At 39.0% G+C, this 266,739-nt stretch overlaps 1 protein-coding gene across 6 annotated transcripts; it reads left to right on the forward strand.

Annotated features, from left to right (window-relative positions):
* Positions 1–96,228: 96,228 nt before the first annotated feature.
* On the forward strand, positions 96,229–241,789 carry COBL (cordon-bleu WH2 repeat protein). Of its 6 annotated transcripts, XM_072329895.1 has the most exons (16): positions 96,229–96,461; positions 134,733–134,939; positions 141,812–142,022; positions 142,732–142,960; positions 145,140–145,184; positions 147,086–147,180; positions 150,446–150,529; positions 170,503–170,697; positions 191,582–191,720; positions 194,550–194,720; positions 216,276–216,579; positions 229,008–229,111; positions 230,386–232,400; positions 233,025–233,144; positions 235,255–235,506; positions 240,446–241,789. In XM_072329895.1, the coding sequence occupies exons 1-16, from the start codon at positions 96,418–96,420 to the stop codon at positions 240,461–240,463; spliced, it is 4,233 nt and encodes a 1,410-aa protein (XP_072185996.1). In that variant the 5' UTR covers positions 96,229–96,417; the 3' UTR covers positions 240,464–241,789. The 6 variants fall into 6 exon arrangements, with proteins under 6 accessions (XP_072185996.1, XP_072186000.1, XP_072186001.1 ...); XM_072329898.1 differs by lacking the exon at positions 194,550–194,720 and having other exon boundaries at positions 96,267–96,461; XM_072329896.1 differs by lacking the exon at positions 150,446–150,529 and having other exon boundaries at positions 96,267–96,461.
* Positions 241,790–266,739: the final 24,950 nt, after the last annotated feature.

Genomic DNA, 266,739 nt, shown 5'->3' on the forward strand with positions numbered 1-266,739 from the left:
TTTGTCATCAGTAAGAAACTGTGCCAGATCACAGCTCTAAGAATGAATAAAAATGAGGATTGCCAGAATGGGATGTGAATATCCTATTTTCTGCTTCTTATACTGAACTGGAGATATTTATTTATTTAATGCTGTGGTAGCACAAGGCATCCAGGAGATACTCTAAGCACTAGCAATACCCTTAGAGGAGCAAGTGGCAGCTAGAGAGTTGCAGCACAGCAACAGTGTCTATGAATGCTGAGCTGCTTCTCCAGTGACTTCCAAACAAGATACAGTCCATGTCATGACATCATTAGTAGAAGATGGTGTAACAGCTGAATAACACACAATGGCAGCATCTCTGATAGACTTTATGGGAAAAGGGCTATTGGAAGGTCTGGTAGTTCTTTAAGCACCTGGTAAATGGTATAAAACAAACAACAAAAAGTTCTATGTATTTAGCTAGTCTTAAGCAAGCTTCTCATATCTAATTATTCTCCAAGTCTCTGTTTCAGAGTTACTGGAGTAGCACTGTTAAAAAGAAGTCAGTGAGGCACCTGAATTATAATTCCTGACTTCTAGCTGAAGAGAGTGCCTGTGTAGGAACTCAGGTATCACTTTCTAGGTATCACTTGGCAGGTGACTGGCAACGTCCTGCTAGAGTGTCTAACTCCATCAGAAGTGGCCAAATATAGAAGGTACGATGGTAGTCTGTCTGAAAAACAAGTCTCTGTAGAAAGCTTGTCTAGAGCTACCAAGGGAACATTGCTTTTATTCTCATGCAGACTTTTTAGAGAGTATGCACCATTGCCTTTTGATAGAAGTAGACTTGAGAAAAATTGAAAAAAGTCATGAAAGCTTCAAATGACAAAGCCACTACTCACTTAACGGAGCTGGTTGGCTGACTGGTAACAACTGGGTTAACATAAAGGCAGGCAGAGGCCATCTAAAAATTGTTGACCCCTAAGAGAGACTGAGAGAACAATTCAAGTAGCAGAATTAAAAACTAAGAAGTACTGACTTCAAAAGAGAGGGCAGTACTCCTCTTTTCCTCTTCTTCTAAATGAGCACCTCCATGTTTAGTAATTGCTTTTTTACAGCACCATCATTATCAAAACTTTGAACACAGGCCAGCAATGAAGATAAAATACTGGAGATGTGATCGATCATCTTTGCTTGGGAAGATTCCCCTCCTTATCCCTTTTCTATGAACAAACCTTTCCCTTAAAATATGACACACATACACTAGAGCTTTATTAAAATGTTTCTGTTAAGCTGTGCATCAAAAAGCTATTAAATGTAGGGCTGACAAAAGCAGAAGAACCCTAGTGAGAGTAACTGTCAGGTGTAACAAGGATGAAAAGTTATATACTGTATTGCCCAATTCTGTTTTTCCAGTGAAAATATTTATCTACGTGGTTTTCGTTGTACAGTTCTGAAGAAATAGAGTTGTGATCACATGATATTTATTTCTTCTCACCCTAAGTTCTTAAGAGAGTTCTTAGAACCATTGACAAGCTATAGCAATGTAAATGAGAGGCCTCTGATGTACGCTGTTTTGTGATTATAACAAGGACGAGCTGCTCATGTATAATTTAATTTTCATATTAGTGATTTTTTTGCAAGTATGGTGTACTCATATCTTGTTACTTCATTTGGCATAGGAAAGGTAAAAATAAACATTAGAGCTTTCATTTTCTGATGTCCATTTTTTTTTTTTCTCTGAGAATTGCCATCTTCCTAAGATTTACCAATAGTGATGCAAGCTAAATACAACAAGATTCTGAAAAAAGGTGTTATCCATTAGAGATAATTTTTTGTGATATAAAAAACATTTTTAAAATGACGCTTTCTTCTTAAACCAAGTCTGTGCCACTGTATTTCAGTGGAAAAATAACTTTTTTCATTAGACTAATATGCAAAGTACAAAGCTGCTTCCAGCGAAGGAACTTGTGAGGTTTTAGTTTTCCTTTTCTGTTTTTCAAGCTAGAAATGGGTTTAATTAACATTACTGACTTTAAGTAATACCAAACACCAACAGCAGGACCACAGATCTGTCTTTTGTTGCTTACCCTGGAGTATTTCTGCAATCCTGGCATATTATAAGAGCATGTATACAAGCTGGTACCTTAAGCCAGTCAATATGATGTTGGCTTTCAATCCTACTTATTTCCTCAGTGTCTTATACCAACAAGAAGAAGGGTCACTGTTTTTCAGGGTTTCAAATTTTGGGTGTCTTCCTTGAGGTTCATAGTGATAAACTGATAACGCACACACAAGGGTTTTTAGAACCAGGAAAAGCTTTTGAGTTTTTTCTCCTCTTTCATTTTTTTGCCTTTGTTAGAAACAGTTTGCCATCTGACAAGCAAGCTTTTGTGAGCCGTTTAATTGCAGCACCTGAAAAATAGAGACATATGTACCACCAGGTGGGCTGACCAGTTTCTTAGTCAGTTGTTTCATTCAACAGCGTTCTGCCTGACTTTTCATGTTTACTGATCTGCTGCTATTCCTTGCTTCCAGTATTTAACAATGAAATTCCTACCCTAATGTGCATTTATTTTAATTGCATTACCTTTAAGGCAAGGTAACACTCTGTGTCGTGTAAGTTTGAAAAATCTTCCTAATAGCTATTTCCACTTCTCTTAACAGAAGTGTCGGTCCACAAATATTTCCTTCTTAGACACGTTCTGAGCATTTCTTTTAGTGCTCACATATATAAGACAAAAAAAGATTAAAGTCAATTGTTTTAACCTGTCTGAGAATATGACAAGGCAAGGGCTAATGACAGCACTGATATCCTTGGACATCTAGGAAAAGGAATATGTAGTGGACTGGTAAAGCAAGAAATGCTGAACATACAAAACCTCATAATTCACATAAATTTACATAATGACTTTTAATGAAAGTAGACCAACCGTAAAGTAAACAGTACTAAACAAGCTGGAGAACAAATATATATAACTATAGTTTTTCTGTGACAATAATGTATATTTACAGGAAGAACTCACCTGTTACACTGAAAAACTTAACTGGAAGAAAGATATCTTGTCCTACCCTTCACATTTTTTCCAATAGCTTGAATGTTTTGGTTTTCATCCAGTTTGAGCTAACAGAATCTACTCTCCCTGATAGAAGTTCAGACAGGCACAGAATTAACCTCAAGAAAACAATGATCCCACAAATTAAGCTGGTTTTTAAGGATATGCATTGAAAATAGCATTTCTTGGTTGGTCTCTTAGATGTTTTTCACACATATAAAACCATTAAAGAGAATTTTAGATTCTTCTATATTTTAATTTATTATACTTCTTTATATTTGAAACCCATAAAATAATGCCAAATTATATTATTTTCTCAGTTTACATTACACAACTTTCGCAAGCCTTAGAATAAAAATATATCGGGAATATATTATAGTATTTAATTACAATTTTGTGTGTTCAAGTCATTAAATTTTTATTTTTCCCTTTATTTCACTGACTTCTACCAGCATTTAATTGACATAACATAGCAGTGAATGTGGCAAAGAGATTATACATAGTTTATGGTAACTGTGTGCTTGATAAAACAGGAAATTGAAACATCTATGCTCAGAAGAAAGCAACTCTGATAAAATTAAATTCAGAAACTTTAGTTCTATGGGAAAGCATTTGTTCTTTTGAAAAATGTCACAAAGTAAATTACAGTTAATTAATCACACTGAGTAATTCCCAATTAGTTTCCTACAGTTCTTCGATGACAGCTCTTTCCATTACTGCAGTGTGAAAACAATAAGTAAAGGAGAATGGCAATACATAATAACTGGAAGAAATTCAGATGTAATGATAACTTTATAGAATACTATAAAGTAATATCCCTGCAGAACAGCTCCTGGAGATTTCATCAACAGGGCCTTGGTAGTGACACAGATTTCTCTCTAGAACTTGGAGAAGGGAAAGACAGGGTACTTTAATTATAACTAATATTTAAAGCTGGATAGATTTGAATTTCCCTAAGATAATCTCCAGGATGGAATTCTGTTCTTGTTCTTTTCTTGTTCATTCTGTTCTTAGTTAAACATCGATGAAATAGCAGAAATTTATCCTTCGTATTTTCCTTTCAACCCTATAGAGAATTGAAACATTTGATTTGAGATGTCAAAATCAGCCAGGAAATAAGAAATGTAAAATAAGTGCTCCCACAAATGATAACTAAGGTGAAGAATTAAAAATAAATAAATAAATAAATAGAGATTTGCAATGTGGGACCCACTTTTTCTGCTGCATAAATAGAAACTTTAGCTATTCTCTGTAGAATGTCAACACTGTCACCATAGCAGAAACATTTCCAGAGTGGAGCACTATAATTTTTCTCTGTGTGTCAAATGTTACTGGTTTCTCCCACGCACAAAGATCAGTGAGGCATTCATTTTCACTTGCGTCTCACAGAATTTCTAACTTCTCTTCAGATATTTTACCAAGTGCTTCAGCAGATGATGAGCTGAAATCAGTTTATTTGTTTTTTATAGTATAGTGTGCTATTATGATTTCAAGCATTTACTTTTCATTTTTCTAAAAGCAAAGCCTAAGTAACTCTCAGCAGTTCTGACTTGCTTCTCTCTGCTTTTATTTTTTTTAAAAAGAACCTAAAAACGATTCTGACTTGAATACAGCATATCTGCAGAGTATTTCTAATTCTCAATGCTTAATGATTGCCTTCTCAACCTTTAGCTGATTTTAAAAGAGGCATCATTTGCACTATTTTTCTTGTTCCTGGGTTGGAACAGCAATTTTCTGTATGGACTGCATATGTGCTTTCAACCAGAATCTCATCTGAAAATAGCATCTGGCAATTCAGCTTTCTTTCTTATTTTGTTTCCTTCACAAGATATCTTTTATGTCATACCTATATGTGCAGGAAACATCCAAATCTCTATATCATTGACAGCTGCTAAGTTTAGGGAAGGGACTGATGAAAAAACGTGCACAACTTCCTTACCAACTAGAGTTTTTTGCTGAGCAGTGTAGCTTAGTGGAACAGAATGGAAAAATACAGACGATTAATAGGGCGATAATGAGAGCAATAGTTCGCAAATGATGAAGAGCTGGTAGAAGTTCTGGAAAGTTTCTCAAAGTTGCTAATAACACAATGGTGGTTAACTGCTGCTTTTCTCTTGCATTTCTATTATCTTTTCAGTCAAAGACAAATATCAAAACCATGATAATTGAAGTGGTTCAAAACTTTCAGCAGTGGGATTGTCTAAAATGATTGGTTCACCTTAGTAAGGGACAAGTGAGGCAGCCCTCCCCATTAAACAAAAATACCCTGCAAACACGTGGTTGATAGGTAGACATAGAACTAACAGCAGCAATGCATCCCTCTTGAAAGCTGAGGAGCACCTTGCAAAGGGAAATGAAGTAGTTATGCTGAAAGGCAGATATATGAGTGAGTTTAAAAAAAATAAATTGAATTATTCAGTTAAAAAAAAAAAAAGAGAGAGAGAGAGAGAGAGAGAGAGGGAGAGAGAGACAGAGAGAGAAAAGTGTGTTTTATACCATATTAACCTTTGACCATTGTAAGAACCACATTCAATAAAATTTCTTTTCAGCCTTTCAGGTAAAAAGATATCAGGGATGATGGAGCCTGCATTTTGCCATGAAATCTGTAATTCATTCCCTGTTTGTAAATGTCACTGCTGCTATTCTCATAAGAGTGAGTTGGAAGGTCCTCAGAGAGGAGAGAGAAGTGGGTGACCACAATTTTCACCTTATGGCTCCAAGTCTGGTACTGAGCTGGAAAAATCATAGCAGCAAAGTGAAAATGAAGTCAACAGTGAGCATTTATATTGAACTTTTAAAAAACAGTGTGGGCAATGAACTACAAATACCTGTTTACTGGATGTAAACCTTTCATCTCTTGGACACTATGGATAAGAGTGAATGACTTTCAGACCAGATACTCCTAGAAGCATTCTCTATTAACAACTATATCCTGAGGTAGCCCTAAGGTGTTAGTATTTGCATTTTCAAGCGTATGAATATCTTCCTATATCTTACTTAGTAATAATGCTTGCCAAGGATGTATAAACTACATCTAAATGCTTACAGCATATGATTACCTTAAGCAGACACAGTCCTTTGCAGCTTGTAGAATCTCTCTGCTTTCCCCAAGGAGCCTGTGGAGCTGAAGATATCATGATGCAGCTGGTTGGGCCGCATGCAGTTCAGAAAGGTGGCATTTACCTCCAGCCATATTAAATTGGACTTCAAACTAATTTTGTCATGTTCTCCCTTCAGCCTGTTCATGCTCCCTCCCTCTGGCCCCGGGAACCAGATAAGCCTCTTTCATAATGTTTCTTTACAATGTGAAGCTGTTAGAAAGATCTTTTTCATTATTGAAAAAAGAATCATAATAAATGTGAAATTATAGTCAGTAATAATCTTGATTGCTTTAAAAACATAAATCCTATCCTATTTCAGTGCAGAATTTTGTTTTGTTTTGTTTTTTTACCAAATGCTATAAAAGAAGGCTTTAGCCATATACTCTGCAAAGAAAATGATGGACCTTTATGCAACAGTGTCTGTCAGAGAGCAGGCTGATTTGAGAAGGCATGATTCTGTGTCCTTCCCATGTGCCACTGGTCAAGGATATACTGAGAAATGATTTTTTTAGTAAACAAGCTGACAACTTCAGGAATGATCCTGTTTTCTAAGGCTTATAACCACTAAACTGATCAAATATAATTCCTCAAGTATAATTCCCAAGAAAAAGCAGACAAAGATTTAGGAAGCAGAAAATATGGTTAAACTCCTGATGCCACTGGAATTTCTGGGCACCATCATAAAAAAAGCAGTGATCAGGAAAGAGACTAAAGACCTCTAGATGGGAGGCCTCTCCCAGCTCCCTGAGAGGCAGGAAGCAAACAGACAGAGGCATGCTTGTCAGGGCTGAGCATACAAGATTTAAGCGATCTTGCATTTTCACATTGTCAGTTCTGCTCATTGCAGTGGTAGGCTTGAAGAAGTCAAGAAATTCTGAATACTAGAGTTTAGCATAGATTTGATCTAATTACCAAGGTTATTCACAATCCCTGTCACTAACCATCAGCACTTAGAATCCTGGGGACCAGACATCCTCAGCAATACCCTCTCTGTGCCTAGTGGAGATGTTTTCTCATTCAACTAAACACCCTGTTGAGATCTTTGCCTAGCTTAGAAGGGAGGCACCCTGATACAGTTACATATTTTCTTCCACTGTGATTTAACCAAGTCTCTCCAGGCCAAATGGCCAAAAATAGTTGCTGTCTTGGGTACCTGAAATTACATAAAAACACTTAAAACACTTTTAATCTGTTACAAACTATTAGTCTGGCAGAAGCAGAATGCTGAAAGCTTTGACCTTAAACTAGAAAAGCAATTTAGCTCACACCTAGTGCTATGCACATGACAGCATCAGTAACCTAAACTGTAGGATGTGTTTTTACAGAGAACAGGCAGAGAATTCTGCCGTGCTATTTCTGATTATATTAATTATGCTTTTGTCCTCTTTACAAGGACACATTAGACAAAATTGTTTGAGAAATGCTATTTTGCTTTAAAGAAAAGAAAAATATTACTGAAACTGAAGTAAGGTCTCAGTATACGGAAGAAAGGTTTTTCATCTGAAAGACCTTAATGAATGCCTTTCCTATTAACCTGTCAAGTATAAATAATAGCATTAACAATGAAAACGCTTTGATTCTAAAATACACACTTCTTTTGAAGATCTCTGACTATCTCACAAAAAAAACAAAAAACAAAAAAAAAAACCACAGAATTTTAAAACTTTAACATCTGCATTAAATAATAAAGATCATTAGAGTTTATAAAGTAGAGGAAGTTTGTTATCACTTTGCAGCCTGCTGCACAAACATTGCCTGTATATGGTTTTGGCCAAGGTTCAAGTAATTTTCATTTAACCGGAGACAGTGAGTAAAAGGGGCAGTCATCAATGTACTGAAAGCCACCTTTATCTGGTTTTGTGCAGTTTCTGGCATTGTGTAGAAATATCTTTTATCTGTATCTACACAATGAGTTTTGAGGTGTCCATGAGATACAGTTTATAGAACAAAAGGTTTCTGAAACATACAGGAAAGAAAAGGAAAAGAAGAAAGAAAAAAAAAAAAAAAAAAAAAAAAAAAGATTATTTTTTCTTCTTTGTCCTAGGGGAAATTAGCAAATAAATAAATAAATAAATAAATAAAATTCATCAGATATTTCTCAAAGAAAAAACTGGGAAAGTTCTTGATCTCAGAAGGTTTTCCTAAGTGGAAACAGTTTGCTTGTAGGACCTAAACAAGTGCATCTGTTCAGCCAGCCCATCTGAATCTTGGTAACGCTCAGTAGAGAATGCTTTATGCTCCCACTTTGTCATGTGATCTAAGCTTCTTTGTCAGACTATCCCCTCCTGTGAAGGAACACTGTAATCCACAACTACATTTATTTGCTAACTAAGTTTATGTCTAAGCACATTTTTCTAATTAATAATAAATTTTATCCTGAGACAGAAAGATAAACACGTTTTAAATTTTTTGAACTCCTTGTCAGATTAAATAATATTTTGTTTTCAATTAGGTTTTGTCTGTACTGACTTTATGTAGGACAGCTTCAACTCTATTCCTTGCTACAATCAAATATTTCAGAGAGAGTTGATGGAACAATAAATTTTATTGATGTATAATATTTTGTAATAGTAGCATCTAGCTACACCAGTCTGCAGCATTGCACTGATGTTCACAGAAACCACTAAAAATAATCTTTCTGCCCTATAGCTTGAAAACAGTAAAGAATCCTTCATTCAATACTAGATCATAAGTGAGATTTGCAGCATGGGGACAACAAGTTCCTGGGTTCAGAGGAATTCTAATGAAGAGTAACTGAATAATAGCAATCATTATTGGCAGCAGGCTCAATGGAGAGCTGCATTCCCATGAGAGCTTTCAGGATATATACAATAAAAGTGTAGACTATTTTTTCCAATTCAGATTCAATTATTCTCTAAAACATTTTTCATTTTTTCAAATTCTATTCTACTATTTTGATTAGAATATCTCAGTATCTGAAGAGCAACTTGTCTGTAACCTAACTTTTTGTTTGGAGATGTCCTACAGAAGGTAAAGACTGTCACTAGTTAGAGTTATCTAGAGTTATCTAGGTTTTTGGAATGGTTACATACTGTGAGGGAGGCAAGACTTCTGGAGGGAGAGCAAGCATAAATAATGTCTTAAGGTTTTGAATTGTGTGTAGTTTAATGTTAAATACATGTATGAACATATGCATGCATTCTAGATACATTTTCTTACTTGATATTTTTTTAACTTTCTGTTTCTGTATGCTAGCTCACTAGAGGCTACACTAAGTTCTAGTGCATGCGGTTTTTACAATGCTTTGAGTGCATTGTTCAGAAGCTTGTCTTCTGTTAAGCAACAGAGCTTTTATTATATTGTGTGAGAGATACCACAAAACTACAGATCTCTCTCTGTGGAGTTTGTAATCTTCAGCATTATTTAACACAGTATGTTTCACTATAAGCTTGTTTTGAACATGATTACAAAGAAAATCTTGCTATGATCTTAAAACAGTTTTCACAGAACCTAATGGACAAAGTGGTGTAGACTAATAGGGGCCTGTGTAAGGTAATCTTAAAGATTTAGTCATTTTAATTTGATTCTGATCCTTAGGAGAGTTGGTGGTTAGAAGATATGAAAACAGTTTTATAATGACCAATGCCAGAATAGGAAGCTATAGCTTCTGCTAATGGCAACCATAAAAAGAGCTGCCTGACTTTGGCAATAAATTTGATCTGCAATATACAAAAGAGGTGATGTCTAGATTTAAATCCTATTCTAGGATGGGACTTACTTTGCAAAAGTGCAGCACAGAAGAAGCAGGATATCTGAACTGTTTTCCAGTGACACTAACTTAGAGTCATCTGTACAAAATAACATTCAGTACAAGTTAGGAAATCAAAGCATATTAACTTTACATTCACTTATGCAAACTGAATTCATTTTGCCCATTCCCCCTTGCCATAATATTAGCAACAACAGAATGTGAAGTTTATGGAGTTTGCATTCGTGTACACTCAAATCCATCATCTTCTACAGTTACATCAGAAGGCTGCCTAAAATTTCCACTCCTGATAAACTGGAAGAGAAGGTAACACAGATTCTCATCAGCCTGTAAAGTGGTTAAACCTGGAGAAAACACGTCAGAGGAAATACAGACAACATTGTTTTCATTAATCTTTCAAAAAGAAACCTAAAGACTGGGAAATATCCTTGAAAATCACAGCACTGAGTCCAGCACAGAAATGCCATCTACAAAATGTAATACCCAAATACTAAGCTACTGTACTACAATAAACAGTATGAAAAGGACCTTTTCATAAATCTGAGGATCTAAAACATCCCACCCCAACACAGAAAACATTAGGTATGAATGAAATGGTTGGATATTTCAGAAACAGAAACAAAGTACTAGATAACACAAAGGAGAAAGAAAAGAGAAACAGAAAAACAAAAGATTTGGAACAATATGCTACGCTGTGCATAGTAGGTAACAATGACAGAAAGACATTTAAAAGAAACAGAGAAGAGTGATTTTATTTTTTGTCTGTCCTTCTTTTAGAAAGCACCTGATTCTTTCAATTAATTGATTTGAATGGCAGTCATCAACAGCTAATGAGCTACAGATGTCCAAATCTGTAAGCTGCAGCCAGGAAAACATAGCTTATTTATTAGTCTTTTACAAGGATTTATTTATTTATGGATCCTTTTTGTCAGTTCTTTTTTGAGTTTAGTATCTTCTAACTTTGCAAAAATCTTTAGCTCCATCTTCAGAGCAATAACATGCATACATCTTCAAACCAGAGAGATAGGGATCTGTTCAGTATGATCACAGTGCACTGGAAAGTAACAGCTCAAATGGCGTGGAAAGCTGAAAGCAAGAGAGAATTTAAACCATGTATGAGGCAGAAAACTTTTAAGTACAATGCTCCTCATGGATTGTCCCTGATTCTGACAATTACTTGTGCTATGTTCATTTGGGGAGTTCTTTTACAGTTTAAACATACATGGGTGCAAATGCTTCTCTGAACAAGGTTATGTTCTGCCAGCATGCACAGAAAATATCAATGAAACACTCTTGGAACAGTTGAGATGTGAGAAAGAAGGGTGTGCAGTGAAATACAGTGATTTATTTAACTGGGAACTGAGTGGCTTAAAAATGGTGATGAAAGTTGGCATTCAACTGTTGACACTAGAGGCTGAATACTTAGGAGCCTACAGTGTAAATAGGAAGTTGTCATTTGGCAGAATTAACAGGTCTGTTGTCATCTGCATGACAGCTGGATTGTAGAGTAGTAAAGGTAAGGAAGTCAGAGGAGCACAGAGTAAACTAATTCTCAGTTGAGTGTATGGCTGCTTTAAATGTCAGTATTTTAAAGGCATTTCCTCACTTGGTTGAAAATGCCTTGTCTCCTTTTGCTAGTGGCTTTTTCCTTCCTCCAGCTTGCACAGATTCTGAGATTAGGTAGAGCTATGAACTGTGCTTTGGGGAACACTGCACCTCCCTGAATAGTCCATGAACATAAACAAGTTTCTTGGGTTTGTTACTGTTTTAATTACTCTGTAGTATTTTCAGAATGTACTTCAAACAAATAACACTTGCAAGTAGCCAGCTGAGGATCCAGTTTTAACCTAACCACATGGGTATTGAAGAACATACCTAAACCCTTATGGTCTTGATCTAAATATGCCCAATCAGCTTAATGTACTGCAAGTCACATTCTCATACAACAGACTACCTCTCTCAAATTCAGTAAAGTATAAATACTGTAATTAAAAAAAAGCCCACAGGAAATTTAATGTTTGTGTTGCTTTTTCAATAAAGGAAATCTCAGCTTTAGTGATAGCCAGAAGAATAGAGCTTAAAACAATTCAAATTAAACTGGACACATTATGTTCAAGACAAGTGTCCCAAAGTGACCCTAAATAATTGTCAATTGTCCTCCTTTCTGCAAAGTGTAATTCTTTCAGACTCAGGGGCATATACTTTGCTGGGGAGTCTGCTAGCTCAAAGTCAGGCTGTTAAAGGAGATAGCTTTCATACCTGTGAACTTGCTCCCATTGATTGATGGCTGTGCAAAGCATGTTTGTACTGGTTCAATCAAACATAAAAACTGCAAAAATCATAACCAGTTTGTGAGCTACCTAATAAAATCTACTCCTGACATTCCTCTTTCTTCTGATCTCTCTCTTCATGGGTCACAAGCAGCATGTTCTGTTCAGCTGGTACTTTCTTCTTTACCTGTCAAATCCAAGTCTGCCTAACAAGGGAAGCACAGATAAAGGAGTTGAACCTCAATAAATACGAAATGAATAGTTAAAATAGAATGGGGAGAAGGCAATTGTATGATGTATCAAAGCAGCAGCTCTGGTAGCTCAAATCCTACTTAATCCCTATAGATGTGGGACTGTGCCAGAGAATACAGGGAATTCATTAATGCGGGGCTAGAAGTAGAAAATACCCCACCAAGAAAAATAGATGGCAAACATGTGTGGGAGTTCTTTTCTTACAAAAAAAAGGATTCTTTCTGGAAAGATAATGGCCTTGTAATCTCCTCCACTAGTAATTCAGCAAACTGAGGGGTCCTATGCACCTTGAAGGACAATGTTTTAACAGGAAATACAGCTGCTCTCCCAGTCCTACGCAGTCCTGAAGAAAAAAGCTCTGTCTCTTAGGATAACACAAATCCATATGACACAAGAACTGATAACACTGGAAAGTTGGAAGCAATTCTTCAGGCACTTAACTGTCCTCAGAATATCCTCTCCAGAAGCCTATGAAACACGTATTTCATAGGCTCTTGCCCCAGTCTCATTTCCAATTAAATTTCACTCATTAGAGTACATGTGCAACAATACTAGCCCTTAAAAAATGCCCAAAAACATGAAGTAGAGCCACTCTTGCCATTGTAAAATGTATTAAATGAAATTAGGAGAACTGAAAGACTGATTAACCAAGCAAATTATCTAGTGCTCTGGGTGTAGTGCTCTTTGATAATGATTAGGTTGATTTTGTAATTGAGTTGATTTTGTAGTCTCATATAATGCTTATTTTTAAATAAGTCACTTTCAATCATTGCTTCTACTTTTGTTTATTCCTAATGCTAGAATGCATTCTCTGATTCTTAATTTTTGTTTTAATTAGTTTGAGTTACCAATCTGATTGTGTCAGCACAGTCGCATAAAGAGAGGGGAATACACAACTCAGATCTTGCACCTTGATGACTAATGAGTAATAGATATGCTTACAGATGTATTAATGATACTGTGATATAGTCCATGTACAGTGGGTTGTAACTGTCTGCCCATTAGCTTCCAAGATGTGAAATCTCATGTGAGGAATATCATGTGGAGAGCTGAAGACAGAAGAATGTTAAAAAAAAAAATGTTCAACTAATAAAGAAAATGTTTTTCTGGGACAATCACTTCTAATTGCCCATAAAAATTCCTGTCCAAACAGACTAATTGGACCAGTACTTTCCATCTTTTCTCCTAAATAACAAATTTAAACCAGGAACCAGAAACTTAATTGCTTTACAGTTGACAACCTTTGCACATACCATGCAACAAGCCAGCCTGCAAACTCACATCTATAGAGATGTTTTTTGTACAGCTTCAAATTTCCAGCACTGTGGTGGCCTACCTCTTCTAACTCCAAAGATGTTTGATATGCAAGAGAAATCAGCAAAAACAGAAAGCTGTAGCTTGCTGTCTCACTGGATTTCAGTGCAGGTGAGCTATGGGAATCTCCAGTGCTTCATTCAGCATAGGACATTTGGAATTTGGAAAATAAGTCCAGCATCTCCAGTTTACTAAAGACTACACAGAAGATAGAACTTGGCTGAAGGGGTGAATGAGGCAGCCTTTGGAAAGCGTAGCATTAGAGTTGATAACACTAGATATATAGAAATAGCAGTTTACAAATGTTTCCACCCTTCCACCCTTCAGGGAAGGAAAAAAAAAAAAAAAAAAAAAAAAAAAAAAAAAAAAAAAAAAAAAAAAAAAAAAAAAAAAAAGATGAAGGAAACCTAATTTTTATTGGGTTATAGGCCTGTTTCAGATTATCACAAGTTCATTTTTATTTGCATCTCAGAAATATTTGCACTCTTCTAGTTTCAGAGTGCTTGATTAGGAGATGCAAATCACAGCCCTCAATCCAAAGACAGAGAAAAAGAAATCAAGAGACGAGAACCAACCTGAGAAAAGCCTTGCTGGAATGTAGTGGAATAAACAAGAACAAAAGATTACGCTAAGGGGAAAGTGGCTGTTCCTACTTAGCAAAACATGCTGCCTTCCATTATAAATACTTTCTTCAATATAACTGTGGAAAATGCTGCCTTTCAATGATGCACCTGGTTCAGAAGATGTTATCCTTCTGTGTTTGGTATGGACAACATTATTAATGATCAGCATCTCAGAGGAAACTGGTTTTACATCTGCATTTCTAGAATCTGCTTTGCTGAGCAGAGCTATGAGCATTCCATGTATTAAATTATGAATGCATAGAAGCTACAAAATGTGTAGTTTTACATACTCAGCTTTTCTACATAATACTGTAATGTGTGTATAGATACCTGGTTTGGGTGGTTTTTGCTTTTTTTTTTTTTTTTTTTCCCTTTCCCCTAATAAGAACATGAAAATATTTTTCACTCATGTTTTTGGAGCCAGCCTGTTTGACAAAGAAGCACAACTTGCAGCATGTCCATAATCACTCCTTAGCCTGCTGAATTTATATTCAGAGATTTCACAAAGCTCAGCTTGCTTGCAAATGTGGAGTTCCTTTTGTTGTTTTCCTGTGTTCCTGGATTGTACCATGCATCATTCCATTAGTTCACAGCTTAGCGTTCACTGAACTATCATCATTCTTTTCATGCTTAATAATGTTTACTAAGGTTTTAACAGCATTCCTGCACACAACAATAACTGTAGCTAGCAGATGAAAACCACAGCCATTTCAGTGCAAAACAATTAGCTTACATATCCCTGAGAAACCTCTCGTGTTGAACAACGCAAGTTGAAAAGGAAGAAATCATGCATGTTAATTAGAAATGTATAAAAAACACATTACTGACATATATCATGTAGCAAAATGCAATACTGCAATTAATAGGTTTATTTCATAGAGAATATTGAACTGTTTTGTAGCTTTGCTTCAGAAGTCCATGTAAGCCATTCTAATAATCACATTTAAGTCAAGGTACACTTGCACTACTCCATGAGACTGGTAGAAAAATTTCTGACCCTTTCCCCTTCATCATATCCAAGCCTCCTACAAAATCCCCCTCTTAGAACTTCCAAAATCATCCTCTGCATCCAAGCAAACAGTCTTCCCCATGATGCCTACAGCGGATATCCAGCACTGCCCATGAGTGGCTTCACTGGGAGTACCAGGCTTTCCTTGAAGGCTAAGTAGGAAACCTCTTCGGGAGGGTCACTACTCTGCCACAGACACAGAGAGAAAATGCGGAGAGACGTTTCTGTGGTCCGAGGTTGTTGCCGGTGAGCCCAGAAGAGGTTGGAAGAGCGACGAGCTGCTGCCACCTGCTGACGGTTCTTTACCAGCCACAAACCAAAGGCAACGCATTAAGTAGTAATTGCAAATCATTTCATTCTTTAGGGAAATGGGAAGAAACAGCGTGCTGTGTTTAGCCCAGTGGGGGCAGGCACCATTCAGACATTGGGCACTAGAGCCAGTGTCGTGGTTGCTAACATTCTTTGGCTTTTCTCCCCTGCAATCTCACTTCTGTCAATGACTTTTGTCACCTTGAGAAAGCCAATTAAGCTGTTTAATGTAATCTTCCAAGCAGTAAAAGGGAAATAAAGCATGAGGTATTTTTCACAACAGATTCTAAAGGTGCAGAATGTATTGAAGTAGTTGCTTAGGTATGTACATTTTATTATTATCTTTAGATCTTAATTCTTTCAGAAGGCTATTTTAATAAAGCTCCCACTGTAATGAAATGTTCATGCTTTGTTAATGAGAAAACATTAATATTCAGCTGTGAAGCAGTAAGTCTCCTCCAACCGTATGTACAACAGACTGAAAAGAGAACAGACCAAATCTGCAGAGGGAGGAAGCAGTAATACAATGTTTTTTTAGAGGTTTACATCCACAGATTGTATATGGATTTGTATTCTACACAGCAGTCAATAAGGGGTCACCAAAAATACTACAGGGCTTTTCTGGGGACCTGCTTTTTAAAGGTGTGAGCAATCACTGAGTTTCAAATCAGAGGTCAAGTTGGCATGTTACTTGTTTACTAGTCTGTGTTGATTCATGAAACTCCCTTCCCTTACTAGAGGCAATACAGCAAATACGTGTGTTTCTCTGAAAGTAATGCCTCCCATTTATCTCTATGGACATTACAACAGACATAAAAAGCAAACTAACACTATTTGACAACGTGAATTCTCAGCTACAAAACACTGTTTTTTAACATAGTCACCACCATTGGCTATACATTTTCATCAGGCCATTCTCATGGCCTGCATGCCATGCTCATAAAAATCTGCATAGCCATCTGGAACATGGTTTGTCTTTCACGTCACTGTCACCACTGCTGAAACACATCACCCATCACCTCACTGTGCTCATACCCACTCTTTGGTCTCCATAAATGTTCAGCAAGTGTAGATGAATGTCAGTGGGTGACATTTTTTCTCCATGTAGGAATTTAAGCTCTTAATGTAGGAGTTAAGATTTCCTGTAAGCATCTCTTTGCTGCCACCTGTTGCACAGGAAACAAAAGTGATGGAATGCTGTCAGGAAAGTTCAGTCTCTACCACCACACCACCAACAACCACTTCTGATGTTGAGGCCAACATGAGAAAGTAGAAGGAATTACTTTAGGAATAGCCCTCAAAATAAATAGTACTCAAATAGCTACCTGCTCTGATGGTGTTTCTGCTTCTACAAGTCACTTATTTCTTGAATAAAATCCTTTCCAGCCAGTTTAATTGCAATACTAACTGCCCTAATCTTCCTGTCCAACATAGAAGGGTGAGTTGCACAAGTAGAACTGCTGACAGATTACCTTCTGTCATCCAAACAAGCATCCCTGTGAGAAGCAATTAGATGGCCCTGAGTGAGGACAAATTGAGATGGCTTACAAGCTGGTTTACAGGGGCAGTAGCAACTCTGAATGTTGCAGGTGGCTTAGAATTTGCCACTGGCATGAAAACTCAGCTTTTTATTGTTAGTTACACTTTGAAGATTGCACATACTTAACACCAAAGTAAGCATTCATGATCTAACAAAGACCAGAAATAAGTATGAAGTCCATTTGTTTTCTCCAACCATTTTCAATCATTTCAAAACTAAACATATCTAAAGTCAGCACCACTGGCAGATGTTCAGATGTGTATCTGAAGTACATAAAATAAGCTGCAGATATCAGTAATTCTGCAACTGTTTAAGTGTATATGTACTCTTTCAGGCAAATGAGCAAGATCAGGTAATGCTGTGTGTAGACAAGGTCACACTGGGCACAGACTACCTGTTTGCAACATACACAATGCAGCTATTTCAGGGAGCTGAACCCCTTACTTCCAGTCTTAAAGACAAAAGGCGGGGCTTGTTCCTCTGGTGCTGCTTTATTTCTTTCATTTTCTCACACGTAAAATTCTATCTACATGGTTTTATTTCTCCCACTAGTTATTTGTCCAGATGTAATTAAAAGTGTTAAAAGCATCTTGTTGCCTCTTGGCTCTTTCAAATTAAAATTAACCCCAGGGACTCACTGGGAGATTTATCTTGCTGCATGAAACACTGCCGCTCTTACAGGATGAGCAGTGCTCCATCCCTCACTGTGACAAACCCTGACATAAGGTAATTCTTCCCTTTATCTATGTGAAATTAAATAATAATTATATTTTAAGGGAAAAAAAAAAAAAAAAAAAAAGTGAGTCGTCTTTCTACTGTGCAAGGAGGGTCTCTGTACTTCATTCCCCATCTACAACAAGGCAAAAACAATGCATCTTTATTTTCAGCCAGGAAAGTTTCTATTAATCACCGAATAGTACAAGTCAGAAATTACCTTTTCATTCAAAGAGAAGCTGGAGTGTGAAGCAAATGTTGCTGCTTTAGTAACCCTTACTAAAACTAAGTACTTGTTGGCTATTGCTATTGGCCTGAATGTAAAAAACAAAAGAAAACCAAAAACACCTTATTAAAGTTCTTATGAATACAGAGATTTTTAAATCAGGACGAGCTGTTTAATTTTTAATGCTGTTTGTAAGTACACTAAAGCTTTTTCTTTCCTGCTTGGACCACAAGCACAAAAAGAAGGGAGAGAGACCTCTTTTGTTTGCTGATTATCTTACTAGAGTAAGACACTGCTGTTTTCTTCTGTGAGCCACTTTCCCTACCTTGAATGAGTCACTTGAATCTTCAGTACCTTTGTTTCTCTGTCTGTAAGACAGACACAAGTCTGCTTCTCTTGTAAGTAAATCTTTCTGAGCACTAAATAAATAGTCAGGACTCACCAGCTAATATGTAGAATATTGTAAGGCCTGTTCAGATGATACTTTCATCTCAGCTGAGTATCAATAAATGCCAGAAATTCTGAGAAAATATAATCTTTTGAGATTTCCATGGAAACTGGAATGCCCAGACAAGCTGCAGAGTAGTTCAACTAAATAACTGAGACAACTTAAGTTTCTCACTGCTAAACCTATTGCAATAAAGTTATATTGGTTCATGCCCTCTATCTGTTGGTTCAAGGAACAGACTTGTTTGTTCACTTGGGAGCTGGAAACTGTACTACTCAGAGAGGAGAGAAACACAAACAGCTCTTGGAAGGTTGCTCTGGACCTCTTCCTTATTTTTACTTCCTCACTTCTTTCTGGTAATTCTGTAAACAGAAATTAAAAGTTTTAAATCACATGTAACAGAGTTGTATCATGATGCTTTCCCTCAAGAGGAGTGACAGAACAGGATAGATTAGGTTAGGTTACAACAAGGAATGCAAAGATCTTTGGACAACTGCAGATGAGCAAATCAACTGGGGAAAATCAGATATTTGGTTCTTCTGTTATGGTCCTATCACAACACCTTATCACAGAATCAGATGCTGAGGTTGGACAGTGTCTTTAAATCTTGTCTAGTCCATTCCACCTGCTCAGAGTAGGGTGACCTGGAGAAGGTTGCTTATGTCTATATTAGTTGTACTTAAAGGAAAGAGAACAGTCATTCCAGTGTTCAACTACCCACATTGTACATAGATACACCTTTAACTCTTCAACCCTTTAAGACATTTATGCTCATTGATAAAATCCCTGAGCTACCTTCCCCAGCCTGAGCAATCCCCAGTTCTGTCAGCCTCTCCTCATGTGATACAAGCTGCAATACCTTAATCATCTTTATGGCCCTTTTCCAGCTCACTCCAGTATATCCAATTCATTCTTGCACAAGACCCCAGACATCTTAACTACAAGGGCAGATTGCTGGCTTGTGTTCAAGTTTTTGTTTATTAGGATCTCCAGGTCCTCTTTTGCCAAGCGGCTTTCCACATCCTTATTCCAAGCCTTCACTGTTGCACCAGGATTTTCCTCTCCAGTTACAAAACTTGACATTTTCTTTTGTTGAACTTCATGAAGCTCCTGTCAGCCCATTTCTGCAGCCTATCTACGACCCCTCTGTAGTGTATCAGCCACTGCTCCCAGTCTCATATCACATACACAGTTGCCAAAAATGCACTCTGTCCCATTGGTAAGGTCACTAATGACACTATCAAGCAGTACTGATCCCAGCATCAGCACCTGGGGGATTTCATTATGGACAGACCCCCAGCTGGATTCTGTGCTTATGACCCTGGCAGTTTTTAGCGCAGCTCATAATCCTCTTATCTAGTCCATACTTCCTCAGTTGATCTATGAAGATTTGAAAAACAGTGTTCTACTGAAGTTGAGACAAATAACATCCATTTCCTGCTTTGTTATTTAAGTCTGCTGAGTTTGAAATGCAAGAAGTAATAAATGAGATGCAACAGGGGAAAAGGTAGTAAGGTATGTTAAATTGAGATGCATGGCCTTTCTTAGATTTGCTCACTCCAGCACAGACAATATTTTGGGACAGTCCAAATAAGTTTATTGGCATGCAACAAATTTTTCTGATTGTAACAGATGGAAAAATATTGCCTAGATAATTGAAAGTGAGGGCTGTCAAGGTCATGATCCTGATCATGGAATGTTTTTCAATGGCTCCCTCCTGATATGCTCTGTTGTTACAGTGATTATCCACCTGCTTTAACAGCACCTACATAAACACAATGGAAAGTTAATCCATTTGGCTGTAATATTCATCCCAAATATTAGCCTGCTAGATGAAAGAGGGTAATACTCGACACTTCTAGTTCTAGTTCATTGAAGGGTTTCTTGGACAGACCTGAAATGATATTACGGAGTATTTGGGGCTCTAGAAAAAAAATAATAATAATAATAATTTATCAAACATCCTATGCAAAGTAAGGAAATTATCAATATAATCAAGCACAGCAATTTGTGCTGGTAAATCTCACCCAAAATTTCTTGTAGAAATCATATGACTTTATTATACACAAAGCCAAAAGTAAAGTCACTGTGTAAAGTTTTTCCTTTGCAAGATACGGATACTATCATAATACAGTATCAAAGCACAATTTGAGGACTGTGTCTCCATGCTAATTTAATTTAGAAGCCCTGCATATTAGTACCTGCCAACTATATACTGCATAATGGACTTAGTCACCTGGAAGGTCCTGCAATTCAGGCAGTAGCACAAGGGTTTCCATGGACAGGGATCCCTTTTCCCTTAACATGTTTTTCTGTTCCCTTTCTTTTCAAAATAAAGCATAATCTATAAAATAATACATTTCTAAAGCTCTTGCTGAGTAATTCACTCAGCAGATATCCATACACAGAGCAAGCAAATACCTCTTCATTTTTTGAAAAACTGCTTTGGGTCTTGGAATGACATATAATTACATTGCCTATATGTATGTTTATGTCACGCAGATACAAATATTTTGTTTGTGCCTTTTAGCTTAGTTCCTACTAGCTATGCATTTTAAGTTGAATTACTCTGCATTGGAATTTGGAAATCATAGCAAAGATCATTTTCAGATAACTCTCAGTAAAATGAGTTCTGCTAAGATGAGTTATTTCAGTCACAAAAGGGACTTACTGGTTTGGGTGTTTAGCTTCTAGAACAGCAGGGTGAAGTTCCAGGACTGGAGATCCTGAACATTACTGTGATGCAATGAATAAATAATAGTACCTGATCCAAAACCAATTAAAAGCAACTCAGTTTTAAATCACACTTAAGCACAAATGATAGTCTGGAAACAAATCTTAACGTCCTGCAAGAAATTCAGCTGTTAGATCTTGCTAGATAGATTTCTCCCTACCCAGGCATTTCATGGTTTGTACTTTTGCTCCGAGCTCTTTAAGAATGTTGACAAAAGACTTCTCAAAAAGCAAATAAAGTCTCACAGTCTCTAAAATGAAAGAAGGAGAAAAAACTTTTTGGCAAGTTGTCAACATCATGATATTCTGAAGCCTATTCTGAGAGATATATAGCTATTGAAGTAGTTTAAAACTGTACATCTTCCCTTGATGTGGGAAGACATCCACAGCAGAGTTGTGTAAAGTAGGATGACTTTAATTTACTTAAAATACTTAAGAGACAACAATCTTTTTCTCATAGCTAAATACCATTTAAAGACTTAAATCATTCAGGTAATTTGAATTTGTACATTACAGAGCAAGAATCCCATCTAAATGAGCACTGTATAATGCAAAGTCTTACACAAAAGAGGAAAGCTAAAATGTAGTTCCACTTTTGGAAAAATCTGTTACCTAAGGGAACTAAACAGTCCAGTTTAACCGATAACAAGCCACACTAGGGTTTGGCTATTGTGGTAGAGGGAAGAAGTCTCCTAAGACAAGCAGAAAATAAACTAGTCTTTTTGGGTTCACACTGGAAATGTGAGTGTTACAAAGACATAATTCCCCAGATAATAGTCAAGAGTTGTGGTTTGTTTATTTTTACCCTTCTGTGTGAAGGAAGCAAGTTTTTTTTTGTTTTTTTTCTGTTTCTCTGGGTTTCTTCTCTCCCTTCTCTCACTCGCTTTGTTTTGTGAGTTCTTCAGGGCAGGAAACATTCCTTATTCAACCCCAGTACAGAGCCTTGAGCAGTACCACAAGCACAGCTGTCACTGGTAAACAGACTGAGACTCAGACTCAAAATAGGATGAATACAGTTAAACTCTTACCTTCCATGCAATTTGCAAGTTCATTTTATTTCAGACAGGGACATCTTCTACTAGATCAGGTTGCCCACAGCCTGATTCAACATGGCTTTTAACATCTCCAGGGATGAGGAACCCACAGTTTCTCTGGACGAAAAGTTCTAGTGCCTTACCACTCCCTGAGTCTTTTTTTTTTTTTTTTTTTTTTTTTTTGATTCTTCTGAATATCCTATCTAGAGTTACCCTCTTTTATTTTAAAACCGTAACCCTTGTCTATCATTAAACCTCCTCATAGAGTCCCTCTCCAGCTATATGGTGGGCCACAAAGAGATCCCCCTGGAGTCTTCTTCAGGATGTACAGTCCCAGCTCCCTCACCCTGGCTTCATTAGAGAGGTGTTTCATCCCTTTGATCAAGTTCTGATCACAAAACATATCATAGATAAACAAAAGGGTACTTTCCAAGCCTTTTAATTGAGATAGCTCACAGGTTAGAAGAACCTTGGAATTTCGTTCTCAGGAAGGTGAGGTTGGAAGGGAGTGTTGGCATCTCGCTATTTGTAAGAGTTTCAATAGATGTAGCCCAAGTTTTTTCCCCTGAAGACCAATTTAGAATTTCCGTGGGGTAGTCAATGAGGGGAACTAACAGTTCAGCAGAAGTTTAAGTGCTCTAATGGGAACCATGGAAGAATTTGCATTGTTGCACAGCACTGTAAACATTGTTCGGCACTTTTAAAGAGACTTTTAAAGAGACTTTAAAATACAGAACCTGAAGCTATTAAGTAGATGTTGCCTGAGATTCTGATGAAGGTATGATATCCACAACAATGATTCAATAAATGTTTTTCTGATTCCTTTTGCACTGTATTTAAAGCTTTTTTCTTCTTCCTTTCCCTCTTCACTGGCCTTTCAATCTATTCAGCTGAGGAGTGACCTGTGATAACATTTTCTGTGAGGTCAGATATCCTCCTCAGCCTCTCATCACAGTTCAGGTCTCTTCATTACACTGACTGGCGCTGGCACTCCAGGCTTTTGTTAGGGTTTCTGAGTTTTTCCTCAGCTACTTGTCCATCTTTTTTAGCACTTTGCACAACAGTGAACTGTGTCTCTTGGTAATACATGCTTTAGAACTGTGTAGCCATACCAAAGGGGAAAAAAAGCATGCTACAATTTGTTGTTCATTTTTTATTTTGGTTTGCTTTTTCATTTTATTTTTTCTTAAATCCAACACTTGCATAACAACTTCTGTATCTAAATCAGGTGTTATAATTTTTTGGAGAACTCTGCTTATCCACAGTTCCCCTTTTGCTCACTTCAGTATGTTTTCTAACATTATCAATAATTCACAACCTATAATGGAGCCAAGAAACATTTTTTATTCATAAAGTTTTTTGTTTTGTTTTGTTTTTCCAAGGCAATCTCAGGCCTGGTTCGTATGTATACAACAGGAATAATATATGAGCTTGAACTTTAGTGGCTTTTTGAGCTTACAGACTTAGATATGTTGTTGAGCATAAAGCTGTGAGGCTACTTGCATTGGAGAAGAGCATCTAATTCATTAGGCCCATAGATCCCTACAATACGTGACTATTTACAGATATACATTATTTCCACTGCATTGACCCTGTCAAGAAATACACACTCATCATCTCATATTAAAATGTTAAGAAATTGCTGGAGAATATGTCAAATAGAAAATCCATCAACATTGCTTTCCCTGAAAATACCACCCTGCCCAAAACTAATGGCTGCTTTAAACTCAGCATCAGTGAGACTGTGAGAGCCTAGCTGACAGCATACAGCCCCAAGGTCCTCAATAACATGCATAGGGCAGGGAGCAGCCCAGCGGAATAGCTTTGAAACATGAGAGAATCTGAAACTGTCTGCATGGTATGGTTCTGTTTTGCTGCAGGGCTATCAGGAGTCATTGACACCAATTACATGGGCTCTGCTGTCTTTGCACAGACAAGACCAGAAGACGAAGACACAGTTCTGGCATCTGAGATCTATGTGATCACATCTAGACATCTTCGGGGACTTCATAGAAGCACATAACCAAACAATCACAAAATGGCTTGGGTTGGAAGGGACCTTAAATATCAACAGATTCTGTGCTTGGAATAGTGCAACCTTGGGTATATATACAGACCGGGAGGCAAGATGCTGGAGGGCAGCTGCATGGAAAGGGATCTAGGGGTTCCTGTTAATGGCAAGTTGAATATGATTCAACAGTGTGCCCTAGCAGACTAAAGGGCCAACCATACTCTGGGGTGCATCACGCCTAGTACTGCCAGATGGGCCAGAGTAGGGATTGTCCTGATTTGCTCTGCTCTGCAATCATCTGTCAGTTTACAAAAACAAATAATACGTCTGTTGTAATTAATATCCTACAGCTTTGAGGCATAGCCTGTAAATCTGAAGGGAAAAACTGGAGCTATTCAATTGACAATCAGAACTTAGCCAAGTCTTTCCCAGATTTTCTCTGTTATTCACTGGAGAGACAAACACTTCCTAGCAGTAAAAGAGTATCAAAATCTGGTGTCTGCAGTGAACCATCTCTGGCAGAAGCCTGTTTCTAGTCCAGTAGGTCAAAACTGGGTGTTCTAAGTATTTCCCTATATCAAATCAGTATTGAATTTGTGCACACCAATGAACACTCTCTCATATGCTTGTTGTTTCTTTTAGGTTAATTCACTTAGAACAGAGCAGAATCAATGAGGTGTGCTGAGTTAAGACCTAAGGATACTATAGCCCTGCTAATTGACTCCATGTCCACAAAAAGTGTGGAATTAAGTCAGGTTTTTGAAAGGCACAAAACAGAGAATAGAATTTCATGGTAGCAATCCAAGTAAGGCAGTTTTTCTTTCTACAGTATCCAGAATGCCAGAAAAAATGTAGAATCATAGGATAGTTTGAGTTGGAAGCAACTCTTAAAGGCCATCTGGTCCAACTCCCCTGCAGTGAATACCTACAGCTAGATCGGGTTGCTCAGAGCTCCTCACAGCCTGACCTTGAATGTCTCCAAGGATGAGGCATCTACCACATTTCCGGGGAACCTGTTCCAGTGCTTCACCACCCTCACTGAAAAAGCATTTTCGTTATATCCACTCTATATTTCTCCTCTTTTGGTTTGAAATCATTCTCCTTTGTCCTGTCACCACCTGCTAAAGTCTGTCCGGTTCTTTCTTACAGCCCCGGTTAGATACTGGAAGGCTGCTATTAGGTCTTCTGGAGCCTTCTCTTATCCTGACTGAACAGCCCCAACTTTCTCAGTCTGTAAAAACAGCCTGTAAACACAGAAACACAGCAGTAAATTAAAATTAAGGGACACAGCTAAAACTGTGTCCCCTGTACTGAAAAATGCTAATTGCAAACATTAGAGTCAATCATCTTATTACAAAAATCTTTTTCCTTTATTTATTTATTTTAATCAGAGTGCTGCAGACTCACTTTCAGCTAAATTTTAAAATATTTTAAGAGTGTTGATTCTATTGGGCTGAGCCGAAAGGGAAAGGGACAAGTTTGTCATTAGTTTTTTATATTTGTTTGTTTGTTTGTTTGTTTCCCCTGAAAAACAGAAATACTCTTCAGTTCAGAGCATTACCTTTAGGTAAGACTCATGAGTCATACGTGTCATGGCTTTGCCTCTCCAGGGGCTGTCTGGGAGGTTATTTTGAAGGTAGATATTCCAGGCCATGAGTATGAGTATCTAGGGACCAATGGGAACCACTAAGCTAGAAGGCAGCAGACAGGGTAAGTCAGCACAGAATTACTACTCCATTTTCCTTGGGATTGAAATAGCCTTCTGCATACTCAGTGCCTATGGGGGTAGTGTTACCAGCCCTGAGCTATTACAGCATTTAAGCATGCTGTCAGAGGGGGCTGAAACTGTGTGTTATTCTCAAGATAGAAAACAAGTTGCTTTCAAAAAATAATGCCAGCAGCCTAAGCAACAAGGTCAGAGAGAAAGCTGCTTTAATTCAATCAAGTAATTCAGGTTTTCCAATAGATCTTTTACTAAGCAGAGAAGATAGTAGCCAGGTGAATTTCAGGGAATATAAGTGAGTCAGCCCTATCTGTTTTCAAATCAACCTCCTTTCTTACTAGGATTTCCATTGTCCCAGCACTTTTAGTGGGAGGCAGCTAAATGCAATTTAGCAAAGAGTATTCATGGTTTTGTCGCCCTTTTTCTTATTGTTTGTTTAATAATAATAATAATAATAAGCTTTGTTACTTAAATACATTAGCTATAATATCTGTTCTATATGTGACCAAAGACAATTCCTCTTCACTCAGTACAGCCCAGGCAAGCAAAATATTAGTCATCCGTGTTCTAAAGTGTTCTCAGGTGTCCACAGGCATCCACAGCTTTGTGTCTCTGGGACTTAGTTTCTCTCCACCTTACATCTTCACTATCTTCATTAGTGAGATGGAATAATCAAGGTCTCCCCTATGGCTTCTCCTTCCCAGCACAAGACTGAGCACTGAAGAGCTGCACAGCAGCAGCAAAGGAAACCTCCTGCCTGCCTAAGCCCTCTTCAGCAAAACACTTAAGAACATGTTCGAGTGCTTTTCGAAGTTGTAGCCTCTGGGACAAATGGAGGGGCAGCTTTCACTGTGCTCTTCAGACCTGTGAGAAAAATGTGACGCAGGACACCAGTGAGTGACTCAAATGAGGAGATAAGCAACCAAAACCTGTGCGCATCTGCATAACAGAGCCTTGGATTGTTCCTCCCATCTGGAAATAACATTCACTGCAGCAATTTGAAAGCAGAGCAGCTGGGGGTTGAAGTAGCAGAGGGAACAGAAGAGAAAGTACTTTCCTGTCTTTAAAAGCAACAAAGAAGAAGAAGAAACTTAATTTGCAAATAACAAATGATAGTGTGTCTGTAAGGTGCTGTACAGTAATCAGCACTCTGCTTTTCCATCGCAGACCTTTGTGCCTTCAGTCCCTGAGTATTTCGCATTATCTGACAATGATATACAAGCACTGGGTAGAACCTTAAGTACAATTTTCTAAATCTTTATTTATATTGAGGCAGATTATTTATCTTTTTGGCAATATTAATCACCCAAAATATAATTTTTAAATTAAAAACTCTATAACATTGTTATCCAGAAATACTGCATCCAGCTGAGAATATTTATCTTCTGTGCTGTTTTCCTCACAGAACAAAGTTATTACATGATTCACTTAACTATATCTCTATTAATTATGACATAGTTTTGCTATAGTTTTCTCAGTCTTTTGTAGATAATATGGAAGAGTTGACTTCTTTGGATTCTCTGTAAATTCTGTGGTTGGAAATGGTGATTGTTTTGGTGTGTTTTGTTTTGTTTTGCTTTGCTTTGCTTTTTCTGAAGAGGAATATATTCTGCAAATTCTTAGAATACACAAATATTTTAAGCATAGAAATCTTTACTAATCTGGGCAGAATAATCTAATATAAAGCATCCAGCACAGAGCTCCTGAGAACCTGTGCTAATTAACATTCACGTGGACCAGTTCCATACCCAGGATCTGGTATAAACTATTTCAGTAATACATCATAGATGTATATACAACAAATAAATAAATAAACAATTTACCTTATATCTTCAATTATCTTTATTAGACCCAAAGCAATTAATAATCATTTTATTCTGTTTTCTGCGCCTCCTTTGGTTTCATTTTCTCAAACATAATTTTTATCTCTTTTCACTGTGTCTCCCTATATTCAGTTTTATTTGGTTATAGCTCTGAGTGATCACCAGGTCACTCAACACTCACACCGAATCATTATTTCATTATATTTGCCCTCCATAAGACAGTATAGCATTGCTCACTGTAGCGGAAATGCTAAGTCATGGCTTGAAGCAGCAACAGAGCACCTAGGAGGAAGGCAGGGCCAACCCAGAAGAGCACAGCTACATGCAGTGCATCTGAGTGACAGGAAGGGGGGGAGACAGGATCCACCCCTTCCCAGACCTCATTTAAGGGCTGGCATGGGAAGCAGGGATTTCTTGCTGGATACCCCTCAATACCTGAGGCATTTCAAAGGTAAACAGATTCTTTCTTTTGTTTCTGTGCCCCGAGCTGCTGCATTTCAGTAAATTCTTACTTGCTACAGCCTGGGGCTCTGCTGTCACTTTTGTGTTTTCCATCACATTACGCTCACCTAATTAATTTTGAAATTCAGCAGTAGAATCAAAGTAGAAGGCCTTACAAGTTCAGGAATAGCACATGCTTCTTCATTTAATAGACCTTAGCTTGGAGTAGTTTCCATTATCTTGTTGTTTTCTGTCATGAGTATGATAGTTGCTTTTCTGAGTATATATATATGTGTCTATCAAAAGTTCTCCCTAAAAATCTACTAGTAAATTCTATGATGATTTTACATAAATCAGCATAATTTGCATCGAATGGTAGAGAATAAAATCAACATTGTGCAGTTATGACTTCATTTTTTTTTCCTATCATGCTAAGGGGAAAGAGTTAATTCTTAAACTTTATCAACAGGAAAAGAAACAAAAAATAAAAACAAACAAACAAAAAACTTAGTAATTACTAAGTAATTGTAAAGTAATTAAAGTAATTACTAGTAATTGTAAAGAAAACCAGTACATGTTTGTGATCAGTTTCTTTAAATTTATATGTAATGCATTGGATGGGAACTGTTGAGTCACAACCTGAACCACTGATTGACCACCTGAGGCAAGCAATGAGTCAGCTCTGGGAGCACAGGTGAAGGTGTGACCAGATAGGGTGGAGCCTGGCTGCACCTCTCCTAGACCCCATTTAGTGCTGATTGCCATGGGGGAAGGTCTCTTCCTGGAGATCTCATCTTGGTGAAGCTTTCCACTGCAGACCTAGAATCTTCTGATATGTGTGAGCAGTCTTCTTCCATTTCTTTATAGCACCTTTCTATTGTGCTGGTCCTTCTGTCATCACACCTCTGTTGTAACACTTTTCCTACTGCGTTAATCTGTTCAATTGCTACATGCATAAAACAGGTTTTTGGCATACACATATTCTTTTAAATAAGGTGTGAGCCCACTTTTCATGTATTTTATACTTTATTCCTTAACTCAGTCAAATCACAGTAAAAATTTCTAGCTTGTAAATGGCAAGTCAGAGTAAAAAGCTTACATTTTCACTTGCATTTATAGAAAACTGTACCAGAAGAGTTCCTTTCTGAATTCTCTATGATCACAAAAGTAATATGGCAACCTAGAGAAGATTACTATAAATGCAAACTATGGCAAAGGCATTTCAAACTGCTTTAAGGGTAATATGTTAGGAAGCGCAAGGAAAAATAAACAGATTAAATGCTTGTGTACTTGAACAACTCATGTCTATGTTTTTAGGACATGTTTAAACGTATCTGCTGTTTTCTGTACTGTGTCAATAATACTGGTCTTCAAAAGTTATCCTGTAAAACGATTTTTCAGAGCCTTTCAGATTAATAAACAATTGTAGAAAATAATTCTTTTTTTTCCTCTGAGGCTTCAATTTAGAAAAGTAACAGCTAAGCACAGAAGAACAAAGCCTGTCTGCATCTACTGGTAGGCAGCTCCACATAGCTTAGTGAAAGAAGGGTGCAGATCTACCTTGGTGCCCATTGATAAAAGAAAAATCCATCTACAGGAGCTTACTCCCTACCTGTCATATGTATGGTGGGAGATTACTTGCTTTGTGATAAGAGATTGAATAAATTGTTTGGTTCTCTCTGTAAACCAAGAGTCGGGGGGAAAGTGTAAATGTTCACTCTCTGGTCTGCTCTTGGGATGGGTTTTGAAGTCCTGCTTACAGCTTAATTGGATGTGACAAGGTAGTCCAACCTGAGGGCAGGAAAATGTCAAGAAGGGGGAGGAAAAAAACAGCAGTTATTGGCATTATGAAAAGCTTATGAGTATCTTAATTGGTCACTCAGGCACTCATCCACAGAGCCACTTCAGCCACCAATTACTAAATTCAGAGACTTTAAGCACCTATGTGTCTTTGATGCTGTGGTCACTGTCAAGGCAGGGGCTTATTAAAAATGAATGCAGTGCCACTCTGCTGAAACGGAGTGGATCCTGTTTGAAAATGAAAAGGGCCATTCCTTCATCAGGAGGAGAGAGATGAAAGAGATTTGGGTCATACTGTTGAAGCAAATGAAGGATTGGAAAGAAGATGTGGTGTTGAGACAACTGTGTCTCCTTTAGTTTAAGGTAATTTGAATGAGAGAGAGAAGAACAATAGATCAGAGAGATTTGCTAGTTTGGGTTTGATTTGAAAATGTGAATGCTTACTGCTCTGGGGGAAGGGTCAGTGCTGTGTATGTCTGGCTGAATCAGGCTCTGAGCAACCTGATCTAGCTGTAGATGTTCCTTTTTATTGCAGGGATTTGGACCAGATGACCTTAAAGGGTCCATTCTAACTCAATTCTATAACTCTATTATTCTATGATACATCAGATTAGAAATTGCTATAATTGTATAGCATCTCATCTTTCTTACCACTTTAGACAAATAGTATCTAAGGGGAATCATGTCTAATATTGGATAGAGGGAGGAAAGGAACTGAAGTTCCCTTAGCTCCAGATCAGAAAAGCTTTCATTTGAACCAGCTACCAGAAACATTTTGTAGCTAAGCTATTACATAAAATAGATTTGGAGAAACGGGCAGGTGTAAATTCAGTTCCACTTTGAATTATAGATTTCTGCTGCCAACTGATTAAACTTGACTGATTTCCACTGCTGGGATCTGCCCCAGAGTACTTGCCAATTTACTTTTCCATTGAAGCCACATTTTTTTCTATGTTGAATAGTATTAGAAATTCTGTAAACCTGCCAAATTTATCAGTGTGATCAGCAGATGGGAGAAATGTGGTTTGAGCTCTTCTTTCAGATTGGTCATCTGGAGACCAAATAACACTTCTGACAAGTTATATAGATTTATACCGTGCAGGAGGTGTTTTGTCTAATCTATACCATTTTGAGCATACTATTTTGGAGAGTGAGGAGTTTGGCAGGTACATTTTTCTTTTTCCCTTCTGCTGGCACTAACTTATGACAGCTAATTTTCTCAGAATAACTGTACACAATAAACTTGCTACTTACTCTTGTCAATATTTTATTTACCAGTTTGATTCCAAGTTCTCCTATTCTAATGTTTACTAAAACGTTCTATTTGACAAATTGGACAAATAAACCCTTTTTCTGTCCAACTGCTCAGTAATTAATGCCCCCATGTAATTTATTAGTAACAAACTCATGGGAAAATCCCTTCCTCCATAAAAGAGGACTTAAAACCCAGGCCTGAATTATTATCTGCTCAGCCATGCAGATTAAGAGAGCAGGAAATGACTAGCACAAATAGAAGGATGACAGGCTCCTAATAAACCCTCGATCTTCATTGGATCTTCATTTCTTATGAGAGTCACTTATCCAGTATGCTGAGATGCCAAGTGGGGCAAGAGGTCAAAGATACACTCTTCGTTGTTTTGCTTATTGTCTTCTGTGTTTCATATATCAGAAAATTAAATATTTTCTGAAGTTAATAGTCTGTGAAGTATCTCAGCCTTCCAGGCTAAGGAAAAGAGAGCTCCTTACCTAATTATTCTCTCTCGGTTATTTACTTCCTATTTTTGTTTCTTTCTGTAAAAATGTTAACCAAGGTTTTAAAATATTCTTCCATTTAACTACTGAACCTAAAAGTCATTTTTCATGGAGATTTAATAAAAAATAAGCAAATTGGCCTTTGAGAAAATGTGCTGAAAGGAATACATAAAGTTCCTTGGTGCTGAACAGTGAGAGAAAGAAGAATTATGTGAGACACAACAGTCACATTTTCCTGAAATGTTCTGAAATGCTCATACTAGGTGCAGGTAGGCAAGTGAGACATAGTGCAGATACCCCAGCTCTTAGGCAGAAAAGTGGGGAAGCCGTTTTTACCAGGTGACAGTAGAACAAAATCATCAGTTCTGTAGCCAAGCTGAATCCACACGACCTGACAGATCTGCACTTATCTCTTTGTCAGTGCTTTAAAATCCTCTTTTTTTTTAGCCACTGTGTCCATGTGTGGTTTGTCAAAGCATTCTTTAAAACATGGTTGAAGGTCAGTCCCCACAAATTCACTATCACATCAAGTTGGCTGATTGTTGTCAAGCCGGCCTGAGACAAGATTCAGCAATGAGCTGCCTCACACTGAGGTGTGTGAATATGTGAAGTGTGGGAAACAGTATACATAGAAAATAAATAAAATGTGTAAGGCATTCAAACTGTAATATGAGTTGTTTCAGCATCTGAGGAAGTACATTTAGCCCTCTATATCTTAATGACTTAATATGATCAAGCATGGAGATTTTCAAAATGTACTTTAGGAATTCCAGAAAGACAGAACAGTGAATAGACAAAAATAAATAAATAAATGGGGATATCCAATTACTTTCTACAGACCTGGAAAAATAAGTGATGCTTCCATTAGGAGGCTGTAGAGTATGGCAGTGCTGCATGGCCAAAGCATTGCTTCAGCAGATAAGACAGGTAGCTCCTCTATGGATATGGTGGATCAGTGAACCAGTAAACCTGGAGGTTTCTGTGGTAGGAATAACCTGTGGCAACTCAAGTCAGCCCAGTGAGGTCCCTTGGAGCAGTAGGACAGTAGTATTAAAATTATTTATGTAATTACAGTTGTAAGTACTCTAACTTTAATATGCAATATGCAGTGTAATGTAAATGTATACATATATATTTTACTCTGTTTTTGCAATTAATATTGCTCTCTATGCAATCAGAAATGAGAAGATGGAGACTGTTACTTTAACTGATCAAAGAGGGGGAAAAGGTGGTGGTTTATTTGATAGGTTAGAGCTTTTGTTGTTCTACAAATGAACGAGAATAATCTCTGCTATTTATTCTGTCCATGATAGCTACTAACCATTTTAAAAGAAGTGAAACAGTAAAAGCTGTTTAAGTGGAAATTGCTTGCCATTTTCATTTACGCTCAAAGGTAACAGTAGCACATTCCACAGTCAGTGTGTTGGCCTGGTTGCATTAGCCTTCCTTCTGTTGTTTTATGTGATTCTGCTCTTCCAAACACATGTACATCAAAAGGTATTTTACTTTTCCTCTGACCTGAACCTCCTATTAATGTCACCATTTCTTTCTGCCATCGTAGCTACACCCACAAAGATGGTTTTCACAAAGGGCTATGGTCTTCACATCAATAGAACCCAAAATAAAGATGCATAAGGAAGAGCACCTGCTTACAAAGATAATTAGTGATTGATAGGAAAAAACAACTGTGAAATAAATGATTAATCCAAATATTTCTGCAACTTGACTGGGTTTAAAAGTTTTCCTCTAAAATGTTCATTCAAATGTGTCAAAATGATGGAGATAGACACTGTTCTCAGAACCTATACCACAGAAAATGTATTTATTTTACTTTTCTTCATTAAGAAAAAGCACTGACTTTGAATTTTGGATGATTCTTTACAAACAATTAATAGAACATTACCTGTATTTAGAGGCTCGTGTGAGTGCAGTGCTTTTTCAGTGAGCATACGGATTGTGCTACCATGTAGCTGTTGCAACAGAAGTTCTGGCAATAAAGATATATTGATTGACTGAAGATACTGATGATATTGGAACAGGACTTCAGCTAGAGTACATCAAAGCAGCTGAGCTGAGTATTTAGTCCATTATTTCCAAAAGCCATTGTTCGTTTTCTTCACCTCTGGTCCACTGCCAAATATGAGAAAATTGCACTGATAGCTGTGTACATTCATCCTAAAAATACCAAAGCACAACAGGTGACACAAAGGACCAGGAAGCAAGCAAGACCATCCATGGAGTTCATATGTATGTATTTCCAAATTATTAAATAATATCTGTAGTTACTATCAGAATGGCACCTGATTGCAAGTAGATGAGGATTTGCCAATGGCAAGGGGGAAGCTAAGTATCCATAATGTAATTTCTGCACCACTATGTGTTTTATGCTACTGTTAGCATTCTGTCTTCAATATCCTGTAAGCTTATTAAAGGATCTAGGAGTATGATTGAAATAGGTGCCACTTCTTAGTTTCTACACTTGATATTTGTGTAGGCAATTTAAAGTATTAAAACCTAAGAGAATTGGTGGGCAAAATTAACATCACTGCATTAATTCCTGGAGGTAGTGGAAGTGCAGATTATCAGGAATATCATACTAATGATAACAAACATTTTAAGTGAAGCAGAGTTTTAAAAAAGTCACTGCTGGGCTAAGTTGAAAACGTTTATATACTGAAGAGATTTTCATGTCATTGACATGAATTAGCACTAGGCAGTGAAGTGTTCTCTAGAAATTTCCACTTGGGTTTCAATAGTCTTGCATGACCTATGCTTTTAGTAGGGGAAACATTTGTTTTTCGTGTTTGAATGATTATTGTGTAAATTATTTATTTGAGCTTTCCATTTTCACAGATAGGGGCTAGCAAACAGATTTGTTTTGATAGTAAACGCTCTGAAAAGTAAATCTTAGATTTTCAGAAAGTATTTGTAAATTTACACACATGGAGTATCTTCAGCTCAGAAATTCACTGATTTTATTAAATAATTTCAGCTCAGAAAAAAATACTCTGTCATAGAAAACTGATTGAGGAGGATGGGGGTTAGCGTGTATGTGCTCAGCAGGATGAGGAATAGTAAGGAATGTGGAAGGGAATGAAGGAAAGCAGAAGACTCTGCTCAAACTTCATTTGTGGCACTTCTTTATAGTGCTATAAAATACAGATTGGGTTAGCCAGTAAACCCTGTTAGTAGTTCACACCCTGAGTAACTGGAAAGAAGTATGCTCCAGTGCACCTTTAAATGCTGATATTCAGCTCTGCAACATCTAGACATGAGCTAGGGAGAAAGAATATAATGTTCTGAATTTGACATTGGGTGTTAATACTGACAGTATACTGAATGAATCGCTACACCATTTTTCAAGTTCCTGTCACCCATACTATTTCACTTGTTCCCATCTGCACTGTCACTATACATGTCTGCCTAGGCTAACTCTGCATTCCATTTTTTCTTTCTTGATGCTAAGAAAAGAAAAAAGTATAATTGGTTTGCTGAGTGTTTAAAGAGGAACAGATCTGCTGCCCTTTACAAACTGCCCTGCAGAGCAATCTGTATTACCTACAGTTGGTGTTTCAGTAGATTGGAGGAATTACTTTTACTACACCTCCAATTACAGGTGAAAATACTGTATCTGCAGCAATTAATTACCTATTACTAAGTGACTATGCTCATGAAAGTTTATTTTTTAGATTATATATGCACACGTGTGCGAATGTATATATGGATGTATACGTAATGTATGATGAAGTAACTCTTTACAGAATCATTAGGGTTGGGAAAGACATCTAGTCCAACCGTGAGACCACCCCCACTATGCTTGCTAACAACATCCTCCAGTGCCACATCTTCACCTTTCTTGAACACCTCTGAGACAGTGACTCCACCACCTCCACAAGCAGCTTGTTGCAATGCCTTACCACTCTGAGAATAATTTTTTTCTAGTATTGAATCTGAATGTACTGTCAGTGTTATTACAGCAATGTGTAATTTATTTATGATTTAATTCCAGAACAGTTGAGCTACAAACTGCCCACTTTGTATAGTGGAGTTTGTTAGGATTTCAAAGTCCTTATTATAAGCTGCAGGCCTGACCCTCCTGTTATGTCTAGCATTATCAGATATTTCCCAGATAGCTGCTGAAGGCTGAGTGATCTACCTGACAGACAGCTGGGATCCTCTTCTCCCCCAGCAGTGCCATACTAAGGCAGAGCCTCAGAGCTGCTATGAGCATGGAGTATTGTCATCAGTGCATTCTGGGAGAGATGCAGCTCTGCAGTATAATTACTTAAAATCACACTGACCATTCCAAGGGATGTAACTCCTTGAGAGCAAAGTTATATCCCTCTCTGCTCCTCTTGCTGCATATCTTTGCCTGACTTTGAAAGAAAAAAGTACTTCTTTACAGGAGTTTATCCACACTGAGACATTAAATTCAACTGGAATATAAATATCTAGTGAAAGTAATAGTAAAAGCTCCATGGGAAAAAAAAAAAAAAAAAAAGTTTCTGTTCATACAAAGCACATTTTAGTTAAATCCTTCATATAGTTCTGAAACCAGTGAAGAATATTACTCAATTTGAACTCCTGTGAAGAGTTACAGATCAGCTCCAGCTTGGCCTTACCTACCAGTGAGATTTCACACAACCCCCAGCCCATCCACAGCAGAATCCTGAAGCTCCTTAATCAAGGCATTAGCATATTCCAGCAGAGTGCTAACAAATCTGGGACTAAAATATGCAAACCAACATCAGAAAGGAGAGTTTTCAGCATACTTACACTCTGCAAATGCTAAATAGCACTCAGAAAGTAATTGCAGATCTCAGACATAATCCACATGCCTTGTTCTAGCTCTAGAAGTGACTTGGGGTGAGTCTTTATATGAGAAACAGGCTGCTAGGATTTTCTTACAAGAAATGAAAGGCTCATCACCTGTTGCAGTTGTCTTATGCTTATTTGGCAGCTACTAATCCTTTAGATAAACTTCAAGTGAAAGGAATTTAGCAGCCAGATAGGGTCTGTGCAGCTGAGCCTGGCAGAACTGTTTGTTAAAGACACTCCAAAAGGTTTCCAGCTGTTTTTTCCACCTGCTCTACTTGAAAGCCCCGTGCAGAAAAATTGAAACAGCTGAGGCCTGATGCCCATTCTAGGATTCATTTTGATATGGATCAGACGAATGCATCTTCAGATATCTGAGGAATATGCTCAGTGCAAGGTGGCTGCCAGGAATTCATTTGCGTTCTTCGGGTAGCAATCATGGGATCTGCGCAGGAAACAGCCTTAGCTGTTGTTAGTGTTAGCAGAGTGTTCCCTACATTGGCTGAGTTTAAAGTAGTCTAAAAATGATTGCAGAGTGATATTCACCAGTACAGCCCAGCAGGTAAATTTTGTTCCTGGATGTGATGAGAACGGTGTGTAAATGGCATATAATCTCTTTAAAGGGTCAAAGTAAGTGAGGTCTACTGAACAGAGAGAGCCAAGGAGCATGCCCGGCTCCTTAGGACTGGTTGCAAAGCCATGACTCCAAAGTGAGATTCTTGCTGAGGAAAAGCATCAGGAGGATACTAAAGGAGACCTAAAGGAGACTTTCTGAGTGTGGAAATCTTTCCCTTGGAATTATCTTAACTGAAGTACACTCCCATTACATGTAAGATAGAGTGGCAGCTGATTTAGTTCAGTAGCCCAGACTGACTGATTCTTTGATGGGCTGATGGTTTAACTATGATGATTTTAGTCATCTTTTTCCATCTTAATGATTCCATAATTCTATGTCTATGAAATAAAACCTGTCAGTGAAAAATTGTAATTAGAATGGTTGTTGGTCTGGGCTAGGTCAAGATCAGGTTACTGCAGAAAAGCATCACAGTTTCATGAGGAGAATGATTAAAACATCAACTAACGCTTCCTGGAAAGACAAAAATGTTAACCAAAGATACAGATATCATCAGCTGGTAGAAACTGATTTATAAGAGATCATAGAAGGCATATACCATCTAAAAAAAATTAATTATAAGTGATCCCTGTGCTTATCTTCCATGTCACAGCTTCTGTCATTGTTGCCACCACTGGAGGAAGTTGTAGGAGAATTTGTCCTTTTTCTTAGGGATAAATAGGCCATTCTGCCTTCAGATCCTCTCTCCCACTTGGCAATTTCTTTCTCTGGATTTGCTATTTTACCTGTAAATTTGCTTTTTATTTTCCACTCTGTTATTAGCTGCCTGCCAAAGCTTGCTTTTTCTATCATGAGTCTTCCCTATTTTATTGCCTGTTATTTTCACAATCTCCTGTTCCTTCAGCATCTTTCTCTTTGATCTCACCAATTTTGTTTTGCTTTCTTATCTCGGTCTTCTCTCCAGTGCAAGCTAATCCTTGCCCTACATTGCCACTCCCTGAGTTATACATTTGGTTGCCTATTCCCTCTCATTTCCTTTTGTCTCACACATTGTATTTTAATGTTTTCTTCTTGCTGCTGTTTACCTTTTTCCCACTTTCCTCCCTGCTGCTCAGAGCTCCTTATATCTAGTGCATTAACTTTAACCTCAACTTGGACTTCGGGTTGCCCAAAACTTACTCATTTTTGCTTACCTGTTATTAGTTTGTTTTAGTTAAGAGCAAGTTGCAATAATGTTTGTCAGCCTTCAGATGCAGTGGAAGTGCAGTAGGTTGAATAATTTTATTAAATAATATGCTCTCTTCCTGGTTCTTTAAATATTTAAAAACACTTTGCAACTCTTTCCACACAGTACACAGGCAGAAAGCAATTGGGCAAAAATAGCAGTCATTAGCTCTGGAGATGCACTAAGCACAGCAGGTAGTATATATGATTCAAATTCAAACTACCTCTTCTCAGAAGGAGAGTCTGGAAGGGTTATACAGTCTCTGCAGTAGACAGAAAGTATAATCTGAATGCTCATTAAAGTAAAACATAAGGGCTGATCCTTCTGTCTTTATTGGCATAAGTAGACAAAATTAATTTGGGACTCAGGATGGCTATCCTTAAAAGGGGGGAGGGGATGGGGGGGGATCTTCTAAGAAAAAGATCTAGAATAATGAAATTAATTAAATGTTAGTTAACTGTATTTCAGGTTCTAAATGATGGAAAGTTGACCTTTGCAAAAGTGTGTATAAAAGTCAGTAAAAGGTATTTTGAGGGTAATTGTTTACTTCCTTCATCAGTATGCAGTGTGTATTCATCCTGTACTGTTTTTAGCATGTTCACTGTCTCTTGGGGAAAAGGTGTGTAGCTCATATTTGCAACAGAACATTAAAAAGGTGTGCTATCCATTGGATTTGCTGGCTGTGCACAATTTTTGCTACGTTAACAACAGCTACCTTCCTTTTCCACCTGCTTCATGAAGGTCCAAAGTTAGAGTCCTGCTCAAAACTTCTGAGCTGTAAATACACCCCATCTGACAGACCCAAAGAAGAATTTTCTGTGAAATTCAGGCCTTAATACCATGTGCCAAAGGGCATGACCACAATGCAGGTACACCAGAGCCATTCCCAGCAACTGTAAGATTTTTGGCAGGCAGAAGGACAGTGTCTCCCCACAGCTGCACATTCATTGGGTCACCTGAGTCAGTCAGTGGCCTTCAGGAAAACATTACTGAGTTGTCCAGTGCATTTCTTTCCTGCACAACAAAATCAAGCAGGTTTTAGAGGATTTAATATCCCTTGGTTTCAGGGAACCCCTATATTACCACATTTTAAAGCAACAACCAATGAACTTGTGTTTTTTCTGTGAAACTGCTCATGGAAGTGTTAATAAATTAAGGGTGTGTTGGACCACTGGCACAGACTGAGGTACATGTGCCGTTCAGACAGGATTTCTGCAAAGCATTTTATAGAAGACTTCTCCATAGGGTTTATGAGATGTGTCCAGCCATAGGGAGATTGCTGCTGTTTGTAATGCTACTTCAAATCCTCAGTAATTGTCTACAAGTCTATTAACATGAGCAGAAAACAGAGGTAAGGAAGAGGGAAGTTATCTTCAAGCAGCTTGGTATCCAGGGAGTTAAAAAATGTGCAGACCATCAGCCTTTGAAAAATCTTCCTGCCTACAAGCCATTTGCAGCATCTTCTATTATGTATAAAGTGTTTGCTGGTTTCCGTCTCCAGCTTTCACAAAGAAAAAAAAATAGAAATCTCAATTGACACTAATTGGTTGCAGTCTCAACAAAAGGTCAAGGATTAAAGGTGGAAAAAGCCACAACTAACCTTCTGCTTGCAAAGTTGCTTTCACTACGTGTGGGAGGAAGAATGGTAGAGACGTGGTAGGATAAAGTTCACTCTGCTTTATTCCAGAGCTACAGAAATAGCTGTCCCAAGGAGAAGGCCAAAGGACTTCTATGCCCAGGGATTTCAAGTCTTCACCTTTCCTGCATTTCCCTCAGTGATTTTTGTAAATAATTACCAACATGCCATTAACTACAACATTATGCAGCAGCCTTCACCAAGTCAAGCCCTTCCATCTATATCAAGCAGGATAATATATCTCAGAGTCAAGAGGAAAACTGCATTAGGCAACATGATGGCAACTCTGAGCCTTCTGGATATATTGCACCATAAATACTAGCAACCTCTGCATTAGAGCTTTTATCAAATCCCGGGCCTGTATGTAAGAGACTGGGGCTTCCACAAATCAGTAAAATGATACCATAAATCACTCTTTCTGATGTCACATTATTCTGAACTGCCGTCCAAAAAGAACACAGGATGGTCAGTAGTTGATATGATAGATTGAGCAGCCACTCCAGCAGCTTGGAGACATACACTCATCTCAGGTTAATCAATGTAAAGGGAATAAAATATCCAACTCTTTGATACTGTTATTCAAAGCTCCTCTTTGGCAGAGTACTAAAATATATATGGCTAATTTGGAATTCAGATTGCCTTCAACAGCAGCCCTTCTGTGCTTAAAAGTAGGCATGTGTTTAAATGCCTTGCAGGAATGGAACCTAGAAGGGAAAATGGGCTAATAAAGATTTAGGAGTCTGAGCTGACAGACTGACCAATTTTAAATTCAGACAAAGATGTTGCTTTTCGTGTTCAAAAGAGGAAGGCACGTATTGTTCGTGTTTGCTGCTTCGTGAGCAATCATACTTTTGCTGTTGGCGCTGCCCTCCCGTAATTTCTTCCCTTATCCTATTAAGGCTGTAGCTAAATTTCCCCTCATAAATCTTTCTCCCCTTAACAATTCAATTGCTTTCACTTACTTCTGCCATGATTAGCTGAGTGTGCAATCTCAAAGTGTGTTTCTTCCCAGAATTCAAACTTTTAGTCATGTGCTGACTTGAAAGTTAATTTCGAAGTGAAATGTACTTCACTGGCACCTCAGTTCCCATGAACATGGTGGAACAGAATGTGAAGCTTCCTGAGAAAGCCTTCGTGTAACCAAGGGTGCAGAACAATAGTGATGCATTTAAAAGAAGCATGGAGACAGCTTACACTGACTCCTATGTAAGCACTGTCTAGCTATGGTTAGCTAACTCTATGGCCAAAAATGTTATTTTGGAAGCAGGCTGAGATAAATATGTAGGCTGTATGTAGGTAGACATATGTTGTCTGAAACAAAAAGACCTCTGTGGATGTGTAGACCATTACTGAACAGTTCAAAGAAATTTCGCCTAAAATTGGAGAATTGTCATCCTTATCCAAACATATCTAAATTCATACCAGCTGTTGTACCACATTATACCTTGTACTTCCAACAGCTGCTGGAATAATGCACAAACAGGGTCCAAATAATACCAAATCTAGTTTGATATTTCAGTGCAAACTATGAACAAACAACAACAATTCTGCAAGCACTGATTAGCATAAAGTTCAGAGATAATGCACTTGGGAAAGTCTTTAGTGAGCTTTATTTGATATAAAACAACCTTTGAAATCACAGCAGTCTATGGAAATTAAAATAACCACTCTGTTTTGTTTTTAGGAGCCAGATAGAATTTGTGAGGCTGGCAGTGAATGGGAAAGGAAGAAAAAGCAACTCCTGCAATTTTACACGTAGAATGAGAATTTTTTTATATACAGGAAAAAAAAAAAAAAAAAAAAAAAAAAAAAAAAAAAAAAAAAAAGGAAAAAGAAAAAGAAAAAGGGAAAGAAAAGGAAAAAGAAAAAGAAAAAGAAAAAGAAAAAGAAAAAGAAAAAGGAAAAGAAAAAGAAAAAGAAAAAGAAGGGTGAATTGAGGAACGTATTATTACATAGCAACTCCTAGTTGTGGTCCCAAGATTTCATATAAATTCTTGTACCAAATTGAATTTCTCAGGCTGATTCTTCTGAATTGGCTAATACTACAAAGACATGTTTGCTTGAGTCTCTCACCTAGTAGTGAAAATGAAAGGGTACTGAAACAAAACACTGCATCCTGTGCTTCAGTGATGGCTCCTCCAGGTTTCAGCTATCAAGACAGCTGTGCTACTTACCACCAGCCCCTACAAATAAGATGGCTTTTGATTTGTTTGCCCTACTTCAAGTGGTGAAAATGAGACAGAATGCCAAGGCATGCATTCTTTTTCAGAACATAGTTGGCAAAGCAGCTGTTACCAGCACTAATTCCCACTCCACTACATTCTCTCTGATGCGGAGCCACTTTTATGCAGGGAAGGAAACCCTTTTGTTGGAGAGTCAGAAAGGAGTGACTGGAAGACAGTCCAGAATTTCCCCGCTACTCACACAGAAAGCAGCATCTTGCAATTGGCTGCTGCATGGATACCACTCTTCAGTTCTTCCAACATTTTTCTTCAATGGTTATTCTTACTCACTATTTATGAGTGTTTTGCTCCTATTTTTGAACACAACATTCTTTAACTGGTTCCCGCTCTAAATTTCTCAGGAAAAAAAGGCCTTTTAAAGCATGAAGGCTCTAACGACTCAGATGATTTTCACCAGGAACCCTTCCTACAATCAAAGAAAAACATAGCAAAGCAAACGTTTTTCATTTGGTTTTGTTTTAGTTTATTCATCAGTTAAAAAGGAAAAAACAAAAACAGATTACTTGATTGTAGGTTCTTGCTTGCAAAGCAGCTTGTAATATATATATGTATGTATATTCATTCTATTTGAATTTGACATTTTTATCTCCATAAAGAGAACAGGTAAAACTACATGAACCTGTAAAATAGTTGTTATCTGCTTTTTTTCTACTTACTGCTTTTATGTGTTTACTCTTATGTACTTGAATGGCTTTTATTTTGTGAATTTGTAGTTCTGAAATGAATTTCTTACTGAGAAGCATTTTATTTGAATATCTGAAGCAATTCCATAGATTTTATACATGTGCAATTCTTTGTGACAGTGGCAGAAGTCTTGCATCAAATTTTGGAATCCACAGTTCCAGAAGTTCAAGAAAGGATTTTGAGAAATATCCCTTAAATCTGTGTACGGTGACAATAACGTAAAAATGGTAGTAAACAACCAAAAGGTTATTTACAAGAAAAACTCAACCATATGGAAGCCTTCAGTCTGCTGGGAAACACTGAAGCAATCTCCACCAAGGAGTAATCTCCAAGAGATGCTGCCTTAGTGGTGGTCAGCCCTTAAATGAGGTCTAGAGGAGGTGGAGTCAAGCTCCACCCCTTCCAGGAGCACAACTAAATTACTCTCACCTGTGCTCCCACAGCTGACCCAACACTCGCCTCAGCTGATTAATCAGAGGTTCAGGCTGTGATTACCAATTTCCCATACAATCTGTATACTGGAAACATTTTGAAAAACATAGATTTTGAGCCACAGTGCAGTGAAACCCATTACACGTCCACAGAATGCATTCTTCTTTTTGTGTCTTCACTATATTTATTGGTGATCCTTCACTTGAAAGTGTAATTTCCAGAATGTTTTTGCTGTACCTTCACCTTTGCTGTATCAGATTTGTCTTTCTCAGTCTGTTTTTCTCCTCTACACAACCTCGGTCTATAATTTCCAAGGGGATTCTCCTTTCCTGGGGGCACTGTTTCACATTTCACCATTTCACCTTTTCTCTCTGCTTTGTTTTAGAGAGATTTCTCCGCAGATTCTGTGACTGCTTACAGAAAACAAAACAAAACAAAATGTATTCTCTCTACCAATCTCTTCTCTTTTCCAGATCCCTAGTTTACATGTTAGAGTTCAGAAGCATACTGAGTTTGTTGTCCATACAGCTCTTACATCTTTCCAGCTGGTGTTGCTTCACGTTGAAATAGTTTCTCTCTGAATTTTTCTTGAGTTACATCTATGCCACCATTCCAGGGACTTCAGATACCTCAAGATCATGGAACAACACATGGCACTGACGCACAGTATTTTAAACTGTTAACAGTTTTCTTCATATCTCCTTCTATCACATATATATAAAACACATAGTACATCCATTTAGTATTTCAGTAAAGGTATGAATGCAGTCTTTCTCAAACTGCCACTGTAATGGCAGATTTTGTTTCATGTTGCAGGATCTGTCCCTGCTCTCCAGCAACAGCGTTCAGATTACATAAACTCCACCTTTAACATGAAGGACTATAAATGGAAAGAGTAAATACCGCATATATTTATCCCTTTTAGATTTTCATTTGTTTTTCAGGATTTCTACCCTTTTTCTTCAAAACCCGTATGATCTAGCAAACTGATAATCTGAAGATGTTTAAAATAAGATGTGCTGGAACAGGCTGCCCAAGGAGGTTGTGGATGCCTCATCCATGGAGGCATTCAAGGCCAGGCTGGATGTGGCACCAGGCAGCTTGGTCTGGTGGTTGGCGACCCTGCACATAGCAAGGAGGTTAAACTGGATGGTCACTGTGGTACTTTCCAACCCAGGCCAGTCTATGATTCTATTATAAGAAGGAAGTGCAAATTATTTTTGTTCATACATAAATGTTTTTTTTTCTCTCCCACCTAAGAGAGTCCCTGTATTCAAAAACTCTTCCAATCATTTACTACAAAACAACATTCTATATTTCAAAGGCTGGCAGAAAAATAAACCTGTCAAAATAAATATGGTATTTCAGAAATATGATTTTGCAAACAAAGTGGAAAGTTTTTGGTACTTGTGATGCTGATAACAAATGCTGTTTGTTGAACAAGCAATTAAGCATTTTCCAGATGAAGCATCACTGAGAGCTGTTGCAGATTATTTTTAGCTCTTGCAGACTTTCATAAATTTATTATACCAAAATGCAGTCAAGCAGTGACACCCAGTGGCTTCAGAATTCTTTCTTCGTTTTCTATCAGGGAAATCTTGTTTTTGGCTCTGAGTTTCAAAGCCAAAAAGGCTTACCTTCAAAATAGGGTAAATAATTTCCACTTGAGCAGATAGTTAAACTTAGTAGTTAGGTGTAGTAGTTATGTATGGTGGAGTACTCTCACTGAATGGGTGACTCTGGGTGAAATGGTTTAATCACCACAAGAACAGATGCTATTCAAATCTATGTATTATGGGGCTTGCTCAAGAAATACACTCAAATACAACTATGCAGGTAAGCCATTAAGCTAAGGGTACATCTGTAAATCTGTGCTTAAAATCCTTTACGTGTCAGAGAGAAAGAGAATTATTCAGTTTTTAAAGCCTCTGAAATGCATGGATGAAAAACACTATGTAGTTGCAAAATCTATTAATATTTATGATATCAGTAAAAAATAAATAAGAAGTAGTATTAGTATTGGAGGTTAGGATGACAGCTTGACATTCTCAAAGTCATCTGGAACTTAAACTACAAAATAAACAGAAGTTCTGCCAAAACAGATTTTCCTATTAAAGGTGACCAAACTATAATTTCCACAGAGGCATACTTTCAAGATAAATTGTCTGCCTAACATGAAAAGTAAATATAAGAAGTCTTATTTAGCAGTTGCTGTGTCTTGGAGACAAACAAATTTGACATTTTTCTTTTTCAAATCAATAGATTTGCTTTATCAAAAAAAAAAAGGAAAACATTTCAGTTGCATCATATTGAAGGCCTTTTAAAATCAAGTCCAATAACTGTTCTCAGGGCAGAGTACATTTAAATTATCCAGAGACTAAATAAAATTAGGATCAGCTCTTCTTCAAAGATATTTCTAATATTGCTGAATGTTAGAGAGTAGTTTAAAAAAAAAAAAAAAAAAAAAAAACAAAAAAAAAAAAACTATAATATGATAATAGCAATCCAATGCATTCTGTTCTTGCTTTCTGCAAGAAAGAAGTTATTGGATTTGAGGGAAAAAAAAAAATACTAGTTTGAATTGCAGTTTCCAGATGAAGAGAAATCTACTTACTTTGGCTTCTGCTTCCTTGCTTTGGCTGCAGACAGTGCTTTTATTCAAGCTGCCATGTGAATGATGATTTCTTTTCCACTCAGCATCCAGCTACACCTGTTGTCTAACTGTGCCCTTAGTATTGCCCCAACACTTAAAGGAGGACCAATCCTGATAGTCCCTTTCACTGCACTTTGAAGAAACACAGAATTTAATGCAACTAAGCTTAATAAAAAATTTAAAAGCCAGAATTTCAGATAAGTAATGGAGAGAAAATACCATTACCACTAGGAAAGCCAAGTTAATTGGTATTCAGGAGTACTCTTTCAGGGGTCAGTATGATTTATACAAAGAAAGATGAAAACCACAATAGGGCACTGAGGAGAAAAATTGCAGTGGGAACAGATCATGGCTTACTTGGGTATCTGTTGGATAAGAGCTCCAGTTTCAGGGGTTGCCCCAGGTAGAGGACTGCACTCAGTGACTGCCCTCTTCTTTCCCCTTTGCTCTTCTCACAGATAAAATGGCAAAGGACTCAAAGCAACTGACTTTTTTGCAACCATCTTTCTTAATCATTTCACTTCAGCATTTTAAAAGAAGGAGTTCTGACACAACTGACAAAATGGGCAGGAGTATTTTAATATCATTTTAATGGAGAACCACGGTGTGGCTACCTCTTTCCAGGCAGATCTCTTCTCTCCAGGAAGGACTACTTAATGGCTACGTGCTCCAAGTTCCATGAACGTACTCACATCCTGCTGGAGAGTGATGGGATGAGGATCAGCACAAACACAGCCGTTGACCTTCAGGATTTATAATCTGATCTTTCTACAGCTCTGGAACACTTCATATCACTTTATTTTGGTTAACTGGTAGTTTAATTCATGCGTGTTTTGAGCCCAAGTTCGTGTTCATACCATAGTTTATTACCAACAAGCAGAAAAGTTCTTTCTGTGCCTTGCTGAAACTGCAAGAGTACTAACCAGACTTCCCTTTCTTTGTGTCACAAAGATGCTTCTTTGTCAGTTCATCATAACCAGATGGTTGCTTGGAAATTAAGAAGTGTGGACGCTACAGTACATCTACTTCAGCATATGGGCTATATGATCTAATAAAAGTTCTATTAACTGAGCTCAGGAAAAAGATAAGGAAGTCCATACCCCCATAGACTCACACATCTCAGCATTATTTCTCAGACGTTTGTTATCTGCCCAGGGCAAAATGTGCAAGATTGGCATGCATCACATAATTCCTGAAAATATCAGTGTATGTCTACTAAAGACAAAATTTTTGTGAAAGGCAATTATAACCTATAGTCTACACTCTCATAGCAACATTAGCAAGTAGTAGCATCTAATTAGAAATTCATAGCAGCTTCCAAGCCAGTGGTCTGAAAATAAAAACATCCATTGTTGAGGTTTTTCCCTGAGCTGAATACCTCTTTTTGTATTTTCCTTCTTCGGAAAAAAATTGCAGTAGTGTGTTTGGTTTGGACAACAGATGCTGATACGGCTTGTTTTATACTGAGGTGCCAGCTGTTCCTTATGTTCCAAAAACAATGCCAAACCTGCTGTTAGGAGACTTATTATCCAGTGGTAAGTTGTTCCAAGTGGGCAATTATTCTCAGTGAAGTTTTTCCTCTTTTTTATGGATGCTTGTTTTTCTGCCAGAGGTCGCTGCTGTTACTGTTACCTGCAGTGACTGGATGTCTGGAAGAATAAGCCATGCAGCATTCTAGGAGACAGAACTTCAAGTGAAAAGCAAACAGTGCATTAAGCAAAATGGGTAGTAAGTATTTCTATAACCATAGCTACACTGTCACTTCCATTAGTTCTGCAGAGGAGGGGAAGACTGCAGTGCCAATGCTTTTAGAGAAAATCAGTTTGGCTTGGCAGAAGCAAAAGCTCTTTCCCATTTGCAGAAGTGCTTTCCAAGCACAGTAATAAGACAGAAGTTATGGTGACCTTGCAAATAAAACCTCTGTTTTTCTCTTCCTTTCTCTTCATTTACATCTTCACAAACAACCAGTTCAAAGAAAGCCTTCATACATATTTGAGTCCTTCTCTCATTTCTAATTTTTCTTCCTTCATCTTAGTTATAACTAACAAAAACCAGTCTCTGTGGTGACTTAGATTATCTAACAGGAACAGAGTGGGGCTTTTCCACAATATCTGGTAGCTGCCAAATACATGGAACCTGACCCTCCGACCCTAAAACACCTATTGATGAGACTGGTCACCCCAGAAGTAGGTCCTCATTTTGAGTTATGTGAAAATCTCCCACAACCAAAGTTCCTAATTGTGTCTCCTGAGGGAGTTCAAAATATACATTTTATATGTTCTGCAGTTTTAGAAAAGATCATTTCTGTAACATGTATGGCTCTAGCCAGACAATAATGACATATCAGGAGTTTCCTCTGACTTGCTTTCTCTGTTTCCACAAACAAAAAAAAACAACTTGTTTTCGAATGGAGATAATGCATTTTCTCCAGGGATCAAACTATGGAAATATCAGCTTAGCAGACACCAGTAATTCAGTAGTCAATATTGTTGGTTCACATTTTTCTCTAACACCCAGTCACAAATGTTGGGTAAAACTGCAGCTGCATCCATTTATTTTAACAAAATGCAGCCCAGCAAACATCTGATCCTGATCTGCACAGCTGTCTGCTGGAAATGACTCATTCTGCTGTGACAAAGATGGCAAATTAACATCAGGCTCTGGAATAAATAAGTCATAACACCATCTCTAATCTTCACTGTTTCTCTTAAACCCAGGTTGAATTTAACCATTTTCATGAACATTCCTCTCTCCTGAAGTTATAACATGTAATATCATCACTGAAAAGACTCAACTGGCTAAAGAAACTACTTAAAGACTACTCACTGAAGCTTCATGATTTATAAAATTTTCTCTATAATTTCTGCAGAATAGCATCTTTTCCCTTCAAGTGGGAATACTTGTGAAAGAATTGTTATGTCACATTAAAATATGAAAAGTACACATAACATTAGGATGAGCACTAGCAGTATCAACACTGCTTTCAAACTAGCATACATGCATCAACTAACAATCATGCAGGCTCTAGTTCGATAACAGGACAAATATCACATTCAATACTTAACCTTTTATGTCTGGAAGAAAGTAATTCAAAACAGAGTACCTGCTGATGTTCTGAAAATAAAGCAAAGTCCATTAATTTTCAGGTAATTCACCATCCCTTTTTCAAGTCAAAAATTACACTCCTGTGGGCAGTAAAGACCTCAGGAGTTTTTAGGTCTGCACATACACACACCAACTCTCAGCTGAACATTCTCTTTTAGCAACATAAAGAAAGAAACAGCTTGAACATACAGATAAAAATACCCCACAAATAGCTATTTACATGAACAGCTCAGTGTTTGGTGATGGGAAAGACATTTAAGAACAACCTTATTTTTTCTACTCAAATGTTGAGGTTTTTGTTTGCTCCATAATGGAAAAGCTGGACAGGAATATGTGGTTTACTAAATGACATATCTACCACATAAGGAAAAGAATTATTTGGCAGTTAAAGTGGTATTGCTTCAAATCTGTGGGCTTTCTCAGCTGGTTGGAGTGAGCAATAATAGATCTTCGCTGAAACACACACCTGAAATGGATGCTGTTACGGGGGATAACTGCCTTCAGCTGCAATGACCAAAAAACATAAGCTTTCTGAGAGGAAAACACAAATTAATACGAGTAACACGATAGGAATAAAAGATTAGGATAAAAGAACATAAACATGAACCATAAATTCTTTTCTGGTTCTTTCAGGTGAATGTTACTCTTGTCTTAGCCAGGGCCAAAACTCCATTATTCACCCTTCAAACCTGTTTGAGTGTCCCAAGAAGCAATGCTGCTAAATGTTACCAACTGTGTCTCTCATACATCCCTATTAACGTTGCTAATGGCTTCATTTTGTCCTGTAACCTCTTGCTTATAAAGTGCCTTCAGAGGAAAACCTCAGTTCTTACTGTAATGAGCTTTTTGGATGAGTTTCTGGCTTGAGCTGTGCTAAAAGGTAAACAGAGTTCTGATATTCCAGAGTTTCTGAAATAATGTGTGGACAGACTTCAGAAAAAGACTGTATGGCTGTAAGCAGGTTGAAAACAACAGGAAAATAAAGTGCTACGTAGGCTGCTCAGCACTTGAGTACTTAGTCTATGGCTATGTTTGGTTAGTCTATGGTTGGTTATGCCTCACAGCACCGAGTCTGAAACAACTCCTGTCCCAAGTAATCTGGAAACTCATGAATTGCAGTATACTTGATAGTGAGTGAGCAAAATCCCAGAGAATATTCTAAGGAAAAACAAAACAAAACAACAACAAAAAAAAAAAACTGTTTGAAAAAATCCAGCCTATAGTAATCAGGAGACATTGATTGAGAAGGCTGCTGTTCAGAGGTAAAAGTTTCTGTATTTATCAGTGTTAATTTCCTGGTAGGAAATACTAGATTGAATGCAGAAGAGAGCTGGAAGAGCAAACATAAGGACAAAAAAAACTTACTAGGGAGAAAAGAAGCTGCACATGAAAGCACAGCAAAACAAGGAGTTCGTTCAGTACTGGATATCAGTAGACAGATATTCAACCGATTTCAGGAAAACAGTGTTTTATGGCATGTATCAGTTATTGGGAAGACAACCTCTATCACCTAAACATTCCCTCTCCTCCTTCTTTCCCCTAGGTTTATTGATGAGCATGATGCCATATGGAATGAGGCCATACCTCTCTTTACTGTTTAGGTCAGCTTTCCTGGTTCAGTTCTTTCTCAGCTCCTTGTGCACCCCCGGTCCCCCCACTGGCTGGGCAGCATGAGAAGCTAAAATATCCTTTGTTCTGTGCAGTGCTGCTCAGCAACAACTAAACCATCTCTGTTTTATCAATGCTGTGTTGGTCACAAAGTATAGCACCACACAAGCTATTACAAAGAAAATTAAGGTCCATTATAACTAAGATAAGTATACTCAATCTTTCATGTAAAACAAAAAAATATTATTTCAAAGAACAAGCTGGATTGTGTCGGTTGGTTGTCGGGTTGGGTTTTTGTTTGTTTGTTTTTGCTTTATTTTGGGTAGAGCTTTTCCTTTTTCTTGGTTGGATAACAGAAATAAAAAGGACACTTGTTTTGTCTATCTAAATAGATTGGAGGAAAAATAAAAGAATTCCAGTAAAGAAATGATTTAAAAACGGAGAAGAATCAGAGAAGCCAGTTTATTCAGAATGCTGAATCCTTGCTCTCAGGTACTTCATGGGCTGGAGTTTCAGGCAGCTGTTACTTAATGAGAGTTAGCAAGGAAACTCTATGAAATAAGACAACAGCAATAGCACTTACCTATATGATCTCCTCTGTGCCTTGCTTTTTCTTAGTGACCTGTCTTTGCTTAATCAAACTTCAGCATCTCTCAGACCAAACACATTGTATATGCACTGGTTGTTTATATGGTCCATTGCTGTTTTTGACTTTGTTCTTTCTATTGAAAGGTGGCCTGATATATCTAATTTACTAACTTGTCTCTTCATTATTTTTACTTCTAGCTTTCTTTAAGTTGATCTTGAAGTTTCTTCTGTTAATTGTTCAAAAACAACTACCTGAACCCCACTAGGAAACATTCCTAATGCTCTGAATTCTTTCATTTGTGTTATAAAATCATGGGGATAAAAAAAAAACAAAAAACAAAAAAACACGAAGAGAGAGAGAGAGTTTATATACAGTTTATATAAACAGCTTGATATTTTTAGAGCATGGGGACAAGCAGATCAACTCTTAATTAGAAACAGATTAAACTCTGATCACTCCTTTAAAGCTCTCCAGTGCTGACTGAAGGTAATCCTTACAAGCTTCGCTGTGAGCACTGAGATGCTGCCACTGACTTTGCATTGAAAATCGAAGGTCAGAAAGTCAAAGCAGCAAAATAAAATTGGGAAGATTTAGATCCTACTGGGCCATGGACACAAATGAAGCACGACTGGGGAACACAAAAGAACAGTAACCCAAACTACAAATTGAATGCTGAAGTACTCCTCAGCTGTTGATCAGCTCACTGATTTATGGTAATGTATAAATATAATTTATGAATATATTTATTTAGTGACAGCAGAAATATATATAAAATATATATAATATAAAACTATAGAGTGGTGTACTTCAGCTCTGGATCTGAAGTTTTTGGTCATGTAGCTAACTTAGTGCTAGCTTCAAAATGCAGTTCAATGTTCTGTGAGATATAAGTAATGGTATGTATATGTGTATATACACACATATATATATATATGTATTACAGCTGTCTTTGAGGTTTCTATGCTGTTTGTATGATGATAAACTGATCTAAGATGTTATATCCATGAATACCTTTGTACTTCAGCTTTGCTAGTAGAAAAAAAAAAAAAAAAAAAAAGAAAAAAAGGAAAAAAAAAAGAAAAGAAAAGAAAAGAAAAGAAAAGAAAAGAAAAGCTTAAAGAACTGCCCCTTAAGGACAGAAGGATACATCTTTATGTGCAAGAGAAGCTTTAATACACAGCAGTGAAGAATATCCTCAAATATGCTATTACATAACAGTGATTAAAATATTGTTTGAAAGTGCAGTGGCAAAGGTATCTTTGCATGAGATTCAATGTGGTGATGTAGAAAACAAAGCTTTCTTACTGATTAACCAGGAAAATAAAAATAGCAGTTCTCGTGAGAAAAGCATTTATGAAAGCAGTTCTTATGCGCTTTATGTACTTTATTATGCTTTATTTAACAGCTTCTGAAAAGTCTCTCTAAGATTTTAAACATTCTTTGTGCTCATGTGAAAGCACCTCGTTTAACAGTGCTTACTGTAAAACCTCTCTGAAGTTTTCTTCAAAGCGGTGCAACCCAGTGACAGGTCAGAAGACTTCAACTCTGTAACTTACTTGAAAACAGTTTTTCTTCAACTTTCAAGAATATTTTGCCTTACAGGTGTAATGTAGGTTTATGGAGTTTAGTGGCCTTATCTTATTAATTGATGGGAAATTATTACAGTGACCTCCTAGACCCTCACTGAAGGGCATAATAATTAGATGGCACAAATAAACGAAGGCAAGCCTAATGCCATGATTTGCAGAATGTCTTCTGCAAGAGAGAGGAAATCCAACACAGTGGCAAGAAAGCACCACAATTTTTCTCTTCCTTGTTTAGATTGAAGTGCATTCAAGCATTTGAGGTTAAAAGAAACTATTCCTGGAAGAAGCCTTGTTTTATTAATCAATAGATCGCATGCATAGATGCATATGGAGCCTTTTGTTATCCTGTCAAGGTGATGGGAGACTTAAGTAAGGTTACTTGAAAAACTAACTGTGAAGGGAAGGAGTTTTATGGTCTTTGTATTTTAGATAGGTCCAAGGTATAGAGTGCCTGACTTTAGCTTCAGTCAAAAGATTGCACTTCCAGTTTGACTAGTGTTTTTAAAACACTTAGTATATTTCTAGGCAGCATGTTACCAAATTTTGTGCATAGCTTGAACGGAAAGGAACACTAGCTCAGAATTGAAGCCAAAATGATTAAAGTTGTTTGCATGTCTAACAAAATCCACATTTCTACTCTGTTTGGTCAATTGCATACATCCATTAGTTCTCTTTTCCATAAGAATCTCGCTGCTTTCTACTGAATAATTAATTGCATGGTTAAGTTATGGTCTTTAACAAGCATCAAATAGCTTCCTGAAATAAGGTGTTCTATAAGTGCTGGATGAAATGTGGATTCTTTCTCCCAACTGAAAGAGCAAAACCTTTCAGAATTATTTACAGAAAACCTCATTGTATTCCAAGTTCCAAACAACAAAGACTAAAGACAACCAAAAAAACAACTTCTGCTCCCATTAATGATTAAATTATAACAGCTAAAATAATCATTAGTTTGTATGTGTATTTTTCTTTCATTGATAACCATCTCTTCATGTGAGGTACAGAAGGATTTTTATTTAAATAAAAACCCTCAAAAACACTGAGGTCTTGTGTAGCAATGATTCCCAGACTTATTTTTAAGTGAGAGGAGGGGGAAATGTTAAATGAACTGATTATAAATCAACAAACAGACAGTGTCAGAAGAACACACGGGTATCTGTTCACGTCCTAAAAAGACGTGTTAATTTCCTTTCTCTTTTTCTTTCTTTCTCTCTCTTTTTTTTTTTTTTTTTTTTTTTTTTCTTCCCCCTTTCTTTTTTTTAAATGTAGTATTCATAGACTCATGGAAAGGCTTGGGCTGGAAGAAACCTTAAAGCCCACCCAGTCCCACCTTGTGCCATGGGCAGTGCTGCCACCCACCAGCTCAGCTGCCCAGGGCCCCATCCAACCTGGCTTTGAGCGCCTCCAGTGATGGGGCACCACAGCTTCTATGGACAGCTGTGCCAGTATGCTATCTTTTATTAATCTCTTACGTTTAACTTTGCATTATTAAGCTGGAATTGACTGAGATTTCATTTTACTTTCAGGGTATCAGTCTGGAATAACAGATGTTTTCCTTCTGTATTGTTGAGTATGAAAATACACTTGATTGAATTGAGTAAAGCACTGAAAACTGGTATTTAGACTGAAAATCTCTGAGCTAGAGAAGGAAGTTGTTCTGCTTGGTTCGAAACATATTTTCCAGGATTTTCTTAGATCGAATTCTCCAGTTTGAGAGTCACTTACTGAGCAGAATATGAGCTTCATCAAGCCTAGTGTGAGGACAGGTCTCTGCCACTAGAGGGTACTGCACATCCAGTTTTTTTTTAGTTTGGTTGTTACTTTTTTTTTTCTCCTTTCAAACTACTTAGTACGTAGCACTCTGTGCTGCCATGCATCTAACACAATTTGCTGCTCTGGTTCCAAACTCTCTAGTTACGTGTTGGCTACACGTGATAATCCTGTTAAGATAAATAGAAGTCTTAGGGAAATGACTGGGAGGTGATGGCCTAGTGTTTGTTTGGAGACTGTTTTCATGTCTTATGTGGGGTCTTTTCTGATTGAGCTTTGCTTAAAATTAGAAATGTTTTTTTCTTCGGTATTGTCTGGCTACTGTCTTCTTTTCTTTTTAGACACATAGCTCCACTTTCTTAATTCATTTTTACAGTTGGTTAAGCATAAATGATTTGAGATCTTGAAATAGGTAGATCCATGCTTTGTTCCAACCATCTTTTAAAATAGCTTTTGCACACACCAAATGCCCAGGTTTTCTGGTAACGTGGAATGGGTAGGCAAAGCAGTATCTCATGCTCATTGCTATACACCTGTTAGTGATATTTCAACAGCCAATAGGCGTTCACAGCCAAAGCTGTTGTACCTGAGAAACTTGAAACTCTGGTGATGAAGCTATAAATATGCAGCCAGGAAACAATATATATATATATATATATAAAGGATTTTCAGTGTTTATGTCACCACTGAAAACAATTATTTGTTGTTTCAAGTAGACACTAGTAGCAGCACAAACACGATCTATGCAGCACTGTGTTACAGTAGACACTTAAGCCAAGATAGTATGGCTGAACAGTGCAGGATCACTCCTGTTGAGCCATATATTGGAAATGTAATGTACCTGTCAGCATCAGGAATTAACTTGACTTTGAATCATACTTGTCATTCATCTGCAGTGAGTTATTTTTGGGGAAATGACTTATTGTAGTGCAAGGATGGAAGTGTTGGCACCCAGGTCACCACAGCTGTGCTCTTTGGTTCATTTTTAGGTTAACTTACATTTTTAGATCTTCAGATGGTGTCAGGTTTGGGAACTGTAAGGCTTCAGTTACATCAGAGCTTTTGTCACCATTGAAGAAATAAAAGTGTCACCCATCATAGGAACCATCAGCTGTGTTGTCATTCTTCTAAGTGCCAGAAAGGATAAGCATGCTAGACGCTTGCTTGAGAAGATACCTCTTCTATGCTTCAGTCTCAACAAAACAAAGCAAAGAATATGCATCCAATCCTTTCCAATCTGTAAAGTTTTTCAGGGAAATTTCAAGGCTTTAAAACAGTGATTTTACTGGTATTAAGAGCTACAAAATGAGCTTTGAAAAGCTTACAAATTAAACCAATCGCTGGAGAGAGGGGAGCATGGATATAAGAGCTATGCTTCCTACGTTACCACACTAAGCTTCTGCTGATATATTTGATGGCTCTGTGTGGGACAGCACAGTGGGATTCTCAAAGCTCCTTTTGCACTGAACCAAAGCCTGGTTCCCTGCTTTGTGCCAGTCTGTTTTGGGGAACACCTGGCTTTTGAGTGCTGGAGGGAGAATACTGTGTTGTTTTCTAGTGGTTCTTCTTTTGGGGTATGCTCTTTTCTAGAGACTCAACTTGGCTGGAGGGCTGTACACGAGGTAAATACCACTCCATAAAGTCAGAATAGGTGTTTCCCTTTGTATATGAGTGAAATGAACTTCCAGCGGGATGATTCTGCTGGTGAGGCACAACTGTGTGCAGCTGTACCATCCCACCTTCTCCTTGGGCTCAGCCCAGAGATCAACCTATATCCACAAGCAGCACATAGCCCTATACACCAGCTGTGCCTGCTCAGCCCCACCAACAGGAATGTCTGATATGAGAAACAAACCTTCCCCCACTACAAAGTGTGTTGCAGTTAATTAGTTCTAATACAAAGTAAACAAGCATCCTTTTCCAACAGGATGTAGATGCTTCCTCCCACCTAGAAGCTAACATTCTGCACATCAGCTGAGGACACATGTACTGTGAGATACGTATGCCTTTTCCCTGCATAAAGATATTTATACTCTTTCTCCTCCTCACCCCCTGTAGCAGAAATGCTAAGTCATGGTCTGAACCAGTGATTAAGCAGCTGCTGGAAAGGCAGGGCCAACCCAGGGGAATTCACGTGTATGCAGTGCACCTGAGTGACTAGAAGGGGTGGATTCAGGATCCACACCTATCCCAGACCTCATTAAGGGTTGGCAGTGAAGTTGAGGGTATCTTGCTGGAGATTCCTGCCTACTTACCTGAGACCTTCCACAGGTAAATGGCCCTTTTCCTTTACGTCTGTATCCATTGCTGCTGCATTTGGGCTTGTCCTCATTTTCTGTAGCTGAAGACTTTACCATCTCACTATTACTGCTGTAATTTTCCATCACATTATAGTGTTACAACCCCCAAGTTTGAAGTTGTTGTTTTACAGTTATGTCTGTGTCCTGTTTCCATTTGGTCTGTAACACCTAGGCTAGTCAGGTGATGATTTTAGATCAGAACAGACGTCAGAGCCACAAATATTTGCTTCCAGTGCTACTTAATACTCACTATTTGCTTTAAGATAGTAACTTAGCTCCTCTTATAGTAGTTTTCACTTGAAAGAGTAGGCCTGCCAGAATCTCCAATTTAAGCCTGAACTGACACAAAGAAGCTAAACTGTGTGAATGTTAGAGGTAAAGAGAATGCAGCTGTGGCCCTGAGAACAGCTTAGATAGGACTCTCATATCAAATTCTCCTGGGTCTTTATAGCATAGAGGAGAAAAAGGATTTAAATGTAAGGTTAAGATTCATCTTCAATTCAGTTTTTTGAAACAGTTCTTCGAGTTGTTCCATTCACTCTTGCAACATGAATTACGAGGAAAGACGATGATCTGTAAATTATGTTGTGGTTTAGGCTCTGAACACCTGGGAAAAACTTGATCAAAGAGAAGAAAATGAGCAGCAGTCACTTAAAGAGCATGGGGGCTTGATACTTGGTTTGAGTGTCCTGTGCTAAGAACTCAGACTTGCTGAGGTTTGGAGTCTGTCTTCTCAGATGTTTTGCTTTCTCAGGAGCGCATGTGTGAAGGAGCTAACCAGATTTCTGCTTGGGTTTGCTTTTGGAATAGGGGAGTACATGTGAAATGTCTTCGCAGCTTGGGAGGTATTGATGTTTTGTGATAAATAAATGAACTGATGGTAGGGAACTGCTACTGGAGGGGAAATCCCTGATTTGCAGAGCTGAAACTGATGGTAGAAAGTCTCTTTCCATTTTTAGTTTTGATAATTTTTGACATTTTTTGGTTATGTAAGTTTTGCCCTGAACAATTAGTGATGTTGTTTTTCCTTTGTTGTGAGCTTTGGTCTACTGAAGTTTTTTCCCTTGAGTAGAGGCTTTTAAGTGGCTTTGTCCTCAGATCTTGTTCAGTCATGATTCAGCTGATGTTCTGTGAGATAAGCTTTTTTTTTTTTCCTACCAATTAGTAAAATAAGATTTGGGTCACGTGACTTTCTTCAATAATCTGTTTAATGTTACTATCATTACTAGTATGTGAAAATTATAACATAAAACAGCGTTGAAGTTGCTATCTTGGCTAAAACAAGCACAAGCTGTTACAATATAGGTCAGGTCAGTCTTTCTGCACCAAAGCTATGTCTGCTTCCACTCTCCTGCTTCATTTCTCCTGCTTAAAAATAGGCAGTACTTATGGTTGTTAGGGTACTCAGAGAGATGCAGAAGGAATTGATTTAAATCCTACTGCAACTAACGTAGATAAGTGTCAAACCTACTTTTGCCTTTGCCCTGACTGCCTTGACAGTTATTTTGGGATGGCTTTCTACTGAGAGACCTTGTTGTAACCATGGTCAGAATTAAACAATTCTTTAAAAATTTCCCTTCAAGAAATTGATATTGTCTCATCCTGCCTGAGGGAGAGGAGAAGTGGCCAAATTTTCTTGTGGATAAGCTCAGGTATTAACTTTCTTCAACAAGTTTCAGTATATTTTGATATTCATCAGTCACTACACAAAGACCTTCCCAATATCAAATTGTAGTTTACAATTGAACATCTCCTTTCCAGTCTCCTCTACTCTGGCAATTGGAAAAAGCAAAACAAATAATTTTGGGAGTATTTGCTGATGCCTGTGAGATAAATTCAGGGCAGTGATAGATGTTTCAGAAATCACCTTGGTTTCTTACGTACTCCAAGCAGCTGGTATTTTTGTGAGATTTTCTGACAACGTTACCTTATTTATCTCTTTTGGCACAACACTCAGCAATTTCTTAAATATTTTTAATTCCCTTTTAATGGCATTACTGCAATTAGCACGTTCCCTACTGTCAGTGGAGATGACCAAGATAATCCTAAAATAGTGTAGTCTGACTGCACCTGCATTCTATTTTGCCATCCATTCTTTTTGTTGGCCTCAAAAAATGGGGACAGGCAATCATCACAGACCCTGGCTGTCAGTTGGCATGGGAACAGTTCAGTTGTTCATGAAGATTTAGCTTACAATGACTGAATTAACTGTGAATTGAAGAATGTACTTTGGTCTGCTGGTGATTCATTATGCCGTTGTCCTCTATGAACTGCAGCAGGATTCCTGTGTGTAGGAGGGCTGGGGGTTTTTTCTTTTATTTTTAAGGCCCTTCTGCTGATTTAACTTAATAGTAAGACATAACAAATTTTACTCCTCTCTGGGGAGGGAAAAAAGGGGAATTAATTTTGTCCTTCAAGGTTGTCACTTCAGTAACTCATTATTAGATCTAGCCTGGTTTGATCAAACTTCATTAACTTCTATTACAGAACATACCTGGACATAGGTACTTTCTTGTAGTGTTGCCTTTTTAATGATGAAGGCTGTTTTTTTTCAGGGTTTGCTTGGAATTGTTTTGTTTATTGGTGTTTATTGGTTCAATGAAAGTGACAACAAGTATGGTAGAGCTGAAAGGCTTTAGAGCATCACAAAATAACATCATCAGAAAACCTTGGGATCATTGTGCTAGATAGCACCAGTGACAAGGGTATGACTGCCCAAAATTAGCTGTGCTGTCACCTCTTTTGGCTTGGTGCTATGCAAATAATTTAAGAAAAGAAATGGGGGGGGGGGCAGAAGTAATGCAGGCTGGTTGTATGGCAAACATTCATCAGTAGATCAAAAAATAACAAATTGAAAGAATCTTCTCTGAGCCATTTACTATAGTATAAAAAGACTGCATTGCCTCTACTGCATGGTATCTTTTGTGTTTCTAAATCAGCTAGTTCATGTGTCAAAACTTCTTACTATATATATATATATATATATATATATATATATATACATACACACTTTTAGGATAACATAGCATCTTGTGATCGTTCTTTTACTCAGATGTGCTCCGGTTTCTCCAGTATGATAGGCTCCAATTTGTGCTGACCTTTAGGTAAAGCATATCAAAACCTTAAGAAAAGCAAGTGTGGGAATGTTTCCATGGGAGATTTTGTATTGGAGAAGGACTGGTGAACTTCTGTAGGACTTCTCAGAAGCAGAAGGATCAAAATTCAGCTACTGTGCCTAGCAAGGCCAGAAGCATGTGCAAGTCCCAGCTACTTCCCTTTACTTTTACATGTATTCCCTGAGGCCCATAACAGCAAGTTTAAAAATAAATAAAGCTGTGAAAATGAACTTCTTTCATAAAATAAAACTTGTAAATGCATCTCCATCAGAAATCCAAAGCATGATGATGTAATATTGATCATTTTGTTTTCCTGTGAAAAGATGTCTTTGTTTTTCCTAGCACTGTAAGCTGAAGGTTAAAGGCTAAATTCTTGCTTTGCTTTTTCTCAGGCTGAATCCTATCCAAGAGATCAATCAGATCCAGGCTTTGTGTCAAAAGCCCTCACAAAAATGGGTGAGCTCAACTTGGGAATGTGTGAGAAAAGCCATGAGATAAATGATTGATAGGACAAATCTGGGGGAGAAAGCTGAGTCTTAAAAATAAGCTGTTTCAGCCTGATATATAAAGAAAGTACCTAATGGTTCAGTTAGGTTTCCTTTTTTTAATATGGTGCCAAATAATGGAGGGAAAAAATTTTGCTGGAAGTGCCATCCTACTTCTTCCCTTGCAAGTGCTCCCAGACCACTGCATCTTTCTAGCACCTCACTTGTTATACCCTAGATTAATTCAAAGTTCTGTTTGCACCAGCTCCTATTCTATGCATGAGAATGTGATCTCTCCTCTTTGATTTTCTGACTGGCCTGGCACCCATGTCCCTTAAATATGCCAGAACCAGCTACTTTTCACTGGAAAGAAAGGCCTAATGCTGGGTTGGTTGCCACCTCTTGCCTTTTTCTGCTGTTTTGGGGCTTTACACTCAAATTCAGCCTTCCTAGGAGAGGTTGTGTTTATTCCTTGGTGACTGAAGTGTGTATAGATAAAAGCTTATGATTGAAATTTAGGACTAAGCTGATGTCTGAAGTGATACGAACTGTGGTGTGCATCTCTTCAAGGCCAATCTTTATTTCAGGCGATAAGTGATATTTCAAGGTGAAAAGTTGCCTATGTCTTAGTATTTGTTAGTAACTCTTTTTTTTTTTTTTTTTCCCCTCATTTATTTATTTTTATTGTTGTCCCAGGCTTGAACTGTAGTAAGAAATACATCAGCCTCAGAAAGTATCTTGTACTATGTCTGGAAGTGGACCTTGGGGTAACCCTGTAATGAAGGCATATATCCAAATGCTTCTTGTGAACACAGTACCATAAAAAACAAAGTTCTTGTAAAGTACTCAAAATGCATTTAGGGAAAGGCCTTTTACTGCCCCGTAGGCAGGACTCTTGCCAACTGCATCCACTAACTAACAGCTTCTCTGAACTTTTTTTACATCATTTTCTGAAAATAGTGTATTTAGATGATGAGGCAATTCTTATCCAAGCTGAGGTTTTTCAAAGGCTGAGAAAATGGATATGGTGGATTTCAGAGTACTGTATTACCAAGTCGAGTAATGTAACGCTGCCTTAGCTAGTGATGCCACCCCTCCATACGAAGTCTAGAAGCTGCATTCACTAAAACATTGGAATTGAGAGGATGCTTTGACATAGAAAATGTTATTATATCATAACATTTTTTTCTTTGCCTCGTGAATTTCTACTTTATAGGCAGAACACCTGCGTTAAAGAAGCTGCACGTATCTGAAAGCAATGCTGTTTATTCATTCATGGGGCCAATCTGTTTTAAAAGAAACAAACAATAAAGAGCTCAATTCTTACAGCACTTCCCAGAAATCTAGTGTTGAATTATTTAGTTTAGTTCAATCTGCAAGCTGCCATGAAATTTCATTATGCAGCAAGTCATTGTCCCCCACACCTGAACCAAATGCCCTTCTAAAGGAGCCTTATGCCTTTCTGAATGCTGAATTTCTAGCAAGCTTCAGGGTTTTACTTGCTCTTAACAAGGAGCTCTGTAATTACAGAGCAAGAGTGGGTAAGGTGCTATGAAACCAGAAGGCAGGCAGTGCGTTTCCTGAGATGTCCAAGTTGCAAATAGTCATTCAGTATAACAGATAGCCAAGTGATTTTTGAAGTTACTTAAAAATAAGTATGATCAGAAGATAAGTGAAACACAGCATAGCAAATAAGTTAGCTTGAGCCCTGACAATGGTCTGGTGTTCTTCTTGACTGGCTAGATATTCCTCTCCTCTAGGTGTCTGTCTGTTTCTAGGTGCAGTTTCAGGTACCCAGACACCTGTGTTAGTTATGAATTAGGTTGTTGCTTCACCACGTGTTTTTGTGTGTAGACGACACCCTAGGACTGGAACACTCTTTTGTGTTATTCTTCTACAAAACAGCTCTCTTATTTAGTTAGGCTCACTTGACAGACTGAATGCTAGTTTTCAACTATTTGTTTTGTTTTCTGGACTTCTTTTAAACCTAGTATATGAAACCTCATTGGAAGAATAATTTTCTTTCCTAGCTCAGAAAATACATGATGTAAGCTTACATGAGTGCTGACTAGGTAGAATGGTAGGTAGTTCATTGGGTAAGTTTTTGTGAACCAGCTTTATTAGCACTCAATTTTCTGAACTCCAGTTACAAGTTGCTGTGTGCTGTACCTTTGTACTTTGCTTTAGTTTTAACTGTTCTTTAAGCTTTTGGGTAAGGCATTGCCTGGGGGACAAACACTGCTTTATGTTCTCAGTGATGTCCATCATTTAATTAATTTATGGTGTTTAATAAATCTTGCCTGAAAGGGTGGGTCCACATCAGGTAACGCTGTCAAACTTAGCTGTTCAGTACTACAGTTCTTGGGGAAGAAAGAGGAAGAAAATTGCTGTTTCTCATTATTTCTCCACTGCCAACAAGGGGGAAAAAAAGATACAGGGGATAAATCACGTGAAAGAAGTGTGCTTTCTATTGACCGTTACCTACTTAGCATTTGCTCTATAGACTTAATTTCCTTTTGGAATGGACCTGAAGGTTGTCTTCAATATCCTTGCCAAAGCATGTTGCTTGTCAGTTCAGGTCTTCAAATATCTGGCAATACAAGCAGTGAAAACAAAAGATTTTGCAAACTTATGTGTTGCAGAAAAGTGATTAAGAAGTGAATTGTGGAAAATGTGAGATGGAAAATTATATGTGATATACAATAAGGAAATTTCCTTTTAAAAGCAGTTAAAAAACAAACAAAACAAACCACTGCTTTGAAGTATCACTGCAGTTTAGCTCTGTTAATGCGTGTTTGAGAAGAATCTCAGAGCTGGAATAAGATTGAACTTCAGAGTGTAGCATGCAGGTGTTGGGTGTACTTGTGATCCCTGGGTCCCTGCCTCCTTGCCTTGGTGGCTGCATAACTGTCTGCAAGGGTCAGAACTGCAAGCATAGTTAGTCAGCTTCTGTCAGCTCTTATGCTAATATCACCACTAAATGTTGAAGAAGACAAGCATATTTCTGCATAAGTTATCAAAAAAAATAAATAAAAATTCACACTGATGGTTCCCTAGCAATTCGACAGCAGTAACAATTAACAGTATGGGTAAGCTTCCAGTCTGCAACCTTCTATTTTAACAATAGAGCCTTTCTATTTTAACAATACAGTTTTTTTCATTACTTGGCCAACTTCTATTCTAACAATGCTTAAGTAATTAACTTAAATCATATATGCAGATGGTCAGAGGGGTTAGAAGGGGTCTCTGGGAATCATCTAGTCTAACCCTCTCTGCTACAGCAGGTTCTCTAGAGTAGGCTGCACAAGCTGACCCCAGCCCTTTAGATATTTATAAGCAATGATAAGATCCCCTCTCAGCCTTCTCCAGGATGAACAGTTCCAGCTCTCTCAGCCTTTCCTCATAAGGGAGATGCTCCATGCTGCTCCTCATCTTTGTGGCCCTCCACTTCACTCTCTCTAGAAGTTTCCTGTCTTTTTGAGCTGAGGAGCCCAGAATGGGACACAGTACTCCAGATACAGCCTCACCAGAGCAGAGGAGGGGGGAGGATCACTTTCCTCAATCTGCTGGCCATGCTCTTTTTAATGCAACCCAGGATCCCATTGGCCTTCTTGTCCACAAGGAAGGGTGCACTGCTGGCTCATAACCAACCTGTTGCTTACCAAGACACCAAGGTCCTTCTCTGCAGAGCTCCTCTCCAGCAGGTCAGCCCCCCCCACCTGTACTGATGCATGTGTTTATTCCTTCCCAGGTGTAGGGCTCTATGATTGCCCTTGTTGAACCTCATCAGGTTCCTCCCTGCCCCACTCTCCAGACTGTTCAGGTATCACTGGTAGCACAGCCTTCCTGTGTGTCAACCACTCTGTTCAGCTTTGAATTATTGTGGTCATTACCTTAGGTCTCGTTATTTAGAACAATTTTTGTGTAAAGCTCAGCTAGTAGGTAACCACTTAAATAACAAAGGACTAAACTTATTTCACTAAAACTTTCAAATTTAAGAGGGAGAATAGGGTCATAAAACTGAAGGTAACTTTTGTGAAGGTGGTGACATTTAGAAAGGAGAATCTAACAACTGAAATACAAATAACTGTCATATTTTAGAGAGGAACTTGCTGTCTGAGGTGCATTGATTTTGATCCCATTTTCAGGATGTTGTGGGAAAACTATGTTATGTGAACTTCCCTAGAAATTTTAAACTGTCTACAGCTTGGTATTTAAGTAAATATGGAAATCCACCAAATCCCAAGCTGTAGTTGCAGTGTTCCTGCATGTAATGAGTCAGGAGGGTATGGAATAAACTGGAGAGGGAGGTGTTCATACAGCAGCAGAAAACGTGATCGAGATCAGAATAAAAAACAAAACTAAGAACAAGACATGCATGAAATTGCATGGGTGTGATGAGACTGAAATATCACTCGAATTAAACAAAAAAAAACTGGTTTATTCATAGTGTAGCAGAGCCATTAAGATGGAAAAGCAGACATTCATGCTGAATAACCCATCTCCAGTATTACTTGCATATCTGGATTTTACTCACAGTTAGCCTTCAAAAGATACAAAAATATTGCAGTGCATTTCAGTGGACACTGACCAATGTTTCTTAAGAGTCCTAAGAAATGGCTCTATGTGTTAGGAGCAAACTAAAATATTTGAATGTGGTTTGAATTTTAATTTAGTTGGTTTGGGTTTTTGTTTAACTCTGGTCTGGTTAGGGTTTTCCTATAAATGAGACTGCTATTTGATATAGGAGCAGGGGAATAGGGAAACATCATACTTCTGTGCAGGTTATACTGTCTCACAGTATTTTTTTTATTTCTTGCCAATAAATGTTCAGAAGGATTATGGTAATACACATAAATGTGGAAATAACAGTAACTAATGTCCTTCCTGGACAGAAATCATAGGCTAACTCTTATAGCTCTCCAAGATTTGCACCAGTGGCCAAATGAATAGAGATCCAATTAATGCAGAACACAGCATTTCCAGTACATTTCCCATTTTGTAATGGGTAGGGTCTTAATAAAAATCCTCTGTGGCTGCTGATGCTCATTGGCCAGTTGTAGACAGTGGGAAAAGCTGAATCCTCCACCCTTTGTCACCACCCCCAACTTCCCTGTTCCCAATGGAACAGGGTCTTCTTCAAGGGTCAAAAAAGCAGGTGGTTTGAGTTGTTCTGGTTTTTGTTGGTTTTGTTTTATTTTCCATTGCGGGGAGAAGTGTAGTTTAACAGTTGAAGACAGAGAAACTGTTCTAAGCAGGAGAAAGATGCTCCCTTTGGATGCATGAGCTTCAGTGCACTGGTGCAGAAATGCTTCTTCCTTAAGCCTTCTGATGCGACTTTAATATTAATTGGTGGCAGGAACCATAGCATGACAAGCATTTATTTCCATGAACGCTTATTTGAATACTTTAAAAAGTAAAAATTAAAAAAGTACTTAGTATTTGAACCCTGTTTACATTCCCAAATGGCCAAGCAAGCAGTTTTACTAGCAAGAATTTACCAGGGAATTTCTCTTTTTTTTTTTTTTTTTTTTTTTTTTAAGCAGTGATTGGAAAGTGTTCAAAGAAATCAAGATTTGATTTTTAGAAAGGCAGCATTCACAGAGTGGCAAAACATGATAGTTAAGTGTATGTTCATTGTAAAAATATTAACATTAAAAAATCTAGCAAGAAATTCGTTGAGTTCTGAAATCCACTTTGATAAATGAACATCATAAATAAATCAGTGAATCAATCAGTGATACTTTCTCAGTGTGGTATTGCAGGAGCAAAAGAGAAATCCCCAGCTGAGTGAAGATATTTCAGTTTGTGGATTCTAGTAATGAGTTTCATGTGGGTTTGCTATGATTCATACACGTTAGTGCAACTGAAACTACGAAATCAACACACATTTGCACACTCTGTACAGTCAGCTGGGACTTGGAGGGAAGGAAGCCATCCTGTCTCCATTCCAAAAATACAGGGCAGGAAAGATTTTGAGGGGGGGAGGTTTCTCTTTCTCCATTAAGAGTGTACAGAAGAGTGCTTTTTCACAGACTTCCTACCAATACTTCAGAACCTCTTGGGTCCACATTGCATCCAGTACAACTGCTGACCAAAAAAAGCTAACAAAAACCCGTTCCATTATGTTTTAAGTCAAGAGAGGCTTCTTAGTAATGGGAGTCTAAATGAAGAGTGTGTTCTATTCACACTACCAGCATGGGAGCAGCCTTGGCACAATAATGAATAAATAATTAAAGGTGGCTTTGCAGTCCACCTAATTTTGTGCTTTAAACACTGCTTTAGACCTCTCATGCTTTCAGTTTTTTCATGAATTTGCTGGAGGATGAACTATCCAGGGACGCTGTGGATGCCCCGTCCCTGGAGGTGTTCAAGGCCAGGTTGGATGGGGCCCTGAGCAACCTGATCTAGTGAACATGGAAGTTTGGTGGCCCTGTCAGGCAGGGGGATTGGAGCTTCATGATCCTTGAGGTGCCTTCCATCCCAGGTCATTCTGTGATTCTGTGAACTCTCCTCAAATAAGATAATTAAGAATAATAAGAAATAATAAGATAACCTTATTCTTCAGGCTTATGTCAGGCCATTTGGCTGAATTACTTTTGAACAAAAACTCTCTGAAAGCATCTTTAGATCTCAAAAGAATCCTCAATTTTTGTTTCTTCTATACAGCTTTTTATATCTCTTTCCCTTTTCTAGAAATCTGTAAGTGGGGAGCCTGACTTCAGTTCTCCAAAAAGCAAATAATGGAACTTCTGTTTCTTAATGAAAAATTTAATTCTTCTCCTTGTGAAATCCGTAGATTTCCACGGTTTCTAGCTCACTCCTTATGTATATGTAATTATGAAAATTTGATTAGAGAAATAATGAATAATGGAATGTCCTGTGTACCTGGGGGCAGGGGGAAAATCACTAATTTTGAGCTTGTGAATTGATACCAATTTACACTTCTTAGTAACTAAATGATTTACATGTGGAGGGAGGGGAAGTAATTGCAAAGTACAGGAAATACTTTTTACAGGAAGTATTATGGGGGAGAAAGTCTGTGGGTAGCAAAGGTTCTTTGTGGAATCTGCATGAGCCAGTTTGTTTAAACCTGTTGGGCAGGTTAAAAGTAGAGATGGCCTTTTCTTCAATAAGAAACCCCCTGGATTTGTTGACTGTTCTCAAACCTACACCTTGAGAGATTGTCTGTTGAATAAACAAAGTTTTAAAAAAAAATTAAAGAAACCAAAGAGTTGTAAATGTCATGACAGAAATACCTTTGTGGAAAGCTTTGAGACCTGAGAGTTGGTGAGAGGCTGACAGATCTCTGGCCTTGGCTTTACAGTAGCTCCCAGCTTTTTCCAGAAGGGTGGAGTTGCTCTCCTTCACTAGGCGTCATATCTTGGCCCAGCCTACCTAGTGCTAGATCAGGTGAGCTTTGGAAAAAATCTTGGGAAGAGTAACCTTTAAGAGCAAGTTCCACAATTGCTTTGATTACTGCATGCTCTCTGAATGTCTCCTGATATTTACATTATGTCATATATGTTAGCACAATGGTGCCAAATGGAAAAATCTCCAAATGGTATTCCCATCTCAAAACTACTGTACTCTTATCTGAACATAGCCGGTTCCTATTAGCTTTTTAGTGTTTAAATCTGTTGATAAAAGCACGATGGAAAGAATGAGTTGTGCATTAGCTATCTTGACATAGCTCCAGTTAACAGTGCTACTTGGTAAAACCTCTTTTGTTCACAGCTAAAAATGAATGAGCACAAAGAACATAGTTTAAATACAAAATAAAAAAAAAAAACAAAACAAAACAAAAAACAAAAAAACAACCACAAAACTTAAGAACTCTTGCTGCTTCTCAGGTAGAGAGCTCTTCCAGCAAAAGAACAAACTGTTCTTAGGCAGACATGTTCTTAAGTACTCCTGAAACAGATCACAAGCAGAGAAGCTATTTCTAGTCCAAACTGCAATCCAAACTTTGTAACCTGTACTCATGGTTATAGGAGAAATGGAAGGAAATAATTTACTGAAAATCTGTCAGAAGAGATGTTCTAAGGGGAGAATTATATATATATATATATATATATATATATATATATACACATATATATAGTATGTACTTTTCTCTTCACAAGCTTTTTCTTAAAATAGCTTCTACTTGGTGTTTGAATTAAACAAAAATGTAGAAAGTTATTCAAATATTAGAAATTTCTGACAAAACTAGACACTCCAGCATAGCACATGAATTCATCCCTACCTTAAGACAAACAACCTTCCGGTACACGCAGCTCCTGCCTTGCATGAAAGCATCTATTGAAAACCAGTGCTGTGGTCATCTCAAGGGCAGGCTGCAGAGAAAGTTTGAGCAAGCTCTTCTGCCAAGGCAGGGTTTAGGCAGTGCCTATTCTCAAAATGTTGACGGGGGGGATTCTAGCAGTGCTAAAGAAAATTCTGAGGAGGAAATGGTGGTGGTGGAAATATCTGGGCTATTTCTTTTCTCACAATAAAAAATTCTAATGTGTGTAAGAGCAAAGAATCAAACATCTCCTACTGCCAAGTACTGGTGGCAAGGAATTTAGTTTGAGAAGAAAAAATGTTTGTGAACTTAAGCGGAAAGAAGCATTGTTAAAGTATTACACAGCTGATCTGTGACCGGAAATTTTATCTTTTCATCCTTGAGTTACTGACCACCTTGAGACAAAGAAACATGCCAATAGTAAATATTCAAGGGCAAACGGATATCATTTATGACAAATCCAGTCTTGAAGAGAGATTATCAGAAGTCTAAGCACTATTACATACACTGATTTGGTTCAGTGTGTGTGTTAATGGAACACTATTTTACTAATAATTTCTGTCAACTAATAATACAACAGTAAGCAATAATAATACAATTTAAAAAAAAAAAAAATGCTGTAAAGCTGTCCTCAAACTCCAGGCATTACAGTTTTCTGGTGAAATAAATTCCTTCTCAGTAAATGATTTACTCTAACCAAACTGTGTAGTGACATTAAAGATTAATCTCTTGTTATGGCTACGTACTGAATTATAAAGGGAGGCTGGAAGATATTATATAATGAGTGAAGCTACTATTTCAGTGTCTTGTTCAGGCACTGCCAGCCAGCTGATTTACTTATGCCCTGTGCCAAATTACATAAGAGCATACCAAAGAGACAAGAGTGGCTTTTTTCTGTTCTTGTGACTGGTCAAAAATAACAAAAGAAAATAAAAGTCTTGAGAGCTAGACATGTTTTGGTTCCCCCAGGCATTACTGATTTGCAACTGAGGCGAGGAGTTTTTATTTTTAAAGGTAAATAGCAATGCAGATGGTGTTTTAGAGGATGCAGAATTTCAATCTGATGGAGATCATAGACTCAATGTCAAGAGGTTTTTGCCTTTCTACTCTTTGCCTGTAAAAGTAGAAAACAATATCTCACAAGATAACAAGCTTTGCAAAAGCCATCATCTTCACTGGAAATAAAATATGCACAGTTGGGGGAAAAAAATGATTTTTTTTTCCTTGTGAATTTTTCTGTTCTGTTTTTGTTTGTTTGTTTGTTTTTTTCTTTAAACAAGACATGCATTTGATTGGCTTGACAACCACCTGAGTTCCTGAGGTGTTTTTTTTCCTCTGCTAACAGTGCAAGTTACTGACCATAACAATGAAAGCAATACAAAAAAGCAAATTCTTCTTTCTTTTTTCAATATATTGATGGAAGGCCTGAAAGCACTGAACTAGATATTGGCAGGAAAAAGTATCTGAGATCAATGCTTGGCAAACCTTATAATGGTTTAGATGTTAGACTAAATTAAACTGTGATTAAGATTCTGTTTTTATTGAGCACTGCTGGCTTAGAAAACTGTATTGGAGAGTGCTTTTCAGGAGTATGTAAGTATGGATACTGCAGGTAGCAAAGTTTGGTTCTGTGTAAGCCATGTCTGGCCTGTACATATGTGAAGTAGTACAATTGTGGAATTGACTATAAAATGGACAGAACAGAAGAGCATTTAGACTTTCTTTGTTCCATTTCCATATTCATAAAAGTCTGTGTGTTGGTTCAGCAGTTCTGCTTCTTTGGTTAGAAATATTATATTTTATTCTCAATAAGAAACTTAAAATAGCAAAATTTTCCACTTCTCTTCCACTTGTGTTTGGGAAATACACTAATTGCAGGGTTCCTAGTTATGTGCTAGGGCTGTGCTGTAGGCAAGCGTGAGCTGTGAGATAGTTGAGCCAAGGTACAAAGATCTTCCTTCATGAATAGAAGCCAGTAAGGCCTGAGATGATAAAAACACTGCATAGCTCTGTTCTTTATCTTATGGAGAAACTCATGGTGGGCACATGCGGTAAATGTCCTAGAACTTTCTTATACATCAGTGACTGAATAACTGCACATCTTGTGATTTGAGATGTTCATCTGTTTTGTAGCAACCAAATGCGTTGCCCACCAACAAAAAAGATAAAAATTTATGACTCTTGGGCTCATTTTTATTGGTATTTTTTGTGTCCTAGGTGATTAGCTTGCTTTTGTTGGCTCACCTGCATTTTCTGTAAAATGCACATAATTCTCTGTACTGCATTGTTCCGTAAGCCTGTTGTAAAACCTAGGTAGAGTGTTAGCAGAGCATAGGAAAACATATGAAGGTTTACCTGTGAAAAGTTCCGTGTACACTCTAGATATATTAACTCTTTGAAAACTAACTCAGGTTAATAAGATGACAAGCCAGGAAGCTCAAGATTTTAAAAGAAGTGTCATTTAAAAGTCATGAACTTTGCATTTTCAATCATATATGTCACTCCTTTCTTGATGTATTATGGTGAAAAATTATTTGCTGAGTCCTGTCACCCCAAAACAGATCTTCTTATTTTTTATTTTTTTTTTCTATTGTTTCCTATGGTGTTTTACCTCCCCCCCCCCCCCCCCCCCCTTATTTTTTCCTCAACACTGAAAAGCCATTAGTTTGTTTAAAGCAGTCACTCTTCTTACTGGACAGATGTACTCATTGTATAAAAGCTCCACGGTATGTTCCAAGGCAGCATCTGGTGCTTTGCTTTAAAGTTTATTTTTAACAGGAAATAGTTCTGAGAGCTCATTTGTAGCTGAAATGCTGTCTTCTCAAAGCAGCACAATTAAGCCTGCCCCTTTAGAAGCAGGGAAAAAATATGATGGCGTGTATTTTTTTTTTTTTAAGGTAGATGGAACTCCTAGATAGAAGGCCATGACTGCTTTGTTGTTCATCACGTTTGCACAGTGGTGCATATCAGTGTATCTTATATGATAATGCTGTCTTTGAAGTCAGGTTGTGTCACAAAGGCTGTGTGTTCAGTGCCAGGTTTTAGACGCAAGCTTTGGCAAATTGGTGGTTTTATTTTTTTATTTTGAAAGTGTTTTACTTTCTATTTTCTTGTCAGAGGAAATTATCACCTTCATAATTTTAGTGTGGCATTGCAGCATTGCTGGAACCATTGCAGCCATTGCTGTGCTAAACTGTGATGTCACAGCATTGTGTGACCATGTAAAACAGGAATTGAGCAAGAAGCAAGTATGGCCTCTTACAGAGAAATGACTAACAGCGTTCTGAAGCAAGGTCCAGGGCAGAGGCAGGCAATGGAAATAGCTCTGCATTCTCTTGATACTCCCACTGATGGAGCCAGTGGGGCCATGGGCATGGTTGGAGCACTGCAGACAAGCGATGCGCAGCAGCTAGGGCTGCTGAAGCCAGCTCTGTGCTGCTGCTCTCCTTCAGTCCCTTTGGTAGCCAAACAGCAGCAGCCTGCATTCCAAGGGAAGCACAGAAGGCAGCCTACTTCAGTTTTCCAGCCTGCTGGTGCCAGGCCTGGAAGAGCAGAAGAAAATCACTGTCCTGTTATTTCCACAAGGACTGTCAGGAAACATCTTTAAGCAGATGCCTTGTGTTTAGCTGAGTTCAGTGAGTCATCCGCATGCCCTTCAGCATTCAAAGCTCCACACAGTTTTTTCATCTCTGAGGCATTTTACTCATGATTTGATCTTATGCACACATTCCATATAGCTAAATAAAATCCAGACCTTCATCTGGGGAAGGTCTATAGCACCCTGCTCACCTTAGTACAGTCATGAATCTGGCATGAGAGCAGGATGAATGGTATACACATGGCATGATGTTGCATTAGCAATTAGAGCCCAACTGGCATTGGTGCAGGAGTCTTCAGGGTCACCAGCAGCCTTCCATCAGCCCTCACAGACAAAAGGCTTGTTGTGAGCTGGCTGCAGGCTGTGAGGTACAAGTGCAGCTGCATGCTCTGTTCATGTTCCCCTCCTTCATCTTAACACATACTCAGGGACTGACTCAAAGAGAATTCAGAGAAGAGCAAGGTAACCTCTGGGTGGTTTTAGCTCTTAACAGTGGTAAGCTCTGTTTCTCCTACAGATGCAAAAATGATTGTCATAAATCGGATAAATCACAGTCTTGCTGCATTTGACAATCCAGTGCAGCAGCTAGTGATGGCAATTGGAGAGTTTCATTTTCTCATATAGCCTATTAAGCGCTTGTCTGTCTGTATCTTCCTTGACTTCTTACCAGCATAAATGCAGTCCCCATTCAGTGCTACCTTGCTAGACCCTGGAGCTGAATGGAAGTGGTAGAGGAGGATGCATATCCAGATCACAATTTGGAGATTGATCCAAGACTGGGTGAGAACATATGTACACACCCATGGCCTGCAGAACTGGCAATGACCAGCACAGCCACTTTGTCCACACATTGCTGGCCTTGCCACAAAGCTGGGACAGTATTTCTGTATAAGCAGGAACAAAGCAAAGACTCATTTAAAATATTTGCCTGGAAGCGTGCGAAGCATATTTATTTTCACATCTGCTATGCACTTCTTACACTTGATAGCCTGATGTCATTAGTTGATGAGACACCACTCCATAGAACAAACCCTAACTGAATTAAAATGTGTTAAAAACAAGTTTGAGGAAAAAAAATTTAACAGTAGCAATAAAAGAAGGATTTTATGGCAATGTATCATCTTAGCTAAAAGCATATCATGCTGCAGAGCTGATTTTGGATTAGGCTTTTGGTTTTTTTCATTAATCATGCTTTCCCTTTCTCACAGAAAGAACTCAATCACTTCCCTTGAAAAGGGAAAACTGTTTTTTTTCCAACCAGTCATCCTACTTATTCCATAAAAAAAATAGTTTTCATCAAATGTCATTTTTGCTTATGATTATTATACCAGACTCTCTAATGCACTGTTAAGGATGTTGTGCTGTTAAGTATGTTGTGGTGGGAGGCTAACTTTAGAGGCAGCCTTCCAAGTGCTGCTGTTTGTTGTTATGTTCTGTGGTCTCAGTGCACAATGCACATTGCCTTTCTGGTTAAGATGCATCCATTTTAGCAGAACAGTCTCTGTACGACAAATAGTTGCTCAAGGGATCTAAAAACTGGTAGTTATTTCAGACAGAATCAGGCAGCAGAAATGTTTCTTCTCTAAAGAAACAAGACCTCCATTTTATTTGTTGATTAATTGCAGACTAATTTTAATAGATTTCGAGCCCTGAATACTCTCTTTGAACTGTGTGGACTCTGGTGCTCAATTCCTAGCAGCTACTTTCTCTGCTGACTGGAACAAAGTCTCCCAAACCATACGTTGCTCCTGCAGCAAAAGACATGGCCGATTCTTTAATGTCTGCAGAGAATCCTTATTTAATTCTTGAACTGATGCAGAAGGAATCTCACTTACACATTATTGTGGTTTAACCTGGAAGGTGGCATAGCACTACGCAGTTTCACTCTCCCCCTTCCCAGTATTTTGAGAGAATCAGGGAAAATAAAGAAGATAAAAAATAATAGTAATGACATATGTACAGGACATAACTATATATATCATAATTGTTATTCTTATATAAGCATAAATGATGCACAAGCAATTGTTCACCACTCCTGTACTGATGCCTGGCTAGCCCCCGAGCAGTGAAAGAGAGCAAGATGAACTCCCCCCCCCTTCAGAATTTCTTCTGCATGTGTTGTATTGTGTGGAATACCCCTTTTGGCCAGTTTTAGTCATTTGTCCTAATTCTTTTGCCTGGAGACTTATATCAATTAATACCAGCTCTTGGGCCCTTCACTGCAAATGGCCTTGGCTCTGTACAGCACTGCTTAGCAGCAACCAGGAATACTGATGTGTTATTAAAACTTTTTTCCTAGAACCAAAACTTATCCTCATACTAAACATTTTGAAGAAAGCAATTTCATCCCAGCTTAAATTAAGACACACATGCAGGGGGATTAGGTTTTTTTGTTTGTTTGTTTGTTTTCATTGAAATCTCAAGCTGCTTCATCCTTCTCTGAAAGGCTTTGACTTGCAAATACAGTTTCCTTCTAGGAACCTGCAACCTTATAGTGGTTTGTTTCACTGTGTGTTCTTTAATTTGTACTATTATTGAGGAGAAAGAGGAAAGAATGGAGTCAATATAGAGAACCTGTCTGTTGCTGTTGTGAAAATAAAGGCAAATAATTTCATACTTGTCTACTTAAGCAAAGTTTGATGCAATATAGTATCTAAAGTTATCTCTATGAATGTGTAATGCAAGTGTGCTTTCCTGATAGTAATGGGGAATGAATTTGGGTGACTTTCCCTTTAAAGCCATGTTGACTGGTGGAACACAAGGAGGGCAGAAAAAAAAAAAAAAAAGAACAAAAAACGGGGGGAAAAAATAATAATAATAACAGCCATGATCCAGATGAAGTCTTCTTGGCATTTGAATTGATTTGCTATGGGGATAGGAATTCCCAGTAATTCTTTCCTGCATGTATCTTGTGAGTAATTCTCTTAATGTGAGGGGCTATAACGAATAATCAGGCAGTGTATGAAACTAGAATAGGGTGGCAAAGCTCCCACAGACTACAGTAAGCAAACAGCAGAAACTATGGAGTCTTTGAGATCTTAGAAAATGAACCTGAATGCACCAAACAGTGATATTTCCACACTGTGGCTGATCAAAAATTGCATCATTAAAAACTACTCTAAAACTTTTAATAACTTGGTTTTAATAAAGACATTGGAGTCTGATTTTTGTGTTTTTGATTTTTGTTTTGAATGTATTTGATAGAAATCAGTATCAAAGCTTTATTCTGACTCTGGAGATGGTTAGGAAGGTTCAGTTTGCTGGGTTTTTTTGTTAGGTCTTGCATTCTGTTCATGCTGATGACTAATAGGGATCAGTGGTTTAAATATTTTCCTGAAGGAAAAAAATATCCAATATACATTCTATTTACTGTGAACAGAAACTTGCCCTGTGAGGTTCTGGAGAACAATGTGGCTATCCAGAGAGAAGGGTGATACTTTGAATGTGTTACCCCATATTTTTCTAATCAAATTTGAGGCAAAGATACCTTGGCACCTGGCCCACTGACATCCCTAGTCATCGAGATCCTGTCTGTACAACCAGGAATGACATAAACAGGGTGTTCATTTTGCAAGAAAACAAAGCACTGCATTAACTTATTGATACCCACAAACTCGATGTTGTGGAGGCTCCTCTGGAGATATTCAAGACCTATCTGGATGCCTACCTATGTGACCTGCTGTAGGGAACCTGCTTTAGCAGGGGGATTGTATTCAAGAGGTCCGTTCCAAACCCTACAATTCTGTGATTCTGTAAATTATTTTTTTCTTTATGTTGAATCTAAGTCTACCTTCTTTTTAATATAAAACTATTATCTCTTGTCCTATCAACTCATGCTCAGGTAGATTCCTTTCCCATCTTTCTTGTGAGTCCCTTTTAAATATTCAAAGGCTGTTCTAAGGTCCCCCTGGAGCATTCTTTCCTTTAGTCTGAGCAAGCCCAACTCTTTCAGCCTTTCTTCACAGGAGAGGTGAGCCAGCCCTCTGGTAATTTTTGTGGCCCTCTTCTACACCCTCTCTAACAGGTTAATGTCTGTCTTACATTGGAGATCCCAGAGATGAATGCATTACTCCAGACGGTGGCTCATGAGAGTAGAGGTGGGGAGGAATCTTGTCACTTTTCCTACTATCCACAGAGTATACTGTTGGCTTTCTGGGCTGCAAGTGTGCATGACTTGCTTATCTAATTCACAATGACTCCAAGCCCTTCTTTTCAGAGTTGCTCTCAATCCCTTTGTCACAGTCTGTACTGATAATGACAATTGCCATGACCCTTGGGGCAGGATCTTGTTGAGCTTTCAGAGATTCACATGGACCCATCCCTGAAGGCCATAAACATTCCTTTGGATGGCATCCCTTCTATTTAGCATATCATCTGCACCTCTCAACTTGGTGCCCTCCACTATCTTGCCAAGAGTGCACTCAATCCCATTGTATGTGTAATTATTGAAGACAGTATTTGTCCCCATACAGACCCTTGAGGGACTCTACCCATGAATAGTTTATGTTTGGACATTGATTATAATTCTTTGAATGTGGCTATACAGACCTTTATTCATCCATCTAATATTTCATCCATCAAATCCACATCTCTCCAATGTTAAAGGAGAAAATAATAATTGAAATATATTATTAATATATTAATATTTCAATAATAATTGAAATAGTATGCTTTAAGAATATTATAGAAAAAAATGAAGACTGTGAGGTTTCAGAAAAAAAATGGAAGCTCTACCATAGAGTTATTAGAAAAAATCCACCCTATGTTTGAGTTCATACATTTTTTGTTCTCACAGTGTTTAGTTGAAAATAAGCAAGATGTTCAATACTTATTTCATCTATTTCATAAATTACCTTAGCTGTGTTAACTGTATTACAAGGAAGAGCAACATTATCCACAATATCTTCCTTTGAACTGTTTGGAAACCAGCAACAGCTGCTGGAAAAAATGATATCTAGGAAGCATAGTTTGTGAAAAGATGCTGACCTCGGTGAAAGACTATGCTGGAAAATAGCTCAAGTAGAGAATGAAGAACATAAACAAAATGTGCCAGGAAGGACAGAACATAAAGTCGTATCAAAAATCAAATCCTCCAGTGAATCATTAGTGAATAAGTACATTTTATTAAGGCAGAAAAAGGCATACAGTCAAGTTTTCCTATGTCACCACTAGAATCATAAGCAGTGAAATGCTTAATAATATTCTTCAATGTCCTTTAACTTTGTATGAGAAATGTCACAGTATTTAATCAGCAGAATATGCAATTGAAAGGATCCATCTCAATGCATGCTAACTGGAGGTAAAATCTGAACACCATACATAGCACGTATGTTATACACCCTTCATTCCTTTGAATTGAGAGCCACGGACCTGTAAGATGAGTGTTGATCTCCTGTATATTGTCTTCTGACAACAGGCCGAAAACTGATGCATGTTTATTGCGTGGGTAACAGTAGGCCATATTTATATAATGCTTCCTAAGAACTGGCTGGAAAGCAGCAAAAAGTGTTTTAGGTTTTGGACCCATTTTCCAAAGACATCATCTGACATACTGTTAATGAATATCTTCTAGCTAGAAGCTCTACCTGAGTGACTTTGCATGAGATGGCAGTTCTTAATAAGTTAATTTGTTTTTGCCCATTTGCTTATTTTCTCAATAGCTGCTGTAGAGAGTTGGTGAATTTAATTTGGTGAATTCATTAGCAAACTGGTGTTTGCAAAGCAGTATATCTGGTTAACAAAAGCATTCAATTCTTTTCCAGTCTTTTAAAATGCAGTTTCATGTTTATAAACGTGAGTTATTTACAAATCAAGTAAGATGGCAGAATGTCTTCTGCCAAGGAAATGTGCAGTATAACACAAGGAGTGGAATGAACTGAAAGATGAGAAGCTGAGGTAAAGGACTTCATTACTATAGACTTGAGCAAACTTTCTTCCCTTTTTTTTATGCCTCAAAAAAATATTTTGGTGTTTGCACCTTATTTGGACTACCTTCCTCACCATGTGACATGTCTGGACACGGACATTAGAGAACAATTACTGCTTTTTAGGCAAGTGACCTGCCAAGACCTTTTCTCTGGTGTTCTTGCTCTAAGTCAGTATTTTTAATTTATTTATTATCACTTATTTTATCTTAACAACAAGGAGATTGTGATGTAGGTTTCCACCTTGTCTGACATATATTTTATCATGTAAAAAAATAACATCTCCCTTTGTGGTTAATGGAGAAAGAAAGAAGGAGTCGGCTTTCTCTCCAAATCAAGAAACTTGAGTTCTCGGAACAGAATTCTGTCTCTGGGAGGCACTGTCTAAAGAGAGGATGAACTTGGTTACCTAAGTTAAATACCTGAAGATAACAATCCCATAATACCACTAATTTCAGTAGGAGCTGAGAGTATTAAGTAGCATGTAAGAAGTACCTAGGTCTTTGAAAGCTCCCTCTGTTACTGAATAAATGAGATAACAAGCAGCTACCAAACAGTAAACAAGACTTATTTGCAGAGCCCTTGTACTTTACAGGTTTGTTGGTTTATTTTTTTTTTTCTTTTCCTGTGGGAAGTACAAATTATTTCCCAAGAGCAAACTGAACTAGATTTACTGCAAACACCAATGTGACTGAACAGGAACTCTGCTGCCACAGCCAAGCCCCAGGCAGTTACAGAGGTAGGTCACTGAGAGCATTGATCTCCTCTTTGCTTTCCTCCGCTCTTACATGCTGTACCTGTGGAAAGTAAGACTTTTTGCAAGGATCTCATACAATCTAGTGAATTTTAGACAAGCTACAGACTACATTGTTTGAAATTGTTTTGAATGTCCACTTTTTTTTTTTTTACTTTGTGTATAAGTGATTAGAGAAGTGGCTTTTTACAGCTTAAAAGCTGTCTGTAGGAGGAATGAGAATAGAAAAGGATTATATCCAGTGCTGTTCCTGCTGTAAAGTTGAGCCTTGTAGGCTGCCTGAAGTAGTAGTGGTGAGCATAAGGGGGGGAAAAAAACCTTAAAAACCCCAGTATTTTGTAGTCATAGTGAACCTTAAATGAAAACTTCCTGCAGGTAAGGCATTTTCTTTATGGAATAATTCTTGCCTGAAAACAATACCATGGAGTCCATCTTGCCACTGGATGCTTACCAAAACTCCTTCTAAGTTGTTGTTCTTTGGATCATTGGGGCTGTAATCCTCCTGGTGGCGTGGCAGGGGAGATACAGAGGCTGCCTCTGGGACTCAACTGCTTTTCCATGGCTGCATATACATACTGTTAGAAGAAAAATGAAAAGTTGCTTGAGATGTTACTTTTTTATTATAAATCTTCTTCAAGAAGAAAGCTAGGTGTCTACAAGTGTGTACATTGTCAGTAGGGTGATTAGTGATTAAGAGGTTAAGGATGGTAATGCAAATGATCCCACCTAGTGACTCTCCTGCTGGAGGGCTGATCAACAATTTACCTGTTAATTTGGCTTCTACATTTAGTAACTGGTTGTATGCCTGGGAGCATACAAGTGATCATTGTTACTGTGTGCGTGGTACAGACAGCTACTGGATTTATTTATGCTTCTTATGTCATTTGGCTGTTTTCCACACTATGGGCCTCCTTAGTGCCATGCAGAAGTGTTTTCAGATGTATTTGAAATGGGGCTACCCTCTACCAGTTCTGAAACCAGAACTAGAAAAATACAAAAATAAAAACACAATAGCTATATATTTCTCTGTGAGCATGTTGAGCTTTTTCTTCCTGAAAGGCAACAGCTGTTGATAGTGCTGGATTTGCTTCGTAGGGCTTTGAATTATACTGTGCATCAGTGTTGGCATCCTTCTCACTCACCAGTGAGGTACCCTGCTGGTGTTCTTGAGATCAGCCATAATGCATTAAGTGCTGGTCTGTGGACAAGGAAATGGCAATCTGCAAGAGCGTGCAACTCAGACTCAGCCCATGTGCCTGGAAACCCAGAACTGAACATCTCCAGAAGTGATAGGATCCCTTCAGAGCTAAACATACAGACATAAGATGAGTGTGATGTTATGTCTGCATGTGATCTTATCTCAGTGCTCTGGGAGGGAAAAGGGGTACTTTTTTTTTTTATTATTATTATTTGGAGGGAATTTCACATCTAAGTCTCCTGAGTACTCGTTGGAAATCTCACCGTAAGGCTTATCTGCTTAGGCATGCATTCAAGAAAAATAATTTTTGTTTGGGGGATTTTTTTGGGGGTTGATTTTATGTAGCTAAAGATAGGGCAAGGCTAGGTTCCAAGTTTCAAACAATTTTATTTTTTTATTTTTTTCTGTTGTAACAGACTCATTCTTTCACTACAGAACATAAAAATTGCAGCTAACAAGATGTTCTTTAAGTAAACACCCTTCTCTTTGAAGAAAGGTGGAATGCTTTGCTGTCATATTTCTCTTATGAGCACCTATGACATGGGGAAAATGTGAGGCACGACTACAGCACTTCTTCTTTTGTCAGGATGGACAATATTTTATGTTAAACTTCTGTTACTTGTGAGATGCCAGTGTGACAAAATGATAGTCGTCCCTCTTTGTGTTTGTATAAATCTTTTATAGGAACTTGTAGATAAGATGCCTGCCCTGTAGGTGCTGTTGGCTTCCAGTTTTCCTGTAATGTCTGGTTTGCAGTAAATGAAGGAATTGGACTTGAAGCGTGATAAGGTCTTGATTGCAAATATTCATTTTTCTGATCAAAGTTTGACATCACAACTTTATGGCTGCAGTGTCCTAGTCCAGCTGTACAGAATAACTTACTTGTATATGCTTGCACTGCTTTCCTAACACAGGTCAACATCAGACATGCATGTCTATCTCCTACTAAACTAGTTTCTCAAAGGCTGCCTGGAAGGTAGTTTCAGACCATGACTCCAGTTTCTGATCCTTTGACAGGCTACCTGCTATGCCAGTATTATTGCCACCAGGAGACATGACTGCAAAGAAAAACAGGCAGAAATGCTGAAATATTCTGCAGTGCATTGTCTGTCTGGCAGTAATTAATAGCAGACCCTCCTCTGGACTGAAAATGGCAGGGTAAGAGACAGGCATGATACACCACAAAATGTTATGTCTCCTTTCCACTGGGAATGGAAGTATCTCACTTATTCATATTTGTTGCCCAGACGCCAGCTGAGACTGGTGCATGCAAGACTGCTATTCATATCAGAAGGCTTAATTTTTATTTATTTTTTATTTTTTTTGCTTTTTTTTCAATGGATTCCTGATGATGGAAAGAACTGTTTTCCTTGAAATTTAAATGTACTGGTTAGATAAGTTCCATTTGTCTTAAAATGCCATGAAGCATATGCTAAGAGGGTTGTCTCAGTCAAAGATGATTTATTTTTTTTTTAATTGAACTTAATATTTCCAGAACACTTGAGATCCCTATAATGCTTGCAAGTGCTAATGTTTGCATTAAGATACAGTACTAGCACATATGCAATATCCTCTGTCCCATCCCATCAGGGCACTCATCTGCCTAATAACCCAGAAGGTTATCAAATGGGGCAAGAGCATCATTTATATTCACATTTCTGCCTGAAACCTGACAAGTAGAAGATTGTCACGTGACAGGGGCTTAAAAAAAAAATCCCCTCTGGGTCAGACCTGCTACCTTTGTGGAGATTTACCTCCTTGCAGAAAATAGTGAACAGCCAGCATGAGCTCTAGCCTGCAGAATGGAAATATCAAGCTGATCAACATTTCCGCATTGCTAGCAAGATAATCCTTCATTTGAGCTGCTTATCTGAAATCTGTCTCATGAATCTGATGGGAGGATTTACCCTAAATAGTTAATTATAGTGTTGCTAAACTTCTTCCTCTCTCCATTATTCTTTCATTTTAGGAAAAAAAGATGCAACTATAAAGGCTGTCGACTTCAATTAAACGTAAATGAAGCATTATCTTATTTAGGTAGCTGAACATTTATTGAGGCCCCTGAAATTACCATTTACTTTTATCCTGATCTTACTTTCTTCCCCAGATGCTCACTGCTGGTGATCTTCAGTCTGAGCTAATCTGGTTATATGGTTATACTTATAGCTTTTATCTTTTTTTATTATTTATTTATTTATTTTAAACTCTGTTTGTTGGAGTTTTATTTATTTGCTTATATTTTTAGATTACTTTTTTTTTTTTTTTTTTTTTTTTTTTTTTGCTCGGCTCTGACTTAGGGGCACTTAGCTGGAGAATTCCTTAGCATCAGGCTAAGCCTTGTCTGTTGTCCTGGCCTGAACTGGGCCATGAAGGAAGTGGAAAGACAGAATGAAGACATCACTAGATTAACTGTTTCTAGGATATATCTTGTACTCTTCCAACCTAACCACGGTTTCTTTCCATAACTTAAATAATTTGTTTTTTAATGTATTTTGTAGCTAAACAAATTATAAGGAAGTTTTAGTATGGTTTGCAGTTTTAAATGTCACATTTGAACACTTACGTGATAGTGAAAAAGAATTAGAAAGACATATCTACTTGCATGATGTAAAAACATGATATGAGGGGAAAACCTTTGGGGTTCACTTCTTATATACATAATACATTCTATTCATTGAGTAATGCTTCACTGATCGAATTTCTCATCCCATCTATTGATCCTTTTTTTATGCTTTGTTTGCACACAGAACTTCCTTTCACTTGGGAAGAAGTAGAACAGCGAAATCAGTATCTTCATCTCACTGCAGCCACTGAACGAACATCCAATTCAGTGCTTTCTCTACATCTAGACTTTGACATTATTTTCTAGCACAGCCCATGGAATAACTGTCAGTAGGGTTCTGGCTACTAATATTAATATACAGTCAAGACAAAGAACTGAAGTATGACAGATATAGTATGAAAGATAGTATCAAATTTCATTTCACATTCAGCTTCTACCAGCCACGAGGCACCAGTGCCCGTGCATTTCAGTGGTATGATGCACAAAGAACGCATCAGTTCGTGGAAACATATGTGGGACCCTGCTTGGGATCGGGATGTGCTTGATAACTTACCTTATTTTTCCAGCTACACAGAACTGTTTTTATTCTTATATTTCATAGCAGTTTTGAAACTTAAGCAATACATACTGCAAAAAGAATGTGAGGAAGGAAAATGACTTTTCTCCTGCTTTCTTGCACTATGAAGTTATTTCCTAAGGCTATCTACTTAACTGCAACTGCTGTCTGTGCTGAAGATTTTAAGAGAAATGACATTCTGGCTCACCACAGAAGCTTAATATCTGATTTTGATTTCTTCTTTGTTTCCTATAAGGCCCTTTGGGGCCCTTATGCTACTGAGATTGAGTAGATCGTTAAAAGGAGATGCAGTGTCTGCTTTGTTTTCCCTTGACTATTTTTCATGGTTGGTGGCAGGAAAGTTTCTTGCCACTCCCTTATCTGAAGTTTATGTAATGAATTGATCTTAAGCCCTGCTCCGTTAGAACTTGTTCCAGTTTGGCAGAGAGTGTTTACTCTTGAATCACAATGATTCCTGTAGGATTTTTTTCTTGGCTTCAGATATAGGATGGGAAATTTATTCCTATCACAGGCATTTTGGAAAACATCCCCAAGAAGAATCAGACCCTCAAAAAGATAATAAGATGGTGTGGTTTTATAGGAAAACTGAGGTTACAGAGTTTAAAAGAATGGACCGGCACTGATACTTGGACACCACACTGAACTTTGTTGTGTGCATTGACTGAAAGAGGTACTGCTAGCAAGTGCACATTTTAGCTTTTTCTTTCTACTAGGGTCAGCCTGAATCTCCTTATGCAAATGTTTTAACATGCTGCTATTTATACAGTGTGTCTATGTGTTTCTGCTAGTCAGTGATTTGCTTTCCCACGGACAAGATTTAAGTGTATGCCCAATATCCTAGGGAATTATCAAAACAAACCTTTAACTGGGAAGTAATGATGCCAGATGCAACGCTTCTTGGGGTATAACTCTACTAGCTAATAAATGTCCAAACACTCAGCAAATTGGACTTTCTTCTCTGGGGCCATCAACTAGGGATAAGCAAAAAGCAGAAAACCCTATGAAACAATGAATGGAATTAAGTCCTCTTTGTTGTTAAAGAATGCGATATTGCTGGTATGTCATCCCCAGCCTGGTGGGCTCACTTCATAGCCAATAGTCAAAGTGCTCCAAAGAAACAGACCTTAAAATCCTCTCCAAAAAGCACAAACACACACCTCTGTATGAGATGTGGACAGTGAAGTACACTTGTCTATGAATCCTTCTGAAGTGATAACCATAGATCAGGCAAGATTGCCTCTTTTTTTCTGTTTCTTTTTGTTTGTTTGTTTGTTTGTTTTTTTGGTGGGGTGGGGAATATAAGGATTCTGATTCATTTCCTTCAAAAAGACAAAGAAAATTCAGCTCATCCATAATTACTGATGCACACTTCCTCAGAGATGTGGGCAAATACAAGTGTTCGTTCAATTTATGTTGCAATTATCTATGGAGAATTTTTTGTTTTCCTCTTCACCAACAGGTGGAGTAGAGACTTTTCACCTATGACAATTTCAACAGGAAGCTTGCATTAAAAAATAGTACATTTGTTTGCTTGCGTCCCTAGGAATTATCCCAAATTTTATGCTGTTTCTCTGGCCTTTCCTTTTAGCACTTGTAGGCCTGTTTTCCTCCAGTGGTGGAATGCAAATATACCAGAGGGATCAAGTTATCAATATCTGTCTTGCTCCCCATTATTGGTTACACTGACTTCAGAGCACCTTTACTGCCAGGGAATTAATAATAATAATAATAATAATAATAATAATAATAATAATAATAATAATAATAATAATAATAAAGTGTTTACTCTTCAATGTATATATTCCTATATTTTGTGTAAGAAACTTCTATCCAAACCTGTGCTTTGGTCCTAAATTACTGAAAGTAACCTTACAAATTGCTAACAGTTCCAAACACCATGTAAAAAGGTTGCACAACATACACATTCCTAAGAATTAATGTTTAACAATTCAGTGCCACTACAGAGAAGGCATTTGTAAACAGTGTTTGTTTAAATGGAAAACGTTTGCATACTTCTTGAAATATTGTACATCTCAATAAAATGTACACTTGAGTTATACTTTCTTTGCAGTTATTTTACTCTCTTAAGGCACAACAAAGCCAACCTTCAGCAAAATGAGTATATGACATTAGAAGTTACCACAGGTAATTATTTGATTACCATTCCTTTATATGTAGTTTGTTTTTAAGCATCTTAAAAAATGCTACTGCACTTTAACCATTCTGTCTTGTGTGTTTACCTAAGAACAAGCACGGATGTTAATTTGTGAAATTAAGCTTGTATCCATGAAAACACACATAAATTTCTCAAAAGGTAGAGCTAGTAGAGCACATATGCATGTATATTAGCTGGACTTGCTGAGCTCTGCTTGGGCTCCCTGACATGGGATCAATGGCTCTTAAAGTCAATCTCCCATCGTAACATCCAAAAATAAACTCCCCTTTCACAAGAGTGGAAGAGTGTCAATTTTAACAAGCCAAATGTTGTATACATAGTTTTCATGCTACAAAGAAAGCCCGCCCAGGCCCAGCTCCAATAAATAGGATTTTGCTTGCCAGTACTTGGATGACTGACCAACGGGTCAGGGATGATGTGCTGTGACCTCTAGAAGTTAATGTGTTACACAACAGTAATATAAAATGATGTTAAGCTAGAAAATGCTAGAATTAGTGCTGTTTCCAGGCTGCTCCAAATCCTAGTGCCTTAGCTGTTCCTGTTTCACCGTACTTGTGTTTTGCCCCACTTCCACAAGGGCTTGAAGTTGTTGCTGCAGCACTTTCCAACTCCACCCCAAACTAAATAATGAATACTTCTCTGCTTTTTCTGGTTTGTTAGTTTGGGGGGGGGGAGGGTTGTTGTTTTTGTGTTGGTTTTTTTTGTTGTTGTTTTGTTTGTTTGGTTGATTGGTTTGAGTGGCTTTTTGTTGGTTTTTCCTACAAGACTGCAGTAAGTGTGCTTGGTACAGCAGGAAGAAGCAGGCAAGACTCTTGCCCCACTTCATGCCACATAGAAACAAATAAAGCAGCTCTGTGTATGCAGGGGGGGAGAAAAGACAAAATGGAGTAGCAGCAAGAAAAAAAAATGAGGGAATAGTGTTGCTGGGGACAGGCAAGACAGGACAGAGAGATTATTTCTTTTATAAATGGTGCCAATTTAGATTAGCTTGAAGTGACTATGAAACTGTAGCCTAAATTAAGTTTCATCCTGTGTACCCAGCATTATTCATAATTACTCAGAGCCAAGGAGTCTGTTGGAGCCTGGGATGGCATTTAATTACTTTAATGCAACATTGCCCTTTTTTCTCCCTGGAATCTCATTGTTTGCTTCCTTTTCCAACTAATGAGATAGACTACACAGTCAGCATATCCACAGACTAACCTCCATCCTACATACAAGTGGTAGCAGGGATGCTCTGGAAAAGAAATGCAGTTATTTAGCTGAAACACTACTCATGTTGTTCAGATGGAGCCCTCCTGCGAATAGGTGACTGGCAGTAGCAGGGTCTGAGTACAAATCTATGGGAGTTGCCCCTACAGCAGTGACTAGAGGCTACACCTGGGCAACTGGGAAAATTACACCAAATTAAGTAATTTTTCCCACTGGCAAACATGAATCAAATGGCTAACAGATTTTTTTCCTTCTTGTTTGGTGAGGTGTTTTTTTGTTTGTTTGTTTTTGGTTTTTTGTTTTCAACAAGGTAAAAACAAACAAACAAACAAAAAACCCAAGAATTTGACCAGGTAGATAAACAGTAACTTATGTTATAGCTATAGTTCAGCTCTAACACCTGTAAGGAAGCAATTTCCAGTCACTTCCCCATCATCAGTGAAAGCTGAGTGCTTGTTGGTTGATAAATATCCATCTCAAATAATGTTCTGCCAGTTGCTTGCCTTCCTGCCAGCCATGCCTCCAGCCCTCTCAAGCCCATGGACAATAGCAAGTAGATCCCTATAAGACAAATAACCATGGCTTACGACTTGTACAGATGTCAGCCATTAGCTGAACTGAAGTGAGTGGGGAATGGACACAGAACTTCAGGAAGACACAGAAATTGTGCTACAGACTGTTTAGTTTTTGTACAGTCTGTAGCACAACTAGTGACTTCCCTGCTCACTGCTAACCTTGCACTTGCCTACCAGAGTTTGGTCATTGCCTTTGACTGGGACACCAGTTTCCCCAGATACATTTCACAAAGCTACAAACAAATTATGAAACTATAAATACTATTAAAGCTTTAAACTTTGTAACTCCATTTCTTCACAGTGCCTCTCAAGCACAGTAACATAATGTATCAAAAACAAAACAAAATATTCAGGGCACATCTATTGCTGCTCTCTGTTCAACTCCCCCTTGCCTCTATGAATGGCAAAAGAGAGCTTCTCTGTTGGGGCTTCTCTTCCCTCAGAATTCGGGGTATGTAGGGGAATTATTTGATTTTTGGGCTAAGTCCAAAATTCAGTCCCTCAGAGGGATCAAACTGAGGATTGTTCCTGCTTTGCTTTCATAATGTCCTTGTACTCTTGCTTACCAGAGCACCGCAAAACTCAATTGCATTTTGTGCTTCCAATTCAAACAAAGGGCAAGTTCTTATCTAATTTCTCGGCTCAACTGTTGGACCCTATTCTATTTCTCTTGGAAAACCTTTGTTTAGGAATAAGAATTCTGAATCTCAGAGTTCACTTATGAATCCTCAGTTTACCAACAATAAATGCAATGATCTTGCTTGGGTGCACTAATACACATACCCAAATATGCTCTTGTACTCATCTGGGTACTCAACACTCAAGATACCACAGGCATTTGGAGTTTCCAAGTTAGGCAGTATGAAGGGGAAAAAAAAAAAAAAAAAGAAAAAAAGAAAAAAAAAAAAAAAGGCAAATTCTGGAATCAGAAAATCATATATATGTATATTCATAAAGATATTTAAGATATTTACAGTCTGTATTACATCCATTTATAAATGTACAGCCATTATTAGTCTTTATTCATTTATAAGGAATGAGGTATTCATAAAGCAGTATTGTAAGAAATGTAATTTACAGCAACTGTTTCAGACAATATATGTAATAGATAACATCTACATTAGACAACAGTTTGGAAATGTAATTGTCATGTATAAATGAACCACATATAGCTTGCTAGACTGAAAAAAATAGAAAATATTTAAATTTGAAACTTGAAATTTAACTTGCAATGATACCTTTGAAATGTCATTCTTTTTCAAATGGTTAAAAACACCACACCTTGAGTTGCACAAGTTGTTCTGTTATTTCCCTATACTCTGACACCCAAACATGTCAGTATGAGAAAGCTGTACCTGTGCAGGCACTGGAGACTGACCTGTTGCTTCACTAGGTAGCCTGGGAGTTGGCAACAATTCAGCTGAGATTGGGCAACCTGATAGAGAAGGGTTTCAGAACAACTGAGCTGCAGCAGCTGTGTGGGGGTGCATGAAAACCTTCAGTTTTGATAACCTCTATTTTTTGCTCAGAGACCTCTGTAGAAACCATGGCCCAGGCCACGAAGGCTGCTGCATAGCCCACAGTAGTCTACTGCTTGTGCACACATAAGGTGTTTTGCTCGAGCAGGACTTCAATTTGTAAATACTGGGACTGTGTGATGTGTTATAAGCAAAGCATGTATGATCAGTCAAAATGTTGCTCTTGTTTTTCATCACGTTGCAAGGAAGCTGTGGGCTGTTTTCAAAATATGGTTTGAGTAAAAATTTGCAAAGAGCTACATGCGCACTTTGGTTCATTGTGCTTACTGAAGTCAGATTTGTGACAACTAGATTTCTGAACACCAGTAAGTGCTGTGAAAGCATCCCAATCATTGTGACAGGCACTAATCTTATGCATTTGAAGAGGATTCATAAGTTTGTTTGTCATCTTCTGTTGAAATAAAAAGGTCATACATAAATTAGTGGGTTTCTTTAATAATTGTTCAGGTTATGAATCAGTATAAGAATTAAATCAGTGTATTCCTTTAAGTCTCTATGGATACATGTCTATTTACTAAAAAGAGTGAGTCTACTTCTGTCACATGTGTGCCGTGCTGAGAGCTCTTGCACTGTGTGCAAGACTCTTGTTTTCCACTCTTGTTGTCCCTCTTTGTGGAGGTAGAAGGTGGAGAGCAGGAGGGGTTTGGCTTGCTGCCTGTTCTTCTAGAAGGCAGAGCTGTGCCAGTAGGCTGGACACTGGGTGCAGTGCCAGACTACTGAGGGCAATGCTCTTGCCACAAGGCAGTGCAGAAACCAAGTGCAGCTCCTTGCATCACCGTTTGTTTTCTGGGCTGTCCTGCAAGCAGTGCAGCAGTGCAATAACCCACTCACGTGTCTGGTTGCAAATACATAAGAGGCTCTTTAATCTGGTTGTTCCAGTCAGTTAGCATCAATGGTATGCAATTAGTTTTATTTATTTATGAATTAGAAGTTTTCCATATTTATTTTTCCGAAGTAAGTCTAAGTAGTTACTTTCTTAATACCTCCAAACCGGAGGTAATTTTCATGCTTCACATTTTCTGGATAACTGCAGATAATTCACCTAAAGAAAGGGAGTGTTGTTTCAGTTTAAGTATGTCATAACTTACACTCGTCCCCTACACTGGGTGAGGAGAGCTGACAAACTAGGAGACAACAGAGAAACAAAAAGTTACCAAAGGTTAATCAACCACATAATACAAGGTGCAGGTTATTTAAGGCCCACTGAAGACTTCCCTTGATGTTGGCCTTCATGGGCAAGTGAAAGATAGGTTTCTGTCCAAGTTGATGTAGTTACAGACTGTTCCTGGGTGACTGGAGGTATGATTAAGATATGATTAATTTCACATTCAAGAGGAAGAGAGGAGGAAATGAAAACAAAGGCTGTGTAAAATTCAGTCCTTGTTGCCCATGTTTACAAGTGAGGTGAAAAATTTGGAAAAAACAGCCAGTAGAAAACCTTGATAATATCACAAGCATATGGATCAGGCCAGTGATGTTCGCCTGATAGTTTGTATTTCATCAACCCTTCTTTGCTAACTGGTTTATCCAATCTCTTCCTTGTTTATTCAAAGACTTTTTTCTTGTTTCTAATTACATGTTGCTTTTAGGAGCAGGGTGAGGAAGGTGACCACAACCCTTGCTAAAGAGTAAAGCATAACCTTTCCTTGTGTCTGCAGCTGTCCAGTGACACGTTGGTGAACCAACTGTATACATCACTCAGCCCACCTTCTCCTGGATCTGTACAGTTTGACATCTTTGGAAGACTTCTGTTCTTCCTCTTCTGCCACACCCAGCTAATCTGTATCTTCTGGAAAGAAAGATAAGCAGCAGGATTGGTCTCAAGGTATGTTATAAAAAAAAAGAAAAAGCAAAAAATTGATGAGATGAAATGAAATGAGCCTCTGAAATCTATGAAAGGAGAGCTAAAGCTTTGCAGGCTTCAGAAAGGAGGGTGGTGGGGAAACCAGCCTCTGCACCAGAGGATGTGCCGTGACTTGGTAGTGGCTAAAAAATGTATTGTACATGATGACAATCCAAATATGCTCAGTGAGAATTCCTCAAGGTAAGCTTTTTGTTGTTTACTTCCTTACATTTGTAACCTTGGTATGAAGTGCATATAAGGTGAATATATCTTTGAATGTCAGTCTTTTGGATTCACCTGCCTTCTTCGGATGTTTTCTTGACAACAGTGTCCATTGAAGCTATATCTTTTAGGGGTCTGATTCTCATATTACTATAATTCAGTGATTTAGGCCTTTGGGGGTACATGTAGCCCCCACATTTAACAGCATGCATCTATTAAGTATACGTTCAGTCTATAGAGAATTCTAGAGATAATATTTCAAAGGGTCCTACTTTTTCTAAAGAATCAAATATAAGTTCAACATAATACTGGTGAACTTTCACGTCTAAATTTTTGTATGCTTTAAGGTGTTGCTCACCTAAGGCAAACAGAAATTAAGTAAAAATAAATACACCAGCAGACAAAGCCTGCTACTTTTCTATTTTTGCCTAAGTTCAAACATGTATGTCTCTATCTGTGGCATATGAGCCTTGATTTAAATGCAGAACCAAATCCTGCGCTGCTGTCAATCCGGATTAAGTATTTTAAATGAAACATGCACCAGGTGATGCAAGTGTAAAATGAGAATTACATAGTAATCTTGAAACTCTTCTAGATCCCTGCTGTTTTCTTTATCCATCCTGAAGTTCAAGAGTGAAACCTTGAGATACCAATACTTACTAAAGTTTAAAACTTTCTAAACTTCAGAGAAAGACTGCAGTGAAACACCTATGTTTAGAAATAGTGTTAGAAATTTAAACTCAGTCTGTAAGATAAAAGATAGTTGTAGACATTGTTGATAAAGATTACCCTCATTCAGTGTTTAATATTTATGGAGAGAACTGTCCATGGATATAATTCTTCTGATTATAGCTCGGTTATATTATATACATGAAAACAGAAATAGCCTTCTTGAAATAGAAACTCTGATATTGAATATTCAATGCAGACATAAGGCACTTGAGAATTGTTTTCTAAAGGCATTTGGTTGCTGAAGGGACTAATTTGTTTCAAGTTTAGAATCACAGTTCTCGCCTAATAGTCAGTGTTCCAAAGAAGGCATTCCTCACTGCCTCTATTTACAGTGCAAGCAGTTGTTGCTCAGAGGAAGCTAGGCCTGGGAGTGGCACAGGAGGGTTTGAATGGTGGAGCCACGTGTTGCTGCTGTATGTGCACTGTGCTGCATAAGGGAAACAGGAAACATGCCATGTCAATAGTTGATGCAATGAGAAATCTCTCTATTCTTTTTTAATGCATGGGACAATACACAGAATGTCCTTTCTGCCATCTTCTTGTCAATCCTACCCTGCTGTACTAAAGTGTGACCTGTCTATACTATAATGACTGGGAAAGTGTCATGCCAAAGTGCCATGCTACGATTTTGCTTCTGAACAATCTGTTTTCAGATCCATGGAAGGCTGTTTACACAGAAGGCTAACTAAATTTCCCCTTCTGCAAGTCCTGCTAGGCAGAGTGGTCCAAAAGCTCTACTTCTCTACCAAGAAAATGGAGAGGATGTTTCTAAGCATAGCTCAACATCTTTTAATAACAGAAAGTAGAAATGTTGGAGGGAGTGTTAGTGGCACTGGTATTTGGGAGGCTGTGAGTCTTTTCTGAAATGCTGTTCTGACAATTTCAGACACTCCTTGGCTCAATAAACAAAGAACAAAAACCTTGCAGTAAGTAATGGCTGTAGCTGGGTCACGTTGACCAGAACGTTAATCAGGATTACCCACCTCAGTACAAGGAAGATACATTTACATCAAGTAGCTAAAGCAGTTTAGTTCACAAGCTGGTAAACATGGCCCAAATGTTTTTTTAATCATGTAGTTATGATATGCTCTTAAAGAATAATTTAATATTTTCCCCGGATAATTGCATTGCCTTCCCTTACACTGTTCTCAGATGAGTATCAGTGACGCAACTCCTTGATTTTGGGAAGCATCTTACATTAGCATCTTTCCTCAGAAGGCTCTGACCACAGCTAAGCCTGAGAACATAAGGTCTAAGTCATTTGCTGAGGCCAATATTCTGTGCATGTAAACATCCTTTCATTAAGGCTAGTTTACCTGCAGAGGAGAGCTGGGGTTTCAAATCCTAAAAAAGTTCCCCTAACAGGAATGGTAGAAAACAGAGGGTATAGAAGGTTACTTATCCAAAATATACAGAATGAATGTTGGGAAAAAGCAACAAACCATAAAATTACTGGGGAAAAGAGAAGAACATTGGATGAATAAGCATGTAATCAATATCCAACCTCTAAAATAAAATCCCCAAAGGTTGAACTACTCATAGATTCAAGACTGTGTTGGCACACTGTAGAGACATACCAGGCTCTGTCTGAGTTATGCCAGTGTCTGCTGTGTCCACTTTTAGCCACATTTAATATAACCCGCTTTTAATTTCCTGATGGCTGAGTTCACAGAAATTCCTTCTGCTCCATTAACATCACAGTTTTAAACTGTTTTCTCCTCCAGTGTGTATCACATCCCACGCTCTGTATGCGTGCTCTCTCAAGCAAAAGGACACTCTCTGTCCATAATACTTGCACTGTGTGTGATGGTGCTCACTCTTCTTGCAGTAATTACCTGATAACTCACTAGAAATACAAATTATCTCAGCCATAGCTCCATAATATTTAATATAACATAGCTATCCATTATCCATGTGCTCTTCCAGATGGCTTCTTTGTCATGTTTTCACATGATTAGTACCTTTTTTTGATTCTTTGTGTCTTATTTGGGGTTTTCAAATGACATCACAGCCTTGTTACACCATGTCTCTAAAACCACAAAAGAAAATAAAATAACTGTTCCAAAGTTCCTTGAGACTTTTCTGACATTTGCTATGTCATTCTAGACACAGCCAAGCACAGTATCCTACTCATAAAGACAGATCTCTCATAAAGACAGGAAACAATTAAAGTTCCCCTCTTGTTTATTTATTTATTTATTTTGAGGAGGGGAGGATGTAAATATGTTCAACCTGACTGATATTTAACTATATTTGCAAACTCTCCTACAGCCCCTATCAGCACCAAAGCCCTATGCCTAAAATTTGAGCAGAGCACCCCGATGGTGAGATGACAGTGCATACCAGAAGAACAGCCTTTGCCCTCTTCTGAGGGCTGGGCTGGGTGCCAAGGAGCCTGTGCACCAAAGGCAAGTTCTTACATTGCATCGCAGTGCATGCTCCACAAATCCCCTTAGGCTTTTCCATCATAGGACTGAACTGTTTTGGACGTGGGCAATCTCTGTTACTGCTCCTGGAACTCTGAAGCAGTGTTGAGATGGTGATTTCAAGGATTGATGACAGTCATTTACTGTGCTGTATCAAATAAAGCAAATGTAATAAGCAAATACTATTTTGCTGTTCACTGCTGGGTTGTGGCAACCTTTATATACTCTAAGAATGTTGTTTTATAGGAATTGAAGAGAAAATGCTATCAAACAGAAAACATTTAAGCAATGCTGCTAGAGAATAAACTAATGTGAAACAGTGAAGCTAATGGGAAAGGGCGAGAGAAACTGGAACAGGTCTGCAGGCGGTGAAGAAGACAGTGAGAGTCCTGCTCTGCGGGACAGCCATAAGGATGTCACTGGAAATGTGGGTGGGTTTGAGAGTGGAGGAGGAAAGAGCAGGTGGATGCAAGGTGAGCACACCTTCCTTCAGGTGTAGCACAGCATAGTGAGATGCAGGAAGTTCTTGCAGGTTCCTGGAGCAGAACAGTGAAGTTTGCTCTTGAGGTAGGAACATCTTTGGGGTCTGGTAGAGGTTTTGTGTTTGTGCAGCTTTAGCATGTGTTCTAGGGTAAGAATTTAGATTTAGGACTAAAAAGGGGGGGGGGGGGGGGGGGGGGGATTAAAAATGCACCAAATGCATGATATATAGTGCTGTGAAACTGAGATCCTGTGGTTAAATAGAATCACAGAATCACTGAATGGTTTGAGTTGGAAAGGATCTCAGATCCCCCCAGCCGCAACCCACTGCCATAGGCAGGGATGCCACCTACTACATCAGGCTGCTCACGGATCCATCCAACCATGGATGGGACACGCACAGCTTCTCTGGGATCACCATTCATTTCTGCTAGTTCTGTGATAGTGGGGAAACTGCATCTGAGAGACCAATTCCCTTGCAAAACAACGTATGCAAGCCAGCCTATTTATTCTCATAGGGGTACAAGTGGCACATTACCAATTACTGAGCTGTGGTGACTCAGTGAACTTTTACCCACGTTAACAGTGATCCATAATGCTTTGCTTCTGCAGAATATTGTTTTCATTCCCTACGGCAGGATGGCCAGTTGCTTCCCTCACCGTCAAGCCCTCTCTGTATGACAGGGATGGGAAGGAAGAAATAGAAAGCAGTGCTCTCCACTTCTGCTGATCTGCCAGGACCTGAGGAGAGTCCTCACACTGTCAAGGGGAGATGGCCAAGGCAGCTCCCCTACCCTCAGCTCTGTGATGGGGTTTCACCCCGCTTAGCCTTCTCGCTCCCTGCTTTGGCGGTGGCCTGGCCCGTCTGCCACCACAATCCGGAACAGAAGGTGAAGCGAACAGAGAGGCTTGGAGAGAAGCAGAGGAACTCCTGAAATGCCTGAGAGGGGCCAGGGTGCCCAAAACGAGGCACATCCTCCAGTAACATAAGCCCGCATCTAGCTTTCCTTTCACGCACAAGTGTAACAGTTGCTCCGCCGGGGGACATGCAGTGCTTCTGACACTGTTGAGACTTCAAGGCGCCGCCGGCCACGCGGGTTGAGGGGACGGCGAGCGTCAGCCGGGACACCCCGCAGAAGCCTCCATCTCCCCGCTGTCGGGCACGGTGCGTGGGCGGCGGGGGCGGCAGTGTTTGTGTTTGTCCCGAGCGCTCACATGGAAACGGCCCCGCGTGCGCCCTCGCCCCCGCACGGGCCGGTGAGAGGGGAGCGGGCAGCTGCGGAGCCACCAGCTGCTCCCTCCCCGAGTGCCCGCAGGTAGGAGGGCCCGGCCGACCAGTCACAGCTCGGGCGGTGCGTCCCTGCCGGCCCTGGAGGCGGCCGTCGCTCTCCTTCCCTCCCTCCTTCTCAACGGGCTCCCGCCCCACGCCGGGAGTGCCGCCCGCCGCGGAGCGGGGAGCGGTAACTTTGCCCTTTCCCCGCCCCGCCAGCGGCTGCGGGAGCGCGGCCGGGCCGGGGGGAAAGCTCGCGGGCGTGGGGAGACAGTGCTCACTCGCTGCCCTCTGCTTCCTTCTCCTCTTCGACCTTCGCTTCTCCTCGCGCCGGGACCCTTTAGAACGCCCATGGAGACCCTCGTCCGCCCCACGGCCGGCAAGCCGCCCAGCGGGTAAGTCACCCCCGAGCCCCGGCTTCGGTCTCCGAGCGGCCGTCCTGACTGCCGGCAGGTGCCGGGACCCCCCCGTGCCGCCCGGCCCGGACACGGGGCGCGGGAGTGGGGCGGCGCTGGGGCCGGGGTGCGGGCTCAGGGCCGCTGGGCCGAGCGGGCGGCCCGAGTGGCAGGCGCGAGTGAGCGAGGGTTTGTAGCGGGGCGGGTCGGGGGTTCGACCGGTGGGGAAGCAGCAGCGAGGTGAGATCGCTTTGATCGGAGTGGGAGCAAGGCGGGTTTGAGGCTGTGCTGAACGCTCGGTGCAGTTTACTGCTCTGCTTCATGCTGCCCGATCGCACTGAGGACTGCGGTTGGTTCTGAAGTTTTTTTATTTAATGTTCTTTCGAAGTTCCAATATTCGTGTCATAAATTCAGTTAAATAAAAAGCAGCATTAAAGTACGCGCTTGAGGGCTAATGTGGCTTTTCGTTTTTTTAATCTTTAATTTCCATCGTTTCTTTATTTGATGGGAAGTCTCGTAGTGAGTGACTCAAAATTAGAACAGGGGGCAGTGGGTGAAGAGAAGATGCCAAGATGCTGCAGTAATAGAACTGTGTGTAATGTTTCTTGGACTTGGGAAGCAAGGCTGCTAACTTTCTGTGTGAGCACTTTGAAGAATAAGAAGCACTCCTCTCTGTGTAATGCTGATTAAAATCTTGTCCTGTTTGCTCGGTATTCAGTTTTGTTAGAGTCTGGAATGAAAAAAAAACTGCTTGTTTCTGCATCTTGGAGCTCAGCAATATACTGAATGGAACTCACAAACAGCTAGTTTTGTCTCTGTGAGCGTGGAGCAGGTTCCACGAGCAGATGGATACTGCATGGATGGCCAGAAGTTGCTGTAAGTGCATTAACTTCAGTTGAAGAACTCCCAGCATAGCCCAAGGAGCAGAACCTATTCTACACTTGGGATATTGCGCAACAATATGCTGGTGGCAAAGCCGTTGTGTACTCAGCACTAGTCTACCCTAACTGAGACTTTTTTAAGTGCTGAAGTGCTCCTGCTTTCCTTGGAAGCTGTAGAAGCACAGTTTGGATGTGCCCGTGCTGTCAGCTGTGGATCTGTGGATTTCACTGAGCAGTACATAATACTCTGAATTTTCAGCATCAGTACTGGAAATCAATGGATGTTTGCTCCCTAATTAGGTTTTATTTGTTCCGTGAGGAAATTGGCCAGGAACGCATAGCAAGAGGATAGCTTCTTCTGTCCTTGTCACTTCCCGTAGGGATCCAGATGTCAGCAGCATCTGTGGAACTTGTCTGGGAATGTGGATTTTTAGATGACTGTGGCAGAAATGTGTTCCTTTTGCAGTGGAAGAACTGTGCTACACATTCCCAGCTTGTTGATTGAGTTAGCAGCCAGTTCTGAAAGTAAAGGGTTAAAATAATCCCAGCTTTATAATTTTTAACAAAATTTAGGCAGAGCTGTTTTGTCCCTGTGTAAATCATTAACGGTAATGCTGAGGGTTTTCCTTGTTAAACAGTGTGCTGATTTAATGTATCGTGCAGTAGAGTCCAGCAGCTCTGCTGTGTGCTCTGCACAGATAAACTGGCTGCATGTGTTCCTGGCACAGCTGCTGGGAATTGCACATTTAAAAGTAGGATGCTGATGGGTTTTTGTTTGTTTGCTTTTGTCTTGAATGCAAAGGAAAAGATGCTGTTTGTGTTGTTGCTGCAGGGTTTTTCCTGTTGCTCTGTTTCAAGAATAATTGTGGACATCAGTCCGAAGAATCTTACTAATGCTAATGGCTAGAAGCTTTATTAAGTCCATAATGCCATACTTAATTAACATTTATTTTAGGTTATGAATGTGAATTTAAGACACTGAATATGTTTAGGTTAGATATTAGGAGGAAGTTTTTCGCACAGAGGGTGGTGACACACTGGAACAGGTTGCCCGAGGAGGTTGTGGACGCCCCATCCCTGGAGGCATTGAATGCCAGGCTAGATGTGGCTCCAGGCAGCCTGATCTGGTGGTTGGTGACTCTGCACATAGCAGGGGGGTTGGAACTAGATGATCTTTGAGGTCCTTTTCAACATAGGTCATTCTATGAATTTATGATTCTATGAGTACTAGTAGCAGAACATGGGATTTGCTCTGTAGTTTTGCAATGGGAGCATGACTGGAAGAGGGAAAAACAGTTGTTGAAAACCTACTGCTTTGGTGTGTGCAGCTGCATTTATTTTGGTAGGGAGTGCAGAGACGAGGCCCCTGAATCTCCTGAATGTCCAACTGGTGACTTTATTGACTGTAACACGAAAAAATTGGCATGCATTGATCGTAAGTGACATAGAGAACTGAAGCCAAAAATGGGGATGTGCAGGATCAGCTCTTGCAAAGGGCAGAGCTTTATCCTCTGTGAGTGCAAGCATCGTTGTCTCCCACTGGAGCCCACAGCATATGGGTGCTTCTCTGTGCTGCGATGCTGAGCACAGGGACGTTCCTCCACAACGTGCAGTGTAGTTAGGCAAAATACCTACATTAAGAAAGTGCCCGTGCAACTTTTTTAGTGTAGGACCTTTACTACTTGTACTGCAAACTCCTTCCTCATCTCACAGATCTCTACTTATCGCAAGTAGAGGCACATGCTAACACACCTGCTTTGGAGTGATTTATCTGCTGGACTGATGTGACCATGTAAGTCAGATAAAGGCTGCGAAACAGCAGTGACGTTACATGCTGAGCTCAGAAAAGTAAACCCCTGGGTACAGCGTGTCACACAGCTGAACTTGCTGAAACCTTCTCCTTTTATTCTAGTCCTTAAGCAAGTTGCTTTATGAAATCATACATCCACTTTTTTAAAACAATAAAAATTAAAGAAAAAAAATCAGTGTTTAGCATATACGTGTGATTGTTGTATAGAAAAGCCTGGAGAGAACTACTGTCCTCATAGTGTCTGTGTAAATGTCAGCGTAAAATAACTTACACTGTATCATTTCTCACCATCAGATGTTACAACATTTAAGGTATATGGAAACAACCATGTAATTAATCTTGAAAATTTCCCATTTTTTTGACTTAATATTTCACCTACTTTGTATTATGAGAGACATGCATGTAATGTGCAGAACGATGGATGGCAAAGGACGATGACTGAATGTCATTTTAGGTAGCATGGTAGAAAAGTAGTGTTTGTGAGTTGGCAGTTCCTTTGCTGGCAGGCTGCCACTTGTACTTCTGGTGTTATCCTTCATCTTGTGTTCTGGTTTGTACACCTCTCTTGCAGAATTCAGACAGCATTCCTATGAGTACCCACGTTGCTGGTACCGCCACCAGTGTTAGCCCTGTCCTCCTCTCACCAGTAATTGGAATTCAAATTACTTCTCGTGTCAGTGGAGATAGAGCACAATAAAAGAAAAGAATGGTGTAAGACTAACAGAAGAATTGAGCCTGCTAGTATGTAAACTAAAACAGGGCGGGTTTTGCTGTATTTTGCACCTCTGTATGAACATGATTATTGACCTGCAAAACATAGGCATTTTCAGTCGTGACTAATATCTCAGGATTGCTGAAGATAAGTGAGCTAATTGTAAGAATAAGCAATAAGGTGAGATAAAGCAGTGCAGTTCAGTCGCAACAGCTGTTCTTTCTGAGTTTGCTTTCCCATTTCTTCTTTCTTCATTTGTTTATTTTTTGCTTTCTTCTAGAAGTCTACTTCTTAAAGTGTTATTTCTGGATTGCCCAGAATATTCAAGATCTGTTTTCACTTTCCCAGTCTCCTAATTGTCTCATTATTTTCTTCCGTATGAATATCCTCTGTATTTTTTCATCTTTCTCTTTTATGCCATGGCTGCCACTGTTGGATGGAGTCGAACCTTTCCTGCTATCTTATGTTTCATATGTTCTTAGTGTCTTTTTTTCTTGGAATCCAACTTCATTTTTCTGCAGTTTTTGCTTCTGTAACTTTACATCATGGTCATATTTCTGTATAGAAGTACTCAGCAGGGGTAGCACTGCATTTTGATGGGACAGATTTCACTTACCACCCTATCAGAGCAAATGACACCAATCACAGTGACTTTCCAGAGTGCTGCAGTGGATAAAATTTGGGAGAGAGGATATGATTGCAGTGTAGACCATTCTTATTTGTACAGTTTTAGATGATATTGTTTTATATGATAAAGGGAAAAAGCAACTTCTTAAATAATTTGGAAGTCCATTTGATAAATATGTTGCAGCTTAGTGTGTAGTTAATCCTTTGTGGGTTTGTTTGTTTTGCCATGCAACGAAGGAATTAGACTTTTCTTGAATATATGTACATAGTCTTTAACATCTATTGTGTTTTAAGTATGTATTAAGACTCAATGTCAATGAACTCAAGTTGTTTTAGAAGCATTTATGAAGGCTTCCTAAAAACATTCATCTAATAAATGGACTTAGGGAGTCCATGCTATACAGGCAGACATGTGACCATGCTTGCATGGCTTGCTTCAGAGCTGCCAGGAGACCTGTGACAGAACTGGAGAAACAACTCTCTTCTCCTGAATCCCAATTCAGAGCCTGAACAAGCCTTCCCCTGTGCTTGGCTTTCAGCTACTCCCTCAGCATCAGCAAACACTTGATTTTCTGGCAATGGCAATGCTCTGCGTACTGCAGCTTTTTGTGGTGCTTTGCCATCGTCATTTCCATAAAATTGGCAGCTTTGACACTTAAATGTTTTTTTCTGATAGATTGAAAGGTCTTTAGAAATGTATTTTTGCTTAGTGGGCTAAGCCGGCTCCCGCATTAGAAGCCAGGAATGGAAAAAGGGTTACTATCTCTGTTTCCACCCAAATTTGTGACTTAAGGATCTTTTAGAAGTAGCTGCATTTCTAGATAGTGGATGTTGCAGCACATACTAATCCTCTTTAGGTATAGGGCATTTCCAGAGCTATCAATTGCTCCATGAGCTGGGCTGCTTATCGTTAAATAGAGATCCTGGGAATAGTGTATTGTTGTCATAGTTTCAGCATTACAATGCCAGCGATGTGCCAAGGAATGAGTCAGAGGTTGAGTGGCAGGGCAGTGCCGGGATAGCTGCTGCAAACAGTGCCCAATGCCTGCTTTTAGAACCTTCAGCCAGAAAGCTTTTCAGTTTCATTATTCTCCAAGCTGCAAAGCTGCATAAGGCACTGGGTTTTGGTGCAGCTGTCATCAGGGATAAGGGGGAAAAAAAAGAAAAAGATGTCTAACGTGGTTTTAGTGTGCTTTTATTATCACTATAGTTTCCAGACAGGGGGAGTATATTGGACCAGTAATAATAATGCTAACTGCTGATCCAGTAAACTGAATGTGGTGTTCAGCTGTGTTTTGTGTGTTCCTTGCAGCGTATTGCATGGGAAGAGCCAGCAGTCTCCTGTTATCACGCCAGTGATGGCACTATAAAATTTTCTGTGAGAATCAAAAAGCAATACCACCCCGATAACTTCTGTTTTATTAAAGGCAATTAAGCTGTGCCTAAGTTAGAAGGTAGGTCTGTGAGTTTCTCGGTGTTGTAGTGATAGATGTAAAGTGGCACAGTCTGGCAAGTTGTGATGGAGAGTCTCTCACCTGATAACCAACAGTCAGGCCATTCGGGAACTAGGTTATAGAGAACCATATACAAGGACCTGCATGGGAGGGGTGAAGGTTTATACTGATCTGTTGCTGCGCAGAATTTGCCTGAACCAACTGAAAGTCTCTTCTGCTTTGAGTAAAAAGCCAAAAATATCTGAGCCTCGTGGTATTCCCAAAGGTGCTGTGTTAAAGTCGGTGTTTCTGTTGCAAACCCTAGCAATGATGACAAAGCCTGAAGAAAGTCTTACTGAACTATTCCGGTTTGTGGTGCTAACAGTTAATATTCCTCTTACCCAATAAAATAAGCAGATAAGATGCGAAGCCGCACTGCTGGCATGGAGCTTGAGCACAAATATTACATTTTATGTTATCAGTGTTCTAAATTCAGACGTACTGTAAAAGTTTAACAGCAAGCACCAGTCCAGAAGCACTTAATCAGATAAGAGTTCCTTCCTATTTTCAGTAAGGACAACTCGACTAACAAGCAATAACATTCTCCATTCACCATACCTGTTTTCCATCACTGTGTTGGGTTGTTTTTTACGTAAATGCAGCCTGAGCCAATCAGCTGCTACTGAAACACCATTGTTATGTTGAGCTGTCAGAGTGGAACTGTTATTTTTTCACAAGTGATAATGAATTATGTTTCTTTCAAGCCCACGCAACTATGTTGAGCTTTAAATATTGCTGGTTGATGAGGTGCTTTCTAAATTTCCAAACATTGTTTTAGTAAGCATATGTGCTTCCATCTATAGTAAGGTGATATGCAACCTTCTTATATTGGTTGCAAATCGTCTTTTGTTTCCTTTGAAAAGGCAATTATTTTTTGGGGGATAGACTGCTGGTTTTTTCCACTATACTGGTGCCAGCTTGGCCTCCAGGGCTGGGCCAAGGTCCTCATCTTGCTGTGTATGGAGGAGCCACCGGATGTAGGAAGGCGCAGTCAAAGCCAACTTCTCCAAAGCTGCAAAGAGCTCCATTTTTATATTGTCTACATGACTTTGGCTTTGCACCACACACTGGGGATGCTGTTGATTTTGCCCCTTAGGTCTCCTGGGAGCTGTGGCAGCATCCTTCCAACTTAAAAGAGAAAATACCTTTAAAGTAGTAATGTTTCTTTTATTTTTTTTGTGTAGGTTGTATAGAGTTGTTTTAGGATATAATCAGCTTTTTGTTTTGTTTTGGTTTTTTTCCTGGCACTAGTAGGTTCCAAAAAGATACTAAATACCCCAAGTTATTTTGGGATAAAACAATTATTTTTTTGTTGTTGTTCTTATTTCTGTGCTTAGGTGACCTTTCCTTCTTTTGTTTTCTGATGAGAGTTGTTTATTATGCTTACTTCTTGTTTGATGTTACTATCTTGCATATGCAGTAAAAATACCATCTAGACAAATACATAAAGGACAGTAAGTCTGCTCTTACTGCACACAGAATGCGTGTTTTCCATTTTGGTTTTTCCTCAGTTCCATAACGGCAGTCTCCAAAATCAATCTATAGTTTCAGCTGAATTTGAAGGGAGAAACTTTCCTTTCCCATGTTCTTCTTATATATTCTTTTGCTGCAGTGTTGTATTTCTGAACTGTGTGACAATGGTTCTGGGCAGTGACAAGAGAATATTTTGGTCTTCTCGTAGTACCAAGCCTACGCTTTCCAAAGCCTACACAGATACCAAAGAAGTTACTCTTAGTTTCTCAGGGGGATACATCTCATGTTTCAGGATCAGTGCTGTTTCTCTCTTTTGGGCTGGTCACGCTGCTCACAGGGCCTTCTTAGGACTGCGCTGTGCTGTGCTGACAAATCTCAGTTATTGAGATCTTCTCCTTGAGAAGGATACCAAGCATTGACTTTTGGCCTGATTAAAATCCTGGAGTGGTGACACCTTCAGGTCGTAACAACACTGATTCTACAAATTCGCTGCGTACAGTTACAGCAAGATCAGATCATGTTGCTACATTGTAATCAACGCAATTATTTATTTTGCTTGCCTTTAATTACCTCTGTTTGCCTGCCTGAGCTGAACTGGAGAATCATTTGGTCATCTAATAGCATGCAGAAGTAATGCCCTGGTGCCTGATGTCCATAACTGCGTGTCTTTTGCCATGTGTGTTCTTGCTGCCACTTTGCTGCTCCTTGAGGACTGCTGAATGCCGTGGCTCCTTTTCTGGACAGAGACAGACTAGGTCTGATTTCCCATCCCAGGCTCTATCTGCAGCCCATGTAGCTGCCTGTCCTCCCAAGATGGACCATGTGCTGTTCATCCCCCAAGGTTGGCTGTGCTGAGTTTTGCCTGGCCATCACTTGACAGCTTAATATAGCTGTAAATCAAAGCTTTAATTTAACACTGGAGTATATTTTTAATTCTATTCTTAAATTAGTAAATTGAAGAACGTTGTTGTCATGTCGAGTCTGTTATTCCTGAGTGTGTATTAATGCAACATTACTTCTTTCTAACCAAACCTGGGTTTTCTATTTTAAGACAAATTTACATGTGATGGATGGAGTCTAGCGTCAGATACAAAATACAAAAGAAATGAAAGAAGACAATAGCTATGCCTTACCTTTTACATAGGCAATTACAGAACAATAATTTAAATTAAGATATTTGTGGATTTTACAAATTACTGTGTACTTAGGAGGATAAAAAAAATAAACTACACTTCTGAGTAATAAACTCAGTTATTTTTTTATCCATCCCATTCAATTTTTGCAGATGGTACCACCTGTGTTAAGAACTACTTAGAAAGAGATTCTCTAAGCACAGACCTGGAACTGTTTGTTCATGTTTAAGCTATTTCGTGATGAAAGTAAAATTGCTTTTCTCTTTAACTTTTAAGCAGTTAATACTACAGCAGTTAACTATATTCTCCTTCCAGCTCTTGCTTGGACTTGTAAGAAACAAGAGAACAGCATCCTGAAAATACAGGTAGTTATTCTGCAACTATCACAAATCAATCAATCTCACAAGTATGAAGAAAAACATTAGTCTTCTAAGGAAAATTTATTATACCTTTGCCTTTGGAGAAGAATTCTTCTTTCTGAAGAAGACAAATTATGTATTTTAGAAATTATGACAGATCAGAGACTTTTTTTTTTTTTTTTTTTTTTTTTTTTTTTGGCAGTTCTATTTTGCAGTAAATAAACAGTGGTTTTAGCACTTGATGAAAGGATGAAGAAGCAAGTTCTTCCTCGGTCCCCCCCCACTCTCCAGCTATGTTATTTCTTGTTGTTTCTTTTCAGTTTTTTAAAGAATTGTTTTTCTCTACCCTTATATGAAACAAACCAGGGCCTTAAAAGTATATATATTAATAATCATTGTATATATCAGTGTAATTTTGCACAAAGAGAACAGTAGGGGCTGGGCAGAGTCAATCCATGCCTGTGGGTTTTTTGGGCTCTGTTTGGGTAGTGAATCTGCTTTCACCTGCCAGGAAATCAAGCTCATCCACTTAATGCTATACTGAATAACAAGACTTTGGTCAGCTGCTCTGGATTAGCTTGAATTTGTAGGACCCGCTTAGTGGGGAGGAAAGAGGGCACGTCCATGTGCTTTTTTGCTCAGGGCACAGAGAACTGAAATCATTGCATCTGCTGCTGTGCCACAGATATGGGAGAAGGACCGGCACAGGGTCACTCCTGCACGTTTGGGTTGGCTATTGATACTCACTGTCCATGACTCTTTACCAGGGCTTTGCTTTGTAGTTTGTATTTGTTCTCCACTTGTTTTTCTTTATTTACATGATAATAAACTTCAGAGTACTGTGTTTCCACTAACGCTTTACAGCTAAAGACCTTTTAGACACTAAAGATACAGGGCTGGAATTCGTAGAAGAGGTCAGTTGTTTCTGTTATTGCTCTTGTTCTTTTTACAGGACTGGGTAGTGTTCACTTTTATTTAAAAAAAAAATAAAAATGCCCACAGCTTGTCAAGACATTGCACCAGCTGTGTTTAAGATGACTGCTCATCCATATCACTGTTTATTGTTTCTCATTGTGTATTCTCAAATTAGCCATAGTTATTTTGGAATGATATCTCTTTACATTCAAGCTGTTTAATTCCATACTTTCTCCTATTAAAAAATGGGATCCAAGTCTACGGGAACGTATTTTACAAATACAAAACTGCCTGAAGCGTAAAACCTGTTTATACAGATACCTTGGGTTTCTTGCCATGAAAGCACCGTAAATTCCCCATTCTGATTCATTTCCATAAGGAGTTACCTGGAAAGAAATAACTTTTTGCAGTGCGTTGCAAATTATTTATATTACTAATTTGCTACCTGGGAATAATTTCTGTTTTGTTTTTTGTTGTTGTTTGTTTGTTTGTTTTAACTTGGTGTAGTATTGAACTGGTGTAATTCTTAAATTGCCTACATGTTGCAGTTTAGCTTAGATTTACCTGGGAAGAAATGAACGGTACCGGATATTTTTTGTCTGTGTGCAAATGAACTTTTCTTTAAAAGCAATGTATGTATGAACAGTTCCTAGTCGAGCTTTTCAAATCTATATTCCCACCTACCTCTATGGTTGGAGGTTAAACAACTGTGTGTAGTATATAAAATACAGAAACTATGCTCATGTAAATAGTCTTTCCCTGCAGAGCTCGGGTGCCAAATGTGAACACTGGGCAGCACGCAATGCCTGTGTGGTTAGGCAGCCCATGCATACCAGCCCCTGATGCAGATAAACCATACAGAGTGACCCAAATTCTTCAGAAGGGGCAATACGTTCTATTGCTCTTCTTTTGTGGGTCGTCTTTCCTACTTCAGCCTTCTGATTAATCTTGGAGGAATTATCTGGGCTCTTAATCCTGAGCACATAGGAACAGACATGTCACTAGCATGGGGGCTCTAAATTTCTCTTCCCGGCTTGGTCAGGAAGGGCTAGGCAGAGTTACTTGGAAAAACATGTGGAAGCTCAAATTGCAAATAAGCCCCACATGCTCTGTTTAGCACCTGGCTGTACGTGTGCAACAGTATTCAAATATCTATAAATCTTTCATTAGCATTATTTAGATTAAGACAAAACCCCAAATCAGCAACAGGGAGTTTCCTGTATAAAATTGCTTTCACCAAGCATTATTTAAATTTGAAACCTTAAAACTGTCTAGACTTCTTAGTTTTCTATGCTGCTTTTTCCTTTCACTGAAGGTACTGCAACTCCGTAGTAGAAAGGAAACCAGTAAGTGTAATGGTGATTATATTGATCACCGTTACCATATTGATGCAGCTGAGAGTAGAAATAGTATTATTTTCTGTCAACCGGATAAATGTTTCTATAAAACTTAAGGATTTTGATGAGCTGAATGGAATGAAGGCTTCATGAATCTGTAGTGCTTGTGATTTGTACCGTAATGAAAATGCCTCCATTCTTCCTGATTAAGATAAACAACCATAGAGATATTCTCATGGGACTTGTTTGGGAAGTGGATGATTTCTCTCCTCTGGGCTACTCCGTGTGTTGCTGGTGAGTAGTGTATGTATAGCTAGTTGGTATTGGTTGAGGAAGGATAAGAATGCGTAGGTGCTTTATGCACAGTGTGTAGCTGGTCTCTGTGAGATTTTGTGCCACGGCACAAAAGTGAGCAAGCACCTGATATTGAGCTGACTTACTGCTCTTAGAAGGATGTGTATTCTTTGATCTTACTGCTTTGGTAGGCTCCCTGGAAATTTAAATGAAAGCGTGTAAGTATTTTAGGATTCTTTGAAAACTTCAGCTCATCTCTGAATAATTAATTGTGTTTGTTTCACATGGAGTTGCAGATAAACTATGAAAATCTGGATAGTATGTGTTGAAAAATGTTGAAAGGAAATGCTTTGGTGGAGAACTTTGCTTCTAGAATCAGCATGTCTATGGAATTGTGTTGCTGTTTTGGTCCTTCCGGAATTGGTCATTGGACCATTTATATCTGACAAGTGCAGAGTCCTAGATGGACTTACGAGGATGATAGTCTGAAAAACTGTGCAAGATATAGATTGTAAAGTTTGCTGTACTCGAGGAAATTGTTTTCTGATGAAGTTCCAATTATGCGGAGAGAAGAGCAATACTTTGAGTTGAAACAAAATTTGGGTGGTGGTTTGTGTTCCTCAAAATGCATGTAGAAGGAAAGGGCCAAGGGATACATACTTCACTTTTACTATGGCTTGATAGAGTGCAACAATGTAGATATTTGATGCAGTCTCCCAAATCACCTGAAATTCTGCATAGCCTTGTGTATGAGACAAGACTGACTTCTGTGTGGTCAGTGTCTTGGGTAGGGCAGGGCCACTGATGTGTGCAGGTTTCAGCAGTTGGTGGAGTTCAGGTGTTTGCGGTTTTAAGAACAAATGGAGAAAAAACTTGAAGAAAACTTTCTTTTCCATCATGGTGAAGTTTATTCTTTCTAGCCTCTTTTGCAAATTCTCTTGCAAGTTTTTAATTTTGGTGTTTGAGTAGAAATGCATCCTTGAATTGACAGCTGGAGTAAAGTTATTGCTGCTCAGGGGCCAGGATTTAAAGGAGCTGGAAGGAACCCCTCCCCCCCCCCCCCCCACTGTCCCTGCTTTTCTGGTTGATGTTTGCCTGCTCCTTGGTCTATCATGTCCCCTCATTAAATCACCGCTTGTGACATGGCTGCCACTCAGGTGGTGACTTGTCTAGCCGTTGGTGGCCCAAATGGCTTTCAGCCTGCTGCCATAAGGCTGAGAGGACTCACAGCCTGCTGGAGCTATGAGGGCCCAGCTGGGCACACAGTGAGGGTACACAATCACAGTCATTAATGTCAAAAGAGACCTCAAAGATAATTTAGTCCAGCTGTCAAACCATCACCACCGTGTTTACTAAACCATGTCCCTAAGTGCACTGCTGTATGAATCCCTTTTCTTAAGCTACTTCTTGTTCTCTTCTCTGACATTTTTCAAGCCTCCATGCTGATCAGGTTGCACCAGGAGAGGCTTAGGTTGGATACCAGGAAAAACTTCTTTCCAGAAAGGGTTGTTAAGCATTGGAATAGGCTCCCCAGGGAGGTGGTTGAGTCACCATCTCTGAACGTGTTTAAAAAAATGTTTGGAAGTGGTGCTCAGGGATATGATTTAGCAGAGGGTTGTTAGGGTAGTATGGTTGTGTCGTGGTTGGACTTGACCGTCTTTAAGGTCTTTTCCAACCTGAGCGATTTTATCTTGGGATTCGTGCCCTGAAGTAAAAGAGGGGGAAATATGTGTTCTCATGTAGTCTGCTTCCAGTTCTTTTAAAGCTATAACAATCTGGGTGTATTTTGATACGCACCTTTGCAATTACATAAAATTGATAACGAGCCATATGTCCTCTGGCTGCAGATCTAAATATTGGCATCATCTCATTTATTATGTCTGAGTATGCCTCTGTGTTTGAATCAGCCTGTAATTCATAATGTGCCGTCATTATTATAGCTTGCGTAAATAAATATATTCTACTAGAATAGTATTTCAGTTACAGTGAGAGAACTGTCTGACTAATAATGCACTTATTTTTAATGGTGAGAAATATTTTCCTTTTTAAGCAGCATTTACTTCTTCATTACAGTAATTTCTTTGCCATTCAGTAGTTCAGTGTCTACGCATGTATTCCATAAGTAGAGCTATGGTGGTTCAGTACTTCAGAATGTTATTATCACAAAACCTAACAATCAAAACAAGAAAATGTTGTGTAACTTTGAGACTACTATATGAGCTGTGTAGTTCAGTTCTAGTCGTGAAATGAAGACAGAGCGTACTCAGAGTAGGGATCTTTTCATCTACGGCACAGGCTTACTCTGAAGTGAAAGCGCAGAGCTTTTCTGGTGGCAGATTCATTTCCAGATGAGCTTAAAGTATGCTTCAATATCTGAATTCAGATCTAACAGAAATGTACTTGTAGTAACAGGAGGTTTTTCACTTCATACAGTAAATATGTGTAGCATATCTTGCGTGCCTTGGTTTCATATTAAAGAAACTCTACTTCAAATAAGCGGCAGCAAATTGCTTTTTTGAGAAAGGGCGGGGGAGAAGAAATATCTTTTTCCCTAGATTAAGTTGCAATATAAAAAGTTTTTTCCTTTGGTCTTTCTTGCAGTGGCTAAATCAAGAAGATGCTGTCTTGAAAAGTTTTTTTTCTGTTTGTTTGTTTGTTTTATTATTACTTTTGACTGGGTTTTATTTACCTACTTAATCTGAAGCGTGCCTCTGCCTTAGCGTATGAAGTTGCTGGCTGTTTCTAAATATATCCCTGTATTTCAGAGAGGCAAAGCCGTGCGTGAGTACTACCCATTCAGAGCAGGCTGCTGGGGCGGGGAGGTACCCACTGGTAACCTGAGAATATGAGCAGATGCTAAATTAGCAGCTGGATCGTTAGTAACGTGTCTGCAAATGTCTGCTGGGAAATGATCTTCCTGGGACTTATGTGGCGTGGGTGTGCGGGCTGCTCGGAGCCCAGAGAGGAGCTGCACAGTGCCTGCGCTCAGATCGTGGGGTGGAGGAGGGTTCCTTGTCCTGCTTTCGTTGAAAGGACAAGCTTGTGGTTGGGCGGGCTTCTTTATTTAGGCATGGAATCATGAGAGTTTTCAGCGACTGTAAATGCAAGGAGATTGTCAGCTGCATTTTAGTTGAAGATCAAGTAGAAAATATGAAAAGACTCATGGAAAAACACACAATGTTAAAAGAGTACCTTTAGTAATCCATCGTTATCCCAACTTTATACTGAAAACTGACATATTTTGTCTCTCCTTAAGATAATTATTACATGAATGTATGCATTTATCTTACTATTTCCCCATGCATAAACAGGTACAAAAATGACACAGAATAATAGTACATGCATTCTGCTGCCCGAGTTTATGCAGAAGGGCGTTGTGATCTGCCTAATGCGGCTGTAGCCGCTGTGGAGTTGCACTCAACGGGTTGAGCTCATCTTGTCCTGACTGGGATTTTTGAAATAACAAAGCCAAGTGAACCCCTCTCAAGTTATGTATACACACACAAGTGTGATTAAATGTACCAAAGTGCTGCATTCTGGTCAGCTCTCCTCCTCTGCTATTTCCACTCCAGTATTGAATGAAGGTCAGGAGAGAGGGTTCAGGCTTAGGGGCTGGCAGGGAGGTTTCCAGTGACAGTGTCAGGAAAAGCTCCACAAGTTGTAAAGATTACTCTGATGGGAGCCCTCTTGTGAGACCTAAGCCACAATGGTGCTTCAGGGGGATGGAGCTTCATTCAAGACATTTCTGTTCTGGTGAAAATGAGAAAGAAGCTCTCAACTCTTTCTGTGTTACGCAGTAGAATATTCTTTGTGTGAAGAATGTGGGATGTTATTTGATTCCAGGTACATGACTGGGAGTGGTTTTATTATGGCAAGTGGAAAAGAAAAATGTTACTCTCTGGTAGCTCTTTTACAGGGAGATTAAGGAGTGTGATTATTTAATTCCCCTTTGGAGAGAGATTGTGTTTCCATCTTTGTACGCATGTCTGCAAGTTAGCCTTAATGGAAAAAAAGAGTAGCTTGGTGTAAATCCTCAAGACAATACTCCCATTCTGATAGGGATTCAAAACGTTCTGCTGGCAGAGCTGCTGAACTGCATGAATGCGCTGTTGTGCAGCAGGTGGGATGAAGAAGTGAGGTGGCTGGCAGTTCCTAGTGATAGCCAACAGCAGCTACAAGCCTCTACTCCTCCCCTGCCCCCCCTGAGTATATATATGTTTTTAAAAGAAATTAGTATCTCAAACAGAGACTTAACAGGATTGTTTTTCTAAATGACAGTTCCACATGTCTTTGTTTTTATATATATATACTCTTTGGCTTTAAGATGAAGTCTGCCTATGCATTACTCTCTGTAAAATCCTTTAAATTGTTACTCCCATACGGAATTAACACAGCACTGACAGCTGTCTTCTGTCCTGTTTTGAAGATTTTGGGTGGTATCTTGTGTTATCATTTCCAGTTCTTCACATCAAGCTTAAGTATGAAATTGGGCTGTCTGCTCTCTGTGTGTATATTTACATTACAGAAGTTCGTTTCATGCTGTTTGCTTTCCTGAAGATGACAGATGGCTAATATACCTTATGGATTCTTGAACTAAAATCATTTTCCTCACAAGCTGAACTAGATATTCAGGACCAGAGTTTGTGTTTGGCCAGATGAAGTTGATCTCTTTTGCACAAGTGTGTGAGCTTCCAAATTTCACATGTGATTTGGAATGGCGATAGCAAATCTCAAGCTTACCCTCATGGAATTTTGTGTCAGAGTGCTGTCCATTGCATGAGTAGGGAAGAAGTCAACCATGAGATTAAATCTGCACGTTGTATATGAAAATACATCAGGAGTGTTTCAGTGGAAACTGGTAATTTGCGAGGCTGTAGCTGCTGTTTTGCAGGTGATGTGAGTCTTAAACCTGTTGGGGCTATACGGCATTTTAGTAAGAGGATTATTTAAAAAAAAAGAAAAAAAAGCTATTAACACAGAGAAATAATTTTATAATTCAAATTTATCATAATTAATCAAATCTTTGGGGATTGTGGGAGCTAATCCGGAAGGACTATCCCTTCAGTCTGAGGCAGGCTGTGGACTTCAGCCCTTGGCTCGGTCCGCATTCAAGAGTCGTAAGGTTGGCTGAGGGGTTTGTAGAGTAGACCCCATGAGACTGTGCAGGCAGAGCCTCAGCAGCGCCTGGGGTTACACTGTTTACCCAGGTGTATGCCTCCTTACTCTGTTAAATTCGGTAACATTTGAAGCTTTGGTTAAAGGAGATGCTGTGAGGAGTTTTCTGTCAAGAAAAGGGGTGCTACATCACAGCTTGCTTCGGCACAGAAGCCCATTTCTGAGCAGCCCAGTGTTGTGCTGCTTGGGGACCCTGCTGGCTAACAGCATAGCTCGAGAGCTGTGAGGCCAAGCTACAATATAATAGCAACAAACAAACATTGTCCCAGTCTGGCACTCCCAGCAGAAAGGAGGAACAGTCTCTCACAGTGCATGTGTTTTATTTTATTTATTCCTTTTGTTACAATATTGTATTTAGACCCTGCTGATGCAGTAGGCATCTATAACAGAGTGAAGGTACTTTTTGTTTGTTTTCACTAATGCAAATTGCAGCAGAATTTTCCAGTTGATCCAGCTGTTGGAAAATACAATGTAAGTATCCAGAGTCATCATGGGTTTTGAATCCCTGTTAATGGATGCATTGTAGACTGAGGTACAGTCTCAGAACACCTGGGAGGGCTTAAGCCAGCTTTGAGTTATGCAATTCTGTTCTGGTTTTCTTGGTGTGGGAAAAGGAGCAAGGGGGTAATGAGGAGGAGTATTCAGAAATGCACTTTAAAAGGTGCTACAGGCTTCTGGTTGGCATGGGAGTCTCTGCAGGTGTTCTGTACCTAAAGGTGGTATGCCTGTTGCACTACATGCTTCACTACGGGTCCAGTGTGATTCAGGATCCCTGATACCCTGAAACATTTTAAATGCTTTCATGTCTGCCTTGTCTAACGTGTTTCTCCAGAGGGTTGCTCCCCTTAAGCCTTCATCCCCACTTTTTGTTGGGCTGAATTTCTGGCACATGCTGTCGTTCCACAGCCACTGCTTCTGATCCATTGCTTTAGAGAGAAAACTTCATGCCGGCCCAAAACCACTTGGCAAAGCTACTTGCTCTTCTGTATTCAGCCGTCAGGTGTAAATAGTCTGCTGCTGTGTGCTGGGTTATTCTTGGCCAAGGTATTTCTAAGATAACACAGGTGCTGCCGCATATGAACTGCCTTAAGAGAAGAGGGCATGAGCAGGCAGGAGCAAGGTATAAGGGAAACATCTTGTGCATTTTTGCTATACTGTGAAGCCACAAAACCAACTCAGAATGGAAATCAGCTCGCAGAAAGATTGCTTCATGCTGTGTAAACTGAGGCTTGGCTCCAGCAGTGAATGTTTTTCCTGTATTTTTCTCTTTTTTTCCTGTTATTTTATTTTATTTTATTTTATTTTGAGTGGGAGGGGAAGCATCCTTTTCCTTTCATGACTCCGTTGGTTGCAGACAGAGGAGCTGTTGTGATTTATCAAAGATTTGCTGATAGTCAGCTACAAATATAAATCCAGCATCAAGAAAAAAAAGGGTGGGGGGAGGGCGCTCCAGTCCAATGTAGGAAATGGTTTCTCTTTCATTTCCCTGGGAGAATGAATGAAGGAGATGTGATACTTCAGCAGCTGAAATTAAGCTGCTGTGTGGAGTGATTTAAGGCAAAATTCTCCCCAGATAGATTATGTATTGTACTGCAGGTACATGAAAATAAAAATAACATTATAAGGTAAGTGGCATAAATGTTTCATCTCATTTTCTTGAGTTACTTTAGTAAAGACAAGTAGCTTCACTGCCTGGATGTTATATTTGAAGAAACATATACTGTGATATACTCAAGATGATAGAAAGAAGTCTGTCCTACTTTTTCACCTCCTATTAAGTTGTGACTTTCAACTTTCAGATTCATACCAGTTACTGTACTGAGCATCCCCTGGCAGGCAGGTAGATGCAAATGTTAACTCAAAGGCTACTGTTGAAATAGAATGGTGAGAGCAAAAAGGTTATTCAAAAAAGCGCTGCTACTTATGATAACTCATGCACTTTGTTAGCTCTTCAAAATACGTAGGATTTGGATTTTACTTGAAGAGACTGTTGAAAGCAGAGACTTGACAGTGTAGTTTCCAGTCTTGATCTGAGTAGAGGCAAAAGTACAAGGAGAGTTTTTATAGGGTGTCCTTTCTTAATGTCAACTTTTGGACACAAACTTCAGGAGCATTTCTAAATTGGATTGTGTACTGTATTTAGCTTGGGACCAGACTGGTAATGGGAAGGAATGTGGAGCATGCTCTGAGGAAGTAAATCAGACTCCTTTTTTGCCCAGGTTATTCTAACTGTAATAGAACATCAGTTGCTTTTCTAGAATAAAGTCGCAATTAAAATATATTAAAAACATTCTTGATGATAGTTTACCCATTACCTCACTGTTGTCTGGGAATCCTTGTTTGAACATCTGCTGCTGTTTGGGACTTGCAGGTTCTTCACGTGCTACGTCCTGTCTTAGTGAACTTGCATTGCGGCAGCAAAGGAGCTCTTGTAGCCATTAAAAACCATGGTGTTCAAGGCCAGGTTGGATGGGGCCCTGAGCATCCTGGTCTATTATTAAATATAGAGTTTGGCAGCCCTGCCTGTGGCAGGGAGTTGGAACTTGATAATCCCTGAGGTCCTTTCCAAGCAAAGCCATTCTATGATTACTAATTTTTCAGCAAGCCATCGGGGGTCTTCAGTGTTCTAACTGCAGATCTTACTCATGCTCATATACAAACTGAAGTTATCTATCAGTCTATTAGAAGCTGATCCACCTTGCTGCTGTAGCTGGTGAGACCATTTTTAAAATCTTGAGCAGATGTCAGATCTCTTCTACTAATATGTCGCTCAGCTCCTCTGCTAGTGCTGTTTTTAGGCTTTTGTTACATGCAGCCCTAGCAGTAATGAGTGGGAAAGAGCAGTTTGGCTCTAGGTATCTTTAAGTACAGAAAATACTAATGGGCATGGAATTTTCCCCTCCATTAAATCTCATCTTAAAAGTCGAATTCTCTGTTAGTTTTGTGAGGTCATGGAAAGCGAGGAATTAGGACACTGACTTCAGTTCAACTATTGGTGCTGTCAGGATGTGCCACTATATAGCATAGAAGGCGAGTTTTAACATACTCAGTCAAGAATTAAAGTAGAAATGAGTATGTTGATGTGAAAAACAAGCATGCAGAATAAATAATAATAATAAAAAAAGTCAATAAAATACTACCTCAAGATATGAATGAGCATGCTGCAATATTAAGCTTTTTTTTTTTTTTTTTTTCTTTCTTTGTGAGCTTTCCACAGAGGTACTGATAAATAGTCAGGAAGTAGGAATTAGAATATATCTGACAAGTCTTTTTAATTAATCAGTTTCTTATTCTTATTCTGGATGCATAATCCCATTATATTGACTGTAAATAACCACTTCCGCTTTTCTTTCTTGCTTCACAATTGCATACTGTAAAGTAGTTACTGTATGTGCAGCAGTAGTAGAGACAGTGGTCTTTTTTTTGCACACAATGGCTTGCTTGTGACACTGAAGATTAGCTTTCAGCAGATGACTGAAAAAAAGCACAGATACACTGTTCTGAGTTTCTGCAGTTCTGAGTTTTTCTGCCGACTCTTTTCAGCTGGGAGGCATGGCACTTTAACCATCCTCTGATAAGTCTGGCTGGGGCATTGCTTCTCATCTTAAAAAAAAATTGAAAACATAAAAGTGAGCAGTTTAAAACTGCAGACCAAGTTGCAATGTGACAGGTGTCCTAATTTAGCTAAGAAAATATTTGCGGGAGGTTAGGTTCAGAGAACCCCAACTCTTACTCCTCCTGCTTGGGTTAAACAACATCTGGTGGTTCGTGCATCAAATTCTTCTCATAGCCCTGCTGTTGTTTTTTGCTGGTAGCTGGGCACCTTGTTGCCTGCTCTTTTTCTTATTTTCCTTCTTAAGAAAATATCTTGTCTACGATTTGCAGCCACTTAAAACAGGTACTGAAAATTTAAAATGTAGTTTGTGGTTGTTATAGGAGTAAAGTGTGATGAGGGTGAGTGGTCCAGTAATAACATATCATGTTAACCAGTAAACTTTTTTCAGAAGGTACATATTTTGTATTACTTGTTTCCCAGCTGGATCCTAGTTTGCACAAATACACCTTTCATACTCTTCTCCTTTCTGCTAATGCTCTCTGCCCCAAAGATGTGATTCGTGTGCTATTAGTATGCTCTCCTAGGCTCTTGGGTTCGAGAGAGATAACATTGCTGTCATTGTATATGTGGTTTGCTGTACAATTTGGATATGATGATAAAAAATAAACCACCAATTTCCTGTTCCCTGAGTTATTATTGAATACTCATAACTGTGCTTCATAGATACTCTATAGTTACATTTTAAACTGGTTAAATTTTATTTATGTTACTGTTATGACAACTGGAATCAGTTTGAAATTTCCGTGCCTTAGACATATTTTCCTTTATACAAAACCTATTAATTGCTTTTTGAATGTGAAAAAAAAAAAAAAAAAAAAAAAAAGGAAAGAAAAGAAAAAAAGAGTTTTGCATTCCACAGTTAGTTTGAGACACAGAAGTTTCTTTCAAAAATAAAGTTTAATAATAGAACGTGTGCTAAAGAGATCCAAGGGAATTATTCTTGCACTGGTTAAATTAACCGAATGAACTTGTCCCTTTACAGTCAAGGTAGCGGAGATGCTTTCTTGCCTTTTGAGGTTTGAGTTCTTTGGTGAAGGCATAATTCGCATAGTTTTATGAAAGTCAGGGACATCCCTTTGGCTCTCATACTTGTTTTTCATCATGAGCAGTCAGAATTCAGAAGGTGGATGTATATGTGCGTCTGTCCCATCTGAAGTGCCAGAATGCCACAGGTTGTGGGAATTGTAGTTTGTGCTACCTGCTTTACCTTGCTCCAACACTTGAGGTTGGTCTTGCTGCATCCCAGCAGAGCTCCCCTGGCTGGCACATCTGCCTCCCTGGGCATTCTTTGCTTCTGGACATGCTTTAAAGATTTAAAGATTTGTTAAGAATACTCACCAACATCTAGAGACAAATGTGTAGTATCAATGTAAGTAAACACCTTTTTATTTTCTCCATCTCCTTTTCATAGCTCCCAAGAGAAACATAACAGGTTTTAAGGCTCTGAAAATAGAAACAAAGGTATAAGTGTAGAGGAACATTACTTGATGAGGCTTTACATGCTTTTATAAACAGCTGGCTGTAGGAAACAATCCAGAATCTGTGTTCAGAAAGTGGTGTTTAAGCTGCTCTGACTCCCTGGAAAGGGTGCCAGGGTGTGAGTATGGTTGCCGGAATACAGTTGCATTACTAACAGTGACTGTACCTTTATTTTATGAGTTGCTTTTTTAAAACTGTGTTGTGTTGGAAGATCTCGAGTTGAGTAGGAGTATCTGAATTTGGCTCGTTGCTTTGAAGGCTATTACTACCAACTCTTTAGAGTGAGAAGCTAGTATCTTAAATATTTATAATTCTTATTTTACTGGCCTATATATGCTAGCAAGCTAATGGAAAACTTGAAACAAAAATATGGACTTGGGATTTTGTAGTTTAGAATATAGAGTCTGTCTGCCATTATTCAGATCTTTCACTACTTCCTTATACCTTAAGAGGAAGTTGGTTTAGATTTTAATGTTTGACATTCAAGTAACATTTTTCTTGAGCTGGCTTTATGAAACAACTGTTAGAAGTTTATGAAAACTTCATTAAAGTTCATGAAAGTTTTGGCAGTATGCTTAAATGAAGGCTAGCTTTCAAAGTTTAATAAAAGTTTGTTTGAAGGTATTCGCAAATGCTCACTTAGGAATAAAACATTTGTTTCACAGGTGTGCTAGATTTGAGTGTTGGAGGAAGAAATTGGGACAAAAATGATACAAAACTTTATTTTCCTTGAAATCACTCAGTATCACAGTATCGTGCAAGTTGGAAGGAACCTTAGAGATCATCGAGTCCAACTCCCGGGATTCGAGCCTTCTGTGTAGCAGAGCGGCACTTCTACCACATACACCACAGGGGGGATTCGAATCTGGACCTCCGGTGTTGCAAGCAGCACTTCTACCACTGTGCGCCACCGGGAGCACACAAAATATCATGAAATAACAGCATGAAATAATCAGAGATTTCATGCTGTTAGTAAGTCTTGATATGAGACCGGTCAAATCTCTAGGACAGAGGTAAGACTGAAGTCCTGTTGCCAAAATTCTGATCAAGCAGCGCTGGCCTTAGAGGAGCTTGGCCATAGGTGAAGCCTCTTGTTGGCATTTATAGAATCCTTAGAGTTTGATGGGACCTTTGAAGGTCTAGTCCATCTAGTCTAACTCCCTTGCAATGAACAGGGACATCCACAACTAGATCAGGATGCTCAGAGCTGAGTCTTGAAAGTCTCCAGGGATGGGACATCCACCGCATATCCACCACATCATCCAGGGAACCTGTTCCAGTGCCTTATCACCCTCCCTGTAAAAGACTTTTCCCTTATTTCCATCCTAAATCTACCCTATCAGCATTTTTAAACTATTTCCCCTTGTCCTATCACCACAGACCCTGCTGAAGAGTCTGTCCCCTTCTTTTTTTATAGCTTCTCTGGAGGTACTAAAAGGCTGTTATCAGGTCTCCCTGGAGCCTTCTCTAGGCTGAACAGCCCCAGCTCTCTCAGCCTGTCCTTGGAGAAGAGGTGTTCCATCCCTTGGATCATTTTTGTGTCTCTCTTCTGGACACGCTCCAACTGGTCTGTGTCTCTCCTGTACTAAAGACACTACATCTGGATGCAGTACTCCAGGTGAGGCCTCACCAGTGCAAAGTAGAGGGGCAGGATCGCCTCCCTCACCCTGCTGCCCATGCTGCTTTTGATGCATTTCAGGATGTGATTGGCTTTCTGGGCTGTGGGGGCACATTGCTGACTCACATTCAGCTTCCCATCCATGGGCACCCCCAGGTAGGTGGTGTTTCAACAAGGCTGCTCTCAATCCTTTCATTCCCCAGCTTGTATTGGTAGTGCCTTGACCCTGGAACAAGACCTTACTCTTGAACTTTTTTGAACTTCATGAGGTTCTCCTGGGCCCACTGCTCAAGCTGTCTAGGTCTTTCTGGGTGGCATCCCAACCCTCAAGCATGTCAACCGCACCCCACAGCTTGGTGTCATCAGCAAACTTATGAGATGTCGTTAATAAAGACATCAAAAAGTAATTCTAACAAAGAGTCATGGTTGACTTGTCTGTGCTTTCATAAAACGCATACCACCCTTGGCGTGGAATGAAGGTGGACTGGGTGACTCCCTGGGAGATGAGCTAGCTGTAAGAGATGCACACTATTTTTACTGTGTAGAATTCTTGGTCTTGGTGTGAGCGTAGGTTTTAGTGGTGAGTTTTGATGCTGGCTGGCTTCAGCTGCTACAGCTGGTTTGTGTTTCTCTGTAGTAGTGACTAGATTATCTAGCACATGCCTATTCAGACATAGCCTGCCACTTGTTCCGTTTGTGAGTCATATCAACCCACATGCTGCAGATTGGCCTGTTCATAGATCACTGGACGCATCATCAAGAAATCTTGTTTTTGTTGTCTTCTTTGTTTACAACTTGTTAAAGCTTTCTACTCCCACGGTGTCTGAACACATTGGTTAATATTTGAGCTGCCAGAGAAGTAGACTCTAGATGAGCTCAAAGAAGTGGAGGGGTCTGCTTTGGGTTATGGAGGGATCTTGTAGCAAGGACAGTGAGATCCCATTGCACATAAGAAATGGCAGACATGCAGATCAGTTGGGCAGGCGCAACAGGAGTTGCTTTTGGCAGAGCTCATAGTGCACTGTAGGCCTGGTGGTGTGTGGAGGAGGACCCACAGTGGAATGTAGAAGGGTGAAGAGGAAGCAAGTGAGGAGAAAGGAGCGGCAGGAAGAGACTGCCCTTCCCAGCCCTGTGCTGCTGTCACCTCACCTGGGGGATGATGTAAGGCCATGAGCCTGAGCATAGCCTGGCTGCTGACTGTCAGATAGGCAGGTGGAAGACTCGCCTTTCCACTTAGACATGCAGGCCTCTGTATACATCCTTTAGAATACCCACCTCCAACAGCCATAATTTGTATATGGAAAATGGTAACCAGAGTACTTGGAAATACACTGCTGTGTTTGGTATGGCTGGAACAGAAATGAATGAAGCCAGAGAAAGATTTCAGCTAACATTGTTTTTTTGTTTGTTTGGTTTTGTTGTTGTTTGTTTGTTTGTTTTCTTCTTTGAACTTCAAAGATGTTTATGGATTGTTAGAAATTCTCTTTTTATGGAAAAATACATAATTAAAATGCAAAAGCCTACTTCTTGCCTGCTTGGGCTAAGTTCATGTGGGTAAGTTTGCTGATTGACAGGAGATACCAGTGACAGGTTAGAATAATTTATTTTTATGAAGCATTTTTATGCTCATTTTTATGCTAGCACTGATTCTTTACATTGGTATTACCTACTGAGCTCTTCCCAGTACTTCATTTTTTCCAGCAGAAATTAAAACCAGTAATATTCTACTTACTGTTTTATCATGAACACCATGAGTACAGGGAATGTTCCTTCCTTTGTTTTAGTTTTCTTATCTCTTTCCAGTGCCATATACTGCTACCAGCTGTAAAGACATGGAAAGGGTGTGTGGAATTACTTTGTAAGCCCAACCCAGATATTTTCGATTGTTCTGACTCTTCCAATTTAAAAATAAGTGGTTAGATTTGTTATGTGACACCATTCATATATGTTTAATTTGACTGCCGTTTGCCAAGACTGTCAACATGCCAGCTATTGAGTGAAACATTAAGCTTTTAATTCGTTATTTATTTTGAGAGAAGCAGCAGAGATGAAATGAAATTCTCACTTTTTTTCTGCCTACCCCGTCTCTGTGGATCTTAATCCTGCAATCAAGGAGCTTGTGGTAAACTTTGCTTCTAACAGTTGTGTGGCAGCAAATGGAGTAAGGTTGATTTATTAATAAGTCTTTGCACACTGACAGAGATAAGACTGCTTGCAAGTAGCCTTTTGATTTGTGTGTGTTTGATACACTTGAGGTGAACTTTTTGTTGCTGCTTATGTCAAGCTGATGCTGTTCGTGTATGTCAGGAGGCATCTGCTTCCAGGAATTTTTATACTGAACCATACAAAAGCCAAGATATATGATGTCTGATAGCAGAGTATGCAGGTTTGACGCTCATAGGCCAGGCAGAACTTCACTGTACTTTGTTCCTATGTTTATGGACGTTAAGGCTTTTGAAGTTGTATAGGAACGTTTTTGGCATGTAATAGTCTACTAGGCCAAGCTGGGTAGGAAAGAAGTTCAGTCTGGCAGTTTCCTGAACACTACCAGCCTTCTGTGGCTGATCCTGCATGCTGGAACTGTGAGACCAAACTTGCTTGGAGGTCTGTGGCAATCTGCATCAGAAGCAGCATTCACTCCTGTAGAGCAGTGGGGGTCAACTGACACAGGCCTATTTCAGTGGATGTTTCTCATCTTTATTTAAAGTGTCATAGAGGACTCAGAATTGGACAAGCTTGTGAGTGAGCGGTGGGGTGAGGGCTGGTCATTCCTTGCCTTCCTGCCCCAGCACTGGGTTAATGATTCATGCTCAGTGCATGCAATTAGCCACACATACTGTGGCACACCCAGCTTTGCTGGGGAGCCAGCGGAAGTGTTTTCTCTGAGTCCTGGTAAGACACTGAAAACAAAAGGTAGGTTAGCGTAATGAATGCTACCAGTGTTTTCATTTAGTTTTGCGGGTACCAGAACCATGTACCAGTACAATACCACCAGACTGTTAGCCTCATTTGCTTAAGATTTGATGTGGTCTGTTGTGATGACAGGGGCAGTCAAAATACTGAAGCAGAGTTCTTGTAATGGCATGACATAAGTAACCTCACCTTGTGACAGCAAAAATCAACCTCTTGAAGGTAGAATTTTGTGAGGATTAAAAAAAAAAGTTATTTCTTATATGTAAAACAGTAATTATTTGCAGCAGTTTGTACTATGAAAGGAGATGAGACAGAGGGAGGAGCTTTCATGCACGATTTTGCTTTGGCTTATACTTTAAAAATGACACTCAAACAGTGTTGTAAACAAGGTTTTACGCAGGAAGGAGGGGAAACTTTTGTGCGTGCTTTGTGTTTTAACCCCCAAATAAAAGGCAGCATTTTTTCTGGAGGGTCTGCCAGGCATCCTGGAGTTCTGTGTTGCTTGCTGAGCGATTCAGTCTGACTGTCATCAACTTGGAATGCTGTCTTTAAATCTTTCATCCCCCTTCTTACCTTCTGCTCTCTTGTATTAAGTGAGGAGAACCTGTGACTCAACTAGGAAGATGAATCCCTTTCACTTTTGTTTTGTTGGAATTCATCGGTGTTTCTCCTGCCCTGAAGTTTTGTTTGAGTGCCACTTGCATCAGGCTCAGCAGAAGAGATATCTCTGAAGGAAGTTTGCTCCGTAAGTTGTACACAGGGTTCACTTTGGAAAGGATGCTGGGTTTGTTTGCAGTCGAGCGTTCTCGTCTCTTGTTGGGAAGAAGGGTGCCAACATCTGTCAAGTGAGCAGTTGCCAGGCCCTGGCCCGGGCAGTGCTGGTTCCACACTGGTAATTTCACCTATTATCACTATGCCACTGACCTTCCTATTTCGGAGGGGTGACCAAAGAGGCTGTGGTGTGGCAGCTCCCACTTGATCTTGCGTCCTCAGATTTCCTTGACCTCTCCGTCCCATTTTAGAATCGGAAATGATACAAAGTCGAGGCAGTGATGTATGATGATAGATTTGATTGCATTTTTCATTAATGTTTTTTTTTTCTTTGTTTTTCTCTCTCTCTCTCTTTTTTTTTTTTTTTTTTTTTTTTTTTTTTTTTAATTGAACTTTATTTTTAGATACACTTGTTATGCATGGTACTTCCAGGTTTCGATAAGATTTACTGAGGCATACAAGGAGTGTACCTTTGCAGATCTGACCAGGACACCCAGGGCAGTGCTGTGTAGCTGCTCCTGGTGCCTCAGGCTTCTCCCAGGTGTTGTTCTGCTCCTAGGCCTGTCCTGGTGCTCCACAGCTGTATTTGGGCTGGGAAGTTTGATGCAGAGGGGACACTGAGCTCTGCTGGCTGCTGACAGGCTGGAAGCCTGGGTCTGCAGGGTCAGATGCAAAACTCCCATTGACCTCACTGAGGTTGAGATCACTCCCTTTCAGCTGCGTGGAGGAGGAAATTGTAGGCTCTCCTTTCCCCCTTCTGTTTTTATTCAGCATTCCCAGGTGGCAGCTAGCATACAGGACAGGCACCCCTATTTTAGATTTTAACATCATGTTTATACAGAATTATGTTTTTCTTATAGTTTAACTGGCATATGGAAAGAGAAGCCCAATATAATAGCTTTTAAGAGAGTCATTGGGAAGTTATTGGCTAGTAAAGAGAAGAAGCTTTCTAATCACCTTGCTTGGAGGGTGCTTGGAAGCGGTGATCCAGTGCTTCAGAAGTGGAAATCCTCTTTCTCTTGGTTAAAAAACTAGCGCTTAATTCTCATACTTGTGTATATACATTTGACATATGTGTAACTTGTGCTGTTTCTAGTGTGACTGTGGCAGTTTATGTTTGTTATAAAGTAAGCCAATATATTTTGAATCCTCTGTTGGTTTTGTGGGCTGTGTTGCATTTGCATCTAGCTCAGGCATGTCTGTACAAACTTGCTGTCATTGCTGTGATGCCCCATCAGTACTTGCAGAACAGCCTTTGGCATGTTTGCATTCGGTTATCTCTGAGTAGGATTTAAATCTCCTCAGTGGTAAACACCTTTGCTCTCCTAGTAGTGTATCTCATTTACGATGTGCAGCATGTTACTGTAGCTTCCAGTCTGCTCCTGGGGTTATTCAAGGTCTTGGTTTTGCTCAACAGAGTCCATAATGGCCCAGATGCTTGCCTGTCTTGTGTGCTGAGCCAGTGCATCACATCGGTAAATTATTCAGTATAATCAAATATTTGATTTGAGTGTTTGTGGTGAAGAGTGGAGGGTATTTGGCTCCTTGCCCTCTAATTTGATTCTCTAAGGATATGTTGGCATGTCTTTATTTTGGTTTATTGATACTTTACAGTTTGCACTTCATGAAACTATTAAATTCTTAGGTTGATGCTATGTCCCTTTTTGTTTTAAGATTGTAAGTGCTGCATGTGCCTATAGAATATGTTAAAAGGAGTTTTGAATGGAGACTGACTGAACAAATTGTTTTTGCTGACATTTAAAAGCATTAAAACATTTCTGTTCTTAATAAATCAAGATAAAACTTCTGAGCCCTCATTCTCAGCTTGGGTGTTCTAAGTGTACTTATCTGTGTGAACTTAGCATTTGCAGGTTTCTTGTTTTCTTGTTTTCAGTCAGGCTTTTTGTTTTTATACTAGTGTAGGCCTTCTACACTGGAGTTAAGGTTGGAGTAGAATTGGTTAATTAACTAAGTAAACCTAAATAAGCCTAAATAAAACTTATTTGTGGACTTAACGATAAAGTAACAAAAGGCATGGTTTCTGTTTAATAAAAACAATGTGGCTTCAATTCAAACTATTACTTTATTCCTATATCGTTGGTAGTGACAGAATATCTTAAAAGTGGAAGCAAAACCATTGTGGTTTTTTTCATAAGGAATTGTATTAAGTAAATTGTTACCAAGAAAATCATTTGAAGTGTTGGGATTTCCTAGTAAAAGCAGCTGTAGCTTCCCGTAAATATGGAGTCAGAACCCAGTTAATACTGTTGTGTTGAAGTTGGGTATTTCTTTATCTCATTGACACTACAGATTTGCTTCATTAACTCTTTCTGATATACTGATACATGTGATTTTCCTACTGTGTGATAGGGTGTGAATTAAGAACGAGTTATAAATGCTAATTAAGAAGATGATTAAAGGAGGAAGGAATGTATTAGTATCTTTATTTTTTTACTCCTCTGCATATGAGTGCAGGCTCTCACAGAAATACTGTTCCACCTTGTAGGGCATTTAATCTGGCTATAGATAGAAACTGGTCAGCCCTGTAGTTCTGGCTCTGACTTCTGTGAATATTTTTTTTTTTCCTACAGAATTTGGGTTTACAGAATATTTTTAAATGAGACAGTTTCTTGTTTTTTATGTACTGGACTGGGCAATACAGTGTAAGCAAGTTGTGCCTCCCTGCTTCTCTCCAGTTTGTCATCAGATCTGGACTTTAAATACGTAAACAGTGGGGATTGGATGTGGATGCAGCCTGCAACCTCCCCACTCCTAAAAATGTCATGTAAGGTCAGTGTAGTGAGGTGAAAACTCTGAGCATAAAGAGTATGGTCTAGCGTACATTTAATCATCAGTTCCCTGCAAATACACATTGTAGTTGTATCTCAAAATTGATTAAAAATCAATCAAAATTGATCGCCACAGGAGAATTCGAAAGTGCTGCTAGGCAATAAAACTTTCCATTTATTTACTTAAATGACCTTATTAAAAGTCATTATTGATAAGAAAAGATTAAGAAAGGACAGACATGCTGAAATCTGTACAGCATTGGTAACTTCAGAAGACATACCTTAACTGTGGATTGTGATCATGCCTCTGGTTTTTGTAATAGCATCTGTAGTTTTTGACTTATCTAGAAACAAATTACCTTTTCACGGGTAAACATGGTGAATACTGCTGTAATTATTCAACGTTAATGAAACTTACCAAACATCACATTTCCAGACTTCAGAGTTTTGCAGGAGAGCTCAGGATGGCATTGTGGCACCAATCACAGGCAGCAAGATCAAAATTATTGCATCTTTGCAAAAAGCCAGCTGGCAGTAGGAGAAAGCACATTGGCAGGATGTACGTTTGCCCAGAACATGCAGAGGACACAGTGGTGATGTCAGCCCACTGAGAGATGCTCTTGGCTTTGTTTACTTGCCAGCATCCTCCCACAGGTGAGCCTGATGAGTAAGAATCCAGTTAGCTGGCATGCACCTGGCTACATCTTCATGAACAGTGCTGAGAAAGCTCACTAGTTGTCTCACCAGATAATGATATTTTTATGTTGTAGTTTTCTCAGTTCAGCCACAGCAGTTGCCATCTGTAGGGAGCTTTTGTATTGCCCTTATCACATTTTTTTCTTGATCTGAGCTTCCTTTTTGCTCTGGTAGATATCTCTGTGAAACAAATAGTTGCACAATCCTGGCCTAGTCATTTATTTTTCTACTTTTGCTTTTCTATAACAACATTTTATGAAGGCAGAGATCATTACCCAGCCTTCAGTATGAATGGCTAGTGTTCTTCTTTATTTTCGTTCAGGTCACATATCCCAGCGGAAGAGTTAAACCTGTCAGTATATCTCTGACACAGATATGTGATAATGCTGGGGTTTAGATCATAGGAGTCTAGCAAACTGGAATAAGTACTTTCAATGCTTTCTGGCCTTTAACCACAAAAGACTGTTGTTTTTCTTTAAGGTGTATTTCAGCAGATGAGGAAAATAATTAAATAGCATTAGCTCCTCTCCCATTTCACTCATGCTCACCAGTATGAATGAAGCTGGTGGAATTGTGTGCTGTGGCACCAGCTTGTAGTGTGGTCTTTGCCACACACCGAAGACATAGATGATATCTCCAAAGTACCATGATACAGATATTAGGTCAGACCTTGCAGTGCTTATTAGAGCACTGTTTTCATTAAGTGCAGCAAGCGTCAACCCAGATGCTGGGATTTGGATGCATTTTAAAGGTTTTCTCCAGGGCTTGTCTATGTATTTTATTTTGTTTCCGGTGTGTCTGTGGTTCGTAGGTGTTATAAACATGTGCAAGCTGCCGTATATAAATCCCACAAACTTGAGGACAGCAGCCATACACTGGCAGTTTGGTCTCACTTGGTCCTTGCCATTTAAGTGAAGAAGCATCAGTGCAATAGCCTGAGCCCTTGCAGGAGGGTGCAGCCTTCCTGTGCTGAGCAGTTGGCAGTACTCATGCTGTGGCAAAAGCTCTGCTAGGGTGCACCTCAGTCTCTTTCTGAAGTGGGACAGATCTGGGGAGACATCACTGGATGCAAATTCAGAACAGTCACTTTTGCTTGCACGTGTGAGACCAAAAAACTGCAGCACAATGCGTTTTCATGATTGATTTCTGTTGCTTAAGCTTGTGAAAAGGTTGAAACTGGAGCTGCTATGCTAAGAACTACTTCTGTCAAACTGTGTGTCATCTCAGCTGGATTTTTATTTGTATTTTCCTTTAATTTCACCCTTAGGCAAGCATGGCCATGTACTTAATCCCTGCTTCCTCCTCCACAGTACTCTCACTCATCTTATTTCTTGGGCTTTTTTTCTTCTGGCATTAAAACTTTATTTTTAAGATACATAAAGCTTTAGGGTTTCTCATCAGTAGAATCTAATGGAAGATCAAAAATATAATTAAATGACTTCACTTTCTTTGCCAGAAACAAATTATTTTTTTTCTTGTCTATTTTGGGTGACTTTATTGTGCCCTTAAGGAAACCATTTTCATCATATTTGTCAGTGCGAGCCTTCCTTAAAAATGGAATGATCTTCTAAAAGTAATATGAAATTCAAATAAATGTTTGAATAGAGGAGAGCATAAGCACAATTACACACCATAATGGCCAGTGAATTCAAAGTGAAGATTGTGTTTAGAACAGAAAAAATAACTTAAATATGGGGAAATAAAACATTGTAGGCAACCTTATTTTTTCCCTGAGCTTATCAGCACATGAGTAATTTAGTTAATTAGATCTTAGTTGTTTAGCAAGTATAATATTTTGCTAATATTATAAAACATTAGGAAATGTGAAATAATACTGGAAATAAGTTACTATCAAGAGTCACATATTTTAGACCTATAATTTATTTCTTTTGTGTGAAGCACTTAAAGGCGTTAACTATCTGTGTTGCACATATTATGAGTCAGAATACTTTGTCTTTGACAGACTGAGTCAAGTTGAGAACATTTTTTTTTTTTTTTTCCTACAATAAAGAGCAAACAATAAGCGTAGTCTAGTTAGTTGAAACATTACAGATGGCAAAGTGTATTTGAGCTCTATATTGTGACACAGCACTGTCTGGATGAACTCCTGTAGTAGCTATGGGCATTTTCACAACCCCTTTTCCTTCCTTGTTCCTCTTCTACATCTTTGCAGGATTTGTGTAATTTTTGTTTTTTATTTTCATCTTTATTTTTTTGCTTTTTTGACTTTATTTTTTTCTAATGTGTTTTGTGTTTCCTTTGCCTTTGTGTTGCTTTAGAATTTTTCTGAACTGCTGTGCTTGGAAGTTGAAAAAAAAATTTACTTAGGCAGAGAGAACTTAAGTGTGGTTGAGTGGGTCTCCTTATGAGTCTGTGATCTAGGTTTGCTTTGCCACATGTGATGAAAGTTGAAATCATATCTGCTCCGCAGGCTAAATCTCTAGGCAGGAGATCTTTCTGCCCTACTGGGTGTTTCTTGATGGTTTGAAGTATCATAGAAACAAAGAATCATAGAATGGCTTAGTTGGGAATAGACTTCAAAGGTCAACTAGTTTCAGCTCCCTGTGCTATTACAGGGGTTGCCAACCACTAGATCAGGCTGCACAGAACACCATCCAACCTGGCCTCAGTGGGGTATCCACAGCTTCTCAGGGTAGTCTGTTCCAATGCCTCTAACCAAAATCTCCCCGTTATAAAACCATTCCACTTTGTCCTACTGCTATCTGCGTAAAAAGTCAATCTCCTTCCCTTTAAGTAAGGGAAGACAACAAGGGGGTTTCCCCAAAGCCTTATCTTCTCCCGGCTGAACAAGTGTAGCTCCCTCAGCCATTCTTCCTAAGAGAGGTGCTCCAGCCCTCTGATCATGTTTGTATCCCTCCTCAGGACCTGATCCATCACCTCCACATCTCTTGTGCTGGGTGCTCCAGACTAGGATGCAGTGTTCCATATTGAACCTCACAAGAGTAGAACAGAGGGGGACAATCCCCTTTCTCTCCTTTCTGCCCACTTGTCTTTTGATGCTGCCTAGGATGCTGTTGGTCTTCTAGGCTGCAAGTGTGGCCTGCTGGCATTTGTAAAGCTTTTCATTCATTGGGACTTCCAGTCTTCTCTGCAGGGATGATTTCTGTGAGTTCATCTCTCAGTCTTCATGTGTATCTGGGATTTTCCTTAACCAAGTGCAGCACCTTGCACTTGACCTTTTTGAACTTCATTCAGTTGACATGGGCCCACTTTTCAGACCTGTCAGGGTTCCTCTGGATGGTGTCCCTTCTTCCTATTGTATGAACTGCATTGCTCAGTTTGATATCATCAGTAATTCACTGAGAGTACACTCAATTCCACTGTCTTTGTTGATAAATATGTTGATGAGCACCGATCCCAAGATGGACCTGTGGGGAACACCAGGTGACCAACCTCCATCTGGGCGTAGATCTGTTGATCAACCCTCAGGCTGCAACCACCCAATCAGCATTTTATTCAGCTGCTAGTCCAGCCTTCAGACCCATATTTCTCCCATTTTGAGATAAGAATGTGGTGCAGGACCATGTCAAAAGGCTTTACACAAGTCCTGGTAGATTGCATCACTTAACTTTCCTTTTTCCACTGATGCCATCACTCTGTCATGGAAAGACATCAGATTTGTTGGACACAGGCAGCTCTTCATGAAGCCATTTTGAGTGTCTTGGATCACCTCTTTGTTTGCATGTACCTTAACATCTCTTCTGAGGATCTGTTTCATGATCTTTCCAGGCACAGAGGATCATCAGTCTGTAGTTCCTGGGTCTTTATTTCTTCATTTCTTCAAAATGGGAGTTATGTTTTCCTTTTTCCAGTCACCAGGGTTTTTCCCTGATAGCTACAGCTTTTCAAATAAGAGGTAGAGTTGCTTGTCAACCACATCAGCCGGTTCCTTCCAGACCCTGGAATACACATCCTCCAGCCCTGCAGACTTGTACATATTTAGCATTATGAGGTAATCTCAGACTTTCTCTTCATTTATTGTGGGAGGGATTTCATTCTCCCATCCCCACCAAGAGATTCACGGATATGAGATGTGTACGAAGCCTGACTGCCAGTGAAGACTGATGCAAAGAAGTAGTTGAGTACCTCAGAATTCTCCACGTTGGTTGAAGACAGTTCTCTCCTCTCTTTTATCAGAGGGATCCATTTTCCTTCATCTGTCTTTTATAACCAATGTGTCTAGATAATCCCTTACTTTTTTTCACCTGCCTTGCAGAGTTCAGTTTCATCTGTGCCTTGGCTTTCTTGAAGTATGAGGTGCATCTCATAATTCGTGTGTATGCAGGAGTGCAGTCACCTGAAAGTCAAGACAGTAAAATCACCTTTTAAAATAAATAAATAAATAAATTCCTTATCTGAAGAATGACAACCTCTGTATAGCATGGGCATTATTGCCATGAAACTTCCTGAACCAATTTGGTTTAAGAGAGAGAACATGCTTTTTCAGCATGGGATTGTAAAGTCAAGGTTGGATCTTGTTGCTTTATAGTTATATATTAATAAAGTATAGGTCCAAAGGGCTTGTGTTGCCTTGCCTTGAATTCCTTAATCTGGTGAAACTTTTCTTCGTTTCTATTGCTTTTCTTCTGCAGGCTGAACTACAGCTAAGCTGGCTGTTGCTCTGTTTGGTGGTTGTTTTTCCTTTCCTGTTTTGGGAAGCCTGATGCTGTTGCTGAGAATTGTGCTGGTAGGTTGTCTGTGTGTTCTGCCTGGTTATTTCATGACAATGTGCATTTTGTCAGCTCTGAAGAAAATGAAATGAACTATGTCATTCATCATTAAAAGTCACTGTGTGTTTGTTTTAGGATCAGATTCTTGTTATGGCTTTGTCTCTTCAGGTAGAAATGCAGGCAGTGGTTGTGACCACCATGAGTGAATCAGAGGTGAGAAGTGTTCTTGCTTCTGACTGCAGCAGCTGGCTAATGGCAGCCAGTGGCTTATCAGGTATCTCAGTATCGACCACAGGGAAAGTGTGAACAAAATTTGTTGAGCTAAGTCCAGTTTGAATCTGTCTCATGCTAAGGTATGCAGCTTCTTTCATTTTTTGTTACTATTTCTGGTATATTGTGTTTGTGGCACGGAAAGTAGATATGTTTAAAACAAGCTTTTAATTCATTCTTTTCAGTACGTTTTAATGCTGTATTGTCCTTTGTAAGTATCATGGCTATGACAGAGGAAAGTGAGTTGGGAAGCAGATGCTTGGAGATCTGAGAAAGAGCTCGGGTTCTCCTTCCTAGACTGGCTCATTGAGCTGCTTTTTGCAGCAGAGATGACTCAAAAAGGTGGCTGGGATGTGTAGATCTGTGCCACGTATCACATTTCAGGTGTGAACAGAACACTGGAACAAGCTGCTCAGAGAGGCTGTGAGGTCTCCTTCTCTGGAGACATTCAAAATCTTTCCTGAATGTGTTCCTGTGTGACCTAATCTAGGTCTTCCTGCTCCAGCAGGGAGATAGTACTAGATGATCTTTCGAGGTCCCTTTCCATTCCTGATATTCTGTGATTTGGTGAGCTTGAAAGGAACTTGCTTATACTGGAACAGGCAAATCTGTCACCTGGGGAAGTGTTGGAAAGCAGTTGCAGTGTTTCAGGAGAAAGTTCAAATGAGGTCACCTGATCTGTTGCTGGGTTAACAGGGCTGTAGTGGGAATGCTTCCTGAATTCCTTTTTCCTATTTCTGTGAAGGAAACGGGTGTGTGCTGTCCTTCCTGAGCAAAAGACAAGAAGGGCTGTAGCATGTAAAAGATTCTGACCACTCAGTGCCAAAAACAATACTCAGTGTTACATGGAGGCAAAGTGAGCATCACTGGTCAGCGTGCAACTGCATCTTTTGGTGGTTCTGACTCCTGATTTATACCTGCAAGAGCAGCATTGTGCAAGGCCTGTAACTACAGCACAGTAGTAACAGGCCTGTAACTACAGTTCTTTATATTCTTTATATAAAGAACACTTAAGAAGTGACCAAGTAAAAATCATGCTCCTGTTTCAGAGCTATAAATTGGTGTTAAGATGTCAGGCCTTGTTTGTTCAGTCAGAAAACTGCGCCTTTATGTTACTGTAAAGGAATAATACTGACACAGCACAATGCAAACTCATTCCCAGCTTTTTCATCAGCTTCAAAATTCAGTCATTTTTCCCTTCTGCACTGACACTTCAAGTCTCTTCAGTTTCAGCCGTTTTGAGTTTCGTGCTTATTCCTGTATTTCCCAGTTTGTTGTGAGGTCTGGAACTGACAAGTCCAGGTAAACCATAATTAAACCAACCAGCTGTGCCAGGCTCAGGACACGTGCTGCTGCTGTTACTACTGCCTCTGTGGTAGCTGTCATCAGTGCTGTGCTGGAGATTGTCCCTGACATTATAGGGAAATGTTAAAAACCAGAAACAGGCTTTGCTTTGAAATGATTTTGTGCAAAGCTTTATATAAGCCACTCACATTGATGCAGTTGGTGATGTGAAGGGCAGGAGTTACGTAAACTGATCTGAAGTCTTTCAGTGTTGTACATGTTAAGCTGAGTAGTATTAATGACTTCATTGGTAAGAAACGGATTTATGCAAAACTCCCATGTCTCTCATCACCTGCTTACAAACAACTGTAGCTGGGCATAAAAGGATTTGAGCATAAGACAAACCCAGTTTATTTATTTATTTTTTATTCTTCTCTGTAGACGAGTAAATAAATAAGGAGTTTGTTTCAGGAAGGTATGAAAAGCCAAGGTAATTTGCCACACAGTAATACCTTGAACTTCTTATCATCGCCTCCATGATAGGAGAGTGGAAGCTGCAAGTTAGTAGTTGATTGGCCTGCATGACTCATTGGGTGTGTGTTGGATAAAAAGGGAATGTTCAGAGCAAATGTCTCATAGGAAAAAAAAAAGAAAGAAAGAAACATTGCACGGTAGTAGGGATGGCAGTAAATCTCCCTGCTTATTTGTAGGGAAAGCGATTTGTTATGCACATAGGAGATGAATGGAAGAATCAGCATCTTCATCAGTATCCTGATGAAGACACTGTAACATTTTTGAAATTTATTTCCTCTTGACTACACTTTTGCCCTTGTCTGACTGAACTCTAAACCTTGCAGTCTTAGAGTACTTCTTCTGTGTTCTTTTCTGAGCCTGTTTATTTTCTTTGCTGAATGAAACTGATGTATAGAACTATAAAGTATGCTCTTCTTGCCACCCTAAAGGCAGACAGATTAAAAAATCCAGTCGGTAAGCCTGAGTAATAATTTCTCAGTAAATATTTTACTGCTTTTTTCCATCTGTTGTGCTGAAATCTGTCTTAAATTAGGCATAAATCAGTAGAAGTGACAGATATTAATCATCAGAATAATTTCTCTTAAATGTGCTTGGTATGAGGCCAGCTATTCAGAAGTTAACAGCATGAAGCAGTTGCTTATCTACCACGCTGCTTGCCAGTGAAGGAGACTTGGAGTCTATGGTGGTTTTATCTTATTGCAAATTATGTGACTTGGTCATTGCAAGCTGTTGTCACTTTTCTGTATGTAGCTCACAGCGTGTAGGCCTTTGCTGGAGAATGAGCTCTCCTCAGGCTGCTTTTGAAGAGCTGTAGTCTCTCTGTGTTGGGTGGTAAGAAGTGGTATCATTTGGGTTTGACTTTCTCACGGCCCTTTCGTATGAAGTACAATGAGCCAAATTTATAACTACTCAGTAAGACAGAGAAAAACAATATTTCAACTAGAATAGTGCTGTGGAACCCAAACACTGATGTACTGAAGTTCATCCTAGCTCCACTCCTGCTGCTCTGACTTGGAAGCATTTATTTACATAAATACTACTGTGTTTTGAATCAGGTCTGTACTGGACCCAGTTCTGATTCTCTCTTCATAGAAATGTGCTTTGTACTTGACAGAAGAATGATTATTTTCATATCCTAATTATGGAACTGATTCTTACCTTGGGGCATGGAAAGCAAGCAGTAGGAGTGCATCATTAAAAAGTCCATGCATTTTGAGAGAAGAAGTAAAAAAAAAATACAGCTCCATTGAAGAGTTTTGTGGTGAAGAAAAATGACCTTTGTCGTAGGAACTTTCAGAAATGATATGAGATTATGGCTGAAAGGATGTATTTTCTCATTAATGCATATTTTAATTTGTTCATGGAAAATTTATATTTTTCTTCTTGCCTTTTTTTCTTAAGGAGAAGAATGAAAGCTCGTGCTCCTCCTCCACCAAACCAGCCTTCTGCAGCCAGTAGAATTCACAGTGAGCACAAGTCACCTGAAGAGACAGCCGTAATTTCTGATCAGAGCCTTGTGAGCATGAAGGAGAATATGATAAATAGAATGGTGGACTTCACAGTGATTTTACCCAGTGGGGTGGAACAGAAGAGCACTGTACAAGGAAGGTAAGGCTTTGATTTCACAGCCCTCCGTTCCCAGTAGGATAATTAACAATATTAGTGTCTCCCTTTCTAGGTTGATAAAGTTCCTCTGTCATGCTTCTTCTTACATTTTAGGGAGCTTCTGTACTAGAGAGTCCTGAAACCCATGTTTAAGGGACTCCTTTTTATGGGAAAGGAAAGAACTAGTCGTTGTGTCACTGTATTTCTTGTGAGCGACCCTCAGCATATGTATGTGCCTGTGTCTTCTAATGCAGGGCCTCTGGGCTAGGCTTAGGCTGTGATGGGTTATCTTCAAATACAGAGGTGCTGGTGCAGTTCTGCTGGCAAGCAGCATTTGTCAAGAAATGAGATCAGAAAATGAGTCTTTCATCAAATTTGGATATCTTCCTTTCACAAATGTAATATATTTCCATAATAAACAAAGCATCTGCTTGTTTTTGGAAAATGTTTTCTGTATAAAGACAAGTTGGATTTGCTATGGAAAGGGAAAGAGGTTCTCCTTGTCCTTAGGTACTACCAAGGTCAGATACCAGATTAGGAGAGTGTATAGTAGCCTGATGTTAAATCTGACTCTGTGCTTATTTTACAACTGTAAACTATGTAAGTTTATCTGCTTTCCTGTAAAACTTTATCTTGGTGTGATATACCTGTCTGTTCTGACTGTTTGTTGATTAGTGAATTCTGATGGCTGAGGAGGAGGTGTGCAATGGCCGATAGTTTCTGGTACTTCGTTCCTCACTCTGATTTCTTGCTGAAATTAGTGTTTGCTTAGCCATGCTAAGGAGGCTAGTGCTAGCAGTAACTTCTGTGACCCTAAAGCCAGAGTGATATTGAAAGTTTGAAAGAAAGAGTGCCCATCAGAGCTTTTTGATTGTACGTTTAGTGGGCAAAATTTTATGGTAGAGGCTTGGATTTAATGAGAGAAAGAAGTGAGCAGGTCTAGAAACTAGAACAGGAAATTAAATTCATAGACTATGAGGTGGCAAAATAAAATCTAGTATTTCATTGGCAAATGCAGGCATTTGGACAGCTAACAAGAGGGTAGTCATAGAATGGTTTGGGTTGGAAGGGACCTTTAGTCTTTCTGCAGTGTTTTGTATAGAGAGAGATCAATGCTGTATGAGTAGAATATTTTGTTTTTCCCTCAGAAAACAACAACAACAAAACAACAAAGACCAGCCACTCCAAGATCATTACGAGAGCAGTGTTTCAGTGGGACCTCTTGAATAACATGCAAGGTAGAAGAGAAAAGGACAAAGGGAGAATCCCTGTACAATAATCTGTGTTAGGTGCTTTTTCTCACCTCCATTTCTTCTCTCTTGTGTTGAAGTCTCTTGGTTATTGCCATCTTTAGTTTGTGGACTGAAACCTTGAGATGAGCGTTAAAATTAAACCTTAGACGTTTCATCAGGGCTGTTCCTCTGGTCTACGTGAAGCTCTCACGGCAACGAAAATGTTGTCTTTGTTGTTCTGTTGAGTTCTAGTTCAGTTAATACATTCTTTTCCTCCTTTGCTCTTTTTAAGTATAGTGAAACTACAGAGAGAAATTTCAGAAAATCCTGCTATTGCTTATACTGTTGTAAATATTCAATATTGTCATGGCCAACAGTGGAACCGAATTCTTTAAAATGTGCTTTTGAATACTCTGGGAATAGCTTTTCTTTCACAGAAAAATTTGCAAACCATTGCTCTGAGCATCGTCATCATGAAAAATGGTTGGGTAATTTCAGGAAATTTTCACAGATCAAAGAAGTACACTGAGGGATGTTCAAAAATGTAATTGCTGTACTCAGTATCACTTAAGGTTATTATAAATGAACCAAATTAAGAGTCAAAATTATCTCTTTCAAATTGCTCATCGCGTGTAAGCAATGGGAGCATATGATCAATTTTACTTTGTGCCCTTTGTGGAAAGTTCTGCTAAATCTCAGCAAGAGGACAGAAAATTTTCATTAAATTTCCTTGCAAGATAGTTCAAGAAAAAAAAGAAAATGTGTGTTGTTTAAAGATATTTTATTAGAATCTGGAAATTTGAAGTAGATCTATTTATAAAAATTTGCAGAAGGTGACAGTCTCTCTTTTTTTGCTGTCTTGTAACAATTTATTTCAGCTTTTGGAAAGGCGTAGCACAGCTTAAGGGCAACACTGAGTCCTTGAGGAGTGTGTGTAGCATTAGAATGGTATTTAAAAACTTAAAAAACAACCAAAAACTGGTCCCTTTGAATTCTGTTGTAAAACATATAGAAATTTTCATGCAAAACTGTTAGCCTTCCTGTCTACCTGCCCATCCCCACAGAATTATAAAATACATCCATAACTAACCAATATTTATATTGTTCTATGAGGCCTGCATGAAGTCCTGAAAGGTTAGCTGGTGTTGCAGAAGATCCACACCAACTGTTAGCAGATCTGACAGAGGGGATAACCAGACATTTAGAGCATAATTGGGAAAGCTCACAAGAATTACCAGAAACATTTTCTGTTTGTGATCCTTATAAGTTGTGGGTAACCTGCAAATACAGGGATCATGCATCTGTCTGCATTCATGCTGAGTGACACTGAATAGGGCTTAGTGGTTAATGGAGATACAGACCTCTAGTGTCAGCAGCCTGATAAATCAGTAGTCCTATTCAGTGAATAGTAGAGGACAGATTGGTCTGCGTGCATTACATGCAGCATAAAGCTCATATAATCACAGAATATTTTCATATAATTTGCAGCAAGAGACTTAAGTGATAATAATTGATGGCTTATGGCTCAACATGGGGAATGATGAAAGACTGAAGATGTGGAAGGCTTGACAAATCCAGTCCTTTGCCTCGTCTTGCACTTCCTAATGAACATCCAGTATGGAGAATGAATATCCAGTATGGAAAATGAGATCCAAACACTCCTCAGCAAAATAACAAAAGGAAAGCATTTATTAACATCTGTTTATCATGCTTTCCTGACTTCTTTTGATATAGTTTGCCTTGTTAGTTTACACATTTCTGGTTATGTGAAAAACTTCTAGTCCTTTCATGAGATGCCTGGTCTGCTTTGAAGCATGAGAAAATACTAGTGACTGACACAGTTCTCTGTTTTTTGACTTTGTTTGGGTAAAGCCTCAGAGACTTCAACTCACTTTCTCTATTCTACCATTTTTCTTTTACAGTCCATCCTTATGGATTCCTGATATGTGTTTGAAATTAACCTAAATAAAGAATTTTTTTTCTTCCAGTTAGGCTCTCTGAACATTTGTAGCATGAAAGCAGAGGGGAACAGGAGAATTCTATAGAGTAGAACTTTCTTACCATTTCCTAGATGTACAAGATCGTATTTTAAAATGGAATATTCTTTGTGATCCTGGAGAGATTAGGTCAAACCACATCCAAAATAACTTGCCCTGTTTTCTGCCTCTGAAATTCTAGATGTCTTTGCAGCATCTTGCTGGCAAACAGCTTGCCCATCTCCCTACCCTTTTCCCTTTTTCCCTTCCCATTTGTCAGGGGCCAGGGGGCCCACAAGCCTACTGTCCCCCTGTCACAGACATAGACTGATCTAGATAACACCATGACACAGCTATCCGCAAATTGTCCAGCATGCTCTTACTGAGCAGGACTTCAGCCTGTTTAGTACCTGTGACACAACAGTTAATCTTTACTTTCCAGACTTGCTTTCAAATGTTAAACTGCTTAGTAGTATGACCTCAGGATGAAACTGAAGCATTGTCCTTTGCTAAAAATAGTTGTTAGAACCATCTTATCTGAATCATAAATTGGGTTCATTTTCCATTTATATATCTGTGCTCTTCTGTTTGCTTATCAGTGATGAATGTTTAGTATCTGTCACTTAGCAGTTGGTCTCCGCCCTAACTCCTGTGAAGTCCTGCTAAAAGGAGATAGTAGTATGTTTCTTAGCTGAACACTTGAGAATACAGAGGCGTTTAATTTGTTTGTTTCAGCTTTAGAATTAGTCTTTTACGGTCTGAATTGCCTGAATTTCAAATTGTTTTCTACCAGATCTCACAATTAGGTTAACGTACTGATATGTCTTGAACAAGGAAAGGTGTGATGCTTTGCATCTTCCAAGAGCTGCTTTCAGCTCATGAAAAGTTGTTTTAGGAAAACGCTTGGTTTAGGTTGGTAGGTGGTTCAGTACCGTTTCCTTGGCTGTGCTTAATAGCTCTCTTCTGTATGTGCTACATGTATGGAGAAATAAACTCCCATTTTAAACCAGTCTCTGAACTGTGTTGTATTTAAAAAGGAGAATTTATAGAGTTGGTGAAACTGAAGTCTGATGAAAGAGTAACCTCGTTTCAAGGACTCCCGACTCTTACATCTCTGGAAACGTATGAATTTTAAACTTTGTTTGTTGAAAACCTCATGTTGTTTCTTACCCTTTTGAAGTTTTGTTGAAATGTTTTTCCGAAATTTACATTTTGGGAAGAGCAAACTACGCACTTTGAAGCTCTTTCAAAAGCTTCAGAGATACTGCTTAATTTCTACTCCTAAATGGTACAGGTGAAGCCTGGGGATGCTTTTCATGAAACAGTTGCATATTCTGAGCAGTATGAAACAGGATGGGATGCTTCAGAATTCATTAAATGTTCATTAACCTTCATTAACCTGCTCTGTAATCAACAATAAAGTGAAATCTCATGTTAGGCTGGATTTTAAAATTGTTCATTATCTGGACAAATTTTGTCAACTAATGTGGTTGTCTGCAACTTATTTTCTGAGATGGCTGGTGAGGTATCTAACCTTGAAATTGAGATGCTATTACTACGTAACGTATTTTCATAAAGTACACAGAATTATAAACTGCTCTTTTGATGGAATATAGGTTTGTATTTAAAAAATGGTTTTTGAGGACTGATTTCTTGGTTGTTTGTTGTTTGTTTTTTTTTGTTTTGTTTTGTGTAGAGTGATATAAAAGAGTCTACGCTTGAATGAATTATCACAATATTATGCGCTACAGGAGTACATTAGCATTTCACTTTAAATAAAAATGCTTAGCAAATAGAACACCATGTGTTGTGGTTCTGCCAGGTTATTTATTTTTCTCTGAAACAATAGTAATAAGGCTGAAGGGGAAAAAAGCATGCAAATTTCACCTTAAAAGAAATGTATCTGTAAACAGACAAGGTGAGATCTGTATCAGACAGACTGACACTTTTAAAAATGCTTACTCCTGCACGGCATAATGAATGTTAATTTAAAGATCAGAGTGTGTAGGATTTTCCTATAGTCTGGACTTACTGTATATAAATGTTTCTGTTTTGTGGCTTGTTAAGTCTTTGCAAAATAGAGGCATTTGCGACTGGACGATATTGCCAGAATAAGTTATCAGAAAATGTCATGAAGTGACCTGGATGCACATTTCTGGTTAGATACTCTTTGTATTAGCAGTCAACCACAGTGCTCTTTTTTTTCCGATACCTCCTATACATGTTAATGTTTTCCTCATTCGATCTTCATCTTCTCACGCGGTTTCATACTCTTCAAATGCGATCTTATATTTCACATTTTCCATACCTTTCACTTCCTCACTTCACATTGCATAACTGAATTAAACTTGAAATAGATTACCGTAAAGAAGGTCCTTGAATTATGTCTCCTCTTACACAAGGAGAGCTGACACCTATGTATACTTTAGTCTTTTGCAGCTTAACAGGGGATTAGACTCATTTTCCATTTTCACTGCATTTTTCTTTCATTAGCCCTCCATCATTCTTCAGCGACTTATTGACCAGTTGTTAGCCAACAGCATATACCTCAAAAGAATGTGGGCATTCCCCAGGAGTATTCTCCAGATACTTGCAGCCCACAGCTGAGGACAGTTCTTGGGCTACAGATGGTAGTTAATAATCTGTGCAGGATTCTTTTCTTTTTCTATCATTTTCTCTGCATTTTGAATTTTTATATCCGTTTCCAGTATACACATTATTAGAATAATTGCCAGTTCCTTTGGGAAATGTGCTGTCTAAATGCTTAATTTCCACTAGAATAAAAATACCCTGTGTGTAGGGGCCTTCAAGAGGGCCAGTAACTTGTTTGACTTTGGTTGTTTTGTTGATAACAGATCAATCAAATCAAAACTTTCCATAAACATTAGCACTTTTAATAAACATGTTTTATCAGATCCTGAATGGTATTTACTGGGAATTTTCAGCACCTTGGTAGAGAGGAGCTTGCTGGGTTGTGGAGAGACATAGCTCGTATCTACTGTATCAGGCAGTATCAAGCAGCTTTACTGCTTGATTTATTACTTCTGCTTTATGTCTTGGATTAAGAGACAGAAGTGACTGACTCCTTAAACCTGTTGTTTGGGAATCACATCTATGCTGAGAGATTTTGATGAAGCAAATACTAGAAAACAGATGTTTGTATACTGGGTTAATATTCTTACCAAATTAAAGAAAGAGGGGATGTTTTCTACTTGAAAGTATTACTGGGGAAAGTCAAACTGGGGAGAACGGTGGAAATTTTAGAAAAATCTGTAAGCTGAAAAAAAATGCTGTCTACCTCTTGTTCCAGTTTTGTGTTCTGTTTTGATTTTCATTCAAATGTAGATGGAGGTTACTTGAATGAATCATTTATTTGTATCTCCCTTTTAAGAGCAGATTTTGAGCTGGAAAATTTAATATGTGCATTAACAGAAAAGATGCACTTTGTCCACTTAGGCTTATGTTTGTTAGTGTTATTATCAGCACTGTGGTCTTCCTCTAATACACTTAATTCCAGATGTTTTCATCTGATCTGTTTAGCATTTAAGAGCATCAGCACTGTTTCCTGCTAGAAACTGTCCTGTATTTTTTGTCTGATGTTAAAACAAGTGAATTGTTTTGCAGATGTTCTTCTCTGTGCTAACAGTGAATGTCTTCTTCCCTACAGTAAAGCTGTGATGGATCTTTTGGTTGATCTATGCAGCCGGTATCACTTGAATCCATCCCAGTACAGTCTTGAATTGAAGTCTTTGGAAACTCAACAACCTTTGAGTTACAAGCCAAACACTTTGATAGGAGCACTGGACGTACAGACAGTACTCCTGAAAGAGAAGGTTCCTGAAGAGAAGATAAAGAGACCTCTGCCAAGGGCTCCTGAGGTCAGTACTCGGTAGCTCTAAAACAGTGACATGAAACATCATTTTGTTCTTATCGCTTCAAGCAGTTTTTCCAGTCTTTGCATCTTCAGACCAGGTGGAGGAGGCTTGAGATTGACTATAACCTGCTCTACTAGTTGAGCTGATTTGTGCATGGACTGGCTAGACTGCAGCATTTACACAGAATTTTATGTTGTGTGTGGTTGTTTAGATGGGAATTTGCTCTTGTAAAGGATTTTGATCAAAGACCTAAATGAGGAAATTGACAGTAGTTGATAAAAGGAGGGTTGTGGGATTGTGTAAAGGTAGGCGAGGCTTTGGTAGTATTTTATTTGCAATCTGTGTTAAAGATAAGGGAGAAGACTGATCATTAATAAATGCATTTTGTGTATTGTGAGAATTCACAAGTAGCCAGCTTCCAAATACTAGTTTGCTGAATATTTTATGGTGGTTTTTATAAATAGTGGCACAAAATTGATGGGTGCCTCTAATTCCTTTTCCTTATTTGCCTGCTTTCCTGACTGTCTCCTTAGAGACAAAGGCGTTCCAAGAATTTTTCTTTTAATAATAATATTTTTTCTGCAGTAAATGCATGTGGGGTTAAGGCTGCCAAAGAGATGAAGTCAACATGGAAGCCCCTAATACCATTCTCATTGTAAGAGAGCATAGCCATTATAAAGCGAGGGCTGAGCATTTGTACTTGTTTCTGCAGAAATCGGTGAGGCTGGTGGTAAACTACCTGAAGACACAGAAGGCAGTGGTTCGAGTCAGTCCAGACGTGCCTCTTCACAACATCATCCCAGCTATTTGTGAGAAGTGTGAGGTCAGTCAGGAGCACATTGTTCTTCTGCGAGACAGCATCACTGGAGAGGAGCTGGAGCTTACCAAATCCTTGGAGGAGCTGGGAATAAGTGAGCTGTACGCCTGGGACCGAAAAAGAGGTGAGCTACAACTGAAAGCAGTTCCTACCGGGTTAGATTAGGTGCCAACAATTAGAAATTAGGCATCTGAAGAGCATTTTGGGGGGCATCAATCCAGAGAGCAGCAACCAGGTCAGTGGTGTGCCGAGCCATCCCCAGTTACTCTGGGGCCAGTGCCAAGCTGCGCAGGCCCTCGCAGAGCACGCATTGGCCTAGGGCAGGGTGAAAGGAGGAGCTTGGTACCTCTCAGAGCTGCTGTTGGTACCGGTGCACGTCACCCAGAGGCTCGTCACCAACTTGTGCTGTGGGTCAGAGACAAGGAAAGAAGAGACGTGCTGCAGTCATGGCAGCTGCGAAAGCTGAGAGGCAGAGGCGACAGAACAGGGTTTGTGATGAACAAACTGTGAATGGGTGCGGAGGTGGTTCCTCCAAGGAGCAAAGCTACTGATGATTTTGTGAAAAGAAGCTAAGAGGTATTAGTATTTAAAGTTTTCTTTCTTTTTTCTCCCTCCTCTTCTGTTCTCATAGACAGCATTGTAGTGGCAGCTGGTGCTTGAATTTCATCAGCCTTATTGTGTATTCAAAAAGCAGAAGTATGCTATGTGCTTTAAAGTATACATTCTTTAAAAATACATATTGACAACTGCTTCTTCCTTTGAGATCAGAAAGTGATATTCATTAGCGCTGTCTCCTGCAGTTTGTCTCAATCAGTATCATTTCCAGCACGCTAGATGTCCTTACTTATTGTTTAGATAACGTCAGTCTTCTATGCATTGAGCAGCAGGCTTATTTTTTATTTATACAGTTATTTATTTATGTTGATGTTCTGTCTCTCCTTTCAAACTGCTTTACTAAGTGACAGTTCTGCCTCTTCAGGAGCCAAATTTCAGTGAGTTTAGACTCTTAAGTAAACTAAGTGTCTCCTTTTTCTTTGGATTGTCAGGATGCTCAAAAAGTGGCTGACAATGTGTCATAACTGAATTATGTGTTTTTCTCTTTTCTTTAAAGACATGTTTACTGTAATTAAGTTAAACATTTTGGAGCAGCATATTGAAAATGCATAATATTCAACAAGAAATGTTCATCATACTTCAGAAACAACATACAGAATAATTACCCTAGGCCTTACTTAAACTCCTTTTTATTTTTATTATTATTTTTCTTTTTTAAATGAAGGTGGTTGTGTATATGTATGTGCTGTATGGATCCTCAAGTCAGGGTTCAAAGAGTGCAGTTATCCTGTATGCTCAAAAACAATACTTTTAGTCCTGGGATTACAGCAGAAAATCTGTAATGTTTGACAGTGTGCCGCTCTCAACATCAGAAATATATATATTCTGTTAACCTTTAAGTATGTTATTGGTCATCTTATAGTGATAGATTTATGTGAAGGCTTGGGCTGGAAGGGACCTTAAAGCCCACCCAGCCCCAACCCCTGTGGTGGGCAGGGTTGCTCCCCACCAGCTCAGTTGCCCAGGGCCCCATCCAACCTGGCCTTGAGCACCTCCATGATGGGGCACCACAGCTTCTATGAGCAGCTGTGCCAGTACATTATGATGAACTCTGATCTTGATTCCCCTGATCTTGAGTGTGTATCAGCCTTCTCTGCCTTGCTCTTACTCTGCACTGTGGTGCTTCAAGAGAATAATGTTAAATACATATGCAAATTACTAAAGGTTTGTCTTTGTTCAAGTATCTACCTTCCTTCTGTATTTTCATTCATAACACTCCTATGGAATAATCCCATTGCTCTATGTAATAGTTGTTTTGTGGATTATGCATAGAATAGGATGTCCAGGCTCACTAATTACCAGAAGTGGCAGATTTTTAAAGTACATTTTCACTAGCTGTGTTTGTAAGAGCAGGTTCTACAGAAACAAAATACTCGTCTTCCTCTTCTTCCCTGAAATAAAAATGCTGAAGGCAAAGTGTATTTAAAAGGCAAGCTCTGCTGCCACCTGCTAACGTACTTCGGTGTAGCAGCTGAAACTGTTTCATGAGGAAATACGGAAGGAGCAAACTTTTTCTCAGCTAAACAGCTTCTGGTAGGAGCTCTGCATGCTTAGTATCAGGTAAGGTCTTGTTTCTGCAGTCCTAGGAACACGAATACTAGGAGTAGTGAATGAATACTGTGGCTTACTGAGCAATATTAGAAATTTAATATGTCTTCTCTTGTCCTTTCATTGCCTGCCTTTTCCAGTTCCTCCATCAAAAACTCAGTCTGAACCTTCTCTGAACTACAGAGGTACTGTACAATGCTGCTGAGGGGAAATGATCTTTTCCCTTGCTGTTGTTTAATGTGGTTCTGGGAGATGGATTTTTAACATTGTAGTGTAAAACGCTGTTGTAAAACAAACTGTTGTCACGATCTGTGTTGTCATTTGGACCACGCTGTTTCCACGGCCATGCTTTTTGTCAGAACAAACACACTTGTGTGCGTACTTCTCCAGTAATTGCCACTAAATGCCAACAATTAACAAATCCTGTCACTTAACTAATGTACGGCACAGTATGCTTCAAGTCTTTTAGATTCCAACTTTTTACAGAAGCAGAGGCAGAATATTTCGAGTTCAGTGAGATCTTCCACTAATTGTAATTTATTTGTAATGAAGCATTTTAATATCAAACTGAAATGTGTTCATACACATTGCATAATTCTGGGTAGCTGCTGGCTTCTGAATTACTACAATATATATGATTTTGTTAGATTACATTTGTGCTTCTGCTTCTTGTTAAACAGAAAAGATGTACGTTTAGTATATCCTTTTCCACTACTGAGTTTGTTCTATAACATTGTTAATTATCCTCTAGAAAGGTGTGCTTGACTTGTTAGATCATTGTGTTACCAGTAAACACAGTGCAATGAAAATAAAGCAGTTGGCAACTTCTATGAACTTTCAGGATCAAAGTCCATCTCCAGCAGACAGTGACAGCCATGGAGAGGATGTCACTGACTAGGGGCCTGTTGGCTCTTAGCTTCACTGAATCCAGTGAATTTCCTGCTGGCTCCTATGTCATGTGTGCTGTGGCTCCTTCTTACACAGAGCATCACACTGGAATGCATAGCTGCTCTGTTTATATAAGAAAAAATTATCCAGATTCCTTGTTTTGAGGTGATATGCAGTGTTTAAAATCCCAGTTTGGATTTTCATCAAACTGTTGATGATCAGCAGTTACTGATATTGCTGATGCTAGCCTTTTGTCATTACTGCTTGTTTTTGAATAGACAAGCAAGGGAATCATGATCCGTATCCAATTGTAGCCCAGAACTGAACAAAAAAACCCAGGAGTTTCTGGTGAATGAGCCTAGACATTATTTGAAGAAGGTATTAATTTATTACTGTTCTTTGTTTCTTTGTTTATTTGCTGGGGAGTTGCAGCCTTTCTTAAGGACAGTTTCTGCCTGTTTTCCTAATAGTTTGCCACCTTCACTTTTCTGTCTTTCTTTGAACTACTGTCTGTGCTTAACACCTTCTAACAGCTAAAATTACTGATGTGCAAAGTGACCCTTCATGAAAATCATGTGCCATGTGTGAAATGCAAGTCAATTCACAGGAATTCTGAGATGAGGGTTTCTTGTAAGAAAGTGGACCATTAATTTCTGACAAGAAACAAGCCATTCTGTACACGTAATCATTGTTATGAAATAAATATTTACAAGAGAATGTAACTTTTTTTAGTCAAACTCTTTGTGCTAGTGGGATACTCTGTTCTTGAAAGCAGAGAGAAATCTCTAGCATTAGGCAGTGGGCATTAAAAATACAGTAGAGTTTTACAGTCTGTATATTGAATGTCAAACTAACGGTTGTTCTCTGTAATGCATGACCTTATCACATTGCTTATCCAACCCAGCTAATGTTGGGAAAGTTGAAGGGAGACAGTGATCATAGAGTCTTGAGGGTTACTAAATTGTGAATGAAAACAGAACAAAATTTATGATGTTATTCCATTTTCCTTCCCTAGATTTTGCAGGAAACTCAGAGCAAAGAAAAGTGTGATGAAAATGAAAGTGCAAGATCTGGTATTTTCTCAGATAATGCAGTTCATAAAATCCTAGCTCATAAAAGTGCAGCGTTAACCCAGGATGTGTTAAAATACTGATCTTCGTTTCAGAAATATCAAAATATTCCATTCTAACTTTTTCAGAACCAAATCGAAGCGTTTCACTAAGCAATGATGCGATAGAAAAAGAAAAGAAAGGATTTCTGGGATTTTTCAAAGCTAATAGAAGCAACAGCAAGGTAAGTGTTCATCAATATATTACTTTGCTAAAGAAAGTCCATTTCTTTACATATATATTTTGCCTGTGGGGTTTATTTTGTTATTGATGATTTTTATGTATGTTGATTCCTTTTTTTCCAAGGAGTCATCTTTCAGCAAATGTTTTAACTATGGTTAATCAGTACGGATGGAGATTCAGACTTGTTACCTTTCAGTCCACTCAGTAGCGCATAGATTGAAGGGGAAAAAAAAAAGTATTTATGAAGGAAGTGATGTAGTATAGAACACATTAGATATGTCTGACTCTTCTGTGCATCTGTAATATTTTGTTTTAAAGCATGTATATCTGCAGTAAGGTATGCTCAGACTTACTGATGATGATAACACAACAGCAGAACGGATGACTCAGAAATAACTCTCAGTACTATAAGGAGTAATATACACTGAATGATCAGCATCTGCTATGGTGCATGTTGGGCATTTTTAAACTTTCAGAAAGGAAAGTTGATATAAAAAAAATTTCATTCAACTAAGCTCAAGATATCATTACAGTTGCAGAATCTAAGTAACTTTAAACAGTTATAGAAGATACACAGTATCCTTGTAAGGGGAAAACTGGAAAGTGGTATTTATGCATTTTATGTGTTTTAGAGATTTCAAATTTCTTGAGATGCTTTATGAAAAATGTGCGCCCCTCATTACAGAAATTAAATTCAGAAAATTGTCTCACTCAAGAGCACATGCAAAGAACATATTTTCTTTTGTCTGATTTTAAAAGCCCTCCAAGGCTTTTGCAGTGAAATCTGAATTAGACTTGATACTAAGTAGCACCTGCTTTGTTGATAGACTGGTGTTACACTATGGTTCCAGTCGTGTTTCTAAAACTGTATGAACTTTCCAGAATCTTTCTGTTCTCGCTGTTTTTCATTATGATCAAATTTGGAGTTATTTTTCCAGGCAGTGGTTTCCAGTATCAACACTGGGAGTTACCATATTGAAATACTTGATTTGACATAGACCCTGCGCTATTATTAATGTTTTTTGAAGTACACAACAGTGCTGGGAATATGGGAAACCAAGTCAGTTTTGGTGTGTTTATCCTGTGTAAGCAAGTGTTTCCCATGTAGTATGGAATAAAGGCTAACAGAAGCAATAATGCTGCATCTGCCTGGAAGAATCTAGTTCACAAGCAAGCTCAACATGAACTCCAAGGGCACACCATGGCACTGCATTTCCTCTGGAGGAACTGAACATAGCATGCTTACTGCATGATATTTGGTCATCTGTTTCCATGTTACTGCACTTCAGTATGAAATGTGTGCTCTTGGAGTTGTAATTCCAGAAGCAGATCAGATTTAGCTTGTAAAATAATTGCACTTGCAACATTGGAAAACATTGCTGTGAAACATGGCAGTGCTCTGGTTACTGCAGTTTGTTTCTCACAGCTAGGATTACAAGTTTATTATGCTTCTATACCTCCCCTCTCTTCCAAATCTCTTTTTCATACCTGTTAAGAAAATAAGAGGTCATAGCCTGAGGTTGCTTTTTAGAACATATATTTTAATAGATGTTAAAAATATTGAGAGTGTATTAATAATCTGCAAGTAATTTATGTCCTGGGAGAGGGTAGGAACTGCACAAACAAGTATGAAGAAACAGCTTCAAAATCTGAGATAAAGTTTTAAGTCTTGCTGCTAGTTCTGACAAGTTAATTGATTTTTCCTGTTTCTTTATTGGACTCTTACTTTCAAATCAATAGTAGAAGAGAGATTTAGCAACCATTTTGTTTAGAGCTGCAAGAAGGTCATTGTTACCTTTTTAGTACGTTCTCTAGTAGTTTGAGCCCAAACAGATGGGAGAATTACTGAAGAATACTGAACTGAAGAATAGCATATCATATAAAGGAGAAACACATGTTAAGTGGCCGTGATAGATGTGACTCAGTGTTATGGCAGATTTACAGCTGAAACTGCTGAAGATACTTCTTTAGCGGAATGGACATAAATTCATTAACTTCTTTTAAGACAGAATTAATAGGCTTACAAAGGGATTGTATAGTGACGTGTCCTGTGGGCTTCAGGTTCCAGTGTTCTGTGGTTTCAGGACATACAAAGGCCCAGAATGTCTTTTCCAAAGTCGTTTTTACTGTTTCTTGGTTAAGATTTTACTCCTCTGCAAGACTTTGGTTGGTTCTGCTTATACATTTTTTCTTTGTTTGCATTACCGTTTGCATGCACACACACAAATATAGGATTGCCACTGTATGTGGTCATGTGTACTCTATTTTAGAATTAGCTGATAGCAAGGATTGTCTGAAGTCTTGAACAGAAGACGTGCTGTGGGGTTTCAGGCATTTATGGGTAAGATTACTTTGTTTGCAAGGGAAGAAGAGAGTATTAGCCCGTCTTGCAAAATGTCCTGGATCAGGTGTCACTCCACTCTGCAGGCCCACGCTCAGATTTCCATGCCCACACACTCCTGCTTTCTCAGTTAGCTCACTGAAGGCAGTAATCATGGGATGACAATACATTAGGTACAGCTTTCTGAACTCTTCTGTGTTTGTTTGTTTTTTCCAACTATATGTAAAATAACCATGACGCAGAATGAAAACAGAGATCTTTTCTCATGGTTGATTCAAGTTGCTTGAAAATGTCTTGTAGGTTACCTTTTTGCTTACAGGCTTAGTGCCAGATCAGGTGTCACCTTCTTCAGTCCATTCTAATTTTATTCTGGATCAGTTACCCTCTGTTCTCCTGCAGCTGACATAAAGACATAAAGGTGGCAGAATTCCATGCTTTTTGATATGAAATACAGGCTACCTTCACATCAAATTGGCACTGCGAAATAGTCCAGTAGTCCAGTGGTGTGCAGATGATCACAGGATCTCAAGAGGGTATCTGATAGGACACAAAAGCAGTCTTGTCTTTGACATGTGTGGAGAAGGAAGCTCTCTACTTGCTCCTCTATCTGTTTGTGCAGTTATAGCAGAGACTGGCAATGTGACTGAAGGACCTGCTTGCTACCTGTTTTCCTTTTCCTTGCCTTCATATTGTTCTGTTTTGATAATATTAAAAACAAATTTCTTCATATTCCTGCTAATGAATTTCTTAAGGGCTTCCCTATTTCAGAGAAATTTTGCAGACTCCTTAAGTGTTTATCAGCAGTCCAGTGCAGCAGAGGCAACTTGTCCTCATTCTGTAATCAGGTTTGGTGCTTTGCTCTGGCATGTTTTTGCTCTTTTCTCTCCGTTGCTACTGCTCTGTAGGATACTTGTTTGTGTTACAGACAGAAGAACACTTGAGGATGAGCAGAGATTATGGTGAGGAGGATGTTTTTAGTTCTACATCTACAAGTGAAGGAAGCTTGGATGTAAGTACTAACGTGGCTTGTAGATTCTCCTGCTTTTTGTTAGATCCAGCAGTTTAAATAACCAGAACCCGCTGCTGTTCCCTGTGCTTAGTCAAGTAGAAGTAGATGCGACCTACTTCCACCTAGCTTAGTTACCTCTGTCTACAATTCATATCTTGAAATGCAGTGCACTTTCTTCAGTTAAACTCTAGCTAACTAAACCATGAAACAGGTTTCTTTCAGAGTAATATTCTAAGCAGCTGTGAGTAAAAAGTGGTTTAACCAAGGGTGCAGGTGTTGTTCCTGCAAAATGGTGAGAATGCTGCCTTATGCAAGCCTTATCAGCGATGTTTAGGGTTGGCTTTCATTGTTGTTTTGTATATTTATTTTTTCTACAGAAGCACACCTCATTTATTTATTTATTTATTTATTTATTTATTTATTTATTTATTTTTTATCCCTTTACCATGTCGGCTTTCTGCATGGCAGCACTCCAGTAGCTTCTCAAGTAACTTCTGGATGGAGACTACTTTTGTTCTAAAGCTCTTCTGATAACATAAGGGTTTTTTGTTATGTACTTCAGTAGGTTTTGAAGTACTAAAATCATATAAACCACACTTAGGAAGGTTTTTAAGTTCCTGACAGACTATTTAAATAACCAGGTTTCTAGTTAGGAAGTGTGAATCTTAAATATTTTTGTAAAGGCTTTGTGATAGATTTGTAATCATAATGAATTGGATATATTTTTTTGCTTTTTTAATTACTTGGTTTCTTATCATAGAATCATTCAGGTTGGATAAGAACCTAAAGATCATCAAGTCCAATTACAACCTAACCATGCCACCTAACAACCCTCTGCTAAATCAAGTCCCTGAGTACCACATCCAAATGGTTTTTAAACACACAAGGATGGTGACTCAAATATGGTGACTTTGTTTTCAAAACCTGGAGAAGTCTGTGTTGACAACATAATGAAAGCCTGAAATGTGTGACTCTACTATGAGTCCCATTACACAAACAAATATTTGGAAAATGGTCCACAAAATATGCACATCAACAGTCAAGGAGAAGAGTTAAAAAAAAAAATGTGAAAAGAAATGGAGATGATAAATTTCTAGTGGAAGATTTCATTGGTAACTGGAACATATTAGATAGAGTAAAAAAAAAAACAAACTACATGAGCTCCCCAAAAATAAAACCTGCTTGTGGTTTGTATTCACTGCCTTTTATATACTTCTTCATCTTAATACTCAGCTAAGACAAGAGGAAGAATAAGAAGAGGGATTTCAAGTGAGGATATAATGGAGGTAGTTCAAATACTTTGAACTGTCTTTTCCATCTGTGTGGTGCCTTCCCAAAGTGAGACATCTCAAAACATCAAAACTCAAGTTTCAGTGTAGGTTTTTTTGTAAAGAAAAAAAATCAATATTTCTAAGATTATCTTTGGCATAGTGAAAGGATCAGGAAAATCTTAGCTTTATGGAAGTGGGCAATTGATGAAGTACAGCTGAAATAAAGGCAGGATGAGGTGTGCTCGTATTCTTAGTTTAGATTCTTCTACCACTGTTATGTGGTGGTAATGTGCACTGAATTGTGTAAAAAGTAATGATTCTGTTCCATATTTATTTTTTTCTTTCTTGTTTGAAAAGTGGCCAATATGCGGGAATCGAATAAAGCTGTAAGAGATCTTTGGTAATTATTCAAGCACAAGTTGAATTCTCTTTTTATAAATCTAACCATCATCACTTCTGTATTTTTGTAATTATTGGTAGTATTATTAATACATCTAAAATAGTTTGGATTGTTGATGAAGAAGGAGGTTTTCTAAGTCAAGATGCAAAAGTCAACAGCTGTGCTGAGGTGAAAGTACACTTAGAGTACAAGTAAAAATAAAGAAGATTTTAACGCTGTAGAGAATGCAAAAATGGAAGAATTCTCCATGACAGTGCACAAGAAGCAGCAATTAATTACGACATATATCAATAAATATTTTAATGGTTCTGAAATCTGATGGTATGTTGCAAATGAAGCAGAAATCTCTGCCTTTAATATGTACTGCTTTGTGCTAGGTAGAGGAACCAGGGTACCTTTTCACAAGTCAAACGCAATTGAAACACACTTGCATATAAGTACAACATACAGATAAACCAGTTGGGAGACGCAGGAGGGTTAACCATATTCCTTTTTTGGGTACCGTGTATGGTCTCATAGCTGGAATTTTAGAACAGCTGGAAAGGAAAGAGGGAGTGTGAGTAATCCCTGCCACTTGGTGTCACTGTCCTCAAGTAAACAGTTGAAGATGAAACCTGATCCTTGGAACGCAGTTCTAAAATTAGCTTTTTTTATTTTAGAGGCCTTTGTGTTTTCATAAATCAAGAGTGAAAAAAAACACATCCCAAGTGCCGAACGATGTGTATCTCTGATGTGGAATTTGTTTATGTAATAAATCAGCTTGGGAAAAAAATATTTAAAAGTACGGCCAGGGACATTTATCAGAGGATTTGAAGTTTCAGCACCAAGTCTTATCACAAAAGGTTTCTGTAGTTCAAACCAGCAGACCAAATTTTTGTCAGTAAAAAATCAGTAAACAAAAAAAAATCTAGTCTTTGGTATGAATTGGAATGTCTTACTCATAACAGAATTAGTGATCCTCAGCAAAGCAGGGAATCTGGAAATTTACTGCTTAATGGATCTGTCAAGGATATTATTATTATATATATTCATGATTAAAAATATCCAGGAAAGAAAAAAGGTAATTGTAGATTTCAAGTAGGCAGCAGAGAAACTGTGGATATATATAGGGGTGGTGCTGCTGTTTCTGTTTTGTTTTTCAGGGTAGTTGGTGGTTTGTTTATGGGAGGGAAGATGGGGAGGTGTTTTGTTTAGTTAGGGTTTTTTTGCTTTTGTCATGGGTACAGGAAGCAAAGATATCTTTCAGAAGAAAGATAGTGCCCTAAAGTTTGGGAAAAAAAAAAAAAAACAAACATCAGGACTTCTAGTACATTCATAACTTTGGCAGTCACTTTTTAAATGATAGAAACAGCTACGTTCCCTATGAATAACTTATATATATACATTATTCACCTTTTCAGGGTCTTGTTTGCTCTTCATGTACTGTCACTTTTATGCCTCAGAATTGGCTGGAGACGCTTTCCCAATTTAGAAGTGATTGAGAGAAATCAAGTACAGTTACACCAACATAGCTGAAAAAATTTGATTACTTCAACCATGTTAGATGTCAAAAAATAACTGAGTACTTTGTCCATAGTTCAGGATATGACCACACATAGTCAGGTACTGTTTAGGGCAGCAACAGAGCTGCAGCAACAAGAATGTTGTCCTTGTGTCTGAATGGAAGTGAGTAGCTATCAACTTTTTTTAATACTTCTTCATTTCTGACAGTTTCATCCACTTTATAGTCTCGTTTTCATTTGCTTCTTCCTTGGTCTCCTGGCAGTTCTTAGGGTGTTTTATTGGTACTTGTAGGGTCAGGTCCTGCAACAGTTCTATAGCCTTAACAGTTTAGAGTTAGAGCACACTGTCAAGACATTGCTTTGTGTTCTGGCTTTGAAGCAATTGAAACATGTTTGTGTGTTTTTGTTTGTGAAACTTAAATCCCAATGTTAGTATGGAGGGTTGTCTTAAGTATTACAGCAGACTGGTCTGTTTTCACCATTCTTTTGTCTATAAGTTGGTGGAGTTAGATGCAGGATGACACTCAGGAAGATATAGAAGAATTAAAAATGATTTTGAATCTGCAACTGTTCATATGGTTAAAAGAAAAATAAAATCTTAAATATCAGATAACTCAGGGAAAGGGTCATGATCACAGCAGTAACTTTAGTTTTTACATCCTTTGATATTCTGAGAAAATGTTGTTTGAACTTTTCTTGCTGACGAGGTGAGCTTTGCTGGATTTAGGTTGCTTCTAACTGGCATTCAACTTAAGTATGGTGATCACCTTGCTTTCTCCTTTTCCACTGAGGGCAGCAGAAGTAATTTTCTTCATTTATCACAATGAAAATTTAACTTGGAAAAAAATCTGACTGCATGGAGATCTCAAAACAGAGTAGGTTTTTAAAGCGACTGTGACATATTTATTGCCTGATCTATACTGCAAAACCTTTAGAAACATCTTGAGGATGAGCTACACACACTAGATTCTGTCTTTGAAGATGAAGGATGGATTAGGTAGACTGTGCGGGTTCTTCTCAGCAAGAATTACATATGCTGAGAAGATAAAGCATTTCCCACCTCATTTTGTGGTGTGCACTTGGAGGATTCACTGTCTTCAGTTATATAAGAAGTGGATGCTTTCATATATTTAAGATAATACCTTTAAATTTTCCTTGCAGTATAAGTGATAGCAGATGAGCTTGAAACAGTGGCTGCTTAACACCAGCCTTCAAATTCTTGTTCCAAAGTGTGATGTTACAGACCTCTTTAAAGAAAAGGTCCTTGAAGTTAATGTGGAGTGTAAGAGAAAATTCTGGTTCTCAGAACCAGCTGAACTACTTTGCCCCCTCCCCCCCAATAAATAAATAAATAAATAAAATAGCCAGAGGCAGACACCTGGAATGGGAAGTCTCAGCAGCTATGGTTAAAGCATCATAATGTTGTCTCTTGAAAACAGACTCTTGTGAAGGGAGGTGTTGTCTGACCCATCTTCTGGCTGTGCTTCATAGGTTGTACAGCCACAGGACTGCCGATGTTATGTATTCAGGAGTCACTTGTTAGCTCTCTCCCTCTCCAAGCGACAGTGACTTAAGATCATTCAGTTTAAAAAAAAAACAAAACAAATCATATAGGCTTGGCTTTTTTCCATCCATTCCTCTGTTGAGAATTGGTTTCGTGTATCACGTTGCTAAGTAATATTTTTCAGCAAGACTTTACTAAAAGAAGGTCTGTTGCACAGTGGTCATCAGAAGATGTCTACATAAAATGTCATGAGAGTAAAATAACCACAGTGCACTGCGATGTAATCAGTACAGTTCACCTTCTTGTCATAAAACAAATAAGCTGGAGCTGTGTCATTCTCCTGCAGTTCTGCTTTTGAAAGGACAACTCAGTTCTGTTCCTCCAGTGGCTTTTGCTGGGTATTTTAAAAGAAGTAGTTTCCTTTGTTTTAGACACTAAATGTAAGCATCAGAGTCAAATTTACTGAGTTTTCAAGCCACTGAAATCAGTACACAAGTTTTCTGCATTAAACTGACCAGTCTGTGCATCTGCTACCTGCCTCTACTCAGGATGAAATCTTGAGTTTAAGGCTTTTACTTTGTAAAACTGCTACCTACTGTTGTCAGCCAAAATGCGAAAGAACAAAGCTGGATCTCTTCTGTGCATTTGGAGACGGCAGCCAATCTATCTCTCTCAGGACCATTATTTAGAGAATTATTTCTTCTTTTGTAATGTAAACCAAAATACTGGCTGGGCTAGAGATGACTGGAACAAAGCTGTGAGGTATTCTTGATGTGGGAAACATCCTTTCGTAAAGATACCCAAATATTCAGTGACTCAGAAGGACAAACCAAGAGCAAGCTTAACTATTCAGACTAACAACGCATTAACTTAAGTGCGGTGGCAGCTATGTGTTCCAGTGCCAGCACCAGAGATGTTTTTGTATGTCTTATGCTAAGCAGATGTTAGATCCAACAAATAGGTCACTGAAGCTACAACTGGAGAAGCCAAATGGTTGCTGCTCAGTTGAGATGACCTTGTCTCAGTATCCACCTACCTAAAGTCACGTTCATGTGTATGAGCAGATGATAATCTCAGTCTGCTCTGGAGAGATGGAAGTTTAACTCTTCTGAACTGGAATAAAGTTTTGAACCTGAATTTCCCATATTCTTACAGAATTGCTGAACTTCATAAGTGGCTGTGGAGGATGAGGTAGGAGAGAGATATAACAGCTGCCTCTTCCAGCAGCTAGGTTTCGCGTGGAGCCAGGTTTCTTAGGTTTGCCTAATAGGATTAAACTCTTGCTGATGAGGACAGGGATTTGCAAACTTCGTGGATCCTGATGGAGGTTAGGAGTTTGGGCAAGAGGTTAGGAGCATGGGTTCTCAGCAGTTTCATGCTTAGCATGCCCAGAAGCAGAATTCTGGCCCCAAAATGAGAGTAAGCACATCATAGAGATATATGTCAGGCTTACTGAAGGGAAAGCACAGAGAGGTGTGTCTTGGTGAGGCCCAAGCTAGGAAGAACGTGGTAAGGTAGCCAGGTATATGAGGCAGTTGAGCTTCCAAACCTGGGCTACATGGCTTCCTTCTGCTTTCTGTGGATGTACCTAGTTGGGCTGGTATAAGTTGGCTCAGATATCTCCCTCGAATGTTTAATTAAGACCTTGTGACACACCCTTAACCACCCAAAATCCTTTAATGTCTGATTCATCTTTTGTTACTGATTTCACTGAAAAGTTTTGAAGTTAACTTGTTGTGAAAAAAAAAAAAAGAAAAAAAAAAAGAAAAAAAGAATAAAGCAGCATCTAATAAGGCCAATGGTTTTTAATTTGCATTAATAAAAGGACATTAAAAAAAAAATAAAAACCAACAAACAGGTGAACTTAAATTCCATATGAGATTTTTCTAGTGACATCTCAACCACTCAGGCTTTGCTTTCTTGGCATTTAATATTACCAGAGCCCCTTAATAGCATATAATAGCCTTGTAATTCCTATTTGGTCATAATTTATTCAGCATATTGTTCTTAGTGTAACTGGCAAGCATACAGTGGTGTTGAAGTACCACCTTTAAAGAATACTGGATAAGCAGAGGTATAGTTACTTACTATATATTTCACATATTTCTGTGTACATTAAATGCTTTTTCTGTTTAATTTAGGGATGGTCTTGGAATGAGTTGGAATAATTAATTCCATTACAAAGTACATTTCTGTTTGATTTAATGATGAATATCCAAAGTATTCTAAAGCTTTCCAAATGTAACTACTGTAATGAAAGGATTATGGTGTATTTATACCAATGCCTTTTAGTAGATGAAATCAAAAATTTGCTAATTGTATGTCATGGACTCCATGTTGCTAATACACAATGCTATATATATATATATATGTATATATGTATATATATATATAATTTGTAATAACACTTGTTTTTGTAGTGGCATAGTCTAAATCCCATGTAACCATAGATTCATTATACTAGTCTAAAATATTCTATTAGCATATACAGGTTTTAGATACAGTAGAGGCTTTCAATATCGGCGAAGATGTAATGTCTTTTCACTTGCAAAGAATTTTTAAGGCATGAGTGCTAATAGGATTTGGTTCTTTTCCAAGCCTCTTCTGTGGACAGTAAAGGCTTGATTTCATTAAAAGTAGTGGCAAATAATAGCATTTCTTTTAATTAGATGATCTAATGATTTCCACACATATTTGTTCTGTGCATTATTTTTCGTTGGCAAAACTGAGCTGCTTGGTAGTGTGTGAAACCGTATGTCTCAATAACATCTTATGACGGATGAGGGAGGATTTGCAAAACAACATTTGCTGACAGGACACAAAACATTTCACTTTGATGGGGGAGTTTTCCAAAGTGAACTCTGTGGCTTAGTTCTGTCATGCAAAGTCAAATTTACTTAAGTCTTAGCGGTCCTTACAGGTCACCCTTAAACTTGAATAGGAGCTCTGTATGTGAAGCGAGGACTGTGTAACACTCTTTACTGTGTGTGCTACTCAGGTGTTAGCTACTAGGAGAAACGTAATGCCTGTAGTCTTTGTAGCTGTTTCACATACTTCTTTTCTAGTGAGCAGTTGCTAAATTAAGTTCTGTTGGTCTTTTAGTTGCAGCTCCAATGCTGATACTCTCCCATGAGCTTAACAAAAGTGATAGCAAGTATTTTAGGCACTACTTTTTCTCTTCCTGTGTTTAACATTTCAGTTCAGTTCTTGGCAGTACTTTAGGAGGCAAGGGGGATAGGGAGAGTGTCAAATAGTGGGCAGTCTTTCTAAAGACATAATATGAAGTAGCAATACCTTCAGGTAGATAATCTTTCTTGTAGCTATTTTTTTTCTTTGTCTTTGTTGTTGTTGTTGTCATTTACACAAGAAGGAAGGCCAGAAGAAGACAAGGCAGATAGCAAAAAATAGCCTTGTAGAGTTCTTAAAGAGATGATGGGCTGTATGCACAGGAGGTGGACCCACTGTGTCATACCGAGCACCTATTGGAGTTTTTACTTGCTTCAGTTACTCGTTGCCCTGATGAGTGCCAGGTGGAACTGATGTTTGGGACGCAAGCTGAGCAAGTGCTCTGAAGCATGCTGGCACAGAGAGATGGAGAGACTACCATTAGATTTATGCCTGTTCTTAAATTTTTTCCTTTCCTCTAATTATAACATCATCTTCTTTCTGTCCCAGCAAATGTTCAGGTACACATCTTGATTTCAGCACAGAGGTAGTGTAATTTCTTTGTTCTGATTTACAGTTGTTTGTACAGGACAAGAGTCAGGCCAGTAAAATGCACTGTGGAGTTTTGCCTTGTAAAAACCTAATGGCAGTGTATCTGACAGGAGAGGGAAGGGCAGAAGAAAAATTTAAGACTATTTATTAATCCAGAATTCCAGCAGCAAGGCTTTTCTTGCCTTGATTCTGGCAAATGTACAGATGAGAGATACTGTGCAGAGAGCGTTTCTGCACAAACAGAGAAAGCCCTTCAAATGTAAACATTGGAGCAGCTGGCATGGGAGATTAGTGCAGCAAGGGCGGAGGGGGGGGGCAGTACTGGTTTGTGGCGCCGTCTAAATTTAACAAACGTTAAACAAGGTCCGTGTTCTAGTTTAAGGGTTATAGGTCAGAAGGACAATATCAACCAAAAATATTGGCGGTTGTAGAAGTCATTAACTAGTAATTAATTAAAATTAACTTGTCTTTTCAAAACTGCCCCCACCGCTCCCCTACAAACTAAATAAATGATTGGGAGAAAATATTCTATGCAACCTGTTGAATTAAGGAAAAACAAAAACAAAACAAAACAAACTTCCTACTATGTCTGTGCTTAAAAACTTTGCAGTACTTTTGCTTTGGATTGTGAACTGTCTTGATTTGTTATTTTACTTTTAATTTCCTGTGGCTGAATAGGAAATCAAAGGAAAGCATCATGCTGAAGATGAAAGTGATGTAGGGTCTTTTAGTTTCGTAGTCCCGGGTTCTGTACGCTGTTTAACGTAATCTGGGTGGGGGGCTAGGAGAGGGTACAATTTGTTTTTTTAATCCTCTCCAGATAGTTACACAACTAGGCTGTCCATTGGTTTGTGTGCTGCTTAGAGCACATTGTTGCTGTCTTTTGGCATTGTAACATTAGGGTGTCCATTGGAGAGTTGATACAGAAGTCATTGGAGCCAATGGAAAAATTTTTGCTTGCTTCAGCTGGCTTTGGACCGTGCCCTTGGTAAGCTGTTAGCCATTATCTATGCTAGGCCCTTTAAAAATCCTTCTTTGTCATGCTACTTTAGGTTCTCTTTTGTAAGAAGAAAGATCTGCTGGCACTTCCACTGTCATCTTTGAAAATATATGAACTTAGTTCCTTTTTGATGGACGGTTGGCTCAGATAAAGTCCTTGAAGTTGCTTATAGAGCATTTTTAGACTGGGGAGAAAGAAAACCCCAAAGTAAACATGTTAAGTCTTGCAGAAGATTAATTGCAAACAGTGGCAAAGTAAGGAGTGGATTTCATCAACCAATAATTTGTTACAAAAGCAAGTTTTTCTGTGCTATCTGAAGTGCAAACCCAGAAAGTAAGCGTAGTTCTCATTACTGCTTCCCCTTTTCCGGAAGTTATTGTGCTGTTGAAAGTGTAAGTGCAGGTATGTGTTGTGTCTGTTTTCACAGATGTTAACATAAGTTTCACCTAAATTTAGAGCTGAACTTGAAAAGATCTGCCACAGCTCCTTGGTGGGGAATGGATATGAAATACTCCTGTCAGTGTAAGTGTATAAGGTGTGAGTGTATGAAGCAGGAGTGTGGTCAGCCATGGTGAAGAAGAACTGACGGAGCACAAGAGTGAGAACATCTCCAAGCATTTCTGATTCAAGCTGTTTAAGTTCTGATCTTGTAGAATTTCATACAGATCCCACATGCAAAACAAAGCTATGTGCAGTGTGAAATTTGGTCTTGTACAAGTATCAGAAATCACACACTGGTGTCCTAAGGAAAATCATGCTGAATTTTTTGACTTCGAGAAACTCAATTGACTATAGTATACTGCAGAGGAAAATAAAAATATGAAATGAGGTACATAAAGTAGATAAGTGGAAAAAGATAAAGTAGCTTGAGATCTGGAACAGCTGTACTTCCAGTCACTTTGCCATAGCCTGTATTCCAGCTTGACTTTTATTTAGAAAGTGGGCTGACATAGACAAATAGTTAAAACTCTAATCATGACTTCTTCCATTAAGAAAAAAAAAAAAAAAAAAAAAAAAAAAAGATATTTGAAGTCATGTTGGCATAGAATTTTCAGAAAATTCAAAGGTGAATCTGGTTCATGTTTCTTTCATAGTATCACAGTATCACAGTATCGTGCGAGTTGGAAGGGACCTTAGAGATCATTGAGTCCAACCCCTGGGATTCGACCCTCTGTGTAGCAGCGCGGCACTTTTACCCCCTGCGCCACAGGGGGGATTTCAAAGAGCAAGTGCTCTTATTTGCCCCCTTAGTGAATTTGCATGATTTTTGCCAGTATGTTTAGCATATTGATTGTTCTCCAAAGGAAATAGCCTCTGGAGAACGCTTCTGGTTAGAGAGGAAGTTTGGGACCTGCATCTCTTATGATCCTTAAATGAATTTTCTTGTGACTTTCAGAGTTATATGTATTTTCTACTGAAATGTTTAATCACTAATTGAATAAGCTTAACTTCTGTAGGTATTTGTCTCTATCATTATGAAATAAAAGGCAGATGCACACATCCACCTGGATGTGCTTTATCCATTGTCCAACGAGAAAATGTTTTCTCTACACCTTCTCCTCGCCTTTGCACAGTTTCCTGACCACCATTATTGATCATGATGATCAGCTGTTATAAATCTAAATGATTCATTACCATCAATACCTGAGCAGTAAGCTATGAGCACAATGTGTGTACATTGTTGTTTGTCTTTGTCTTAAAGGGCTGGTCTGCTTTGATGCCATTATGTTGCCAGACATGGTTAGCATGGAAACTGTAGATACAGTTTGAAGACCAGTTTAGGTTTCCACTTAGGGTATGAGAGTCAGGATGTTGTGCTCTTTATGTCCACATATGTGTACATGCACACATAAGCATGTATACAGATGTCTAAAAGAGCTTATTCAAGCAATAAAATGTCTGTACATACCTATGTATGTATATATTTACGTGTATATAAACACATGGGTTATATACACATAGGCACACATATAGTCATTTGAAAAGGGTAATTAAAATACTATAATTGCTGACTGTTGACTTGAATCCTCTTTGTGACTCTGTAATTAGCATTTGTTTTATGATCTGCACTAATTTCAGAGCTCTGAAGCTGTTTTGTTCCTCTAATTTCAGTTTTAATATCTTCGGAGGTTATATCATTTTTCAGAAATATTTTTTGGCAGTTTTATCATTAAAAGCTCTGAAAGCTTCTTTCTTGAAAATTTGCTTTGACATTTGGGCTATTTTATTTGTCTCCATGTAGCTAAACACATACAGTTACCATAGACTTCAAAGGGAAAAATAGTTGCACAACTTCATTCTAAATTAACCAAGTATTTGTGTGGGAATTGGATTATAGGGACTGGAAGTGGAAGCCAGTTCCCTGAGCTTGGGTAAAACAGAGCAGCTCTTTTGACTTTAGAGAATTTCTGCAGATCTCAGTGAAAATTCGCCTTTGAATTTAAGTATATATATATACATATATATATATTTTATTTTTTTTCCATTCACCAACAGCTGTACTGTTTTCACAAGATGAAATTCTCACAGGCCAAAAGTTGTGTGTGCTAGAAGCTCAGCAGCCACTGAACAATGATGGGAATCGATAGTTAATATTCTTGTCTCTGGAAAATTTCCTGGAGGACACCACTTTCACTTAAAGGCGGGGGAACACTTCAATGTACCTTAAATAAAAACACTTTTGGTAAAACCAGAAGTTATTTCTTCTGATAGTTCCTGTATGTTACAAGAATTTATTGCAGTGGAAGTTCTTCTTAGTAGTTTTATAAAGTATTCTTAATTTCATAAATATATATATCACAAGTATAGCAACTCACGTCTTCCATAGACTGAGCATATTGGCTGATTGATTTAAAAGAATGATGAAGCCTAGGAAAAATCACTTCTTACTGCAGTGATGAATTAATTTTGCTCAAGATCTCTGATCCTTTCTGTGGTTGTTTATGATTGATGAATGCTTAACACCAGTGGAAATTATGAAAATGTCTTTCTTACTGTTGTTGGTCTTTGACTTTTTGAACTCCGTTTCCTGAAGTCTGTTGCCAAAGCCTTAATAAAGACATATTTGGGTTTTTGGCTTGGTTGTGCTACACTGCTTGAGCTCATCTATTTTTAGATGATGCAAAAAGTGTAAGTGAAAAGGAGTAAGCAGTCTTTTCAGACTTAGAAAAATTTGGCTTTTTCTGTCTTAATTCTTCCAAGATTGTTCTCACTAGATTTATTAATGGCCTTCTTATGGCCAAGTGTAAACAGACTGTAAATGCTCTATGCTCTTTCCTGTTTTTTGGTTTTTTTTGCTTCTGCTACGGTATTTTCTTTGTCTCTCTTCTATACTGAGATTTAATTGGATGTTAGAGTCCATTTTCTTTTATGTCTGTCATTGGTTTTTAGGCATCTCTTGGTTGATTTTAAGATGTTTCTTTGGTTGTTTTCTTCCATTCTGCTTCACTGTGTGTCCCTGTTTGCATCTATTTTTTACCACAGAAATAGTTAATACTTGCTCACAAATCTGTATTTCCATCCCCTTCTCCATTCCTCTCACTACTGAATCTTTACCAATTTGAGTTCTGTTCATGTGACCTTTTCCCCCCACCATCTTCACACCAACAACTGAGCATTCACTCTGCCAGTGAATATAAACAGTCATTGCATTTTCTTGCAGAATGTGGTTTCTGTTGTGTGTAAGTGCTTGAGTTTATCATAGTATTTACTGCAGTCTTCTGCTTTGCTTCTGCCTTTTTCTGGATTATCATCTTTGAATTTCTGCAAAGGCTACCTCCCTGGTCAAATTTGGTGAACATATTTGCTTCATTTTGTTAAATGAACCATCATTTTGTTGCTGTTCTCGCTTCTGATATTTTTTTGTACTTGTTTCTTATCTTCTTTTGTACCACTTGTATGGATATGAAGAGACATGTAGTGTTTTCCACATTTTTCCCTATGTATATTACAATTAATTGAACTTCCTGTACTTCTCTCATTGCAAGTCTGTCTCTCATCTCCATCTGATGATACTTTTCATCTCGAATAGATAAATGTTCCTTTTTCTTTATTGTCTTCTGATTTTGTTTTTGTTTTGTTATTGTTGGGTTTTTTTGTGACTGGCATAGGACATGACAACATTTTTCTTTTTGTCATGTATCTGTCATTGCAGATCATGATCTGCATATTAGATCATGATATTTAGTGCATACTCATGTAACTATCCAAAAATACAATTAATAATGTGAACAGCTAAATTTGCTGACACTTTAGTTAGATGCTCCCTTGTGAGAATATTTTGTATTTAATCTTTTTCCCTATATCATCTTTACATATTCATATTTTTGACAGATATGAAAAACCTATTTTCAAAATACAGTCTTTTTTTTTGTAGGCTGACACATTTTGACAGCATGCTGTGACTAAGGGGTTGGACTTACGGAACATAAGTTTCTAGCAGTCTAACCTGGATGATGTAAGTCATCTCTGAAAGGGTACGTTTTATATATAAACAGATTCTGATATGTTCCCAGAGCAATAGAGCAATATTAAAAAAAAAAAATAAAAAAAAAAAAATAGGCACTGTTATAACAAATGAGACAGAGAGCTTTCTATGCACTTCTGAAAGTCAAAATCCATCATTTCACACTTATGAAATGCAAGGAAACCTTGCTCTAAGCACCTGCTAGCAGCACAGATCTTCATTGGTGATTCAGCTTGACTTGCAAATTCACTTCATTGTGTGTCTGTAACCTGCAGTCCTACCTCCCACCAGGGTGGCGAACAGTAAGGTTTATATGAATCTACTGCATGCTGTAGAAAATATCCACTGCAGAAGCATTTTCGGTGCTATGTTTAATGAGGGTTTTGTTGTCTTACTGGGATTTACATCTCCAAAACCAAGAATATTTATGTTTTAGAGCTACTTAAAATGCATCTATCATCCAGAAGGAAAAAAAAAAGTGTTTATCCTGATTGTATCAAGTACAAAACACAGTGAGGGTGTGATGGAATTTGATGTGTTCTGGAAGCTTCTGCGTAAACATGTCTGGTTTCTCTGTTATCTGTATGTCACCCTAATCTTGATGTGGCATTTTATGAGATTGGGCATGCAAGTAACACATGCATGCTGAAGCTTGTGGCTTTCATGGATGTCATTAGATTTATATCAGTGTTGAAATATCTTTCAGGAACTTCACATTTCACAGATTTTTAGCTATATTTCTGGAAGTTGAGAATCTGGTGGAAGATAGAAAGTACTTTGTACATGGAATGCTAAGTGGAAAATAATCAGCTTGTATGGTTATGGGCTGAAGCTTGCTTTTTTGAACATTCACCTACTTCCTATACCAGTCACATTTGTTTAGAAAAGAATGTTCAGCAACCTAGGTTTCTTTCAGTTGTGGCTAATTAGCTTTAAATTTCAACTGAACAATTTTTTATCCTTCAGAGGACACACAGTGACAGTAACTAAATAAATTGAGGTCTGTATTAAGTTCATTTTCACTTTACTGAATTGGAGTTGACTTGTTAACTCAGAGAGATCTGAACTGATGCTGTTTTCCTTTCTTCCTGTTAGGAGCAGGATTCATCAGCTCTGATTCAGCAAGGCCCATAGGGTGCAGGCTTGCAGGTTACTACAGAGACTGAAATGTCTAGATAGATAGAGGACATGCTTCTACCTTTGGAAACACAGGGATATTCAATATTGAGTGACCTTTCCAAGGTGAGGACAGGAGAGAATCAAATAAATTTCTAGGAAGGGAAATTATAATTAAATTACGAGGAACAAAACATACATTATGATAAAGATAGTAATAGTAATTGCAAATAGTGTATACTTCTGATAAAGGAAGATTTTAGTAACCTCTGCAGGGGCAGATAGGTAATGCTACTTAGCTGCTGGGAGGCACAGGACAGGGAAGATCTTCAGACATTTCTGATTCAAGCTGTTTGAGTTCTTACGTCCACCACTTAACCCCCGACTATAGGATGTAGAATTGCTAGCTCGATACTAAAACAGACGTAGATGAGAGTGAAAAGGGGAGGTGTACGGATTTCAAAACATAACTCAAATTTTACAAAAAGACCTTGAAAGTTTCATCAGATGCACAAAAACAGCATGATACTGCCCACATAAGTTTCTGCCATGGAAACTGAGTAGTTGCCTCTTAGTACTGTGATGAGTGACCAGATTATTTCCTTCCAGCGTGAACAGGGGATGAAACAATAAACCAACAGGAGTAAATTGCATAGAAGTGTGTTTTTAAGAAGTTTTGGAGCAAGGAAGCATGTATTTTTTTTCTTTCTGGCTGCAGGTTGTATGCAGATACTATAGTCATAGTCACAAGTGCATCACAGAACACAAAAAACAAACTGTGGACAGTTAAAAAGGAAGATTTGAGAAGTCACAGTTTATTTAAGAAACAAACAAAAAACAAAGCAAAACATGGTCCCAAGCAATCTTGTGATCACAGTAGTTTGCTTTCGTTTTGAAGCAGGAGCTTGGATTCAATTTTGGTGTTGTCAAATTTAATGCTAGCATAAAGAATTTCACTGTCATTTCAGGGCAAGCAGCCTTGGACTTTTAATGTGTGCAGTAGATCTGACTTAGCATGTCTGGTGTTTTAAGTGGCCAGTTGTAGCCAGTTGCAGTGTCATTCAGCAAATCAATATTAATGGAGTATAAATTTCCAGCAGGTATGACTGCTTTTGTTGTCACTGTGTAACTGGACTTGCATGCCTGCTCTAGAGCTTACTTTTCCCATCTACCCACGTTACACTTTCAAGCAAAATGATTTCTTTTATGATACTTTATTTTGTCTCTCTTGTTTTCTGAGAAAATCCCGAACAAGTACTTTCTGCTGATGCATCTGGTGCGTTGAGTGCTAAAAAAAAAAAACAACCCAATTGATTACCTTTGATTTAAAAACTCCTCAGAAGGAAGTTGCATAACAGAACTGTGAGCTCAAATATGTGAGTTTTGGCAAAGAGCTGTGGAAGAAAGGCCTCACAAGAAAGGAACTTGACATTTTGAAAAATTTTTATTGTCCGGTGTGGACGGGGAACGGGAAGTCAGATCACTCTCACAGGCAAGCTGCAGCCTCTTCCTTGCTGACCTTTAAATGCCACTTAGTGTCATCAGAAAATCAAGGAAATGCTACTAACAGGTCTTTGGGTCAGAGAGCTGTGTATCAAGGATGTCTTTAGAAAGCAAACAGAAACTCACTTCCACTTTTATAGTTATCTTTTTTGTAAAATGGGATTCTCATAACAGCGCAGTTTACAATTTAGTAGATTTTAGTCGATTAATCTCACATTATTTTATTATTATGATCACTAAAATTTTCCTAAATAACTGTGAGACATTAGAGCTTAAATTCATCCTTAAAACGAACATCATTTGGGAAGGCATTTTGCAATGTTTGAGTTGAGTTCCATGGGCTGTGGAATTTCTTAGTCTTGTTGACTTCTTCTGAAAATGGGAGTGGTATGCCTGAACCACCAAATTACCCAGAGCCTTTATGTGCCTGTGTTTTTAAACTGTCCTCTGGCCATCCAAAAGGTCTTTGAAAGCTAAATTCAAGAAGTGAGATAACACTTTGACAATAAACTATTTATCCTCAAAGAGTCAGGTACGTTAAGAAAAAAGGACCCCCTTATATTTCAGGAGTTTAAGGAGCAGGAAAGAAATTAGATGGCAAATACAACACTAAACAGTGTGTATGTGAAGTCTGATGGTGCTGTATAGTAGGTTCTGCAAACTCTTTCTTGCTTCCTTCTAACATTCATTGTATGGAACTGAAATGAGCTTTTGTCTGTGGTTGTACTATAGGAGCTGTTCAAGACTCTTGCTCAGCTAGGATCCAGATTCACTGGGGACCTGTACTGGTGCAACTGTGTCTATGATGGGTTTTCTTCAGCTTAATTAAAAATATAATAATGATTTTAAAAAAAAAAAAAAAAAAAAAAAAAAAAACAGAGGAAACTTTTTTCTTGCTGGTTTGCATTACTTAATCGTTGGAACTGCTAGCAAAGTGCTGTAACGCTGGCGTAATTACTAGGCTTTACAAGTTGAGCTGTTTTGAAAACTCTTTACATAATCCCGTGACCTTTTTTTTTTTTTTCCCCCGTTTTCTTTTTTGTCCCGCAGTGTAGTTACAAAACACTCAGTTTGCAGAAACTGAATTTGATTCTGAGCAGAACATTTCCACAACATGTTGCTGTCAAGTGAAGCAGATGATAAGGGCTTACTTCTTTGTACAGCTATATTGGCTGCAATGCATGAGCTTGGTTTTCCCTCCACCTATTATACATCCTGTGTTCTTATCAGTAACCTGTACTTTTAATGCTGGGAGAGAAGCTGTTTGTTGTTTTTATGTATCTCTAAATATGTAAACAACATTTCTCATTTTTCTGATGTAGTGAATGGAACCAACGAATTAAAACAGTCACAAAATCATAGCCTGTAGAATAGACTTTAGGGTGATTCTGTAAGTACGTGGGAAATGGAGACTAATGTTTATTTCACCCAGTGAACCCAGTCATTTCTTTAGGAGAAAATAAAGGTTTATTTTATAGAACCCAGTGCAGTATACTCTGAGATGAGCTTAAAACCTTGTTGGTTTAGATGAAATTGTTATTTTCCCCACTGTCTGACATATAGGTCCATGAAAAGAGTGTATTTCCTTATGAGATCTGACCCAGTCTTTCAAACCTCACCTCACCCTTTGAGCTTTTTTGTTTTCTTTTGGTTAGGAACAATGGATTGTAGTAAATTTAGAGAATAGTGATGAAAAAGACATGGCAAATACTGCTTTAATTCTGTAATAAAACTTTAGTTGATCAGAGCAGTCTGGTACCGTGCACTGTTTGTGCTAAATGTGCTATTCTGGCATGAAGTCTGTGCAGTGTGTAAAGTAAAAGATAAAAGTCCAGATCTTACATGTAAGTCACATCCATGGTAAATGCAGGATAGGATGCAAATGAGTTTGCTACCTGCATTACCACTTTCAGTTGCTTTCATAGGAATCTGCAAAACACTGAAACCTTCTAGGTGGTCAGGAATCTCTGTTGTTTGTGTTTATTTTTTAATTGCTATATTTTATTTTTGTTTAGCTTCATATGCTTCATAAGTGTTTCCTCAAAAATAATAAAATTAAATGAATTGTATTTTTGAGTTTGTTGCCCCGTGTTTCTACCTTCTAGCTAAGATCACTGTTGACATCTGTAGAAAGAAATCATCATACAATGTTGTGAACAAGTTCCTTGCCAGTTACAGTCCTCCAGAAATCACAAATGTTCACCACAATAATAAAGCAATAGATGCAGAACACTTTCCAGTCCTTCCTGGACTAGAACTTTGGTTCAAAGAGCTACCTCTTCTGTTTGGACAGTGATGAGATTTCTGGTGATTTGTAGTTTAATGCCAGTATGCATTCTGTGGTCTTGGTCAAAACTCCATCCAGAAGCTTTATGTACTGAGCGGGGAGTTTTGCACATGCAGTACCATGTTCTGATGAGAACAGCATTATCAACCATGGTCATCAACCTTCCTCTCCAGATTAGGTATCCTACTACAGCTTATAGTGGGTTGATATTAGTAATGGTTCTCAGAAGCCATTTTTCAGAACTATCTCATAAGTAAACTGAAAAGTAATCTTCTACTTAGTATGGAAGCTTCTCCTAATAAATGTAGCAAAAAATGACTAACAGGTTTTGAGAGAAACATTTGAAAGATCTTAATTAGCAAGTTCAGAAATATGATTTTAAAGTTGGGTAAAAGTGTAAAACTAAAATAAAAACCAATGTTTTCTTTCAGTCTCAATTTCTAAGTCGTCTCCTATAAGTAGACTTACTACTGTATGGTTGTACGTATTTCTGAATGAATACTAATATAATGATATATAAAGGTCTTGGTCAGAAGTCAGTGAAAATTATTCTCTTGATTTTAATGAGTTTTGAATGAGAACTGAAGTAATTTTTAACATAAAGGAATTACTGAAATAGTTTCTACTTCTCTTCTGAGCCTGTTTAAATGGAATATGGCGCCTGTTAGGGGGACTTCTTTTGAGCATATTCATTGATTGGTGTTAGTAGATCGTAAATGTTTACACTTGATTATGCATATAAATTGAAAATAGTTTTATGGTAGCAGAGTTTCTCTTATGTAAATCTGTGGAGAACTAGTAATAAAAGCCTGGGGTACAGGCAGCATATAATTAATAGTGTTCTCAATTAAGGGTAAAGGTTGCTTTCAGAAATATGTGTTACTTGTAATTCAAATACAACTGAAAATGTGCCATATCTACATGGTACATTTTAAATAGCAGAGGCAGCGTTCCCGTCAACTGTAACATTACATTGCAGTAGATGCTTGTAGTGCTTTCTGACATTCATACTGCTTGTAGGCTTTGTTCCCGTTGACCTTTAGAAGTGTCCAAAAGTTACAGTTTGCAATTCAGCAAGTTTGGCAGATGAACATACATGACTATTTATATCATTGTTTAAACGGTAACCAGATGTGTCTTGTTTTTCTTATTTCTCTCCCATTGTTTTTAAAAAGTGATGTTAATCCAAAATGTTAATCCATTTACAGGGTTTTTCCACAGCACCAAACTCCCCTTCGGTGAATTCCCGTTCCAGTACCTTGGGTCCCTCACTGTCCCTTGGTAATATCTCAGGAATGACAGCAAACCCAGAAGTGAAAAAGCGCAGAGCACCTCCTCCACCAGTTTTGGCACCCCCGTTGCAGAATATGGAGATGAGTGGACAGGAGAAGACAACAATACAGGTAACAGTGACCCTACAGAAATGGCTTTCTTTTCTGAATATGCTGGCTACCATCAGTCCATTCATCACAGCTGAAGTCATTCACAGACGTTTTGACTAACCACTAAGTACTGCACACCAAAAATATTGATCTTACAAAATGAAATCATTAAAAGTCTTGGAGTTTTGTACATATTTACTGGACTTTCTTGAGACTGCCCCAGGCTTTCCTCCATAAAGAATTTTTCTGAATGGGAAAAGTTTTGTGAAGCATTATTACACTGAAAGAAGGAGAGAGAACTAAAAATAGGGATAGGAAAGCTGGTGACTATATAGAGCAGCTAGATACCATTATTGGCCAGGATAGTCTAGGAAATTAGATGAGCATTCTAATGAAAATCCTCAATATTCTATGATTCTATGAATATACTTTTTCTTCAGATACTTGTCAAGATGTTGCCTGCATCCTTGTTTCGTGTGCTGGATACCAGAAGATCTACCCTGTTTTCGTAATTGTTCCCTGTGATCTGTTAAAACAATGCTCTGTTTTAAAAGGGATCACTGTTCCGTGACGTAATCAGCCTTTATTAAATAGAAACTGAGGAGAAAAACCTTTCTGACATCTTAACCCTTTGAAAAGAGAGGAGTTAAGTGTAAAGGACTTATTGAACGTTCAAAAGCACATTAAGATTTTTGCATCCACCATCAATAAATACATTCTAAATATGAACTATAAAGTCTACATGTGGATGCTAAATCAGAATACAAGGAGCCCATACCTTCAAGGTCTTGTAGTGGGACTGGCTTTGTCTGCTTTGGGTTTGTCTTATCTGTAGCAGTTTTATCTTTGGAAAGTGAACTGTTAGTCTAAAATGGAGTCAGGAAGGAATCCTTAAATTCATTGCAGTTGGTGAGGAGGAGTCTAGTGCTCAGTTTTACTCTGCCAGTCTTCTATTTACTTGTGTTAGACGCACCTTGAGTGCCTTCTGTAATGAATCATTGTGTAAGCAAAGTTAACTTGGTAAAGGATCATGGGATCTTATTTTCCAATGCTTATGTTAGGCAAAAGCATGATTGCTAGGACAGGAAAATGCTTCATCTTTCAAAATATTCATAGGTGGTGTTGATAGAATACTCCTTTTGCAGACATAGCTCAAGAGAAACAATTATACTATCTTGCAACTTTTGGTGCACTTTCTTTTTATAAGTTTCTTTTTTTCTTCTTTTTTCTTTTGAGATTTCTATTGTAGTTGCTGAGACGAGGTTTCTTGTCCCCTGGATTTAAGTGTTCACTGTGTTCAAGACAGATAGGTGTTTTTTGTATGAAAATGTTATGGCACTTAAAACACCTATAAAATTTAAAGTAATCACATTACTTGGGCATTCTCTAAGGCTTATTTGCATGTAGTGTGGCACTGACATTTTACATTCTTTTGCACAAAACCAGTGAGAAGCTAATCTCTTTTTAATACTGACATGTATTTTCAGCATTGTTGTAGATAGATAAAAGTGTTGGACTTTTGAAGCCATTTGGAAAAAAAAAGTATTTGTCAAAAGTAGCATGCAGTAGTGTCAATTTCAAATTCTTATAGTCTGAAGGAAAAGAGGTGAAGTTTGCATCAGAAGATATTCCACTGAGAATTTGTGGCATTACAAGTGTCTTGTCAAGCCAACAAAGCCAGTGAATAGCGTAAAAAGTGTAACACGATTTCTAGAGTTAGTTTGCCTGCATTTTTGGGGGTAAAGGACATCTTTATGGAAACAATTGCCTATGTCAGAATAGTAAACTGGATTTGTGCTCTGAAGTTTCTCGATTGAAAGTGGTTCACAGGCTTCTGTGTAGTTCAAGCAAGAACGTGTGGAGTACAATTGAAATGGAGTACAGGTTCCATGAAACAATTAAAAACTGAGGGAGGAGAATAATTATGAGTTATTTGACAAGGTAGCAACATAAATATCATTTATATGAAAGCCCAAACAGTTCTGTGCATTCAGACTATCCAGTTTGCTGTGAAAATGAAGTAAAAAAGCTCAGGGTGTAAGTTTATTTCTTTAGTTTATGGGAAAGAATTAGCACTGATCTTTCTTTTTTTTTTTTTCAGGGAAGGACGTCAATTCCTTATTAATGGACTTCCTTCCATAAAAAGATAAGATGTTTGTTTAGAAAACTTTATTTATGTGCAACTGTTACTAACAGGAAGATCCTGCGAAGGGGGAACATGTTTCACTGGAAATAAACTAGCACATTAATAGAAAATGAAAACCGTGGTGTTCTGAACTTTCAGAAGCATTTCTCTTTTCAAACTTTCTCCTTCCATAAGGCTGTATAGAAAAGCAAATACTGTAGCTGTTATGGAGACACACAGTTTGACTTTCCAACCCAACAAGCACATTATTTTTAACCCATTGTTTAACTCTAATAGGTCATTCCATTTTCTTTACAGTGTAATGTTGCTTTAGGAGCATACATCTCATCTCCCTGCCTAGTAATTATAACCAGAAATTTCAACGAGTATGAAGGGATCAGAGATGTTTAGGCTTTTAAATTTAGATTTTCTCTTCTCATTTTTCTGAGTAGGTGAGTCGCTGCATATAACCATACTATAGTGCAAGTTTTCTTTCTGTGTGGCTTACGGTAATTTACCTCCTTCTGGGTAAGACCCCTGCAGTAACTCTAATTACCGTATAGCGTAGCATCATTAGTTTTGCTATTCCATGTTTAGACACACTGATGTGTCTGTTGTAAGGTAGTGTTTCCTTTGTAACTGTTTTAAATCTCTTCTAGCAAGTATTCATTTCTTTTTAGGTGACAATTGAACAATGTTTCAGAGTGTGCTGAGCACGTACCAAGTATTTGGCATGGGAAGGCAAAGGCAAAGAAAGGAGTACATAGATTTATTCATAGGAAACTACTTTCCCCCTTTTTGTAAACATCCCCAGAGTGATGCAGTTTAGAATAGTGGGAAGCCACATGAAAAAGTGTTTTTTGAAAGATCAAGGTATGGTAAGATATCCAATAGGAAATCCAAAAAGTAAGATGACTTTCTCATAGGAACAAGGAGATTCTTTCCTTGGTTAAGTTGCAACTTGGAGCATATGCTGTTCGGATATGTAGAGTAATACAGTGTATGGAGGTGAACAGAAGATCAAACTACTTTACAAACGTTCTCTGTTCACTGTCGCAGCATTTCCAAAGATGTGCTAGCAAAACCTGGGGTCACTTTGTGGTAGGCAGAGTATAAAATAAGTCATCATCACAAAAAGCACATGCCATTTAGACAAAATATTTGAGAGAAAATTTGTATGAGTAGAGCGTTGTAAAGCACATGGAGAGAAGCTGTACATGATGTCTGACAGAATTAAGGACATCTTATTCAGTGACCTCACTTAAAAAGAGAAAAAAGTGTAGTTCAGGCCATTTCTTGGAAGAATCGTACAGCTGAGTATTTAAATCTTTTGGAGATGAAGAGAATTATACACTGGCAAAAAAGTTTATGGGAATAATTACCTTTTTTAATGTCTATGAAGTGAAGAAGTTGGACTGAAAGGAGATGATAAATAAGGCCCGAGGGGCTTTCTGTAAGAGCCTTTTCTATGAAATGGAGTGGTTTATTCTGAGCAAAATCATGAGGCTTTTTGGAGACAACTTCAGAATTAGAAGAGGACTCTTCAATGCCTCCATCTTTTTAATAGCTTTAATGTCAACTTGCAGAAGCCAAAAAACACAATTTGTGGACTGTGATAAATGAGCCATGTGCTGTTTCAGCTGCTGGGATTTTCAAAATCAGAAGCCTTTCGTATTATATGTAGATATAAGGCATACAGGTTTTGTTATTAGCCAAATTCCTGTACTGCGTGAAGAGTGGGATTGTATGACAAGCACAAGTATTCTAACATTTGTTTTGTAATTTTTAATTTCAAACTGAAATTGAGCTGGCTTTCTCAAGGCATGGATGGCAGGTTTTGTTCTCTCTGCCTAGGCATAAAATTGGTCAAAATGAACTGAAGGCAGATAGAGCAAAACCTGCCACCCATGCCTTGAGAAAGCCTTTAATTTATGTGAGTAGACCTCTTCAACAAATCAGCTGTTTTTACCATCTTCCTTAAAAATTTCTACTGGCCATCACATAACTGTGTTTTGTTGTTGGTTTTTATTTATTTATTGGAGTATCCTGTACTTTTGTGGGTGGCATCTGCCTTGCACAGCATGTGTTCCACTGCTCCAGCCCATCTTGCACCTGCAATAGTTCTGATTCCAGCAGCACTCAACAGAAGGAGGGCCAGTGAACTAGCAGGCCCCTAGGTTAGGCCTTGAGAAGCATTTTCATGACTTTGGTAGTGATGCCTTTCTCATAGGAGAAGCTGTGTTAAGATTACTGCTCATCCAAGCCAGTGTAAATGGAATACTTCACTTATTGAATGGTGCATACCTTCTGATTTATTGAGGATATTAGGAACGTGTCAAAAGGATGAGATACTCTAATGAAATGACCTGTTGAAAACCATTGAATTTATGTCTATCTGCAGACAACCCTGTAATAATTTAAATCGCATGGGTACAGTGTGTCGAGAAAACATACCTGAGGTTTTTTTCTGACATAGAGAGCCACAGAATGTTTGAGTAGTGAAAGTAAAGTAAAGGAAAGGTATTGAAGGAAGCCTATGAATGAAATTATACTGAAATAATAATTAACATACAGCATTTGTTCAAATAATTATTAAACCATAAACTCATCTGGATTTCCAGACTCAGTCCTTGAATTTTTAGTTGTCAGATTTCCCATATATGTGTGTATACTACAGTCATGAACTTGGAAGCCACTTGCAAGGATGACTCATTATCTTTCTTAGAAGTAAAATACATTTTAGAATAGTGGCCAAGATTTTAGAAACAGTTCTCTGCTGTTCATTATTAGGAAGCTGAGTTTGTAGCTTGATGTTTTTTACTTCTAAGATGTCAGAAGTTAAGTCCGGTTGCTCAGCAACTCATTATCTGTCCATTGGGATTTTAATGTCATGTTATTTTTCACTATGCCGCCTTCTGTTGCAAAAGCTATTTGAATTGAGATTGTAAATATAAACATCTGAGCAAAGTAAACACTCCTTCCACTCATGTTCCTCCCCAGCATACTCTCATTTTTTTTTCAGACATCTTTCTTTGCTCATTTCCATGGTGTGGTGACCACTCTTCCTCCTCACTTCTTTATAATCTAAGGGCACAGATTTTTGGCTTGATGACCTTGGGGATAATCTTGATTGGTATGAAATCACACTGCTACTACTATTCAAGTCAGGTTTTCAAAATAATACACTTCCATGTGGCTTCAAATTAGACCCTAAAGCAATGGATACAGACACTGTAGGACAGTGCAGAGTGAGGTATATTTGTAGTATACACAGCTGTGTCATTAAAGGGGCCATCAGTAGAGCTCTCCATCTCTCTGCTGCATGAGTTAACGTTTCTTGAATCTGCTTTGTCCCTGAGTACTTCGAATCAGTTTGACATTTAAATTAGCAATAATATTCCTGCAGTGGGCCTCACTTCTGGAGAGGCAACTAAGTGCTTAGCAAGTAGCCTGTTTGTGTCTTTTTCTCTAAAAGGCATTGCAATTGCAACTGTCCTTCAGCTTCACAACAACTGAACAAAAACAACCAGTGCAGATTTGTTTCTGCATCTGCTCCCATTCATTAGTGAGAAAACTTGTCTCCAACTAGAGCCCTGTGTTCTGAGAGGAAGAGGCTCAAATCTGTTTAGATTTACCAAGGTGGCCGGTCCTATTTTTGCACAAGTGATTATAGTAATAACTACATGGAGGTAACAGTGGGAAGAAAAGGGTTTGGGTTTGGTTTTTTTTATTATTATTATTACAGCAGAGTACCATTCTGCTGTAGGTATTTTTGTCCCTTTTGAATTACACTTTTTTCTGTATTTCTACCTGAAGATAACGGTAATGAGCAGTTCACAATAGAGGCTATGTGACAGTTGTATTCTCTGTTATTAAGGAACCTATTATTTAACAAGAGGGTGGATGGACCCCGATCAGTTATCTCCCTTCCATAGGTTACACCTAAGCCAAAAATGTCTGCTAGAAGTCAACAAGATATGAGTGTATGGGATTTTTTAATCATCTTTCAGAGAGGAAGGGAGGTTTCTTTTGACTCAGAGGTCTTCTGGGTGAGGTCTTTGCAACCTTTCTCTTATGACACATTTCCTTTCCCCTTAAGTGTTCTGTGAATGTGGTTATTTTTTCTGTTTTCTTTTTTTTTTTTTTTTTTTTTCTTCTATGGGGCATCCAGAAGTCTCCAGTGAGAATAACAGATACATTTTACATGTTCTGAGGAAGGATGCAGTGAATCAGTTTCTACACTAGGAAAAAATCTGTTTTTCAAAATGTGTCCTTTAGCTCTACAAAATATTACATCTTGTAGATCGTTTGTCAGTTTTCATTAAGTTCTCTGCAGATATGAAAGCAAGGTTCGTTCCAAAGAGGAAGGAGACCATTTGCTTTATTTATTAATTGTTGATGAGAAGAAATTTAATAACTGGATTTGTACCTCTTTTTTACTGTCTTCATTTCTTCTACTTTGGTGTTCTTTTTGTGCATTAAGAAGACCTGATATGTGAATGGTGCATGTTATTTTTAAAGATCCATAGTCTTTATTGACTGAGGACATCAAGAGCACTAAATAATAAGTGTCACTGATGTTGCTGGCCACCATGTTAGAACCCTTAGGCAGTTTGTGGGGTTTCTCAGCAGTATTCTGTGGTGAAGACTAGGATATCGAATTTTCCTTGAAGATGTTTTTTTCTCAGAAACAGTGTTTAGATGCCCAAGTTATGTAAGCATGCATAAAAAAACACTTTCTCTGTGTGTTAAATAGTAAACAGGTAGTCAGGGATGTATAAATGACCTTTTATAGTTCAAAAATAAACCTAACTCTATGTCAGGGGCAGTCTGACATATGTCATCTGGTGTGGATGTATGTATGAAGCAAAGGTGTGTCACTGACTTTGATGGATAGTGCATTTCAGAAGTCGCATCAGTGACTTGAAAGACAAACCTCATTGTCACACCATAAAATGAAGAGCATCTCAAATAGCTCATCTGCATGGATCAGCAGATTATGACTAGGAAACTGTACAGAACTGAATACTGGCTTCAGTGCATTGGAAACAAAAGTTGCTATGTTAGAATATCGCAAATTTAGTGCCAGATGGGTTTCAAGAATGCTCACACAGGAACTGTAAGAGCTCCGTATACAAGTTTGTCAGGACCTGTTGGAGCAGTGTGAGGCTAAAGTTGACAGCTTCCAGGATCACGTTATTACCAAAACATGATGTCACCACTACAAGTGAGAGTCATAATTGCAGTCCAAGGTGTGGAGACGTGAATTCTGCATTGAAGAAAAAGATAGAGATGCGGCCCTCAGTGGGTACAGTGATGTGCATTGTCATTTGGAATAGGAAAGAGGTGATCCTTGTAGATTTCCTGACAGACAAACAAACCATCAGCTCTGCTACATCACAATGCTGACTAAGCTGAAGGCTTGAAATTATAGAGTCAGGCCTGAGAAGACAAAACTTGCTCATGCAAAATGGTAATACCAGGCTCCATAACAGTTCAGAGACCATGGAGCATATTGCCACAAGCTCATTAGTCTAGATTTAGTGCCTTCCAACTTCCATCTGTTTGGGCTGATGAGAGATGGACTGCATGGGCAGTCCTAGCAACTGTGAAGTCCTAGCAGCTGTGAAACAGTGGGTCACTTTCGTTAGTGCAGGTTTTTACAAGTGTGGCATCCAGGCTCTTGTTGCTGGCAAAAATGCATAGTTAATGGTGGTGACTATATTGAAAAACTGTTTTGTAGCAGACAGTTTGCTCTATCGGTGTTATTACACTCTTTGTATCTGTTGTAGTTTCCTTGGAAATAAGTAGGAGGAATTACTTTCAGAGCGAACTATGTGTTTCTCTGTATTTCACAATAAATTCATGTAGAAAACACTATTGTGAATGTTGTAGGCTGCAAATATTGTATGGTGATTATGAAACTTTTCATTGGGCTTTTGCCCAATCCCTTTTGCTTTGGGACTTTTATTTCAATCATCCTGTCTGAAATTTTATTTAGGAGCTTATTAACTTCATTTATGCATTTCTGTTGATTTTGAGAGTTCATGGGAGTGATTGCTGGTTCTTTTTTTTTTTTTTTTTTTTTTTTTTTTTTTTTTTTTTTTCCTTTACTCAATGAGATAATTAAATTCTTTACAAAGATGTGTTGTGAGAGAAAAAATACTGATTTTCCCCAGTACCTTGTAAAGTAGTGGTCTCTTGTATGGCAGCAACCAATTAGGAAGATCTTAGCTTAATAAAGCATAGTTCTGTGAAAATGTCACCTCAGAACTCAATAGCAATGAGTATTTTAGGAGAGAAAAAGAAGATTAAAAAAGTTGTTATTCTACTCTATTGTGATCTTTTTTGTGCCATCTTGAATACCAGTATTTCTCCCTCCCAGACAGAATAGAAGGCTTTCTGGAAGGGCATTGTGACAAAAGCTGTGGACTAGATTAATACAAGAACAGTTGTGCAACTTAAGTAAGCAGTTTCTTTGTTTTGCAAGAGTGGTATGAAGACTATGAATAGAAATTTGACTGTTCAGCTATTCAACCAGCAATTAGAAGAGCAGGTGGGCACCATTTGAAGCTGATAGAAGGCAAAACGTGTAAAACCAAAGAATATGGTTGTTCATGCTCATAGTAGAACTCCTTGCCAAGGGTTGCTGTGAGTGCGAAGAGTTTATGTGGACCCAGAATGAAGCTAATGAAATCCTGCAAGAATGAAAAATCTGTTCAGAATTTTTAAATAGAAATCACACCAGGAGATAACTAGCTAGAGAGGCTGGTGACTATAAAACATCAGTAGGAATGAACATATCTTCTCTTTTTTCCTGCTCTCTTGAAGGTATTTGTTACAGCATGAACAGAACCTTAATCTAATCCAGTGCAGCTCTTTTAGGAGAAAATTAAAGAGGTTCTAACATGAATATTTGGTTCATGTAATGTGGTAGCAATCTGGAAAGGTCATTGATAATGTTTGCACTGAAATCACTAGATCGTCTTATCACTGCTTTTTTTATTACCAGGTAGCATGTCGCTTGTTAAATACAGAAACAGATGTTTATTATTCCAATTCCTAGTCTTTGTTCTTTGTTTTGTGGTCTTCAAGAGTGAAACTCTGCATTTGCAGAATTAGGTCTTTAGTTATGCCAGTAAATGATAGGAGCAATAATAATTTTCCAAGGTGATCCCTAAAGCAACTTGCCTGGTATAGGTGTTTTAGCTTTGTACTGTACCTGGTGAAATCCAGAACCGTGAAAGATTAGATTTCATTCCATGTGAAATCGGCACCTTAAAGATCAATGTCAAATATGTTTATTGATATAAAGAAGAAGATGAGACAAAAGTGGATGAGTGAGTAGTTGGAATGTTTTTCACCTTCATTTCTCCTCCCCAGAAACTACACTTGTAGCTCTATGCTACAGGTGTGCCACTATTCTCAGCTCACATCTCACAGATGTTGCTATTAAGTCCAGTTATCATCGTCACTCAGTATAAAACTTCTTTTTTCTTGTTAGGGTAGTTTTTGTTTTAAAGCAAAAAGCAGATAAACTGTTTCTGTTAGAGATGCTTGATGTGCTTTCTTTTGTGTTTCAGTGCTTGATGTCTACATAACAGCTTCTTTGAGAAGTGGGTTATTAGTACACTTCTGCCTTGTGATGTGAAGTTATTGTTTTGCTTAGCAATTGATGATATTCTTGCCTTCCAAAGGGTGACAAGTAAGATAGATCTCTTATGGCATTCTGCTTTCCTGGATCTATCCAGTTTTCCCTAACGGATTAGACAGTATTTCTTTATTTAAGATGAGCGTATGAGGATGGGGTATTTTTTAATGATTTTAAGCTAATTGCCTTATGTTGAAAAATACATTTATAAACTGTTTCCCTTCATAGACATGAAATTCTGTGATTACATACAAAATTAAGTTTTATAGAAACAGTGGTCTTTGTAACCAATCATAAATCTGGAAAGTTTTATCTATTTAATATTTTCAGTGGAGCTCAACCTGACTAGTGCTATCCTATTCCATAGTCCATTATCAAGATGTACCGTAACCAATTACTAGAAGCAGTCGTGAGCTGTAAAGGTCTGTGGTCCTCAAAATGTTCTATATTGAAGTAAATGGCTATGAAATTAGAACACAGAACAATTGATTTCTAATTTGAAGGTGATTTGTTCATTTTTCCCCAGACAGCTTTAAATGTGACGTTGAGTTAGCTGAGTGAGAGGTATCCAGGTTGGTTCCTTTCATGACTGACAAAAGCAGTGCTCAGACAAACATGAAACCAGCCGACAGAACATCAGATAATGTTTGCTGTGCAGTCTGGATGCTTAATTTAGCTAGACAAGTGCATTCTGGTTTGGCTAATGATGCAGGCCCAAATTAAAAGAGAGAAAAGTGCAGTCATGGCCAAAGGCTTATCTTGCTGTCATATATAGAATCAAATTTAGGAATTATATCAAAGGCTCAAAAAAAAAGCTCCTGGTAAAATGGAGTAGTTGTACCTCTTCTAAAGAGAAAAGCATGAAAAAATTATTTCCATTTAAACAAGCTTTATTTTATATTGATTATCAAAGGCTACAGATAGATTATTATGCACTGTAGTGACTACTTTTTTGGTAACTTTAAAGAGTATAAGGTTATGTTGCACTTCAATTTTATATTACTTAATTTTTTCTTTTTATCTCTAAAGAAATTCCATGGTCTGTGCAGATTGTCACCCATCCTCTTTAGACTTTCTAGTGCTCAACTGTATGCTGCTGCACATTGATTTACTAGCAGTATGTGTCCTATTTTTTCAGAAAACATTTTAGTAACTCAAAGTTGAGCTTATTTCCCAGTTTCTTCTGTGTCCCTGTTTTTTTCAACTAGTAATTCATATACTTATTTTTTGTCTCGTTTGTCCTGTAATTTTAAATGGCAGGTGATGGATGATGAATCAATTAAAACGAATCTTATTCTCAGTCACAAACTGTTATTATTATTAATTTTTCTTTTTCTGAAGTTTAGCCAGTGTAAATAAGGATGTTACCATAGAATTTCAATGGAAGATGGAGGTTTTGATGTTATCCAGAAAGTGCAAGGGGAGGTGATGCTGCCTTTACAGTGGCCCTTTGAGAATCTCTCTTTGGTCAGTTATTAGGTATCACACCAAACTTAAACATTCTAAACCTGCTTTAAAGATGTGTGCTTTTTAGAAGGAGAATATTGCTTCTCTAGCTTGGGCTAGAAAATGTTGCTTATGAAAAAGTCTACCGTGTAGCTTTGTTGCATTTTCAGGAACAGTTATTTTGCAGCTTCATCCGGGAAATGTCACATGAGTCCAGTAGTGATATTAAGTTCTTGCTTGCTGTAACTGAAGGATGGATTGTGGAAAGTGCTGTTTCACACTTTGATGTGGACAGACTGATATTACAGGGGGATGGGAAAAGAAGACCTGTAGAATGTTGTAGAAATCCTCAGTGGTCAACTTTCCGGTTTGCTGCAAAATAGTCCAGTACTGCCCTCTAACCCGTATAGTTACGGGAACCCAAGCAACCTGAGATTGCTTTGTCTCTGTATATCACTTAACATGCATCATATCAAAACCATGTAAAGGCATGAGCTTTGTTAGGCAGGAAGAATTAAGATAGCAGTTATTGCAGTAGATTTCTTGTTGTTGTTGTTAGAAGAATGCATACAGCTTGAGAGTTGAATCCTTAGATTATGTACAAGAAAAATTCTTGGAAAAGTCTCTTCACCAGCATCAGTAACATTCCTGATCTTTTGCAATAATCCAGTTGCTTCTGGCTGTGAGATCATGGATTACCTGCCAGCTGTTTCTGAACTGATTATGCTACCTGCCTTGGGAATAATACCACAACTTACCATCTGGTGAGATCATGATAGTATCACTTGACCTCCACATGTGGTCTCCGTCAAACACTTCATTGAAAACTGGCAAGACATCAGGGCCTGAACATACTGTTCTGTGCAGCCCTGGATTTTGGCAGGATTGCAACATTTAGTAAGTAAACTTCATCTGGCTTGCAAGTCACAGACAAATAGAACAGGCTGATGTCATCATAGTAGTTAACTCTCGTTAAAGAAAAAGTTTGTGTTGAGTAATTATTAGCTTTGTCAGGCAGATTATTTAGGGGAAGCTAATGGACAAGGCAAGGCTTCTGAAGAACTAAGTCAGTAAGCAATGAAAAATGACCCTAACACAGTGCTTAATTTAGAAACTGGGTTTGTGTCACTTTTGAGATCTCACTTGCAACTCCACCTTTCTTATATCTTAAATTAGGGAAAAAAAAAAAAAAAAAAAAAAAAAAAAAAAAAAGCAAACGTATATACTAAAAAAATTAACTATTTAAATGCATACTATGTTAATCAGGAATAATTTGGTAGCTTGATGGCATTGTTTGCTGATCAGTTTCTAGCTAGAAATAAGAAAAAAATTAAAACATCCCAGGTAAATATAATGTACTAAAACTGTTCACTGATATCTAAAGCCATTTTTCACTTGAATTAATTCATCATTCAGAGAGGTGGGAATGCAAATCCAACTCCTCTGACTCTCTGACTGCACACCACTTCAGTTTTTCACGTCTTTAGAGAAAGAACAGTGGAAGTATGTTAGTGCAAGTGTCACCTTAACTAGAATGTTATAGCTTAGCAGACTGTCCCTGCTAGAGCTCATGCTTTCAGCAAAAAACAAAAACAAAAACAAAAACAAAAACATGGACAAAGATGCAAATCAAATGACATCTCTCTGATTTTTAAGGACCAACAAACAGACCAACCAACCAGTCAGCATGTAATCCTGAATATGAGACAGAGGAAGATTATATATAAAATCCTTATGCTAGGGCTCATCCCAAAGGCACTACTGGCTCAAGGAACTATGACCGATACCTATCAGATTCATTCATAAAGTTGCCAGAAGAAATATAAAGCAGCAGTCCTACTTTGTATTTTAAATTCTTATTACTACTCAATTGTTCTATTCTAATGCATTGCTCTGGCTGAAAGATAAGCACAAAAATGAAAAAAAAAAAAAGAAAAAAAAATGTAGAATATTCTTGCCCTTTTACTTAATTGTCTCTATCTAGAAGAGGAATCAATCTTAGTAACAAGTCAGTTTGCAGTGGTTTTAAAATGTGATTTTTAACCATCGAGGGCTTTGGTTTCTTTTTTTGTTTTTTCCCCTAAATGAAGACATAAATGAGGAGGATTATATTGTATTCAGAGAAACGGAGGAAATTCAATTCTCTGCCAAAACAAACATCCGCAAACTTGTGTAGTCTACATGTTTCAATGCATGTGAAAATATCTGGTGCTGTAGAGTGACTTCCTTGAGTGGAAATAATATTCCAGCTAGTAATGAGATTTTGCAAAAGAAGGAAATCACAGCTATCTTAGTAATTTAACATCTCGGATTTGTTTATGGATAGTTTCCTGTTTGACACATCTAGCTTAACAAGTTAAAGTGTTTAAAGAAGATTAGAATGACATTAATTTTTAACTGCCCTTGACCATGACGTTTCATGAAGGGTGTGTTCAATAAAAACAGATGGAAAAATGAGCTTGCCCCTTCACCTCACAGTGGTTTTCTTCTGTCAACTGATTTAGCTTTCTGTTGCCAGTCAGCTGAGTATTCAAGGACATCCTTGAATTTTGTCATGTTCACTTTATGAATAAAAATAAAGCACAAGAACATAGCAATTTCTGTAGAATGCAGTGATGCTTTTTATCTATTACTAATGTCGAAATGTTTTTTCTGGTCACTGTTAAATTACAAAATTAATGCATGAGTTATATTATGCAAGAAATTAAATTTGAAATTAAATAGCATAAAACTGGGCAATATTATGCAATATTTTGTGGCATCTAATTAAAATAATAATGGTATTTTCAGAATAGAACTACAGTTTGCACCCTAGTTATAAGCCTGACTTCCCAATTTGACACAGCAACTGAACGCTTCTAGCAGGAAGAAGCTCAGAAACTGAGGCTGTGAGTATGACTGAGCCGCAGACATTTCATGAGCCCAACTATCAGATGAGTTGGCTGGTGTTGGGTTGGGTCATAGCCTGAGATTTCCCCATGTAGGCATGTGCCATGTGAAACTGGTGTATCCAAAGTAAAACAGTACACTGGGAGTAGTCAGTCCAAATGTCAGGTCATCAATCTTTCTTAGCAGCATTCATTTCTAAACTTCCTACCACTTACTTTAAGTTCTTCCTTTACATTTATTATTATTCGTTTTGCCGTTGGGTTTGTGAGATCGAGAACTAGGAAATCAAGATGTACAGAATGTAAATGCCTGATCCACAAAATCAGTTCTTAGTTTCTGAAAGTGTAATCATTTCTGTGCTTTTTCTAATCAAAATGACAATTTTTTTGAAGAATATGCTCTTTAATTCTGTTTCCATGTGCCAGGTTGTGAGTATCTCTGTGTATGTTGCTTTTACAATATGTTGTTGCATTGCATGGAATCCAAGCAGGCATTTTAAATATCCCACCACTCACATGCAATCTGCAACATAAAGACATGTTTTTGGGAAACATCAGACTGCCGCTTTTGAATGCCATTTGTAACATAGTCAGAAATTAGAAATTCAGTCTTCAGTCAGTTGAAATGGAGTACTGCCCAATAAGGAAATAAGGTTCAGCTAAATAGACAATTGAATATAGTGTAGCTGGCAGTGGTTGGCCTCATGAGTTGTTCATAAGTTCCATTTCTTTGGGAGTTCCCAGAATTTCTCTGTGTCAGTTTTTGCTTATTATCAGTGAAAAGCCTAGTAACGTATGGCCAGTCCAGGGAACATTAGACATATGAGTGAATGATGTTTAAGACAAATTAGTGTTCAGCTGGGACTTCTTATAGTTTATGGTGCTAGGCGAGTTGAGGAATCTGCTGCCCAGTGAAAGCACCAAATCAGCTGGATAGAGTAGCTTTTATATCATGAAGTGCAGTGGGCAGATTTATGTCTCTGTTCTGCAGCTGAAAGATTTATCTCTCTGATTTTCCTGGAGTGGTTCCTCTTGGATCAAAATATTTTTTTCTCAACTGCTTTAAATTATGTACAAAATCATACCAAAAAAATATATTTAAAAACTCTCGAGCCATAAATCTTACTAGCATACCAACCTACCACTTGTCTTTCATTCAATGCTGAAAAAGCATCAGTGCAACTACAATTATATCTAGAAAGTGATAAGTAAAAATTGTCTTTTTATTTCCAGGTCTTAACTGTGAAATTAGTCATGTTTCAAAATATTGTACAGCTCTTTGTGAGGAGAAAAGGGGCTGGGATAGTCCCACATGTAGTCGGATGTGATAATGTCATTTGTTGAGTTAAAAGCTAACAGAATTTTCTGTGATACTTAAGCACTTTTGCAGCTGAGTAGGCACTCTGACCCACGCAGTATCATCACCAACAGGTGCATCAGAATCTGGCTTGCTTAAATCAGTGTGTGTGTCATGTCTGTGTTGGATGACAGGAATCAATTTGTAGTTAAGACATGCCTGCTATTGAATCCATGTGTGTTCTTCCCGTCCTCCTTATTTGCTTCTAAAAATAATTTCTACAAATAATCACTCACCGTTTCCCTGAACAACGTTTCGTATCCAAATGAGACAGAAGTCACAGCAATACAAACATTCTGTAAAACAGTGAAAGGTCCTGAACTGTGATGTTGCTTAAAAAAATCATATAATGAGCAAGAGAGTATCTGAGCTTACTTCACACATTTTGTATAATTTGCTATAAAACATTTGAATATGCTGAGCTATGATGGGACATCTTTCACATTCAGTCCTTAGTTCAAATATAGTTCTTTCGCTGATAAAATGCACTTATCATCTGTTTCTAGGATGCTTAAGCAAAAATAAAATTGTTTAATGGTGATTTTGATAAAAATCAAACACTGGAAAACTGCTAGGTTTTCAAGTTTCCATTTTTCCTGGTCTGTGTCGAAGTGATAGCAGTGAGAGTGAAAGGAAAAATCTGTTGCTGTAGGACAAATGTCTCTTGTTTTCATGAAAGTACTCGAAAGAGTAGTTTGGATTTTGAAATGCAAAATATGCACTTTTTTTAACGCTAGTCATGTGTTGACTGGGTCTGCTGAGGGGGTTTCTTCTAAGGCGCATTTGGAACAGTTTGTATCTGTCTGTGATTCCTTGAGTCTCCAGTGAGTGTAGACACAGACTATGGTAAGAGATACCTATAGTTTGTTCAGTGGAAACCTTGTTTATCCAAAAGTAACTCAAGAAGGTGTTTTATTAATGTGCAAGTCCAAGGGAGTCTTTCCATTATAGTTTTTGGTTTGATCCCTTCTTGTGTCCTTATTTGTGCTTCTGAGCTGAGATCACTCAGCTTTTTTCCAGGCTCTGTCTCAGTTCTTGTGTATGTGTCTACTCTCACCTGTTTGCTCCAAACATAACTCCTGGCAGAAGGAGAGTAATGTATTTTTCCATCTTGTCTCTGTGTCTCAACACAGTAATTGTTGAAGATCATCAGGTCTTCCACACCTATTCAATAAATGGACAGAACGTGTTGTTTGAAAGGCATTAGTATGCAGAAAGCTACAAAGGTGGCCTTCAGCATCCAATTTAGAAGTTTTGTGATATTTTCACCTCAAATCCACAAAATGCTTCTGGGTTTCTAGCATTAGACTAAGCATTTTTACCTGCTAGCATCACCAGTTTGAAATAAATTCCTACTTGCTTCATACTTTAATTGTATGTATGTAATTGTACTACTTAACTCTAGTAATTGGAGTATTGCTGTATTTTGTTATTTAACAAGAACACACTACAGGCAGCTCTCAAAGCTGAATTAAGCCACCCTTGTTCACTAAATTCTGTGGCAAGTGCTTGTGGACTGCACTGTTAAGGGCACTTAACAGGCCAGAGATAGATATGTGTGACTCTCCAAATGTGATGTTGCAGTCTTTAATTTGTCTTTGGGAACAGTACAGTGAGATTTCTTTTCTGGTCAATGTAGTGATTGAGAAGACAGATACATAGGCAGTGTCAGCAGTTGACTTGCAGAGCTGGGAGATGCTGGAGAACAGAGGAGCACAATACATCAATGTGGTTTCTGGCTTGCAGAAGAAAGCTGTTTGGGGAGCATTAAGGCTGCAGTATATTTTGGCTCAGTTTGGTTTGTGAATAAAAGGAACGTGGTATTTGCCAGATGACTTAGCAGTTACACAGATAAACATTACTATTAGAAGCTTACAAGTGAGGGGGTGATAAACACAAAAGCAGTTGCTGACGTATAAGCTGAGACAGGCAAGGCAAAGGAGCAGAACTCCTAATGGAAGTTTATCTGAGCACCTCCTTGTCTTTAAATACTCACTCAGTGAATTTTTGATGATCGTGGCTTTTGTTTCCTTCAATCCCCAGTAATATTTTTCATGACATTTTATTTGGTGTAACCCAGACAAAATACTGAACTCTTATGCATTTAAAAAATAATAATAATTTAAATATATATATACGTATATATTTACATTTACTGCTATACTCTCCAGAGCCCTATTAGGTGACTGTCGAATGCTACTGATTGAAATTTACTACCATCGTACTTGTAGGGTACCCTTCCATCTTTCCATGGGTTCATGGCCTCCTCCTTGTTTTGTTCAAAGTGTTTTTTGAGCCCTCCAGTTTTAATAAAGATGTTGAACTTTGACAGATAGAAGCCACATTCAGAATATTTCTCAAGTATTTTGTCTGCAGTATCAGAAGTATTTTTGAAACAGCATGTGAGCCATTATATAAATTTAATTGATTATTATTATTTTTTCCATTATATTTGCTGCCATCAGTATGGAAACATGTTGCACTGTTTGTCAGATTTAGGTCCTTTTGACCCACTTCATTCATCTCTAGTTCAGTTGACAGTTTTAGTTAGAGTCACAGAACACTTACATTACTTTTAAATATGTGTTGCATGAATTGAAGATCCCCTAAAAATATCATCTAGTTCCTTAAAAAATGATAGATAGCTGAAGGTGCTAAGGATCGGAAATACTCTGTTACACTCAGAGAGGGGCTCCTGTAACAAAATTTGGATGGGAAATTCAGATAATGTTGTAAGACTTGATTTATTAATAAAAGAAGCAGCCAGCCATAACAAATTATTTTCAAGTTCTATTGTTTTGGTATATACAATTGCAAGAAGGAAACAGAATGTTCTTTGTGTTTTTTTAGTACTGATGTTTAGCCTCATATGTTTACTAGGGTTAGATTTAAAGAACTACTTTAAAAACTTTTTACCTGTTCTTGAACTAGATACTTTTACATACATTGCAGTCTGTCTAGCTTTCAGCACTGTTCATCTTTATGGTGTTTGTGAAGTATGCTGTGCTTAGCTGACCATATGATAATAATTTTTGTGTGCGTGTATTTGACCAAACTTTTGTTACTGCTGTCGTGTACTATCCTTTAGATTTGATTTTTTTTCCAATCAGTAGCAGTTTATTTACCCATACTTCCATCTAATGTTCCTTAAACGGTTCCTTTAAATAAGAGCACATATAGCTGAGAGAAGTTGGCTTCTCTCAAGAGTTCTTTCTTCTTTGTAACACCATAATGTGTCTCTTAAGAACTTGGTTGTAGCAGACTAACATCCTTCACTTACCTGGTACTCGGTGAGCGATCTCTATCATTTCAAGCAGAAAAACACTTTTCTTTTTGCCTAGATTCTCAAGATTTCCTTGGCTTAACATTTAAATAATCAGCCATACATTTTTATCCTCAAGTAAAGTGACCTTTCTGCTTGGAAGGACATAAGTGAATCTGGAAGCTAAAAGGTGCTATTAAATAGATGCAAAAGTCATAGCCTGTACTTACCAAGTATTGGGGAAATTCTAATTCTGCCTGTTTCTCAGCTGATTCTTTGTAGCTACTGTATTTTGGACACTAATGTCAGATTTTAATCTTTGAGGATTCTCTTCTTTTGTAAAGAACCACCCTAAAGAATCAAGCATTAAAAGCTTAAATGTATTTGCTTATTTTAAAAGGCAGAGCAGAGAACTGTGTTGTTTTTTCTGGGGCCCTTTTTGCCAGTTGCCCAAAAGAAGCATGAAGAATGCAGAATTAGGTAGCTGTCCTCCGTGTAATTCCTAATCTGCAAAACCAGAACCTGATGAGTCTGTTTTCACTGAACGGAGCTTCCCATCTTTATTCAGCTGCATGTAGGGCATTTTGGTACTGTGAACAAATACTAAATCCAACTTTAGTCATTTATAGTCGGTTTCTTTTATCTAGCTTGGCCTTTCTGGCTTTAGTCACGTGCTGTGCCCAGTGAATATTTAATATAAAATACAGAAACAGTCTATGTTAGTGGGTCCCAAAACCAGGTCACCTTTCCTTCCCCACCCTCTGTGCTGGAGCCTGCAACCAATCCTAGTTAATGCACTGTAATGGCAGTGCAGTTGCTACCAAGTTTCTCCAGGTGCAGAACAGGTGGAGGGCATCTGTATGTGCTGTGGCACAGTGGTTAGAGCATTGGCCTTCAGGGTGGTAAATGAGTTTCCTTATTTTATAAACCTCACCTTACTAGTGGACTTGTGAAAAGGAAGGCTAAGAGAAGAAGACTCTGTTCTTTGTAAAATTTGTTTATCCTCAGAGTTCCCATTCAGTCTAGGAAGGGCCACATACAAATGAATGCTTTTCCTCTGATCTCTGATAATAGCTTTGAGCAGTGTGAAGCTACTATTCATTAAATGAAATCGCCCACAACAAATGTATTTTAAGAGTTCACTAGTCATTTGGATTAAAGGAAGGATTATTATTACTATTATTATTTAGGCCTTCGTTAATATTAGAAAACCAGGCAGTTCTTTATAGTAGGTATCTTCAGCTATGTAGATTATCAAGATGGACAGAGCAGTGAAGCAATATGAGGGAACACCGAGGAATGCTAATAGCATGCTATGTGTGGGCAGCTTGCATTGCCCTCTGCCTCAGCTGTGCCAGATTCTGTCTGGTGTTGATGGTACTTCTCAAATACGAAAATTCAACAGATTTTCATACATGCTTTTTTTGTTTGGTTTGTTTTGTTTTGAATTATTCTCTCGGTGGAAGGAAACAAAGCTGTGTTCCAGTGATCAGTGGAAAATATTATGCAATGCAATGAAACCCAAGACAATTTTAATAAAATTTTTCGTATTAGAAAAAGCAGTGTAAACAGTAAAGAAGTTTTGGCTGGTCAACCAACATGTGGCAGTTTTTGGAAGCGAAGGTGTTAGAGATCTTTGGAACTATGTCTAAGAAGTCCAGTAAATATAAATCAATTACAGTATCATCTTTACACAAACAGACTTCAGATTTTGATTCTCTTCTCACAAGTCCTGACGCATCGTTTTGAGAGGAAACTGAAAGAAATGAGAGTGTATTTATTCCATATATATACAGATTGCAGTATTTAACCATAATTCAAGATCTGAAGAAATCAGTGTTAAAAACAAGAGCGTACTATGAGTTAAGCTGTTACACGTAGTGTCATACCGTGCATTGCTCTCCAGTCTCCTACAAAACACATCTAATGAAATAGAATGGTAGTTCTGTTGTGACGTCCTTTGCACTCTTTGCCCCTGTCCTTCCCTGAGTGCACTGCTGTGCCTCGTTTTCTGTCTTATCAATATCCTGTTGGCACTGTAAATACTTATTTTAAATATTTTGATGGTGCCATGTGCTAAATAAATTAGGTTATATGACAGTCACTTTTTATGCTATTGATAACTTAAAAACACACCAACACATCCTTCACTTTGCATATTTTTCAATTTCACTAGATTTCACAAGGAACATCTCTTAACGATCTACAGAAAAAGAAGAGGCGTGCTCCTCTTCCACCAACTCAGTCTGCTCCACCTACTCCTGCCATGCCAAATAGGAGAGAAGAGATGGAAGACAAGAGGAAGAGCACAATGGGTAAGAGACATTCTTTTCTCCTGTGTAATTCCATGCATGTGCTTTCAGCACTTAGTGTTTTAGAGTTTTCTTAATTCTGTTGTGCTGTGAGTTGGGAAATTTTTATAACCCGGGGGGAAAAAAATGCTTTTGCTCTACAGAATGAAAGTCTGGAAATAAGTGTTTATATGTTGCCTATTGTTTTGATGGCACCATTCAGAATACTATGGAGTACTCTCCGTACTATGGAGTAGTAAAAGTAGATAATCCTGTGGACAACATGAATGTTTGGTACAAGTTAGATATTCCAAAGCACTAGTTCTGGGCCTTTTCCATGCCTCTAAGGTCATGGTGGTTTTGTTAGTAAAAGGGAGATTAGGAAATAGGCCAGGCAGCTCTGAATCCATCAGAAGCTATGGGATTCTGCTAGAACTTAGGTATAATCAAGCTTGTTCAGGTTCTCCTAAACGTTCCTAAAACTGAAAGACTTCTTTTTTTTTTTTTTGCTGTAGTCCTCCAAAACTTTGATATCAACTCACCATGTTCAGTGAAGTTTTTATTTTGAATGTGTTCCTTGATGTTATTTTAAATTAACTTATCCTTAGTCTATAGCTAGAAGAAAAGAACTGGTACTCTTAAAAGAATTCCATACATAGCTGGAGACAGTAAATGAACTGTGGTCTTCAGCTGTATGTGACACATGTACTGTCATACAGGAAGACTGAAAAATGCTCTCTCAGACCTCTATTGTTATCTGACTGCAAGCTCATTCAGGTCGGTGGGAGCTTTGCCCAAGTGAGGACCCCAAGATTATGTTTTTAGCAAACAAAGTGATTTTATGATGGGTAAAGATATGAGATAATAACCCCACATACTGGAACTCATTTTTCAGTACTTTAAGAGAATCATTCTGTAAGTGCTGTAATGCACTCAGTGCACTTCAGTTCATGCCTTTGACCTCATGTTCCATAAAGCACCTAAGACATACAGATATGACATCCTGTCATACATAATTGCTTACATTACAAATACCTCGCAGTTTAGAAAGAAACCTCTTGGCTTTGTTCCAACATTTATTTTCAGTAAATGCTTCACATTTAATGCCTCAGCATTTATGCAGCAGCAGGAGTCCATTATCTTATGACATGCTCGACTCCATTGACATCTCTTATTTAAGCCCCACAAGGGGAACGCTATATCTGTGCTATATAATACAGGAGTTTTCAGTAAATAGGCTTGCTTCTAACTATTGCTGATGTCACAGCCTGACACTTCTCATGTCTTGCTCTATTGCAAGTTGATGATTGATAACACTTAGTGCTTTAACTTTTTTTAACTGTTAATTTTATTTGGTATCAGTGCTCAGAGCGTTTCAGCTGAAATAAAGCAGAGCAGAACCACTTCTAGTTGTTCAGTGCTGTGAACGTAAGTGCTTGCTGGCCAGACTGTTGATGTAGGGTTCTTTAGTATCGTTTACTTTAGCGGAGCCTTATTAATTTACACCAACAAAGAGCTCATCCCACAGTAGCTCAGTCCTCAGTGCTTCTCATTTTCTGCTACTTTCTTGAATGAATACATTCATTAACAAGAAGAAATGTTACAGCAAAAGAAGTTTGGTAAAACAGCTTCTCTTTCAGGCCCTTGGAAGAAAACGATGAGAAAGCACAGATGGCTCTGAAAGCAGGAAAGAAAAACTGTGAAGAAAGCAAGACAGTAGTGAGGGGGAAATGTGCTGTGAGAAATAGGCAGCCCCATGATGAAAAAGGATTAAAGATACCTGTGCATCTCCCAACTTAGCCTCATGAATTCAAGCAAAAAGCTTAATTTAAAATATTCTCAAACAGGCAGGTGGGGTGCACTTCAGTATTCAATATTGAATCACTTGTTCTGATCCCAAAGTCTTGTGTTGTTTTCTCAAAGCAGTTAAAAAGAGTGCATATTGGAAGCATTTAATTGTGTCATGAGTCTCTACAAACTGGTGACTCCTAACTAGTAATCATAATGGCTTAATCTTTTTTCCTCACTCTTGGTGCTACTCCGTTTCTCAGCAGGACCTAAGCATGAGTGTAGTAGCAGTGAGAATGGAGCAGGCAAGAGGTCCATCTCCACCAGTATCTATTTCATCAGTGACCAATTGCAGATGCTTAGGGCAGGGCATGAAAGAAGGGCAACCAGACAGTCATGTTTCTTCAGCTTGCTTTCAGCATCTGAGGACATTTTGAATTGCAATAGCTCTAGGCCTATGCACTACGAACCAGCAGCAGCTTTTCAGCACCACGGTGTAGTGCAGTGATGCATATCTAGTTGTTACATGTGGTATTGAAATAGGCTCTCAGTCAAAGTTACAAGTGTTTCCTATGATAGCTTAACAGTTTTGTTAAGAATGACTTTATCAGCTGCTTCCCCACAGTGACAAAATGATACAAAAACTACCTCGAAAAAGAAGAACCTGTCAAGATACCTACTTAAAAAGTACTGATTTGATGCATTTTCCTTTTTCTCTTACAGAGTGAGGAAAGTAGTCACATAGAGTACCCTAGAAGTCAATAAATTCATTCACTTTTTTTTTTTTCTTTCCACAGTTATTTTTCTCTGCCTTGTATTTGGCAAAGCACCGATAAAGATATCAACTGTGATGTACACTTATGTTTTGGGCCTGGTTCTGCTCTCGTTGATGTGGGAGTCCAGGCATTTCCTTCTCCCTTAATTACCTAGGGTTAAAGAAAAGCAGTATTATATCCAGAGAGACTTTGGTTATGGGTAAAGGAAAATCAGCGAATGCTATAAAAACAGTAAGCACAGCAATTATTGTCTTGATGCTGATGTAACTAGTTAATTGATCCCCTGTAGGTGATGGACGGCAGGTGCCACAAAAGCCTCCTAGGGGCCCCACTCGCGACCCACCCCAGTTAGTGATCCCCCCACCCCCACCTTACCCTCCTCCTGAAAGAGACAGTGTGGATCCAGCAGTCTCTTACAGAGAAGCAGATGTTACAGCACCAACAAAACTGGTACCTAAACGTATGTTTCAAAATATATGTATTTACATTTCATCTCTGTTGATGATTACTCTCAGGGGTAGTTTTTTCCAGACTTTCCTCTCTGTACGTGTCTGCTTTTTCCCTTTTTTCCAGCCTGTTGTCTTTTGAAATGTCCAATGCAGTGTAACTAATTAATGCAAAGTAAATTAAGCACTTGTTTGCAGGCAGGTTTGCTAGAGATCCCTGGCCATTAAAAACATTTAAAAACAACCATCAGAACACGTGAATTTGCCCAACTGGAAACAAAAATTCATTGCCTTGTGTTAATTCTCCGTCTTTGATTTTCTGTGGTAACACTTTTTCTCTCTACAGAGACAAATTCCTTTGGGAGTCAGTAGGTCTGTGAGTCTGGGTTGAAAACTGCAGGGTGTCTCCCTTCAGGAAAATTAAACGATTTACACAAGCTGTATATTGTTAAAGGCCTTCCTGTCCTAATGGATACATCTTCCTTAACATCTTTGGATACTCTTTTGTGTGCTCTTCCTCTCAGGGCATAACCGTTATCTGACAAAAATAATAAGATAGTTTCCACATCCTTGGGTATTTGTGAAAAGCATGTTTTCGTTACTTTTTCGTGCTTATCCATTGACTGTCTTTAATTCTTTGTACACGATCCAAGTCTTTGATCATGTTGTGTATTCCCTGTGGGCTTGACCTGCACACCCGTTGAGATCCTGTAAAGGCAGCAAAGCTCTGGCATATTATGGCATCACATGGACACGTCTTTGAAGGTTAGGTCTGTCTCCAAACCATGTGGTAGAGAAGTGCCTCCATTAGTTGCTAATTTGACAAAGACTTTTTTTCCAGGGTGTTTTCTTACTGAAATTATTGTACAGGTAGCAGTTATTCTGACACTTTAATGTTGGTGGTTTTGCTGTTCGGTACCAACTGATCCATGGCATTGCATTGCTATTCTATTATTTCCATGGACATAATGATTGTTGAGTTTTGTTGTGAGGAGAGAAAAAAACTGAGGCAATCCATACTAACAGAAAACCTGACCTTTATTGAGGATTAACCCTAATTCATTTATTTACCAACGTGTGCACAGAAATCATATCATACCTGAAATCCTTTTTTGCTGGATACCATCAGCTTGCCTACAATATTCTCTTTATTAAAAATCTCTTGTGGCTTTCTTTACATTAATATTTCTGCTTCATTTGAGTTTCTACCACTCCAATATTTTGCAATGCTTTCCTGATCTACCTTGGTGATCAAATACACTTTAATCAATGCAGCTCTGATATTATCAGCTTGATCATTTGCTCTTAAACATACACAATATCCTAGCCAAAATGATTTGATTAAGCTCATGCATGGAAACATAATGTGAGCTTTTATTATGCTTGGTTTATTGAGAGCAAAGCAATAGCGTTTAGTGGATATTTATTTTAGACATAAAGCATCATTGTTGGAGAGGGACAAGTTTAGCTTTACACTTATGCCAGTCTCTACCTGGATAGTGTTACACATAGATTTACAGGAGAGAAACGTGTGTAGATGTACACAGAGAGTAAGCAGCACGCATGACATATGCTAATTACATTGCCTAATTCAATTCCAAAAGGTGCTTAGATACTGTAGTGACTGAGTGGTAAAGAACAGAGTTTTGCAATGATGGTTTTTATTGCCTGAGAATGCCTCAAGCATTGTAAATAGGACTTTGGCGGTAGATTCAAAGAAGAACAAAGTTTTCAATCTTCCTGACTCTAACCTCAGTAAATGTGTTTTCTCATAGAACAAGGTGGGAAGGAGGATAAGCTACTGATGCCAGATATTGATGAAAGGCATATTTGTTCTGAAAAGACTCTCAAAACAGCTTTCTTTGATGATGATTGTGGTCTCTCTTTGCTGAGTGGGTGACTGTCAGCAGCAATTTGACAAGATGTGATTCCCATTCAGAAATTTTAATTATGTGATCGTGTGGAGTTTAAATTCTTGTTCCTTATGATCTGCCATAGTTTGTGAGGCACCATGCCCCACCTCTCGTTCCTTCCCAGCAGACGCACAGTTGTGCCATTGTGCTCTGAGAAACCCACGTTCAGAGATTTTCATTTCATAGGGGATGTTGGTAATCGCTCTTCATGGAGTTTTCCAAACTTAGGTAAAGCGTAAGTCATTCATGAATAGGGCTTTTGCTAAGATATTTGGACATTTCTGGCCCTAGTGGTACGAGTCTCTCCCGCAAACAAGACTGTAATTGTTCCAACTGGATTTTGGTTTTTAATCTTTTTATTCTCATTTCATGGGCTTTCCCATTAATTTTGTTCTTGTTGACTCCTAGCTGCATGTTTTATGCATGCTTAAAATGATATGTTTATGGGATCCTGTCTCCTTCCCTATCTTACTAATCAGATTTTTTCATGGCCTATAACTGTACAATTAACTTTGCTTTGGTAGTACAGAAATGGAGATTGTCACCTCTTTTGCATGGCTTTGGTTATGTCACATATCGTCTGAAAGTCTCAATAAACTGGGTAATACCCCGTGCATTTTAAGAATCTGAGTAGAAAGGAGCCTTGTCCCCATATCTATTTATTTATATTTTCATTATATCAGTGATACACTAATGGGTACAATAAGTCACTTGACAAAAACTGTGACTGTTTTACAATTTGGTCATGTTTCTTCAGTTACCTTGGATGTATATGCAGTCTTTCACAGTCAATAGGGATAGTCTCTTAAGGGTTGGACTTTGTTAAACCAAAAACCGGTACAGAAACTGAGAAAGAAAACTACATGTGGTTCTAGATTAATTGAGAACTGGAGATTACTGAGTATGTAATTTTGGTGGCTTATCGTAGTGCAGTGACGCAGAAGGAGTCTTTCAAGTGGCCCAGTGTTTTTCTTTCTTACAGATGATCTGTAAAACAGGAAAATAGGTGAGGATGATGTGGGAGGTTTATACTCCCATCATTCCTCATACTTGTCCAGCCTGATCTGAGGAAAAAGAATGAATCTGAATCTCCAATACCTTGTGCCTTCTAGAGAACTTAAATTCAGGCCAAGTTAAGCAAAGTTTGTAGACACATTGCATATCAGTTGGTGTCACACTGTTGGGATTGAGTTATCTTATACCTGAACCCAGGGAGTCAGTCTTAGAGCATCTGTGGAATTCACAATTTCAGTGTATGGGCACATGTAGCGACACTTCCTTTGGGCATCTGGTTCTTGAAGGTTACTGAGCATGCTAACCATTCTGTAGTGTTTCCTACACAGTATTCATTATTTTATTGTTTTACTCCTTTTTTCCCCCAACAGTTTATTGTTGTGCATCATTCCCTTCATACAACAAGCGCGTCTGACAGACCCTCTTCCTATGACCTTCATACCTCTGAACATCCTGTTGCCTCTGCTCTCCTGATTCTTCTGTTGCCTTTCTTCCTTCCCTGCTGGAAAAGAACCTTTTTTTTTTCTTTTTTTCTTTTTTTTTTTTTTTTCCTGACTGAGATTTTTGGCTTCCTTTCTTTTGAACTTTCACATTCTCTTCTAATTACTATCGATTATTTTTGGCTGTGGTTCATTTCATACTCATTTGTGAGATGTATGCTCCAGAACTGAATGCTGTGTTACATAAATCTATATATCAGCCTCAGAAGCATTATCTGTACATTTGTCTGTTCTTTTTCAAAGACTTCTCTTTACTTTGAGTCATGTTTTAATTTGTTCTGGTGTTTCAAAGATTGTGTGGTGTGGGGAGGAGAAGGGTGTCTTTCAATGCTATCTAAAGACTGACTTCATGAAAACTTCCCAAAATGTTTTGTTCTTTTTTTCTATTAGCCTAGTTATAGCATTTTGCGTTCTCAAATATTTCCTTCATTGCATATGTTTTGTTCCTCTGAAACAAAAGTAGAACTGGGCATGGCCTGTCAAGTTGAAGTACAGGATTCTTTCTGTATCTTGGCTATCATTCAAGGTGCGAAGAAAAAATGAAATAGAAAGATCTGTCTGATTAAAAGAAGCCTAAAAGTAATACCAAGAATCAGTACCAAATATACTGATTAATAGGCCTTACTTGTGCTTTCATCCTGGTGCTTAGCATGATTAATTTCATCTCGATGTTGGAGTCATCCTATGGCAATCAAGGTGTGTGTTCTATTTCTGTAACGAACGATGCAAACACTCTTTGCTCAAGATAAATCTCATTCCACGACTCTCCTTTTTACAGTCATAATAGGAATATTCAGTGAGTTATAATTAAAATATCAGCTATAGGATTGTACTTACCGAAAATTTATTTACGCTGAAGAAATTTCTTCGTGTGAGCGGCCCATAAGGCATGTATTTTTAATAATTTTGAATTATAAACATACATTTTATGAGTTGCAATCGTGCACACACCCAGAACTGTTCTGACCTCACATTTGCCATGATTTAAGGCACTTATGTTACTTAAATTAGTGAGTCGCAGTACAGAAGTCTAATTTAAATGATGAAAAATTATTGTTTTACCCTCAAGCAAACAATCATGTTCATCTTGAATCCTTTCCAGGTAGGCAAAATGGGGAATAACAAAACAAAGCATTCCTACAGATAATGTGAAACATGACTAGAAAGGGTTTTGATGTCTTTTAATACAAATATGACATGTAGTTAATAAGTTTTAAGTGATGCCTCAGAATATATATTTAATACCCTAAGGTATTCTAATAAAAGTGGAGTGGAATTGAATTGTCTATGCTGCCAGGTACTTTGTAATAGTTTCTTAAGACAAGACAATAGCTTAATTGTAAGTCTTCTCTCAGAGAAAAAAAAAAAAAGAAAAAAAAAAAAGAAAAAAAAAAAAAAGAGTAGATATACACAGTGTGAAGATTAAGAACCTAATTTACCTATTCTTATTACTGTATTTACATCCCATTTGTAACACCGCAGAGTTACATGCCCCATGGATTTAAGGCTAGAAGAAGAACAGAATAATGAAGTGGTGAAACAAAGGGGTTTGTATTGAGTACAGTGTAGATGTGCTGTATGCTGTAAAAGCAGTTCTTTGCATCTACACCAGTTCAGCTTACTGGAAGGACAACTTTTTAACTAAGTCACAGTTTTGATGAAAAGGTTTCCTTGCTGTGAAAGAATACAACTATGATCCTCACCACCTATCTGGCAAGTTTGCTGTAAGAAGCTGCTTGCAGATGGTCTGCTTGAACTTGAAAGTGCTGTGGGTGAAAACTCAGAAATTCATTGCTCATACTTAATTTATTTCATTTTTGTATTGAAGTGCCAAATTTGCCTCTTTTCTTTTGCCTTTTTTTTCCCCCCATGTTTGTGGAAATTGGCATTTTCCATGAAATTTCTGTGTAAAACTGTGATGACCAGTTTTAGCTGCTAGCTCTATCTTCCTGAGTTTAAAAAAGAAAAACACCAAAAGCCTAAGTTCTTGCTTGTGCCAGCTCATACCCTTTGTTGCTTCAAGTTTCAGAAATGCCAGATACATATATGTAGTATTAAATGGTAAAAAGGAAAAGCTGTATCTTTACAAGAAATCATCGTAGTTATAAGCAATTATGCTTATGCTCCAACATTAGCATGTTTAAAACCTCCCATCATTATATACAGTGTGGGAATGAACTTCCAATGGCACTCATTATATCCAAATCTATTCAATGGAAGCACATAGATAAGCTGTTTCATGACTGTTAATTCATTAATAATGTCTGTATGAGGGGGTAGAGCGTTCAAGCAAAGTGAGACCATGGGAACATGAACTTGATGGAAGTTTGGTTTGCAGGCACCAGCTCAGCACTGAGGTGCTCTCTGGGAATCCCTCCTTGCTTTGTGCCTTACCCAGGGTTTCTGAAGCCACCTCAGTTCTGCTCCTGGAAATGAATGAGTGTGTTTGTTATTTTCAGTGATGGAAGAAGTGTCCGTTCAGTTTGATGGAATCTTAAGTTAGCAAAGATATAAAAGTCCATCGGCATGGTTTTATGCCTTTCATTTTATCCACAGAGACAAGAAAAATGTAATGAGAATGACATGGAGAAGATGATAATAAAATAGACTGCTATGCTAGACCTCTCCATCAAAATGGTCTTACCAGAGTTAGTAAGAAATTCAAGTTATTCACCACTTTTCTGCACTACCAAACAGCATTGCTGAAAGACTGTACTTCAGGGTGAAATACTTTTCTATCTCAGGTGAAAGAAAGAAAGAAAAAACAAACCCCCCTAACAACTGGGAAGTGTTTGAGGAGGGTAAGTAAATGCAGAGATAGCATATGGATCAAAATAACTTGAAGTATTATGACTCTGGTAGCCGTGACATTCAGTGCCTTTAAAAAATAAGTGCAGATGTATAATTTATGATTAATGCCTTTCTGATGCATGATAAATGTTCTCATCCTGTACAAAATCCTGTGACTTACAAACAGATTAGGCTTTGGGGTGATTTTATTGACCAGTTTAAAACTTATTTTTATTTTACGTTGACCACCAGAGGGAGCCAGCGTTGTCACATATCTGTAGTAAGTAGCAAGTAAGGAAAATGCTAAAGGTGAATGTTAAGCTATAAGTATCATTGTATTCATGTGAAGACTTTCAGTCTTTAAGAAACTCATAAAAAAACTTGACAAAGTTTTCCTGTCCATCCACTAAAAAGAAAAGTAGTTTTTCAGTGATTTCCAATCAACTTAATCACGAACGCGAAACCAAATCATATTTGCATATGATGCTATTGTGATGGCATTTTCCAGACATGACCTCAAAATTTAACTCGAGGTGTGTTTGCAAAGGGTGTCAGCATGATTTGTTACTTATTACATTGCAGATATTGCCTGTGTATTTATTGTAGCTTGTGTCCAAGGTAATTGGCGAATATAGCTGATGTATGTGCTGAAGAGCAAGTACATAGGAGTTGGCCACATTTAGTGTAGATCTAGAAGGATGTGTTTTACTAGGAATGTTTATCAGCATGAGTTGTAGCATTTCAAAGGTGTGTATGGATGGTTTTAGTATCCATCCTCTGCCAGTCAAGTGACTTTGTTCCCAGCAATTCAGTCATTCAATCATCTTCAAACCAAAGATTCGGAGACTCTTCCAGAACCCTTACATATTTTTTCTACATGTAATTCTGTCTTTTTTTATGACTTATCTTTGAAGATTGAAATGAATACTGTCTTTTGCACTGAGCAGCTGGACTTTTTTCTTTTCCAGCAGAGCTGCAGAATCTAAGCTTTGGATTAATTCCACTTTTATCTGTAGGAAATATTCTGTATTGGTCCAGAACTGAAACTTATACTGAGGTGAAGTGGGGAGAGAATATTTTAAATATACATGTGGAAGGAGAAATTATGTCTCTTTTTGTTCAGTTTTAATGGAGGGTTATTTGTAGCTGGCTGTGGGGTCTATGGAGTACTCAAATAAGTGCTGGGGAGAGTGATAGGTAGATAGATCATCCAGTCAGAATTATGTGATAGATTGCAAAGGCTTGTGATGCATTTATTTATTAATCACGGTCATGTAATCTATCATAGGCCCCAGTATTCTGCATATTTAAAGTCTGCTTTGTGGGTATGATTCCTACATGCTCATTCTTTGCATTTAAGCCCTCCTTACAGTTCCATCATGGTATAAAGTGCCTCAGTGTGAGAGTTGTGCTCAGTGTGTGTATATAAGACAGCAGTTCTGTCTCCCTAACTTGGCTTCTCATCATTACTGTGACTCTCAATATATATTTAGTTCATGCAGTAGGCACCATTTAACTTTCCATACTAAAATACATGTTATTTTAGAAGACCGAATGTAACTTATTCCATCCCTCCGAAATTACAGCCATGTTGTTTTCTAATGTCATTACAAAACTATGAACTCCCCCCTCAAGGACAGTGAGACAAACTTGCTGTTACTGTTTACACACTTCTTCAGATATCTCATGCGCAGTACACAGATAAGCTTCTCTGGCCATACGGGCACTATACAGAAGTCCGCTGCTGAAATATGTAAGAAGTTGACAGAACAAAAAGTGATGCAGTTAAATTCTTGCTCATTCAGAGGAACTTATACATAATGAATTTCACTGGGTTTTGCTGAGATGGAGAAAGGGAAAGGTGGTCTTGTATTTTTCTGTGCGCAAATAAGCTGCTCAGTGACATGTTTATTTTGTATTCTTCTGCAGTGGTTTAACTTATGCAGGTGGTGAATGGCTGCTAAAAGGATCCTGCCCAGTAGCAAGAGCTGTGTCAGAACCGGATGATGTACTGGCTGTGCATAACTTTAAGTCCCTTATATCCCTTGAATGTGCCTTGAACATCAGGGATTTATTTTTCTGTTCAGTTCTGATAAGCAAATTCTAAATTGTGATCACCAAGTCTCTTTCATTTTTCTCATGACTGGAGAAAGTACTGAAGAAGAAGGGCGCAGTCCTTTGAAGAGGTAACAGCATGAAGTGTCTATGTTATATTCCCTTACGTGTTCACTCGGCTAGATGCCACAGTACTGGAAATAATAGCAGAGATTTTGCAGACTTTGAGCAGAAGTTGGCCCTGATGTAATTCCTTTGAATATAACAAAATATTTTCTGGTTACATTAAGCAAGGAACTGGACACCAATGAATCAAATTGTCTTTCTAATCTCATTTTCTTGTATTTAGCTCTTTGACTTCTGATTTACTTACATCATAATATGTGGAGTAAAACTTAGCTTCCCATTTCCCACTCTAAATATAAAAACTTTTCTTCTAACTCCCTTGAAGCCCAGTTTTGCCATACGAGTAGTCTGTGGATAAACTTTGTTTATTCTAAGTGAAACCAAATTCTCTATTCTTTCTTAGTCAGAATTAGAGGTTAACTTTGTGAGGCTCACCTTTAAGAATTGGTTAGCTTCTCAGATATACTCTGTGGGATTTCTAGAAACTGTCAAACCTATACCAGTAGAGAAACTTTCATTTTATCACTAGCTAAACATCTGTGTCCAGCCAAGTATGTGCGCATGGTGTGACTGTGTTTGTCTCCAAACTTCAGTCCCTAGTACAGATTGGAAGTTAGGCTTCGTTTACATGTAATGAGCCGAATCAAACAGGGCGATTGGCAATCGAAATGGCATGGAAATTTGTAGTACTGGATCCTACTGATTCAAGTGTAGTCAGGACACAGAGATACAGAAAGCAAATGGTTGAAAATCTTGTGTTTTCTGTACCAGGTGGATGATAATACTCATACCAAACTGCTCTTTCAGCCTCAGAGATGCTCATACTCAGCTTTTCCTATTACCACTTCTAAGCCTGTAAACACTCACTAAGATGACTGCCTGCTTTCTTCTAAGAAATTGAGAATTCTGGCCATGCACATTCACTTCTGGGTTTTAGGGCCTGAGGGAGCAAAAGGCTGAGAGCAGAGACAGAGCCTCTTTTGTCAGCTCCTTTTGTGGATTCCATAATTGGTTCCTGGCATGGAGAAAAGAGTTACTTTCCAACCTACTGTACCATAAGCGAAGGTAGAGTGTAATGGAGGACAAAGACCTAAACCAAAAGAAGACAGAAAGGAACACTGTAGCTGGCAAATATTTTTTATACGACTATTGTGATTAAAAGATAAAAGTAAAAATGCTAAAAATATATGGTAACCTGTCATAAGCAGTTGTAGGGGAATATTTAATATTTTTCATTCAGGCATATTATGATTATTATTGCTACCTAATTTTAAAAAGAGTTCTTCCATTTTTGCACTTGGTAAGATGTTGAAAAGAAAATACCTTTTTTTTTACTTTGTGAAAACTTCAAAATTAATGAAATGCTATTTCCAACATATTTTTTCTCAGCCAAGTGAGAGAAAAATAAATCCATTTCTATTTATAAACCATTCCTATATGTGAAAGACTTTGATGTAAGAACTCAAGAATTCTTATAATTCTTAATCTGTAAGAATTATAAAGAATTCTATCAGAAATGTAAGAAAACTAAGAAAAGCTGAAGTACCAGGGAAGCCTTAGAGTTCAAGGTAAGAATTTTCTGCGGTTGACTGTTAATTGTAACAAAAGGAGCAGTTTGGAAGCTAAATAGACTTTTCAGCTTGATTCTGCATGGAGGCAGCCTAGTAGTGGCCAGCTGAGTGCTCTAGAAAGGCCAGCCAATATAACTTCCTGCTATTATTAAGAGCAGAAACTGAATATTTGGGAACTATGGCAAGAATGCATTAGTTCTTAGTTTTATCTGAAATTAATATTTTTTTATTATTTATATAATATTTATTATTTATATATTTTAATAATTATTAATATTAATAATTATTTCTTAGTTTTATCTGAAACTCTTTTTGGGTATTGACAGTCTCTTAGACATGTTAAGTCAATGCTTAGGAATGATGTGATTCTCTTTTCCCTGGTAAAACTTAGCCTGCTTTCCTTCCTGATAAAGGAATTTATTTATTCATTTATTTTCCCAGAAGAAAACAATTAAACACAGCGTATTTAGATATTTTCATGATGGGTCATGATTTAAAAATACATGTGTTTTTTACTTCTGAAACCTCTTTCTACATGCTTTGAGAAACATCTGTGCTGATTGTCTGACCTGTCTGTTAAAGAAACTTTGAGGTTTAAGTGTCCAAGTTTTCCAAACGAAAACATTTGGTCAAAAGGAAGAAAAAAACCCATGCATATACTGTAATTTGCTTGTTTGCTCCACTCCCCTGTGGACATGCCCAGCTTCCTTTGTACCTGGCAGCTTTCCTGTTCTGTATTCATCAAGCTAATCGATGTGATTCAGATGTTCCTCAAATAAAATCGCTTGTCTTCAGTGTACTCCTACAAAGGACACAGATTGTACTAAAAGGACCTTTCTACACTTTCAGGGTACACAAAATACATGTCACTGTTCATAATACAAGGCTTTGGCAATGCACTGGTTGAATTTTTTTTACACAAAAAATCCTTGCACAAGGCAACTCCTTGCGGTTTTTCCATGGAGTTAAATTAGTGCCTGTGAGAAAATTAGCAGACTGAAAGCACAGAAGTCTTTAAACTTACAAGCTCTGATGTGAAGAGTAATAACAAACTACCAACTCGATTCTGCACTGGTCTGATAGGGGCCACTCTAAGGTGAGAGGGTCATGACAATCAATTAGGACAGTGAAGATAATGTTAGAGCATTACAGTATAAACCGTACTGTACAAACTGGTACAGTAACCAGTCACACCTGTGTAAAATTTTCCAAGCACAATTCTTGCATAGGGCTTTTTGGGATTAAAAACAAAATCTTCAAAAGAGATACTTCTAGAGGACAGGGTAGATGGAAGAGGAAATCTCATCACCTTGCTTTTAAAAGATAACTTGAATGCTAAGATTTATGAATGTTTCCTTTTCTTTTTCCTTCTTTTTAACTTCTCTGGACTCCATCAAGTAATTCCATGAGCAGTTCCTGTGGACGTCTGTTTTAATTACTCAGTTCTCTTGGCATTTAAAAAAGATCAACTTTGGAGTTTTGCTGTAGTTTGTAGCCTCTGTCTCTCATGAGATGAATAAATAGGTACATATTCTTTCTCTGGTAATTTATAAAGGTCCTTTTAGTTCTTGATGAAACTTATGGAATTGAATTTTAGCACTGTTATCTTTCTTGAATACTTCAGGGGGGAAAAAAAGGGGCTGATTTTTAGGATTTAAAAGTTACTGGAGTGTTTCATAGACAAACTCGTAAACCTACAGCAGTGTGATGTTCTCAGTTTTATTTTTGTGACAACTGAGGCTAGAAATTAAAAACAGAAAATTCAGAATTTTGCGTAAGAAAAACGACCTTTTATGCCGATCGTGTTCAGAATTAAACCCATCAACTAAGGTGAAAGATTTCCCAAACTAGCTTGTCTGTTCTGAGGATATGTTCATAGTGAACCATCATATTCCAGAAATGGCCCTGCTCCAGGAAGGCACTTAAGCATGCTTAATCGGGTACCCCATTATACAGCATGCACATTATTATTGAACGAACTGTGTAAATGAAAGTCTTAAAATGCTTCACATGAATAAAAATGCAGACAGATTTTCCCTGTGGGGATTCTTCCCATGGAGGAGATACCTGCAGTTTTGCATTTTAATCAGTAAGTGGTCCGATCCAGCTCCCACTGAAGTCAGTGGCAAAATCCACCTGATTAAATGGAAGCAGGACCCGATGCTTACAGAGTGAAATATAAAAGAGGAAGATTTATTTCAAGTCAGTGCTTGGTTGAAGACCCATTTCATAAGAAGAGCTTTTCTTGCATGAGGGTAGTGGTCACAGGAGTGCCAGTGAAGGTATTACCATTAACATTTTGCTATAAGCATACAATTACAAAGCATAACATCCGCTTATGATGCTTGCCTGTTTGCATTTTTTCCTGCTGGTATTCTAAGTTAATGGGGAAAGAGTGCCTGAAAGCAAAGCATAGTTGATGAGATAGCTTACTTAAGAAGAGGGTTGTGAAGGAATGAGCCAAATTCAGCTCTGACTTAGGTATTCTCATCTCTGCATAAGTCTGAAATGACCTGATCTAGTCTATGTGTTATCAAAGGGTGTATGGCACGTAGACATGACTCTGCAGGACAGCAAAGTTCTTCTGAGAGCACCGTGTTATCCAGCTGTCCCTTATTCCCTCCTAACTAAGCTCCTGGTGAGAACTTCATTGTGCATGTCTGAAAAAGATAACCTGGTGGCTAGAGCATGAATAGCAGTTTATGGTACTTAGCACTTGATTCCTGCCCCATGTAGTGATTTCTTGGCTATGTCTGTGTTCTTGCAACTGTCCCTTAGTGTCCTTCCATACAAACAGTGGCCTCTATGGGCCTTTATGCAGCTTGTCAGTGGCTCTTTGCTGACAGCACATACCCAAGCAGCATGTTTTGTGGCAAGTATCCTGGTCTTGCTGCCCTTGGTTTGCACAGTGCCCAGCAGGAGGTCTCATCTGCAGGACAGCCATGAAGTGTCCATTGAGAATGGCACAATGTCACTGTGAGGGATCTTATGCAAGATCTTCAGGGAGAGACTTCGTACACTCTGCTCCTCAATTTTGTTAGCTAAAACGTGAAATACCCTAACTCAGAAAAGAAGAATGCTTTTATAGGATAAAATATTGTTCCAGGTATAGTTGGCAAAGTAAATCACCAACCAGAGTATATTGAAAGGTCTGTTGGAGTTTGAACTTTGGAGAGGAAGTAGGTGTTATATTGATGGTGGTCCAGGAGGGAAAGAGTCTGGTAATGTACAGCAAAGGAGGTAAGAGTGAGCTTTGCGTCTTTATAGTACAGACATGCGTGAAAAGATTTTATTATCAAAATTTGGAGCTAGCTACTGCAAAGGTATTTACTTTATTGGTGGTTTGGCTGAAGCGTGTTATGACCAGTTGAATGGAGTTATATTGTGCTGTCCTGATTGTAAGCTAGACAGATGGTTTGTGCAGGAAACACATTGTTTTCTCAGGGATGTGTCTGACTTCAGATGATGCTGTAGGTACTGTTCTGAACAAAGACAGAAGATGATGTAAGGAAATGTGGTGGATGCACTGAGGGGGGGTCTGAAGGGAAACATCATGGTTCTGAATGGACTAAGGTACTGGGAGGATGAATGAAAACTCAACAAGGTGATGAAATCCCATTTAGTTTACCTCCACTCTAGTCCAAAGTTCACTCTTAGCTGTTGCTATTAAGCAAAACAAGTTGTTGGGTTGTTTTTGTTTGTTTGTTTGTTTGTTTGTTTCTTTTTTGCCATTGCTATGTAATAGATCTGTATTGTTAGGAAGGCACCACAGGTATTTTCTTCTCACTCATGCAGTATTTTTCAAGAGAAGCACTTATATGCACAAGACAAGTATACTTTGTCCCAGAATCAGAACAGAGGTGTTCAAAACTTTTTACTTGCATGCATGTAGTTCCTGATGGCCTCAGTAGCAGAGAGTCAATTACAGATAAACCTTATTCTTTTCCACAGTTCTTAACTTCTAAATCACTTTCAATCAGAAATAAAAGCACAGTTGTGAGTGGAATGGTATCTCTGTAATACAGAATGAGTTCCTAAATCCCACAAGTGTGAGGGTACGCATATTTGGTTTAGGGTTTTTTTTTTTGTCTTTTCTATGCTGAGCTTGCTAGCAGCTAGTCCCTGGGGAAGGAAAACACAGTTACAATGGTGGATTATGCTGGAAATAGGAAACTGTAGTACAGATTTGATGAAATTTTTAACAGTATAGACAAACAGCAAAGAAAGGAATGAATTGACTAGAAGAGGATGCTTGGGAAAATCGATGAAGAAGTTGAAAAATAAATTCTAAGCAAATGGCGTATTCTTCTGTGGTCTTAAAAAAATCACCTAATTAAGCATCATTTTATTGCATAGGTGCACTAATAATTTCTGGTTTTAATCATTATACCTCATACACTTTTCAGACAATTTTACAGTCTGTACTCAAAGGTGGCTCATGAAAATCACCTTCACAGTCCATTTGTTTAGATTCTGCAGCATACTTGAGTTGAAGCCAGCCACCTCTGTAAGGGTTGCAGATTGCCAAAATCTATCACTTACGACTAATAATTGCTAACAAAATGTGGAGAGTGGTTTATTTCTCCACACCGCTTATTATATTGGACATTTTCTGTTGTTAGATCTAGATTTTCCTTTCCCACAAAGGCCTCCAAAGAGTCCCAGTATTGATCACAGCATGTTACTGGTATTACACATGATGATTTATAAAGTGCAAGTCTGAAGCTGTCTGTTGTATACTCTTAAATATATTTCCATGTTATCCTGATCCTTTAACCTACACTGTCTGCTTGTTTGTAGTCTTTTGAGCTGTGCAGGTGTGGCACACTGCCTCCCTCCTTGCACATAAGTGATGAAACAATGAGAATCAGGAAGGCATCGCGTATGTAATTCTGGCTTACTCTTATAAAAGTGCCACCATCATACTTTGTGGTGTGTAATAGGAAGTGGAAAACTCATACTATTAACTCATTTTTCTCCAAGCACGATGACAGTGTAATTCCCTCTTTTTTTTGCACCAGGCTTCTTTCAAGTATGTGAAAAAATGCAGTGTTTTTAAGTTAATCAAAAGAAAAACCTATCTACTTGCACACTTGCTCTTCGTGTCATATTTGCAAAGGATTGGATTCTGTTATGTTTGATCTTGTAGAAGAAGGGTGAACAGTTGGTGTATATGGTGTGGAGTCATCAGAGCCTTCAGATAAGGTGTTTGTAAAACCAGGGAACTAGTGAAAAGAGAGTTTGAGGAGAGTGCCAGAAAGGGAAGGATAACAATCAGTATGACAGCAGTAACAGCATTCTAGAACAAACAAGCTTTACAGAGGTCAGAGAGATTTCTGCAGTCATTGAAGAAAAGATTGTGGGGGGAAAAAAAAAAAAAAAAAAAAAAAAAGGATAATAAAGTCCTTTCTGTTAATTTCCTATTTAAAAATCTCCTTTACCTTATTTTGGACTTCTTTTTCTCTGTTTTCTTGTGTGGCAGATGGTAAAATTAAAGGTCTAAAATGGGAGAAGGTAGCAGCCATTTACTTGAGTTGGTAGTTTCTGGTTGCAGATTTTTTGCAGTAAGAAGAACCACATTTAAAGAACCTGTTGGCAAAGAAAACATGTATGGGACATAAGGCTAGGAAGGAGACTGAAAATACCTCATTATATGAGAACTGCGAGTCACATGCATGACTGCATGAGTCAGCAACGTGCTCTCATGGTGATGAAGTACTAACCACATACTGAATTGCACTAGCAAGAACACAGCCAGCAGATCAAGGGAAATGATTATTCCCTTCTACTTGGCCGCCTTGAAGCCACATGTGTGCTTATTGTCCAAATGCGGGGTCAGTTTTGCGTTCTCTCAGACAAGATACTGACAAACCAGAGGCAGCAGCCGGGTAGAAGGTGTCTGAGATGCCTGGAGAATATGTACATGGAGGTGCTGAGGTACACAGTGCTTTCTGATCTTGCTAAAGGGAAGAATAAGGAGGATTTGAATGCTGTAGTGCACGAAGGGACAGACAGAGCCAGATTCTTCTCCAGAGATTCACTGCAAAAGGCCGAGGCAACAGTAGCAAGTTGGAGTGAGGGAAATTTGGCATAAGAAAAAGTTCATGATGGGGAAAAGCCATAATGTTGCCCTGGGAATTATTTTTGATTTTCTATAGAATCTACGGTGTCTCTGTGCTTGGAGATTTTAGGAACTCCGCTGCTGAAGTCATGATCAGCCTCATCTAAGCTGCATGTTAGCCTTGCTCTGAGGAGGATGTTTGACTAGGTGACATCTAGAGGTCCTTCTCGAATGAAATTTTTCTGTAATTCTATGAGCTAAATGAACTGCAGCAGTACTAAGCTGCCCAACATACTCATTTTGGAGGACTGAAGTTGCAAAGCATCCTCACCATGACATTCCTTGGGTGCATCTTCAGCTGCTGCAGGGCAGTTACAGGAAGTAAGGGGAGTGCATCAGAGTTCAGTCTGTTCCCCAGCTTCCCTAATTCTGTTGTTAATGGATAGCAGTGCTCCTTATTTAAATAATTAGCATTTAATTTTAAAAGTGAAAGTAGGCTTGTAGGCTCAAGTATACTAAGAAACATGTTGAATTAGAACAATCTAAATTGCCATAAATTCAGAGACAATAGCCCATTCTGTCTTGTTCTTTAACTAAACCTATACTTCACATACAAGTTTTTGATTGATGAGCAAAATGAGTAAAATATAACTAATACACATTGTACCTGTGTGAAAATTCTTACACTGCTCCTGCATTGCTTATATTTATAATCTCTGTTAATCATTGCCATAATTCCCTGTTTTTTTCCATCAGGATTCTTCCAAGTATGTGAAAAAATGCACACTTTTCTTGAACACTGATCTTTACTTTGTACTGCCAGTGCAAAGAATTAGAACAGTTCTTTCCCTTGCTAGAAGTTTTAAGTACTGACAGTAAAATAATTACGTTGCAATTTGGGCATCATTATAAGAATTATTATTCTTTAACGTGATGAAGTTTGTAATATTTTTAACAATTTTAGCGTAATAGGCCATTTGAACTACAGCAGAGCAATTTCAATCCATGAAAAGAAAGTTTTTTGTCAGTGGAACAAGTGGTGAAAGAAATTGGAAAATAATTGCCAACCTCTTAGGGAACAAGAACTTAGAGGAATTATGGGAACTCTGCGTCTCTAAAATCAGTTTGAAGTTCCAGTTTTTCACATCAACTACTACCTCCTAAAAAAGTGCCTGTGGTTGTAGTCTGTCGTCGTTGAATGTGACAGTAAACAACCAGCAGTGTCAAAAAAGCAGAAGGGAGGTCACAGCTCTTAGCAAACAGTTGCATTTTGGCAATAGAAGACATATGCCTCGTACACAGCGGGCTCTGAGGGAGGGATGGTTTGGTCTTCAGTATTGTGGACTTGGGTTCTGATCTCATACATCTGGGTGGGACATGCATCTTTTGAACACTTCATTCTGATCTCAGTCCCATTTGAAGTCAATGGTGGTTACTTTCATAACAGTAATCAAAGTGAGGATTTCACCCGTGATTGTCATCATGTACTGAATTCAGTCTTCATTTCTGAAAGTGTGTATTGGCATTTAAACCAGATGTTTATCTGTCTCTCTATCACTGGCATTCTGTATGAGTAATATGTACATATATGCAATATCAAGCTGCACAAGTGTAGATATGGCTCTTCTAAACTCAGAGCTCAGTGTTCTCCTAATTACTTACAGCCTATTGAGATTAAAGCAACGAAATCTCTTTTGTATTAAACAAGAAGCTTGCATTCTTTACTGATGAGCTACTCTCCCGTTTGCTTCCTGATGATCAGGGGCAACATTCCTGCAAACAGCTTCCCCAAGAAAGCCGTTGTCAGTTGTGGTTGACCTAATTGCGCAGCGGCAGGCCTGGTGCTGGGGAGCAGGGCAGAGCTGTGGCTCTCCTCTGGGCCTTGCACTATATCTTCCTGTTGTACTAGTAGATACAGGGGATTGCAAGGCATGGAGGGACTGAAACTGTGGATGAGATATCACTCTTGAAGACAGGAGTTGAACTCCATGATCCCTGTGGGAACTTTCCAGCTCAGGGTACCTATAGTTCTAAGTGAGTTATGTTTAACTGAAAGAAGAGCTTGGCACTGTTACTCCTTCAGAAATGCTGACAGTCTTCTGAGGTACAGCACTGTTTCAGTAATATGTTGTCTGTGGCAATCGTTATTTGTGTGCCAGGTCATGGAGTAAGCACTCAGTTTTCTGTATCTTAGCCCAGATGTTTTGTGTCTGCATAAGATCTTGAAAATCAGAGGCCGAACTGAAATGGTCTTAGCATTATGACAGAGAAGAGAGCATCAAATAGTAATTTTTTTCTTCATTTGGCCACAGAATTACCTCAGTTGGCTGCCATTACTGTGGTCACACGGTGCTCAGCCTGTGGTGTTTTTGTGCATGCACACTCCGTCTGAGAAGAAAATATATGAAAATTGTAGGGCAGGATTGCATCTGCTACTGCTCATTACCTGGCTATCTGTGTAAGACTAAAAAGCCGTAAAAGCTATTTTCTGATTCCCAGAGTCAAGACCACTCAGTACGTTGAGGTGGACTTGTGTTGTGTGTTTACCGAGGAAACTGCTGTGTCCTCGTGTGGCCTGGACATCTTAGTTTGCACTGGTAAAGGCTTGTTGAAGTGTGTGAAAGGAAGAATGGGTTCTTACTTCAGCCATCCTGGGATAGCTCCAATTCACAACAGCTGAAACGTAACATAGAGCTTCAGCTGTCAATATTCACATGTGTGCCTACATGTTAAGATAAATTGTAGTGGTAATCAGAATGTTTTACCTCATCCAGCAACTCTGTTGACATGTGCTAATGTTGGAATTAATGGATCTTCTCCATGAAGATAAAAGATGAGGGAACTGCTTCAGCAAATTGGTAGACTTGAAGAGAGAGAGTCATTTTGGTTTTGCATGGGAATTTAATCATTGAACTGAAAGACGTCTTTCTGTATTCCCATTGTTCCAATGGGTGTTGCTAACAAGAAGGTTCTTAAACTGAACGGGGTGACTCAGCTGCCAAGGTCCAAACATAACTAATAGGTATCTGTTCACATGTGTGGACACTGGTAATAAGATAATCAGTTTTCATTCTAACAGTATGTGTGAAGAAGGGGTTGGGGTGTGGACATCCTGCAGCAGCACACTTTGCTGGACACAACCTCTGAGATAAACGAATTGTGCTACTGCAGTACATGAGTGAGGCTGTGTGACCAAAGATCTATAATCTGAAACAGAAAGATGCCAGAAATAGTTGCAGGCAGGCAAAAATGAGGAGCAGGAAGTGAGAGAGACAGCTCAATAGGAAAAGCCTGCCACCCTGGTATCAGGAACTGGAAGCAGGTACTTAGTCATAAATTGTCATGCCAGATGTAGGGTGAAGATCATTTGTGGCATCTTGGTGACAACAGATGTGGCCAGTGTTATGTTGAGGTCTCTTTGCATCAAAATATACTGCATTGCTCATTGCTCCAAAACTTTACATGTGCTTCTACTCTTTACCTTCCACTTGTGATTTCTTTGCTGTATCATACTTCACTTTGTTCTGTTTTTAACCTATTGTAGCTCTTATTAATGTTTTGGTGGTAGATTGTTGCTGGGATTTTTGTTTTTAATTAAAAAAAGCCGGGCAGGCTGTACACTCCTACCTGGTTTGTTTAATGTATATTTTTGTGTGTGTTTATTGCTGGGTGTTTAATGTCAAGTTATTCTTATTTCTCCTTGATACTGGCGTTTTCCTAATTGTAGTTCTGTCATGAGCATACTGTAATCCATCAGTGTCACATAATTCATTCCTATAATTGATATTTTTACATGGAACAATCTCTTGGATTAAATCTGGAAACTGGAGTTAATGTTACAGAAAATAAGGTCAAAGAAATCAAGTAACATTACTTCCAAAGTCACGATAGAGTCTTTGGATCATCTCCCATCATTAATATTGATGCTTGACAGCACTTACAAGTTTAATCATGATTTGTAACCCTATGAATTTTATTGCTTCTGCTGTCAGAAATCAATTTCAGTACTTAATGGCGTCTTGTAACCTCAGTCAAGGAGAAGGTTGGTTTGATTTTTATTTTAGTTTTATGCAAAGATTCACTAAGTTACACCCTTAGAAGATCATTTTTGTGATACTTTTTTTTTTTTTTAACAAAGTTGTTTTCAGTTTCCTGACGTCAGGAGAATACTTCTGCATATACAGTGTAATGCAGAATTATTTCTGTGATTTTCATTCACATGTAGGTTCATGTATGCTTCAAAAACTTGTAGATTATGACTTTACGAATAGTGAAGTGTATGCTTAATCTTAATCACACTTGTAGACATGGGACTCTTCATGTAATTAACATCTACCGCAAGTGTCTGCAGGATCAGACCATAACCAGTTGTTTAACCTTCCTTTTGCTTAAGGAGGTTGAAGAAGAAAATGGGGCACGCTTTCAGTTGCCAATTAAACATTCAGATTAGTCTTTACTGATTTGTTGTGATCAAAAGCAATGTGTTTGGATTTGCTTCTGTCTTCAGTCACTCTCTGAAATTATTTACATTATTGGCCTTTCCCCATGATTGCAGAGTGGAGTCCAGAGATTTACGTTACCTAAGGAAAATAATGAAATTATGTTTCTCACAAAAATAATAATAATAATAATAATAATAAAATGCCCACCAACAAAACAGAAAACAAAATGTTTAAATGATGTGGTACAAAAACACACATGCACACACACACAAAAAAAACCCCAGCAACAGCGGCCCACGACTATCTCATAGGAAACAAACTAGATCAGAACATGAAAAACCACACAGTATCTAATCATCTCTCATCGTGTGCAACTTTTAATACAATTAAGCATGCAAAGGACATATCCCTTGATCTCCTTTACAAATGACTAAAAGTTGGGAAAGGTTCTGCTTTGAGTTGTGTCTACTTTTTTCTAACGCTACTTGATTTTTTATGCTTTGCTAAGAGCTGATTGTTACTCTCCCACTGAACACATAGGAAATTGAAAGATGGTAAAATAAAGTGACTCATCCAGTAGGCCATGTGTAGATCTATTATACCAATTCATTATCTTACCTGGGAAATGCTGCTTATTTTTACTGGCATATAGTCTTATGGGAGATAATTTGGCAAAATTTAAAAGGAATAATGGGAATATGTCATTACAAGCAATAGCAGGAATCATTTCTTGCACCACATCATTTAAACTTTGGTTTATTCTTTAATTTTGCTTTTTGTTTTGTTGTTTGTTTGTTTAATCATATGCATACATACCATCTCACTTAAATTTACCTTCCTACTTCATTGGAAGGAGTTGAGAGGTCACACTTCTCTCATTTCTCAAATAGCTTTCCCTATAGAGTTGTTTCTTCAGAAAAGTAAGGAAGACATTAAGAACGTTATAAAACCCAAGCTGCACAGGACATGCACAGCAAACCACCTTTAAAAAAGCAAAGGAGGATGAAAGTTTTGTCATGTTACAAATCATTGCTATAATGTATAGGTTGCTCCAAAAGTAACGCCTGATATTTATTTCCTTGCTGTATTTCATTTAGAGAGCCTGCTGCCTGCACATGATAATTTTTATGTAGTGGATGATACAGTTATGGAGCTATCAGAGGTGGAAGAAACAGCATCAGAAAGCAGCTGCTTTGCATCTGAGGACACTACCGAAGACTCAGGTGTAGTGAGCTCACCATCTGACATTGTGTCCCTGGATTCACAAAATGACAGTATGAAACTGAGAGACATCAAGATGGTGAACGGCTACATGGACTCAGACACAATTTATGGTGCAGAGAATTGCTCTGTAAAGAACCCGTACTGTGACAACAGGGGATATGCCAGTACTCCACAGAGGTAAGAATTCATTTGAAGCCAACTCTTGGAAAGTATTTTGCATGTCCTCTTGCAGGGAGGCATTTAAGAATGCTAGCTGCTTCTACTTTTCTTCTGCTCTTTCATAAACCAGTACCAACGCCAGGTGACTCCTCCCATTGAAGAAACTCTCTGCCAAATCCCCTCCAGTGCCATGCTTGTAGCAACAGGCAAAGGTCACTTTTCTGTTTGAACTTGTAGTTAAGTTTCTTGCTAAAGACTGCTGCCCTCCAGAGTTAATTTCTCCAAAAAGTTTGAAGTAACTTTGTTACAATATGGTTTCTGTTGCGGTTCTGATGGCATACGAAGTACTTAAAGTGATATTTTGTATTGATCTAGAAAAATAACTTACAGGTCATAAATGGAAAAATTCATAAAGTGGGAAAATTCAAGCCCTTGAAAGTCAGGTAGAAAAGGATATATTCCGTGAAATCTGGGAGTTTATTTGTGGGTGTGTGGATGTACATGCATATGTATGTTCACTTACTGTTAGCTTCCGCTGGTGTTGTACCTTGGTGTTTTTTTACACTTCTTTTTTTTTTTTTTTTTTTCTTTTTTGTATAAACAAACGTTGTGCTGCAGTTTTTGCAGGAAAATATAAGAAACTGGAATTTAACTAGAAACTGCCCTCAATCAGAAGTGACTCTGACACTGTTTGTTTGCCAAAACTCACATAGTCGGTGGCAGGGCCACAGTGGGAACCCAAAATTTATAGGACTTTGCAAATACAAACTGGCCAAATAGGAAGGAAGCTGTGCCTCCAGCAAGGAGGGTGGCCTGGCAATACTGACAGGGATCCACTCTGTATGATGCTGCCGAGTCATGGGACAGGGGCCAGAAATTCCTCTGAATTCTCAGTTGACACAAAGTCTGTGCTTTCTGGTCTGTCTCCATTCAGCTACTAATCTGTAGCCCCTTCATAAGAGCATGTATCATGACCTAGTTATTTCCTTCCACACATTTCTGAGGGAGAACTTCATCCTGGATCATTCAGTGGATGATGAATTAGGTATAAATTAGGCCAAAGTCAGTATTTAACCTATTGGAATGATTTCAGGGTTTTTCTTTTCTCATCAGTATCAAGGGGAGCAGGGTCAAGTCTCATTTAGATACTTGTTCAGAAATACATTTTACTTCTAATTTTTCCTTCTGCAGTGTTTTAGGTCCTGATATAGTCTGTCTTTGGAAGATTAAATAGGCTAGTATAGTAGCTACAGTTACCATTCCAGACCTGATCCAAAAAACCAACCCATTAATTTCAGTACTAAGACAATTAAGCAGTCCTGATTTTCCTTACAATCAAGGAATCTAAAGAGTTAGGAAAATAGACATGTACATTTCAGGGAAGGAAAAAAAAAAAAACCAAAACAACAACAACAACAAAAACAATGAAAACCATTGCCATAATTCTGAGTGAAAACCTCAAGGCAGAAAGAAAGAAAAGAAAACCCTAATCAGCAGAAAATATTTCAGACTTTTTCTAGATTTTGGATTTGCCTTTGCCACATAAACAAACTAAATGTTTGTTTTTTAGTGTTTAGAAAGAACACTTAAAGAAGAGGCTACAGGACAATGTGACAAAATGCATTACTCATAGAATTCGCAGAAGGTACTGACCTGGGGAACCATTTCGTTGGCAAGCGGGAGGATTGGAAGGTGGCAAGAGGTATGGGGCTGCAGAAATGCAGCCCATCATAGTCATGGAGATCGTTGTCCTCTCTGCTCAGCACCTGGGAGCCTAGTTCTGTAGTATTGCATCCAGCCTGAGACAGGATGGCAAACTACAGTGCGTCTGTAGAAGAGCCACAGAGGTGGCAGGGCTCTGGAGATGAAAAGTGCAAGGGGGAAAGGACACTGGGGTTGCTCACCTTGCAAAAGCAATGAGGGTATGGAGGGATCTGACTGCAGTCTGTCACCGTATAAAAGGAGGACTGTGAGCAGAATCTGGATGCAGAGGCTTCTTGGCATACGCAGTGGAAGGAACGATAGTCATTAGCTGCTGTAAAGGAAATAAAAATGGAATATTAGGAGGAAATTCCTCAAAATAGGAGTGGTTAAGCAATGGGGAAGGCTGCACAGAGACTTCAAGAAATCTCTGTGTTTAGAGGTTTTCAGAACTTAGCTGGACAAAGCCTTGGAAAGACTCAGCTGACAAAACTATCCCTGCCTGGAGCAGCAGGTTGAACTAGGCTCCCAGTCTGAACTTAGGTGATTTCTAAATATTCCATATTTGTCTAATATGTCCATAATTAAAAAAGGGGGAAATAGGAGAAGGTTTTGTTGCTGAAGTAGAGCGTTGTGGGGTATTTTAGTCTCTGGGGCAGCAAAATCATTTCAAATCAACTTTAAGGTAGAGCCAAAATCTAACATTTAGAATGGATTTTATTCTCATGGAAGCAACCACAGAGTCTGCCACAGAGAAGATACTAATAGTAAAATCTTTAAACTTTTGTGCTCTGAATGTGCCAGCAATGTTTGAAGGTAAATCCAGTCCCACCGCTAACCAATTTTTGTAGAAAAACGAGCTTTGATAGTCATGCTCTTCTAAATCCTTTCGAGGTTAACTTGCTAAGTTTTTAAAAGCTACTTCCCAAATGTAGAGGGGAGGACAAAATGGCCTTGGTTTGTTTGTTTGTTTGTTTTGTAAGCTATTCATATTAAATTCTCCTTTTTGTGGGATTTAAATCAGTTCAGAGTACAGTATTGACTACAGTCAAATTTGGAGTGCATCAATTTCAGCTGCTGATGTCAGAGCAGCCACCACCCCAATGATAAAATCTTCTGGGAGCCCTGAGATTATATGTAGTTCTTGTGATGAATGAGCTTCTTTGAGGACCAAAGCAGCCTTCTAAATTCCCAGACAAGTCAAAGTGCAGTTTAAATGAACAATCGATACCAAGCTACACAGAGTTTCAAATGTGTTTCAAAAGCTACAGAACTGGGAGGAAAATTTTACATGGAGTTTTACGATTCCTTTTTGTCTTTTTTCTTTTTTCAGTCCGGGTACCAAGATCTAACTCAGTTCTAAAAGGAAGATGTGAAAAGATAAATTTGAAGAACATGTCAGTGCTGTAAAGAAACAGTGGTTAGCAGAAGTGAAATGGAGTCCTCCTTGAGTCTGAGCTTCACTGAAGCCAGAAATTGTAGTTAATTTGGCTCAGGCTTAGGGGATTAAAAAAATAAAATAATAATAATAATAATAATAATAATAATAATAATAATAATAATAATAATAATAATAATAATAATAATAATAATAATAATGGAAATATTTAGCTTTAAATTGTAAAGTTAGCTAAAAACGGGGCTTTTTACCCTGTGAAATAACTACAATTCTGTATACTACAATGATTTTGTCCTGTGTGGGTAAAAAAACCAAACTACTCTTAAAGTGGAAGTAGATTATATTTAGAGTGTGAAGAGGCTGTAAACAAGGACAAAATGGTCTTTTGTTTGTGCACCCTGACAAACTTTGGTGAAAAGAACAGTCAAGCCCACAGTTCTTTGGCAGGTTTGTTCTGAGCTCCAGATGATGAAGAGTATTTTGCCATGTCGCTTCCTTTGCTTAACTGTATATGTATTTTTAAATTTATTTTTTCTTGGAGCTTCTGGAATCATTCACTACATGGCATGGGTGGTCTCAGTGCAGCAGAAATGTTCTGATAGCTTTAGAATATCACAGCAGGGTCTGTACCTCATCTGTTACTGAAGTCAGGGAAAGCGTGGAGTGCTGATGAGGGATATAGTCTACAACATGCAATAGTTTTGTCTGCATGTAGCCGCATAATAGTATGGCCAGGGTAGTAAGTCATGTACAAACTTTGTACATACAGAAACACCAGTTGCAACATATTACAAATCTTGTTCCTAAAGAAGAGAGAGAAATTTCTAAGAGAAAGTCTCCATAGCCCAGGGGTTTCCAGTCCTCTGTGGTCTTGTTTTCCAGTATGTAAGAACCATTTGCAGTCTTTTTCTGTTCTGTTTTGAGATTCTTGCTTAAGTAGCCTCAATGCGAATAAACGGAAGAGTCAGCGTGTAGAGTACCCAAAAAGTCTACCTTTGGTTCTGCCTCCAACCTATTAAACCATCTTTGTCTCTGCCTCTGATATGCCTGTCAACCACTTACTGTGTAAAACTCCACACACAGTTATGATATCTCACAAGATGTTTATACAGTGCCTGGTAGAGCAGAATCCTGATCTCAGCTGGAGGTACCACAGGATAACCCCTATGAATAATTGACTACATGCGATATTGGCTGTGAATGTTTTAGTAACTGCTGACTCTGAACACAGTACAACATAGTTCTCTTTCTTCATATCCTTCCTTACAGTTGATTTGTGTTATGTATCTGTTCACCAAATTTTAATATATAGTGTTAAATGAGTAAGAAGAAAACCACAAAGAAGCTGAAATGTTGCTTATGTAGCAGTAAGCACATCTCATGATCTCACAGTGTTGCAACTCTGTCCTCCCATACCCCCTCCTTTCCCATCCCTTGTATGGTGTCATCACGCAAGCTCCTTGGGGCAGGGATCAGTCAATTTTATATGCCTATAAAGCATCCTGCACACCTACTGTCTCGAGCTTTATAAATAATTACACATTAAAAATTATTTTAAAATAATGTTATTAGGGCTGCTAAGTCACATGCTCAAAGTTAGCTAACATTAATATTAAGTCTGTGTAACCTTAGTTTCCCCCTTTTAACCTTAATTCCCCTCATTTTGTGCAGTATGATAAAGTCTCTAGTTAAATGATCACACTCATTTTTTTTCTGAGTTTCAGAGCTCACTTAATGGAGCAGGTATACCTGTTTGCTCTTGGTTAACATTCTCTTCTAGAGCCAGGACTATTTAATTTCCTTTGCTCTTTCTGCCTTACTCATCACACTAGCATCCATGTGCCATGCAGACCTTTAATTAATTTCTCATCCCAGTACTCATGTGAGATGAAGTGGAGGCATTGTGGCATTATCTTACTGTAGAGAAAACAAGTTTGATGCACTGGGTCAAGGCAGACCGTTTAGACCACACAGGACCCATCTATGTCAGAGCAGTGAGCATTCATGTATCAGAATGCACCTCTCCATTCCCTCCAGACTCGGTTCTCCAAAGGCATCTAAGCATTTTGGCAGAAATAAAATAACAGAATGCTCACGGGCATGATGCACTTTGTTGCCTTTGGACTCTCACCTATCAAAGGCGTAAACTGTAGGCAGCTGAAATGAGAGTTAAGGGTCCTTTAGAGTGGGTTGTCCTACCAGCTGCACTCGGAGCAGTAAAAATAGTTTAAAATATGATATAGTTTATTAAAGTTTAGAAAGGTTTTTGATGGATTTTTTCTAAGTGTATTAAAATCTAAAGGGAAATTGCTGGTTTTAAAGCTAAATAAATGCATCATCAAAAATGGTGACTTGTCAGGGACAATAAGATAAAATATTCTCCAAGGGCCTAAAAGGGATTTTCCCCTCCCTTGAGTTCCTCCTGTGTCAGTAGCCATGAAGGAGGATTATTTTTTCACGTACAGCTAATTGAGGGCGTAGGGTGGGGGTGGGGGAACCCTGCGGAGATCAGTTCATGCTCTGGATCTGGACAGGGAGAATCCCGTTTCCACCCTTTCTCTTGGGAGAATTTGTTACCTTTGGCTCTGGTTATGGTAGCTGAGCTGTGGGGAGGAGAGGGAAAACTGATCTCTTTGTTACCAACCTGAGAAATACTCGTCTGCTTGCTACAAAACTCTTTGGATTTTGATGAGTTAGATTAAAACAAATGCTTGAAAGGATAGGGGTGGGTGAACTTGTTCTGCTTAATTTTCAGCCCATTCAAATTCAAATGTTACAAGGTTTTGTGTTCCACTTGGGAAGGACAGGGGGGGGGGAAAAGAACTTGGTAGCTGGAGAGAATTTAATGATGAAGCAGGTCAGAGGAAGAGAAATTGTGAGTGGCAGACGGCAGTCGGAAGGGAGGGGAAAATTCTAATGAAAATAGCACTATGTATTTATTACATATACACACATTTGTGTGTACAAATATACTCTATATAGTTACTTGTCACTTGTAGCAGTCTTGGAGAAATACTGGAAAGCTTTCTTCTGTCATTCCCCTCTAAGATAGGTTTTATTTTAGCTGGGTAGACGTGTGTTTTACTTTTTTGAAAACAGAAACATACTGCTGATAGGGAGGAAGGAAGAGAAGGGGTTAAAGTGACAGAGAGAACTTCATGGGTGAAAAATTACTTAATTAAGCCCCAGATGTCTGACAGATTTGCAAGCCTGTGCTCCTTACATACTTTTGCTAATTTCCTTCCTTATCTCTGGCTTTCTCTTTCCTCTTGTTCCAGAAAACTCTTTCGATTTGGAGATTCTCATACACTTTTTTTCTGGCAGATGTTCGTGGAGGGAAAGTACTAATGACATTGTGGTTAAGTAATAGATACTCACAATCATTGTAGAGCAAGAGTCCAGATTAGCCTTTCTGTTAAACTCGTTGGCTGGAAAAATTGCTGTATACTTTAGAGCTGTATAACACATTAGATGTTAGGAAGCAGCTTGGGTTGCTAGAGGTATAGTGAAGGGCTCCAGTCTTTGCTCTCATTTTTTTTGTATGTGTAAACCAGAAGTTGTCTAACCTCACTGTGCCATCATTTTACCTTCAGGATTACTGTGCCCAGGTGACGTTGCTTTATTAAGATTTAAGTCAAGCTAGTTCACTTCCCTGACTATTTCTGGCAATCCTATCTGCCTGCGGGCTTTTCTATTGAGAAGCTGTTGCCAGAGGCCGGTGCAAGGAGGGGGAGCGGGGGCATGCTTCCAGCTGTATAGCAACTGCAAGCTGCTGCCTCTGCAGCCTATGGGAGGACCCTGAAACATATGAGACACATGTCTCGGGCTCTGGAAGCTTAAATCATTGTGGTATGTAACAGGCTTAGAGATTTCCAGCATTAAGGGACTCAAAAACACAACATACTATAAATAAGCATAAATTTTTTCATTTGCTTTCTATTTCTGACCGATAGACGTGGAAGAGGACTGCAAAAGGTCCATAAACATAGCTGCTGCAGAAAAACTACTTTATTTTCCTCCTTCTCTCTACTTGTAAGTTCCTATTTTTAGTAGGTGGTTTAAAATCTGAGGGCACTACTGGATTTATATATGCTTGAATTGAAAAACAGATTAATTTCTAATTATTTTTATTCAGCACAGATAAAAACACTGCCTAAAGAACATTGTGGTCACACAGAGCTAAAAGCAGAACACAAACTAAAAACAATTCTTGCACCTTGCTCTCAAAAAGTATGTGCAGCCTTCTTTCAGTTGACTCTTGAAGAACTTAAAAAGCAAGGCTATGTGGCATTCAACAGAAAATGAATATGTGTGTTTTTTCCTTTCCTTAGTTCCTGCCACTTTCAGAAATCTTGCATGAAAGGCAACTGAGGACTTTGTTATCTAGCCCGTGGGATGTATTTTCCACTGTATTAACAGCCTACTGTCAGCATTTGTCACTGTGACCATTTTATTTGGTCATACAAAGCTAGAACTTGGAAACTTCATGCTCATGTTCACAGGAGGTAGCATTAAAAAAGGATTTCATTGGTCTGGTTGTAGCTTCAATAATTAGAAAGTCCATTCCTTATACTAAGTACTCTTCTTTCCCTGAAAGGAAATAGAGAAGAAAAATCATTTAGCTTAAGAAATACAGAAAATGGAAAAATGTTCCCTAAGATTTTCTAAGCTCTTGACTACTCTGGAAAATAGTTTCCTCCACTTTGAGGAGTACTTTGCTGCATCAATCACAGAAACAAGTGAATAAGCACTCCAAAACTACTTCATGTCATTTCTGGCCTGAATAGAAAGTCATATGAAAAAAAGATGCACTTTCAACCATGCTTTCTACAACTTAAAATTATTCAATATCAGCCTTTTCTGTAACACCAGCTATGGTAGACCCCAGGTGGAAGCATTTATCTGCCCAGCATTTATGTAAAAGGAGAATATTTTCAATCCATTTTGAAGAGGAAGAATTTGGATATGTGCAGCAAGGTTTAATTAAATTGCTAGTGCAGACTGAAAAGACACTTTGGGCAGGGAAGGTAGCCCAGATGCTTCAAAGCCCAGTGCAGAGTCACCATAATACTGGTCTTCCACGTTGGTCAGTTCTTGTTGGCTGCTGAAGATGCATATGAGGAGCTGAATGCCCTCATGTCCATTGAACCTGGTCTCAGGGAAGCCGCTCCTTCCTCCTGTGTGCTCCTGCACTGTGAGCCTTTCTGGATTTGACTGTTAGTTACAGTGGTTCTGTCTGGCCTCCCCAGCTGGTGAGTTAAATGAACTGTAGTCTCAAGCTTTTCCATTTAATCAAGGTAGCACAAAATGGATGAGGGCTCTCAGAAAAAGTTCAGTGAACTTGAGAAACGTCTGCTGCCATTTCTTTTGCCTGCTGCTTTTCCATCAGGTCACAAGTCTCCATCAGTTCATGTTGTATCTGTCGGCTCCACACAGATGTCTTGAGTGCCCTGCATTATTTCAAATGGTACTGAGTGTCCTGAATGGGCAATTGAATCTTTTCCTCTGTCTCTTTCCCATAGTTTAAATAGCTCTGCATTGTATTTTCTCAGTTATGTTGAAAGCTGTGGTCTACCTGTGATTCCATAGGGAAGGCTTTCCAGAATTCCTGAGAGGTGGCCAAAGAAGCCTTGGTCTTTTGTACCATTTGCAAAGCCCCAATAGAACAAAAAATGTAGAACAAAATGGCAGCTTCTGTCATTGCAAATCTGTTGTGCTTTAACTGTTCGGTGTTTCTTTTTAATGCATTCAAGCAAGATTTATCAGAGATTTTTTTTTTCTCTCTTTCTTCGAATGTAAACTTTCTCATAAATGTCTGTCTCTCATGGCACTAATTTGACAAAATGCTGCAGTAAGTTTCATTTTGTCTCCAACTGTGCGAATGACTGCCGAGGAGTAATTATGTATTGTAGCCTGAGCTCAGTGGAGCACTAAAGGCGGTAGTTTAGTAGTCTTTCTGCTCGGTTCTGCACTCCTGCACAAATCTCAGCTAATCTACATAAGTAATAAGTGAGCAGGCTTCCAGGAACCATGCATGTTTGCCATTTTGAGCTTGTGATAAATACTCCCCGTTTTTAACACCTCACGTTACCAGAAAGGCAGCAAAAAGGTTATCAAGTTGTTCCTTAAGTCAAAAAAAAAAAAAGCATGTGTGAGAAAATGCCACTGGTAATGTTTGTCCAGAATGTAAAACATAGTACTGGAATAAGTCCTGTATTTTTCTTGGATTCTAACCAAAATAGAGCTGTCAACAAAAGAAAAGTGTATAGTGTTGGAAGGGAAGAAGGCTTTGAAAAAATATTAGAGGCCCTCTTGTTTTCCTTTCCCAAATACTGTTGTGTGAAAGAGTCTTTTTAGGCATATTTATAGACTATGTGAGCTACTGGAAACTACCAGACTTTCACCTCCCAAAACACGTATCACATTTTAAATTCCCAATGCTAAGAATTTAAAGAAGAGCTCTGTGATTAGTATGCACCTTCTGGCTTGCCTTTTAGGTGAGTTTGGAGATGAATTGAACAATAGCTCTTTTAGGAATTTGGAAATGCATAAGGAAAGATCTGCTTTTTCTGAAGCTCCATCTGTAAAGGACTAAGAATCCTTTCATTTTTAATGCATTGTTCTCTTTCCTTCAGAAGACTTCTCTGAATTAGGTAGTATTATCCCAGTTGCCTAGATGAGGAGATTGAAGCCGAAATTGAGAGGCAAATTACCTATAGTCACTGCATAAGTGCACAGAGGATAATGAAAGAAACCTCTGCTGACTGCTGCCCATGAAAGAGATGATTTTTCTGTAAGGAGTCCTTGAAAGATTCTCTCCAGTTGTCATGAGAAAAGAGCTGGTCAGTGCAGTGAATCCGTAATGCCTGTTCAGAATCCAAGAATCTCTGTCCTAGGCCCCAAATATGTTTTCCTAGATGAGTCGCCCATAAAATCCTCAAGCCAATTATTTTCATTATTTGCTGGAGAAAACCCAATACCAACAATCTTCATAATGCAGATTTTGGCCGTATTGAAGAGTAGTCAGGCAACAGGTGAGATCAGGTACCAGAAAGTGGTGAACTTGCATGGCTGTCATGGAACGAGGTCTCATTCTCTGATGGATATGGATTTGCACATTTATCTTCTAAGGTTTTTCTCTAAATAAAGCTCACAGGGCCTTCTTCACAGTAGCTTAGAGAAAGTCCCAGTGAATGTCAATAACTTGCTTCCAGCTATGGGAAACTATTCCGTAAAGCCAGTTTTGTAAAAAGGAAAACAGTGTTTGCCTTCCATATTGCATAGACATACTGTTTAGCTGCTGCACCATTTCAATCATTTTTTCACAGTGAAAATGCTTCCTTTTAATTTGCAAATAAATGGTTTTAAAGTGCACTCAGGGTAGCAAGTGGTTTTGTTTTTTGTTTGTTTGTTTGTTTTTAATTAATTATATACAATTTTTCACTGCAAAAACAGTATGATATTCAGGTGGTTCATAGTTCTTGCCACCTTTAGGTTGAGAGGGTTTTTTTGCCAGGCTTCTGCTTAGTTCGAATACTGTAGTAAGGTTAAATCTTGTCAGTTTGTCAGATGAGTGGTCTCGTTGATTTGCATGTGTGAACACTCTAGGGTACAGGTAGGACTGCTGTCTTATAGAACTAGTTGCTCCCATTAGAGACTTTGACTGAATTGTGCTGCCTTTCTCTTAATCCATCCTGGAGAAAACTCAGTTCATCATGATCTTGAAGTATGAGGACTGAGTCTGAGTTTCATCAGTTCACATTGGCTTCTGGGGATGCTCAGGGCCTGCAAAGCTCCAATCAGTGGCAGGTGCTGGAAGAAATGATAATTCCACATGGAGAATGTTTCCTGCATTGCATCTCTTCCTCTGTATTCAAATAGTAAGTGCAGATTTCCGTCATCAGAAATCTATAGATTCCAATTTGTGAAACAATTTAGGTATTATATGTAGCTTTGCCACCTCAGATTCATCCCTGTTTAGGAAAAGGAATCAGGTTCCAAGAATGTACAGAGGATACAAGGAAAGGAGAGGTGAATGCACAAAAATAAATAAATAAAAATAAATGAAATGAAATGAAATGAAATGAAATGAAATGAAATGAAATGAAATGAAATGAAATGAAATACCTGGTGCTTGAACATGTGCTTTCAGCTAGTCCTATAAGAACCAGGAGAAAAATAATACAATAGCAAAAATAGAAGGTACTACACCTTAGAGATCATTTAAATCACTGTCAAGAATCATCCCCAAATATTTATTCAAGAGATTATCTTAAAGGGGAGCGGAAAAGTACATTTTTTCAGGTGATGCTCAGTAAACTAGCCAAAAGTCACCTGTAGCTTTATCTGTGATATTATGGGCTTGATCTTGAAAAGGGCAAAGTTGCCTCACCTGACCAAAGTGGCTTAGGTGTGGTTAGATGGAAAATTATTTTGTCAACAGTCTAATCTCAAGGGCAGAACATAGAGGCACTGTCACCGATGACGTTTTGACTTCAGGTGAGGATCAGGTAGCAGAAAAAAAAATGAATCGCCCAGCGTGAAATCCTAGCTTTGCTGATTTAGATAGGAAAGCTCTGCTGGTCAAGATTCTTCCCAGGAAACAGAATGTCTGTTGTGTAACAGGTTTTTATGTGTTTGTTGTTGGTTTTTTGTTTTTGTTTTTTTTCCAGGTTCTTTTTTGTTAAGATTTTTCTTCGTTTTGTCTTTTTCTTTAATAAGCCAAGACAACACTTGGCACTCATTCTGGTTTTACACTTGTTTTTAGATCACTGTACAAGTTTGTCAAAAAGCAGAGAGTTATTTCTTGGCAAAATCAGGCCACTTTTCATTAGAAACAGCTCTCAAGGGATTAGTTTCTCTTTCCTCCTCCCCTCCCTTCCCCCAGGATGCAGAGTGATTGTCTAACACTATTTCACTCTATTTATTTTTCATCATCGTGCAATTTTTATTTAATTAAGGCACAGATTTGTTGGCAAAGTTTGTACATGGGATGGCTAGTGGTCTGCTTTAAAATTACATGAATATAGGAAAGTTTTGCCTCAGCATATGCTGCTTTTCTGCAGTCCGGGTGAGCTGCATGCTTCACAGTGAAGCCAGACCATTTCTTTGTGATGGAGTTTATTAATCCTAATCTTTTGATCACCAGTACGTGGAGTATTCTCAGGCTTCACTGAGATCTGTACTAGATTTGAATGTGTCTGTGTGGTTTGTGTGTCCAAGGCTGCATTTTTTGTACTTTGGGGAGTGGATTTCAGAACCTCAGTGGAACCAAAGGGTATATTTCAGAGCAGCAGTGCAAGGCAAGAAAGCAGGAGACTCAACATTTTTTTTTCTCTCTATTTAGCAGTAAAAATGAAGAAATGGCTGCAGCTAAGCATGAGAATGAGGACATATTCATTGATGCACAACTCCAGCAGACTTTGGCTGATCTGGATGAAGATTTAGAAGGTAGGGAACTGTACAGATTCTGAGGCACAAAAGACATAGGCAGAGCCTAGAGAAACACAGCCAAACTGCACTCTGAGACACCTTCATTTCTCACCAAGATTACTAGCAGCAGTTCGTGGGTCTGAGTCAGAATGTGGTCAGCCTAAAGTGGCTGCTTTTCCTTTTCTTCCTGGGCAGCCACTCTTTATACACTAGCACAAAATATTTTTCAAGCTGCTTATCAGATTGTCATTGTATTTTGGTGTCTGCTACCAGAAAGAGATGAACAACAGATTATGGACACATTTTGTGAGCTAAACTTGGTATGATTTCATTTACTTCAGTGAAGCCAAATCAGTAGTGAATTTAGCTGTGTTTCATAAACAATGATTCTGTTGCTTATTTTATCATAGTGAAATAGAGAAGGGGGGACATTCTTGCACCCAACCCCTCCTCTCCATTAGCAGATGTGTTTTAAAGTTTAACATTAAAAAATGTGAAAAGAAACAATGAGAAGAGATAAAATGTCACTGCAAAGCAATACTGTGCTTGTTTTCCTAGAGTAAATAAAAACGTTTCATTATTAATGTTATTTATAGTTCATCATGAAATGATGTTCAATACTTTTTTTTTAAAAATTCCATCTTTATCTCAGAACTTTTGTGGTGAACTGGATTCCAGTTTAATTTCTTTGAGTTTTCCAACACTGTTATTTCTTACCTTCTGTATTGTAACCCTTGATTTATACTAGCAAATCTGGGAGGAGAGTTAAGCTTCTTGCACAGTGAGGCTTCTGGAGCCTCACTGGTAATGAAGGAAAATGAAAGAATGGAGAGAAAGAAAAAAAAATACAAGTACTGTTTCTTTGTTTGCTTGCTGGAGGAAATCCTTCATCTGGGCTGTTATTACTAACCAGGTCTGGGAAACATAATTTGAAGTTGCTCACTGTTTCTCAGAAATGTTTCTCCTTTGGAGTCATGTGGTGAAATGTTTATCACTGAGAGAAGTTAGTCAAAGATAAGGTATGAACAATAGATTAAATTCTGCTTTCAGCTGCATTTGTATGTTTCCCACTGGCTGAAGAAGGACTGCAGGAATATTTTGGCTGATCCTAATCAGCAGCCAGACAATAAAAAGGACCCAGATCTATCCTTTTTTTGTAATATAAGTATATTCCTGCTAGTTTTAGTGGAACTAAAATACATGATCTGGGTATGTTTGCATTAGCTGTTTGTGTAATTTAAAGTCATATTGCCTAAATATTGCCTATATTTAATACTTTATGTGTTTTACAGCAGTGGATGTTTTAAGTAACTCTGACTCTGAGCACATGAGTGAAGTGTTGAGCCCACATACAAGAAAAGTTGAGGTCCCCCAAGATGCTGCTAGTTCTGTTCCAGTAACAGTCATAGATGATGCTCCAGAAGTTACCATCTACAACTCAGCTGGAAACCAAGAGACAAGGGGTTCATGGAATTTATCAGCTGACTCTGTTAATGTGGGAAACTTTACAAATAGAAACAACAATGCAGGTTCCTTTGATAAGGGACACGCCAATGGTGGAGCTGTATGTATACCCAAGGACCAAATACATCAGCAGCCATCCGATGAGTTCAGTCACTTACCAGTGGAACAGAGGAGGGATATGTTTGAATCTCTCACATCCTCCTTTGAAAAAAGAGGTGAAAAGAATGTAAGAGTAGAAGCTCCACCCAGACATGTTATGAAGTCTGAGGAGTGTAAATCAAAACTGACTTCATCTCACTCCAAAACTGTGACTGAAATCAATACCGCAAAAGAGAAAGTAAATCCACTGACTGAATGTAGTAAGAGGGAGAGACCTCTGAAAAAAAGTAAGTCAGAACTAGAAATAAAACGGCCACCAGCAAAAATAATTGAAGTAGAACAGGTTCCATCAACACCTCCATGGTGTCATCGTGCCCAGAAACTGGAAACAAATTATGAACCCAAAATGGGTTTGACGACCTTCAAAGTTGTCCCTCCCAAACCTGAAGTAAAAAATTTTGATAGAGGACTTTCGTTCTCCACTGGTGCCATTAAGATCGATGAACTAGGCAACCTTATCAACCCAAAGCCTGTTGTCAGTAAGAACATACCAGGTACCTCTGCTGGTGAAAGTGAAGAAATTCCTCTTGGGAAAGTGAAGGCATTCTGGAGGTCAAGTTCTATGGAAAAACAAAGTGATGACTCTGCTGAGCATCTTGCTAAAAAGCCAGCAGTTACCACAAACTCTAAGTCCTTTGTTACAAAGCAAGAATGCAAACCCGTCTGTCTTGCGGCTCCAAAACCTGTACCACCACAAACTGTTATTTCCCAGGTAGGTGAAAAACAGTCTGAGAATGAGAAGATGAAACCACCTCTTCCAGTTACACAGTCTCAGGTAAAACCATTAGTGGTCCCAGCAATTAATAAGGACAAGCCGGAGCTTCCATTTCTAAAGCCTCATAGGAGAACTTCCAGTCAGTACGTGGCCTCTGCCATTGCAAAACACATCAACCTACCTACCTTTAAGTCTGATTCTACAGATTTTCTTGAGAAAGATGAAAATAAGCATGGGGCAGGAGAGGTTAAAACTGAAGCTGAAGTTTCCCCCAAAAGGTGTATTATTGTGGCCAAATACAGCCCTGTGGAAACAGAAGCAGCAGAAACAAGAGAAAAAATTTCAAGTATTTTTACTTGTAGTCAAAAAGCATCCCACAGATTCACACCTGGTGATAATTCTGGCATGGAAAACAAAGTAGTGAACATCAGGGCACCGAGTCAAGCAACTGCTGCTAGTTTCTATAAAAAGAATGCCAGTGTCCCACTTACTAAATCCTCTTCGAAGGATAACAACAAAGCAGAAGATGATCACAGTTTAAACAGCAAACAAAGTACAGAAGAGAAAAAGATGCATCTTTTGTTTGACCAGAAGTGTGAGACTTTGCCCCGTAGTAATTCAGCCTCCTCTCTCAAGTCACCTGATCTCCAAGGAGCCTCACCCTCTTTCAGCTCATCTTTGCGCATCACTAAATGGCCGCCTGCTGACAGCATGCAAGTTGGTTCCCTGAAAGCATCACCCGAGTTCAATGGTGTGACAGCAAAGGCAGAATCAGAACAGAATGACAAATCTGATGATTCGGTGAATAACGCTATCGGTGAATTGGATGTTAATGTGCAGACTAATATCTTCGGACCAAAGAAGAAGTTCAAACCTGTTGTCCAAAAACCAATTCCAAAAGATACATCGCTGCACAGTGCCCTAATGGAAGCTATTCAGACAGGAGGGGGAAAAGAGAAACTCAGAAAGGTAAAGTAGAGATATTATTTAGCCTGTTCAGGTTACAGAAACCTGTAGGCAGCCTGTCAGACATCAGAGGTTTTATAACTGGTACATCTGCAAGGAAGCTGGAGCGCACATGGCACTTGAAAAATTTATAGTGGCAAAGTGCAGACCACGCCAGTGGTTATTCTGCACGTCTTGTATGTTACACAACACCATTCTTGCTGCCCTAGCTAAAAAAGGCAGAGGGGAGAGAGACAACATGAAGGAGAGGTAATTGAGGTTAGCCAAGGAGCCTCGCCTGCATTTCAGTGTGTTACATAAAGAAGGAACACACGGCATGCAGAAAACTTGTAAATACCTGCAAAAGAAAGAAGACCCCAGTTTTTGTTTGTGAGCAGTACCAGTTAGCCATTGATTTTATGCCCAGGGGATGTGAGGCTGCATCTCTGTATGCGGCATTGGTAACTGGGACCTACATGTATCCTTACATTTGGTGTGAGCTCAGGTTGTAAAAGCAGGCACAAAAGCAGACAGGCTGAGTAGTCCCCATAGCTTGCATTCCAGTGCAAGAGCTAAAAATATTTTCAATGACGTTTCCAAAACATCCCTATGTAAATGTCTAATAACAATATTCTTTTCATAATCTAGGTTTCAGACAGCGCACTAAATGGCAATCACAAGAAACCCTCATACAGTGAGCCAGAGAATGAGCGGTCAGCCCTACTAGCAGCAATTAGAGGCCACAGTGGCACTTCCAGGCTGAAAAAAGTAAGAAATCAACATGATAAATGATCTTCTAAGTGCAGTCTGTTTCTGTTGAGTGTTTCAAATAAACCTGGAGGAAATGCAAACTATGAGTTGTGTTGGAAAGAGAAGAGTATAGGGGGAAAGCGTTATGATGCAAGACCAGATTTGACTTAGACAGATAGTAGAGAGGGTCAGATTCAACCCTCTGCTATAAAACTTAGCAATCCTTCAACTGGCGTGCTTTCAACTGAGAAGTGTGTAGAAATCCAAATGGATTATTGGGAATGTACACAGAAAATATAAAATGTTCATCACTTTCACGTTTTAGGTGTTGCTTTTTGTACGTTGGGGATGCTGTTAATGTATTTGCATTACCTTCTGTATACATCCAGTTCCAGTTACCTGAAAACATTAGAGCTTTTTCATACATGCTGTTCATTTGTTAACTGATGCATGCAAGTTGTATGCAAGTAGATGATGGAAATTTTCAAACACTTTCACTAAAGCAGAATGTTTCCTTGTATCTGAAAGATTTACCTAATCATTAAAGCATCTCTTATCCCTAGTAGCCAAAGCCTGCATTGTTCTAGCCTCAGATTTCACTCAGTTAGTAATCCAGCCAAGGACATGTATTTGGCAAGGAGGTTCCCATTTCCCTCATGCAATGACTAAGACCATTAGCACATATCCAGATAGCTGGCACTAGGTAGAAAGTCTCCCTTGTCTCTGTTTGGGAATTATTCCCTCCCTCAGAGCAGTTCTGAATATCCTACAGCTCTTGCTTCAGTTAGGATGCAGCTTCCCCTGAACTTGGGAGCAGAACATGCAGTGCTGCAGTCACCTTTGTGCACACAACTGCGGTCTGCGTTCATTAGGAATAAATGCAGATCTGTGTGAAAGAGGCTCTGAGAGAAATGGTGTTGAATTGCCGCAGGGGCTTTTTAGGATACTTTCTTCCTGCAGAGAAGATTTTGCCATCATTTTAAAAGAAGTTGCCTAGAAACCATGAGCTTTTTTTTCACAGTGTCACCTGTGCTGGATGAAGTACCATGTTTGTATGTATACGGGGTGGGATTTAGATGTGCTGTGATGAGAGGTCTGTCCCTTCCATGACACCTCAAATGTTTATATCCTATCTGACATGAAATTATTGCCATATATTTGTGTACGTGTATGCACAGTGAAGGAACAGAACATAGGGGCTCTCTATGGATCATTTGATGAATGATGAGTCCTTTTCTACTAGGGAAGAGCTGTGCCCCAATTTTTCTGAAACATAATGTGAATGTATCTACTTGAAAACCTCCTGTTTGGCACATGGTACTGAATTTCCTAATAATTGCCAAACCCTTATAATTACTAATAATTTATCGTGATTATTATTAGTAATGTTGTTAGTGGAAAAAATATTTGTTGAGGCAGTTGCTTAGTCTAAAAGATCACCTCCTCGCCTACATTATTTAAACTAGAACAAGTTTCCAAGCCAGTAATTTGTGTAGGAATTTTAGGTTCAGAAATTCTACAGAAAGCCACTTGGAAGAGTAATCTACTGTTTTTTTTTTTTCTCAGTGCTTTCACATAATTCTCTTGTACTACCTTTTTTTTTTTTTCCTTTTCAGTCTGACTTGAAACTTCAGTATGATTTTTTCAATCAAGCCAGGTCTGAGAGCTCAAATCCAGAAGACCATCTCTGTCATTTGAGATTATTTCTATGCAGGCCAGAATGTGAAAAGTAACAAGATTCCTGTGTGGCTGCAGCAGCCTTAGTGTATCTTCCTGATTCCAAAACCCCGTGTGGTTCTTTGCAAATGAATTCCAAGTCCAGCTCTCTGTCTGTTACCTTAAATGCCAAGATGAGTTACAGGATGCTGGAGCTTGTGGTAAATAAAGATTTGAGTTTCTGAGTCAGAGTCAGTGCCAAATCCTTGATGCTTGTAATCAGCCCAGCTGAGTGATGTGAGTGAGTAGTAACAGATGTTCAACTTCATGAGCAAACAAAAGCTCTACGTGTTTTATGTCATTCAAGCAAAGTGAAATTAGGGTACTGAAATTAAAGTGCATCAAATGTCAAGTAATTATAGTTTAGTCATGCTTGGTATTAACCATCTCCTCTCAACTGCATCATGAACAGATCTCCTCATTGGCCTCCGAAGAGCTCCAGAGTTTTAGGAATGCAGAACTGTCTTTACAGAAAGCAGAAGACCCCCAGGAAGAGCAGCTCTGTATTCCACCTGCCCCTGCCCAGCCACCACCACCGCCTCCCCCTCAGCTGTCAACAGCGACTTTTAAATTCTCTGCCACGACTACAGGTGACCCCGGAGAGGCAAGGCGAGCCCTGATGGAGGCCATTCGCTCTGGTGCTGGAGCAGCAAAGTTAAAAAAGGTAAACACACTTTTGTATTTCCTTGTGGATGAAATAACTTGGTCTTGTTTGGCCTTGGAAGCTGTTTGTAAGCTGTTCTAGCCACACATTTCATTCTGCCATCAGAAGAGCAGTGCATTCAGTGTTTTCTCTTAACTCAGTCGAAGACTGAGAATTTTTCAAACCTTTGAACAGGTATTAAAATGCACTGTTAATGCTTAAACATGCCTGTATATATTCACAACCATATGATCTTTTTAAAGAGCATGAATATTACTTCAGAAAGTATTTCCATGCTCTTTTCTATTGTTGTGAATGTGAGATAATACTGCATGTCCTTCAGACTAAAAGAATTTTGAAAAGATCAGATGTGAGACCCTAAAGTAAATGTAGAGGTAAATATTCTGTCCTAACTTCAGTTACGTGTTCTTGGCTTTGATTTCCATAGGAGCTGTCAGTAAAACTGTGGGTTCCTTTTAATATCAATCTGAACTTTATTAATTGGATGGTGTATGTGTCAGTTCTGTGGTCCATCAACTCCCAGATAGCTAAATGATCAGTTGCCCTAGTATGATTTTCTGACATAAATTCACATACCTCTTTGACAAAAATTTGCTCTTCCTAATCTTGAGTTATACTACATATTTCTGGGTGAAGAGATCAGTTGTTCTCAGTGGAGTTATCTCAGTTTCATACTGCAGTATCAAAGAATGGACTTTGATCCTCAGACTTTAGGGAATGCACTAAAACAGATGCCATTTTCCCAACACGTAATGTGGCTAATGCCAGCCAGAAGTGTGTAAATATACTTCAACCTTGCTTACTTGTCCTCTCTAAGTAATTCTGAAAATGTGATCAAAATTTAGCAATAAAAAGCCCATCTAAAGAAATCTGTGTCTGGTAAATCAGAAATTCCACAGAATCATCCAAATTAGTATACATTCATTTTACTCTCAGTGAAGTTCACATCAGCATGCAAACAGAAATCTGAATGTGCAGTTATTTTCTGTGTGAAAAGATGTATCGATACTATGAGTAGTAGTAGAAGATGACCAATTATGAAGAACTGCTACTCTAGATCAGGCCTTTGGTTCCGTATTTCACTAGTTTACAGAAAAAAACTATAAAAAGTGAATTTGGACGTTCAAGAATACTTCATGCTGTTGTTTGATTTCTAGATCCTTCCACATTCCTGGTTCATCCAACTGCTTTACTCTTGCATAAGACTCTGAAGGAACCCATACCACTTACTCATTTAAACAAGCCTTTCTTATGTCCTTGGGGATTTATTTTGATACAACTGGGTGGCCTTTGCAGCCTGTGAAAGTGATCTAGACATACTGATGTATTCTGCTAAATACTGTGCCTGTCTTTATCTATTTTCAAGGCAGAGTTAATTTTTTGTAGTTTTGACATTGAGGTGACGTGCATCTCTTATTGTGTAGATTTTTTATGAAAATAAAAGAGAGGAGCATTTTGTACAAGGCAAAGTAAGGTTTTCTTATTTTTGTGCTGTCCTTCATGTATTGGGTATGCAAGCTAAGTTTTGTATATGCTAAAGGCATCGTATCACTTTGACATCTGAAATTTCATGCCCTTGATCAGTGATAAAAGTAAATTTAGATTTCTCAAAGAGCTTGTATCCAGTGTGTATTAATATCTCTCCTAACTTGTTTTGTTAAGTGAGAGCTAAAATTCTGATCTTTTCCTTGCAGTAGGGAAGTTTGTGATAGCAGAAGTTGAACTGGTAGAAGCTTATGTCTGGTATATGGTAGAAGATACGTCTGCATATCAGGGTTTTCTTTTCCTCCATGATAGCTGAAGACTATATCTCCAAGGAACACTAAGTTGTTGACAGAGGGTGGCTTGCAGGTAGTTTTGTACCAGAGCTGTGGCAAGCTTTTTTCTGTATTTAGCCTTATGTGTCCGTTATCTCTGATGTCATGATTTGGAGGTGTGAATACGGAGCCATTTTTGGCTTTGCTTTCTAGAAGGTTTTGGTTTCAGCAGCTAGACAGCAGGCTTGGTCATTCCATTCTGTAATTGTCTGTTTCTCCTTCACTGTCTTCTTGAAATTTTATGGAAGAGGGGTTCTGGTGGTGAAATCATTCATTTAGCTAATACTGTGGGGGAACTGAGAAGGATCTGTTTTGCTTAGTTATATGACTCAGTTTGGCCTTATTTATGAGAGGTTATTTGCAGTGGAAGTAGATCAAGCAGGGCTGTCAGGGGAACTAAACATAAAAAGCAACCAATTGCATAGATAAGGAGCATCCCAACAAAAATTTGAGCTCTATTAATATCTGTGAAAAGGCAACTCCTCCACTCCACCCTTGATTACACAGCTGTTTGCTAAAGTCATGAACTTTAAGGTTAAAAGATCCACTGTGCAAGAAGGGAGGAGAGAAATTGATGTAGGCTGACCTTGCTACAAGTCAGAGTCTGCGCCGCATCGGCTGTAATTGGGTCACCCAAAACAAACCAGAACAAAAATAGGTACTTGAGGAAAACGCCAAGTGTGGATAAGACAGTATGTGCATAGGTTCCCTGGCCATTCCTTTATCCATTTCTTGGAATATTTTGCCTGCTTTGGCTAATAAATCATATTTTGTTTTGGAGAAATGGCTTCTGTCTTATTTCACACTGTTGCTGTCCACAGAGTCCCAAAGGAAAATTCTTGTGGATGCCAAGCCCAGTTAGGCCTCCTCATGAAAATGGTACATCCAGAGCAGTGCAGTTCAGAGACATGTCAGAAAGGGGGCTTAATTTCATATCCTGCCCAAACATCTGTACCTCCATTCTGTGCTTTTGAAAGGTGATGAACTTAACCAAGCTGGAAAAGACTTTACAAGATGCAGGAAGTAACTTTTTTCTTCAGTTTCCAAAATACCCAAAATGTTACTTGTTCAGCACACCCAAAGTGCAGTAGCAAATTGTGGTGATGGTGTGAAGCAAAGACAGCAACCGGATGGCTGATATGGTGCTTTTGGCTGTTAGCTGACATCAGAAGGAAAGGGGTCTCACCAGCAAGGAATCTGCTTTCTAGCCATGCAGTCTGGCTCCTGTACAAAAGATAATCAGTTGATCCAGGAAACAAGCAACTGATCTTAGACCAAATTTTGGCTAATTCTATTAGTCAGGCCATAGAGCTGTACCATCTGAGTTTCTGTTGTAAATGAACTAGTGTTTTCCTTAATCATGTTCAGGAACTTTTCTCAGAGTTTCATACAATTAGGATCCTTCTGATTCATTATTACACTCTTTATTTCAGTCTTAGAAAATGCAACATAATCTGACTAGATTTCTGCAATTCCTTATAAATTACTTGTGTATTTTTGTCTTTGTAACCTGCCTTGGGATTTACTATGATTATCTGTGGAAAAAAACACAACTACACATGCAAATAACCTGTTAGATGTCTAGCTGTAGGTATAGTTGCAGCACATGCCCATGCAGGATGGAAAACTTTACCCAACAAAGAGAAGTTACAAAAGTTGCTCATTATACATTATACCATCTAGTCATATTAGAGTTGAGGGATTTGGTAGAAATACTGCAAGAGAATGTGCCTTCACAATGCGGGAAAGGCAAGCTGTCTGTCTGAAAAACAGGCTTTGCTTGTAGAAAAAAATGATTTCTGTAGACCACCTTTTAATAGAACATGCAGGAGGTATTCCACAGACTTCACGTTTTTCAGTAACAATTAGAGCCATGCACATTTTAAGCAATCTTATGTTACCAATACGAACTTGGCTCTATCATAGTATCGACAAACATTTAGTCACATGAACTCTTGATACGTGCAGTATATCACTCTGTTGGCAATCAAAGGAGCCAGGTAAGGTAATTACTGCACCCATTACAGTAGATCTGTGGTATATGCTGGGATAATTTGAAGTTGGTTGCCAACAAGTAATACATTGATCTGAACTACAGCACGTTCAGTGTCTTCTAGGAAGCGTGGCCTAGTTCTGTACCTCTGTGTCTGGCTCTGGATTATTCTTCTCATATAATAACAATCTCTGTCTGTGTGCGCAATGACAGAAATTATAGACTCAAAGCCATGGTTGATGTTGGCACTGCTATGCTGAAAATGGGGTGGGAGGCCCCACTAAAAGGTTGGCCAAGCTTGATATACAGGTAGTCAAATGAGTACAGAAAGTGATTCTCATTCCCATGCAGAGTGAGAGACAGACATTTGCATGCTGCTACTTCATTTGAATTCAAAGATAAAATTTAATTTGAACTATTCACCTTACTAAGAAATTGTACCATGACCTATTTTTTTCCCTAAGAATAAAGCTTCTGCCATGGATACTAAGGCCAAAGGGGAAGATTGAAACTCAATCGAGTACATTATTGCTGTTTAGCTTCTGCGATCCCCTTAATGTATGTCTCTCTGATGGAATCAAAGCCAAGTAACTTTGATTTTGGAAGAGTACACTGGCATTAAAATTAGGCAAATGCTTCGATGACCTGAGGACTAGGAAGGAAGATAAGCATTTGTTTAAGGATTTTCCTGCATCAAAGCCTATAAAAGTTTCTGTCATTCAATCAGGAAGCCAAGTACTCATCAGTTGATTTATATGACCAGCGACAGCTATCCAATACTGCACAGCTTTTGACTGTCAGATATTGCATACTCACAGCCAGGTCTCTGTTCATCCACAAAATGAAGGAATTTTATAAAAAAAATATGCTGCCAATTTTTCATGTAGTAATGTTATTCCAACTACGATGTGTACGTATATGTGAGGTGTGGCGTTTTGAGGAAGGGTATAACTTTCCTTAAGACAGATTGATAAAAGCTAGAAAGAAGAACAGATAAGCTTTATGTCTTAAGGAGCCGATGAAGAGAGTAAGTTTGAAAACAGCCCCTCAGGAGGATGTCTGGTTAACGATGTCAGCAGCCGAAGGTTTAAAAATATCTTGAATGATCATGTGCTTTTCTTTGTTATAGGTCCCTCTGCTCGTTTGAATCATGTATAAAGAACAAGTCAATGGAAAATCTAACCCCATAAGCACCTATAATCATCATTCAAGTTCTGAAGGGCAAAAAAAAACATCAAGACATTTAGTTTATTCTTTTGTCTACACGCCAAAATAAGTTGTAGTTAATTTTCTTTGTGTTCCTGCATAATGGTTCTAAGGGAAAAATATGTTGCTCTGCTGTAAAGCTTCTGTGCCAAGGAATTGTGTTTTGCCTCTGAATATTTAAGGTTGCCAATAAACTATTCTTGTTGGCAGGTTAATAAGAATATAAACACTGTGCAGTCCTGTGTTCATACTTAATTGTGTTTATGGGCAAAATGAAAAGACTTTGCTAGCTATCTGAAAAGTAATATTCATTTCAAGTTGTTAAGAATATGTAACTGTTTCAAACCATTTACTTCTTACTTGATTTAGAAAGGGTAGTAAATGATCAGGGGGAAAAGGAGAATAAAGATCTGTAGAAGACAGTCACAAGGAATAGGTCGTGGTACGTTATGAGGAACCTCCACTATCATATTTGGAGTCATTGTTGGCTTTTTAAGACTACGTGAACGTTATATCTTTGGTGGAGCTCTGAGAAAGCAGTCAGTCAAGAGTAAGTGTGAGACTGTCTATTGAAGAGTTACTTATGGGATATGACGTATCAAATACTTCTACGTATAGATATATACCGAACCCTAGTAACGTTCACAGCACTTTAAGAACTGAGACACTTAGAGAATCTCTATTTGCAACAGACTGAGAGGGTTATAAATAAGACTTCAGAGTGCTCCATAGAGGTTCAGGATTTAGAATTCATTCCCGCACTGCAAAAGGAAGTGAAGTTGGTTTGTATTAGAAACCAGGACTTTGTCTCTTGGTCTAGTTGTGGGTAATTTCGCCCTTTGCTTTCAGGTTGTGTGGTTGTTGTATGTTGTCTCAAGAGTATTTATAAGCAGCATTTCTCAAATGTTAACTACTTTGGTAGTTGCTGTTGTACATATTTTGACAATATTTCATTGAATTGAAATGATTAACTTATAAAGGAGAGATCAAAAATGCTTTTTCATATTTCCTGTATTGTAATGAAACTGAGGGAGAGGAAGTTTGTACATTTACACTTTTATAATCACAGACCAGAGTGTTGGTAGATTCTTTTTTTCTTTTTCTTTCTTTTTTTTTTTTTTTTTTTTTTTTGACGCTGAAATGTATAGCTGTGTAATGTTGAAAGCAAGAGAATATTTAGCCATCTGCATTTAATATGACTGTATATTATATATTGTAAAATATTGATGTCTGTTAGTGCCACAAATAAAAATAAAATGAAAACCTTACATGGCTTGAAAGACTCTTTTTGCCAACTGCTTTCCATTTACAAAAAGAAATTGGAACTAGAGATGGACTTAAGCAAACCATTATGCTGTGTTTGACGTCACAGTGTCTCAGACCTGAACAGGGAAAACTAATGCTCTAGGAAAGCAGAAATAAACAGCGAGAATCAAGGTAGCGGTTTTATTCATTATGGTATTAATCCAAGACTGCTATAGATCCATTTCATCGTTAGGGAAGCTAATATATTCAGGATTAAGGTGCTCTTTTGTGCCCTACATTAAATAAAATCACTCTTGTTGACTGGTTAGCTTTATTTTACCTCGAAAGTCTTCTCAGTGTGCTTTAGATAAGAAATATTAACATTAAAATTGTATTGTGGGAAAGGATGCAGTCGCTGATAGCTTGAATACTGAAGTCCCATCAGTAGCTAAGGCAGCTTCCTTGCTGAGGTGAAGGAAGATGTAATTCACTGCAGTTCTTTAGTTGTTTCTAGTGATGTCTTTTGTTGTTGTCAGTGTTGTGTGAAGGCTCTGCATCTGTAGCTCTTCCTTCTTAATGCTCCTTTCGGTTAACAAATTGTATAGGTATATACTTTTCAGTGTAACAGATCGAATCCAAAACTGGATTTTGAGATAACAAGATACTCCAGTCTTTGAGATTCAAATGTTTCATCTGGCTTTATAAAACTAGAGTTTGTGAAAGATTTATGCTTGAATAAACTACTGATTATCAAATTCTCATGGCTAAAGTAGTTTAAGAACAGCTGCAAGGTGAGATCTCACCTTCACTGTCTTGCTGGCTTACTCACATCTTAAGCTAAAAATGGAAAGAGAGTTCAGCTGTCTACAATAGGAAACTGGACTGGGTGTGCATTCCCTTCTCTCATTTCAACCACAAGAAAGAGGCTTATGTGCTGATACGCTTCTGCTTCTTCTGGTCCTTTATATTGTCCTTTAACGTGGGTAAGATATATTTAAATAAGGTGAAATGGAATGGAGAGTTTGGATTTGCTATCTTCATTCCTTGTATAGGGATAAATCAGTGTTCAGGGCTTAGGGAATCTATTCTTGCACCTCAAAGAGAATTTGTAGCCACCCTTCTTTTTTACAACTTTATTAACTTTTTTTTTTTTTTTTTTTTTTTTTTTTTTTTCCCTGAGCTCAGAATATCACTCAACCATAAAGAAGGCATTAAATAGCTCTGATTAAATATTTAGTTTTAAATAATATTGGCTGTCTGCGTGAGCTGTTTGACTTAGGGGACTTCATTATAGATTCCTTCTTCTTGAACAGACAGCCTGCTAATGTTGGTCATGCGAAGTACTGCACAGAAAGTCCTTTTGACATGGACATCCACCTACAGTTTTGAACATGGCAAGTTTTAACTTCCCTGGGTCATACAAGTGATTGGCACAATTTATGTGGTATTTACTGCAGTGAAAAAAACTGGCACTTCGTCAGTGTGTAGGAAGATGGAAGAGAATGAGATGCAATTATGAAACAATGGAAAATGCCACCCAGAGATAGTTTGTGGTACGTTTCCTCCTATCTCTCCAGAAGAGAAGCAGTTCTGTTGTTTAGTGTTGCTTAGCAGTTAAGTGTGTGTTTCAATCTGAATGCAAAAATGTGCACACATCCCAGTTTGAGTCAAAGTTTGTCTGACTTAAATGTTCATGATTTGGTTCTTCGTTGTTGCAACATGAAAAATAGTTGTCTTTGACAACGGTATATTTGCATTTTAAGAAACTTAGAGTAGGTCTACTCATGTGCTATTTCTCTACTCATCACTGTTCCTCCAATGAATTATATATGTGCTATGTGTACAAATGTCCTTTGCCTCTGAGATGTGTATTAAGATTTATGAGAATATTCCTATTCTTACTCCATTTGTTACTGTTGGGCACACACGATAAAATATGGAGGGCTGCATCCTACAGCTGTAGCTGCTATTGTGGTTGCATTTCCCCACTTGCAGAAAATGACTTTTCCAATGGCAATGTTTCTTTCTGAGATAAAAGGAAAAAAAGGAATTCCTGGGTTTTCAGGAGCACTCACCTGGATTTGGTAGAGCACTGTTCAGTCTGCATTTCTCTTTTGCTGAATCGGGCATGGGGTTTGATTTGTTGCTGATGTCCTCATTTGGCTGGAGAAAGTTTGCACGTCATTCCATTCATGGGATTTGGTCAACAAAGCACGCTAAGGCAGATGAACCTTTCTAAGAGCAAAAAGGTTTGGTTTGGTTTTGTTATCGCTACTAGATATTTTTAAGTACTTCTTAAAGCAGTGTAATTTGGTCTATATACTAACAGACTGCGTGATGCTGCACTGGATGTAAAAGTCACACTCTCCTGGTTTTGTCCAACAGTTAAAGGGGTTTGTGCTTTTATTTAAGCTCCTTTCATGGCAGCAGCCTTTTTATCCTGTGAAACAGGAACTTTCAGAAAGGCAGCAACCAAATTCTGATACAATCACAACAGCAACATGCAGTCGTTGCTGGAAGCGATGTCAAATCCAGCTCCAGAGAATGTCTTCAGCCAATTTCTTCTTTTTTTCCCTTCTTTGCTTTTATTGTCTATACGCTTATAAAAACATGACATGTCTCTTTTCTGAGGTCCTTCTTGTATTCGAGGACCTAAAAGGTTTTCCCCTGAACAAAGCGTAATGTTGTTGCAGTTATATATCAGACTGAAAGAAGTCATTATTCCTGCACAAACACACTGCCCACTTTGCAATTCAGGAACTGAGAAAAGGAAACCGCGCTGAAAGAACAAGCCTGTGGAACATCATTGTCTTCTATATTGTAACCTGTGTTTACTGCTGTACGAACAAAGCAAACACAGTGCAAAGACGCCTGGCTTTCCTTTGTCCGATTCCATGCATTCAACAGAGGAGTTTCTGTCAGATGTTCTTGGATCTGTTCCTTGCAGTGCTTGGCACAGGGAAAGGGGGACACAACTGCAGTACCCAGGTCCCAAGAGAGAGCAGTCTGAACGGTTTCCTCTTATACTTAAATCTGAGATAATGGTATGGGGAGATTTAAATGGACTTGTCTGCCCCCCGGGCAAAATCTGGGAGTGAGGCACATGTAAGCCCACAAGCTGCAGCCTTCCACCAACACGCTGAAGTGAGAACAATGCATAGAAGGGCACCTGGTCAGCAGTCATAGATTCGTAGAACTGTAGACTGGTTTGAGTGGAATGGACCATAAGGAACCCATGCCATGGGCAGGGCTGCCCCCCACCAGCTCAGCTGCCCAGGGCCCCATCCAACCTGGCCTTGAGCGCCTCCAGGGATGGGGCACCACAGCTTCTATGGGCAGCTATGCCATGGTCTCGCTGCCCTCTGAGTGAAGAATTTCCCCTAACATCTAACATAAATTTGCCCTCTTTCAGTTTAAAACCATTCCCCCCTTGTCCTGTCCTCATGAAAAGTCCCTGAAAATGACTATGCTTGGTGCTCACACTGGATACTGGCAGTCAACGCGGAGATCCTGTGCTTGCTGATACCTCTAAATACAACTACTCAAGATGAGGCTCAGCTGTGCCCACTGTAGGTCCTTTGCTGATGAAATTCAGCCTTCCCCACAGCTCTCCACCAGCCCCAGCTCTGGGCACAGCCTGTGTAGTCCCTAACCAGCAGATGCTGAGTGCAGGCCAGTATCTCTGCTGCCTGCATAGTGCATATTTCCTTGCTCATTAGCCTCACTGTTAACATTCCAAACATTTTAGCTTATGGAAGAGACTGTCACAGGCAATTTGCAGATAGCCAGTGCTACAGAAGTGCAAAGAGTTATATTTTTATGTGTTGATGAATAATTTAGCAACAATTCTGCGTTATGTAAAATTACTGCTTTACTGCTGCTGGGGCTGGTGTTGGTACAAAGTGTTCTTCTAAGCCCCGTTACACAAGTTAAAGCTTGCTGGTTTTATCCTGTGTATCTGCCTTGAGACAGAATTTTTCCAGATTCAAGCTGGGAATTAGGTCTTTCATTCCAGGAGAGGGCTGTTCCCTTCTTGTTCTCATTTATAGTCCTGATCATTGCAGATCTTTTTCAAACAGCCAGTTCTACACAGGAGAGTATGTATCGATTAGTGCAGGTTTTCTTCACTGAGAAGGATGAGGTGTAATTTTTTTCCATAGAAACACCATGGAAATGGTCTGTCTTCACAGACCTTTGCTTTATGTGAAGGAGCAAACTAAGATACCATGTAGAGCAGCCACAGGTTTTATTCCTCTCTCCTGTGAATGAGTCCTGTGCACATATTTTGGTAGAGAGCACAGAATGTGGACAGATTTGAGTGTATCTTGTTTTAGTTTCAGGTTGAAAATTGTTCCCCGGAGATTCTCTCTCTTCTATGCTCAGAGTGGGATTGAAAGATGGGGGAATGACAACAAATAGCGCTATTATTCCCACCCACAAGCCCACTTGTATAGAGTAAGTGAGATTGAAATGCTATTGTATTTGAGTACCAGAACACGTCCAGAATTGGAGAAACTCATGGGTTTTCTTAAGAGTCTGCATCTCAGCTGCTGTTTCTGCCGTGTGCTACAAGTGTTGCCAAGAGATGCTAGGCTGAAAATGCAAATAAGTTCAGAGCTGAGGGATCAAAGAGCAATTAAATTAAAAACTGCTGACAGGTCAATCTTAATAGTCATTTCCATGCTGAAATAAGTCAATAAATCTTAGCTTGCAATAAATCTTACCACATAAAGGTGGGCTTGCATAACAGGAAAATGTAGTAAAATATAGCAATATATTTTATGCAAATGCTTTTTAAAAGTAATGAGTAGCATGTTTTATTCATATTGTCCTGGCATCAAAGCGGTCAAGAAGACATTGGACTTCTGGAATGGGTTAATCTTCTGCAGCAGTAGCATGCTGAGCTGGCAGAATGGCTTCTATTTATATTACTCTTTGCTTATATTTGTAAATACAACCCTTAATTGAGCTCATGAACCCAGTTGTGTTTGGTGCTGTGCAGACACAAGTGACTGTCCCTGCCCTGAAGAACTTTGCAAACCAGAAGAGTCAGGAAGAGGGTCAGAGGGGAGCAGAGTGCTCGAGTACCTTGCTTGAGGTGGCAAAAGCACAGCTAGGACTTTGGGTGGGACTCAGAATGCATATGTCATAGCTTGGACATGTTTCCCAGTCATGCAGCTTCCTGGCCCAAACACTGTGTGCAACAGCTATGGATCAAATAAGAAACAAATGTCTAATAGTTCTGGTGACAAGGATGAAGGGAAAGCAGCCATTCAGCTGGCTTTCATAGAGTGAAAGAGAGACCCCAAAACTAACCCAGCCCCAATCCTCTGCCATGGGCAAGGCTGCCACTCATCAGCTAAGGCTGCCCGGGGCTCCATCCAACTGGCCTTGAGCACCTCCAGGGATGGGACATCCTTAATGTGCTCTCATGTTTTTATTTATTCTCCCTATGGGATGAGGTTTCAGATGAACCTGCTCTTGGGTACTTGTATCCATGCTAGACAAGTCTCCAGCAAACACATAGTAGAAGAAGCTGGAGTTCTGCTGCTCAATCTGAAACAGGTTTTCTACACAGCTGAATTCCCCAGTCATTGAATAGCATCTGTGCCTGTTACGGTTTACAGCCCACCTATGGCTATTCTCCAATTATCCTGGGAATCCTGCTTCTAACACAGGTCAGAACTCAGCAAAGTAATTGCACAAGCAAGAAAACAGTCTGTACTCTCCTTTTGCCTTCTTCTCTTTTTGCATTGACTCTGAAAAGCCCTTCCTGAGCTTGTGTGGTCCCCAATGCAATGCACACCTTCATCTTCTGAGTGCTTCTCCTTGCGCTGTGAGACCACATGGAGCCCAGCATAATGACATGCTGCATGTCCCCAATACTGGGCACAAAGGGTGAGGATTTTTGTGTTCCTCAGGGTGCTGCTGTTGCATTGCATCACTGAAGTACCTTTTCAACCAAGAGTTTTCATATCAGAGTTTGCCACTGATATGAGCAGGACAGTTAATTTCCACCAATAATCAAAGGTGGGATTAGGAAAATGTTTTAAGAGGAGATTTCTCCCAGGAATACTGGTCCCCAACACAAACAACTCCACTAAAGCAACAGGTGGAATGTGTGATGAAACCCATCACCCCAAATCTGCCTGACCTGACCTGAGGAGCATCAGCAATGAAGATGAGGTTCATAACCCAAGGAAGTTCAACAAGGTCAAGTGCAAGGTGTTGCACCTGGGCTGGGGCAATCCCAGGTGTTTATATAGACTCGGTGAAGAACTCCTTGAGAGCAGTCCTGTGGAGGATTTTTGGGTCCTAGTAGACAAGATGCTGGACATGAGCCAGCAGTGTGCACTTGCAGCCTGGAAAGCCAACTGTGTTCTGGGCTGCATTAAAAGAGGAGTGGCCAGCAGGGAGAGGGAGGTGATTGTCCCCCTCTACTCAGCTCTTGTGAGGCCCCATCTGCAGTACTGCATCCAGGCCTGGGGCCCCTAGAAAGAGTGCTCTAGGACCAAGTCCAGAGGAGGGCCACTAAGATGATCAGAGGGCTGGAGCACCTCTCATATGAAGAAAGGTTGAGGGAATTGGGCTTGTTTTGCTTGGAGAAGGCTCTGGGGAGACCTCACTGTGGCCTTCCAGTACGTGAAGGGAGCACATAAACAGGAGGGGCAACAGCTGTTTACGAGGGTGGATAGTGATAGGACAAGGGGGAATGGTTTTAAACCAAGACAGAGGAGGTTTAGCTTCGATATTAGAAGGAAGTTTTTCACTCAGTGGGTGGTGACGCACTGAAACAGGTTGCCCAAGGAGGTTGTGGATGCCCCATCCCTGGAGGTATTCAGGGCCAGACTGGATGTGGCTCTGGGCAGCCTGGTCTGGTGGTCGGCAACCCTGCACATAGCAGAGGGATTGAAACTACATAATCTTTGTGGTCCTTTTCAACCCAGGATATTCTATGATTCTATAATTCTGTGATTCTATGAAGATGATGGGTCAGAGCCATGAAGTCAGGAGGCTGCTGTGCAGGGTGATGAGGGTTGCATTTTTGTTTGTAAGGTTATGGCCGCTACCCTGTAGCTTGGCCTCCACCTGATCTTAGAGACTTCACAGTCTCTCCACAGGAGCTCTTTTCCTATCCCACCTCAACCTTCAGCTGTGCTGGGAAACCCACATGAAGTGGCTACAGATCCAGGAGGTGGTCTGTGGAACAGCAGAGAATGTTCCCAGCTGATCTGCCCCATGTTTCCCTGTGAGCACCAGAAGGTTCTGCAGCACAAGGCTCTGATATTTCCAGTCTATTTACTCATGAAGGTGGGTTTTTATACTACTGAGTTGGTCTTTAAAATTTATCCTCATAGTCTGTGTGTTGGTACAGCTCTTTCCACTTAGGGCTGTGATATTCTTCACTGAAATAAATAGGCCCAAATGACCAATGGTTGGGGACACTTGCACTGGTGCAAAGGGTTCTCTACCAGTGCAATTTGTTTGCCTCCTAGCATGGAAATGGATATTTCCGCATAAATAAGCATCTTTGTGCAGATATAGCTCTTTCTACCTGAAGAATTCATACCATTTTTACTCTACTGGCCTAACTACAGCTCTGTGTGCTGCCAGGCCTTCACAGTGGTACATCTGTGTAGCAAAACCCTCATGATGGCCAGGGCCTTGTCATGCCAAAAAGAGCTGCGGAAAGCACTTTTGCTCTCTTTCATTGCCCAGTAAAATAGCTGTGCACCTGGCACCAATAAGCAGGTGGTTCTGCCCTATCTAGAAGCAGATGGCAGGTAAAATGAGAGTCAGTTTTTGCAGCATGTTACAACGAGGAAGAGTTACTCTTGTGATGTCTGCCACAGCTGCTGTTACAGAGCAGAATACAGCTATGCTAGCAGAACAGTGTCACTGAATGTCTATCTGCTCACACACAGATATCTGCAGTTCACCACAGTACTGCAAAGCAGCAGAAAGCCATTACCCTGTAAGCAGCCTGTGCTATTAACATTGTCATGTACAGGCAGCATCTGCCAGGCAAAAGGAAGGAGAAATATGACTTTTAATGACAGTCAGCAGTTAAACGTAAAGCTTTTCACCTTAAAACACCTTGCAAAGTCCAGTTATATTTAAACTCATGTCACCAGCATATGTATGTGCAAGTTTGTCTGTGTGGGCACTCTGTCCTTTCTCATGAGCTCCACATAAACATAAGAGGAAAGCAGTGGAAAGCAGAAGAACTATGCAGAGCAGCAGTTGGAAAGTTGCTTGGTGCCCATAGTTGGTTGGGAGGGAAGAGATGGGCATCATGGACTCCTAGCTCCAGCTGCACTGAACCATGGTATCAACCTCTCTGCCACTGGACTAATGTAGGTAACTGAGGGATAGAGTCAAAAAGACTTTACAGTGCCTGCAGACAGTGGGATTACTTGTGATGTTATTGATAGAGTATGCAAGTCGATGATCCAAATCCTTTCCTGCTATATACAAATGCAGTTCTCATCTCTTTAATAATTTAGAGGATGCTTTGGCAGTGTGAAAAAGAGATTAATTCACCTGCTGTCCTGATGGCCATGATGAAAAAAATGACAAAGTCAGAGCAGCAGCTCAGTGTTTATGAGGCTGCAGACACAAGTCTTATTCAGCCACAGAGCTCTGCGTGCCTTGAAGCTGAGTTTCGGGGTGAAGGTCACTGCCCCACCAGTAACCACAATGCTTGTCACATGAAGTTTTAATCAGCACACTCTGAACAAATATACCTCCAGCACCGCACTGTTAAATACGATGAACAATAGCATTTACACTACAGGTGACTGTGGGTCTTCATTGCTAAATCAGCTCTGCCTGTTTACCTTTCAGTTACAGCTTAAATGTATGAAATGTGCCATATCCCAACTTCCCCCCCATCAGAGACGTGAAGAAACCACTTTCCTGTAGCACTGTATGTGAAGAGGTAACATTTCTTCATTTGCCTCATATATCAGAATTCAAGGCAATCAGTCATTCATTCTGCATCATAAATAATACATGCACCCAACCAAACACAAAAGGCTGTACTTCAGACTGCTTTCCCTTCACATTTTAATAAGACCATCCCTACTTCAAGATGAAATGTGCAGTCTCATATTTAAATCATCTGGTTTCAGTGTGGTATTTCATCTCATTTTTGCAAGGTCAGGCTAGCCAATATTGTCAAAGAAAGAAAGAAAAGTGAAGACTTTATCATCAGCACAAACACAACTGATTCATGTTAAAGAAGAGATAGATTAGCTATGGAGGGTAAAGGCTTGCTGGGGATTTGCAAGGGAGCTGTACATCAGTGCTGTCAGACCACGGTGTGTTGCTCTATCCCCATAGTACAGGCTTCCTGCAGTAATAAGCCCCTTTCCTAGCCCTTTCCAATGCATTCTCCAGATTCAAAAATGGATGTGGCTCCCACTGGAAATTTTTGAGAAGTGAGAAAAATCACCCAAAGGAAGCAAAGCTCCTTGATCTCAGTATATGACAGGGAGCTAAAATCTCCCAGTTTCCAAGGAGTTCCTGTCTGATTTCCTCTTTGGAACAGAAGATTGTCCCCAGCCCTCAGAAGCCTGACTTACATTGCAGCCTCCTCACAGACATCCTTATGGACCTGGGCAAACTGCTTAATTCTCATATACCCTTGTTTTCAATCCCTTGTTTGTATAGGGTATCCTCTCTCTTGGACTCTTCTGTTCCATCTTCTTCCAAATAAAACTCTTGGAAAACAAAAAATTGTCCACACTCCTATTTATTTGGTAAGCAAGGGAGGTCCAAGACTTGGGCCACAGTTGTGATCATCTTACATATCAGTATTATGATAATAAGGTGATTAATTTCGTCTATCTATCTAGTCTATCTATTCCTAGAAGGGGAACTGCAGATGTTTATGATGAGTTCCTGGATCATAAAAGTGGTGTGAGTAGTGTATGTGTGAGGCACATGGTAGATCAAAGGCGCTCAATTGTTGCTACTGCTGTGAGATCTCAGCAAGTTCTTGTATAAGTGAATTGGGAACAGGAATATTAAGTAAAAGGCACAACTCATTAGCTTTAGCACAAGCAGAAGCAGGACATCACAATCACAATCAGTTTCCAAAAGAGAGTAGGACAAAAATTTGACAGGCAAAGTACAATACATTCTAGCATCCTCTTTTTCTAACCACTTAACCAAAAGAGAAGGTAACCAACAGAACCACAGAAAGGCAATGATGACTGAATTCTAAAACCAGTATAGAGAAAAGGTTCCCAAACAACACATGGTTTTTAACAAGATTAAAACTGAATATATTTGTTAACTTAGACCACGGTGCTCCTACAGTAACCTGAGCAATAGTGAGATGACTCTCAGCAGGGAAAACATTGCCACGAAACAGCTGCAGAACTGCATGATGAAAACACACAGAAGCCTTATGCCTTGTCTCCTGGTTACACCCATAGTAGATTTGCTCAATTGGATTAATCTGTGATTTCCAGAGCTGCACTTTCTCTTCACTTTAGAGGACAAGATTTACAAGGAGCAGCTGAGGTACCTGGGTTGATTCAGCCCAGAGCAGAGGAGCTGAGGGGAGGCCTCATGGTGGCTGCAGCTCCACACAGGGAGAGGAGGACAGTGCAGAGCTCTGCTCTGTGTGACAGCAACAAGGCCTGAGGGAACCACATGGAGCTGTGCTAGGGGAGGGGCAGGCTAGATATCAGGAAAAGTTCTTCACCAGAGATTTGTGGGCATGGAACAGGCTGCTCAGGGCAGTGAGCATGGCCCCAAGTGCCAGTGTTCAAGGAACTTTTCGACAACGCTCTCATACACTTGAGTTTGCATTTTGGGTGGTCATTTGTGGAGCCAAGAGCTGGACTTGATGATCCTTATGGGTTACATCCAGATCTGGATACTCCGTTACTACGATTCCGTGATGCCCCTCATAGGACCTTTCAAGAAAGGAGACCAGTATTAAAGGCCTTTAAGGAGAGCAATCTATGCCGTGGTAGAGGACTATTGACAGCAACTGAAAGACTTTAACTGAAGTAGGCTCATTCAATAATAGTGCAGTTTTGCTTAGCTGTGGTCTTCTAGGTATATGGCTTGTCTCTTCCACCATGTCTCCTTCTATCAGTCTGTTCTTGGCAGCCCACCAGCCATGGTTCTGGGATGTGGAGCAATGTCCTTAGTTCCCACCATCTTGCACATAGCTTCATTTCCAACTGGAAGGCTGGAGACAAGAGCAGACCTTGGGACCCGAGATGGAGCTTATGGCATCTCTGCTTGGAGAAAAGGTCAGAGATTTTCAGAGTTTCAGGTCTCCTCACAGCTAACACAGCCAGGCCACAGTGTCCTATAGACCACAGACCACAGAGCATTCACTGGCTCTTGCTGTAAGATTATTCATGAGAGGAATAGTTTTATTTCCTCCTCCAATTATCTTTTCTAATGCTGAAAGCAAAAAATAAACAAAAACTCTTTAATAATGTGTTTTTTCCAAGTCTGTGCGTTCAAGATAAAGCAACCCACTTAAAAAATAAAACATCCATAGTGGACCAAGTGAAGAATTCTGCTACTTAAAACACCACATACCTTTTCCTATTTTTTCCTCTCCCTTCCAAGCTGATGAAAGATGACTGGTTGAGACAAACATGTTTCTTAAGAGCCCTTCTTATGAAAAAAATCTAGAAATAGAAAGAAATATGAATAATGAGTTACATTGGCTGCCTTGTATCTAAATTAAGCCAAACTCAGGTAGAATTGGGAGGGTATTAGACAAATATATGCGCACAAACACACTTGCACATACATCAAAGGAAGAGAGCAAGCAAGAGTTACACCTCCTAAGGAGGCTAACACAGAAACCTACAAATGATGGATTAGAAAAAAAGAGTCCTCCATACATTCATTCAGATATGCATCCTCCACAGTGCTTATCTGTTAGACCTATTGAAGCATTAGCTGAAAATCTCCAGAATGTCTACACAGCCCACAGCTCCTCACAGGGAGTGGAGGAGCAGTGAACCCAAGGGATTGGCATGAAGCTGCATCAGAAAGGGTCAGGTTGGATGTTAGGAGAAGGTTCTTCACCAGAGGGTGGTGGAACAGGCTGCCCAGGGCAGTGAGTATGGCCCCAGGTGCTGGAGTTCAAGAAGCATTTGCACAGTGTTCTTAGGCATAAGGTTTGAATGTTGAGTGGTGCTTTGTGGAGCCGGGAACTGAACTCAGTCATCCTTGTTGGGTCCCTTTTCATTCTGTATTTCTGAGACTCTATGACTCTATGAAATCCTGCCATCCTCAGAGCCCTCAGGCTCATTCAACATCATTAGCAACATCTAAAAATGCATGATTTGTTATTTCTCCATGTCTCACATCTTCCAGGCTCACCCTCCATAATCAGTGACAGTTCACACCTCCCCTCTCTCTGCAAATACTTCTCAAGTATCAATAAATACTTTCTTTTCTTCAGATCTTGAATCTCAGCCTAACTTCATCCCTGGGTCTTGCACCACACATCTGAAGCCAAAGACTGAGGTTTTCCTTATAAACACCCTCCCCAGCTTCCCTAGCTCTTCTGGCAAGCAACTGGGTCAGCTGCCAGGATAGCCTGGCTCCTCTTGGAAAAGAACCAAATGAGTCTGGCCTTCTTCCTCCAGAAGTGTCAGGTCTTTCCAGCTGTCTGGATGGCTTCAGCTTCCTAGAGGTATTTTTCTGATGCTCAAATAAACCTTAAGGAGAGAAGAAGGAGCAGTAAAGTGGATGCTGCTTTGAAGAGGCCTGGTAAGTGAGGTGATGGGCAAAACTAACATGACAAATTCATTTTTTCACAGGCAAACATTTTACCATATTGGAAACTTATAGCAAAGGAGGGAGCTGCCTTTCAAAGGCAGCATTATGCAATATGTCTCCTAGAATACAGCTGGGCCTCTTGGGGTGGCCTCAGAGCAACTCATGCTGTCCCTCAGGAAGGAAAGTCACTGATGATGGCTTTATGCTTATTTTACACACACAGTCCCAGATCCAGTTGGGATCTGGGCCAGTTTCTGATGTGATTATAGTCCTTTGTGATGATCTGACAGAAGATAGTTAAAGGAGCAAAGCAAGGACCCCATCTAAGTCTCATCTAAGCACTATCCCAGTAGCCAGGGGTTGGAAAAAGAAGGGCCACAAGTGCTCTCAGTGACCTGGGGCCTCCTTTCTCCTACCCTACTGCAGGCTGATTAATTAAAAACTCATCATGCTTGATTTGCCTAGCAAAAAAGCTCCCTTGACAGTATAAATCTTTCCCTCAGATCCTAGGCAAACATTTGTCAATGACACATCTGGCATTTTGCTCCAGCTGTATATAAATTGCTTATGAGCTGTCATTCTTTTTGGTCATGTCTTGCCTATGTGCTTGTCATTAGCTTGTGAGCTTCCTAATGCAAGATTTCTCATGGGGATGTAGATCTAGAAAGAGTCTTTCACACTGTTGCTTCAAGCCCTGCTCAGCATTATCCCATTCATGGATTATCACTTCTATAGCATTACAGTCTGGGGCCCTAATAACAGCTGGAAAGATGTTTCACTCCTTTCTTCCCTTGTTTAAATCCAATCAGCAAAGCGTTCATGTGGAGTTCTTACCTCGCCTAACCTTTGGAAGTGTTGAAAAAGTGCTGCAATATTTCTGAGTCAAAAAAAGAACTTAAACACTGACTTCTGTTACTTCAATGACAGTGAGCTCCCAGGTGTGCCCGACTCTTCTTTGTAAGAGTTACCCTGCCACAGGCAGCAGGACTGTAAAGACGGTTTATCCCTTATGCCCAGATCTGAGTTCACTTGCAGTCATGTAGCTGAGGAGTGTATTTGTACAGCAGAATAACTGTGGTATTAATGGGCTCTGCAGTCTGCTCAGCCTCACAGGTAGGTAACTCCCTGCTTAACAAACCGTTTGGGAGGACTCTGAGTGATCATCTTGCATTACAATAGTCCAGGCCTAAAAGCTTTGATGTCTCTGTGATAGGAACATTGATTCAAGACTGATTTTACTCCATTGCTATTATTTAAAGTGCGTGAAGAATCCCTACAAGGTTTAACTTGTTTTTGTTGACATGTGAGGTAGCTTTATGATGGCCTTACTCATGCACACTGAGAGGACCGATGAAGTAATTTAGGAGCTTTCTCATTGTAGAGGCAAGGTCATGTGTTTTTAGGAAAGTTTCTCCCTCAACTGCTGGGAGTTCGAGTGCACAAAGAGATGGGCACGTTTATGTTCACTTGCACAAGGCTGTCCTATGGGGCAGAGGTAGGTTGTATTTCCCAAAGTCCTCAGTGCTCACATCAAGTTAGCAGCAAGAAGCATGCCTGAAAGTCTGAGCTGGAAGCAAAAAAAGAGAGAGAGAATATGAACCTCTGAGCTAAACTTTCAGTACGATACATTAACAAAATAACAGTCTTCTTATTTTTTGTGAGATAAGTAGTCAGGCAGATAGGCTGGATTTTCTGTTGTGGTTCTCTTTAAGGCCTTAAAGAAGTTGAATGAAAGCCACAATCTCATATTTTTCTTTCTTTATAAAGTATACTGAATATAATAAGTGATCTTATCTGATTAAAGCAGCAAAATCTTGACAGAAGGGAAAAAGATGTATCATTTTATGAAGAAATATTCCCTGCTGGCTTTTGTAGCCCTAGTACCAGGCTGTAAGCCTTTGGACATAATAAACTCTGTGACCTCCTCATGGAATTGAAGGTGGTTTGATTTTTTTTTTCCTTTTTCTTTCCTTTTTTTCTTTTTTTTCTTGCTGCTCCAACTGATATGAAGCTTGTCTGAAGACATTAAAGGCCATTAAATTACTTGGTTTCCCCGGCTCACTTCCATTATTAGAAGGACTGCTCTTCCTTTTTTTCAGTCTGGTTATCTGTTGTTTCTGTCTTGAGAAAGGTCAGTCCTGCTCACATTGTACAGCATTTCTTTTAGACTTCTGGGTGTTTTCTTAGATCAGAAAGGGCTCTGTGCTGTTACCCTCTCCCTATGTAGGTTCTGTCTTGCACTAAATATTGGAAAAACTTCTTGTAGTCACATTAAGTAATAGGACCAAAGTCCATTTGTAGAAGCAAATTGCTCTGCAGAGCAATTGCAGAGGTGATTGCTATATCAAATGGAGATGACATCTTAATTGCTGGGTGCGGACAAATCCTCTTCTCTCCCTACAGAAAACACAGCCCCTGCTGAGTCAGCATTCATAGCCTTCCTGTCCTGGCCTGAACACACATCTGCCTGAACTTTTTTCTCTAGTATTCTTTATCTGTTATAACTAATGATTTCAGCTGAGTCAAAGCACGAGCTCTTTGTAAATGGAGGGAGCAGAGTGAGAGCCAGGCTCCTTTCCTCCCAGCACTGAATAAGAAATTGTGTCAGAAAAAGGGGAACAGCAGTATCTCCAAAGTTACTCCATTCTTCTGCAGCACTGTAGTACCAGAACTTTCCTGTCATTTTTCTAGCTATATTTCTTCATGTTCCTTTAGAATTCATACCTGCAATATGGGCTTCTTAACATATTTCTGGCATGTTCCATCCACAGCCATGCTGGTTACAGCATGGGACTTCTTGGAGCACAGTGGTGCTTTTTCCTCAGCACCATGCTATGTGCTCTGCCACCTTGACACAGTGCAGAAGCCTATGACTGCGAGATCCGTGCCTACCTAAGGCCTTCCAAAGGTATGCAGATTTTTTCCTTTGTTTCTGTGCCCACAGCTGCTGCATTTGAGTATATCCTCACTTGATGCAGCCTAGGACTTTGCTACTTTGCTGTCATTGCCATGCTTTCCATCGCATTACAACATCACACTAGAGTATATAGATTCCTTTTTCTACATCCTGCAGACAATACAGTTCATCCTTCTCCCTTTCTTACCTTGGCAACCTGCATCCATTTTTGCTTCACATGAGTAGTGGTTCAAGCATCCCTGCCCCATGCACCAATAACATCTCCTTATATAGAGAACAATGAAATCTACTGGCTTTTTTCTGGTGGTTTCTCTCACTTACAGTGGAAGGCAAGTTTGTCCCATGCTAGAGTCTTTTATCAGTTTTCTTCCTGCAGTCCTCAAGGAAAAGTCCTGTGGGACTGTCAAGGAAAAGACACTAGTTTTTGCTGCAGCGGTACTGTTGAAAGAACATATTGTTATGTGGAAAAACACTTTATTTAAAATTGACAAAAGGAGAAAGATTTTTCTACCTCATCAACAAGAAGCAGCTCTCATAACTTGAGCCTTCTGGCAGAAGAAATCCCTGAAAGCCAGGTGCAATTTAACAGCATCCATAACCTATACATTTCATTGAGAGATCAATAAGCTTAAGGATCTGTGCTATAGAGGAGACAAGTGAGGTGTGAGCACACCCGTGGGCAGAGAGCCATGTCCAGACACATCTTCCCAAGCCAGGAACCTGGCAGCTGCTTAGCCTGCTCCAGCCTCCCTGCAGAGCACACAGGTTTTGGCCCCCACTGGAATTCAGGATTTCTGGAACAGCCTTTTCACTGATTTTGAAGGAATGCTAATATCTCTGGCCTGGTTCAATTGCATAAGGCAAATAGTTGAGCTTTTGAAACTAGATCTACACTTCATTCAGGTAGCCCAAAGTACGCATTAGGGGTTATGCTCTCAATCAGCTTCATTCAAAGCTCTGCTAACTTAAAATGAGTGCTTTAAATTCTGTGTTTCTATTCTAGTTTTTAGCTTTTTTTAATACAAACAGGAAAACTCAGAATTACCTTGGGCTTCAGATGGCATTAGTATATACAGGAGGTGGTCTGAGAAGAGAGGGGGCAAAAAAAAGGAGAAAAACCCACAAGCAAAGAACTGTTTACTTCAAATACTTGAAGCTGTTTAGAAGACTAGACAAGCCTAGCCCTGGCAGGTGCTTGATTTACAATACACAACCACAAATATATACTCATGGGTTGTTGGATCATTGCTGCTGAAGCACAGCAGAGGTGGCAGTGACTGTGAGCAGGTACATGGCATACCAGGGATAGGAACCCTCTTCTAGGGTTTTGGCTGTGCAGAGGGACAAGAAACAGTGGTCCTGCTGGAGTTTCCTGGTGTGGGACACTTTTCCACCAAAAGGAAATTGGAGATAAAGGCAGCAACTGTACATGCAGTGTGGGAGATGGCTTGGTGTCAAACATGGGAGATGAAGTGGGAAGAAGAAGCCATTCTGTCCCCAGTGCTAGTCAACTGAAAAATTAACCCTGTGCAAACTCAGGGTGGGTGGTGAGGTGTTGGGTCAGGCCCTGGTCATGGTGGGAAGTCACCTGAGTGAGTTTCCTTTTCCCTCCAGGGTTGTGGCAGGGAAGGAGCAGGCAATGTGGGCACCAGCACTCAAGGGAGCAGCTCTCTGTCCCTGCCTTCTGCAGCCTGGCTGAGAGGGCAGCTGGAGATGCAGTGAGAGGGCAGGCAGCTCCAGTGAGGGGCATGGAGCCGGAGCAAGTCCCAGTGAGGCACTATTTTCAGTCCCTACTGTCAGGCAAAGTCTGTCCAGGGGCAATATATTTCCCCGTTGTGACAGCTCTGGCAGACAGTGCAAACATGGCTGGTCTGAAGCCGTGCTCAGGGGCTCGCTTCCTAATTAGGAAGAGAATTGAGAAAGAATTCCTCATTTTTTGCTGTTGTTTGTCAGAGCCCCGGCATTCACTCCAGTAGTCACCTTGCAAAGGCAAAGCAATTCTGTAAGCCAAGGACCTTCAAAAAACCCATCGGACATAGGCTGGTGGTGCACATGGTCATACACATAACAAGATACATGAGCTCAGAGCTGACAAAGAGACAAATGAGCAATGGTTTGTAGAAGTGTGTTTAAAGAAGGATAATGAACCTTCCAGATGAAGCAGTCGTACTCAGAGTGCAAGAACGAGAGAGACTCAAACAAATTAGGAGGCAGACGTAAGTAAAATACAATTCTTTTCAGGAAGGTGCTTTATACACAACCAGTAATTAACTTGTGGAGCTCGCTGCCCCGGCTGCTATTATTGAGGTCAGGGAAGAAATAAGATTTAAAAAGGCCCATGAATAATACAAACACCAAGTGCTGCGCTGAGTAGAATAACAAATTACAAGGGATATAAATCACCATGCTTTAGATCATAAATAACAATAAATTGCCCAGTGATTAGAAGGCAACTTTGGCTAGGGGCAGGTTCCTCAGTAATTGTTCATTTTCACATTTCTTGCCCTTTTCTCCCTCTGAGCATTCTGCTGCTGCCTGAACAAGAGAAATGGGTTTAGGTGGCAAGCAGGCATTTTCTATGCACGGTGTATTGTACAGAAGAAATCCAGTTTCTTCTTTGAGAGAACTATTTAAGAGAGAGTTTCCCTTCCAGAAACACAACGGTAGCAGCTGAAAACCTGCAGCAGTGCCATAGCAATCTGTACTGTTTGGGACAGACTTAAAATAATTAAATGTTGAATTATTTTAGTACTTTTAGCCTTCCTAGATCAGTTCCCAGTTTTTGTCATAATTTTGCTTGTTTGTTTATTTGGATCTTTCCAAAGCCATAAAACAATTTCAAGGTAAGCAGCGTGCCTAGAACATTGTATTTTTATGGCACTTTCTTTTGCTTGCTCTGCCTGACAAACTGATTTCTAGATTGGATAAATGCATGGTGCTTTAGCTGACATATAAGAAGGCCTAGGTTCAAGTTGTTTATATTCCGGCTCCTTGCTAATAGAGATTAATACAGTTGTCTGAGTTAGCATTTAATTTCTGGTCTGCCAAAAAGAAAGCAGTTTGAAGCAGCTAAGAGACAGTCACAGAACTGAGCTGGGTACAAACTAAATCAGGGCTTTTAGATCAACTCTTGCTGAAGTGTTTTAGGCTGTGGTTCCCTGTCTTGGATGCAGGGCAGTGTTACTGGCACAGGTGCTCCATGAAGACATTCTATGCTGTGTCCCTATCCTGAGGTTTTCCATATGCTTTTTCCATTCTCAGTAGTTAAGAGGGGCTCAGGTGGCACCACCTGGCCTTAGTGGCGCAGAGCATATGCTCAGATAAGAGCTTTTGCAACTCAGGTCCATCTTTCTAATGGATTGAACTGGGCTGGTGAATACTCTGATGCTGCTCAGCTCTGCACAGCTTTCCTCCAGATGCAAGATGGGAGGAAGATGGTTGGAATAGATGATCTTAGTGGTCTTTTCTAACCTTAATGATTCTATGAAGGCTCTGGACTGGTACTGGTACAGAAGCTCTGCCCTCAGCTATGAATCACAGAATGGTGTTTTGAGATAAAAATGTAGAACGTGTTTTGGGACAAGATTTTGAAGATTGAAAAGCTTGGTCACGTCCCTTTTGCTGGACAGTTGAATTGCACCAGCCTATTGCATGGCATCAGAACTGCCCCAAAACACCGCCTGTCAGGTCTCTCCCTGGGAAAGCATGACCAGTCCTGTCCCAGAGAGAGACTAATAATACTGTCTCCACTGCTCTGGACCAGCTGCTTTCCTAAAATTAAAAACATTGGAGTGCCTGGCTTTTCTTATGAGGAAGTGTTTATAAATATTAGGTGAGGACTTCACACTGCCAGTTAGCATTTTGCAGGATGTGCTAATAAGGCTTTGCTCTGCTGCACATAGATTGCTCAGACTGCACAAGCACGACTGGTAGCAACTTCCCTCTCCTTAGAGGATTAAGTGAGGAATATGATGGTTTTAGGTTCAATTAGCAAGGAAGCTAGTACATGCACTTACACTGTAGGCAATCTGTATCTTAACTTTGCACTAAGGATATGATTTTTTTTTTGCTTTTTCATATCATTTTTCATACCTTCACAATTTCCCATGCCCACACACATACATACTATTTGGAAAGGCAGTCTAGTCACTTTCCTTCCCGGCTTTCTGCAGGCTGATGCAGTACAGCACTTTCTAGTGTTAGGATCAGCCTGCCAGCAACTGGCACCCGAGGTCTTGGTGATAAAGGGACACAAAGCAGCACGGAGTGCTCAGGCACAGTGACCTCCCATTGCCACCTCACGATGGCCCAAATGTTTGGGTTTGGCTTGGGTTTGTTTTACGTAATGTTTCTGCCTCACCACATGGCACTTCTCAGCATCTACCTGATTATTCAATGTCAAACAATGGTATCTAATGGTCCAGCGAGCTTTGTTCAGCTGGATTCTTCTCAGGGAAAACAACTGTTCCCATCCACTTAGTCCTTGACAGAGCAGTTAAGTCAAGTCAGTGTGATCCAGCCTTTTTTTTCAGGGCCTCCAGATAGTGATCCAGATAGATGAAAAATAATAGAGCCTTGAGAACAAAGGGACAATATGATTATTGTGGTTAATGGTGTCTTGAAGTGAAGACACAATTTCAGAGGATCACAGGAGGAATTTATAGCACTTGACAATGAGACTCTGCGCCCACACAGACAACTGGGCATTCCTCCTACCACTTTATTATTCGGCCTCCTGTATGCAGTCCGTAAATCCACTGCTATTTCTCTGTGGGAGGAATTCCTCCGAGATACAGGCAGCTGGTGGCAGTGGCTTTGCTGGCGGCTCTCTCTCCGAGGTTGTCACCTTTTCTCTCACTCAGTGGCCTTTGGTGCAATGCACTCATGTGATGTGGGCACGGCTTCTGATGTGTGCAAGTGCATGTGAGCAGAGGGACATTGAAGAATGTGTGTCTAGAGGCTAAGGAGGATCTATGCCCAGCTCTCCCTTGAGATTCTCTTCTGTATTCTGTTTTTTAGCTCAATCCAAGAAAATATGCCTTTTCACTATTGCAGAAACTTAGTAGGACTATTACAGATTCAGTAACTACAGCAGAAAGAAGTCCTTCTCATATGGAGCTGCAAAATAACTTACAGAAGAACGTATAGAGGCCGTCCACAATTCAACTAAAGGGGATGGTTTAAAATAATTGTTTAAATAAACTCCTCTCCATGACAGATTTTTGTTGGAAAAAGAGTTGCTAAGCTATTGACTGCAAGCATTTTTCCTAAAAACACATTGTTTGCTTGTTTGTAAACAGAACATAATTCCACCCTAGAGAGCAGGCAAACTGGCAAACTCTTCCCAGTGGCTATTTGTTCATCCCTCTTTAAAGGCCTATAGCTGATGTGTTGAGTGATGTGATATGTCTCTGTTTCCTCAGTGCTGTGATTGGATGACTGAAGCTCTTTTAAGCAGAAGAATAATGAAATAATGACTCGTGAATAAAAGAAATCCTTGTTTGCATGCTAATACTCTGTTGAGTATCAGGTGTGCTATAAAAAGTGGCTATTCCCCAAATAATTTGCTCAAACAAAATCCTTCTTCTGAATTCAAACGCTATTTCTGCCATATCCAGTCATCTGTAGCCAGAGGCTTCCCAGGGAAAGCATGTTTCAGGGAATGATTTAAATGAAAATGGGTGGTTACTTGGATCATAAAAGAGGGAAGGAGTTCCAAGAAGGAGGAACACTGAAGGGGAAAAGGGCCAAAATCATAAAATGTAAATTTGTGCTTGTTTGAATTCTTCACTGCTTTTCAGACAAAAAGAACTATTTATCCTCCCCACACTGGGAAGTATGTCCTCAGCTCCAGAACAGGAAGCTGTGGATTTGTCAGGAAGGTGGCTGATTAATTCTCAAGGGGAAGCTACCATTAGACTTCCTTGTACTCAAGCCATACAGGGATGCGTCTGAAACCCTAAGCTGCTGGCAGGTGAAGGATATTCTTCAGCTCAGATCCAAGGGCCTTTACTTCTTGAGCTGAAGAACACAAATCCTCCTACATCAGTTCTGACTGTGTAGATGGAACCAGCAATGTTACAGTAGAGATTAAAGAGTATGACTTTTAAAAGCATTCCAGAATACATACAAGTTCATTAGCTTTGTTTATGTAGGTCACATATATACTGTCTATATGAAATGTGGGTATGTATGTGTGTACATGTGTGTATAATACATCAGATTGACAACTGAAGTTTGTTTCTAAGTAACAGTTTTATTTTGACACTCTTTGGTGATGTAGTTAGCCTGACTATCTGCTGAAGCTGAAGAGTTAAAACTTGCATGCTGCACAGAAAGGATATATCACTGTATTAATCTTAAATTATTTTTAATAACTTTATTAGATTTACGTAGGTATCTGCTTTGTTTGCTAGATTGCATTATCCATAATGAGAACTAGAGTTCTCTTAAACATGGGGATACACACGTTGCTATAGCTACCCTGGTTCTGGCTATTTATTCTGTAAAGCAGGAGTTCTGAACAGCCTTGCTGTTCTAGCATTTGAGACGTTTTGTCCACAGTCTTTGTATTCACATGGATCTTGAATTTAAGTCAACCAGACAGCAGGGGTTTGTGTGTCAATCATCTCCTGAGAAATAATAAGTACATTCATCTGAGGACGTTTGAACTTCACTTAGGTGGAGGAGGGGACATAAGGTGTTCAAAGAATGTCTCTAAAATTAAGAATTCACAGAATGGACAGTGATGAACCCTTGGATAAGCTCTCCTCTGCAACAAATAACTAGGAAAAAAGTGAAGAGTTAAAAACAGAAGATAAAATGCAACACGGGTGTAAAAGTTCAGCAGCTGAAGAGTTATCTAAAGGGTCATTCACCTTGAAATCCTAAAGATGGGGGAAAGTGTTCAGCTTTCTGTGTTTTTGCTCTCATACTCCTACTGGAGGAATCACAGAATCACAGAATCACAGAATTATAGGGGTTGGAAGGGACCTCTAGAGATCATCGAGTCCAACCCCCCTGCCAAAGCAGGCTCCCTACACCACGTCGCACAGGTAGGCGTCCAGGCGGGTCTTGAATATCTCCAGAGAAGGAGACTCCACCACCTCCCTGGGCAGCCTGTTCCAGTGCTCCGTCACCCTCACTGTAAAGAAGTTCTTGCGCACATTCGTGCGGAACTTCCTATGCTGGAGTTTCAGCCCATTGCCCCTAGTCCTGTCCCCACGCACTACTGAAAAGAGACCAGCCTCGCCACTATAGCTCCCACACCTCAGGTATTTATAAACCTGGATCAAGTCCCCTCTCAGCCTTCTTTTCTCAAGGCTAAACAGACCCAGTTCCCTAAGTCTCTCCTCGTAGGGGAGATGGTCCAGGCCCTTCACCATCTTTGTGGCCCTCCGCTGGACTCTTTCCAAGAGATCCCTGTCTTTTTTGTACTGGGGAGCCCAGAACTGGACACAGTATTCCAGATGAGGCCTCACCAGGGCAGAGTAGAGGGGGAGGATCACCTCCCTTGACCTGCTGGCTACGCTCTTTTTAATGCACCCCAGAATGCCATTGGCCTTTTTGGCTACAAGGGCACACTGCTGGCTCATGGCCAACCTGTCGTCCACCAGGACGCCCAGGTCCCTCTCAGCGGAGCTCCTCTCCAGCAGGTCTTCCCCCAACCTGTACTGGTGTATGCAATTATTTCTACCGAGATGCAAGACTCTACACTTGCTTATGTTAAACCTCATCCGGTTTCTTACTGCCCAGCTCTCCAGTCTGTCCAGGTCTCTCTGAATGGCCGCACAGCCTTCAGGCGTGTCAGCCAATCCTCCCAGCTTCGTGTCATCAGCAAACTTGCTGAGGGTGGCCACTATCCCCTCATCAAGGTCGTTGATGAAGATGTTGAACAAGACTGGACCCAGCACAGACCCCTGGGGGACACCACTAGTCACAGGCCTCCAGCCAGACACCGCACCGCCAATGACAACCCTCTGCACTCTGCCAGTCAGCCAATTCTCGATCCACTTCACCGTCCACTCATCTATCCCATACTTCCTCAGCTTTGTTATAAGGATGTCATGGGGGACCGTATCAAAAGCCTTACTGAAATCAAGGTAGACTACATCTACCGCTCTCCCCCCGTCCACCCAGCTAGTGACATCTTCATAAAAGGCCACCAGGTTGGTCGAGCACGACCTCCCCTTGGTGAACCCATGCTGAGTACTCCTGATAACCTCCTTTTCTCCCAGTTGTCTGGAGATGGCATCCAGCACAAGCTGTTCCATCACCTTCCCTGGGACAGAGGTGAGGCTGACTGGCCTATAATTACCCGGGTCATCCTTCTTGCCCTTTTTGAAGACTGGGGTGACATTGGCCATCCTCCAGTCTTCAGGCACCTCCCCAGTTCTCCAAGACCTTTGAAAAATTACAGAGAGCGGCTTAGCAATAACCTCCGCCAGCTCTCTCAGCACCCGCGGGTGCACCCCATCAGGTCCCATGGATTTATGGACATTAATGTTTCCTAAGCACTCACGGACCACCTCTTCCCTGACTAAAGGGAAATCTCCCATTCCCCAGATTCTCTCATCAACCACCGGGGACTGGGATTCCTGGGGGAGAGCCCTTTCACTAAAGACAGAGGCAAAGAAGGCGTTCAGTATTTCCGCCTTCTCAGCATCCCCCGTTACCAGAACACCCCCCTCACTTAGTATGGGGCCCACATTCTCCCTAGCCTTCCTTTTGCTGTTAATGTACTTAAAAAACCCTTTTTTATTATCCTTTATCTCCTTAGCTAGATTCAGCTCCAGGTGGGCTTTAGCCTTCCTGGTCGCATCTCGGCAGTCCCTGACTACATTCTTATATTGTTCCCAAGTGGCCAGACCCTTTTTCCACATATCGTGTACTTTCTTCTTTCTGCGGAGCTTGCACATGAGTTCCTTACTCATCCACGCAGGTCTCCTGGCACCTTTTCCTGACTTCTTAGTTACAGGGACGCACCGATCCTGAACCTGGAAGAGGAGCCGTTTGAATGCTAGCCAGCTCTCACAGGCCCCCTTGCCTTCTAGCACCCTGGCCCATGGGATGGCCCCAAGTAAGTCCCGGAGGAGATCAAAGTTGGCTCTCCTGAAGTCCAGGGTAGCAATCCTACTTTTTGTTTTGCTTCCTCCGCTCAGGATCTCGAACTCCACCATCTCATGGTCGCTACAACCCAAGTTACCCCCGACTTTTACTTCCTTAACGAGTCCTTCCTTGTTGGTGAGAATAAGGACACTAAGGACAGAGAATAAGGACACTAC

This window comes from Excalfactoria chinensis, chromosome 2, assembly GCF_039878825.1.
Source record: "Excalfactoria chinensis isolate bCotChi1 chromosome 2, bCotChi1.hap2, whole genome shotgun sequence".
NCBI classification, from domain to species: Eukaryota; Metazoa; Chordata; class Aves; order Galliformes; family Phasianidae; genus Excalfactoria; species Excalfactoria chinensis.

Coding starts and splice junctions, on each gene's coding strand:
- COBL (XM_072329895.1), top strand. CDS start 96,418: ATGGAGACCCTCGTCCGCCCCACGGCCGGCAAGCCGCCCAGCGG. Junction 229,112..230,385: donor TCTGGATGAAGATTTAGAAG/GTAGGGAACTGT, acceptor TGTGTTTTACAG/CAGTGGATGTTTTAAGTAAC. Junction 232,401..233,024: donor GAAAAGAGAAACTCAGAAAG/GTAAAGTAGAGA, acceptor TTCATAATCTAG/GTTTCAGACAGCGCACTAAA.